Raw genomic sequence first — 248,855 nt, 5'->3', positions numbered from 1 at the left:
GGAGGGGGAGGGGAGGGGAGGAGAGGAGAGGAAAGGAGAGGAGAAGAGAGGAGAGGAGAAGAGAGGACAGGAGAGGAGAGGACAGGAGAGGAGAGGACAAGAGAGGAGAGGAGACAGAAGAGAAGAGAAAAGGCATCCAAGCAAGGATTTGAATCCCTTCAAAATCTATTGATTGAAATGCAGGTAAATAATAGCTACACTAAGGAAAAGAACTATAACCTATTCAAAGAAAATACTTTTACTTTAAAAAGTCATTGGCTAACCTTGTTTATATCAACTTATTTTTTACCTTATAAAATATACTTTGTATCAGATAGGTAGACTAAATTTGTTTTTTTCTAATCTCCGTATGTGCAAAAACATCTTTGTACTATGTCATTCTGCTCACAGATTTACTTCTAAACTTTCTTTGCCACAAATATCTTAAAATAAAAATTATTTAAATGTTAGTTTCTGTCTTGCTGTGGTTGTGAAAAACATGATCTTACATGACCCAACAAGAAAAACATGATCTTACAGACCCAACAAGCTCAGTGATCTCTAACAGAATAAAAACAAAACACATTTGGCTTTAAGCATATCATAGGCAAACTTCTAAAAACTAGAGGCAAAGAGAAAATCTTGAAAGCAGACAGAAAGAAATGACACGTTACATAAGGGAACAAGAATTATTTCTAACTTTTCATAAGAAGAAATTTCCCCCAAATTGATTTATAAATTTCATCCAATCCTTATCAAAATTGTAGCATTTTTGGTAGGCATTGACAGATTCTAAGATGTATATGGAAATTGAAAGGATTTACAGTTGCCAAAACAATCTAGAAAAAGAACAGTAAAGCTAAAGAGCCTATCTACCTTACTTTAATACTTTCTATACAGCTACAACTGAAAAGTTAGCATGCTATTGGCATAAATATAGAAAACAAAATCAATGGAACAGAATAAAGAGTCCAGAAATAGACCTAAATTCATATCGTCAATTTATTTACAAGTGAGACACCAAAGCAACTGAATGGGAAAGTGTAAGTCATTAAGTAATTGGAGATGGAACAGTTACATATACGTACAGAATAAAACGTACCTGGAAGCATATCTCACATTGCATATAAAAGTAAATTCATGGTGGATTATAGGCCTAAATGTAAAAATTAATACTATAAAACTTCTAGGAAAAGCATAGGAGAATATCTTCAAGACCTAGCAGACAAATATTTATTAGACAGGATCCAGAAATCACTAACTATAAAAGAAAATATTGATTAGCTACACTTCATCAAAATAAAAAATTTCTCATTAAAAAACACTGTTAAGAAAATGAAAGGGTGAGCCACAGACTGGGCAAAACTATTTGCAATACCTAAATCTAAAACAGAACCTGTATCCAGAATGTATAAAGAATCCCTTCAATTTAATAATAAAAAGACAACCCATTAAAAACATGGGCAAAACAACTTGAATAGACACTTTACAAATACATTTGTGTTAATAGTCAATAAGCACATGACAAATACCCAATGTGTTGTCATCATCAGGGAAATGCAAATTAAAATCATTAAGAGATATCACTATGGAGCCACTAAAATTGCTAAAATTTAAAATATTGAACAATCAGAAGCGGCATACATGGCTGGTAGGAATGTAAAGTGGTAAAACAATTTTGGAAAAAATTTAACAGTTTCCCATAAGGTCTTTCCCCTACTACCCAGCAATTGCACTCCTAAATATTTACCTAAGAGAAATGAAAGTATGTGCCCACACAAAGACTTGTAAACAAGCATTTACAGCAGCTTTCTTTATAGTAGCCCCAAACTGGAAATAACCAAAACATCTACCAACGGTTGAATAGATCAACTTCAGAAAGATCAAAAAGCCAGTGTATTCAGTTAAATAAAGGGCCCTTTTAAGAGAGTAAAGGTATACGTCAATCACGTCAAAGAGCCTCTAGGGAGAACTAGGGTATCCTTCAGCCATTTCCACAGAAGCCAAAGAGAGTGAACTGATTACCTTGAAAAGATCTGTGGATGTGGCTTTTATCAAATACAGTGACATCCAGTGAAATTCACCAAAGACCCACCGACCTTTTTTTTTTCTTTTTTCTTTTTTTTTTTTTCTTTTTTTTTTTGAGACGTCGTCTCGCTCTGTCGCCCAGGCTGGAGTGCAGTGGCGCGATCTCGGCTCACTGCAAGCTCCGCCTCCCGGGTTCACTCCATTCTCCTGCCTCAGCCTCCCGAGTAGCTGGGACTACAGGCGCCCGCCAACACGGCCGGCTAATTTTTTGTATTTTTAGTAGAGACGGGGTTTCACCGTGTTAGCTAGGATGGTCTCGATCTCCTGACCTTGTGATCCGCCTGCCTCCACCTCCCAAAGTGCTGGGATTACAGGCGTGACCGACTTCTTAAGAAAATTGTTCCAGCGGAAAAACTGCCAGCTTGGGCTGAAAGAGACACAGTAAGAAACGAAAAGATGCTATTGAATCCGCAAAATTCTCTGTCAGGGAGCAAGCTGACAAAACTACTCAACTGCAAACAGGAGCTACCTTTCATGAAAAAGGAAAGATGATTCCTAGGATGGAATCACAAGCCCCGGGGGAAGATCCAAGAGCCTGGGAAAATTATTCTGCAATCTTGAAATCTAATCAAGAAACTTCTATTTGCTCAGATGCATTTTGGAATTGCCTTTAACAGGTGGCTTTTACCTTTCATTTCCCCATTTTTTGAACGCAAAGTCTGCAGCTGTGATTCTATGCCTATCCTACCACTGTATGTTGGGAGCAAATAATTTGTAGTTTTAGTTTCACATATCAGCAAATGAAGAGAAGTGGTGCCCCAGTAGCTGTACGCAATGGATTACACCTAACAGCCTCATTTCCATTTGGTACTGATTTAGATTTTAGATTTGAGCTGATAAAATGTAGAAGAGATTTTAGGCTTCGAACTAATGCTGTAGCAGAATGAGACTTGCGACTTTTGGAGATGTTGATGTAGTTTGCATTTGGGATAAATAAATCATTGAGGGCCAGAGGGTGGATTGTGGTAGGGAGAATTCTAATAGCATCTCCAAGATTCCCACCCCATGTGTCATCCCCCTTCCCTAGAATGTGGATGGGAACTGTGAATGTGAGAAGATACAGCCGTGATTGGGTAGCAAATCAGTTGACTTTGAGTTAACCATAAGGGAGAACATCCTGGGTGGGTCTGATCTAGCCAGGCAGGTCCTTATAGAGAAAAGAAGCAACAGTAGCCGTGCTCCTGCTGGCTGGAAGGAAGGAAACAAATGGTCATCTTCTGAACTTCCTGAGGGGACCACATCATAGGGAGCTACCAGCAGCCTCCAGGAGCTAAGAGCAGTGCCTGTTAACAGCAATCAGGAAAATGGGACTTCAGCCATACAACTGCAATGAAACGACTCTAGCCACCAGTGAGCTTGGAAGAGAACCCTGCACCTGAGATGAGACTAGCAGCCCTGGCCCACAGCTCCCTTTCAGCCTGGTAAGATGCCAAGCACAGAACCCAGCTGAGCCCTATTGACTCCTGACTCATGGACACCATTTTAAGCTACTGCATTTGCAATCACCTGTTATGCAGAATAGAAAACCGATGTTTTACTTAAAGAGGTGATCTTTGGAAAATAATTATGGATCTGTTTCCTTTCTCTTCCTCAAAATCATGCAAAACATGCAACTGAAACTGAGACAGGGATGAATGACGTCCTTCACCCAGCAGCTCCTCATTCCTGAGAATGGCGAACATGCAGAGGGGATGCATGTAGCCTTTTAGCAAATGTTAAAACTCTCCTATTTGAAGATAGATGGGTGAGTGGATGGATAGATGGACAGATGATGGAGGTGTGGGCTTTGCCAGGAGTTTGCTGCCTGAGTTGATTAAGGTGCTGTGCCTGCAGAGGTTTTCATAATCGTTCCCTACTTCAGACTTAGCAGTCTCTATTTCATTCTCACCAGATTTTCTCTCCAAAGTGAGATCATTTGACCATGATTGGGAGTTAAAAAAGGTAAAGCATTTTTTTTCTAATGTCATCCCTGTGGCAAACCCATTGTCTATGATGTATCTGGGTTCAGAATATCCTAGGAGCCTGCCTTCATGCTAATGCCTTGCTTCACCTGCCTGGACTGGACCACTCCCATGTATTAATGGCACCTTGATTAAGGGATGACTCCAGACACTACTGTTTTCAATGGACCATTTGACTGAAGGCACAGAGGATTTTGCATCCTGGGGCAATGCATCCTGTTAAGATACCAGATGGGTGAGAATTCACAGAGGTTTTTGCAGCCTGGAGCAACTCATCCTGTGAGGATCCCAGGTGGGTGAGAGTTCTACCTTTCTTTGAGAAAATAAGAGAAGGGTGATTGTGAAGAGAAATGGCAAAAAAAGAAAAGCATGAGAAGTTGCCCCAAATGCATTCTCAGACATCATTTTTGGGGAAAAGGACACATGAAAATCGAGTCAAGAATCTGGACATTAACTCTTTTAATACTACCAGGCCCTTGTACCACCTGAAAAGACTTCTTGAAGCCTATATCTCCACTTTGGAAATTGAAAATCAAGATATTTCTGAATAAAAAGCTGAGAAATGTAACTGCTAAAAGCATGAGCCAGGGCAAAACAGGTCTTCCCCAGTTCTCCTGACTTAAAAGAGATATTTTAAAACAATTACTGGAAATTACTACCAGAGACCTTGATTTGAAACAACCAAGGTCTTTAGTTTCATTTTAGCTAGACATCAGAAAGTTTTGTGGGGTGTGCATGGGGGATGTGTACGTCTGTCTGTTCTTCAGTGTGTCTCCGTATAAGTATTCTGAATAAAAAAAAGGAAACTGCTACCTGAGCTGAGTTGATAATACAGTTTCAAATATTTATGCATTAGTTAAATCTTCTCTAACACAGGGGCTCCCGTGTGAATCTGGACACAAGACCCCACTCACAGATGGTGTCCAGTCTAACTGCCCCATTGCCCTATAGTAACACTCACAAATGCTGTCCAGTCTAACTGCCCCATTGCCCTATAGCAAAAACCTGAGCATAAGAGTTACTATTGCTTCATGACTCAAAATATGATTATCCAAAAGGCAAATAAATTCAAGGAGATGACTTCTTTTTTGATGAGATTTTAAAAAACAACAATGAACATTTTTGCCAATTCTAGTTTTGGTGAATGGCAATAGGAAGGTAATATAATTTCAGGACTCAATAACATTGTAGATCTATTCTTTATGGCAATATAGATGGAAAGAAGTTTGTGTCAGGCCTCTGAGCCCAAGCCAAGCCATCACATCCCCTGTGACTTGCACGTATACCCAGATGACCTGAAGTAACTGAAGAATCACAAAAGAAGTGAATATGCCCTGCCCCACCTTAACTGATGACATTCCACCACAAAAGAAGTGTAAATGGCTGGTCCTTGCCTTAAGTGATGACATTACCTTGTGAAAGTCCTTTTCCTAGCTCATCCTGGCTCAAAAAGCACCCCCACTGAGCACCTTGCGACCCCCACTCCTGCCCACCAGAGAACAAACCCCCTTTGACTGTAATTTTCCTTTACCTACCCAAATCCTATAAAACGGCCCCACCCCTATCTCCCTTCCCTGAATCTCTTTTCGGACTCAGCCTGCCTGCACCCAGGTGAAATAAACAGCCATGTTGCTCACACAAAGCCTGTTTGGTGGTCTCTTCACATGGAGGCGCATGAAATTTGGTGCCGTGACTCGGATCGGGGGACCTCCCTTGGGAGATCAATCCCCCATCCTCCTGCTCTTTGCTCCATGAGAAAGATCCACCTACGACCTCAGGTCCTCAGACTGACCAGCCCAAGAAACATCTCACCAATTTCAAATCTGGTAAACGGCCTCTTTTTACTCTCTTCTCCAACTTCCCTCACTATCCCTCAACCTCTTTCTCCTTTCAATCTTGGTGCCACACTTCAATCTCTCCCTTCTCTTTATTTCAATTCCTTTCATTTTCTGGTAGAGACAAAGGAGACATGTTTTATCTGTGGAGCCAAAACTCTGGCGCTGGTCACGGACTGGGAAGGCAGCCTTCCCTTCGTGTTTAATCATTGCAGGGACGCCTCTCTGATTATTAACCCACGTTTCAAGGGTGTCAGACCACGCAGGGACGCCTGCCTTGGTCCTTCACTCTTAGCAGCAAGTCCCACTTTTCTGGGGAAGGGGCAAGTACCCCAACCCCTTCTCTCCTTGTCTCTACCCCTTCTCTGCTTTTCTGGGGACACGGCAAGTACCCCAACCCCTTCTCTCCTTGTCTCTACCCCTTCTCTGCTTTTCCAGGGACAGGGCAAGTACCCCAACCCCTTCTCTCCTTGTCTCTACCCCTTCTCAGCTTTTCTGGGAGAGGGGCAAGTACCCCTCAACCCCTTCTCCTTCACTCTTAGTGGCAAGTCCTGCTTTTCTAGAGGAGGGGCAAGTACCCCAACCTTATATCTCTGTGCCTCAATCCCTTATTTCCATGCCCCAACCTCATATCTCTGCAACCCAATCCCTTATTTCTGTGCCCCAACCTCATATCTCTGCACCCCAATCCCTTATTTCCACACCCCGACCTCTTATTTCTGCGCTCCATCCCTTATTTCCATGCCCTGACCTCTTATCTCTGAGCCCCAACCCCTTTTCCCACTTTTCTTGAAGGTAAGAACCCCCGAACCCCTTCCCTCCATTTCTCTACTCTCTCTTTTCTCTAGGCTTGCTTCCTTCACTATGGGAACCTTCCACCCTCCATTCCTCCTTATACTCCCTTGGCCTGTGTTCTCAAAAACTTAAAACCTCAACTCACACCTGACCTAAAACCTAAATGCCTTATTTTCTTCTGCAATGCCACTTGACCCCAATACAAACTCGACAGTAGTTCCAAATAGCCAGAAAATGGCACTTTGAGTTTTTCCATCCTGCAAGATCTAGATAATTCTTGTCGTAAAATAGGCAAACGGTCTGAGGTGCCTGACATCCAGGTATTCTTTTACACATCAGTCCCTTCCTAGTCTCTGTGCCCAGTGCAACTCATCCCAAATCTTCTTTCCCTCCCACCTGTCCCCTCAGTACCAACCACAAGCATCGCTGAGTCTTTCTAATCTTCCTTTTCTACAGACCCATCTGACCTCTCCCATCCTTCCCAGGCTGCTCCTCGCCAGGCTGAGCTAGGTCCCAATTCTTCCTCAGCCTCTGCTCCTCCACCCTATAATCTTTTTATCACCTCCCCTCCTCACACCTGGTCCAGCTTACAGTTTCATTCAGTGACTAGCCCTCCCCCACCTGCCCAGCAATTTACTCTTAAAAAGGTGGCTGGAGCTAAAGGCATAGTCAAGGTTAATGCTCCTTTTTCTTTATCCCAAATCAGAAGCGTTTAGGCTCTTTTTCATCAAATATAAAAATCCAGCCCAGTTCATGACTTGTTTGGCAGCAACCCTGAGACACTTTACAGCCCTAGACCCTAAAAGGTCAAAAGGCCATCTTATTCTCAAAACACATTTTATTGCCCAATCTGCTCCCGACACTAAATAAAACTCCAAAAATTAAATTCCGGCCCTCAAACCCCACAACAGGATTTAATGAACCTCGCCTTCAAGGTGTACAATAATAGAAAAAAGTTGCAATTCCTTGCCTCCACTGTGAGACAAACCCCAGCCACATCTCCAGCACACAAGAACTTCCAAACGCCTGAACCGCAGCAGCCAGGTGTTCCCCCAGAACCTCCTCCCACAGGAGCTTGCTACAAGTGCCGGAAATCTGGCCACTGGGCCAAGGAATGCCCACAGCCCAGGATTCCCCCTAAGCCGTGTCCCATCTGTGTGGGACCCCACTGAAAATCAGACTGTTCAACTCACCTGGCAGCCACTCCCAGAGCCCCTGGAACTCTGGCCCAAGGCTCTCTGACTCCTTCCCAGATCTTCTCGGCTTAGCGGCTGAAGACTGACACTGCCCGACCACCTCGGAAGCCCCCTAGACCATCACGGACGCCGAGCTTCCGGTAACTCTCACAGTGTAAGGTAAGCCCGTCCCCTTCTTAATCAATACGGAGGCTACCCACTCCACATTACCTTCTTTTCAAGGGCCTGTTTCCCTTGCCTCCATAACTGTTGTGGGTATTGACGGCCAGGCTTCTAAACCTCTTAAAACTCCCCAACTCTGGTGCTAACTTAGACAATACTCTTTTAAGCACTCCTTTTTAGTTATCCCCACCTGCCCAGTTCCCTTATTAGGCTGAGACACTTTAACTAAATTATCTGCTTCCCTGACTATTCCTGGACTACGGCTATGTCTCATTGCCGCCCTTCTTCCCAATCCAAAGCCTCCTTTGCGTCCTCCTCTTGTATCCCCCCACCTTAACCCACAAGTATAAGATACCTCTACTCCCTCCTTGGCAACCGATCATGCAACCCTTACCATCTTATTAAAACCTAATCACCCTTACCCCACTCAATGCCAATATCTCATCCCGCAGCACGCTTTAAAAAGATTAAAGCCTGTTATCACTCACCTGCTACAGCATGGCCTTTTAAAACCTATAAACTCTCCTTACAATTCCCCCATTTTACCTGTCCTAAAACCAGACAAGCCTTACAATTTAGTTCAGGATCTGCGCCTTATCAACCAAATTGTTTTGCCTATCCACCCCATGGCGCCAAACCCATATACTCTCCTATCCTCAATACCTGCCTCTACAACCCATTATTCTGTTCTAGATCTCAAACATGCTTTCTTTACTATTCCTTTGCACCCTTCATCCCAGCCTCTCTTCGCTTTCACTTGGACTGACCCTGACACCCATCAAGCTCAGCAAATTACCTAGGCTGTACTGCCGCAAAGGTTCACAGACAGCCCCCATTACTTCAATCAAGCCCAAATTTCTTCCTCATCTGTTACCTATCTCTGCATGATTCTCATAAAAACACACGTGCTCTCCCTGCCAATCGTGTCCGACTGATCTCTCAAACCCAAGCACCTTCTACAAAACAACAACTCCTTTCCTTCCTAGGCATGGTTAGCGCGGTCAGAATTCTTACACAAGAGCCAGGACAACACCCTGCAGCCTTTCTGTCCAAACAACTTGACCTTACTATTTTAGCCCAGCCCTCATGTCTGCATGCAGCGGCTGCCACTGCTTTAGTACTTTTAGAGGCCCTCAAAATCACAAACTGTGCTCAACTCATTCTCTACAGTTCTCCTAACTTCCAAAATCTATTTTCTTCCTCATACCTGATGGATATACTTTCTGCTTCCGGGCTCCTTCAGCTATACTCACTCTTTGTTGAGTCTCCCACAATTACCGTTGTTCCTGGCCCAGACTTCAATCCGGCCTCCCACATTATTCCTGATACCACACCTGACCCCCATGACTATCTCTCTGATCCACCTGACATTCACCCCATTTCCCCAAATTTCCTTCTTTCCTGTTCCTCACCCTGATCATGCTTGATTTATTGATGGCGGTTCCACCAGACCTAATCGCCACACACCAGCAAAGGCAGGCTATGCTATAGTACAAGCCACTAGCCCGCCTCTTAGAACCTCTCATTTCCTTTCCATCATGGAAATCTATCCTCAAGGAAATAACTTCTCAGTGTTCCATCTGCTATTCTACTACTACTCAGGGATTATTCAGGCCCCCTCCCTTCCCTACACATCAAGCTCGAGGATTTGCCCCCACCCAGGACTGGCAAATTAGCTTTACTCAACATGCCCTGAGTCAGAAAACTAACATATCTCTTGGTCTAGGTAGACACTTTCACTGGATAGGTACAAGCCTTTCCTACAGGGTCTGAGAAGGCCACCGCAGTCATTTCTTCCGTTCTGTCAGACATAATTCCTTAGTTTAGCCTTCCCACCTCTATACAGTCTGATAGCAGACCAGCCTTTACTAGTCAAATCAGCCAAGCAGTTTTTCAGGCTCTTAGTATTCAGTGAAACCTTTATATCCCTTATGGTCCTCCGTCTTCAAGAAAAGTAGAATGGACTAAAGGTCTTTTAAAGACACACCTCACCAAGCTCAGCCACCAACTTAAAAAGGACTGGACAATACTTTTACCACTTTCCCTTCTCAGAATTCAGGCCTGTCCTCAGAATGCTACAGGGTACAGCCCATTTAAGCTCTTGTATAGACGCTCCTTTTTATTAGGCCCCAGTCTCATTCCAGACACCAGACCAACTTGGACTGTGCCCCAAAAAACTTGTCATCCCTACTATCTTCTGTCTAGTCATACTCCTATTCACCGTTCTCAACTACTCATACATGCCCTGCTCTTGTTTACACTGCTGGTTTACACTGTTTTTCCAAGCCATCACAGCTGATATCTCCTGGTGCTATCCCCAAACTGCCACTCTTAACTCTTGAAGTAAATAAATAATCTTTGCTGGCAGGACTATGCTGAATCTCCTTAGGCACTCTCTAATCAGATATCCTGAGTCATCTCAATTCTTAGACCTTTTATACCTGCTTTTCTCCTTCTGTTATTCCATTTAGTTTCTCAATTCATCCAAAACTGTATCCAGGCCATCACCAATCATTCTATACGACAAATGTTTCTTCTAACATCCCCACAATATCACCCCTTACCACAAGACCTCCCTTCAGCTTAATCTCTCCCACTCTAGGTTCCCACACTGCCCCTAATCCCGCTTGAAACAGCCCTCAGAAACATCGCCCATTCTCTCTCCATACCACCCCCCAAAAATTTTCACTGCCCCAACACTTCAACACTATTTTGTTTTATTTTTCTTATTAATATCAGAAGGCAGAAATGTCAGGCCTCTGAGCCCAAGCCAAGCCATCACATCCCCTGTGACTTGCACGTATATGCCCAGATGGCCTGAAGTAACTGAAGAAGCACAAAAGAAGTGCATATGCCCTGCCCCACCTTAACTGATGACATTCCACCACAAAAGAAGTGTAAACGGCCGGTCCTTGCCTTAAGTGATGACATTACCTTGTGAAAGTCCTTTTCCTAGCTCATCCTGGCTCAAAAAGCACCCCCACTGAGCACCTTGTGACCCCCACTCCTGCCCACCAGAGAACAAACCCCCTTTGACTGTAATTTTCCTTTACCTACCCAAATCCTATAAAATGGCCCCACCCCTAACTCCCTTCACTGACTCTCTTTTCGGACTCAGCCCGCCTGCACCCAGGTGAAATAAACAGCCATGCTGCTCACACAAAGCCTGTTTGGTGGTCTCTTCACATGGACGCACATGAAAGTTTGTGTAAAGATTTATTACACCAAAACTCTGTGAGCAGTTCATGAACCTTCAAGGAACTACCATGTATTACATTCAAAGACAAAGAAAATCAAAACTTTATCTATCTTGGGGCAGCCACGATATTGAAGACAGGTCCGTAGTATTTTCTTGATTCTGAACATTAATTTTGAGCTCTTTCAGAGAAGTAGAGGAAGATGCAACATGGAATGTCCTTTATACATCATTATAACTCCTCCCTGGCTTTCTCGCTTGCCCTGAGGTGACCCACGTTTTAATATGCAACTTGAAAGTCTGTTTAATTTAGAAAGAGTCATGACCAGGAGTTTTCAGAGCAAATTTTAAAAGTCATGATGGGGATTGGAAACTAGACCTAAACTTGAAAGATGTTTGTCAGCAAGGTTTTATTGTATTCCATTCGAATCTGCAAGCAGCCAAAGCACCAATGATAACGTAGCACCAGCAATAACAATTATAGTAATAATATCTGCCATTTTTGACCATTATCCTGCAATAAGTGTTGTGCTTAATATGCATGATTTCATGCAAGTCTCACACTAACCCTTTGAGGAGACAATACATTTTGTATCCTCATTTTATATGCAGAACAAATGGTAGGAGAATTGGGTTATAACAAGGAATCAATAAACAATGTAAATGCATGCTATATGATAGTAGTAGTATCTTCACATTGAAAATAATTTGGCTTCAGTAAAACACATTTTAATCTGTCCTGTTAAATTGCTAATTCTACACTTAATCTTAATTTTTAAGTTTCATGTTTAAGGACTATGAACAGAAGGGTTTTAAATCTTAGGTTTAAATAGTAAAAACTAAGTCAGTAATCAGATATATATATATATATATACATATATATATAGAAAGAGAGGGGAAGAGAGAGAGAGAGCATAGTATTGTGATTTATTTTAAGGAATCTGCATTTTACTCAAATTTATGAAGCATTGGAGTACACAATGATAGCTGCAAGGAGACAAAAGCAATGGCCAGGTGTGGTGGCTCACGCCTGTAATCCCAGCACTTTGGGAGGCTGAGGTGGGCAGATCACTTGAAGTCAGGAGTTTGAGATTAGCCTGGCCAACATGGTGAAACCCCATCTCTAATAAAAATACAAAAATTAACCAGGCTTGGTGGCACATGCCTGTAATCCCACCTACTTGGGAGGCTGAGGCAGGAGAATCGCTTGATCCTGGGAGGCAGAGGTTGCAGTGAGCCGAGATCACACCACGGCACTCCAGTCTGGCCGATAGACCAAGAGTCCATCTCAGAGAAATAAAAAATAAAAAAAAATAAAAAATAAAAAAATAAAAAAAAAACCAAGAACTGATTATGCTAATCCTGGAGGAAAGAGATTGAAGGTAAAGAAATAAAGAAACATGTCAAAAGAGTACTCAGTCATCTAAAAGCCTCCTGCCCAGAAGAGTTGTTGCATTTTTCTTCATGGCCCCAACTGCTAGAATTACAATTAATGGGTGGAGGAAGCCACACACACATGGACCCACACACACATACACACATGGATCCACACACACATACACACATGCACCCACACATTTACACACACACACACAGAGTTGTGGCAAAATTGAATAAGCTACCTTGGGTGGAAATGAACCTCCTTTCACTGGGGGCATTTCAGCAAAGACTTCCATGACTAGTGTGGGCAAGAAGAGTTGACCAGAACATTAAGACCCCTTACTGTGCTAGGATTCTCTGCCTCTTAGGGGAAGAGTGTTGAAGCTGAGAAGTCAGAATTAATGTCACCATTTTGCCATGACTAGATCTGTTTGTGTTGAAACCTCAAAAAAATAGGCAGTATCTTGAAGACACAGAGACACCAACCAGGGGAGGGAAAGTACTTGTTTATTCCAAGGAACTCCTTAACAACGACAAGGGGGTAGAGGAAGGAAAGTATTAATAACTGGGCTGATGACATGTGAATGACAATAGAACAGCCTCTCCTGCCTTGCAGATGATAATCTCCCCAGTGACCTTTCTCCTTGCTACACGTTTTCACAGAGAATCCAGCTCCCCAAACCTCCCTTCCACAACTCACCACACTCCCACCTAAGACATACATTAAATTGGCTCATTCCTCATGCCAGAGAAGTCTAGATAGGAGAAAATGAGTCTTTATTGGCAAGAAAGAGCCAGCAGACAGATAGCAGATGAACGGGAAGGAAAGATCACTCGGCTATTTTAAGAGAACTAACAGGAGGCCGGGTACAGTGGTTTATGCCTGTAATCCCAGCACTTTGGGAAGCCAAGGCGGGCAGATCACTTAAGGTCAGGAGTTCAAGACCAGCCTGGCCAACGTGGTGAAACCTCGTCTCTACTAAAAATACAAAAAGTAGCCAGGCATGGTGGTGCACGCCTGTAATCCCAGCTACTTGAAAGGCTGAGGCAGGAGAATCACTTGAACCTGGGAGGTGAAGATTGCAGTGAGCCAAGATCGTGCCACTGCACTCCAGCCTGGGCGACAGAGTGAGATTCCATCTCAAAAAAAAAAAGAGCGAGAACTGACAGGAGATGCAGAAATGAGCATCTCTGAGAAGTGAAAGAGCCCAGGTCACTGAAGCTGATGGAGACCTAGGGGAGCTTGGTGACAGTGGAAATGGCCACATTCGTGTCACGGTCCAGCATCTGTGGCAGAAAAATATAACAATCAATTAAAGTTACAGTAAATAAACAAATACAGACCAATTACATATCTTCCTCCTTTTCTGCAGTATAAAAAGCAGTGATCACCGTTTCAAAATTTTGCAGGATGTTGATAAGTGGGAAAACATACTTCAAATTATTTTATTTCCATAAAGAATGTACGTAATATTTCTGTAAAGTTGCATTGATTCAACATACCTAAACCTGATTTCTTGTATATAGTAAATAAAACAGTGCGTATCTTATTTTTCCCTGGTTTATAAGTTATCAAAAAAATGGATAAAAAATTATGCCTGAGCGGTTGTGTATTTCCTCCATATAATGGTTCCGTATACACTCATCATAGCATACCCCCTCTGCCACCCAGTTTAATGTTGCAACCCTTGCCATTCCCTCTTACGGGTGTCATTCCTCTAACTCTGCTTTTTCTTTTCCCCATAATTACCCTCAAACGCAATGGATAACATACTTCTTTGCTTTGTTTATTGCTTGTCTCTTTCTGCTAGAATGAGGACTCCGTGAGGGCAGAGGGTCTCTGTCTGTGCTTTCCTTCATATTTCCCGTGTCCACAACAGAACCTGCCCCATGGGGCACTTGGTTCATATTTGTTGACTAATTAATTGCCCATTGTCTATTTTTCATCTGCTTTTAACACTCATTGTAGATCCCTTAAAGACAGAAACCATTTCAGCTGTGCAATCCCAGCACTCAGTGAGCGCTTTAGCGACATAGAATGGATGAGGAAACAGAAAGCAGCAGCCCTTCGCATTCAGAAGCCGGCCTGGATCCCACAGCCAGGCCATGTTATTCTCCCACCAGACATCAACAGTCACACAGAACACCAACTTCAACGAAGCTTACTCTGAGGCCACTGTCAAATGAAATGAAGCAGGCCCACTTCAGTGATCTCAGACACCATCCTTTGTACTCAGTGTGGTTGTTCATCTGGGCACCATTTATAATTTCATAACTTCATAATTTTATAATTTTATTTATAAATTATAATTTTCATAACTTCATAATTTCATCTAAACACAAAGAAAAGCAAGGCCACTGTGCCACCCACAAATGTCAAACATCCCCTCTCTAGACTAACATGAGTGACTGCTACTTGTTTGCCAATTGCAGCTTTATCCTCATTTTAGTCTCCCCTCTGCATACAGAAGATTGACTGAGATCATAGGCATAATCCATTCTAGAGAAACCTCTGCTTCCTTAGAGCCCCCTCCCAGCTCACCCAGTCAAAGCCTAAATCCTATCATTGTTTGTTTTCAACACCTCTTACGGGGCCACCCCATTTCCTCCGTGGTGTGTGTTCTCTCTTGCTGCAATAAGTAATAAGCCCAACTTTTTTAACTATAGGGGTGTTTTGGTGGCCTGTGACTGAGGGTCATAGATGGAATAAATGAATTACTTAATTGATGCTAGCATTTCATAACACATCTGCCTTGGGATTCCTTGGGTATCTTAGACATTACAACTCCCCAAAGCCTTTTGAAGGAAAAGAGTTTTACCTCTGCTTCTCTAGCAAAATAGATGGATTCTTCCAACTCCAGGAAAACCTCAGGAGATTTATCTCAATGGGTTTAGTCATCTGAAAGTAAACCCATAAGCCAGACATAAGGGATGTGAAAGACTTTTGAGTAATTTTTAAATTACAAAATTTGCTACATTATACATTGGTATAGGTATTTATTCACAACCACAAAGTTGTCACCTATAAAAACAATTTCAAGTTACATCTCTAAGCCATAGCCAGCTACTTTTTCAAGGTATTGGTACATGGAAGATTTCAGCAGTTCTTCTAAGTACAAAGTAATGAGACAGAGTAGCCCACCTGTTACTCAGCCCACCCTGACTAATGTATTTTTCTATACATGTCTGCTGACCGCCAGAGCTTGCAGCACCCGCCAGCTGGCGCCACCCCCACTGATCAGATCCTGCAAACTGCATGAAGAAGCTAACATCAGGAGCATTCCACTATAAATCTTACTCAAGGGAGTTAACCCTGTCACCTGCATGTGCACAAGACCATGAGAATGACCAATCCGGACCCTTGCCTCATTATAATACTAAAATCCCTGCCCGATGACAGGCTTATCTGCCATGTGATATATGAAAAAGTATGTCTCTACACTGCCCTTGCATGGCTGAAATTCCTTCCAAATCATGTTTACATACCTTTTATTTAACATCGACCCCTTTTCTTCCCCCAAATAAAAGATCCCAAGCAGCTCTTCCCAGGGAGCCAGCCAGGGAATCCTTCATCCTGTGCTGTCTCCCTTGTGCTCAAGCATAAGCCCTCAATAAAGCCTTGTCTGGGAAACTTGCTTGGCTTCGTGTCAATTTCTATTGCGTGGGAGCTTAAGAACCTGTGGTCCATAACAATAACAGGTCTTACTTTAACTCTGTGTTCTACAAACACAAACCACAATGAAGAGGGCTGGGAAGGAGTAGGGACTTGGAAGTCATTCTTAAAGAACATGGTGCCAATGCTGGACGCCAGTTAAAGTTGATGAGAACAGATTTTATTCAGTCTATTGCAAAGGCAAGTGTCCAGCATAAACTGAGCTCATCTTTTGTTCTGTGCACAGGTGACTGGGTGTTTCAAGGAAAGAATCAGAAAGTAGGGGTAGGGATGGAACAGAGGCTCAGTGGAGTCAGGGAAGCAGAAACTTAAAAAAGCAGGAAGGAGGTGGTTGGTTTACATGATTAGTCCATCTGTGTTTGTTAACTGGCGATTATCCAGTTAGGCTTCTGTCCTCCCATGGAGACTAGAAGGCAGGTGCCCTATCTTCAGGGGTTGGCTGGAACAAAAAGTAAATCATTCTGGCAGCCTTGAGTTTTCCCAGGCAGGAACTTAAGGAGCCTGGAGTCCTCATCCCAGGAGTGCATCCTTGAGCTATTAGGAACTGTGCTGTGACAGTGCTGACTCCTTGTTAGAGAAAAGCTTGCTTGAATGCAATTATTGCTTCACTTGAGTTTGTGCATTATTTACTAAAAACAGCTTCAGGAAAACAAGATCTTCAACAGAGATAAAAGAAAATTTGCCAACCAACAGCTCTGAGAATGGGCTGACGAACCTGTAGAAGGTCACGAAACACTGATGAAGAAAGCAATGATTAACTGGCTGCCTGTGATTGTGCACATTTCACAGAAATGTTTTGGTCATCATTTCCCCTAATTTCCCTTAAACCCCCCCTGGATCAAGATCCAGAAGCAAAGCTCCGAGAGGTGGTCTCTGAGTGCTAGTTCACTCCCTCCTCTGGTTTGCCGGCTTCTTGAATGAAGCGAACTTTCTTTTCACCAAAGCTCTCTTGAGTTTTTGGCTTTCAAGCAATGAGTAGCCCAGATCTGAGTTCAGTTACAATGATAGTGTTTGTTTGTGTCTCTTAGTGTGGGAATGGGTAGAAAAAATTGTCTGTGCTGAGTCAGCCATCCTCATGGGCCAAGGTTAAGGCCTAGTTGAGAAGATGGCTCAGAGGAGCCTTAGCTTAATCAAGAAGAGAGTCTGTTAGCGGGAATGTAACCAAGTATCCCCATTTTTTAAGACAAAGAGAACGCGTTATTTTTTCATTATTATTTTCTTCTTTTCTCTTTTCTCCTTTTCCCATTTCCCCACTTCCTACTTAGCTCTTTAGAAATGCAATTATAACATTCTGCCTTCTCCAGATGTTCTTTACAAGGCAAGCTTATCTAACTGTATACTTACTTAGAGGCTCCAGAGCAGAAACCTCTCCCCAAGGAGATGCCTCAAGAAACAACAGTCAATTTACAACCCAAAGTATTCCCGGCATGAAACTCTCTCCCACCGGGAGCATATCTTGAGACAAGTCTGCTTTGCAACCTGGTTCTGCCTCTGATGGTGCCGGCTTGAGCAGTAGATAAAGCACCGAGGCAAGTCCCATGGACCCCCAGCTGCTCACTCCCTCCCCTGCATGCCGCTCATGCCAGGCCCCCTTTTAAAAGTGCCCACTTTCTCCTCCAAAATTGAAGCAGTACCCTTAAGGCAGGAAGCCTGGACTTCTTCCCATAAGCTAGCTTTAGAATAAAATGTCACTTTCTTTATACCAGACCTTGCTCTTGTCGATTGGACTCTGCAGGTGGTGATCAAGTGAACCTGTGATTCGGTTACAGGGAGATTGACCAAGCAGCTCCGGAGCTCAGTTTCTCCCAAAAAGTATCGTATGTAGCTTCTCCCAACGTGGTGATGAGGTTACTCGTGGACATGTAAGTAGACATAGTAGTTATCTCCACAACTTCCATGCTACCCTCCCTCTACGTGTAGCACCCATGAAATTTGAGTGTCAGAGAAGGGCAGGGTGGAGAGAAACATCAAAGACTAAAACCAGGACTCTGATTCAAGAGCTAAGCCTCCTCTGCCTCTAGCCACTAGATCTCCCTTTTGGTTTAAGACAGTCTGAGTTTGCTTTTTGGTTACTTACAACTGAAACCATCCAAACTGAAATATAAATTTTAATATAATCTTTTGGGGTAAATAAGAGAACAAATCAAACATAATCAGAGGACAAACTCTTCATTTATTGTCAAGGGAACTGCAGCTAGAAAGAATAAATACAGAATGGTTTTGCAGTTTAATAGTTTGGTGCTTCATCCATAGAAGGGATAAATTTCCAAACCTATGATTCTATATGGAAAGATGGTGGCTAAGTCGGGCCCAGTAGTGATCTCAGACACCATCCTTTGTATGCAATGTGGTTGTTCATCTGGGCACCGTTTATTATCCCCAGCAGTAATGGGTTGCTCTAAGCATATGTTAAAATATAGTTAGTGAATAATGACCCCTTTTAAATTCATGTACCTACAATATGTCAATTTATTTGAATACTTGGATTAAAAACCATTGTATTGAACTAGGCATGAGCACATTGACATGCTACTGCCTTTTATAACCCTGGTCTCTCTACAAGCTCATCCATTATCTCCTAATTAAACAACAAAGGTTCCTTGGAAAGGCCCCAGTTAGACATCATTACCAAGCATTTTGCCATCATTTGCTAGATTAATGAGACTAATTATACAACCTGCAGCGATAAGTCAAGACCTTGGCGAAACAGGAGAGATGAGGTATCCAAATCCTTTTGTAAATCGCTTTAAATCGAAGTAGTCCATCCCCTATTGATAGACTGGATTACTTCAAGTGTTAGTATCTCTCTTCCTCTCAGTCACTGCATGCTCTGAAAGGGGAATGGATGACTCATAACTCTTGGGAATTCACTCTCTGCCTCTCTGCGACAGCATTGGATCCATTTTCAGCTTCACAGCATTGAGCATGTGGGCTGGGTGAGAACACTAGATATTATATTGGGTCTTCTGGTTTCGATTAGAAGAGGAGATAAGAAGAAAACTCAGTGAAACATGCAGCACATGATTAAGAACCATTCTTATCTAAAAGAATTGGAAAGAAGATTACCATTTGTTCAAAAGGTGGACTCTGAGGGTAAACGACCAGGGCTCCTGGCCCCCTCTCCTTCCTACTTGTGCAACCATAGGGAAATTACTGCATTTAATGTTTTTAAGCCTCATTTTCCCATTCTGTAAAGTGGGAATAATAATAGTACCTTTCATACACTGTTGTCTTGAGAACTCAGTGTGAGAAGGTGCTCAGCCCCAGTGCTTATTAATGCTCAATAAATGTTAGCATATGGTTTCACAAAAAGGATAATGACCCTGTTGTTTTAAAAAAAGCTAATATAGATATGTTTATACTTACATGTATTCTTACTGCAGTCTTAGTAGCATTTCAAAGGAGGGACTTGGACGTTTGTAAGATTTTGAAGTCTGAATTAAGATAGGTCTTTCAATGTGGGTGTGTAATTAGGATTGAGTAAAGATCAAGATATAATAGTTTAGGATTGGTAGACAAAGCAATTGTACGGGTTTCCAGGTAAGAGGTTCACACAATCTTAGGATATAATCTGTCGTTTCATGTTTTCTAATGGTGAGTTGATGGGTCTTTCAAGATATTCCTGAAATGAGCAATAAGGTTATTTTCAGGTTTATTTTCCTGGGCAAGAGTTTAATAGACTAGCAAATTATGTTGAAAGAACACAGTGGAATAATAAAGTCAATAAGTTCTGTGAATTTCCATGTTCAATGTAAAATAAAATAGTGGTTAACCCGAAATTCATTTCTATATAAAACTTTTGGCAGTTAATTTTGCAGCAAATTTCTGTGTTAAATTTTATTTTATGAAAAGTGCTGCTAATAACTTTGTATGCATTTACCATCTCTTCATGGACACAAAGGAACCATTAAGGGAAAAGTTGGCCTTAGATCAAAATTTCTCTTCAAGAGAATTCATATTTGTAAAATCAAGAAGCAAGTTACCATACTAAATAATAAAGGATTCCCTGAGGGGCCAGTCTCTTCTTTACTTAGGGTGTCATTAAGGTTTAATTTGTGGTCACACTACTGAAATCTTATTTTTAGAGGAGAAAAAGAAAAACATTAAAAAGAACATGGCAAAAATTCTTCCTTCATGTCAATCAGTAGACTCCATCATATTTTCTCATCATTTAACCACCCCCATGACTACATTCCTCCTAATTCAGTTTAGGAGGATGAATATTCTACAGATCCATAGTGCAACCACTCCCATTGCCCATCCTTCAGATCTCTTGCCCCTTTCATTCTGGGTCCCACCCCCTGGCAAAACACCATCCATTGGTAAACCTGGCAGTTGCAAACCGACAGCCATTTCCACTTGTACTTGACCATGAAAAATTCTTGGTTATTTTGGAAGAGAAAACAGTAGTGTGGAAAGTTCTATGTGAGTGAGGGTTGGCTACTTTCCTGCCACCTGGTTATAATAAAACCAAGTCACAGATTCAACACCACCATGTATTTAGACATTTTTATACGTAATCGTTTATTAGCAGGCAGATGGGGAGGGTTCTGCAAGCTTCGTGGAGACTGAGCTCCCTGACCTTTTAGAGATCTGTCCACATCTTGCCAGAGACTCTCTGGGTCATACACAACATTGCAGAAAGAGGATTCTGTGACCCCAACGCCTGTCACCAGGCAACAAAAAACCATCTGACTCATTCTAAACACAGGCCCAGATAGGGATGTAATTTGCTATTTTAAGTGTAAGTAATGTCTCTAAAATATTTTAGGCCACCCATACCACTTTACTACCACTAATTTTTGTAATCTCAGCACTTTGGGAGGCCGAGGAGGGTAGATCAGGAGGTCAGCAGTTCGAGACCAGCCTGATTAACATGGTGAAACCCCGCCTCTACTAAAAATACAAAAATTAGCTAGGCATGGTGGTGCGCACCTGTAGTCCCAGCTACTCAGGAGGCTGAGGCAGGAGAATCGCTTGAACCCAGGAGGCAGAGGTTGCAGTGAGCCGAGATCATGCCACTGCACTCCAGCCTGGGTGACAGAGTGAGACTCCATCAAAAAAAAAAAAAAAAAAAAAATTCCCATTTCCAACAATTGTGTTAATTAATGAGTGTCAAACTTCACAAAGAAAAATGCACTCTTAATATTTATTAAGCTACTTTTTAAAAAAGCCTGGAGTTGACCAGGGATAGAAGGAATCAAATTCCTTGTTGTAAATGCCTATGGAGGATGGGCTTTCTGACACCCTGAGAGTGAATTTCTAAGACAGCAACTGAAGGCCCCATGAGCAGACTTCAACTTTCTAATCTGGAGGGAAGTTTTAAATGATGTTCAGGATACAAAAGGTTAAAGATGTGTGACACATAGTACATGCAAGTGGAATTTGTTTCCCTTGTTTAAAACTAATCATATCTTTTTTTTTTTTTTTTTTTTTTTTTTTTTTTTTTTTTTTTTGAGATGGAGTCTCGCTCTGTTGCCCAAGCTGGAGTGCAGTGGCATGATCTCAACTCACTGCAACCTCCGCCTCCTGGGTTCAAGCGATTCTCCTGCTTCAGCCTCCCGAGTAGCTGGGATTACAGGTGCTCACCACCATGCCCAGCTAATTTTTGTATTTTTAGTAGAAGCGGGGTTTCGCCATGTTAGCCAAGCTAGTCTCAAACTCCTGACCTGAGGTGTTCCGCCCGCCTTGGCCTCCCAAAGTGCTGGGATTACAGATATGAGCCACTGCGCCCGGCCTAATCATATCTTTTTAAGCAATCAGTTGTTTCCTAGAGAAAAATATAACTAACTTACCTTTTGAAATTAAGCTCTTCCCTTTTGCTTCAGGAAAAACTCACTCAAACCAGGCTTCTCCTCTGTTCTCACACTAGAACAATAAACACAGAAGACTTCTGTGACCAAAGGTGTGGGAGTTTCTTCTCACCACCAAGCAGTGGACACCAGCTGGGTGTCCTCCAACTGAATTCCAACTCTATCTACCTGGAGATAGTGACCAATCCCATTGGTTGTAGGCTCAGTCCCCAACCCCCTCCTTCCTCCTAGTTGCAAGTCCAAGCCTCCTGGACTCTGACCAACGGGCATCAAGTCAGGGTTTCCACGACTCTCCCTGGGTTTGATTCATTTGCAAGAGCAGCCCACGGGACTCAGGGAAACACGTTTACTGGTTTATTCTAAAGAATGTTGCAAAGGACACAGATGAAGAGATGCATATGGTGAGATACGTGGGACGGGGTACAGAGCTTTCATGTCCTGGGCATGACACCCTCCAGGACCCTCCACGTGTTCCACTAACTGCAAGCCCTCTGAATTCTGTCCTTTTTAGTTTTGACGAAGCCGTGACTGATTAAACCATTGGTCATTGGTGATCAACTTGACCTTCTTTAATGTGACACATGTGCTGCCTAAAAATTCAATTCTGAGTCAAACTTGAGGTACACACAGATGTCGTTGTCAACTGAAGGGCTACAACTTTTTCCCTTGCTCTTGGTGTTTATTAAATAACAGAAAATTTGTTCCTATGTGCAAGAATTTGCAACTGCAGTGAAGTGTTCATCGTTTCCCTGAGGCTGACAGAGCACTCTCTTACCCAGAAACCCAGGACTCGCCTCCGGAGTGATACGTGAGTCCCATCTAGAGAGTCTGGGGTTGCATGGGGTGCAGGATTCTTCCTCTTCTCTCCAGACTCTGTTCTCAGACTGAGTCAAAGATTCAACGAAACGCTCCCTCGCCTGGTCATGCACTTGTGTTTAAAGAGAGGGTAGGTATGGTTCTGTTTCATTCTACAGTGCTGCCAGGTTCTGCTCAATAAGAATTGAGACTTACTGATGGCCCCAGACCCAAGCAACAATGGAAACATCTCAAGGATTTCTTTTGCCTCATGGTTTTTTCCAAAACTTTAGTTTTCTTTTAAATCCGAAAACTCTTGACATTTTTGGTGAAAACATTTTCTCCAGGACTGTGCAGAGGCTTATTCAACTGGTTGATGTTATGAAAAACATCTGCCAATGTGACTAGTGTTAATAAGCCATTCTCCATCTTCAAAGCACTCCAAAAACCTGGTTTTGTGTCATCTTGAAAGTATCCCTCAAGCACAGTCATGACATTTCTGTTTGGAGGAGAAGATGATGTCTCTTTATCTGACTTTTCACAAAATTTTAAAAATCTCAGTTGAACTTTTCCCTGTTTAACTGTATTTACAGGAGCATTCAAACCTTTTGTTAGTTTCTTTTCTTTTTTTTTTTTTTTTTGAGACAGAGTCTCACTCTGTTGTCCAGGCTGGAGTGCAGTGGCAAAATCTCAACTCACCCCAACCTCCGCCTCCTAGGTTCAAGTGATTCTAGTGCCTCAGCCTCCCAAGTACCTGGGACTATAGGTGCCCGCCACCACACCTGTCTAATTTTTGTATTTTTAGTAGAGATGGGGTTTAAAAAATTCTGAGCAAACTATTGCAAGGACAGAAAACCAAACACTGCATGTTCTCACTCATAGGTGGGAATTGAACAAAGAGAACACCTGGACATAGGAAGGGGAACATCACACACAGGGGCCTGTTGTGGGGTGAGGGAGGGGGGAGGGATAACATTAGAAGATATATCTAATGTAAATGACGAGTTAATGGGTGCAGCACACCAACATGGCACATGTATACATATGTAACAAACCTGCACATTGTGCACATGTACCCTAGAACTTAAAGTATAATTAAAAAAAAAAAAAGAGAGATGGGGTTTCACCCTATTGGCCAGGCTGGTCTTGAACTCCTTACCTCAAGTGATCCGCCCACCTTGACCTCCCAAAGTGCAGAGATTACAGGTGTCAGCCACTCTGCCTGGTCATTCCAAGAGTTTTTGACCCCAAGCACTACTGCATGAACAAATCAGTGTGTTGTGACAATGCCAGGTTTTTTCTTATTCTACAAAAAATGTGAAGCCTCTTATCAAGCCAACCCTGGATGAGATGTTACCGGTACAGATGCTAACACAATGCCCCCAAGACAGATGCCTTGTTTAAAGATACGTAGACAAAATTTAAAGTAGATCTTGGCCTTTGCTTGGTTTGAGCAGCTCTTCATAGCTGAAAATATTGCTTGAATTTCATTACTATTTACCAACCTTACTTACAAATGACATGACTGGTGTCAAGTTAGATGCTGCTGCTGCTTTTATGAGTTCATTATTCAGAACCTTTTCAGGGTCAAGAGGCTTTTCAGCAATATCTCAATTTGTCTTACCATTTGAGAGTGGATTATTTTTTTCCAATTTCTTATACTAAAAATGGGCCTAGGATTTAACTCAGTATAATTTTACATCCTAGGGATTATTAAGTTTTCACAAAAAGTGTGGCCTTTCCTTTTATGGGCAATAAGTTCTGCTAGTACGTAAGTCGAATTCTGAGTCATTTCTCAGAAAGTGACTCTTTTTAGCAAATGCTTTACACTGTTTTGAGATTGCAATGGCAATGTCAAATAATCAGCATCTTTACTTCTGAGATGTGAGGTAAAGGGTCTTTTCCATTCTGCTGGAGCCATCACTGTGGTCACAAGTTGTTTGCCAGGAAAGACACAAAATCTGGCAAGACACAAATGCCCCGTGAAATTCATTGATAAGCAGTTTCCGTTGTAAATATGAACATACAAATTTATTACATACCGTTTATTGCACTTATACAATGAAATGACTAAGAAGATTGTAGTTCTTCGTCACTTTATCAGCACAATCTGTAGGTCTAGACTTAAATTATCCTCTTCTTTCTCACATCTCATTTTCAGAAATCACCACATGGACTCTCCAACATGATTGGCAATATAAATGCTAATAAATTATAACACAGAGGGCATAATAAATACTTGAACAGAAATTGCAAAAAAAAAAAAAAGAAAATGTCACAATAAAATTCTCTTCTAACCTATATAAACCTTGCCTTGCAATGCTTACCACAGCAAAATGCCAGAGCAGAAGCTGAGTTGCAACACACACAAAAATTCCTTCCTTAGAATGGAAATGTCCCTGCAATTTACTGTTAGGTTGGGTGCAACTTGCCTGCTCCCTTGTATCTGTCAGGAGTGCAGAAGGTTGGTCAGGGGAGGTGATCTTGGGAGGGAGAGGCTGGTATCTTCAGACTAGAGTCTTTCCATGGGTACTATAGCATCCACCGATTATCAACAGCCTTCCCCAATTTGCACAGAAAATTGAGAATGGACTCCTGCAAATAAACACAGTACTGTTCACAGCAACACAACAAAGCTTAAGGATCCCTAACAAAATCCCAACAGGGCTGCTACATCACCAGCATTGTGCAGTATGTGAAGTTCAAAAACTGGGGTTTATCTATAATGTGATACCAACTTACTCCTGCAAGAATGGCCATAATCAAAAAATCAAAAAACAGTAGATGTTGGCGTGGATGCAGTGATCAGGGAACACTTCTAATTGCTGGTGGTAATGTAAACTAGTATGGCCACTATAGAAAACACTGTGGAGATTCCTTAAAGAACTAAAATAGAACTACCATTTGATCCAGCAGTCACATCACTGGGCATCTACCCAGAGGAAAAGAAGTCATTATAAGAAAAAGATACTTGCAGATTCATACGAAAAGTCATTATACGAGAAAGATACTTGCAGATTTATAGCAGCACAATTCACAATCACAAAATTGTGGAACCAACCCAAATGCCTATTAATCAACAAGTGGATAAAGAAACTGTGGTAGAAATATACAATGGAATACTTCTCAGCCATAAAAAGGAATGAATTAATGGCATTTGCAGTGACCCAGATGAGATTGGAGACTATTATTCTAAGTGAAGTAACTCAGGAATGGAAAAGCAAACATTGTTATGTTCTCACTGATATGTGGTAGCTAAGCTGTGAGGAGACAAAGGCATAAGGATGATACAATGGACTTTGGAGACTTGGGGGAAAGGGTAGGAGGGGTCAAGGGATAAAAGACTGCAAATAGGGTGCAGTGTATACTGCTCGGGTGATGGGTGCATCAAAATCTCACAAATCACCACTAAAGAACTGTAACCAAACATCACCTGTACCCCCAGTAACCTACGGCAAAAAAAAATTTTTTTAATTAGGGTTTACTTTTTCATTTACACTCCCTTGCAGAATCACCAGTGACATCTCACAAGATGCCATTAGAGAAACTGTGTCCTAGAGCGTAGCTTAAATGAGCATGCACATTTATGTCTGACTATTTCTGCTAAAGAGTTCTTAAAGAACAGATGTCAGCCTGCTGATGCTCCACTCTCTCATTGCCCTATGCATTTGAGTGTTTCAGAAGAAATTCATATGACCCCGCTGGGGCAGAGATTCGTCTGATGCCATGAAACTTCGAGTAGACACGAAGGAAAGGCAAGAAATTAAACACAGGAGAACTTGGTTCAGTATCTGGGGCCAGCAAGGAATTATGCACTTAGAACCGAGATGCTAGGTCTCAGTGAGGCAGGTTATCTCCACCTCTCCCTATCCCCACCCACCAAGCCCAAAGAAGGTGGATTAGTCTGTTTTCATGCTGCTGATAAAGACATACCCAAGACTGGGTGATGTATAAAGAAAAAGAGGTTTAATGGACTCACAGTTCCGTGTGGCTGGGGAGGCCTCACAATCATGGTGGAAGGCAAAAGGCACATCTTATATGGCGGCAGGCAAGAGAGAATGAGAGAGCCAAGTGAAAGGGGAAACCTCTTATAAAATCATCAGATCTGGTGAGATTTATTCACTACCACAAGAACAGTATGGGGGAAACTGCCTCCATGATTCAATTATCTCCCACTGGGTCCCTCCCACAGCACGCGGGAATTATGGGAGCTTCAATACAAGATTTGGGTGGGGACACAGCAGAACCATTTCAGAAGACATAAAGGCTTCTCTCAGCTGGAGGATCCTTCACACTAAAGTTTCCTGGAACAGGCACCACCGAATCCTGGATTCATCTATAGCAGGAACAGGTAAGGGATCAGAGAACAATGATCCCTTACCCCATTACAAAATGTTTATATTTTAAATGTCTCTTTTACTTTCTTGCTAAGTACATGGTAAAACCTAGTGAAAGCAACATTAGGCAAGCCCAAGTCCTTATTTTTGTTGATTTTTTCACCCAGACCAATATTTGGGGTCTGCTCTAGTTCACAGATTGGTCTCATTTTGAACTCATGTTGATAAATCTCCAATAAACACTCTTCATGGCCTGGAAATTCTTAGAGGCTTTTCAGGTAAGCCCGCTCTACCAGCTCTTATCAAAGTGACCACTCTCTTGCGTGTTACCAAATATGTTGGATATTTGTATCCTGATTTTACACCACCTTTTAGTAGCATTTTGTGCACTTCACTATCTCATCTTTTATTTTTTACTACAAGAATATGTATTCATTGTAACAACTTTATTGAGATATAATTTACATACCATGCAAATAATTCATTTAAAGTATACAATGTGGTGGTTTTTAACACAATCTGTTTTGGAATATTTCATCACCCCAGAAAGAAACCTGTACCCACTACCCATCACTCTCTAATCCCCCCAGCCCTCCTTCCAGCCCTAAGCAACCAGTAATCCACTTTCTGTCTCTAGAGATTTATCTATTCTGGATATTTCATATAAATTGAATTATATATCATGTGATCTTTTATGACTGGCTTCTTTCACAGAGTATGTTTGCAAAGTTCAGCCATGTTGTAGCATATATCAGTATTCCATTCCTTTTTATTGCCAAATAATATTTCACTGTATAGATCTACCACATTTTGCTTATCTATTAATCACATGGTGGGCATTTGGGTTATTTCCAGCTTTTAGCTATTATGAACAATGCTGCTGTGGTCATTCATGTACAAGTTGTTGTGTGGACATATGTTTCATTTCTTTTGGGTATATGCCTATGAGTAGAAGTGCTGGGTCATGTGTTAACTCTGTGTTTAACCTTTTGAGGAACTGCCAGACTGTTTTTCAAAGTGACTAAACCATTCTTACATTCCCATCAGCAATGAATAAAAGTTCTAATTTCTCCGCATTCTCATCAACACTTATTATATCTGTTTTTTAAAAAAAATTACAGCCATCCTAGTGGGTGTGAAGTGGTTGTGGTTTTCACTGGCATTTTTCTGATGACTAATGAGGTTGAACATCCTTTCATGTATGTACAGGTTATTTTTATATCTACGTTGGAAAATGTGTATTTAGATCCTTTGCCCATTTTTTTTAAATGGTTGACTTGGTGTTTTTTTTTTAATTAGTGAGTTGTGTTATTTATATATTCTAGACACAAGTCCCTTATCAGATATATGATTTGCAAATATATTCTTCAAGTCTTTTGGTTGTTTTTCCACTTTCTTGATGATATCTTTTGAAGCACATGTTTTCATTTTTGAAGTTCCATTTTTTTTTCCTTTTGTTGTTTGTGCATTTGGTATTGTATTTAATAAAACATTGCCTAATCCAGAGTCTCAAAGATTTACCCCTATGTTTTCTTCTAAGATTTTTACAGTTTTAACTCTCACATTTAGGTGTTTGGTCCATTTTGAGTTAATACTTGCATATGATGTGAGGAAGGGTCCAACTGTTTTCTTTTGCATGTAGATATCCAGTTGTTCATGCACCATTTGTTAAAAAAAATTCTATTCTGTTGATTGTTTTGGCAACCTTGCTAAAAATCAATTGACCATAAATGTGAGGGGTTATTTCTGTGTTCTCAATTCTCTTCTATTGATTTATATGTCTATTTTTATGCAGCACCACACATCCTCTTCTTGAAACATTCTTCTCGTGGCTTCCAGACCACAAAACTTTTCTGGGTTTTTTCCAATCTTTCCATCTCCTGTGTAGTTTCACCTACTTGTTGCAGCCATATCCCTGAGCTCTAAATTTGTCTATCTGACTGCTTCTGCTGCATCTCCATTTAAATGTCTCATTTAAGGCATTTCATAGCTTACATGTCCAAAACTAAACTTTTGCTTATCTAAGATAGCAAAATATTCTTATTCAAGTCTTCCCATGAAAATGGCTTTTCATCCACCCAACCTAGCTAGAAACTTGAAAATCACTTTTGTCTCCATTTCCTAACATCATCTGTATCAATTGGGATCTAGTCAAAAGACAGAAATCACACTAGTTATTTTAACAAAATGAATTTAATATAAATAATTTCAACCAGATGTTAGAGAATGCAAAAAGACAAAAAGAAAACATTAAGATATCACAAAACTATTAAATGCGGTGAAAAACTATCTGCCTTAGGTCTGGGGGAACACAGAGATAAGGTTGGAGTTATTAAGAGCTTGGGATTATGAGACACCTGGAGGAAATATTCCATAAAGCAGGACTTAGACCTCTAAGGAGGACTCTCCAGCCAGCCATTGCTCCTGTCTCAGGATGGGTTTGGAATGGGAGTGAAGCTGAACCTGGCAATATTAGGAAACGTGCAAACTGAAATCTACTGTCACTGCCAAGGTGTATTAGTATCATCTTTGCTAGAACCTTGCCAACAGGAACTGGAAGCAAAAAGGAAAGAGCAGGTCTCTTCCTATGATGCCTCTAGCCTTTCAGTGTCCCTTAGTGTCTTCCTTCAGCAGAGCTTAGCAGGTTGGCAGCTGATAATGCAGAAATTTTGTGATATAGAGTCTCCATCTCAGCATCCAGAAGAAATGGGTGTGGAAGGACAGCTTTGAAGCTGAGAAGCAGTAACTTAGTAACCAGCTCAGTCCATCCTTTTGATTACTCAGCACCCACACTTCCTGTTGTTTCTGCCTGAACGCTCTGGACCCTACCTGCCTCTCTAGCCTCAATCCCTAACTCACAGTATGTTGACCATTTTAACATTCTTTCAGATCCCCAAATCCCCAAAATGATTTCTGGCCTTAGGATTATCACATTTCACCTGGACCACTCTCTACCCCATATCCATACCAGTTCTTTGCCTGACTGGCTCAAGTCTCAGTTAAACTATCTCTTCCACAGAGCGGGCATCCTTAACCATGCAATTAAAGAAGCAACTGACTCTTGCGTATAACAATTTTTCTTTTCCATCATTGTATTTATATATTCATTGTATGTTTATTCATGTGACAATTTTTTATGTCTGTCTCCATCAATAGAATATGAGCCCAATATTTACCTTGTTTATCACTTTATATATAACATCCATCATAGCACCTGATATTTCGTAATGCTGAATAAATATATGTTGAATGGATGCCACTGAACCAACCCACTGTGTTGTCAGGGGTACCATATTCATCGGCAAAAGAGATCCTTTTTGTTTTGGGCAAGTGTTAAGTCAAGAAGTGGGGGTGAACATTTAAAAAACCTAGTGGAGAGAATATTTTTCTTGCCCTAATTGTAACCATGGTGCACCCAGACCTGAGATGCATTTAAAAACTTTTTTAGTTAAAAAAAGAAATATTTCAAGAAACAGGATCATAGTCATCTGGAAAATAAAAACAGAAAATGGGTATTTGGAAGAACTGGAAAATAGGCAAAAGTAGTTCAGATTATGAATACTTTGAAGGCCAAGCACAGGATACATAGCTGTTTGATTTCCCCTGAAAACTCAGCAAAAAGGATGAGCTTCTGTTGCAGTAGCAGTGGTCTAGTTTTACCAACAGGAAGAAATTCCAATAAAAGTCATGTGTCATTTGAATAGATCAACAACAGGCAGGTAACACGTGTATTCAGTAGAAGAAAGGGGATGTTTGGGACTTGAAAGTGGAAGAGAGGAATAAGGAAACAGTGTCTTTCAAATTGACTTAGAATTTCCTCTTTTCTGTGTTCATGTTTTTCACTAGCTGTTCCCAAGTGTCCTCAAACAAGTCATTTTTCACTGCAAGGATAAGTCTCAGCCAATACCTTTCACCAGATAACATGGAAGATTCCTAACTTATAGTAGGGGCCAGCATCATGGGCATGCAACCCATGTAGTCACAAAGAGCCCTGTGCCCAGAAGGGCAACACACTTGATATGAGGTTCTGCTGTTGCCATCATGAAATTCATCGATTTCTGATTAAGAGATCCTGCATGTTTATTTTGGACTAGACTCTGCAAATGGTGTAGCTAGTCTTACTCATAGTCTAAGTTCTGAGCCATATTATGCTAAAAGAATTTCCACATATAAGTCCTTCCCAACCCTGGGCTTCATTTGATAACATTATTTTATTAATATGAGTTTAGAAGGTACTATGTCCAATCACCCTTCCCAGTCCCTGAGATTCCCTCCCCTGCCCTTGATGACATGCACCATTTCTGCTACATAATAAGCATGGGTGGGAATTCACTATAATTTGAATTTCCCAAAATAAAGATCACAAATTAATAAATCTGCTAAAGATGATCTTCTACATAACTAAATGACTTTTGTGCAAGAGGACATTTAAAAATATATTCCCCGAGTGTAAATTGCCTCCCTCCTTTCTCTGCTACCTCAGATCCCTGACCTCACACCAACTAGAAATACAGTGGAAATTATCAGTACAGCATTATTAATTCTAGTTTTCCACTAAAAGACCTGTATTGTTAAAACAAGACTTTATACATGAAGCATTTTGTAGTTCTGTGAGTGCTTTCACATACTTTGCATCATTTGACCATCACAACAGCTGTGTGGTAAGCAGAGTGGATCTTATAATTCCATGTAGTAACAGTGTCAAGGGCAAATACAAGGAGATGGCAACTCAGGGCCAAGTCTAGCCTAGACCACTTCCTTGGTTGTAAAATGAAGATGAAATGTGATCATATGTGTGAAACTCCTAGTACAGTGCCCAGCGTGGAATACATAGGCGTTTTTGCTGTTGTGTGCATGCCACCCTGGAGAAATTGAGGACAAACATGGTCCTGATTACAGTCCCATCCACTCACCACCATCCGTCTCCAGCAGTTCCCACAAGCATCCTGCTTTCTCATGGCCCCTTGACTTTCCACCTGCTGCTCTGTCCAAAATTGCTGCTGCCCATTTTCCATCTGGTTAACTCCCACTTACTGTTAAAGACTTATCTCATGTGGCCCTTTTTCTAAGGCTTTCCCCTCTCAGCTCTTCTCCAGGCTGTGTTAGGTGATCCTTCCTGGGACTCTCGTCTCCCTCTCCTAGGTATGGCTGCACCATGTTGTGCTATAGCTGCCTGTTCCCAAGTTTGTCTCCTCTGTTGCCAATACTTACCTTTAGGTCAGGTAATCTCTGTTTTGCAGTTCTTGAGTAGATGTTCAATCAATATTCTTTCCTTAAATGAATGAATACATAAATGAATAAAAGAAGGTAGGAAGGAAGCAATTAATTTGCTTTTTGTGTGTGCCCCTTGTAACATAACTGAGATGCCAACAGCTTTTCCACTATCCTGGAGATAAGCCAGCACTCTGTTTTAAAGTGGAAAGCCGCAGGGCATGATTTCCCTCAAGGAAAGCATTTCTTGAGTTTCCAGGGATCTAGCCTGTGGCCACAGGTTTAGAAATGATAGACAGCTGAATCTGAGTTGGGGGAAGGAGCATCACTTGATTGCAAAGATCATTTTTCTTGGCACTAGTCAAAGAAGAGGACAGAGACATCTGCATGTCCCAATGACATCACTTGGCCCTGCCTTGCACAATAGAGGAAAAAAGCTGTCAGGGCAAATTTCCAGTTTATCTAGACATAGCTGGGCCAAGGCCAAGATTTTCCACCCCTCTCCCTACCCCTACTGCTCCCAACACCGAAAATGGCCTTTGGAGCATTGAATAAAACTGCTGGGAAAGAGCCAAGCTCTTCATCATGAGTTCAAGGTGGTGTCATCCTGTACCCCTCACCCTTCTGTGCTTCCACTCGCCACCCCCAACTTCCACCCAAGAAGCCACTCCCTGAATTTGAAGATTAGCATTACTCCACATTTTTTATACTTCAGCTATATATGCATATATCCTTAAAACTGTAGAGCTTTGTTTAACATTTCTTAAACTTTATATATGTTTTATCATGTTGTACACACTCACCTTAACTTACGAGTGTCTTCTCAATATTACATTGTGAAATTTACCCATATGAATATTTGTAGCTCTGCTTCATTCATTCCCTTGGGTGACTCTCAGGTCCCCAGGGTGGGTGTCAAATGTGACAGAAGCTAGTCAGAAATGTGCTCTGTGTGGTATGTGAGGCTGGTGGAAGGGCATGAAGGGGCACACCACTCTCAGCTCTTAGCCTGCTCTCGTCTTGGGGTAAACGTGTATCCGGGGAGGATCTGTGATCTGCTTCATCACATGGAGACTGGGCTGATCTCATTTCCTGAGCTTTGTTCCCCTCTTGAGTGATTCTACAATCAGACAGTATATTGTCACCAAAACAACGCTGGGCTGGAAGTCAGAAACCTAGATTCTTGTCCCAGTTCTGAAATAAGAACCCACGTGACCTCTGGTAAGTTATTTTACCTTAGCAAGCCTCAGTTTCCATGTGGAGTATAAGTTGGTTTTCAGAAGCCTTACAAGTCACAGAGTACCCATGCGGCACATTTCTAGGGTGGCCTGCCGTGAAGTTGCCAAACTTTGTACGGAAGGACCCTGCGGTGGTCTCTGCAACCCCACTTCCCACCTAAAGATAACCACGCAGATTACCTAACTTTCCTAAGCCTCCCTTACCTCCTCCCCACAAGTTGAGAAAATAATGATGAAGTTATAAAATGCATGTAGGGTGGTCACGGTGGCTCACGCCTGTAATCCCAGCACTTTGGGAGACTAAGGCTGGCGGATCACGAGGTCAGGAGATAGAGCCCATCCTGGCTAACACGGTGAAACCCTGTCTCTACTAAAAATACAAAAAATTAGCCGGGCATGGTGGCAGGCGCCTGTAGTCCCAGCTACTCGGGAGGCTGAGGCAGGAGAATGGCATGAACCCAGGAGGTGGAGCTTGCAGTGAGCCGAGAGAGATTTCACCACAGCACCCCAGCCTGGGTGGCAGAGCGAGACTCCGTCTCAAAAAAAAGTAAATAAATAAATAAAATGCATGTAAAGTGCTGAGCACAAGGCTGGCACATAAAAAGTGATAAATGTTAGTTAATAGTATCAGCATTTTCCTGAAGATAATATTTTCCCTTTTTTGCATAATCTCTGTCCTCCTAAAAATATGCATCCCCCATACCTATTCCTATAAGTCTTTGGAGGGTATTTTGTCTTCTCCTGTAACTGCCACTGATCATGCCCCTACACCCAACCATGTCACCACAAGGACACAGAGGCCACGGCACTGGTGCTGTGCTGCCTTTGACCACCATAGCCAGCCTCCAAGTCTGGAGCACCAATGCTTCTTTAATACTTTTCCCAAAAATCCCAGACTTTGTTCCATTTCCCAAAAGTAAAAAAGTCAAAGCAAAGAAGGAAACCTCTCAAAGTCATTCTTGCCTTATTTTGGTTGCTGATTTTGATCATTGTTGTTTATTTTCAATCCCTTTTCTTCTGAGCACTCATGGAATATAGGCTGGGAAACAAGTCTAACAGAACTTTGCCTCTCTCTCTCCCAACAGTCAAGGGTAGTTTTGTCTCTTGAGCGTATTTCTGAGATCTAGGTCATATCTATGTACCTTATGCTCATCTCTGCAAATAGGCTGTTGCCCAAGAAACTTTTTGGTTCCTCAGAAACTCCTGGTCACCAGCCGGGCATGGTGGCTCACGCCTGTAATCCCAGCACTTTGGGAGGCCGAGGCGGGTGGATCACGAGATCATGAGATCGAGACCATCCTGGCTAACATGGTGAAACCCCGTCTCCACTAAAAATACAAAAAATTGCCAGGTGTGGTGGCGGGCGCCTGTAGTCCCAGCTGCTTGGGAGGCTGAGACAGGAGAATGGCGTGAACCCGGGAGGCGGAGCTTGCAGCGAGCCAAGATTGCGCCATTGCACTCCAGGCTGGGCGACAGAGCGAGACTCCATCTCAAGAAACAAAAACAAAAAAAAAAACTCCTGGTCGCCATGTTCGCTTTGGTTCTGTCTCTAGCTCTGCCACCCTGGGACTTCGGGAACCCTTCTGAGCTACAGTATTCCCACCTCTGCCCGTCAGTGCAGAGGCCCACCCCTCAGCACTCTGTAAAGACCCTCCCCTTCCCCTTGTTGGCCGATTTCTCAACCTCTTAATGAAGGAGTAACCATCTGGCCTCTCTTAGGGGACATCATTAGAGGGTGTCATAGAAAAAAAATAATTGTCCCCCAAAGATGTTATTGTAATCCCGGAACCCGTGGATATGTATTTTTTATGGCAAAAGGGTCTTTGCAGGTGTGATCAAGTTAAGGCGCTGGAGATAGGGTGATTATCCTGGATGACTGGGGCAAAGATAGGGTGATTATCCTGGATGACTGGGGTGGACCCAATGTACAAGAAGGAAGTGGGCTTTGGAGTTAGAGAAGAAGATGTAGCGGGATGAGCAGAGATGGGAGAGAGAGAGACAGAAAGGGACTTGAAGATGCTACGCTGCTGGCTTTGAAGGTGGGGAAGGCAACACGAGTCAAAGAAAGCAGGAAAAGGCAAGAAATAGATATAGATGCTCCCCCACTCCCGCAACCCAGGGTACCCAGGAGGAACACAGCCCAGACCACACCTTGATTTTAGGACTTCTGACCTCCAGAACTGACACATAGTAAATGTGTGTTGTCTTAAGCCACTACATTTGTGACTTTGTTACAGCAGCAATCCGGACCTAATATAGGTGAGTGAGCAATTTCCGTGTGAAGGATCCACTCAAGTCCTCCCAGCTCCTGAAGTCTTTTAGTCCCCTCTTCTGCCTTAACGTGAGGCACTCTGGAGTCTCAGAGTCCTTGAGTCTGGTCAGCTACTTCCTGAGGGCAAGCTTCAGCCAACCTTCCCAGAAAACGTTTAGAATCACTCTCTCTTATTTGAGCTGGTACATTGAATCCAGAATCTCTGGTAAGTGCCCCTAATTTGAGAAATTCAGCCTCACCTAAAATTGTGTTCCTTTCTTCCTGGTTTATGACCTTAAAAATTCATTCTCACCTATGCTTCTCTGGTTTCTGCTGGTATTCATTGGCAACATCTTGTAATTCATTGAGTCTGTAAGCATTCTCCTCCCAGGTAAGACTGTATTTACCCCCTGAGCCTTGCTGGGATATGGCTCCGGAGTTATGAGGGATAGAGAAATCAAGAGTCTGGAGGCAATGAGAGAATGGTCCTGTGTGAGAAGCGTGATCCCTGTTAGAAATCACCCAGGTGAGATGTTTGCATTAAGCCTTAGGGGAGGAGGGCTTGCTTCTGTGGGCGACAAAGCCTCTTTGGGGTTTGAATCTGCCCAAACATCCTCTTTCCAATCCTCTCTTTCCCAGAACTGTCCTATTTTCACACACACACACACACACACACACACACACACACACACGAGAATGGGAAGGCTGGAAAGGCAGAACCTGTGCTGTAATTCAGCAGCCCACGAGGACAGACCATGCCTGATTGCTAGCTGCATCAGCCCCATGCCTACAAGACATGAGCACACGCAGGGAAGTGCTGTGGTCCCCTGCCTGTTTCTTTAAAAGAAAATCTCAACCCTGAGCTCATCATATTATTTTAAATTAAGCTTTCTGGCACAGTTAAAAACAGGTAACTCATATTCTGAAGGTAAAATATCCTTGTTGCTTTCACACTTAATCTGATAAGATTGACAATCCAGATTGCCCATTTTCTTGACAATAGTCACACCAATTAGGGTAAAAATTTACTGGCAAAGAACAGACTTCACTCTGGCTAGTTTACATAAGAAGAGATTCTTATCACAGGCTAGTAAACACCTTCCAGAATCATTGCGAACGCTGCAGAAACAAACTCTGGGCTGTGCTTTTAGGAATAACATTCAAATTATACTGCAGTCTCTGGCAGACAAGAGAGTGGTTGCTTTTGCCACAATCGGGCACGGGGAATATGCTGCTTGAGGGATGAACCTGTCTCTGCACACAAGGGTCCCTGTGCCAAGCCGGCTCACTAGGATCCGTTTCAATGGAAAGGAGGTGTGTTGCCCACCTCAAATCCAAGTTCTGAGCAAATGTTTCTGCTCGCAGAACCTAAATCACATCCCAAACTCCAACTGCAAGGGAATCTAGGAGATGTCATTTTTAATATTCCAGCCTCTACTCCAAGAAGGCAGTTGAAACCAATCCGCAGTGTCTGCCCACTCCTGTGGGGATTCCTCAAGGAAGTATCACCAAGGGACTATCTGGAAAATCATGCAGTGAGGGTAATCCAAGCCCAACAGCTGCATTCGTGAGCTCTGGACATGCCAGAGACTTCTTGGCAGATGAGCTGGGAGTCAGAGCCTTGAGAAGAATGCAGGACCAGTTGTTTGGCAAGTGGGGGAGGCAATTCAAACTCAGCTCAGATGTGATGCGGATCAGGAATTTGAACTTCGAATTGTGCTCCATTGTTACCTTTTTGTGTGTTGGATTTTTCTTCATAGTTACTTTTATCTTATTGTTTAAAGTTCTCCTATTTTATTTCAGAAATGGAGAAAAGAGATTTCTACACCATAGTCAAGGTCTCTAATGGGAGAACTAACTAGTGAGAGAGGAATTATTCCCACCAGAGGGGAATTCCCTCTGACAAGCTTCTCAATTTACAAATTCTCAGCTTATGTTGAATTTGGCAAACGAGAGCCGTATACGCATTGTTTTTATTTTGGAATTTGGATCTATACAATTAACTAAGTGAAAGCTAGTATGCTATATGAATGCTAATTAATTGCTCCTCTTTTAAATAACAACAATTAAGACATTGTTAGCTGTACTGGTTTGCATACGCAAATTGTTTGTCTTTGCTACTGGAGAAACTCACTGATCACAGCTGCATGAAAAATGTCTGGTCTACGAAACTTCCATCCATCTTCACATGATAATGCTTAGTTATGCACAATTAATTAACACTTGTAGATCGAGGGATTTTACTCTTATTTATGTCTACCTTTAACTCCTAGAATTGTGTACAATTACTTCCTGAGAAAACTTGTGCAGAATAATCACTTAACATGAAATAAAGTAATAAAACATTGAAACTGGGATGTGCATATGTGAATGAGTCTAGGATTGGGTGAGTTTCTGACAAATTGAGCATATGGAGCCTTGTGATTGATACAAAAGTAGCCATCTCTGAGAAGCCCCAAGCAGCTCGTGTTTGCACAGATTCTCTAGTGATTAAGACTGTTCTTATTTTCTCTACGCCTTTTTCCAGTTTCCCATAAGCATTTTTAAACTATGCACTGTTTTTCTACACTGAAATCATCAAGTCACCTCCAAATCTTAAAACCAAGCAGAGAAAGGCCATTATTTAATCATAGCAGTTATGGGGTGCAGAAGCAGTCTTCACATTTCCTACACCCCATGCAGCCAGAAATCATTTCCTCCCACTGTAAACCCACCAGATTTTTTTTCAACTCACAGGAAGAAACAATGTTTTGGTCTCACTTATTTGCAGGTATATTGGAGGTTTGTATATCTTAAAAGAGAAACTGCCTCTAAGCCCCCAAACCCAAACCAAGGTTAAAAAATGCCCCCTTTTTCCTATTTGGCCTGGAAGCCAAATAATGCTTTCAAAGTAAACCTGGGCATTTTTAAAAACCAATGAGGATAATTCAGAATAAATAAATAAATAAATAAATATTCAAGTTTTCTCTCAATTTTGCAGATCTGGCCACACATCACATCAGCCTCAGGGTCTTCAACATTTTGTGACTGCCACGAGCTTTCCCCAGAACGATAAGATCAACACAGGTGGCTGAATATATCTCCGTCTCTAATTAAAGGCTTCCTTCTGTGCTGTGCTATTGATTAACTTGTAATCTACTGGCAGGTCTTCTTATGCTAGTTACCAAATACACAGTTCCAGGGACGAATTCTCTTTGAAACACCTCGTTGATGAGTATTTAAAGCAGGGATCCCTAACCTCTGGCCTACAGACATGTAGCATTCCATGGCCTGGTAGAAACCAGGCTTCACAGCAGAAGGTGAGTGGCGGGCCAGCAAGCCAAACTTCATCTGTGTTCACAGCTGCTCTCCGTGGCCCACATTACCATCTGAGCTTCGCCCCCATCAGATCAGTGATGGCATTAGATTCTCACAGGAGCATGAACACTATTGTGAACTGCGTGTGCGAAGGATCTGGGTTGCAAACTTCTTATGAGAATCTAAGGCCTGATGATCTGTCACTGTCTCCCATCACCCCCAGATGGGGCTGTCTAGTTGCAGGAAAACAAGCTCAGGGCTCCCACTGATTCTACTTTATGGTGAGTCGTATAATTATTTTATTATATATTACAATGTAATAACAATAGAAATAAAGTGCATAATAAATGTAATGCACTTGGATCATCCTGAAACCATCCCTGTCTCCACCCCATCCATGGAAAAATTATCTTCCATGAAACCAGTCCCTGGTGCTGAAACGGTTGGGGACCACTAATTTAAAGGACACGCCATCATGCATCTCAACTACTATTTTTGAGGACAGATGTTAGTTATCCTGAATAATCAATTTTGTTATTCATCTGTTTCTCTTTTATATTTCTCACAGATATGATTTATCAACTGGATAATTTCTCTGAGTAATCAAGAAATTAGTAGCCTACGCTTGTAGTATGTGTTAACTGGGGAAATAAAGATTCCAAGGATAAAGAGAGTAAATTGATATACATCTAATCAATGGATGTAACACCAATTTAAATGTTTAATCAATTCTCACAAACTCTTCAAACCCCTTGAGATGCTCTGTGTTCTCAGGTGGCTGCCATGCAGAGCCTGCGAATCCAGCAGGGGACTCTTAAGGCACCAGCAGCCTCCTTGTGAATGGCACCTGTCCCCCTAGCAAGACCACCTCCCTGGCCTGGCTTCATTACCTGGTCCTATAAAGACGGCAATGTTTCACTACCTTCCCAGAATTAGTGCTGACTCCCTTGAGTACCCAAACAGGAAATCCACAAGTTTTAAAGTACCCGTTCAATCAACCATGCTTGGTAACTTTCACATAGGCTTGTGCAAGAACTTGCTCCAGTACTGTTTTTAATCATCTCTTCTGGAGCTGGCAAATTGTTTGCTTAATTTTGCATATGCCAACTCCAACGAGCTCATAATAGCTCCCAGGAGCACTGCATTGAGAAGGATTCTGAGATCCTATATGAGCTTAATGGGAAAGCACATTGTGTCAGGCAGCATTTATGCTCCATCAGTCTTGCTCCAGCCACTGCTGTAGGAACCACCTGTGCACAAGTGAACCTCACAACACCTCACTTCAGCTTCCTGCTGTCTCTTTTGCCTTCTATCTGGGGGCAGTCCTGCCCCTGTGGTGAGGAATCTCTGTAGGAACCAGCCCAGCCATGCTGCCAGTGGGCTAATTGCTGGGGCAGCCCTTGACCAGTGGGCTGAGAGCCAACAGGGAAATACTCCATTTCTGTGTCTTGGGTGGACAGTGCTGAGGAACATCCTACACCATTCCTCAGATTGCCCTTGATATGGTTTGGCTCTGTGTCCCCACCCAAATCTCATCTTGAACTGTAGCTCCCATAATTCCCACGTGTTGTGGGAGGGACCCAGTGGGAGATAATTGAATCATGGTAGTGAATAAGTCTCATAGGATCTGACGGTTTTATAAGGGGCTTCCCTTTTTGTTTGGCTCTCATTCTCTCTTGTCTGCTGCCATGTAAGACATGCCTTTTGCCCTCCACCATGATTGTGAGGCCTTCCCAGCCACGTGGAACTGTGAGTCCATTAAACCTCTTTTTCTTTATAAATTACCCAGTCTCAGGTATATCTTTATCAGCAGTGTGAAAACAGACTAATACAGTCCTCCCTGGGGTTGATCCCACAGCCATAACCAGCTAATAATGCATCTATAAACCGGCTGGAATTCCCACTTTCCCTCCTCACTCTCCTCAGTTCCCCATTCCTGTTCTCTCAGATCACTTCTCAAAGTAAATTGTTTCTATAAGAGTTCTTATCTCAAGTTCTGCTTTCTTGGGGGGAAATCCAAGCTAAGAAAAGTCCCTGCTAAATTATTGGGGTTAGCCATGAATGAAGGTTTCATGGGGAGTTCTACCTCTTAAGCCACAGAGCTGCCACTCCTGGTGTCTTCCATCCCTTACAATGATTTCAACTCCAATCAGCAACGGAGCAACTGATACAATATCACTGAGGAGGCGGTTCAGTTAGCTGACAGTTGTTATCATTATGTATAGTTTAGAATAAACAATGTGTTTGTTTTAACTCCAAGTTCAATCTTTCGTTCATCATCTTTAAAAATTAAGACAAATGTTTCATCCTCATTATCAACAACAATATCAACAATCTTTTCTGGGTGATTCTTTTTTCAGAGTACTGTCTGAAAAGTACTGTTGAGAATGACCAAGGAGACAAAAATAGAGAACTACTTGCGAGACTAAAGTATAAACGATAAAAGAGGGTAGGGAGCTGAGGGGATGAAGAGAGGTTGATTAATGGGTACTATACTAGTTCGTTCTCACACTGCTATAAAGAACTACCTGAGACTGGGTAATTTATAAAGGAAGGGGGTTTAATTGACTCACAGTTCTACAGGCTGCACAGGAGGCATGGCTGGGAGGCCTCAGGAAACTTATAGTCATGGCAGAAAGGTGAAGGGGAAGCAGTCACGTCTTCATATGGTGGCAGAAAAGAAGGAGAGCGAAGGGGGAAGGGCTGCACACCTTTAGACAACCAGATCTCATGAGAACAGCAAGGGAGAAGTCTGCCCCCATGATTCAATTGCCTCTCATCAGGCCCTTCCTGTGGGGATTGCAGTTTTACATGAGATTTGGCTAGAGACACAGAGCCAAACCATATCAGGTACAAACACACACTTAGAAGAAATAAGACCTGGTGTTTGATACATCAGTAGGTTAACTATAATTAACATGAAGTGATTGCACATTTCAAAATAACTAGAAGATAATAATTTGAACATTCCTAGCATAAAGATAAATAATTAAGATGCTGGACATCCGAATTACCCTGATTTGATTATATGAATGTACCAAATTATTACATGTACCCTAAAATTATGTACAGCTATGGTGTATCAATAAAAATAAATAAATATTTTTATACCAAAAAAGATCTGAGAGCAAAAGCTATAATAATAATATAAATTGCATATTCTGAAAACTAAATAAATGGCACCAAGAAAAAAATACTATCTTTAGGGAAGAGGTGGAACTTGAATCGGATGTGCAAAAAAAGGATTGGATTGGCAGAGGAGTAGAAAGGGAATTCCAGGCTGAGGATTGGTTTTAGCAAAAGTGCAGCATGGGAATGCATGTGGCATGTTCAAGAATTAATTAGGCAACGAGTTTAGGATACAGAATATTTATGGAAATAGAGGGAGATAAATTTAAAGAAATAGACTGGGACTATACTACGAAGGATGATAAAGACCAGAAAAAGAAGTCTGAATGTTTATTCTATAACCCATAAGGTCTTATTGGCTATTTGGTGACTCAAACTATCAATAAGCCTTGAAGCTTGCAGACCAGAACTAACAAAATATCCCAGATAATATAGATGAACACAAGGAAGACTGCAGTGTGCTCTTGAACCACACAACTGCTACTCACAATTCTTTTGAATAATAAAAGGTGAAGGTGAGAACTTTAAGAAATGCTTAAAAGAAGGGGAAATAAAATAAAAATTGGGATGTCAGAGAGCTATATGCACTCCCATGTTCCCTATAGCAATATTCACAATAGCCAAGATATGGAATAACCTCTGTCCATCAAGGGATAAATGACAAAGAAAATGTGGTATAAGTAAAGCCTTAAAGAAAAGAAAAATCTGTCATTCTTGACAACATGAATAAACCTGGAGGACATTATGCTGGGTGAAATAAGGCCGGCAGAGGAAGAGCAATACCACAGTATCTCAAAACATTTCATGATGTGGAACATAAAGACGTCAAACTCATAGATGCAGAGAGTAGAATGGTGGTTACCAAGGACTGGAGGTGGGGGGGAAATAGGGGATTGTTAAAGCATACAAAATTTCAGTTCGACAGGAGGAACAAGTTCAATATATCCATTCTACAACATGGTGATTCTATTAACAGCAACGTGTTGTATACTTGAAAATTGCTCAGAGATTTTAAATATTCTCACTACAAACAAATGAAAACTGTTTGAGGTAATGTATATGTTAATTAGCTTGATGTAGCCAATCCACAATGTACACATATTTCAAAACATCATATTGTGCACCATAAATAGACACGGTTTTTTTAATTTCTCAATTTGAAAAAATGTTTTAGAGAAGAAAGCAAAGAAGACAAAAGGCAAGACCTTACTGCTGAGGCTGAATCCACCAGCCTGGATACCAGTGGATTTTCCTGAATGAAGTCACTGATTTTTTTTTTAAGTAATCATTACTTTTCAATTCTAGGACTTAGAAAATGCTTGTAACATATTTGCAAGGCCGTAAAGGATTAGTCACTGAATATATCAATGTGTTAAAATGATAAAATAATTAGGCAGGCAAGATGGAAAAGGAAAAAGGCTTTAAAATCTGCAGCGGAAGGATGGATTTAGATAGCTGCCTCATACCTCCTCCTTCTTGTTTTATATTTTTAATCCTGTTAAAAAAATCACTCCCTCAACAAATATTCTTTGAATGGTGACTGTGTATCACGGGAAGGTTACTGGAGGTACAGGCTTAAAGTCAACACTGCTTTCAAATCTACACTCTGCCATCTACTCACCCATGATTTTTGCAAATTGTGTGTATTTTCTGATCCTCAATTTTCTTTTCTGTAAAACAAAGATATAATATCTACCTCATAGTCTAATGTAAGAATCATATTTATAAAAGTTCTATAATATGCAATCAATTAATGGAAACTTAAAGATTAAAAAGTTTCATTTTCCATATCATCAAAAAAATGGAAAGATAAATTACTGTATGATAGGGCATTTGCTAATTTCCTAGCTATAATTTCAGCAATTGTTATAGGCTCTGCCTACAGAAATAATTTTAGTTGGAATTTAAATATCTCTATTAAACCTTTAAATTTCATTAGGAAACATAAATTCTGACTTCTCATTTAAAGATGGCCTATCCAGTGTCCATGGATTTAGTCTCTCTGCTTCTCTGGCTTAAAAAGAAATGGTATACTGAAAGTTATTTATTTGTTTCACATAATTCTACTTAAATCGCGTGAGATATCTGCTTTCTAGCTTCTCATTTAAAAAATCTCTCAAGTAATCTTGAAATACACAGTAACTTTTATTTTGATTTTCCCATTTAGCTTGGTGTTTAATTCTTTGAGATTCAGTGATTCAAGCTTTTAGTAAATTACCATTATGATTCTATTACATCATCAACTCCAGAATCATAGTACCAAGAGAAAAAAAATATATAAACTCACAAGTTTAAATTTGCTACAACTAATTACTGAAAAAAGCATTTTAATACTAAATCAGATTTTTAAGGCAGAGATCATACAACTGATACAAACTCCAAAAATTAGCAAAATCCCTGACACTCATTAATAAGCCCATTGTCTTTGATAGTGTCGTAATGATGTTTCTATTACACGAAAAGCTTTGTATACGTTGGAAAAATACTTACGAGACATCATCAAATGTCTTTTTTTAACCTACATAAAAATAGCAACTAAAAAAGCACATCAGAAACATAATACCCTCAGTTAAAGAGTCGTTTTTGTCTGAAAATGGAAGAAAATCTAACATATTTACCATTTCCCCAGTTGGCATGTCTCTATCAGTTAGAAAGGAGGACAAAAGTATACAGTGAAATGTGATTTCACTCAGTAGCTTGAGGCAGCCAGCAAAAGAATTTTGACCTTAGAGTGTCTCCTTCAAAGGATGCTGTTCGAGCAAGTGTTTTCTTCACAAAAAGCAAAACCAGTCACTGTTCAAAACCAAGATGTCTAGGCTGAAAATTTCAGCAACATCTGTGAATTTCTCTGCAAACTCATCAGCAGGAACAGGTGGTAATTTACCAACCAAATAAGCAAGGTAAATGACTCCACAGAGAACTCCTTTGTATAGGACGGACTATGGGGGTTGAGGAAATCAGATTGCATTCTAGAGATCCACTACGTAACATTGTGCCTGTAGTTAACAACACGAAACTGTGCACTTAGAAATCTGTTATGAGGGTAGATCTCATATTAAATGACCTCCTAGAATATGCTGGAATGATGTCTCTCATCTTTTTTTCTGTTTAAAATTAGGTGTAGTATTTACACTGTTTTATTAATTTTACTATTTTTGTCAATTGTGTTAAGGAATAATTTACCTACAATGTAATTCACACACTGTAATTGTACAAGTCAATGATTTTTTCCAAACATGTATCATGTAACCACTACCCCAATCGAAACATAGAAAACCGGTGGCAGTGGGCTGGGGGGAGGGGTTGAGGGGGGGCAAGGGAAGACAGGGAGATGTTGGTCAAAGGATACAAAATTTCAGATAGAGGGGAGGACTCCTTCAAGGGGTCCATTGTGCAACATTGTGACTCTAATTAACAACAATGTATTGTTATTACTTGAAATTGCTAAGAGAGTAGATTTTAAGTGTTCTCACCACAAATCAACCGTAAGTATGTGAGGTAATGCATATGTCAGTTAGCTTGATTTAGCCATGCCACAAGGTGCACACATGTCGAAATATGTTGTATACCATAAATATATACAATTATATTAAAATTAAGCGTTAATTAACTTAAATAAATAAATAAATAAATAACTTTTTCAAAAAGATATAAAATAGTTTCATCTTGCCAGAAATGTGTCTTATGTCCCTGTGTAGTCAAACTCTGTCCACCACCCTCTGACCCTGGAATCCACTAATCTAATTTTGACCACCACAGATAGGTCCTGCCTGCTCTGGTATTTGAGGCAATGGAATCACAGGGTCTGTGCTCTTCTTCTGAGACTAGCTCCTCTTACTCAGCATTGTGTGGAAGGGGGTCTTCCTCAGCCATTCATTTGCACAAGGTGTCTGCAGCAACAGCACCAAAGCCACACTCCAGACTAGTAGGAGTTATCCATATGGCACGAGTGCCATCTGTGTCAGTTCTTAAAATGTTTCTCCTCTGGCCAAGGGAGGGAGGCAACCACAGTGCTGCTCAGGACACTGAAGGGACCCCTTCCTCCCACCTTGCTGGAGCCTCCCGGTAGGAGCCCAGGCCAGCCAGCAACCCGACGTTCTGCCTTGTGAAACCTGAAGAAGTCAACTGAGTGAGCCTGGACTTCTGACCTACAGAACTGTGCGGCAATACATTTTGGTTCTAAGCTACTTAGTTTGTAGAGGTTTTTTATAGCACCTGTAGAAAACCAATACAGCTCCCTATCGGGAAGATAGGGACTCTGACTCTACACTGTTAGAATGATGACCAGTGAATAAAGAAAGATGACCATTGTGTTATGACTAATGTTCACGGAGCCAATTTGATGCCAGCTGTCCAAAAGAGGATATTCCATTTGAGGTAAAGAATTTGCTCTTTGTTTATATTTGTAAATGAATTAAATACTTCTTAAGACGTGAAAGGACTAATTAAATCCATAGCTACCGAATTCTTCTGCATAAGTAAGTGAATGATTTCATATATCTGTGAATGTATTGTGATTAGTTACATTTAATTCATGCATTCATTGAACAAACGTTGTTTGAACGTCTACTATGTGCCAAGTACTCTCTAGTTGTTGGGATACAACAATAAGTGATACACGGGGAATATCCCTGCTTGCATAGAGTTTCTATTCCAGAAAGGTGAAGCCAACTGGGAAGAGGGATGGGGAGGGAGATAGGGAAGGGAAGCATAGGGTCTAGTGTGTATGTGTGGACAGGGGTTACAGAGGCCCTGAAATTTAAAACAGAGTCATCAGGGAAATCATCCTGGAGAAATTGATGTTCAAGCCAAACGTGGAGACTTGTGCCCTGGGCTCCAGCCTGCCGGCATGCTAAGAAGCAAACAGGGGCTGATGCAGCTGGAGCTGGGTGGGGAAGATGAATCAGAGGCGGATCTGGGGCCTAGGGACTGGCCAGGTCCTGTAGGGAGAAGGAAGCCCTGGGGGCTGGGACAGAGTGGCAGGTATGACTCTGCTGTTAGGGAATCTTTCTGGCTGCTTGTGCCGAGGGCAGGCTGCAGTGGAACAAGTACTGGAAGAGTCCTCTCACCCATCAGGAGTCCTCCCCAGTGCTATCCTGTATTGATACAAATGCATGTTTCACCATGCACATCTGTGCTTGTGTATAAATACGTAAGATAAGATCTTGTCTGGCAGATAAGAGCTTGATACAGAACAGCTCAGTCCCGCTCTCCTGTTCTATGTATGCTGCGGTTCTTCCCTTTAAAACTGAACCTGCACGTGAACATGACTTGCATCTGTTTTTGATACCCTGAAGAGCTCTACGCATATTCTTATTTGATTGTCATCAGTAAAGCAATTAGAAGAAAAAAATCTAAACTACTATGTATGTATTACTCCGTTAACACATTTTTCTCTTGCAGGTTGAACAGCTGGTTTCTTGAACCAATGCATAACATTTATTGGAGTGTTTTCCCACCCCCTCCTGCTAGGTACCCCGGCCATCTGGAAAGAGGACTTCCGAAGTTCAAATAGCAGTCTCTTGTGAAAATAGAATTTACTTAAAACTTACTCCATATCTCTAGTAGTTGTAGATGTTTACAATTTAGAAAATTCAAAAGAGTTTTTCTTTTGTGTTTTGCATTTCTTTCTGATTAACCAATTAACTCAGATGTGTGCGCATGTCGTAAACTTAGTTGGTGCTCTCCAAATATTTATTGAAGAATTAATTAATTTTAGGTATCAGGTAAATTCAACTGATCACAGCAAACTACGGAACCAGTAGCTGAAAATAACTGTGAAGGTAATTGCTACAGAGGAAATGCTATTTGAACAAGCTAATTTGCTTCAAGATGGGATCTGAAAAGGGATTCTTGGAGCTACTTGGGTATGAGAAGGACTGCCTGAAAAGACATTTTCTTTAGCCTTCCCAGAATTTGAATTAAAAGAGAAGAGAGAGGCTGCTTGAAGACACAGTGGAAGATTAAAAGTATCCCTGGCACTAAAGCCTTCACAGTTCTTCAACCACAACTCTGGTTGCAACAACAGAGGCCACTGGGCCCCATTTTCATCAACTTTTGAAAATTGCAACAATTAACAGTGTTCTTCTCAAGAGAAAACTCTTCTGACATGGGTTTTCATGTTTAAAGTAAAAAAGGAACACCCCACAAACATTCTTTCTGACCTACACCTTTTCTATTTTCTAGTGGAAATTGTAACCACAGGTTACCATGTTTTCCTTCCTGTGTTTGAAAACCACATGTGTTTTAGTGAAAACATTAAGGTGAGTAATGAAATGGAAGGTTTCAAAGTGCCAGCCACCTGTCACTAGAAATGGAAATATCTCACTTATTCTTTCTTCTACAGCAATAAATTAGAGTGAGCAGAAGGTGTAATTTTTAGTCAATCCATCTCAGCTGAATACAAATCATATATCCTGCTGGAGTAAAAATATTATACAAATATTTGTCAGAGTTAGGTTCTTTTGCACTTTATGGATTTGTCAAATGGAAAGAAATGTTATCTCATCCATTGCTTTGTTTTACAGCAGAGGAAACTGAGGCTCAGAGAGATCATGGGACTCCCCAAGTCCTCATGGCTTGTCAGTGGTGGAGCCCAGACCTGTCATGATCATGAATCTGGGAGTTCTAGGACTCTGAAGTCCACCATCTGCCACCACAGCACACTGCCCTGCTCCCCTGCTCCCACAGCAGATAACAGCAGAAAAGGGGCAGGGAGGGGCAATATTGAGTGCTTCCTAAGAACTTCCACGTTTTATTTCAACTCATTCTCACCTGTGAGTAGATAAATACAAGCAGAGGCGTGTTGTACAAACTAGCCAGCACCTACTATGTGAGCATGTTCTTCAAGTATCAATGGAAGATGTTTGTTACGAGGATTTGTTGCTGTTACAGGTGAGGAAGAAGGTGATCATGTTTCTTTAAGGCTGAGAGTCAGAAGCCAAACAAGTTAACGTCTACTCTTTTCTAAAAGCATAGCTTGACATTTTCCTCTATTTCTCTGACTTTCTCAGCAACACCAGAAATATCCTTAGGACCATAAGCTAATTGCCAGCCGACTCACTGGAGGGGATGGTATCTCAGCAGCCACAGGTGTCTGCCAGTGAAAAGCTGAAGGTGTAGCTGGGTGAGGAGAGCAGTCAGGAGCCTGATGTCCATTCCCACCTGGCCATGTGCGGCTTCCTCTGCCTGCCTCACTCTGTCACCCTGTGCCCCTCTCTGCTCTAGGCACAGCTGGCTACTGAGGGATGAGCCCCTCGGGACGCCTCCTCCTTGAATGACTACTATCCCAGCACTTGATCCTGGATTTAGCAGCTGTACAAACTCAGTTTTGTCTGGGTAATCAGTACATGATGCAAAAACATGCAAGAGACTCACCTGTTATCTGTCACAGAGGGTCTGCCTCAGATCACCAGTATTGTTCAATCACCTGGGAGGCTAAACCACGGATCAAAATGGTTCTCCATGAGCAAAGACAAATATGGTGAAACAATGATCAAGAGGATATTTGTCTCAAGCTATCAGAGGTGTATCCTCCAGCAGTTTAGGAAGATTTTCAACTCCTTAAGGAAAGAAGTACAATTAAGTACAATTGAACAATTCAGAAAACAAGATGACAAATTCTTATCATCCAACCCTCTTTTATTTATTTTTCCATAAGTTTTTGGGGTACAGGTGGTATTTGGTTACAGGAGTAAGTTCTTTAGGGGTGATTTGTGAGATTTTGGTACACCCATCACCCAAGCAATATACATTGCACCATATTTCTAGTCTTTATGTCTCACCGCCCCCTACCCTTCACCCCAAGTCCCCAAAGTCCATTGTATCATTCTTTTGCCTTTGCATCCTCATAGTTTAGCTCCCACATATCAGTGAGAACATATGATGTTTGGTTTTCCATTTCTGAATTACTTCACTTAGAATAATAGTCTCCAATCTCCAGGTCACTGCAAATGCTGTTAATTCATTCCTTTTTATGGCTAAGTAGTCTTCCATCGTATAAATATACCACAGTTTCTTTATCCACCAACCCTCCTTTTAAATATTCTTTGTCAAGCCCCAAGACTTTTAGCCTGAAAATCTTATCTCTTATTAACTCAAATGAAAATCTCCCAGATGATTATGTTCCCTGTACTTATACTTTATGTCAGTGACGTGATGACACTTTCACCTCACAGATGAGACGGGCCACCTCTGAGGGACAGAGTGAGGAAATCCTCACCACTCCTGCTTGTTCTTTGTGCATTCTTGCTATTGGATTCCATTTAGAAATTGGCATGGACTGCTTTCTGCCCAGGTTGAGATAAATTCTACTTTTTAAGTGTTTGAGGCATTTAACCACTGACCACAATGTAAAATTCACACTTTACTGAACTTTTTCCATTATCAAGAATTTTTTAAAGCATTATTATTTGCTCTACACAAGACATGGTGCCAGAAAACCAGAGGAGATACCAAAAGAGATATAAAACAAAACTCAGCTCTGGGGGGACAGAGACGGGGGTGGACAGGGAGGAAGCAGGAGAGAGGAAGAGAGAAAGGTGATTGTGAAATCGAGAGGTCAGAGGAAGCCTCGCAGAGAAGGAGGGGGCTTGAATCACAGCAGTGAGGATGGGAAAGGACTGGAGACACCATTTTAACTAACACTTCACTCATCAAATAAGAAAAAAGGATTCAGAAAGCAAGCATGGCTTATTTATGGTCACACTGTCACTAAGCCTAACTTGTTACCTTACAGAACAGCAGAGAGAGAGGGAGAGAGAATGAACACACTTGTCCCCTGTCCTCCACTCACTAAGCTCCTGACGACCTCTCAGTCATCTGGGAAACCAACTCTGTTTCTGGCTACATAGAAAGGGCTTTGTAAATACAATAATATTATACTTGATTTTCAAATAATCTTTTTACCGGAATTGACACATGCAGAAAAGACTGCAAGTCACAAATACACAGCTAGATGAACTTTTCCAAAGTGGACCTACCTATTACCTACCCCTTACATCAAGTCACAAAAATAGCACCATGAGCCATCCTGGTGCTCCTTCCCTGGCACTCCACCACCTGCCTCCCCAGATGCAGTAGCTACTCTCATGACTTTCCATTGCATGAATTCATTTTACCTGTTTTGGGACTTAATGTAAATACAATCATACAGTATGTCTTTTTTTGGGACCTGGCTTCTTTCACTTGACGTTATGTTTTCAGCATGTGTTCAAGCTGTGGCATGTTTCTACCGACGAAAGTACCACAGTTTTATTGTGCAGTCTCCAGCTGGTGGACGCTTGAGATGTTTCCACTTTGGGGTGATGATGAACTGGGCTGCAGTGAACATGTTGTACATGTCTTTTAGCACATCTGTCTACATTTTTGTAGGTTATGTACCCATGACATTCCTGGGTCACTGGTTTTGCATATGCTCAGCTTTAGTAGGTACTGCTAAACCATTTTCCAAAGCTGTATGAATTTACATAAGAATTCCACTTTCTCCACTCCCTCCTCATGATGTACATAATGGACTCACTATGTCCAGGGAGTTACAAAGTAGAGCATTGAATTTTTTGAATTTTCTTTTGTAGCTAAGAAATAAAAGAAAGAATTTAAGTTGAGAACTGTAGGAGAGGTCTTCATTCTATCCAAACGCAATCACAAGGAAAAGAGAAAGCATGAGTCTGCAAAAGGTAAGTAAATGTAGAGAGGTTTGGGGAAATAGATACAGGTACAAGTGTTTTGTTTTCTAAAAATCTTTTTAGGGCTTTGACTTTATGGAGTGCACAAAGACTATAACCTCAAGAACTCAAGTTTAAAGAATTTCAGCTCTATTGTTTGGTTTCTTTAGCTCAGGTTTTTACTGCGCTCCTAGGAAACGTGGAAGCTTGGGAGTAAACCTGTGATAGCTAAAATGTGTTGCACCAAGCTGAGTTTTATCCAGAAGCCTTTTAAGTTCTTAAATGTTTATTTCTTTTCTAGTTCCCTTGGCAAAGCAAGGGACAGGACAGAAAGGTTCTGGGGAACAACCATCATGTCTTTTGCTCAAAGAAACTTCCTCAGTGTGATTAAAATCTGATCCACATTTCTGCAGCCCTCCCAAATTGATGTAACTCCTAAATTTACGTACCTACTCTGGCAGTTCCATATCAGTTGCTTCAGATTGACCTTTTCCTCTTGTTAAAAGCACATGATCCCACTTATTAAACAAGGAGTTTGTGGTTTTCTTTCACTGTGCAGTGGAAAGGCTTTTAAAAGTTGCTTTGGAAGAAAGAAAATCTGAAGTCATTCTTTGGAGTTATAAGGGCAGATTTAAACAGTATCATTACTCATTCTTTGAGTTTTTTTTTATGTGTGTAGGAATAATATTTGTCCTTCAGTGAAAAACAAAGTAGCTAGTCCTATTCAGAGCAACCAGAACATTCCAATCAGCTGCCTAAAAATCACACCTGCAATTTTCTAAAAAATAAAACATCAGCAAATCAAGTAAAACCCAAAGAAACAATTTTAAAAATGATGTTGTGGCCTAAACTATAAACTGTATAGTGTAGAAATTTTGTGCTTCAGTCTCAAGATATGTGACCTCAGCCACAAGGAGGATAAAATGCCAAAGTACTGACAGGTATCTTTATATTTTGAGATTAGCAATCATTTCAAATTTCTTTTATAGACAGTTTTATATTTTTCAAAATATTTATGGTGAATATTTATTACTTCATAATCAGGCAACCAGTAAAAGTTATTTTTAAAATAAAATAATTCAAAAAAGTATAGATAAAAGAATATTTGAAAACACCAAAATATTATCTGTCTTTAGGTGGTGACATTCTGGCTAATCTTTTTTCTTTTCTGTAATTTCTAGTTGTGTGTGTGTGTGTGTGTGTGTGTGTGTGTGTGTGTATGCATAACCTTTATCATAAGAAAAATAACAAATATTTCTCAAAATCTACATGTGGAATATGACCCTTTCTTTTAGCCTTTGCAGCAGGTGGTGAGAATTCTCTCGACAGAGTTCAGCAGGGATCCCAATGAAGCCTGCCTGGGTTCTGATCCTGGCTCTGGCAGTCACTTGCTTTGTGATCGTGTGTAAGTTATTTACTTTCTCCAAGCCTCAAGTTCTCATCTGTAATGTGTGCATAATCCCCATATCATAGGATTGCTCTACGGTTAAATAAGATAGTATATGGAAAATACTGTGATACAAATGCTCTATAATGGGTAGTTATTAATTCAAATTGCACCATTCTCTTTTTGAGGCTTATAGGGATCAAAGCACTTTAGAGGTTATAGCTGCTCAATCTTGCCTATAAAAATGCCAGGATGTGATATGAATATACCCTCCTTTTACTAATTTTAAAATCAACACTTTGAGAAGAGTTTGTGAAATAATGCATGATATTTGTAATCTGTGTAGAAAAGCAAACACATTTTCTGATTTCAAATACCATGTATCTTTGATCTTCAAACATCATATCTCCATTAAGTTCTCATAAGAGATGTAAAAAGATTAGTTCATTTTTAAAATTACTTTTAATATTATACAAATATTAAAAATAGAAACGGAAGCTAATAGAAATACAGATGTAAGCTATTAAAACTATTCCTTAAATATAAGAGATTTTTCTTCAATCATCATAGTACATTTTATTTAAGTGCCAGGCAATCCAGGTGTGGTTTTGTTTCTTTTCATGAGTAAAATGGAGACAGAACATCTGCCTTCTGGGTGATGTGCTGGACTCCACGCGCATGGCTTTCCCTCTCTTATGTGCTGCCTCTACCTAGTGATAGGCAGACAAAAAGGAAAGAAAGGAGAGAAAGGAAAGGAAATGTCAGCTTGGCTCCACTCCCAGCAGATGAGCCAATCCAAGGTGAAAGAAATAACCCGTCTCAAGGTTTGCCTCTTGGGTCCCAAACAAACATTTTGAGGGTGAGATGCTTGAGTTGAGGGATCAACTGTGACCAAGAAACAAAGCACGTCTAAGTGACTCACACAACAGGCGCACATGGTCAGCCACATTAGACCACTGTGCTAAGCCACCAAGAAAAAAAATAAAATCTTTACATTTTTGTTCCACAAAAGTTTTTCTTTAAAAGTGAATGGTCGAAGTGATGATGTAACCAAAAGAGCTGGACACCACGCAGAGAGTAATGATTTTCAGCGTTTTTGTGGTACCACCAGTATAGGCTTTTTTGAGGGTGTTTGAAATTTTTTTATACCAGTGAATATAGGAAATGAGCAGTGAGTACCACTAGAAGAAAATAGCAGTACATCCCCCATCGCTGACAATTAGTGCTTTCTTTAATTTGATATTTAGTCTCAGAATTTTATAGCTGGAAGAAACCTGATAGAATATCCTGTGTAGCCCAGCATACTTTCTGTAAAATGAGAAATCCTCTTCCCAATTTGTGTGTGTGTGTGTGTGTGTGTGTGTGTGTGTGTGTGTGTTAATGGCAGAATAAAGCCAGGCTATGGACGAAGGAGAAGGGAGTGATGAGGATCAGGTGTGGCATTGGCCTTTCCAAAAAAGAGATTGAGTGACTTACTCTAAAGTAAGTTCCCTTTCAAAACTAAAGCAATTGCACTATGTCAAACTATAAAATTGCAACAATCAAATTTATAAATATGATAGTTTTCATCTTGATTTCTTCCTCCTGGATTTACAGATAATAAATCTTCCTCCTGAGATTTATTAATCCTTCCTGGGGAGGACTTACCATTAAAATGTATGGTCTTTTGCATTTTCAGGTTGCTGTTGCTTTTACCCTGGTGGGAGATAATCACTAAAAAGTAGTCTCTGTGGATTATCTAATCAATATCTCTTTAATTTCAGACAAAATTTTATACTCACTTGGGCCTTAATTATTGTGCTAATATCTCTAGGCTTCCCAAATCCAGGAGAACTGTGTCTGTGGATCTTTAGAAATACTTGGACTGACTAGTTTTATGCTGGTTCTACCCTTAGAATCCAGAAACAGGCCAGAAGCATATCCTGTTAACTTGTATCTATGTTAAGAAAACATTGAAAATGTAATTATTCACTGTCTGATTTAGAAACTGATGTTACAATGAGCATCTCTGTATTGGTAGTGGTAACAACAATAATGACAACAAATTGTACCCATAGAATTTCCAAAGCCATAACTAAAACCAGATGGCAAATACTGTTTTTATAACTCCCACCTTTAAAAAAAAATACCAAAGGAACCGTTTCTTGTTTAATTTCATTCTTTGATAGTTGTAATAGTAATTGACACCGAGGAAAAAGCAATCTACTCTAAATATTCTACACAGTAAGGATTAAATTTCATTTTCTATGGTTTTACTATTTAGTGGGCATTGTGATACATTCTAATCTACACATTGCCCCTCTACCCATGCCTTGTCTTTTGTCCTCAGAATCTTATTAATCAGAACTTTCATAAACATACACAATTCTTTGACTGTTTCAAGAGTCAGGCTATATTTTCAGCTCTTGTCTTGTTTCTGTGAATATGGTGGCAGAAATCATGGATTTGAGGGTCAACTGGACTGGGGTCAAGCAGTCCCCTACCGTTTATTAGCTGAATGAGCTTAGGAAATCATTTGTTTAACCTTTAAGTCTCAATTGTCTCATCTGTAAAATGAAGAGGATATTATCCATCTCAGGGGATTCACTGTTAGAATCAAATTAAATAATTGAAATAAAGTGTGTAACACTACGCTTCGACACAGGTAGTAAATGTACGATAAATATTAACTAATATTCACACATTATCTTTCTCTTAAATGAAGGAATAATACATACTTCCCTTCCCTTGTGTAAGATTTTTTGAAATAACTTAACATTACAAAGCATGTCTAATGAATATTTCAAATAATGGAACTTTCAAATATATATTATGAACATTTTTTAAACCTTAACCTAGGGTAAGGTTTCCATTCACCTTTCACTGGTTTCGAAGAGTTGATATCAGTTTTACTATCAACAGTAATTGAGGTTTATCACTCCCCAAGAGGAGGGTCAGGTTTTTTTTGTTTTTTTTTTCAGGGTTTAGAGCTATTTTCTGGCAATAACAATTTCTAACTTCTAATTACCCTTTTTCCGGCTTGAAAATCTAAAGTTGGATTGAAGAAGAGAAATGACAACATCTCCCTTTTACTTATCCAAGCTGTGAATTTAAAATACCTTTTGTTTTTGTTTGTTTGTGCCTATCAACTTTGACCCATAGCTCCCAGAATAATTTTGATATTTTCTGAATAAATTGACACTAGACTTTACACATCACTCATGTCTTTATTTAGGGTAGGCCACTGTCCTCTAATTCCATGCTGATTCTTCTAGGTACTCTGGTGAGCCACTCAAAAAACAATTTCTGCCAAACCTTTGGGAAAGTATCAGTGGTTTGGTGGCCAAATTCCTCCTCAAACAGTGCAAACTGGTTTCCTCCAAGCTGTGACTTCTGCAGAGACAGAAATGTCCTTGTTAAGTAACACTGTCCTCAAATTTTCTATGTGTATCATAGCCTACTTCCTCCTGAATACTACCTTTCTCCAAATCAAGACTCAAAATAATATGTTTTCTTTTTAATTTCTATCCTAAATCCCATATAGAAGGAAGGATGCAAGACGTGGTCTCCATGGGAGACAGAGTATAATCACCAACTAGGTCCAAAAGAAAAGCAAAGTCGTGTCCTGGGTTCCTTTTTCCAAGTTCCGAGTTGTGGGAAGATGGGTTGTGGCAGCTCCGGGAGCAGACATGTAGGATTTCCTCCTTCCTCAGCTCTCAGGAGGGCCGCTGGATCCAAGGCAGGGGTCAGGTATTTCCGAGATGAAGTGAACTGAATAGGGAGGCTACCCGAAAGGCAGTCCTCAGCATTATTCCAGGAAACATCAGGGCAGAACCTGAAAGAGGAAAAGAAGTACACAGCTGAAAGTTAGGGTGTGTTTAACGTAGTGAGTGGAACCTCACCGCCCACGTGTCATCCCCTCCAGGAAATGCCATTTCCTCTTCCAGGAAACAAAGGTGTGGAGAACTTCTGAGAGCAGCCACGTTTATAAAACTAAGAGACAGTGTCTAATAGAAAACAGAAACACCCCATGGCCTGGGAAAGGAGATGGCAGGTCTACAGGATGCTGGCATCAAGAATATCTAGAGGTGTCCACTACACCTAATGGATACCCAGAACAGATGTGAATTTTTTGTTTCAGATGAAATTTTACGATTAAAAAATCCCAATTTTGTAGATATATGATGGATGTTGTTTTAAAAGATCTGATCTTCAGGTTAACGGGTTTCCTGTTGTAGGACTATACGATTATAGGACAATTGAGTAGCCAAGAGTCCTCAAAGATCAGTTGTCCAAAAGAGAAAGAAAGAGAAAACTGAGTGTACGATGTAAGAATGGAGAATTGGCCGGGCGCAGTGGCTTATGCCTGTAATCCCAGCACTTTCGGAGGCTGAGGTGGGCAGATCACCTGAGGTCAGGAGTTCGAGACCACCCTGGCCAACATGGCGAAACCCCGTCTCTACTAACAATACAAAAATTAACTGAGCATGGTGGCACATGCCTGTAATCCCAGCTACTCAGGAGGCTGAGGCAGGAAGAATCACTTGAACCCAGAAGGCAGAGGTTGCAGTGAGCCGAGATTGTGCCACTGCACCCCAGCCTGGGTGACAGAACAAGACTCCATCTCAAAAAAAAAGGAGAATTAATTATTCAGCAGCTCTTGAGATGGTGGCTCCAGCCTGACCTGGGTTTGAATCTTGGTTCTGGTACTTTAGTAATTGTGGGATCTTGAGCGAGGTACATAACCTTTCTAAGCCTTGTTACTCTCTTCTGTTAAAGAGAGATGATAATGATGATGATACATATCACATCAGATTATGAATATTATATGAGTAGTGCGTCTAAAGTCATCACAGGCTGGGCATGGTGGCTCACCCCTATAATCCCAGCATTTTGGGAAGCTGAGGTAGGAGCATCACTTGAGCTCAGGAGTTTAAAACCAGCCTGGGCAACATAGTGAGACCCCGTCTCTACAAAAAAATCTTTTTAAATATTAGCTTGGTCATGGTGATGTGTGCCTGTAGTCCCAGCTATTTGGGAGGCTGAGGTGAGAGGATAACTTGAGTCCTGGGGGGATCAAAACTGCAGTGAGCTATGATCACGCCGCTGCACTCCATCCTGGGCAACACAGCAAGACTCTGTCTCAAAAAGAAAAAAAAAAAAGTCCTTATCATACCTGGTGTATATATGAAACTTTTTCTAAAGCCACTAACTACTGATTAAATTAACAGGACATATCAGCTTCCTTGCAGTGCCTAATTGTCAATGAGAAACCCAGATATGGAGCGTGAGGAACCTACCATCTTCTAGGCACAGTAGCTGTTATCCGTTTGCCATTTCTTCTTTGCACTGTAACAGGATCCGCTGAAAAACAATTGGAGAAAGAGCCAGATGGATGGCAGTCTGAACTAGGGAAGCTTCTGTTTTGTAGTTTGCAGAAAGAATCTGCATGGGGATCACTGCTTAAGCTTTGCCTCTTTGTTTCCAGACACAGACGCACTTTCCTGCCTAATTTCCATAGCAAATACCCAATGAGCGCCTACTGTATGCCAGGTTCCGATGATGTCAGAGTGAGCCAGCACTTCCGAGGTACTGGCCACTCTCGAACCTCCTGGCTAGGATCTTCCAAGAGCTACAGCCTCTGGCCTGAGGGTCAGTCCAATGCTGTTAGATATTGACAAATGTGGGGCTAATTTTAATGGAATATAGTTTTATCCTTAAAAGGTGTGTGTGTTTTGGCTTTATTTGGGTTCATATAGATTAGGGGCATCATCATAACTCGCTTCCTAGTGCAGACCTGAGTGATTTAATCAAGTCATGAAACACTTCGGGGCCTCAGTTTTTCATCTGCCTTCCCAACCTCTGAGGTTCTTTTTAGTTGACATCCTACATTCCCATGATCAGAAGGCTGCTAATTCAACTTTTGGCTTTTGTTAAACCTTTTTTTTTTTTTTTTTTTTTTTTGAGGCAGAGTTTTGCTGTCACCCAGACTGCAGTGCAGTGGTGACATCTCGGCTCACTGCAACCTCCTCCTCCCAGGTTCAAACGATTCTCCTGCCTCAGCCTTCTGAGTAGCTGGGATTACTGGCACATGCCACAACACCCAGCTAATTTTTGTATTTTTAGGAGAGACACGATTTTGCCATGTTGGCCAGGCTGGTCTCAAACTCCCAGCCTCAAGCGATCCACCCGCCTCAGCCTCCCAAAGTGCTGGCATTACAGGCATGAGCCACCGCACCTGGCCTGTTTTGTTTTGTTTTAATCGTTTTTAATGTCTCTCTCAAACCAAGAAAAGAAAAAAGGACAAAAAATTACTATTTTACTTCTCAGATTAATCTGATCTTAGTACACTACAGCAACAAAAGTCTTAATCAAGTACGTTTTAATTATTTGGTGTCATCATTGCAAGGAAACCATTCAGTAAGAGTATTAGTAACCAGACATATAATTTTCTAACCTGAATGAGAAATTAGTTACATGGAGTATAGAAAAAAAAACCACCCCGTTTATCCTCACTGTGACCATCATTAGTATTACCCGCAAGGCATAAAAAGTCCTAAAATGACACGCACGGCGGCAACATTACCTTTGCAGCTTCAAGCACAGTAAAGTTGAAAGCAGTCCTACCTTGGCAATTGTGTATAAAACGACAATGTGCAGATACAGGAAATCAAAGTCCCAGGTCCGAAGCCACCTACGAACGATGACCCCAGGACAGAAGTGTGCCCAAACCTCCCGGGGTAGGTCATTTTAAAAGGAACAATGTTTACAAGCCCTTTCTAGCGTGAAAAACAGAGAAAACAGACACAGCTCTTTCCACCCAATCTGCTGGAGCGCCGTTTCGTTTTCAGTTTGGCGAGAGGGAGACATGTGGCCTCTCGCCCCTTTTCCTGACTCTGAGAATGTGGCCGGAGCCGGGGCGCTCCTGCTCCGCCTCGCCGCCCTCCCGGGGCTGTCCTGGGCCCTTCGGCCGCCGCCTCCCGCTCCAGTTCGCAGCTGGGCGACAAGTGGCTGGTAAGGAGGCCAGGGGCGGGAGCCTGGGCGCGGGACCGGGGGCGCACGGCGGGGGACCGAGCGCGCGTCCCTGGCTAGAGGTGCCGGGTGCCGGGAGGCCGGGCTGGCGGGGAGGCTGGCGAGCGCCCCCTGGCCGGCACCGCCTTCTAGGCGCACCCGCAGTGCGCCGGGCCCGCCAGCCCCGCCGGCCCCGCCAGCCCCGCCGGCCCCGCCAGTCCCGCCAGTCCCGCCAGCCCCGCCAGTCCCCGCCAGTCCCCGCGCAGTCCCAGCGCCACCGGGCAGCAGCGGCGCCGTGCTCGCTCCAGGTAGGGCCCCGCGCCCCGCGCCGCCGCCGGGAGGGAGCGGGCTGGAGGGGCCGAGACCCGTGGCGGGAAGGGCTACCCGGGCCCCTCGGAGAGCCTCCGGGAAGGGGTGAGGGCTGCCGGGTGAGCAGGCGGAGTGGGAAATGGAACCAAGCGGGCGCAAGAGCGCACCGGGAAGAATTTCCCCGCTGGGTTTCTGGGACGCAGGTCGCACGGGATGCGGGATGCTGGCGACCTTAGCCGGGTGGGGGCCGCCGGCCTGGGGGCGCTTCCTCCTTTCTTCTCCCTTTTCCTTCTCACCTGAACGAAAGGGGGCCTGCGGGGAGGGAAGAAGGTGGAAAGTTTTTGTATTCTTGTTAAAAAAAAAAATGCGTGAGGAAACATGTTTTCTGGAGATGGTATGCTGTCCACAGGGGAGCATACCCCGTACCCCGTTTTCTGGGAATGTATTGGAGCACGGACGGGGGTGCCATTGCTCAGGCTTCTAAACAAGCCAAGTTTCTTGTCAAGGGCCTGGGGGAGGGGGAGGCAGGTCTTTGAAAGATACCAAAAAAAAAGTCTGAGTGCTCATTCCTGTAGCCTCAAGTGAGGTTATTCCCCAGCTTTGAGGGCCAGGTTAACCAAGCAAAGTTTGTGCAATAAAGTATCTTTGTGGTATTGGATTTTCGAGAGCCACCGTTATCAATGGGAGAGTGACTGTTGAATGCTACAGGCGTGGGCGCTCCCCCGTGGGCATGAAGAGAGGTCCACGGGCTGGCTGGATTGGGAGACTCCGGTCATTTCTGCAAGGAGAGCGCCACAGAACTGCCTTGTTCCCTGGGCTGTCCTGCCCCTGTGCGGGCTGGACGTGGTGCTAATAAAAGATGATTCAGGAGTGGCACAGGCTGAGGGGGACTAGGCTGGAGAAGGTGGAGGGAAGAGGGAGCACTCCGTGCCCTCTTCCTGTCCATGGGAAATGAACCATCTGTGCCTGGTGTCCAAGTCCTTGACGTTCCAGTTGCCCTTTGAGAGCACACCTCAAGCCTGCTGAATTCTTTTAAGAACCACCTACAAGATCTGAGAAGTCTGCCCATGCTTTCTGTCAACTCCGGCCTCTTTGTCCTTTTCTTTTGCCAAAGAAAATTCTAAACCATTGGGATTCGTGAGGCTCCGTGAGAGAGGCAAGAAGCCTGGAGGGTCCACTCCGTTGTTCTTTTCCCTTGGTTTGCTCCCTAGAAGCCATGGTCCCCACTGGGCCCTTCCTGCCCGAGGCTGTGTGATAGACAAGCCCTATTCCTAAGGTCCTGGGTCCCCCACCCCACCCCACCCCCCGACCTTGTGAATCATCTTCATTTTTTCCCTAACTTATCTTTGGTAACCCTTGTAAAATGGCAGGCTTACTGCGGATGCTTCATCTCTTTTAAAAGTGCTGTGTCTAGCGGGAAGAAGGGTGACATTTACTAATATGGTTGCAAATTACTTTTGAAGTTTATGCACAGCTGTTTAAAATCCCTCTGAGATCAGTGCCATTGTTTGATGCAGGTGCTTACCGCAGAAGGCTCTTGTTAGTCCCTTCCTCCTGCTGATTGAACATACATATATTTAAAGACGTGGCGTAGGGAGAGCTTCTAAAACCTGCAAAGCCAAAGCTGCACAGCTCCTGCAAGTTAGCGATCCACTCTAAGTTTTTCTGTTGTTGTTTCTGTCTTCTTGTCTCTCATGAACTTCTGTTTCTGATTTCAAGAGTAACCTGCTGGGCACCATCAGCCTTTGTTTCAGTGACCTGCGATTTTCTTCTACACTTTAAAAATGTCAATATCCAGGCAAGACTCTTGTCACCCACCATCCGCGTTGTCATGTTCATTTCCGCTACTGTCTTGTGCTGTGGTGCCTCGGGATGGCAACTGTTACTTGAGCTAACTTCTACCTCTGTTCTCCTACAGACATGTCCTCACTGCGTCTTCGCTCACCATACACGGTGCAGCTCCTGGAAATTTGATTTGTTTTGCTGTCTCACTTCTCCTTCAGGCATCAAGGGGATGGTGTTCGATTATTCACACCTCAGCTCTTTCTATAATCTCAAAGATCCCTTTCAACAATAATACTGTCTGTCTCTTGTTAACGCCAGGCATCAGAAGCCCCCTTACATAGCCGGCTTGTCACTGGTCATTTCTATAAAGTATTCTCATTCTAACACATGCTGTCTCTTCCGTGGAAAAGACTAAATTCTTCTCTGCAATGAATTAGATGTTTTAACCAAAATTCCATGTGGACTGGGCCCAGAATTTTCTTTCAAGAGTATGGGCTTGTGGTACAAGTATGTAAGTTCGGGGATTCAGAAGTAGACCTACACAGACAAATCTCCTTATAACGTGTTATTTAATTATGGTATATTTGCCTATCTGGAAATTAGGAATTAGAGTTAGTACTTCCTGTTTTTAATGCATTTGATGTCTTAGAGTTGCTGATTATGTTGTTGCCCCTAAAAATGTTGCTAATGTGATGGTTTGTTAACAAGGTTATGTTTGATTTCAGGTGATTTCCTTTTTATGGAGTTCAGTCTTTAATTTTTTTCAATAATTTGCCTCAAATCATTTAAAATGATATATTGTTATATAATGAAAATCCCAGCAATATAGACGTGATTCCGTGTGTGTGTGTATGTGTGTGTATGTGTGTGTGTAATCTGTAATTTAAAATAGGGAAATTAGTATTGTGACGGCATACATAGCATTAAACTCATGCTTGCTGTTTCTGTTATTTTAACACTTTAAGCAGCTCATTTCTAAGCAGCTATGTGTTCAGCTCAGCTTTTTCATACCTATTCCAATTGTTAAGGAAGAAGTCATGAGAAACTATAGAAAAATGTGATGTTGAACCAGAGAGATGGATTAAAAGCTGTTTCCTTACAATGGTGAAAATATCTTTTATTATTTTAACATGCCAAGCATTTATACATGTCAAATTCTGATTGCTCTGTCATCTAAACACATTCTTGGAGACAAAATGAGCATCAGAGTTTTAGAAATTAGGAAAGCTCACTCAAGCCCAGAATCATAGATTTTTGCTCCTGGATTAAATTAGCAAGTATTTGGCAGGACATCTTTCTGCAGGTTGCTGTAGGTTGATGTTAGCTTTTGAATTAAGCTAATAGTATTAATTATAATAATAATCAGCATTAACAAAACCAATGAAATATGGTTTTGAGTCATTATTATTTAGAATTTATGTGCTGTATATCATACTCAGAATTTTATTTATATGTAAGAGGCATTACTGCTTCATTTAACCTCCAAAAGCCTTTATAAATTAGATATTATTATTATTCCAGTTTTTCAGATGAGGAAACTGAGGCTCAAGGGGTAGAGCCCCTTGTCCAGGTCTTATAACCAGTAAGTGGTAGAGTCAGGTTAGTTGGACCATCCAGATTAGTCTAACCATCAAGCATTTGCTTTAAACCACAGTCCCAGGTGACCTACCAATTAACTTTTTTATTGTGGTAAAATACACATAACTTAAAATTTAACTTCTTAACTATTTTCTAGTGTACAGTTCAGTGATATTAAGTATATTCACATTGTTGTGCAACCATTGCCATCATCCATCCACAGAATTCTTCTCATCTCCTAAAACTGAAACTCTGTCCTCATGGAACATTAGTTCCTCATCCGTCTTTCCCCTCAGCCCCTGGCAGCCACCCTTCTACTTCCTGTCTCTAAGATTTTGACTGCTCTCGGGACCTCACATAAGCGGAATACAGTATCCATCCTTTTGTAACTGTCTTATTTCACTTAGCATAGTGTTCTCAAGCTGTATCCATGTGACAGCATTGGACAGGACTTCCTTCCTCTTTAAGTCTGAATAATATTCCATTTATGGATATACCACATTTTGCTTATCCTTGTATCTGTTGATGGTTGCTTCTATCTTTTGATTATTGTGAATAATGCTGCCGTGAAGAGGAACATGCAGATATCTGTTTGAGGTCCTGCTTTCAATTCTTTGGGGTATGTACCCAGCAGTAGAATTGTGGGGTCGTAGGGTAATTCTATGTTTAATTTTTTGAGGAACTGCCATATTGTTTTCCACAGTGGCTGGACCGTTTTTCATTCCCACCAGTGGTAGAAAGGGTCCCAATTATTCCACATTCTCAGCAACGCTGTCTTTTGTTTTGTGTTTTTTGAGATGGAGTCTCGCTGTGTCGCCAGGCTGGAGTGCAGTGGCACGATCTCAGCTCACTGCAACCTCTACCTCCCAGGTTCAAGCAATTCTCCTGCCTCAGCCTCCTGAGTAGCTGGGACTATAGGCACGCGCTGCCACACCCAGCTAACTTTTGTATTTTTAGTAGAGATGGGGTTTCACCATGTTGGCCAAGATGGTCTCGATCTCTTGACCTCATGATCCACCCACCTTGGCCTCCCAAAGTGCTGAGATTACAGGCGTGAGCCACCGCACCTGGGCTTTTTAAAAAAATCTTCTTTATAGTAGCCTTTCTAATTGGTGTAAGGTGCTGATAGTTAACTTTTTACCCAATCATTGAATGCCCAATGGCAGGGCTGATGCTACTCCTGAGTTCATTGTCTATTTCCTATCCCAGCTTGAGCATATACACCTTTTTCTAGTGTAGAATTAATGGAGGAAATACAACTCACACAGCACCTGAGGGACTAGGGAAGCCATGGAAAGGACAGTCCCTAAAACATAAACAGAACGTCCCTGTAGGTAGGGTTATCTCCACCTCCATGAGGAACCTTATGATTCAGAAATGAGTAGTTGTTGAGAATAAAGTGAACATGGCATCAGTGTTAACAACCCTGAATGTGTGGGACAGATGCTTTTTAGAAGGTTAGTTACAGATATAATTATCTTTTGTATGTTACCAGAGCAGGACAAGTTCCCAGGACAATGGAGAGAATGGAAAGGGAAACTGCTATTGAATTCACCAGGCCTTTGTTGCAAGCTTCAGATCACACTCCGTGCTGCAAAACCCACAGGGAGGTGTGGTCAGGCAAATAGGAAATTATAATGAATCGTGATGAATTCATGAGATATTTGTACTATTTTGTATCAGTTTATAATGTCATGCAACTCTGTGTTATATTTGCTAGTTTCCTTTCTGTCTCTTTTTTCCTCTAGCATGAAACTCCATGAGGGCTGGCATTTTGTCCCTACATGTGTCCCCAGCCACTCTAACAGGGCCCGACACATACCAAGTTCTGAACAAATATGTGCAGAATGATTGTGTAAGTGTTTCAATAGGGGACACACTTGGTATTATGTGCACAGCTAGATTTGGGGTGTCGCAGAGCTGTCAGTGACGGCTCAACTGAGACCTGAAGGGGAAGTGGCAGTGAGCCAGATGGGGGTTCTGGGAGGTAGGAACAGTGTTTGTAGAATGCCCCTGCAGCATGTGAGTCTGGAATCCCAGTGCAGTCCAGTCTAAGCCTTGCAGGTGAGTGGAAATGAGCAGAGTAAGCATCACAGCTTCCATTTAAACCTCTGCTCCCCATCCTAATTTGCCATATGGCCTTAACCAGTGAACTTCTTGGAGTGTCATTCTCTCCATTTGCAAAGTGAAGAAAACTGTGATCTCTGATAGCAGTGATGCTGTGAGAAAGGAGCATGTGCCAGTGTGTGGGCTATTGCTGGGTGGAGCTGGAGGAGTCAGCTGTGCCAGATCACATAGGACCTGTAAGCAGGTGAACCATATACGTTATCCTCCAGATGGGGACTGTTTATAGAGTGAAAGAGCACGTTATTAATCACTAAGCTTGGGTAACAGGTACAAACCCAGATTGTCCTGGGCAGACTGTCCCGTAGAGTTGTCTTGCGTTAAGTCATACGAAGGAGTTTGATCCTTTTCTAAGAACAGGAGGAACCCTTTAAATGCTTTATCTACCAATGTATACAAGTGCCATTCAGGTTCTCTCCAGCGTTTCAGAGAGTTTTACCTGCCCATGAACTCACAGCACTCGGCTTGCACTGCAAACTCACCTATACCTTGGCAGCTGTCTCCTCACTGGGCACTTAATTCATGAACAACTAGGAGGGAAAGACAACAAGACAGCCAGGGGTCTGCTCTTTGGCTCTTTGCATTTTTTTTTTTTTTTTATGGGGTCTTGCTCTGTCGCCCAGGCTGGAGTGCAGTGGCACGATCTCAGCTCACAGCAGCCTCCGCCTCTGAGGCTCAAGGGATCCTCCGGCCTCAGCCTCCTGAGTAGCTGGGACTACAGTTGCATGCCACCATGGCCTGGCTAGTTTGTGCACTTTGTAGAGATGGTGTTTTGTCATGTTGCCCAGGCTAGTCTCTAACTCCTGGGCTCAAGTGATCTGCCCGCCTTGGCCTCCCAGAGTGCTGAGATTAAAGACATGAGCCACCACACCTGGCCTAGCTCTTTTCGCCTTTAACTGGAGTGTTAGCTGATATCAAGAACACATCTTTTGGGTTTTTCTTTTTTTAACCTTGTAACACCTAAAGGACTGTGGCTAAGTGTTAAAAGAAAAAAATTTCTATCTGGTGGTTTAAATATCTGCAGAAGCAGAATCCTTGTCATCCTGAAATTTTTTCCCTGTGGGCAAGAATTCCTAATGAGCATAGAATCTATTGGAAAAATAAAAAAGTAAACAAACTATGGCAATATATTCTAACATGTATTGACTTGTCACTATCGGCCGTTTGCTGTGCTAAGCACTATATGTAGATGATTGCTTGGGTGCTTTGAGAACATGTAGAAGGGAACCAAGTCCTGATTCGGAGGTTCAGGAAAGGCTTTCAGAGGACAAGGTATCGCGGGTGGGGATGGAAGATGTATGGGAATTAGCCAAAAGGACAGGGGTTCAGAGGTGAGCCAAGTCTGTCCTGAAAGTAAGCAGAAATGTTGTTGTTCTTGTCGTTTTGAGAAAAGTTCATCTCAGCTGTGTTCAGCGTTTTTAGGGCATAAGCTTCAACATTTTCCGTTCTGTTTTCACTGATATGTTTTAGCTATACAAAAGCAGGCCTTCTACACAGTTTTTCAAACTCCAAGACACAGTCTACTAGTGGGCAATGACATTAATTTTGGGGGTGATAACAAGCATGAAATAAAATAAAACAGAAAATATTAAGATGCATTTCATGTAGGAAGGGTAATTATTTCATGAAACTTTGTATCATTTGGTTTGGGACACATTAAATCTGTTCGTACCTAAAAGAAGACATTCATGCGGCCAACAAACATGGAAAAAAAACCCTCAACATCACTGATCATTAGAGAAATGCAAATCAAAACCACAATCGGTTACCATCTCCTGCAAGTCAGAATGGTGATTATTAAAAAATCAAGAAACAACAGGTGCTGGCAAAGTTGCAGAGAAATAGGAACGCTTTTACACTCTTGGTGGTGGGAATGTAAATTAGTCCAACCATTGTGGAAGATGGTGTGGCAATTCCTCAAAGATCTAGAACCAGAAATACCATTTGACTCAGCACTCCCGTTACTGGGCATATATCCAAAGGAATATAAACCATTCTGTTATAAAGATACATGCACACGTATGTTCATTACAGCACTATTCACAATAGCAAAGACATGGCATCAACCCAAATGCCCACCAATGGTAGTCTGGATTAAGAAAATGTACATACACACCATAGAATACTATGTAGCCATAAAAAGGAATGAGATCCCTGTCCTTTGCAGGGACATGGATAGAGCTGGAAGCCATCATCCTCAGCAAACTAACACAGGAACAGAAAACTGGACACCTTATGTTCTCACTTATAAGTGGGAGCTGAATAATGAGAACATGTGGACACAGGGAGGGGAACAACACACACTGGGGCCTGTCAGGAGGTGGGATTGGAGGGAGGGAGAGCATTAGGAAAAATAGCTAATGCATGTGGGGCTTAATACCTAGGTGATGGGTTGATAGGTGCAGCAAACCACCATGGCACATGTTTACCTATGTAACAAACCTGCACGTCCTGCACATGTATCCCAGAACTTAAAATAAAAATAAAAATTAAAGAAAATTACATACCTATGGCATTTAGTTTTCTATACCATTCCTTTAAGTCATAGAATCAGATGAGCTTAGGGGCTGGAAGGAAGAGGGAGTGATGGGAAGGCAGTCGTTGGTCATGCCCTGGGCCTGGATCGTGGGAATCAGTCATTCAGAAAGCCCCATATGTTGGGTGGATCTCACAGCTTACAGAGAAGCCAGCTGAGGTGTGCAGGTTAAGAAACTTGATCAAGGGTCACAGATTAAATTACTAGCGCTGATCCCTGATCTCTTGGCTTCTGATGTGGTGGTATTCTTTCCATACCTCCAGGGACTGTGTTCCCAAAGTTTGTTAGTTAGGTGGCTGTTTAGGGAAGGACCACACCTGGTTCCTGTTTGTTTGTTTCTTGGTTTGTTTGTTGGTTGGTTGGTTGGTTTGTTTTTGAGGCAGGGTCTTGTTCTGTTGCTCAGGTTGGAGTGCTGTGACTCAATCTCGGCTCACTGCAACATCTGCCTCCCAGGCTCAAGCAATTATTGTGTCAGCCTCGAGAGTAGCTAGGACTACAGGCATGCACCACCACACCTGGTTAATTTTTGTGTTTTTAGTAGAGACAGAGTTTCACCATGTTGGCCAGGCTAGACTTGAAATCCTGGCCTCAAGTGATCCGCCTGCCTTGGCCTCCCAAAGTGCTGGGATTACAGGTGTGAGCCACCCCGCCTATCAGGGGAAGATATTTTCTTAAGGGGAGTATGTAATAACAACCATGTCCCTGGTTTGTTAGGAAGGTTATAAACTTTGAAATATACCCATCAGTTTCATAAAGAGCAAGACAGGTTAGGAAGAAATAGTGTTTATTATACAGACTAGAGAGCTTTCAGCTTGACATTGACAAATATAAACTTGGCCACTGTCCCTCCACGAAAGCGTTTCCCTTGCTGCTGGGGAAGGACCGCCTGGTGATGTTGTGTGAGATGATGCACTTTCTTTGCCCCCTCTGTGGTCACTGGGATCACAGCTAAATCCAACTGTCTGCTTTTTCCAGTGTCTACACATAGGCTGATGAGTTCTCCCGGAAAGCACGCCGCTCTGCAAATTCAGGATGCTGTAGCTCTGTGACTTCCCACTCCATCTAGGATCTCTGTCTTCCTCAGCTCCCAGATGTTTCCCTGGCCAATGATCTTCCTTCCCACGGCAGCTTCTCCACAGCTGCTTCTGCCTCCGCCGTCCCCTCGCGCTCAGCAGCTGTCTTGCCTCCTGCTTCCCTGAGAAAGTACAAGTTTCCCGATTCAGAACTGCCCCCACCCGGGGATCACAGGGCTGCACGCCTCACTTTATCTGAATCCATCCTCTCATCCTTCTTTTCTTTCACAACGAAAGAAACCCCTCAGTTCCAGCCAGGCACAGTGGCTCACATCTGTAATCCAAGCACTTTGGGAGGCCAAGGTGGGTGAATCACTTGAGGCCAGGAGTTTTAGACCATCCTGGCCAACATGGTGAAACCCTGTCTCTACTAAAAATACAAAAATTAGCCAGACGTGCTGGCGCATACCTGTAATCCCAGCTACTCGGGAGGCTGAGGCAGGAGAATCGCTTGAACCCAGGAGACAGAGGTTGCAGTGAGCCGAGATTGCCCCATTGCACTCCAGCCTGGGTGACAGAGCAAGAGTCTGTCTTAGAAAAAAAAAAGAAGCCCCTCAGTTGCTGTCTGAGGCTCACCTCCCCTGGGGCCCTGGAATCCATTTCTTTCTTGTTCTTGGGAATCTCAATCTCTTATCTTCCCTGTCACCTGCATTTTCCTTCTCTCCCTCATTTCTGGCCCCATTCTCCCTGTATTAAGTGCGCTTAAATCCCTTCCTTCTGTGAAAAAAAGAATATATATCCTTTTATACCTTCCTCCAGCTACTTCCTTGTCTTGCTTCTCTTCACAATCAAACTCCTCAAATTGTTGTCTACACTTGCTGCCTTTGCTTCCTCACCCCACATGTCTTGAACGACAGATGCCTGGCCTTGCCTCTTGCACCCCTCAGAAATGATCACCCGCACTCTCCTCATGGCCGATTCCCGTGGAGTTCTACCCGCCTCTTACCTGACTTCCTGCAACCAGATGTGCTGTGAGCACACATGCATCCTGGGACATTGTCCCTCTGTGTCTCCCATGACCCCCTGCCCATGTTTCCTTCCTTCCTTCCTTCCTCTCTTCTCCTTTGCAAGCTCCTCTTCTTTTATCAACCTGGATGACTGATGTTCCTCAATTTTCCCGCCCTGTGAGCATCCTCATCCCTCATCAGCCTCCATACCTATCTCCTCGCTGACTGCGAACCAGTCATGACTGCCCCAGATCCTTGCCGTTCTTCCCCAGAAAGTTCCTGGGCACGTCTAATGCCTCATGCCCCAAACTGGATGCACCACCTTCCCCTTCCTCTTTCAACACGTTTTCTCCTCCTGTTCTTTTCTGCAACTGGCATAGACATCACCTGCTGCACAACCTGAAATCTGTGTGTCTTTCCTTGATTCTGTCTCCCCTATCTCCATAGCTTGCCCCAAACCAATTTTATTCACTCACCCCAATTCCTCTGTGTTCCCTCCAGCCTGTCACACTCCCGCCACCTCTGCTCTAATTACAGGCAGCACCGTTTCTCTTCTGGGTTGGTGTGGAACCTCCTCCCTAGCTGTAGTTACCATGGGCTGCCTTCTGGAACCCAGTGTGCCACTCCCTGCTCTAAGTCCTCCAAAGGCTACCCAGTGCCCCCGGGATAAAGCCCAGCCTCCCTGATGTGGATTCGAAGTTTCTACTCCTTTCCTCTCCAGCCCTCACATCGGGTTCCTCCAAGTCTGAGCCTCTTTAAGCTCCTAGGAGGTCCCAGCATCCCCTCATCTCGTGGACGTCTGCTCAATCTCTGAGCTACTTCCTGTACATCTTCAGCTCCCAAGATGTCTCTTGTCCTCTGGAAAGCTCTTCCTGATCCTCCACATCAGGACTTGGCTTTCTTCCACATTGTACACTCCCTGAGGACTGGATCCACACTCTCTCTTACTCTTTTTATTGCACTTCTAGCAGTCAGCATTGTGTCTGACACGTAGTAGGTGCTCAGTAAATATTAGTGGGATAAATAAATGAGTCATATATTTTAGAATCTGTAATGCCCAAGGTACTGTGTGCTAAGTGTTAGAGGAAAAGAATCCCAATCTAGTGACTTAAATGTCTGCACAACAGAATTACTATTGTCTTGGAAGATTTTGCCTGTGGACCTCTGGAGTTATCTAGATAAATTCTACCAGAAATCAGAGCTGAAGGGGGTGGGAAATGTTTAGAATTCCGGGAGGTGACTTGCTGCGAGAAAAAGACTCCATCTCCCCTTGTCTATGGTGTGATTTTTCCCCTTATCATCCCCTTGGCATCCTGCTTTGTGGACCACTGTAATGTCAATAATTTAAAAAAAGATTAAACTGTCCAGGCGCGGTGGCTCACGCCTGTTATCTCAGCACTTTGGGAGGCCGAGGTGGGTGGATCACGAGGTCAGGAGATTGAGACCATCCTGGCTAATGCAGTGAAACCCCGTCTCTACTAAAAATACAAAAAAATTAGCCAGGAATGGTGGTGTGTGCCTGTAGTCCCAACTACTCCGGAGGCTGAGGCAGGAGAACGGCATGAACCTGGGAGGTGGAGCTTGCAGTGAACCAAGATCACGCCACTGCAGTCCAGCCTGGGAGACAGAGCAAGACTCCATCTCAAAAAAAAAAAAAAAAAAGGTTAAGCTAAGAGTGATCAGGAAATAAAAGATAATATTAAAATGTTCAAAAATATTGTATAAGCAAAAGAATGAGGCAACAGGCAAACATAAAATGTAGACATAGCAAAAATTCATAAGTGATTTTAATAAAGAAAAAATAGTAAAGGATAAAAGATAAAATTTTGTTTAAATTAAATGAAAAGATATTTTAAGTCTTCTTCAAAACAAAATCATAATTTTTTTGTTAGTTTTGGGGGGATTTTTGTTTTGTTTTGTTTTTTTTCTTTTTTGGAGACAAGAGTCTCACTCTGTCACCCAGGCTGGAATGCAGTGGCGTGGTCACAGCTCACTGCAACCTCCGCCCTTCGCCTCACCTGAGTAGCTGAGACTACAGGCTCACAGCACCATGCCTGGATAACTTTTGTATTTTTAGCAGAGACATGTTTTCATCATGTTGGCCAGGCTGGTCTCCAACTCCTGACCTCAAATGATCTCCCAACCCCCTGCGCCACCACCAAAGTGCTGGGATTACAGGCGAGAGCCACCACGCTCAGCCTATAATCACTTTTAAATGTACTAAAATAGATACGAGTAAGAAAGGTAAAAGACTAAATTCAAGAATTAGGATGATAGAGGTATGCCCAAAACAAAATAAATGAAAGCATTCACAAAAAAAGAATGTTTATCTTAAAAGGAAAGAGTAGTAAACTATTTAAGGGACTCACTTAAAAGTAGAATAAACCAACATTATGAAACCAAAGAAAAACATAATCTTTTAAAGAAGATTAGAAATAAATCCCAGCAGCAATAAAATAAAATGGGCACTCACATGTATGGGTTTCTAACAACAGCTAAACCCCGGCTAAAACAATGTTAAAGCCAGTGCTGAGGTTTCCAGCTTGTACCCCAGAAGGCCTTGGTGACCTCAGGGATGTCATAGAGGGAAAACACTGGGACATTTCCCTCCTGAGGAATGTAAGCACAGGGTCAGATAAGTGTAGAGAAGAGAGCTACACTCATCTTTGTCTGCAGAATTCGGGTGACGCGTCTTACTGTGCAAGACTTGGCACCTTGTGCATTCTGGCCCCAAATTGCATCTCCATCCGTGTGTTCTGCTATCCTTTCAGAAATGGGAAGATACGGTGGGCCCTTTAGGGCCAAGCATATCCCTGTCTTTGTTCATGGAGGCCTCTTCTCAAACAGAATCCCTATGTCCTGTTCATGAAACACTATTTGCCCCTACTATATAATTGGCATTTTTTTAAGTGTCCTGTTGTGTTAGTCGCCTCTGATGTGTGGACTTTCTTTCTGCTTCCTGTGTCTCTGGGAGCTTGAGGCTTCTATCCTTCTCATTAGTGGAGCTCCCTAATGACATTTTAATGCAATTATTGTCTCTTGAGTAAGCCTGAGAGCATGTACCGAGTCTTCTCTTTCTCTTTCTCTCTTTAACTCTCAGCACAGAGCTCAGACGGAACCTTGGATTGAGGAGGTTCGTGAGGCCTCCTGTAGCCAGGGAATATATTTTATTTCCCTCCAGTTACCAGTGTGAAGGTTTCCAAACGTTCATATCATATTTTAGGCCCTAATCATTCATATTGAGAGCCCTAAGCACTCCGATTTGGGTCCATATCTAAAGGTGAGTTTTAGGGGATCTGACTGAGAAGTGTTCCGGGCCAGCTCCCTAGAAACCCTTGGGTGCACTGACTTCTTCCTGGCCAGTGTCGTCTGCTTGGTCATCAGTGTGTTCCTCCCCTCCTGAGTTCTCTCCATCTTTCTATTCTTCAGTTTTCTTGCAGTAATCGAGGACAGGTGGTCGCTGGCACACAAGGATATTAGGAACCCATGAGGTTGTCCCTTGTAGGAGAAAAGACTGGAGAGAGGCCACTGAATCTCGTTGTGTCATTCACCCTACCTAGTCCTCCTCTGCCAGGGTCACGCTCCCCTTCCAGACCCACCCGACAGTGAAGTCGGACTGAAAAATCCCAGAAGTGGGAATTGGGAGACAAGGTTGAGTGCATTAGGGGTAGGTCTAGGATTCCCCCGATTCGAATATTCTGTAGCTGTTTTGAGGGGTCCTTTTCGCATCCAGACCAGGATTTCACCTGGACAGCTGGAGTGGGAAAGAAGTGGATACATTTCAGGCTCCTAGGGCTGTAGTTAATGTGTCCTGTCATAACCACCGCAGAACAGCCAGTGTAGGTCAGAGAATGCAACCACTGGTGGCATGTATAACCCTTCACCAATAAACCGAAGTGCAGTCCCACAAACATGGGAGTCATTCAGCTACAATTAGCTTTGCTATGGACAGGAGGAATTAAAATTTAATACCGTAGCAACAGCAAAACATGATTCGTTCTACAGTGTTAGTGGGGATGGTAACACAAGGAAGGTTATGATAACCAAGCTTCTCTAAAAAGGTCAAGTGGATTTCTGCAGTGGGCTATGTTTCTGGAATATAAGGTAATGGTGAATAATAGAGGAAATCTCCCTCTAAGAATGGGAACTCTTTAATTCATCTGCATTAGTCATTCAATAAAAATAAATTAGCATACATTTTACTGGGGACCTATTTAGAGGGGTACTATGAACAGTAGCCATAAATAACTCTTGCATAGGAAGAACGCGAATTACTCTACTTTGTAAATATTAGTTTGCAAAAGTAATTGTGGTTTTGCAATTACTTTTGAGGAACGTAATTCAGTGGGAAGTAACTTGCATAATTCCGAGTTCTGAAGCAGAGGCAGCTGAAATATTTGCCATTGCAACGAAAAGGACTTTCCTCCCGGGATTCTTCCCTAGTTCCTGGACAAGGAGATTTGTTAATATTTGTGGTACGCTTGAGATCTGCGACTAAAAGTGCTTTAGGAGAGAAAAGCATCACAACAAGAAGAAAGGGCTTTTTGTTTCTTTTTAAAATAAAATAAATGCAGTTTCTTTCACCAAAAAAAAAAGGCGAACATTGCTAAGCATAAATTAGCACTTCCTTTTAGAAATGAATAAAGTAGAACTCAACCATTAGCAACTTCCCATAGCTAGAGCTGGCAGAGGAAAATGTTAACACATAGCATCATGTTTGAATTTTATTATTTTCATAGAGAAGAAAACCAGCAAGCAAACCCCTTCTCTTGAGAGAACAGCCTTGAAGTACTCAGAAGAGAGAGCATATGTATCTATTGAAATAAAATAAAATCAATTTTCTCCAGGAAAATACTATAGATATTTTCTCATGGAAAAAATAGACTAGACCTGTGGGTCTTAATATGTAAACATAAAGAGAGATCACACTATTTATTCAAGTACTGTGCTAGCTCAAGACACCCAGCCATGCTGCTAAGAAGGCGCATTATAAAGAAGCATCAAACATTCCGCAGTTTCAAAAAGTGAAACGTATATTTGCTTGAATGTTCATCTAAACACTGCCCATAGGAAAATTCAAACGAAACTCCAGGGAATTTTAATCCACATGCCACATTTTCTTAGTCTTTTGCAAGATAGAGTCAGAGGATTACATTTTCTGAAAACCGCTTTTTAAAAAGCTTAAGCCCTAATCAGTGAAGTGTGACAAAGGCTTGAAATGGGATTTGGTAGCAAGTAATTAAGGATGAAGTACAAGTTGGTATATATTGACAGTGGACCCATGCTATTGTCCTGAAATTGTCAGCGGGGAGTTTATTCTTTATTTGACATTGTTTATTTGACCCAGAGCATTGCTTTGAAGATATCAATTGCTATGGAACAAACTGCTCCCAAACTTAGTGGCTTAAAAAAACAGCACCATTGTATTTGTTCTTGATTCTGTGGGCTAGGGATTTGGGTCAGCCTTGGCTTGGCGGTTTTGGTCTTCAGAGCATCCCTAGGGCCCTCTCATAAGGTTGCAGTCAGACCTGAGATGAGGTCACTCCCTTATATGGCCCCTGGGTGGATGCAGCTAGGAGGCTGAGATTCCCCCACCCCCTGTTTTCCTCCATATGTGGCCCCAAACTAGGAAGTTCCTGCTGCTTTGGTCTTTGGGTGAAAAACAGGTCACGGGCCAGGCAAGATCAAGGAGGGGCAGCAGAGAGCACTACTGGGCGAGCAGTACAGTGGCATCGCAGAAGGACAGGTGGGAGGGGAAGGGATAGGCTGCAGCAGCTGCCTTTGAAAACACCATCGAGCAATAGTATTGCAGCCATTTATACCATAATATTTCCTACAGAGGACCTCGTTTAGTTTCTGAGATTGAGCCTCTAGTCTCGCTCTTCACACCGCAGAAGATGTGCGGTAGAGGATCTTGCTGAAACGAAAATGATTGCTGCACTCCCCTGCAAAGCTCTTTGGTTACTCCATATCACCTGCAAAATAGAATCCCGAATCTTTGCGGGGCCCATGAGTTCTTCCCAGCCTGTCCCCTGCCTGCCAGACTCAGGTTTCCCTTGGGTCCTTGAGCCCCTCGTAGCTCCCCAGAAGCCTCTTGCATTTTACAGCTCTGCACCTGATCCCAGGCCTGAGTGCACTTCCTCACGCTCACATCGTTACTTTGCTAACCCCTGAGACCTCACCTCCTCTGCAAAGGCCCCCACAGGCTGTGTCAAGGTGTCCCTCCTCTGCGTGCCCTGGCATGCTGTGCACATGGACAGCTCAGCAGCACTAACACACCCTTCCTCCCTCCCCAACTGCACTGTGAGCTCCCAAGGGCAGGCTCTGCATCTCTTTGTCTGTCTAGCCCCTAGCCCTCGGCTTGAGCAGAGAGTCCCACACATAGCAAGTGCTCAGTAAATTTTGGTGGAATGTCAGCTCAGTATAGGTAAATGACAGAGTGGAGGAGTGTCGCAGGGAAAAGACCAGAAAACCCTGTACAGGAAGAAGGCGGTGTGATCCCATGGAGAGTTGGAGCCTGGGGAGGCAGGAAGAGGAGGAACAAAGCGGTGGGCTTAGACTGCAATTGGAGGCTGAGAGCACTCTAGGTAGTCAAGAGACGCGAACAAGTATAGAAAGTAAAGCAGAAAATTTGATTCGATGTAAGAGAAATCGAGGCATGTGTCATGGTGAGGGGCTTATAGGGAAGAGGCAGTGACAAGTTAGGAGAGATGGCCCAACATCAGGATGGGCCATGGAGACCTGTCCCCATGGGGAGAGCCCTGACCTAGACTCAGAAGGCAGGGCACCCAGAATCCCACCCACGCACCTCCAGACATGCAGTAGAGCTCAGTCACAGTAGGCATGCAGTAGACCTCCCTGTCACCGAGAAGAGGAGGAGAGTCACTGGGCAAAGTGAGGTTGCTGCTTCCGGGACTCTTGGAACTGTGAGACTTACGCTCTGAAATCCTAGCCGTCACTTACTTCACTTTCGACTGAATATCTTCACTCTTGAGCCAAAGTGATTGCATGCCTTTAAAGTGAAACTGTGCGCTGGAATCTAGTTAACAAGGGACAGGGGCTATTGTTTTGCTGGGGGAGGGGAGGTGGCAGCTGAAAGCCAACCAAGGAAGCCCACCTTGAAAGAACCCATAGTCTTTTTTCAACAAAAAAACTAAAAAGTAATCACTACAGAAAATATTTTAGTGCTAAATCTTGGAAGAAAACATGATGAGTGTTCTTTTGACTCTGAGTATGTAATAATTATAACTAACATAGACTGAGCTTTTTCTGTCTGCTAGTAACTGTTCTAATCACTTTGCATCCATTAACCCGTTTAATCCTATTATGATCCTCATTTTTCAGACAAGAAAACTGAGGTTAAATAGCTTGTTTAAAGCCACAGAGCTACCATACAGCAGAACTGGAATTGGAACTCAAGCAGTTTGAAGCCATGATCTGTGTTGTTAATACTCCACGTAACAAAGCCTGATTTTGGGACTATACCTTATCTACTGACTTATGTTTAAAAATACTACCTTACATTGGAGTTAATTCTGAGAAGTGGGTTTTGAGACTTCCTTCTCTCTTTATATCTTAATTACTGTTTGGGGCTATTTCCTTGTTTTGCTGTCCAATGTATTACTTATGTTAGTAATGGAGAGAACACTCACTCTGGTTGAGCATAATCATCAAGCCGAGAGCTCTGCTAAGATCCAGTCGGCTTGGCTGGGTTCTTCTCCAGGCATTCTCTGCTGGGCCCTGAAGCGTGCGTCTCTCTGCTGAAGCGTGTGAACATTCCTCCTGGTGTTTAGAGAGATTTGGAAAAGGCTGAAAAACCGCATGGAACTCCGGAAGTTGTTGTCTTTTCAGGGAAAACTTGTGAGGGAGACAGGAGATGGCCACAGTGGTTTTCTTTGGGGTCCAGCACTGACCGGGGCATTTATGAGGCTGCCCTGAAGGAGAACCACACAGATGAGTTCATAGACAAGCCTGAGTGGGCTTCTCCTTCGTTCTTCCTTACCCATGAGCGTCCGCCTCAATCTCTCTCTCTTTCCTTTCTGGTATCTCCAGATGCCAGGTCCATGGCTCAATGTATTTCCTTCCTACCAGCATTATTTTGAACTGACAATGTTGTAAATTTTAAACTATATTTTAAGTAAACCTTAAAAGCTTATTTTAGAATCCTAATCTGCTTTTTCAGACTTTTATTCACCTCAGATCTCCAACTCTCTTTACTTTTTGCTTGAACTCTCCTCCCTTCTTCCTGCTTTCCTCAACTCTTTCATGCTATGTTTAATAACATGCTAAACACATTAAAAACAGCAAGTTCCATCATATCAACATACATGCCCACACCCACACACATACGTACTGACGACTGTCACTTGCAAAGAGCTGTTAAGAAGAAAGTTTGTTTAATTAAAAACCAGCGAGAATGGTGGCCAGATTAACATTCTTGAGTCATAACTTGGAGGTTTGAACTTCAACTTTATGGAGCCGTTCCGAGAATTTAAAAAAGTAATCTATTCTGTCATACTGTGAGATCTACATAAATTATTTTTTGGCATAGGCCTTTGTAACTTTTTAATTGACTTTTGAGTCAGTGTGTTTCTGTGTATGTAAATCAATTGTAGGTTCATGTCAAATTTCTGATTGTCTCAGATATGTATTGTTTAGTAATATTTGACAGGGTCCTGAAGCACAAGATTCCAAAAAGTTCAAAAAGATACCCTTATTCAAGGAAACATTTCTTTTTTTCTTGTTTCTTTTTTTCTTTTTTTTCTTTTTTTTTGAGACAGGGTCTCACTCTGGTTGTCCAGGCTGGAGTACAGCACAATCTCAGCTCACTGTAGGCTGCACCTCCCAGGCTCAGGTGATCCTCCCACCTCAGCCTCCTGAGTAGCTAGGATTACAGGTGCACACCACCACACCCAGCTAACTTTTTGTATTTTTAGTAGAGACACAGTTTCGCTATGTTGCCCAGGCTAGCCTCAAACCCTTGGACTCAAGCAATCTGCCTGTCTTGGCCTCCCAGAGTGCTGGGATTACAGGTATGAGCACCCAGCCTCAAGGAAGAATTTTTTAGTCAGCAATTTGAAAAGAATACATTTTTTTTGTTTTTTTGAAATGGAGTCTCCCTCTGTCGCCCAGGCTGGAGTGCAGTGGTGCGATCTCGGCTCACTGCAAACTCCACCTCCCAGGCTTATGCCGTTCTCCTGCCTCAGCCTCCCGAGTAGCTGGGTCTACAGGTGCCCACCACCACACCTGGCTAATTTTTTGTATTTTTAGTGAAGATGGGGTTTCACTGTGTTAGCCAGGATGGTCTTGATGTCCTGACCTCGTGATCCACCCGCCTCGGCCTCCCAAAGTGCTGGGATTACAGACATGAGACACCGCGCCTGGCCTCAAAAGAATAATTTTTAAAATTTCAAGAAACCTATACTTTGTTTTGGCTTGGTTTCTAAAATAGAAAATAAAATGGATTATTTATATTTGACCAAATAGACACATTTTCAGAGGCTGAACAATTCACTGAGTATGTAAGCATTAGGCCTGAAAATGAATACGGAGAAAAATTAGAATAGCCACGAAGTGCAGCATATCTGTGAAACACTATCTCAGGGGCGGAGACAAAGTCTCCACACTTTCTACGGGTTCATTTTGTCCTGATGGTTCCATGATGCGCTGCCTCCCAGCCAGTGTTTGCAGAAGGTTTTTAGATTCAGTCATGGAGGGGAAGAAGAAGCTGTGAAAACCAAAAACAGCACAGAGGGGTTTCTTTCTCCTTCCAGTAGGCTTCCCAACAAATCAAGGATGACTGCCTTTAGAATGCCACTCCTCACCTAGTCTCAAAATACTCCAGAAAGTTCTCCCTACACCTTATTCTATCCAGCACCTGAAATGCTGCCAGCTAGGCTCTTAGGGGACACAGATCCTCTTAAAAATGCAAGCACTGCTGAGATTCCCTTCACCCATTAGGGTGGCTTAGGCAGTAACAAAGAGAAAATGGATATTTTCAAGGAGAAGGGGAAAGTCACTAAATGTTGATTGATCAAACACCTAACATGTCAGGGCTTTTTCTGGGTGTTTAAAATACAGGGGAGAAGAGAAGGAGAAAGGTACTGACCCTCGTCAAGCCTATGCCTACTTTTTTTTGGAGTAGAAAGACAATAGCTAAGTAAATAACACACAAATAAGGTAAAGTCAGGCACCTCAAATACAGTGACTTGACCACTACACATTCTGTGTACGTAACAAAATACCACATGTGCCCCATAAATATGCAAAATATGATGTATCAATAAAAACAAACACACACACACAAAACTCAAAGAACAATAAAACAAAGACGGTGAAGAGGTAAAGAGAATTTCTAGAACCTGGCCTGTTTTTAGATTATTAAATGTTTCCTTTTTTGATGGAGAGTGAAGAAAAATATCTGATATTGTACTTGCTGCCACAAAATCATGGTTAACAAAAAAAGATACAGGCCAGGCAAGGTGGCTCACACCTGTAATCTCAGCACTTTGGGAGGCCGAGGCAGGCAGATCACCTGAGGTCAGGAGTTCGAGACCATCCTGGCCAACTTGGCGAAATCCCATCTCTACTAAAAATATAAAAATTAGCTGGGTGTGGTGGTGGATGCCTGTAGTCCCAGCTACTCAGGAGGCTGAGGCAGGAGAATCTCTTGAACCCAGGAGGCGGAAATTGCAGTGAGCCGAAACTGTGCCACTGTACTCCAGCCTGGGTGGCAGAGCAAGACTATCTCAAAAGAAAAAAAAATTACAAAGGAGTCACTAGATGATCTAGAAAAAGGCATGTCCCTCCTTCCCTGGCCCAAACGATGCACAGCTCTTATCTGCCCCAGTCCTCAAGGGCTGGGACCAGGGCTCTTTTATTACCCAGAAGTTCCTTTGCCAGTTCTTTTCATGGCACTTAGTTGGTGACTAATGAATATTTCTTCCTAGTGAGCGTAGTATAAGGTATCTGACTGTGGTCATTTATATTCATAATGAGGATACGTAACTTTTCTTTTTAAACCTTAACTTTTTATTGCCTATTGCTGAAATGTTAGCAGATAGGCCAATGAGTAGAAAGAACCCCAAGAATTGCCTAATTAATTCCCACTCATGCAGCCCAGGGCCAAGCTGTCACCTTCTGCCCTGCTTTTAATGGCAGCACATGTCACCGCTGACGGGACGTGCCTCTCTGCGCGTGACCATGCCCTTGGGACTCTCTAAATGTCTCACCAGAGAATCAGTAGCCCTAGTTCAGCTCTGAATGAAGTTTCTCATTGTCCCCTTCTCTTACACCCTAAGGATAAAGACTGTCTCTGAGAGTTTTCCCCAAATCTTCCTAACATAGAGATAAAAATAGTAAAATAAGAAATTAGACCCCTCAACTTCAACTTTAAAATCTTATTTCTCTTCCTGCATCACGGTGACCACCTCCTCACAAGTGCAAGAATAGATGACGATATTCCAGCATGCTGTGATTCTCCTAAAAACCTGCTGCTCCTAGGGACTCTGTGGAGTGAGTTTCCTGGACCAAGTCACTTCTCAGATCTTCATGTTACACCCATGATGTTTGCTTGCTAAACCATCAGCTTAAGTTATTTATCCTGTATCTTTTATCTCAGTTTTCTGGTTGCATTTTATCTATGTCATCTTTACTTTAGTCAAGCTAACGCTGTGGTTTTGCAAATTAAATCAGCTGTGGGTTTCAGTATGTAACTCCTCTTTGTGTTTACTAAGCCTTTTTTAAAAAAAACAAAATAGTACTGTATGTCTGTTTACATCTTTAGTAGTGTGTAAGGGAAGATTGTTTTCTTTAGAGTTCTTTTAAACAATTTCAAGGCTATTCAGAAGGATACATTTTAAGAAACCAAAACATCTTTTTAAAATGCCTTGTTTAATATATATCTTTAGCCATAATTGAATCCCCTTAAAATTTTGAAGTTTATCTGTAATAAAGAGGTTGTGTGGGTCATGAGTCTGGACTTTATAGTTCAGACAAAGAGAATCTGCTTCATGTTTCAAAGCAAGGAAGAGATTTTTTTAAAAGACAGCTCACGTGGCCCGTGTGGGGGTGGAAAAGGCAGCGTGAAAGAGCAAGGGGATAAGTAATTAAACATCTATTGGAATCATGAAATTATTAAGAGAAAATGTCTGAAGTTCCAGAGCTAAAAGACTGAAGAGCAGTGATGAAATGCAACAAAAATAACCAGAAAAATCCATGGGACTTGTTGCGTAGATGGATGGAGGAGATGAAGATGAAAGAGAACTCAGCTGGTTCCAATATTTCTAGCTTGGAAGACTCAGTAAGTGGTAATTCCATTGATCAAGACGGGACAGAGAGGAGAGGCACAGACACTGGAAAAAGTGGAATTCATGTTTGTTTCAGTTGTGTTTGAGGGGCTGGTGGAACATCACCTGGAAAGGTCCAATATGGAGTTGAATACAGGGGACCGAAGAAAGTGAGTGTATAGTTCAAGAAAGATATTCTTTTTGAGGTTACTACTAGGTAGAGGATCATAGGAGCCATCAAAATAGATGAGATTGACCAGAAATGTTGGTTTAAAAAAAAGGGGGAGGAAAGTCAAAATGTATTCCAAAATAGGTAAACAAGTGAAACCAACAGAATAAGCTGAAGAGTGAGCTGAGAGGGAAGGAGAGCAGGAGAGAAGAAGGGAGTCGACAGTGTCCTGTGCAGTGTCAAGGAGGAAGACCAAGAAATTGAATTAAAATACAATTGATAGTACAGAGTTACATTTGGTATAGAGAAAGTTCTCTGGAACAAAAGGAAGAAGGTCTCTGGTTGAGGAGGAAGACCATTTCCAGCTGCAGGATCTGGAAATGACCAAGTCATCAGCGCTCTTGCAGGGAGCAAGATAGATCCACAGAGTGCTGGCTGGAGGAATCCATATGGCAGAGGGCAGAGAAGCGAATGGAAGGGGAGGAAGCAAAGATGGTTCAGGAAGCTGGTTGGTGAAGGAAGGGAGGTAAGGCCATAGCAGCGGGAGAAGCCACGGCAGAAGTTGTTAGAGGTTGCAAAACAGGAGGGTGTTTATAAGCGGGAGTGGGAGACAGGCAGAAATCACAAGAATGGCAAGGGGTTAAAGAAAAGAACAATTCCAAGGGTGTGTACAGGGTTAGGATCATGTATGCATGAGGCATTCAGGGAAGAACAGATGGAGACTGGGATAAGTTGAACCAGAGCGAAGGAAGTTGAGCCATTTATGTCTTGAGGCTTCCAGTTTTTCCTTAAAATTAACAAGCTCATCTGCCGAGGTGGAGAAGGCAGAGTCACGGTTTTGGAGACATAAGGGGAACAAGTGTGGGACAGCCCGTTTAGGAAACTGGAAAATAAACAGGCCAGGAATAAGATAAAAAATAAAGCCAAGATTGTTGGCAAATTCAGCAATAAATCAAATGCTTACATAATTCATTGTTTTTTATTGTAGTGAAAATATAACATAAACTTTACAATTTTAACCACTTTAAGTGTAAAGTGCAGTGGCATTAATTAGATTCATGACTGTTTCCAGAACGTTTTCATGACCCAAGCAGAAGCTCTGTACCCAGTAAGCAGTAACTCTCCATTTCCCTCTCCTTTCAGTCCCAGGCCACCCCCTTCTACTCTTTGTCTCTATGAATTTGCCTCTTCCAGGTAGCTCATATTAAGTGTTGCTTTTTTTTTTTTTTTTTTTCCAAGACAGGGTCTTGCTTTGTTGCTCAGGCTGGAGTGCAGTGGTGCAATTATAGCTCACTGTAGCCTATAACTCCTGGGCTCAAACATTCCTCCCACCTTACCCTCTTGAGTAGCTAGGACTACAAGCGTATGCCACTGCACCCAGCTGGTTTCTTAAATTTTTTTGTAGAGATGTGAGTTTTGCTGTGTTGCCCAGGCTGGTCTCTAACCCCTGGCCTCAAGTGATCCTCCTATCTCAGCCTCCCAAAGTGCTGGGATTACAGGCATAAGCCCTCATGCCAGCCTATTTGTTGCTTTTAAAGCATTAATCATAGGATAAGAAAAAGGAATAAGTTATTCTTCTGCTGTATAACACTCTGTAAATGAAGAGGTCATTCCTAAACCATATCCTGGTTTTGTTGTTGTTGTTGTTGTTTGTTGGTTTTGTGAGGCAGAGTCTCGCTCTGTTACCCAGGCTTCAGTGCAGTGGCACGATCTCAGCTCACTGCAACCTCTGCCTCCCGGTTTCAAGTGATTCTCCTGCATCAGCTTCCCCAGTAGCTGAGATTACAGACATCCACCACCACCCCAGCTAATTTTTGTTTTTTTAGTAGAGACGTGGTTTTGCCATGTTAGTTAGGCTAGACTTGAACTCCTGATCTCAAGTGATCTGCCCACCTTTGCCTCCCAAAGTTCTGGGATTACAGATGTGAGCTACCGTGCCCACCTGGCCCATACCCTGTTTTTTTTTAAATCCACCATGTGGTATCCATTTATAAAAGCTTATTATTAATACAGTGCTATGAAATTGATATAATGCTTTACCCTTAAAGTGATTCAAATCAGCTGAAGCCTTTGAACCTCTCTAAATCCTACTTTGAATTAAATATTTTCTTTATCATATGCATACACAACAATGAATGTCTTTTTTTCCCCATCCAAATGATAGCACAGAATTGTGAATCTGTTTCTGTTTAGTGTTCTCTTCCAGAGGATTGCATTATTCACTGAATGTCTGCTGTCTGAAATAGAAGTTCCCACAGTAGTTTGTATATGCATCACTTAGGAAGATAAGCGGTTTTTCCTGTTAAGATATGTATACAAATAACCAGTCTGTGTTAATGTCTATTATGGGTGACATGAACAGATCCTTCTCGAGGAGGTTTACCTGCGTCACTATAGCATTAGATCTTTTTTTTTTTAAACTTTTATTTTAGATACAGGGAGTATATTACATGATACTGAGGTTTAGGGTACGATTGATCCTGTCACCCAGGAACTGAGCATAGTACCCAATAGTTAGTTTTTCAACCCTAGTCCCCCTCCCTCCCACCTTTACTTGTCCCCAGTATCTATCGTTGCCATCTTTATGTCCATGAGTACCCAATATTTAGCTCCCACTTCTAAGTGTGAATATGCATTATTTGATTTTCTGTTCCTGCCTTCACCACTTAGGATCATAGCCTCTAGCTGCAATCATGTTGCTGCAAAGGACATGATTTCATTCTTTTCTGTGGCTGTATAGTATTCCATGGTGTCTATGTACTACATTTTCCTTATGAGCTTCTGGGTTGACTCCATGTCTTTGCTGTTGTTAATGGTGTTGCCACAAACATACATATGCGTGTGTCATTTTGGTAGGGTGATTTATTTTCTTTTGGATATACACCCAGTGATGGAAGTGCAGGTTCAAATGGTAGTTCTGTTTTAGATTCTTTGTAGACTTAGTAATTTTTAATGGAAATGAATTATCTTCCCAGTGAAAGTAAATTCTAATAAAACACTTATTGAAAGAAATGCCTGATATTGGGATCATTTTCCTAACACAATTTCCATTTTCATTTTCTGTAAAGCCCCCACAAGAGTTGACAGAGTTCCTGAGGTGGGGATGAGTGAGCCGTGCCTCTTTCTACAGTGGATGTAGTGGATGTGGCTTACAGATGCCTTTTATATTTCCAGCTGTAGACAGAAAATGCCAGAGGCCACAGCATTTCCCCAGGCCCTGAAGCTAAGCTAACACCCTCTAAATATTGCCGAACCAAAGTAATAGATAGGAAAACTATTCTCATATTGTCTCACTTCCCCAAACGTATTTCCCCTAATTCAATTCCAACCACTCTTTAATTCCCAGTTTGGACCCCCATTTTTCTCCTGAAACTACTGCTGGAGAGTTCTCTCTCTTCGGAGTTGCAGTTCCTTCTGAGACGTTGCATGGACTTTGGTACCAACTGGCCTTGGTTGCTTTGTATATGAGTCCTGTATCCCAAGGAGACTATAATCTTCCTGACGGTTGTGGGTTTCAATTCCTACAATCACGAAATAGCAGCACTTTACAGATGAGAACATTAGACCCAGAGAGGTAAAGTAACTTGCCTAACGTCACACAGCTGAATTCAGCAAACAGGTGAATTAGTCTTTCTTCCCTACTTGAACTACTACTTGAATGAGTGCTCCGAGACTTGATGTCCGCGACACTCTGTTTTTTTTTACCGTTTCCACTGCACTTTTTTGTTCCAGAGACCTTTCTCCATACCAAATATAATTCTGTACTATCAATTGTATTTTAATGTATAAAATTATAGTCACATTTAAGTCCTGCCTCCCAGGGATAACCTTGACTAAAGTTTTAGGTGCTCAGAAATAATTTAGTGACACATTTATAGATTTTAAATTTTGGTAAGAAATTTGGAAGTAACTGCCAAAGTTGAAGATATGTGCATACCGCAACTTTGTAGGTCTATTGCTTTGCATGTATTCTATCGAAACTCTCAAATATGTTCCCAAGGAGGTATCTACAAGGATGTTCACAGCAGCATGAGTTATAAGAAAGTGGAGGAGAAGCAGGAGGAAGGAAGAAGAAGGAAAAAAAAGAAAAGATGAAACATCAATAGAAGAAAAGATGGATAGCATATTTCTTTCTTCTTCTTCTTCTTTTTTTTTTTTTTTTTTTTTTTTTTTTGAGACAGAGTCTTGCTCTGTCACCCAGGCTGGAGTGCAGTGGCACTATCTCGGCTCTCTGCAACCTCCACCTCCAGGGCTCAGGTGATCCTCCCACCTCAGCCTCCTGAGTACCTGGGGCCACAGGAATACACTACCATGCCCAGCTAATTTTTGTATTTTTAGTAGAGGCAGGATTTTGCCATGTTGCCCAGGCTGGTCTCAAAGTCCTGAGCTCAAGTGATCTGCCCGCCTCGTATGTCTATTCCGATGGAATCTGCAGCAGTGGTTCTCAAAGTGTGGTCCAGGAGATCATTAAAACCTTTTCAGGGAGTTTGCAAAGTCAAAACTGATTTCACAGTATTACTGAGGTCTGTTTTTCCTTTTCACTCTCATTCTGTACCTTGAAGTTTTCCAGAGACTGCATGTTCTGATAGCCACAGGCTAAACGCAGAAACTGTCTTCTATTAAACCAGACATTAAAGAGATCACAAAAGTGTCAAACAGTGCCACTTTTTTCAATGTTTTTTGCTTTGAAAAACATAATTATTTATCATAAAATATGTTGTCTTTGTTCACGTATTACATGATAGGTTTTCATTATTTTTAATTAAAAAAATAAATATTTTAATTTTTCTCCTTTTTATTTTCTGATGTGGTAAATATTGACAGATATAATCCCTATAAACCAAAGCTCTTTGTTTTTCTCACAATTTTTAAGAGAATAAAATAATTCTTAGAGTAAAAAGTTTGGTTGGGTGCAGCGACTCACACCTGTGATCCCAGCACTTTGGGAGGCCAAGGCAGGAGGATCACTTGAGGTCAGGAGTTTGAGACCGGCCTGAGCAACCTAGTGAGACCCTGTGTCTACAAAAAATAAAAAAGAAACTAGCTGGGTGTGGTGGTGCATTCCTGTAGTGTAACTAGTTGGGAGGCTGAAGGGGAGGATCACTTGAACCCAAGAGGTGGAGGCCGCAGTGAGCTCTGATTACACCACTGCACTCCAGCCTGGGCAACAGAGCAAGACTCTGTCTAGAAAGACAAAAAAAAAAAAAAAAAGACTAACAGGTTTGAGCCCTGCTGTTGCAGACAGTGAAAATGAATGAATGGAGACTGCACGCACCGAGCATGAATCTTGGAGGCACGATCACTGGAGTTGCAGGAGAATATAAACAGTGATTTATATTGTGTTTTATAACTAGTAAAACATGCTGTATGCAGAATACATGTTTTTAGGAATATACAGGTATATAAAACATGTATAAAAAGTTATTTTTATATTTGTGTATATCTGAAACACTTTATAATACACTTGAAAAACTATAAATAGCTATATAAGCTCAACAACCACAAAAAAAATTAGAAAATGAACAAAAGACTTGAGTAGACATTTCCTTAAAGAAGATATACAGATAGCCAACAAGCATATGAAAAAAAGTTCATTATCAGCGATCATTAGAGAAATGCAAATCAAAACCACAATGAGATACAATCTCACACCAGTTCGAATGGCTATTACTAAAAAGCCAAAGAATAACAGATGCTGGCAAGGTTGTGGAGAAAATGGAATGCTTATACACTGTTGGTAGGAGTGTAAACCAGTTCAACCATTGTGGAAAGCAGTATGGTGATTCCTCAAAGAGCTAAAAACAGAGCTACCATTCGACCCAGCAATCCCATTACTGGGTACATAACCGAAGGAATAGAAATCGTTCTATCATAAAGACACACGCACGTGTGTGTTCACTGCAGCACTATTTGCAATAGCAAAGACATGGAATCAACCTAAATGTCCATCAGTGGTAGATAGATAAAGAAAATGTGGGCTGGGCGCGGTGGCTCACACCTGTAATCCCAGCACTTTGGGAGGCCGAGGCAGGCGGATCACAAGGTCAGGAGATCGAGACCATCCTGGTTAACATGGTGAAACTCCATCTCTACTAAAAATACAAAATATTAGCCAGGCGTGGTGGCAGGCACCTGTAGTCCCAGCTACTCAGGAGGCTGAGGCAGGAGAATGGCATGGACCCAGGAGGCAGAGCTTGCACTGAGCCGAGATGGCGCCACTGCACTCCAGCCTGGGTGACAGAGTGAGACTCCATCTCAAAAAAAAAAAAAAAAAGAAAAAAAAAAAGAAAATGTGGTACATATGCACCATGGAATACTATGCAGACACAAAAATGAATGAGACCAGGACTTTTGCAGAAACGTGGATGGAGCTGGAGGCCAGTATCCTTAGCAAACTAACACAGAAACAGAAAACCAAATGTGGCATGTTCTCACTTATAAGTGGGAGCTAAATTATGAGAACACATGGACACAAAGAGGGGAACAACACACACTGGGGCCTGTCAGAGGGTGGAGGGTGACAGTAGAGAGAAGATCAGAAAAAAATAACTATTAGGTACCAGGCTTAGTACCTGGGTGATGAAATAATCTGTACAACAAACCCCCATGGCACAAGTTTACCTGTATAACAAACCTGCAGGCATACCCCGAACCTAAAATAAGTGTTTAAAAAAAAGAGAAGATGCTCAACATTACTTACCATTAGAAAATACAAATTATAATCCCATTAGAGAAGTGCAAATCAAAGGAGATATTGCCTTGAACCCATTAGGATGGCTAGATCAAAAAACAGAAAATAACAAGTGTTGGTGAAGACATGGAGAGTTGGAGCCTTTTTGCACTGTTGCTGGGAATGTAAAATGGTATAGCTGCTATGGGAATCAGTACGGTGGTTCCTCAAAAACTTAGAATGACTGCATGATCCAGCAATTCTACCCTGAGTATATTCAAAGGAATTGAAAGCAGGGTCTTAAAGAGATATTTACACACCCACATTGATTAGCAGCAGGATTCTCAACAGCCAAGAGGTGGAGACGACCCACATATCCATCAACAGATGAATGGATGAACAAAATATGCTACAAACATGCAATGGAGGCTGGGCGCAGTGGTTCATGCCCATAATCCCAGCACTTTGGGAGGCCGAGGCAGGCTGATCACTTGAGGCCAGGAGTTCGAGACCAGCCTGGCCAACATGGCAAAATCCCATCTTTACTAAAAATATAAAAATTAGCCAGGCATGGTGGCATGTGCCTGTAATCCCAGCTACTCAGGTGGCGGAGGCATGAGAATAGTTTGAACCTGGGAGGTGGAGGCTGCAGTGAGCCAAGGTCATACCGCTGCACTCCAGGCTGGGCGACAGAGTGAGACTCCATCTCAAAAAAAAAGTGCAATGGGATATTAGACCATTAGCCTTAAGAAGGAAAGAAATTCCTTCACATGCTGTAATGTGGATGAACTTTGAGGAAATTATGTTAGGTGAAATAAGCCAGATACAAAAGAACAGATATTGCACGTTCTACCTATGAGAAGTATCTCAAGTAGTCAAATTCACAGAAACGGGAAGTAGAACGGAGATTGCAGGGCTTGTGGAAAGGGAGAATGGGGAGTTATTGTTTAATGGGTGCAGAATTTCAGACTTGCAAGATGTAAAAGTTCTGGAGATGAATGCCCGACAATGTGAATATACAGAACACTGCTGAACTATACATTGAAAATGATTAAGATGGTGAATTTCAGCCGGGCGCGGTGGCTCACGCCTGTAATCCCAGCACTTTGGGAGGCCGAGGTGGCCAGATTACCAGAGGTCAGGAGTTTGAGACCAGCCTGGCCAACATGGGGAGAACCCTGTCTCTACTAAAAATACAAAAATTAGCCGGGCATGGTGGCAAACACCTGTAATCTCAGCTACTCGGGAGGCTGAGGCGGGAGAATTGCTTGAGCCCGGGAGGTGGAGATTGCAGTGAGCCAAGATCATGCCATTGCACTCCAGCCTAGCCTGGCAGACAGAGTGAGACTCTGTCTCAAAAAAAAAAAAAAAAAAGATGAATTTTATGTTATGTGCTTTTTACCGTGATAAGAAAAGCTACATAATTGCAGTTTTTGTCATTACTTTTAATGGCAAAAATTGCAATTACTTTTGTACCAACCTAGTAATCGCTATGACAAACCTTTGTATGATGGGGGAATTTTCTGATTCCCTGCCCTCACTCCAGTTATCATAAAAATAAGTTGACTGTTTTTGAATTTCCCAAGTAAGTATCTTGCCCAGACTTCTTGCTTTAGCCCAGTCTTTGATGTTGGCTCATATGAAGCATTCTGCCCTTCCAGAATATCCTGTACTTCCTCCCTATCTACATAAATTCCACCCAAGGGAACTCTAATGAATCCCATTGCAGCCTGCCCAACTCCATACTGCTTTCTCCATGATACAGTCAGAAGCCAACCCAGGGCACTTGGATTCCTCTTGCCTTAAGGACCCAGGACACTTATTTTGTGTACAACTAGATGTCCATTACTTATATGGCCCCATGTACTGCTTCTTAAGTTTTCAGAGCTGTTCCATCGCTCCCATTAGAATGTAAGCCCTTGGAAAACAGAGGTCCTAATAACACAACATGGCTTATACGTGCCTGCCTCAGAGCTTTGGCGTATGGCTGTCACACAATAAGACTGGTGAATGAATGGATAAATGGATCATGGATGGATCAATGTGGTCTTTCACTGTAGCTGAGCTGGATGCATTAAGAATTAAGTATAACATCTTTTTTTAATTTTATTATTATTATACTTTAAGTTTTAGGGTACATGTGCACCATGTGCAGGTTAGTTACATATGTATACATGTGCCATGCTGGTGTGCTGCACCCATTAACTCGTCATTTAGCATTAGGTATATCTCCTAAAGCTATCCCTCCCCCCTCCCCCCACCCCACAACAGTCCCCAGAGTGTGATGTTCCCCTTCCTATGTCCATGTATTCTCATTGTTCAATTCCCACCTATGAGTGAGAACATGCGGTGTTTGGTTTTTTGTTCTTGCGATAGTTTACTGAGAATGATGATTTCCAATTTCATCCATGTCCCTACAAAGGACATGAACTCATCATTTTTTATGGCTGCATGGTATTCCATGGTGTATATGTGCCACATTTTCTTAATCCAGTCTATCATTGTTGGACATTTGGGTTGGTTCCAAGTCTTTGCTATTGTGAATAGTGCCACAATAAACAGATGTGTGCATGTGTCTTTATAGCAGCATGATTTATAGTCCTTTGGGTATATACCCAGTAATGGGATGGCTGGGTCAAATGGTATTTCTAGTTCTAGATCCCTGAGGAATTGCCACACTGACTTCCACAATGGTTGAACTAGTTGGCAGTCCCACCAACAGTGTAAAAGTGTTCCTATTTCTCCACATCCTCTCCAGCACCTGTTGTTTCCTCACTTTTTAATGATTGCCATTCTAACTGGTGTGAGATGGTATCTCATTGTGGTTTTGAATTGCATTTCTCTGATGGCCAGTGATGATGAGCATTTTTTCATGTGTCTTTTGGCTGCATAAATGTCTTCTTTTGAGAAGTATCTGTTCATATCCTTCGCCCACTTTTTGATGGGGTTGTTTGTTTTTTTCTTGTAAATTTGTTTGAGTTCACTGTAGATTCTGGATATTAGCCCTTTGTCAGATGAGTAGGTTGCAAAAATTTTCTCCCATTTTGTGGGTTGCCTGTTCACTCTGATGGTAGTTTCTTTTGCTGTGCAGAAGCTCTTTAGTTGAATTAGATCCCATTTGTCAATTTTGGCTTTTGTTCCCATTGCTTTTGGTGTTTTAGACATGAAGTCCTTGCCCATGCCTGTGTCCTGAATGGTAATGCCTAGGTTTTCTTCTAGGGTTTTTATGGGTTTAGGTCTAACGTTTAAGTCTTTAATCCATCTTGAGTTAATTTTTGTATAAGGTGTAAGGAAGGGATCCAGTTTCAGCTTTCTACATATGGCTAGCCAGTTTTCCCAGCACCATTTATTAAATAGGGAATCCTTTCCCCATTGCTGGTTTTTCTCAGGTTTGTCAAAGATCAGATAGTTGTAGATATGCGGCCTTATTTCTGAGGGCTCTGTTCTGTTCCATTGATCTATATCTCTGTTTTGGTACCAGTACCATGCTGTTTTGGTTACTGTAGCCTGTAGTATATTTTGAAGTCAGGTAGCGTGATGCCTCCAGCTTTGTTCTTTTGGCTTAGGATTGACTTGGCGATGCGGGCTCTTTTTGGTTCCATATGAACTTTAAAGTAGTTTTTTCCAATTCTGTGAAGAAAGTCATTGGTAGCTTGATGGGGATGGCATTGAATCTATAAATTACCTTGGGCAGTATGGCCATTTTCACGATATTGATTCTTCCTACCCATGAGCATGGAATGTTCTTCCATTTGTTTGTGTCCTCTTTTATTTCCTTGAGCAGTGGTTTGTAGTCCTCCTTGAAGAGGTCCTTCACGTCCCTTGTAAGTTGGATTCCCACAAAAATCCTCAATAAAATACTGGCAAACCGAATCCAGCAGCACATCAAAAAGCTTATCCACCATGATCAAGTGGGCTTCATCCCTGGGATGCAAGGCTGGTTCAATATACGCAAATCAATAAATGTAATCCAGCGTATAAACAGAACCAAAGACAAAAACCACATGATTATCTCAATAGATTCAGAAAAGGCCTTTGACAAAATTCAACAACGCTTCATGCTAAAAATCTCAATAAATTAGGTATTGATGGGACGTATCTCAAAATAATAAGAGCTATCTATGACAGACCCACAGCCAATATCATACGGAATGGGCAAAAACTGGAAGCATTCCCTTTGAAAACTGGCACAAGACAGGGATGCCCTCTCTCACCACTCCTATTCAACATAGTGTTGGAAGTTCTGGCCAGGGCAATTAGGCAGGAGAAGGAAATAAAGGGTATTCAATTAGGAAAAGAGGAAGTCAAATTGTCCCTGTTTGCAGGCGACATGACTGTATATCTAGAAAACCCCATTGTCTCAGCCCAAAATCTTAAGCTGATAAGCAACTTCAGCAAAGTCTCAGGATACGAAATCAATGTACAAAAATCACAAGCATTCTTATACACCAATAACAGACAGAGAGCCAAATCTTGAGTGAACTCCCATTCACAATTGCTTCAAAGAGAATAAAATACCTAAGTATAACACCTTCTTTGAACTACTGTAGCTTCCACATGGCTGGGCTTTGTGTATATTCCTTGCACCATGCTGAAATTTCCTTTCCTCTGCAACCTCATCTTGCTCTACCCCAAGGGGCACTTCTACTGTAAACCTGGATGGTGTGTGGAGTGAGGCAGTCCTGACTCCCCTACCCTGATCCCACTGGCACCCCATTTTACTGCCCTTTTTGTTTTAAGACGCTTACTATTAATTGATACACAAAAACAGGAGGCAGGTAACAAAAATAATAAACATCAGGGCCTGTACACCATCATGAGTAACACCTAACATTTGCAGTTAGATATCTCTGAGCTCAGTTCCCCACCGTCCCACTTACTAGCTGTAGGTCCTTGGACAATTCACTTGAACTCTTTCTTTTGTTGTTGTGCTAGAACACGCATAACACAAAATTTACCATGTGAACCTTTTTTTTTTTCTTTTTCCTGAGATGGAGTTTTGCTATGTCCCCCAGGCTGGAGTGCAGTGGCACAATCTCAGCTCACTGCAACCTCCACCTCCCGGGTTCAAGCGATTCTCCCCGCCTCAGCCTCCCGAATAGCTGGGATTACAGGCACACACCACCACGCCTGGCTAATTTTTGTATTTTTAGTAGTTTCACCATGTTTGCCAGGCTGGTCTCGAACTCCTCATCTTGTGATCTGCCTGCCTCAGCCTCCCAAAGTGCTGGGATTGCAGGCATGAGCCACCGTGCCTGGCCTGAACCAATTTGAAGTGTACAGTTCAGGGACATGAGAACATTCACAGTATTATGCAACCATCGCCACCACGCATCTCCAGAACCTTTTCATCATCCCAAACTGAGACTCTGTCCCCATCAAGCATGAATTCCCCATTTCCCCCCTTGCAAGTTCCCGGGAGCCACCATTCTACCCTCAGTGTCTGTGAATGTGACTCCTCTAGGGACTCATTTCAGTGGAACTGTTTAACATTTGTCCCTTGGTGTCTGGCTTCTTTCACCGAGCATAACGTCCCCAAGTTTCCTCCATGTTGTAGCAGGTGTCACCACGTCCTTCCTTTTTCAGCCTCAAGAATATTCCAGTTTAACCTTTGAAAGCCTCCGTTGCCTCTTCTGTAAAATCGGATCAGTAGGCCATTTTTCAAAGGTTGTTGTGAGGATTTAATAAAATCAGGTAAAGCAACAGACAGCGCCCGGCGCAGTGCTTTGAGCCATGATAAAAATTAATTTAGCCTCCTTCTCTTCCCTTTCTAAATGATAAGTTACATGAAGACCCGGTGCAAGAAAAATGCCTTTCTCATGTCCGTGGTTCCTGAAGTCACACATTTGTGAGTGCTCAGTAATTAATATTATTTGTAACTGAATTGGATAATCTTCTTATTTAGCAAATTAGAGATTAACTCCCAGAGTCCCAGTATTGCAAAAATAATAATGTTACATTCACACTTTCCCGCAATTTTTCCCCTATAGATTAAAAAAAAAAACCAGAAAGGAAATAATAGCAGACTTTGTCACTCAGGAAAAGAAAGAGTTGACTTAAGACAATGTGGGTCTGGGCGCAGTGGCTTATGCCTGTAATCCCAGCACTTTGGGAGGCCGAGGCAGGCGGATCATGAGGTCAGGAGTTCGAGACCAGCCTGGCCAATATGGTGAAATACTGTCTCTACTAAAAATATAAAAATTTAGCCAGGAGCGGTGGTACGTGCCTGTTGTCCCAGTTACTTGGGAGGCTGAGGCAGGAAAATCTCTTAAACCCAGGAGGTGGAGGTTGCAGTGAGCCTGGATCACGCCACTGCACTCCAGCCTATGCGATAGAAAGAGACTCCTCAAAAAAAAAAAAAAAAAAAAAAAAAAAAAAAAAAAAAAAGAGTGTGGGGTAGGATCTCCAACTGCTTAGGCGAGAGAGGAGGTTAAACAGTCATCAGACAAATTCAGATTCTAAGGGCAGGTGAATGAATAGAACCAATAAGTGAAGACCCAGTTTCCAGTTATCTCCATTTATCAATGTCCTTGGCCTAAGTCAATTAGAGTTAATCACTGTGGAGTTAATTACAGTGTCTCTCCTTGCCGTTAACAGTATATTCTGTGGTCGTTGCATTATTAGAATGGGCAAATTGGTTCTTCAGTTGACAGTGTGACCAGGTCATTAAACAGACAAATCTCCCTGATGAAAAACCTTGAGCGATGTTGATTTTGGTGGAAACATAAAGCCATCCACAAACCATCCTTTCCAGGATGGATGTCAGGTAGCGGGAATTAAGCTCAAAACTGTGACTCACAAACAGTTTAACTTCCTTCAGGTTGATTTTCCCCATTGGTAAAATTCCCATGAATATTCTACATAACCCTTTGATTCTTCCAACATCGTTTTTCCCAAACATCTTTCCTGAGAGCTCTTCAAAAGATGGTAAAGGTACCATAGTAAGATACATGATGTAATGAACTTGACCTCGCTGAGGGGAAAATGGCCGTGGTAGCCTGCTTGGAAGAAATATGCAAACCATCTGAGAAAGAGACAGCTCTCTCAGTGTCGTGGGGTTGGAGATCATGTCTTTCCTTTTCACAACAGGAAGGGCTGGCACCTTCTGCTCTTTCGGTCCTGACAACTGTCTGCTCAGAGCATCAGCCAAACAAGGCCCTGTCATCCCAGCCAGGAAGGGTGCGCGGTGCATGGGAGTGGTGGGACATTTGTGGAAGGAGTACAGCCGACCCCCCAGTTTCCTCCAGTCCTTGTCCCCGGGCTGGGGTTCCTTCCAGCACTTGCAGTTCAGCCCTGCTCAGCGTGTTTCTCTGGAAAACAGAACCGTGGGCCTTGTCAGCAACCTGCTGTGTGAGTTGGGGTGTGTGTTTGATCATCGAGGACAGTGTTTTGGCATCTGGAGGTGTGTGTTTGCTTTCCTTAGGTAACCACAAAGTAGTGGTTAGCGTCTCTCTAATTGATAAGGGTGACAGAAGCTGCTGCTGGCTTTAGAATGATGCCTGAACTCTTCTTCTGACAATGAATGTGGTTAATTTAGTCATGACAGACACATTTCTGACTTTTTCCTCCCTCCTTTTTTCCCCAACGCCACCTTTCCCCATGGGGTTGTGTTTTTGCTTTTGTTTTTGTTTTTGTTTTTGTTTTTGTTTTCCTCTGTCTGGAGACTGAAAGAGACCAGACTGGGCTCAGCTGAAAGCTAGGGGAAGCCTGTGCTGCTCCGCCAGGGCTGAGTATTTTGTTTTCAGCTCCGCGGACTCCACCTGTGTGACTTTTTTTCTTCCTTTCTTTTTAAAAGTAAACATGGCAGGATGTGTGCTCACCAATTACTGAGCGCACAGAAATACAGGAACTGCTGGGCTAACGAACACGACTTCAAAGGACAGTGGTGAGGAGCCTCTGCCTCCCTGCCAGGCTTGAAAGGGCTGAGCTCTCCAGGGAGGGCAGGGCCCACCCGCAGGGCTCCACCGAAATAGTGACTTCCCAGCCTGTGACTTTCTTAGAGCCCTGAGGAAGGACTCAACGCAGGGAAAGGACATGATGGCTGTGGGGATTCCCTCTTGCTTTGAGCCCTTCTGAATGCAAGCAGAAAAAGAAACCCTTTTATATTACTTTTTAATTGAATGTAATAACAGAAACAATGAAAAGAATGTGACCTTGACTTTGCAACTCTATTTCCCAGGCATATTCCTAACAACACCTAAGAAAGCTAGGAGGTAGGTAGCTTTTATCACCTTCGTTCTTTTTAGGTAATGAGTTAGAAGCACAAAGCAGGCAAGAGACCTCGTAACGTCAAATTTAATATTAAGCTGATCTTCTGATGGCCCAGGACATACCCCTGGGTGCTAGAATCTAACACGGAGACATGGATGGTGACGGGTACCTAGTGATCCAGCTGTTGAACTACACACAATTCTGCTGTTGTCCCCGAGGGAGAACTGTTCACTCTGAAGCTGTAGATGCTGTGTTATAGGGTGTTAAAGTCTCTACAGTTTCTATCAATGCTGTTGCATTCATGTTTTATTGCTTCTGCCAAAATGCAAGTATTTCAAGGATGAAGTTCATGTTCTCCCACCAGCTCTTATCTAAAATCCATGCTCAATGAGTATTTACTGTATGCAGGTTATTACTGAAGAGAGGACTTATGTGTTCTTCCCATGACATCAGAATGCAAGGATATTTCTCCAAGAGAGCAGGCTTCTATCTGCAAATGCGTTCACCTGAGCATACTGGTGAGGCAGCCACTGAGCCTGGCAAGTCAGCACCACTCCAGGTTGTTGGGCTGAAAATAGACTAGAGAGAGTAATCTCTAGGCCCTCATTTTATAGGCAAAGAAGCTGAAACCCACAGAGGGTAAGCAATTTCCCCATGTTTACTCTGTCCTTCATTGAGCTTTGTATTGGCTTCGTTGCTCTTAGTGAAAACACAAGGACTGGCCACAGTTAGAGCCGGGGTCCATGTGTGCATCCCAGGCTCCTGCCTCTGACAGAGTTGAGGAACGTGTTGAGAAGGTGTGATTGCTTTCCTTGACCTTAAACTTAAATAGCACAGAATTGCTTTGGGCTCAGCGTTTTAATCATGTCACATAAAAATCAGATGCTATCCACAGAGAAGAAAAAAAATCATTTGAAATGTGCATATGAATATTTATTAGAGAAAGAGTAAAGAGTAGATATTACTTCATATGGAAACGAGGAGGCTTGGAGGTGGCTTTAATATGCAGCATCAGTAAGAATCAATGCAAAGAGAATGCTATCTAGCAATTTTAAATGTTCACTCAAAGAGAAATGGGCTTGAATTATAGCAGGAGGATTCCTGTTTAGTTGATAAAAAAAAGATAAAAAGTAATCAGTAGGTCTCAACATGGACTTACTAAATTCATGCCAGATTCACCTAGTTTCCATTTTTGTAGAGTCCCCAGACTAATGAATTATTAGACCAGTGAGAGAACATGATTTCAATGAGATAGCTAACAAAATGGCTCATAACACTCCTATTAGAAACATGAAAAGTACCTAGTGGGCACCTAGGGGGCAACGATTCCTTCAGATCCAGGGAAAGGGGGTCTTTAGGGGCAGGTCATAGAATTTGGTACTGGATTCTGCCCTAGTCATCAGCATTTCTAGAAATAAATGTCCTTAAGATTTAGAAGTTAGGCCAAATTTATAGCAGACCCACACAAAACTCAAAGGGTCAGTAGAATGCAGAATCAAAATGATCATGTAGACTGAAAAGCTAGGCCAACGCCAAAATCGCATCTGACTTTGGCAAAAGCCTTTATGCAGAGTCAACAGCTTAACTGGTCCAGGGCCAGGTGGGGAAATCATGAGAACATTATGATGAACAGGACTCCGGGGTTTTAGTTAGTTGACATTTCTATCTGAGTTGGCAGTAGAATGTAGTGTCTGCAAAAGTCGGTTCATTCATGGTCTGCATTTATGGACCTTCAGTGCATCTAGAACTTTTATCTTCTGCTGATCAAATAGTTCTGGAAATACTGATTATTCTGGATATGCATTGTAATGATATTGAGACTCATGAAAAGATGCTCAATGCCCTTCCTCAGTAGGGAAATACAACACAAATCAATAAGCTCTGCTTCACACCCATTAGGATGGCTATTACCAAAAAAAGGGAAGGTGGTGTTGGTGAGGCTGTGGAGATGTGGGACCTTCTTGAATTGCTGGTGGACATGTGAAGTGGTACAGACTCTGAGGAAAACAGTGCAGTGATTCCTCAAAAAGTTAAACAGAGTTATCACATGACCTAGCAATTCCATTCCTGGGTATTCTCAAAATAGTTGAAAATGAGGACTGAGATACTTGTACACTAAACTCTGTGGCAGCATTATTCACCATGGCCAAAAACTAGAAACAGCCCAATTGTTCATCAGCAGAGGAACAAACAAACAAAATGGGGCATATTCATACAATGGAATATCACTCATCCTTAAAAAGGCATGAAACTTTCTGACACCTGCTACAACACAGATGAACCTTAAAAACATGATGCTAAGTGAGATGATCCAGACACAAAGGACAAATACGCTAAGACTCCACTTATACGAGGTTCCTAGAGTAGTCAAATTTATAGGCATAGAAAGTAGACGAGCAGTTATCAGGGGCTGGTGAATGGGAGGAATGGGGCGTCAGTGTTGAATGGGGACAGAGTTTGAGTTTGGGAAGATAAAATAGTTCTGGAGATGGATGGTGGTGATGGTTGCACAACAATGTGAATGTATGAATGTCACTGAACTGTGCAATTAAAAATGGCTAGCATGATACATTTTATATTGTATATATTTTACCACAATAAAAAGGTTATTAAACATAGACTGAGTATCCTGGCAGCAAGAACTAGTACAAAAAGCAAACTGACAAACTTTGTGTGTCTGGGCAAAGATGATCAAGACCATAGGTCTAGAAACTCTGACAAAGAAAAGATAACTAAAGGAATTTAGTTATCATTTACTGTCAAGAAGAACAGGCAGAAGAGGGTGCTGGCCACCCTTAATTAGCTGAAGGGATTTCCTGTGGCCGAGGCATTACATGAATTCCACTTATTCAGAGTAACCATAGGGCAGAATCAGGACCAATGGAAGAAATTATATCCAAGGAGGTAAATTTCAGTGCAGGAAAGAACTTTCAGCCAATTAGAACTATATTTTGAAAAGAAGCAGGGGCATTGCTAAATGCACAACTGAGTGTTCACAGTGTACTCAAGAAAGACATTTTATGCAATTTGTGATGCAGAGTGCTGCACTGATGAGTTCTCTAAAGCAGCGGTCCCTAACCTTTTTGGCACCAGGGACCAGTTTTGTAGAAGCCTATTTTTCCACAGACTGGGGTGGGGAATGGTTTCAGGATGATTCAAGCACATTACATTAATTGTCCACTCTATTTCTATTATTATTACATTGTAACATATAATGAAATAATTACAACTCACCATCATGTAGAATGAGTGGGAGCCCTGAGCTTGTTTTCCTGCAACTAGATGGTCCCATCTGGGGGTAATGGGAGACAGTGACAGGTCTTCAGGCATTAGATTCTCATAAGGAGTGTGCAACCTAGATCTCTCACTTGCGCAGTTCACGATAGGGTTTCTGCTCCTGTGAAACTCTAATGCTGTGGCTGATCTGACAGGAGGCGGGGCTCAGGCAGGAACGGTCACTCACCTGCCACTCACCGCCTGCTGTGCACCCCAGTTCCTAAGAGGCCACGGACCACCACTGGTCCATGGCCTGGGGGCTGGGGGACCCCTGCTCTAAAGGGTCAACATAGGTGAATTTAGAAAAGTCAGCATCCTCCAAGTTCTCAGAAACATTCTCCGATTCACTGATGAGTCGTGAAAATATAGTGAGGCAGAATGTTAGGGCCAACAGAAAGGAAAGTAGGGCTCTAGGGATTACAGTCACCAAGGTTTCTACCCTTGCGCAAGAGAACCATCACTTAATACTTAGTCATGTCATTTTCAATTATTAAAAATAAATTCATCACGCCTGTAATCCCAGTACTTTGGGAGGCTGAGATGGGCAGATTGCCTGAGCTCAGGAATTCAAGACCAGCCTGGGCAACATGGTAAAACCCCATCTCTACTAAAATACAAAAAATTAGCTGGGCATGGTGGGGTGCACCTGTCCCAGCTACTCCAGAGGCTGAGGCAGGAGAATTGCTTGAACCTGGGAGGTGGAGGTTGCAGTGAGCTGGGTGACAGAGCGAGACTCCATCTACAAAATAAATAAATGAATAAATAAATTCAAAGTCCTTCATTTCTAGAGAGTATGGAAATAGGTAAAAGTCAACAGCTTAAAATCTGAACTAGGAGAATCAGTCTTATTCCAACTCCGACTTTCCAGAGTCCATGACCAGCTGGCACTAGGACAACTCTGGCAGACTTATGTCACTTTGGTGATGTCAATGTGATGTCACAGCCGAGCAAGGAAAGGCTCCCATTATCTTAGTGCCGACTGGATGTTCTAAAGGCAGGAGGAGCCAGGGAGGGGGCATCTTGGTTTTAAAAAGCTTTTCCCCATGTCCTTCAAACTGAGCCATGCCTATGATAGATTTGAAGTGCAGCTTTTGTCGTGACATTTCCCAATGGAACAGCTTCTGTAAAACGTTTCCTCTCTCTCTGCTAAGAGGTCATTCCTATCTGGAATGCCTCCAGTACAAAACTAGCCTTGCTTCTTTAGCTTCCCCGAGGTCCAGCAAGGAAAGACCTGAAATTGGTTATGAACAGGTTGGCCCAGGCTGGCATACCCGTCTTCTGACAATGCCACCTCCCAGGTCACCCACCTCCAGGCTCCAGTCCTGGCAGCAATGGGAGTTGGACCACTGGAACTAGCACAGTGGGCCTCACCTTACAGCAGTTACTCCTGTTTCTGAGCCCACAGAGTGAGGCACAATGAAGGGTGTTTCAGCTGGAACAGAAGGCACATCCTTGGGGAAGCCAGCAGGAGCCTTGGTCCCGCTTTCCCTGCTCCTGGAGGCAGTAAGCCCCAAGAGAGCAATTCCCTTCCCTTTTTCTTTTCCTTCCTGTTTTGCAGGAGGCCAGATGTTCTTTTCATGCCACTTAGCTTTTATTTCCAAACCATCCCCAGTGAGGAAGCACTAAACTGCAGAGGCCTCGGAGGAGGAAGTGCAGGGAAGGGGGGCGCTGTGGAAGAGGAACCAGAAAAGGGGAAAGTTAGCTTGCCCTCCCTAGCCCTGAGTTTGCAAATATCAAAGTCAAAATGTGTGGCTTCTTTTCTTGGAGCAACTGAGATGAAAGTGTCTTTGAGAGCCCCAGAGAAGTGTCAGATGAATAAGATCTGTCAATCGTCATATCTCTGCAGCAAGGACCAGCGAAGAGAGCTCAGTGGGAGCCAAAGGTCTCCTGACGAAGATCTCACCATAACCAACTCAGCCAGGTGCCATTAAAAATCCTCACAGAACAGCACTTAGCTTACAGGAGCTCAAAGACCTGTGAATGCTTTCAGAATAGATCCCGAGAAAGGAAGGGGTCCTGGGCAGTGCAATGTCCTCAGGTTAGCTTCTATGGCACCTGAGTTCCCGTTCCCTCAGGGCTGGAACAAGCTGTGCAGCCTTGAGCAAAGGTCTTCACCTCTCTGAGCCCATTTCCACATCTGTAAAGTAAGGACAAGAGACCAACTTGGATATGTCCCAAGATGGTGGCATTAAAGTGGAGAGATGGAACGTGAAAACACTTTGAATAAACATCGGATTTTGTTAGTCCTCCTCATTTATTTCCTTAAGAGGTAAACTGAGGTATAGATTAACAAAATGGCTTATTGGTTTCAGTCCTTTTAGAACAAGATGAAATTTTATTTTAGAAAACAAAGCGAGAAATAAAAAAAAGAATCACCAACTTCCCTGCAAACATTCAACAAATGCCCATAGTATAAAACCAACAAGAGGAGTCAAACCGCCTCTTCTGCATCCCCCACCAGCCACACTCCGACACCCCCACTGCACCCCATCTTTCTGTCCCTGATGCTTGTCAAATTGTTCCATCGTCAGCCCCACCAGAGCTCATGCTACTCTGAGCCCCTGGCTTGGGAGAGCGAGAACTGGGATGGGGAAGGGTATTCTTCCAAAGGTACTGTAGGTATTGTTTTGTTTCTGGGAGGGAAGGTGGTGCCTCCAGCCTCTCCTTCCTCTTGCAGCTCGCAAGCAAACACAGATGGAGGAGATGCTCTGGCTGTTTTTAATTCTGCTTTCTCTCCCAGGGTTCTTACCCAGAAAACCTATTGGAATTTCAAATTTTCAAACCTCAGGAAAGTGTTGTGTCGGGAAGATGATTTGGGGTTGTTTTGTGCTATCAGCTGTGGGGCTGGGACAGGACACTGAAGCCCAGTGCCCCATTTGGATACCACTCTTCATCCTATTTTTGTCTGGGAGAAGAACAGGGAGAACTGGCTGGAGGAAGAGGAGAAGGGGAGCGGAAGAAGGGGAAGAGATTTTTAGAGCATAATAATAAAATCATATTTTACTATTAGAGTAATTTTTTATCTTCCAGAACATGTTTTCAGTTATAGCCTTGTCTGCTTCTTACTAAAGTCTTATGAGGTGTGCTATTCATTAGTCTACAAGTCTGCTGCTGTCATAGGGCTCCCAAGTAACAGTGACTGAAAGAAGACAGTGGACGTCCCTCCCATGTCAGAGCCCGGGCTCAGGCAGTCAAGGGCATAGCCAAGGTCATCGCCAAGGTCACTGCCAAGGTGATTTGACACCATCACATCCATGTTCCAGCCAGTGGCAAGTGGCTGGGCCCACCCTGGGGGTTATACCCCTCAGCAAAGGGACATTGAAGGAATCTGTGTCTGGGACCACCCAGGCTCAGTGCAGGTGGAGGATTAGAGCCATGCACTGCCCGGACCTTCAAATGCCCTCACAGGTGATCATGTTTCACACATTCCATTCTCCTCATCCTCCTCATTCCACGGACACACACAAACCTCCCCACGCACATCTGCTTCCAAGGGTCCCCCTTACTTCCTACTGTCCCCAAGGGTGACCTAGAACCAGGGGTAGGGCCTGACTCCACTGCTCAGTAGGAAGGAAGAGGGCTTGTGATCCACTGCCATGGCTGCCCTAGGGTGGTGCTCCTAGAACTCCATGTGGGAGGCTGGGGGCATTTCCTCATAGATCGATGGCAAATCCACAGCAGTTGGTTTCGTCAGCTTAAAATGAGTGACAGACAGACTGACTTTCCAAAGCATAGAGCTTATTTGGGAAGAGCAGGGGACTGTAATCGGGATCTGTCTGCTTTGATGGATCGCAGGTGCGTCTAAAGAGGCGCGGCGAGGGGAGACTTCAAAAGACCAAGAGGGGAGGTGGACACGGGCTGTTTTGAAACAGCGCTCAGTGCAGGAGGTGGCCTTGGCGCATGGCTGGAGACAGGCGTGTCAGGCCGGCAGCTTGTCTGGAATACTTTGGTTTTGGGGAATTCCTTGCCTACTTCCTTCGTAACCTCCCAGGTCTTTTTACTTGGGGTTTGACATAAGTGACTCCATTTTGATACTGGTAACATTCGCATTTTCATAGCACCATTTGGTACTGAAAAAAAAATGTATTAATACATATGTAGATTTAACATCATGGGTAACATTTCTATGGAAAAAAATGTATATTCCCTGACCTAAACAAATAACTTATTAGTAAAGTTATAAATTTTTACTGTTTCTTAAATTGGGAATCTCCCATTATGAGGATTGGAGGATTCTTGGAAACAGGAACTATGGCTTAGATACCCACAGTACTTTCCACATATGGAACTCCTGATAAGTTGGTATTAGGTGAAAGAGAGACTTGTTAAATTACCAAATGTTATCAAAACTGGGCATCCGAATGGTGCCAGGTGATACCTGGGACCAGGTGAACAGAGAGGTCTTGTAGTGGAAAGAAACTAGTGTCAGAGTCAGCAGAAGTGAGCCAGGTTACTTACAAGCTCGGCAGCCTTGGAGAACGTGTTAATTTCTGTACACATCCATTTTTCCCTTCTTTATAATGGGAACAATTCATCCTACTTCACAAAATTGTTTGGACTTCAAACCGAATAAATATATGAAAAACATTTTCCCTTTTTGTTACACAGAATTATTTTTTTAAATTTGAATTGCAAATTCCAAAAAGAACTAGTTAAAATCAACTAATATCCAGTATACTGAAAGATAGCATTTTACTCCAAATTTTTTCCCACTGACAGATTTTTATCTTTGTAATGAGTTTATATATATATATATGTTTCTATTTAACTTTTAAGTATATTCTGTAAATATCTTTCTTTCAATAAGTAATAAGCCACTGGTTATAAAATATTCCATTATAGTTACATGCCATTATATATTTAAACAATATCTTATTTTTGAATCTTCAGGCTGTTTCTAGTTTTATTATTATTAAACTGTGCTGCAATGAACAGTCTTATAAGTATATTTTCTTACACTTTCCTTATCACTTTAAAGTCATTTAATACACACTTCCTTCTATAAAGCTTGTAGAGGTCTCTTATCCAAATTGCTATGGCGAGATCTGCTTCATAATTCATATTTTATAAAGGTAATAAAGTTATATGCTGTATATTACAAAATTTTCCCAAAAAGCTATGTACTGGGGAAGGATATTAAGAGTCATGTTCAGTAGAATAAATAGACTGTAAAGAGCTTCATGTCAGACTTTGGATTTTGCTACAAAATTAGTTTATATCACAGAATAATTTTTTTTCTATTTTTAGAGCTTTTTGGCATTTGGAATCACAGAGAAGGGATTAAAGACCTGGATGATTTACCTATCTTTTATTTCTAGTAAAATGGAACTTGTTTTATTGGCCCTTGATAACTTTTCTTTTGTAAATTGCCTGTTGTTAGCCTTTGCCCATTTTTTCATTAGGGGATTTGCCCTTTTTAATGATATTTAAATAATTAAATATTTTGCCACATATTTTGCAATTATGTCTCCCAGCTTTACGTGTATTAATAACACACAAGTTTTATGTAAAATAGTTTGGAAATGTTTACCTTTGTGGGGCTTGTCTGTGGGATCATATCTAAGAAGTCATTCCTAATTCCAAATGGGCATAATTATTGATCTATGTTACCTAGTACTTTTAGTGGTTTAGCAGTTTTATTTCTGGATGAATATCTTCAATCTGTCTGAATTTAGTATTATATTAGCTTTAATATAGGTTTTAGCTGGTAGACACAGTCTCATTCATTAAGCAATCTTTCCCTTTCCCGTTGAGTTTAAATACCATCTTCTTTAAACACAAAACTTTTATATGTAATTGGATCTGTTTCTGGACATTCTGTTTTGTTCTGGTAACCTGTCCATCTCTTTTGCTGCCAGAACCACATTATTCCCATTATAATATCTTTATTTTAATACCTATTAGGGCTGGGAGAAGGAAGGATGAAGAGACAGAGGGCATTTTTAGGGCAGTGAAACTTCTGTGTGATCCACTGTAATGGTGGATCCATCTCATTATCCATAGAATGTACAGCGTCAAGAGTGAACCCAGGCCAGGCACGGTGGCTCGTGCCTGTAATCCTAGCACTTTGGGAGGCTGAGGCGGGTGGATCACCTGAGGTCAGGAGTTCAAGACTAGCCTGGCCAACGTGGTGAAACCCCGTCTCCACTAAAATACAAAAATTAGCCAGGCATGATGGTGAGTGCCTGTAATCCCAGCTACTCGGGAGGCTGAGACAGGAGAATCGCTTGAACTCGGGAGATGGTGGTTGCAGTGAGCCGAGATCGTGCCACTGCACTCCAGCCTGGGCAGCTGAGCAAGACTCCATCTCAAAAAAATAAAAAAAAAGAGTGAACCTGAGGTTCACTTATGGACTTTGGGTGATAATAACATGCAAATGTAGACTCATCCCCAGCTCTGGTGGGGGATGTTGATAATGGGAGGAGCTCGGCATCTGTAGGCACAGGGGTTAAGTGGGAATTCTCTGTACCTTCTTATTTTACTGTGAACCTAAAACTGCTCTAAAAAATAAAACCTATTTTTTAAAAAAACAAAATCTAAACATTACTTTTCAAGTCATAGAGCTTAGATTCAGGGGAGAATATGAAAAAAATAGAAAATTAGAATAGATTGCAATTTAGCAAGTATTGCAGTAAAACAGGATCCACAGAATAGTGCTTCTTTAACTCTGTGGTAAAGGGCCAATGAAGAAATAAATTACCAATATCTCTTAGATTTAGCAGCCTCTTAGTTATTCTCATCTTTGAAAAGCTATTTGTAAACTGTAAAGTGTTCTTGCCTATTAGTTATTTGCCACTAATCTATAATGGACTCCTTTTAAAAATGAAGGTATTCACTCCATCTACCTTCTGCTCTGGAGAATAATGAAATTGCAGTTAAAAAATGCTGTCATGTTCTCTTGAGAGATTGGTGTCTTGTAAGAACAGGCTGAAGTACGTTTCAGACAAGATTGGGTGCATTCGGGGTGGGATGACTGTAGACTGAAGCACATGTCAAGATTGGGTGCAGTCGGGGTGGGATGACTGTAGACTGAAGCACATGTCAAGATTGGGTGCAGTCGGGGTGGGATGACTGTAGACTGAAGCACATTTCAAGCAATGTCTCTTGTCACAAAATAATCTGAATGGCTCAGGACAAATTCACCAAGTAAAGTAGAAGCTTGACATTTGCCAATTATGTATCCCATAACCAAGTACTGTTTTTAAACCATGTTTTTCTTAAAGAAGCTAAGCTTTTAATCTCTTCATATTATATGCATATGATGAATATAGAAAAGCCCCTTTTAAAGTATGAAGAATGAGCATTTCACCCGGCCACTGGCTGATTGAATGCCAGCTACTGCACTGGATGCTGGTACACTGCTCAGAAATCAGTACAAGTCACAAGCATTAAGTCTGATAGGGTCCGACATCTGGCCGATTAAACAATCCTTCAGCATATGTAATATTAATACTCTGTGCATGAGCAAATCCAATCACCTATTCAAATCAGATCCTCACTGAGTAATGCCCGGAAGAGTCAAACACTGGCCGGGCCAAAAGAGGACTGAGGGAGGCGCTGGGAGAACTGGCTCCTAATCCCTGCCTGCTGCTAATTAGGTAGATAGCTTTGATCACTCACCTTAATTTTCTGAGCCTCAGTTCTCTCTTCTGTTACATGAGAGGGCAGACCACTAGATCAATAAGGGCACTTTCAGCTTTCAAAATGAAAAAAAAAAAAAAAAAAAAACAGATCCACTAACTGATTTATTTCCTGTCTTATTATAATGGATTCATCCATTTACTTACTCCAAAGATGCTTATTATGAACATCTTACATGGTCAATTCCTGTGCCACGTGTGGTCCCTAAATGAGAAGGGAATATGGGAAAGAGAGAGAGACAGAGTCCCTCAATCTACCTTCTTCCATTCTCTGGGTGGGGCCAGAATTCACTGAACATGAGGAAGTGATGAGAAGTGGTGAGGAATGGGTTGGGGAGATATTCTCGGCATTGCCATTTATTTAGAACGGGGTTTCTCAGCCTCAGCACTATTGGTTTTGGGGGGGTGCTTGGGGGACTAGCCTGTCATCGTAGGTTGTTGAGCTGTATCTCTGACCTCACCCTACTAGATACCAGAAGCACACCCTCCCACCATTTGTGACAACCAAAAATATCTGTCTCCAGACATTGCCAAATGTCCTCTAGGAGCAACATCACCCTCTGAGAACCACTGATTTAGAACCACCAGGCACTGTGCTGGATTCTGAGCAAATAGAAACGAGAAAGCTGCTGGCCTGGCCTGGCAGAGCCGACTCCAGGGCAGCTTTGCCAACTTCAATATGCATCCGTTCCCTGGCGGCCTTGCTAAAGCTCCATCCTCACCCCAGAGCTTCTCACCCAGCAGCTCTGGGTGGGGCTGCAGGATTTGCATTTTTAAAGAGGTCTCAGGGATGCTGATGTTGCTGTTTCTCCAGGACCATCTCTGAGAACCATGCGGGCTCCACCCTGCTGACAGGTGAGAGTACAGATGTCCTTTTCTCACATCATAAAACAACTTAATAGTTTTTTTGAATTCAGAAATTAGGCCTCCAGTGGATACTCAGCCTACAGTAAATCTGAAACGTCACAGTGAGGAAGAAAAATAGAGACTCCCGTAAGCTAGAACAATGCCAATGGGTGGTCAGTTTCATATATTAATTTTGGCTCCTTTCTGAATTAGCAGATGAACGGTCAGTGAAGGGGCTGGCCTAGGAACCTAAGTATTACCTAATTTTAGAGTTTCTATGGATTCTAAACCCCAAACAACTGCAACCAAGTTTTGACGACACTTGCATTTGTAAGCTGGCGGCATTTCTGACTGCAACTGGATGTGAGCAATTCACGTTGCCCTAAACGCATATATCCACCCAGACAGACTCAGCTCTTTCTTTCTGCACTTTCTTTCTCTTCCCCTGGTGCCCTTCCCTAGTCCACCCTGTCCCTTTATTTGCAGCAACCCTCCTGTGACTGTGATAGCCCTGTCCCCCGTTGCCGGGCAGAGCCGGCACATGCAGGCTTCCGTAGAGTATTCTCTATAAAACTGTTAGCTCACTGCGGACTGAGCACTGCTACTTCCGCTTGCTGTATTGATACTACCAAATACTGTATTTTCTTTGAAAAGTGTCACACGCCCGCAGGAGGAAGTGGGGTGTGGTGTCACAGCAGCATAGGAGGACAGGAGTGTTTTTGCTACTGGTGTACCCAAGGGTGACAGCTCACTTTGCCATTTCTTGCTCTGACTCTGACGCCAAGTTCATGGGAACCAGCCATGTCTCTATTCATGGGATCAAAGGTTAAGAAAGTGGAGCCCAGGCTCTCGAAGGCTCCTTCTCTGACCGCGCTCTAGGAAGGAGAGGTTTGCCCCATACCTACCCCATAATGTGTTGAGAACATGACCCTGTCCCATATGCATATCCAGTGCAGTGCTTTGCAATATAGTAGGCAGATATTCCAAATGCTTCATGACTAACAGCAAAAAACAAATGTGTGTGTCACTTCATCCCCCTGGCAAGTGGTTCAGAGGTGTTCTGGGCCATGTCTGATGACCCATGAAACAAATTCCTATGGTATTTTCATGAGGGAGAATTTCTAAGGATGTTTTAGAAAAGTGTGGTGTGATCATCGTAGCCATCTTTTCCACCAAACACTGTCATACGCATTTTCCATGGATTAATTCATTAAATCATCACAACACAGACAGAGACCCAATCCTTCATAGACCCTGATGAAGTGGGTCCATTATATACCTTGTTTTGCAGATATGATAATGTAGTCACAGAAAGATTAAGTCACTTGTCCAAGACTGTACAGCTTGGAAACTGATAGAGCTGGCCTATACTCCATGACACCAACATTTACAAACTGCAAGCTCCTTCACATGTTAACTCCTTCCTGGGTCTCTGTGCCTTTTTGAACTCGGCCATGCAAAGGTTCGAGAACGGCAAAGCCTCATGCCCAGGGGCTTTAGATCCCCTTCTCAGTCTAGGTACCCTTTGACCAGAGCACCTGAGTCCCTGGCCCCAACTTGACGCCCCTGTTTTGGGTGGTGTGCTCTTCCTCACTGAGCACCTACATGACAGGAAGAAATGTCAGGAGGACTGCAAGGGATCCAGCATCTCAGTTAGAGCTGCTGGGTCACAAGATGGTAGAGTCAGAGAGAAGGTTGTCTTTTCAGAGTAAATTTTGACACAAGAAGCAGAGTCCTACATTTCCATTGACTCCTACAGAAGGCAGCATCTTTGTGTCTAGTAAGTGATTATCCTAACCATGGTTAGAAAATGATGCCAGGGAGGCTCAGTTCCTCCCAACTTTATCTGATGAAGTTAGCTTCTTTCTAGACTTTGTCCATAGAAATCCTCATTGATCCCAATCAGCCACTTCTAAAGGCATGAATGGCAGAAGCTTGGAGGGAATTGCACAGGCTTATGACATGCTGAGAAAATTACCCAGATAGGCACAGGCGCCCTGACATCCAGAAGAAAACTTAGTGTATTCCGAGAAACTCCATCTATGTTTATATCACCCAATTCTTCATTCTTCAAACCACAGCCATGGAGTAGAAAGAAAGATCATTAAGCCCCAGGTACAAGGAGAAACATCCTATTAGTGCTTCAGATAATTAAGCAAGTTGCCAGGAAAGCCTGTCCCTACAGTCATAACATGTCCTTTGCAAGTAGGGACAGGTGGGAGCAGACAGAAACAGTCTACAGCGAAAACTCTATGCATTCATGTCCTCCCTGACCTAACCTTCAAAGACATTTGCTAACAAGAAATAACGTATTAGTTTGGGTGGAGACACTTAGCCACCAAAGCTGGGTTCAGGTGCTGTTGCTTACTCACTGTGAGTCCTTTGCACAGTTTTGTGGGTTGTGGGAGATCCAACACATAAGCCCTCTTGGCTATGCTTGTGCTTAGAACAAACGGAGAGGCAGATAAGGAGACAGGGAGATGGAGAAGCATGTCCACCAGTTATAACAAAGGCCAGATCGATGGAGATGGCTAAAACGTTCAGGCAAATAAGTTGGTCGTCTGTTCACAGCGTCCCAGGCGATGTTGGACTGTGTCAGGGACCCTCTCACCCCTGCCAACCGAGGAGGATGCGCCCCCACCCCACCCCAGCCTATGACATGGCCAAGAATAGTGCAGAAATGGTTCTGCAGATCAGCAGATCCTGCAACATGAGAAGAGGAGGGTGGAGATGGGTGGGAACGGTTTATTCACTCATGTTAACCAAAAAATGAGTGACTGAGGCAAGTTTCTCTATCAGTTGAGGTTTATTGAGCTAAAGTTTGAGGACACACCCGGGAAAAACACCAGCCCCAAAAGCACCTGTGACCTGTGCTTTCCAAAGAGGGTTTTAGGACCTCGGTGCTTAAGGAGAGGGGGCAAGCAGGAGGAAAGAGGGAGGAGGGAGGCAGTGAGGCTCTAATTAGCACTTACCAAATCCATGTCTTACATAAGATAAGGTAAATGTGTGAGAACAGGGAGCAGAGGAACAAATCCATTATGCACCTGCCTCAGAGTCAGGAGAAGAGTGACTGATCTCAGCTGGCCCTTCTTCTGTACCTGGGAAGATGAGCTTGAAATCAACATTGTCAGTTGAGTTCCTAAAACAGAACTCAGTTTTAGAAGTTAAGCTTAGGTTGCAGTCCTAGGGTTGCAATCGGCATAGGCTTGTTTTGTAGGGGAATGTGGATCCTGAAGGATTTAGGGGCCAGAAAGGAATTTCCTCGTAAGCAGTGTGTGACGGTGGCCATCTGGGAGAAGCTCGGGGCCTTTTGTCATTGTGGGAGCCTGGCTTACGTAGAATGCTGTGACACAGGGTTGTGAAGTGACCACTGTCTCCTGGGGAAAAAGAGTGGCACGGTGGCAGGACTTGGCTTCCAGGCTTACCTCTCCCCTTGGCATAACGGGTTTGGGGGGCCTGAGATTTTATTTTCTTTTACAAACTTATCCATCAGATCAATCACTCTTCTTCCTGGGGTGCAGGGATGAGGAGTGAGGATAGGTTAGAGGGATGCAAGCCTCTCTGTTTGAAAACACAGGGAGGGAAAATATGAGCTTTCTCATAATGACCATGATTAGCAACTGCTCGGTAAGTGATGGGTGCTGTTGTCCTCATAACCAACATCATCATCATTACAGTTTTTATATCTTTTACTGCCTGCTGTTTTCTAGATATGGAAATTATATGACATAGACCTCAAATATCTAGTCCCATGATTCCCAATAAGTACCCACTTGCCCAAGAAGTTTCAGTACCTGGCTGCTGAAAATACAACTTTTACATCCTTAGTTCATGTGTCTTAATTCTTGATTCAGAAAAGCTATCAACTGTATTCTCCATATCTCAAAGTTAACGTGTCCAAAATAAAATGTCTCATCTTCTCATGCCATCTAGTTCTTCCCGCAGTGCTCCCATCTTGTGAATGGGGATGGCCTCCTACCATGGGTTGGGGCCCCAAACCTTGAGGCCACCCTGCTCCTCCTTTTCCCTCCCCTCATCTTCAGTGGCTTGGTACATCCCATCAAGAGATATCGGAATCCCTGCGCGCTGCCAGGGTCCTTCTGCTGGTGCCCTCTGACCATCAACTGGAAGAGTGAAGTCGCCCCCAGTAGTCTCTCTTCTTCTGCACTTGCTCCTTACAGTCCTCTCAACACAGGGACCAGGGTACCCCCTTTCTAGGTGTAAATAAGTCTGCTCTGCACTCAAAGCTGAAGACAGCACGTAGACCCCTTGGGCGGTGTCCTACCTGAACTCCAAGTTCTCACCATGGCCTGTGGACAGCCCCATGGGCACACCCACCTCATCTGTCTTCTCTACCCCTTGCTCAACTCCACGCAGCCCATCCCCCTTCCCAGAATGTGCTTGGCAGCTCCGACCTCACACCCATGTTTCGGCCGGGAACGCTCACCTGCCATTGTCTGTGTGACTCAGTCCTCTCCTCATGCAGGTCTTTACTCAACGTCATTTCACAGAGACCCTTCAGGACCAGCGAAGCCCTCCCTGCCACCCCACCCAGCACTCCCCACCTCTCTCCTCTGCTTAGTTTGTTTCATGGGAGTCACCTGGTGTATTTCATATTATATTCTTCTGCTTTCTTGTCTGTCTCGTGCATCTGGACCTCTGCACAAAGGATGGGTTTTGTCTCTTTGGCTGACTGCAGTGTCCTAAGACACTTAGTGCCTAGTAGCTCTAGTAACTGTTTGTTGAATGAATGAATGAGTGAATGGATGCATAGTCACTATAATCAGAAATCGTGGATACTGTAATCATAGAACATTAGGTCATAAATACCAAGGATCCTGAGAAAGAAGGAGAAAGAATATCTATGATTTGGACAGCCATTTTTCCAATTGTGGAACATTGTTTAGCATTTCAAATAATGAAAATAAACACATATAGAAGGCTTACTATGTGCTGGGCATTGTTCTGTTTTATACATATTAACTCGTTTAATCTGTGCAATGCACGTAGGAGTTTATGGAGTTTCCTCATACCTTATCTCATTCAGTTCCCAAAATAATACCAGCAGATTGTGGGTGATTACAACATTTTCAAGGATTCTTCCCCAGGGCAGCTGCTTGTGGGAGAGCTGAGGTCTAGAAAGGAGGAGTTGGGAGCAGGAAAGGAACCAAGCCTGACCCCACTCCCATGCCAGCATTTTGATTTATGGAACCCTGGCAGAAGAGTTTCTCCAAAATGATACTTCATAGCCTCCAGCAGATCCCCCTCAAAGAAACCAACCTGGGAATGACCCTCTGTGTGGAGATCAAGGAGGAAAGAGGCAAGTGAGCCTTTCTTTTCTCCTGCTCGTGGACTTAGAGTAAGAGTGTCTGGGACATCCAAGTATATACTATTTCCATTTTTCCTTTTGACATCTTCGATGATCAAGATACCTGCTAAGGATTTGTTCAGAAATCAGAATTAGTTGTAAGGCAGTTGCCTGAACAACTGAAAGCGTAATGACGCCACAGAGAGCACTAAGGCAACAGAAAGTACGGCGAGGTGGGATTATTAGGTTGGTGCAAAAGTAATTGTGGTTTTTGCCAATACTTTTAATGGCAAAGTTTTTTTAAAAAGTATTTTTAGTAGAGGCAGGGTTTAGCCATGTTGATCAGGCTGGTCTTGAACTCCTGACCTCAGGTGATCCGCCTGTCTTGGCCTCCCAAAATTCTGGGATTACAGGCATGAGCCACCATGCCCAGCCTTTTTTAAAATTTCCATTACTTTTAATGGCAAAAACTGCAAATTACTTTCACACCAAATTAATAGAATATTTGATGAGTTTTAATATAATTATTGTTTTTACCACAATTGACCTTCCCCTACTCTTACCCTCAAAAAAAAAAAAAAGAACTTAAAATAAATCCATAGTCATTTCAAAAGTGACTTCAATAATTTTAAAGTCATTAGTTGTTGGGACTCTGAAAATGTAGGAATCCTGTTATGCATGACAGATTTCCACGGTGGGCAACAGTCACCTAGCACATGCCTGGTAGTTCAGCTGTAATGTGGGCTAAAAGCTGATGGAAAGCCTAACCCCTTTTTAAACAGTATTTCTATGACTGGCTGAACTCCGTGGTGGATGGCAAGGCTGTGTCCTACATCAGTGAGAGCCTGCCCGCTGCAGCCAGGAGGCACCTCACAGAGACTGGAAGCACAGAGGGAGGTGGGCCAGCTGGGGCCCGAGGATCCAGACTTGGTGAGACTCACAGACCTTGGCCCTCCTCCCTCCTCCCTCCTCACCCACTTTTCTCCCTTCTTCACATCAGTACTGGTGGCAGCACCCTGAGCTGAAGGGGAAAAGTTCATATTCAACATCAGAAGTTATTTTATTTGTATGTCGCTTTGGTGAGAGCTCTGTCCTGTAAGAGGGGAGCTTTCCCATCTAGGAGAAAGTCTACCCGTACCTGTCCCCATCTGAGCTATTAATTCTATGGATTCTGGAAGGAGAAAAATGAAAGTGAAAAGTAGGTAAGAAGAAAGCATGGCAGACATGCGCTTGGAATACGGCTGAAGACGGTAGATCTGGCAGGTGGTAGGATGCTGTGGAAAGGGACTGAAATCTGAGGCCTGAGTTTGAATTCAGGCCCTCCAAGCACTTTGTAACCATAGGCAAGTCACCTAAACTTGCTGAGCCCCAGCCATAAAATCTATAAATTAGTAAGATGGAGATAACTACCATAGTTGTCCTGTCCACCTGACAGCTACTGGAAGGGTTTATGGAGATAACATAAGTCAAAGTGTCTATGAGAGTTCATTACAATAATTAATGTGATGACTATTTTTAATATTATTAGGTGAGTAACTAGTAACACCCACTCTTTCTCAGGATTTTTTAAGGACCTCATGAAGCATGAGAAAGATTTTGAAAGATGGTAATTGTGCTTGGGTGGAGATGGCAGAGCTCAGAAACAGAAGGAATGGCGTGAACAGAGCCATAGAGACAGATATTCAGGGAACCTTCAGCAAATCGAGAAAAGTCCAGGCAGGCTGGGACTCCGCTGAGAGTCATGCTGTGTGAAGGAGGCAACTTGAACCCAATAAACGGAGGCTTTTTAATAACAGGTTAAGAAGCTGGGACTCCACTGAGAGTCGTGCTGTGTGAAGGGGGCAACTTGAACTCAATACACGGAGGCTTTTAAATAACAGGTTAAGAATTAGGCTTTAACTCAACAAACACTGGGACAGCTTTCTTAAGTAATAGTGTAACTTGACCAGGGCTATGCCTTAGTGGGACTATCTATTCATGTAACCTATTAAAATTTGTGTCAGAAGATTAATAATGTCATCCCAGGTGTTTTATTTTCTATATTTCAAGGTTTAACTTCAACACAATTGTTGGTTTTTTGGGGGAAAGTGCAGAGTGTTGTTAATGTTGGCAGGCAGGAGGGCAGCACTTGGTCTGTCCACGAAGCCTCCTTCATCTCTAGTTCTGACTGAGGGTTGACTGTTAGCCTTCGGTTTCCTTTGTCACTGTATTGTAGGGGTTATTTTAAAATATTATCTTCAATTTATACTTTATTATTATTATCATTATTTTGAAAAGGGTCTTGCTTTGTCGCCCAGGCTGGAGTACAGTGGTGCAATCACAGCTCACTGCAGCCTCGACATCCTGGGCTCAAGTGATCCTTCCACTTTGGCCTCCCGAGTAGCCGGAACTATAGGTGTGTGCCACCATGCCCAGCTAATTAAAAAAAGAAAAAATAGAGACAGGGTCTTGCATTGTTCCTGAGGCTGGTCTCAAACTCGTAGGCTCAAGTGATCCTCCCACCTCAACCTCCCAAAGTGCTGGGATTACAGGCATAAGCTACTGCGCCTGGCCCATACTTACTATTTTAATTCACTTTTGAGACCATTTTTGTTGGTGAAAGCTAATATTTAACCTCTTTATTATACTACTTAGTAGAAGTCTTAGCAACAAAGCAAAACGCTACCCGCCTATGTGATTTTTTTACTAGTTATCATCTTTCTTCTGTGCACATTGTGAAAAAGTTTTTTTTATATGTTTCTTTTAACAGCAGTCACTTTTACCTAAGAAACCTTTCTATCTCATAAAGAAATGCAAAAGCTATTGGTGTAGCTTAATTTGCCAAAATTTTTCTGAATTGATGTTTACCAAATTTGGCTGAGCAGATGTAATTGGAACCCATTGAATGCTTTGTTTCTCATTCCCAAATTTACTTTGATTAATCTGTGCTCTTTCTTCCACATGTGAGAGGTTTTGATACAAGTGATGACTATTGTTATTTTAATTCTGTGAGACTCTCCCCCAATACTGAGCCATCTCCCACTAAATTATAGTAATACAAATGCTATCCAAACATTTTATTAAATGAAGAAGTTTGCTATTTCTTATTTCATTTGCTACTGAGGAAGATAATTCTTGATATTTTTTTCAATTGATGAGAGTATATTATACTTCTGTTGCTTTCTGTTTATATGGAATTTGTCCCCATCAGGTTCAGTTATGTGGACATCCTCAGCATCTCTATAAACGCATTCTGGGGGTTTGAATTGTGGAGGGTGAATCAGCCTAGCTAAATAGGTGAGTCAGTGTCCAGAGAATCAAAAGACCAGAATTCTCAGTTCAGTACATAATAGCGTGTGACCTAAAGCACTGAGCAATTATACTTGATCATGTACCTGCATCGAAGCTACACACAAAAGACAAATGAGATCACACTTAAAGCTGAAAATAGTGAGCCTCTAAGAGTAAAGATCCTTTGTAATTTTAAAGTACATAGGGGCCGGGCGCGATGGCTCACTCCTGTAATCCCGGCACTTTGGGAGGCCAAGGCGGATGGATCACCTGAGGTCAGGAGTTCAAGACCAGCCTAGCCAGCATGGTGAAACCCAGTCTCTACTAAAAATACAAAACTCAGCTGGGCGTGGTGGCGCGCACCTGTAATCCTGCTACTCGGGAGGTTGAGGCAGAAGAATCGCTTGAACCCAGGAGGCAAAGGCTGCAGTGAGCCAAGATCGTGCCATTGCACTCCAGCCTGGGCAACAGGAAGAGACTCCGTCTCAAAAAATAAATAAATAAATAAATAAATAAATAAATAAATAACATAACATAACGTAACATAGTACATATCATGATGGTGTTTTGCAGCTGGGGTAGCAAAAGCTTGGAAGATTGGATGGACATACCTGATATCCATCATGATAACGACTGCTTCCAGATGAGGACATCAGAGGGTAGTAAGTGCTCTGCAAGAGATAGATGGAGGGTTTTGTGGGAGCTCCGTAGCAGAGTGCAGAGGAAGGTCACATAATTTAACCCAGATATGCTCCTGAAAGACTATTTCTACTTTCCTCCTGCTCTTTTTGGTACACACCAATGAAGTCGAGAAGGCCCATTAGAAAATATATCAGTTGTAATAATAATAACTAACATTTATTGAGCATTTACTTTGAGCCAGCCCCATTCTAAGCACCTTGTGTGTATTTGCCCATTTAATCCTCATGGCTCTTTGGGATGAGTAATAGTATTATCAGTGATTTCCAAATGAGAAAGCAGGCTTAGAGAGTTTAAATAACTCCAGCAGTTCAGTGTATGAGGGCATCGATCTTTTGCTTACAAGTGCTGGGCTGAATCCTTTGCTCTTGACTCCCTCTGTAATTGTCTGTCACTTAATTTGACCATTGTATTCTCTTGCAAGTAAAACAAATGCATGAGATGAAGAGATTTGGTAAAATGTTGCTTTTGAAAATGAACTCCCTAAGCAAAAATGCAGAGTCTCTAGCATATATCAGACAGGGGGATCAGCTCTGGAGGCACATAGATGATGAAGTCATGGCCCCTTCTCTCGGAATTGTTGAGGAAGACAGACGTGAACCCGTAAATCCAACTGCACATTGTAGGGAAATACAGCAGCATGGGCGCTGGCACTCTGTCTCTTCCCCTATCCCACAAGCTGACCACATCTCCAAAGGAATGTGATCACAAAGGGAAATTGTTTATCTTCACTGGGGTTGAGGGAAGTAAGGCACCCAAATGCACTCGTTCTGAGGAGTTTTTGCTAAATGTATTGCAGATGAGACCAGAGAGACTTGTGTAGTTGGAGTCAAACCCCTCTTCTGAGTGTATGTAGCATCTCAAGAATTAAGTAGGCGACATCCTGGTGGGGCTCTATAAGTCCCCACATTAGAGGGCTGAGAGCTGGGAGCCACAGGATCAACCCCACTCGGACTAGAAATGGCAGGTGTGACGCAAATCAATATGACAGGTGCTGTCTAGCATGCACTCAGAGAACTGCAGGAGCCAGGGCTGAGAACTTCCCATGGAGATGTGTTGATGGGAGGGCTCTAGAGGAGGGGAAGGACGGCTTCCAAGAGGAGCTAGAGACTGAACAGGAACTTGAAAGATGAGGAAGGGGGCAGGGAGGATGGAGTGAAACAGGGAGGCATTCCAGGGAGAGGTTGCAGCTTTCCTAGAAGGCTGAAGCTGTGAAACACATGGCACATTGGAGAAACAGCAGCAGTTTTGCAAGATCCTAAGATCATTCAGGCTGGAGCATGGAGATTTGATGGAGACTGAGAGGTGACCAAGGCTGGACAGAGGAGGCAGGGTAAGAAGCTGCTGTGAGTCACAAGAGAGGTGGTGCAGAATTGGTGGAGCAGGAGATGAAGCAAGTGGGTCGTGGGGCACAAGGGGAAGGGTAAAGTTGAAGCAGCGGGTGAGGGCTGGGCGTCACGGCACCCAGCACTGAGCTGGCAAAATGAAGGAAGAGGCAAGTTTGAAAGGGAAGGCAGGGAGTTCTGTATGGGACCTGGTGAGTTTGGGGTCCCCTTGGAGATTTCCAGGAGAGAGTCGAATGCGTGACTTTATTGCTCAGACAAGGGGTCTATGGGGGGACCTAGCCCCTGCCTTGTTCGGAACAGCCTGGCCAGTCGGTCTTCTTGTGCATAGATTGTTGTCATAAAGTATGAGACTACCATGTGTTACACAATAGACCACCAGGATGGCTGAACAGTAGAAAAGAACTTTATTGGCAATATCAGTTTGCACACCGGGAAGAGACAGTCTTTGGCGTGTATGGAAGGTGCTCTCTCTTCAAAGAGGGAAAGTGCAGGCTGGTTTTATGCCTCCCAGGGTCCATATTACACAATAGAGTCAGATATATTCCGAAAGCTTTGGGGAAAAATCTATACATATTTATGAGGGGAGTTAAGTGCAGGTGCCAGGGGTAAACATATGTCCAACATACATCCCATGTTCACTTTGGGGCACAGTTGTAGCATTAAAATTAGGTGCTAAATTTGGCTGTTTACATCAAAAGGCAAATTATAGGACACAATGACATTTAGTGTGCAGCACCTGTAAGCTGCTGAAACTGGCTTGGGGTCTGCATTTGCTTATCAGGAAAGAATGCCTGGAAGCCTGGTCCCCTGTCCAATCAGAGTTGCAGGGTCTGGGTTGTAAATCAGAGTTAGGAAGAGTCTCAAACTTCGCCTGATTATTCTTGTTATTAGGGAGACTAACAAGGGTGTGGCTTTTCCTGTAGCTGTAGGAATTTAGGAGGTTGTGATGCCAGCCAAGCCCTGAATCCTCGACCCCTGGGTAACTTTTGTTTCTTTAACCTTACAGTCCATCTTAGCTGATGAAGGGGCAACTGTCTTGGTCTCTCAGATCACACGTGAATGGAGAGTGAAGATGAGACCGACTGAAATTTAGAGTGCACAGAGGACAGATCACACAGCTTAGTCCTGAGGCAGGCTATTCCAGCACATATTTTTGTCTACAGAAACTCTCATTTCTGGTTAAACACCCAGGGAAATCCCCTTCCCCCTACTATCTGCTCTGAACACCAAAAGGCAACCCATGAAAATCTTTTATGTTAATTTCTTTCTTGTGTATTCATTACACATCTTCTTGGCTCTTAATATAGATGGATAGATACGCATATTTTTACATCCACACATATACATACATAAACACACACATATATACTTACATATACACAGGTGTGTATATCTGTTAAATGTGGTAATTTACATACCCAGCAGCATTGTATGAAAGTGTATGATTCATTTTGTCCTTACCAACATTAAGTAATAGCATTTCAAAAATATTTGATAATTGCATGGGCAAAAACATATTATTGTTTTTATTATATATTTTTCTTTTCTTTTCTTTTCTTTTTTTAAGACAGAGTCTTGCTCTGTTGCCTAGGCTGGAGTGCAATGACATGATCTTGGCTCTCTGCAACCTCTGCAGGGAGCCAAGCGATTCCCCTGCCTCAGCCTCCAGAGTCGCTGGGATTACAGGTGCCCCCCACCATGCCTGGCTAATTTCTGCATTTTTGTAGAGAGGGGGTTTCACCATCTTGGCCAGGATGGTCTGGAACTCCTGACCTCAAGTGATCTCCTCGCCTCGGCTTCCCAAAGTGCTGGGATTACAGGCGTGAGCCACCATGCCCAGACTATTTTATTATATATTTTAAATATTATAATTCTTTTTACAGCTTAAATTAGGACTTAAAATGTTAATTTTTCCTCAAATAAAATGCATTATTAATTTCTAATGTTATTTTATTCTCAGCTGTGTTTGCCTAACTGCAAATGTTCAAAAGAGCTTAAATACCACAGAACCAAAGCTATTTTAATTTTTTAAAAGATCTGATCATTTCCCTTTAGTAATTTGAGGCTACTTTTGATTACTTTAAGATTTTAATTTAATATGCAGCTTTTTCATATATATTCTTTTTACTTTACCTCTATAATCTCTGTATTTATAACACATGCCTTAAAATACCAATTGCATATATTTCTTTTCTTTTGGTTTTTGAATTATCATACAGTAAAATTGACTTTTAGCTTGGTGTAGTTCTGTGAATTTAAGTCTAGACTTCTGTGACCACTAGAACAATCAAGCCGGAGAACAGTTCTGTCTTTCCCCAAAATTGGCTCATGCTGCTCCTCCCTGCTGCAACTCCTGGCAAACACTGATGTTTTTCTTCATATAGTTTTGTCTTTTCAAGAATGGTACATGCAATTACATAGTATCTTATTCTGCATGTCTTAAATTGCTAACCTGGCTAAACATTTTTCCACAGTTAGTTGGAACTATGATTTTTGTATCCTGTATAGCTTGTGCCTTTGCAATTTATTTTCTTGGGTCATAAACAGTGCCTTTCTTACAAATTTGTATACCCATATTATGTAAGAATGGCGTTAACTTACTTCTGTTACACTAACCATAGCTATTTCCCTGGGTAGGTCTTTACTGTTAAGTTTGGTTATTTTCTTTAAATGTATAAGACCTTACCAATAGGAATAACACTTGATAAATAATATTGTAATACTCTGGTGATCCAGTCTGATGCAGTATCCCTAAATCTGGGAAAGGTTGTAAAAAAAAAAAAAAAAAAAAAAAAGGATGCTATCTTAAAGATGCATTTTTTTCTGGCATGTAGAAGTTGGAAACAGACTAAATATGTAGCTACAGACTTTAGTAACGCAGATCGTAGAGCTACTGTCAATAGGATGTCATGCAAGAATGACAAGGAAGCCTGAGAAAATGTCAGAGAAACTTGAAAAAAATTTTATAGTAAAATGTTAACTTAAAAAGCCAAATATAATTCCATACCCACAGGATGATCATAGCATGTAAGAAAAAAAACCCACAAAACTTGCTAATTTAAAAAGACTAGGGAAAATAGATCAGAATAGTAACTGATTTCTTTTATTGGTGGAAATCTGGAGAGACTTTTTACTAACTTTGTGTGTCTTCTTTATTTTTCATCATGATCACCTAAAAAGCGCTCTGAACTACACAGAGAAAAGCACTCTGTGTAGTTTGGGTGTAAAACGCTGCCATCTGCCTGAAAAACTCACACCTGAGCTTGCGGTTCTATTGAATGATGTGTGAAGATTACCACACAAATACCTATTCTGTCTTCTAGATGTCAAGTGTATGTCAGGTCATGTCTGACATACATTTCTAAAGGTCTGTGAGCAGACCTTTACAGAATAGTGCAAGTGAATCTGGTGAAATGGCCGTTTAATCTGCATTGCTTATTAAGTAAGAAATCATTGTCTAGGAAGACCTTCAGGGGGACAGAGGGTTTTGTCCCAACTCTCTTCCTTGCTGTAATGGAAGCCCTGGTCACCCTGGAGGTTTCCATCTTCTCTTCCTGGGGCAGCATTTCCCAGACGCCTGCTGGGCTACTGTTGCCTGATTAGAAACCCACCCTGGGAATAGCAGGGTGACACCAGAAAAGGCCAGCGTGCTTTAACTCTGGCTTTGTGAGTTAGTGATCCCTCTAGACTCAAACAGAATTAAGGAAATCTTCAAAAAGTCCCGACAGGGCAAAAACTCCCGTAACTGAAGATGATTCTTAGTGATTTTTCCTGATTTGTGGAGAAATGAAGTTTTGTCTAAAAGACCCAATTGGCCCAGGAAAGAAGGGATTCTCAAAGAAACTCTCTCCAGAGAACTCACAGCTGTTAGCCCCGCTCCTGCCTGGAAATTCTAAACTCACAGGGCAAAGGGCGCCTCCTAAAGACAAATTTGTAAGTCATCTACCTGCTAATTCAGCAACGTGACAGATACGGAACCCAGCAAATCATGATGTTTACCCAACCGTCTCCTTTAGATAAACCTTCCAAACTCTGCAGGAAATTAGGACTTCATTAATATCTGTGAAATTAATGCCTGTCAAAAGCTCCTAATTTGTCTCTCTTGTAGAGTCAAAGAACACTGGTATTTAGCATACTGGAGATCCCTTTTGTCTTAGCTAGATGAGGTATCACAGGCCCAAGATCTCCAGGTATGTTACTGATTCTCCTTCCAGGTCTTTATTATTTCAAATAGTTTTCTTTCTTTATACAAAGGCAGAAAAGACAATCAATGCTTTGTTTCTTATCTTTGGCTTACTTATGAAAGCTTAGAAAAAATTATAAGTATAAAATCATCAAAAAGAGAGACGGAGCAAGGAAGTAACTTTTTTGCTGAATATCAGATGATAGTTTCAGATTAATGGGACCTCGGAAAAGGAGGTAAAAAAGAAGAGGTATCTAGTTCACATAAGTGGCCAGAACACTCAATAATGGAACAATAGATGAAGAATTAGACTAGATTCCTGGATTTGTAGCTAACACTTTGATAACTATCATCTAAACCTCTTGGAAAGCATAATTACTGATTTTTGGGCTTTTATGAAGTATTTTGTTCATCCTTATATGAGAAAGCCCTATTTTATAGTAGTCAATTAGTTTGGAGTTTTCTACGTGGTTTGTGATGTTCAAAGGCTTAGAGTGTGTGTATGTGTAACTGTGAAGAAAGCAGACCTTTTTGAAAATGTCCAGAGTAAATAAGGATCAGCTGCTGAATGCCTTGGGCCAATCCCATTACACACGTAAATAGACCATGTAAGAATTTTGCGGTGTCATATTTAACTAGTGTGACTAAAATAGACTCGCTCTATATAAACTCATTTTCTGATTACTGTGTGCTGTTTCCTGGGCACCTACTTGAATAACAGAAGACATAAAATGTTGGAAAACTTTTGCCTCACTCTCCAACCATTGGGCCTAACTCCGTTAGGTTGAGTGGAATTAACTCTTGAGTTACTTCTCAAAAGCAAGGTTGAGTGCAGACTTCCAGAAAGCCTCTCCCCTCGGCAAGTCAGTGTGTGGTTTTGGGTGAGTCCAGCAGTGTCCTCTGCAGAAGGGGAAGTGAAAACATTTGTTCACATGGATAGTGGACCTATGTGAGGTTCTGGCTGTCCACGATAAAGCACTGGTTAAGTAGACATGGGGCACCAAAAATATCTTTTATAGCCCCCAAACAGCGTTTGTCTTTTGTCTTTTTCCAGGGCGCAACCATGTCGCCATTTCTTCGGATTGGCTTGTCCAACTTTGACTGCGGGTCCTGCCAGTCTTGTCAGGGCGAGGCTGTTAACCCTTACTGTGCTGTGCTCGTCAAAGAGTATGTCGAATCAGGTAAGCTTGAGGGGGTTTTCAAAGCGGGGGAGGAGGAGGAGAATCCTGCTATGAACTGTGTATGAAGCAAGGTCTTCCAGGACATTTGACATCATCTGGTGGAACCAAATCCTGCCATTTAGGCCACTGATGCCCAGCAAAGCCAAGGACTTCCTCATGGACACACATTTCGTGATGGACTCTAAACCAGGACCCGATGGCCCACCGGTGGCTCTGTTGCACTGTATGATTTTTCCCACATATACAAAGGGAAAGAGAAAGCTGGGTTGAGGAAATTACATAAGGAGTTAATGGGAAGGAACTCTAATGAGCTGAAGTAGAACATAGCCCTATGTGGTTAAGCCTGGTTACTTTAAATAAGTCTAGGTAGATTAAGACTGCATAATCTTCCAACCAACTCTAAAGACTGCTTACTGCTGCTTTGGCAAATCTTCAGTGGATATTACAAAGCATCTATAATTAGCCATTAGAATCCAAATTTCAGAAAACGTACTTTTGCACTCACTAAGGTCTTGGCTGAATGAAAGAATAGTGATGTTTCATCAAGTTTAAATACAGGCAGCTCAAGGTGAGGGGGAAAGTGGGACAGCCACCCAACGTCCTCTTTGTGGGTTCAGAATGTTCCATTCCAACAGTCTTATGTGTAGGAAATATCTCTGTGATCACGTCGGCCGGCTTCCACTCTCCAAGATCCTCACCTCTGCATTGGAAGTTTGCCACGGATTTCCAAAGGAAAAGTAGGAGGGAGTTTAGATCCCACAACTCTCCTGACTGCACACCTTTTCTTGTTTCCCTACGTGCATTTTGATTTTAGCAGACACTTTGTAGGGAATGATAATGATGATGGATGCAGGCTTGCAGTAACTATGGAAGCCATCACAGTTCACTTACACAAAAGTGTTTACGGAGAGACCACTGCAAGAGTGCTGGGACCAGAGCATAGAGGGAAAAAAAGTCAAACAAGTAAGCTGAAGGAACTCAGGAAGACTGCCTTCCCTTTAGAGCATCTATTCTTGCAGAAGAAAGTGGCAATAAACAAAAATACAAACAGCAGGTAATGAAGGAACAAAAAGCAGTGTAAAGAAGAGAGGGACTGGGGGCAGGGATGTGTGTTATTTTATATAGGGTTGTCCGCAAAGGCCTGTGAGCGAGGGACATTGGCAGATACAAGAAGAAACTGACTCAGACTTTGAGAACCTCCTGCCAGATACTCAGAGTTCAGATGTTGGGGTTCCCAAACCTACTATTTTGCATCCCCCACCAAAAGCCTTTTTGCTTCACAGCTGACTTTGTCCTTCCAGCCACTCTGAACACATCAAAGCCAGAGAGACTGTCTGAATCATCTTGATTTCCTTTCTGCCCAGAGTTCTCTCCTGTTTAGTTAAAAGTGTGAATGCCACTTGCTCCCAACCTAAAACCTTTCAAATGTCACAGACATCTTTGAAGTGTAAAACGTCTGAGTTTTTCAAAGCCGCCTTTGACTTAATGGGTCTCCTGGATCCAGTTCTCTTTACCATCTCAGGTCTCCCTGACATTTGCTTCCTGAGGGCCTTTTTTTTTCTTCTTTTTTTTTTTTGCGTTTGGCCTTGCCTTTGAACTTGGTCTAATGAGCCTCGTGGATCGAGAGTCCTTGTCAGAAAAGAAGGAAACTGGTTTTCCTAAATATTAGCCTGTGGAGTTGGAGGGAGTTTAGAGATTTTTGCTTTTGATTTTATTTTGGGCTTGTTCTGAAAAGAAATCGCTCTGAATATTATCATTCAATATTTACTTCTACAGAATTTAAACACATTTCAGTTCTTGGGGTGTAAGGCTGCATTTTCCACAATGAGCCAACAGAACAAGGACAAACAGGCTACGGGGCTGCGGGGTTGTGAGTCGTTAAAACGGTAACACTCTACATAGATAGGGCCCTCTGTTTAGGTGATTACAAACGCGGCGAATGAAAATGTAAAAAGTGCCTTGCTTTGGGGACTTTTGCCCCTTCTCAGGGTATTTTTGGCCCTTTTCTCCAGGCACAGAGAATGGTTACCATCAAAAGGAAGTATCCGAAAGGGAAGCTTCAGGTCTGTGGAAGTAAAATGTTACCGTGATCATTAATATTGCCGTTGGTTTCTAAAAAGCCCAATCTCCAGTCCAATTTTTTTTTTTACCAACCCACAAAAAATGTCCCCTTTCTATTCCACGTTTAGTAGTCTCATGGTTTATGTCTTTCCTAGCCAAGTTTATCTAACATTTGAGTTTCAAGCTTATTCAACTCCTTGTGTACCCCCAAAATAAATATTAATTTAACAGATGCTAAATGTCTGCTCTGTTTAACTTTGTGTGTTGGACAGAAGGGGCCCTCGAAAGTTAGAAGGGCTTTATTTCCTGGCTTTAAGCGGATTTTTCCCCTTTTGCTTAATCGACATCTCTGAATTGCTAAATCTGCCACTTAATGTGCTTATGTCACAAGAAACAAACACTCAAATGCAGGTTTCTCCTTCTGAAATGATTAAAGAATAAATACCAGAGAAAATCCAATGTGCGTGAAAGACAAGAAAAAACTTCTTAATTAGTAAACTCTTTGCCAATCACAGAGCGGCTTTAGGGAGGTTTCCCCTAAACTGACCTTCCTGTCTGCAGATTTGTTACTATTTCCAGGGCTCCTGCCTACCTGCCTTTACTCACTTGCAGGCTGGCAGTCGGCTTCAGCCTTGCTGGCTCCATGGGTAAAGATTAGCACCACCTCTCTGACTTGCTCATTAGCTTTTGCTGAGGGTGCATGGTACATGTAAAATGTATCTTCACCCAAGAATTAGAGAAGGAAATAATGGCTCATTCTGTTTTAAAGATCATTGTCTCTTACTGTATTTATGTCAAATGGAAAAAAATGTAAGTATTTCTTAAAGGAGCATTCATTATGCACTGAAATTATGCCACTATGTCTTTCAGATGAACACACAGTAGTTTTGTATTGACTATGTTTAAGCTGGGGCCAGTGAGGTTAATCAGTCATAGGATCAACACTACAGATTAATAAAGGAGAATCTCAAAGGCATAAAAGATTTTTTAAAAAGTTTGTTGCTCAGGTGTTTAAACCCAGAGTGAAGCAACTAACTGTTGAGTAGGAAAATAACATTTTGAAACCAACCCAATAGTCCCATAGACAGTTGTTTTTGGCTGATTATAGAAATGGACTCTTCTGATCTTAAAGCTTGGAATTTACATTTGTTTTATCTGAGTTTCTTCCTCAAGAAAGGATCCTCACACCTCTCAAAAAAAATATTAAAGAACTGAAACTCACCAGATCATGGCATCCAGAGACTGAAGCACCAGGCCCCTGGTTCATCATGATTGCTTACTTACCCCTCCCGAGTTCCTGTTTTCTCATACAAAGTTACATTTCTTCCCTGCTATATAAATCCCTAGTTTTAGTTGGTCATGGAGATGGACTTCAGACTGAGCTCTCATCTCCTCGGCTGCAGCACCCAACTAAAGCCTTCTTTGTTGGCAATTCTCGTCATCTCAGTCATTGGCTTTCTGTGCGGTGAGCAGCAGAACTTAGAACGCCTGGTGTTTCGGTAACAATTTCCAGTCCAAGGCATTAGCAGATTGTTGTCTGAATTATCAACGCTGGACTTATAAGGTTCAATGCATCACCTTGCATCTGGACCCGGGGACTGTCTCATTCTGTCCCATATTGTCTCTGATTGTTTATGTGCTACTTTTGTCTTCCCAACAGAATTCTATATCCCAGAGAACAGAGGGAGCAGGTGCTACTGTTGAGTTGAACTGAATTATTTTCCAGGCCTGGCTGAAGGAATAATGAGACCTTACGTTTCTGTTCCTAGAGAACGGGCAGATGTATATCCAGAAAAAGCCTACCATGTACCCACCCTGGGACAGCACTTTTGATGCCCATATCAACAAGGGAAGAGTCATGCAGATCATTGTGAAAGGCAAAAACGTGGACCTCATCTCTGAAACCACCGTGGAGCTCTACTCGCTGGCTGAGAGGTGCAGGAAGAACAACGGGAAGACAGAAATATGGGTAACGTTGCGTAAAGTGTATGCACATAAGGGATAAGCGTGATGGTAGCAGATGACTGGCTCAGAGCTCCCATGTCAATCTGAGGGTGTGATTACACTGGCCTAGGGTCACCAGGCTCCCTACCACTTCCTTACTGGTGATTTGATAATGGCGATGGTTATTCTTTATGGGCTGTAGAACACATTGACATCTTCAGATCTCTTTGATGCCTACATCAAAGAGATGTAGAAAGTCTCTTAGACTAGGATAAATTATTGTTTATTTAAAACTGTTAAAGCAGGCTTGGAATATCTCAAATTCCCCTTAAGTGGGGGTGAGTTTTTGTCTATCAATCCAGTTGTCAGTTTCATTCACTTTTTCAGTTTTGGGAAGAATATTTGTATATAAAACTTAATCAAGATTTATCAAACAACAACTCTAATGCTTTTTAACTTAGAAATTACTTGTTTAACCCAGTAGACTCAGAACACGTTAAGATATCAAAATCTTAATTTTATTAAACTTCATCAATACACTTTTAAAGTAAGTAAAAAGCTATCAGAATGTGAGAGGATAGAACAAAGATCCATTTAATGTTTGGTCTTTCTATACTTTGACAATTCCTACAGTTTTTTTCAGCTGTAATGAACTTAGCTTACTTTGACTAAGAAGTGCATCATACACAATTCATCTTAGCACACCAAGTTGTCAAAAACCTGGATTATGGTAGTAAATATTTAGAAATGTTAAAAGGAAGAGTAAAATAATCAAAGCGTTAAAAAAATTCCAATGAAAATTTCTGGGGCACAAAATAAAAGAAAATATATAAGTAAGAAACTGCTTTTACATGATCTGAAATCCAGAAAATGTTTTCAAATGTTTATATCATCTGTGCCAAAGGAGAGAATCCTGACTTTCTGCTTCTTACTTTCTATAACTCAGATTTTTAAATATCCACCCAAAAGATTTTAAACTCAGATTTTAAGAAATCCACCCAAAAGATTTTCAAGAACTCAGATTTTAAGAAATCCTCCCAGAAGATTTTCAAGTCACAGGTTTCAAATGGGAATGATACAAGCCTAAAAACTAGGTTTTTGTGTCAGTTTTGTATTTTTGACCTAAAAAAATTAATGCTTTTTAAGAAAGTATAAAAATCTTTGCTCATATCACTAAAGTAATCTTTAGAGACAAATATATGCCAAGATTTTTTTTAAAAGGTGCTCATGCCCATGCTTACATATGTCCAGGTAATTTAGTTGGGCAGTATCTACTCAGCACTTGTGTGTTGGTTTGGGAAAAGGGTTCCTGGGGCCAGGTGTGGTGGCTCATGCCTGTAATCCCAGCACTTTGGGAGGCCAAGGTGAGCAGTTCACCTGAGGTCAGGAGTTCAAGACCAGCCTGGCCAACATGGCGATGCCCTGTCTCTACTAAAAATACAAAAATTAGCCGGGCGTGGTGACAGGTGCCTGTAATCCCAGCTACTTGGGAGGCTGAGGCAGGAGAATCACTTGAAATTGGGAAGCGGAGGTTGCAGTGAGCCTAATTATTTTATTAGGTAGAAGCAGGAATGGGAGAAACTGAGGAAGACCAGTTTATTTGGTCTACCTAATTTTTTTTTTAAAGAGTCGTCAATTCCCCAATTTTAAAAATACGATTCTATTCATGTTTCCTTCTCAATTAATGAAGGATAAGTCGGGGGGTGAGTATCTTTTTGTTAAGTAGTCTTCACTGATAGGCAGGTTGCTGTTCTATTTGTATCTCTTCAAGTTGCATATGATTTCTTGCCTAGGATTTTGCTGATTTCATCCTTAACAGACTTTTCTTTGCATTCTAGGATTATTTAGACATAGGCACATGGTGGCATTCAGATGCTCATTTAACCAACTAGCACATTTTTTGCACTTTTAAGCTTTGGTGGGTTTTTTTGTTTTGTTTTCTTTTTTATTTTTTTGCCAAGGTTATTTCTTAATTTACTTTTATTTTAAGAGCCAACAGATTGTTGGGACTTATATTTTCCCTTGCTTCTATTGGAATCTGCTTTTCCAACACTAATTTCTCTAAAGAAAATGATTCTCTTAAATTTGCCTTTCATGTTTCTCAACACCATATTGAGAGACACCTTTTGTTTTCCCAAGGTTGTGACTGTTTTCATGGTTGTCTCCCATTCACTCCCCAAAATGTGCCAGAATGTGGCTTTCTATGGGTGCTGTTTTTCCTGTAGCTAATTGGTTTAATTTCTTCCATCACTACTAAGTACTGAATATTGCCAACTTTGTGGTCACCTGGTGCCAATTTTCATTATTCCATTTGGAAGCAGGCCCCTTACCATAGCTCTTCCATCTCCATTTTTGCCGCCATCTTTACTCCTTATTCCACAAGCCAGAGAACAATGGTGCATACGTGCCATGTCAAAAGCACTTTTCTTTTCATTAATCTGTTGAAACTCATATGAAAATTTATAGTTGTTGCAGCAATGCAAGCTTATTTTATCATAAAATTCTCATGGCAGTAATGCTGTGACATAGGCATTGCTATTATGTCTGTTTTTCAGAGATTTCCCAAGACTTAGTGACTCGCACAAGGTCACATAACCAGAAAATTATTTAGCCACGATTCAAATTCAATCCTGAGTTCCACAGGACATTACTTGCTATTTCTTAGTTACTCTGGCTCACCTGGATAACCCACGGACATAATGACCAATAATGACCTTCAAGTCATCTTCTTTCTTATTCTTTTTGGTCTGTTAATGGCATAGTGGGATGGTTTAATAGATTAACAACAGTGCTCAGCTTGTCTTGAACTTGGATTTGTCCTTTCTTCTCCTTATGTCACTTTATGGGAGATCCTGCATCATCCCTTAAAATGACACTTTGTTCCGCCCTCTTCTACGTAATAATACAGTACTGAAGTATATATTTATATACATTTATAAATTCCTTCCCAGATCAGTGTAATTAGAATTTTCTTTAGTGGACCATCCAAGACTTTCCTAAAAATACAATCTCTCTTTGTGAAAGAGAAAAGCCATCCCCATTGAATGCCCTGATTAACCTAGACATGCATCCCAGGTAGAAAAAAAGACAGGGGCCTGGAGGCAGCCCCAAAGAGGCAGGATTTATCTTTCCCTCCAAAAGAAGAGCTTTTTCCCCAAGGAAGCCAGTCCCAGTGCCTGTGATTCTTTTGTCATGATGAAGATCTGGGTCTGCCCTGTGACAGTTCTTCAGATACGCAGCATTACAGGGCAAGAAAACCAAATAGAATCTGTTTTAGGATTTTATTTCTTCCTTATGTAAGTTTTTCTCTCCAAATAAAATTAATGAATTGCTGGGATGTTTAAAGAAAAGAAAGGCGATTGTCACGGTTGCTACAGTCGTCTGATGACAATGAGTGTGAGTACAGTGGAGAGTAACAATGATTGTATTCTGTGGTGGAAATCTCCTGCCATCGTCAGTAGCCAGTGATGTCATTGAACTCAGGGCTTGTTTCACATTCTGACTGATGTTTCTCTCCTTCTCCCAACCAGTTAGAGCTGAAACCTCAAGGCCGAATGCTAATGAATGCAAGATACTTTCTGGAAATGAGTGGCAAGTGACATTTCTTCTTCCTGTTTGGGGGTGAGGAGGGCATGGCCTTCTCCTCAAATGCAGCTTATTTTACCTTTGCAATTATTGTAGAAAAGAATCAGGAGAAAAGAGAGGCACAAAATTGTTTTAAAATTCTCAGAGGTGCTCAGGCATGACTTTAAAAGACACTATCTGGGCCGGAAAAACGTAGAAATATAAAACATTTATAGCACTTGTTTTAAGTGATGTGAATCCATATGCCCAAAGCTCTTATACTCTGTCTTTAGTTTAGTTTGGGAATTCAGTCTAAATACAAAAGACTGTTGATGTGTGGTTATGTGTGTACACATTGTCTATGTTTAAATGATGTGCTCTAATAAGCTACCATATTATCAGTAGAATACAAAATAAGTAAGAAGTCAATCAATATATTCCATAAAATTAGTAACAAAATGCTAACACTTGAAGTTAGTCACCTCAAGTCCTTTTAGGAACAAGAAAAGGTGAGAAAACACATTGCTAAAGGGTTTTGGTTCCATGTTACATGTGGACTTTGGCCACAGAAGTGAAATTTCCTGGTACGATGTGCTGAGACAGGCTGTCAGGGCAGTGTATGTGAATCAAATCCCCCTACTTAGAAAATCCTAAGTCACAGCATGGACATGTAAACTTACTGATGGTAAATTCACTTCATTTTTTCCTAAATTAATTTTACTACCAAGAAGAAGCAAGTTTAACTTTATACATTTATGGTGCTTTCTGAGTTTCGGCTTACCATATATAATTCCTCCGTGTCTAAATTCAAACAAATACATCAGAGAAAACAATATTATGAAATAATCATAGAAAACTTGAACACTCACTAGATATTTGATGATATTGAGGCATGGTGAATTCATCTTTTAGGTGTGATAATAATATTGCGGTTATGTTTCTTTAAAAGGCACGCTGATCTTTTACATATATATGCTGAAATATTTTAGTAAAAGGCGAAAGATTTATTCGATCTGAAGAGAAACCAGTGAATAGCTGAAATATTTTAGATAAAATAATATGATACCATGACTTTGCTTCAAAATAATCCAATGGCATGGGGTGTAGGATGGACAGGGTGTATTGAAAGAGAGTGGCCATCAGTTAATAATTGCTGAAACTGAATGATTGATATATGAAAATTGATTATAGTATTTGCTCAACTTTTAGGTATATTTGAAATTTTCCATAATAAAATTTTTTTAAAAGAAGGAAAGAATTACTGAGAAGGGAAAAATGTACCCTGAAATTTTATTTCTTTTTCCTCTTGGAAGGTGTAGATATACAGTACACATAGTACAACTTTTGAGTTGGCTGAAATAGAGTGATTGCAGGATATCCGAATAACCAGATTTGCATAAAATGTGAAAGTGCTGACCTAAATAATAGTATCAATGATGTTTAATTCCTTGAATAAGAGAAATACATTCCTCCCATTAGTTTAAAGCATGACCCAATGTAAATTGAAAAAGGGTCCTGTCTGGGCATGGTGGCTCATGCCTGTAATTCCAGTACTTTGGGAGGCCGAGGTGGGCAGATCACTTGAGCTCAGGAGTTCCAGACCAGGCTAGGCAACATGGCAAAACCCATTCTCTACCAAAAATACAAAAATTAGCCAGAGTTGGTGCGTGCCTGTAGTCCCAGCTACTTGTGAGGCTGAGGTGGGAGGATCGCTTAAGCCCAGGTTATTGAGGTTGCAGTGAGCAGTGATTTCACCAGTGCACTGCAGTGTGGATGATACAGTGAAAGAAAGAAAGAAAAAGAAAGGAAAGAAAGGAAAGGAAGGGAGGGAAGGAAGGAAGGAAGGAAGGAAGGAAGGAAGGAAGGAAGGAAGAAAGAAAGAAAGAAAGAAAGAAAGAAAGAAAGAAAGAAAGGAAGGAAGGGAGAGAGAGAGAGGGTGAGAGAGAGGAAGGAAGGAAGGAAGGAAGGAAGGGGAAGGGAAGGGGAAAGAAAGAAAGAAGAAAGAAAAAGAAAGAAAGAAAAGGAAGGAAGGAGGAGGGAGGGAGGGAAGGAAGGAAGGAGAAAAAGGGTCCTTCAAAAGAAAGAAAGAAGGAAGGAAGAAAGGAAGGAAGGAAAGAAAGAAAGAGAAAGAAAGAAAGAAAGAAGAAAAAGTGTCCTTCATCAGAATGCAAGTATTTTTGGTAAATGATTTTAAGATCCCTGCTTTGAAAAACAATTCCATGGATGGTCCTTCTATTCCTGTGGAACTTAAATATTTTATTAGAATGAGAGAGCAAATTCAATCGGGCAAAAACAATGATATTCCATAAACAATAATGACATAAGCCTAGGAAATGTTTTAAGAATAAAGCTTTGGCCGGGCACGGTAGCTCACGCCTGTAATCCCAGCACTTTGGGAGGCCGAGGCAGGTGGATCCGAGGTCAGGAGACCGAGACCATCCTGGCTAACATGGTGGAACCCCGTCTCTACTAAAAATACAAAAAATTAGCCGGGTGTGGCAGTGTGTGCCTGTAGTCCCAGCTACTCGGGAGGCTGAGGCAGGAGAATGGCATGAACCCAGGAGGCGGAGCTTGCAGTGAGCCAAGATTGCACCACTGCACTCCAGCCTGGGAGACAGAGTGAGACTCCATCTCAAAAAAAAAAAAAGAATAAATCTTTGTAATATTTAAAACTTTTTATATCTAGATCCAAATTGACACTCCATCTCTAAATTTTTATATGTCAAAAAAATCTAATTTTAAAAACCAAAGTTATGGAATAACCTAACTAGAAAATTCCTTGTTGATGACAAGGAGGAGAGCATTCTTTTAAGAAAGCTCATTATTAGTATAAGAAATCGTCTTCTGAAGGATTCAGAAAAGCAAAACGTGTTCTTCTCCTCAGGGAACATATACCCAGAGGTGGTACAGATTAGACAATTAGATAAAATTATAACCTAAACCACACAAATACTGACTAACCAAGAGATCAGTGTGTGTTGCTTTCATTTCAGTAAGTTCCACAGTGTGGGCATTAAAGGTTAGCAAGAGTTGAGTTTTCTAAAGAAGAGGGATGGCCTTACAAGGAGGAAAAAGTGAAGGCTTGAGCAAGAATATGCCTTGTGTGAGGGCTGTGGGGAGAACAGCCTAGGTAGACCAGCAGGCTCCTGCTGAAACCAGAATGAAGAGTCAGAGACAGATGTTGGAGGGCAAGAGGAGTGCATAGTCTTGGGTCATGCTTTGAACTAATGGGAAGAATATACTTTCTCTTACTCAAGGAATTACACAGTATTGGTCTACAAAATTTCACTTATGTTATGGAGAGGTGATAAAAATCTGTTCTAAGGGTGTAGCTACAGGAATAAAATAAAAGGAACAGTCTAAAAGAAAATACTGTTGCAGAGAGATTTCATGGTAGAGTAGATGAAATATCTACAGAATGCCTGTTAAGTGTACATAGTTGAAATGCTTTATAATTCTTTAAAAATTAGGCTGGGAGCAATGGCTAATGCCTATAATCCCAGCACTTTGGGGGCCAAGGCAGGAGGATCACTTGAATCCAGGAGTTTGAGACCAGCCTGGGCAATGTAGAGTGACCCCATCTCTACAAGAAAATTTAAAAATTACCTGGGTATGGTGGCACATGCCTGTAGTCCCACCTACTTGAGAGGCTGAGGCAGGAGGATCACTTGAGCCCATGACTTCAAAGATAAAGTGAGCCAAGATAGTGCCACTGCACTCCAGCCTGGGCAACAGAACAAGACCCTGTCTCCAAATAATAATAATAATAATTAATCCTTAAAAATGTAAGTTGAATGAAGGGAAAAAATGTTGAGAATATCTCCTAAAATAGCTAGACTGGGAAAATGGTAGGAGTCACAGAAGTGGGAGATATGGAAAGAGGAGGAAAATGATTGGGGGATAAGGAATTCAAATTTGGATAACACTTGAGATAATACCATGTCTCCCATGTTTCTCTTCCATGGAAGCCTCACCTCCTCTACCTCACCAGGAAGTAAATGGCTCAGCTCTCCATAACAGACTACTTTGTTCTTTCTCTTTGAAATCCCCTTCTGTTGGGTTTTTGAGGAGGAATCATTTTTTCTCTTCTTCTTCTGTTCTCCTATTATTACTCTTGTAACTTCAGAATTCCCCAGTGTCATCTCATGCCCTCCCCACCTTTCTATTTCACACCTTCCTGTGCTTCTCTATCCATTCAGTAACCAACCTTCAACCCACATATCATCACTCAGAATTCTCCACCTCCAGGGACTCACACTCAGAGCTTGCTTTTTCAGAGCTCATCTTCCTCCCCTGTCAATTCTGCCCTTATTCTCAGACAATAAGTACTAGCCTTTAGTCCAGTTTCTCTTTTACCCCATTTATTAGCCCACTTTCTGGCATTAACTCTACCTAGCCTGGCTCCCATGATAAGCCTTTGTCAGCACTCTGCTCTCATTAGTTCCCCTTTGCCATGGATAGTCTGATCTCCAAACCTTGCATTCTCCCCTCTCATTCTCCCCGGCTTTGCTAGAAAAAGTCATACAGCTAAGTGTGTTACAAACAGATGGTATTAGATGACATTCCTATGGTTCAGACTCTATGTTTGGCTTCTTAGCAGACCTCTCTGACCAGATTTCCTGTACTTACACATTTTAAGGGGTCAAATTAAACTAAGTATCCAAAATTACATTTGCCACATTCACGAGTAACCTATTTCTTTTGTAACTTACTATCGTACTTAATTATGTAATAACTCACTCCACAAAACCTGGAAGTAATTTTTATAGCCTCCTTTTCTTTCAACTTCCACATGAATGCATCAGTCAATCATTTGTATTCATGTTGTCTAGTCAATATTTTTTCCATTTCATCATCTAATTACATCGTTACTACCTCCTGCCATATCCCATCCATTCTGCTATGGTGGTCCTAGAAGTAACGATGCCAAGCTCAAATCTGACCATATCAAGCCTCTGCCCCTACTGCAGTGTTCCAGCATCTGCAAATTGTCTGCAGGAAAGTGTTCAAACTGATCTGACACCTACACATCTTCTGGAAGTGACTGCTGATCGTTTCTGCTTCACCCTCTGCACTCTGGCAATGCCCAGCTAGTGCTGGACCCCCACCCACACCCTGAGGAACCTTAGCTCTGTAGCTTTGCTCATTCCCTTCCACCCAGAGAGAGCACCTTTGGCTTTTCCCCACCATACCTTCTCCCACACATTAGTAGGAGTTATCTGTCCAGAATTCAGCACAGAAACATTTCTGCCAGGATGTTTCTTTTCCAACTTCCCTCTTTCTCTCCTTCGCCTACCTCCACCTGCCTTAGCTGGTATAGTTTCCTCATTTCCATGGTCCCACAGCATCCTGTGAATACCTCTGTTCTGACACATCGATTTTCTTTCCCTCTGGACTCTTAATTCCTTGCAGGACAGCCACTGTCAAAACACATCTCATTAATTCCTTTAACTTTGGTGCCAAGTTTCTGGTGAGGCATGCAGGAAGTACACAATGAATGCCTGTTGAACTGTTCAGCTGGACTCACCTTGGCACTTAGAAATCTCCTTCATTTCTTTTTGATTCCCACACAATGGCTATTCCTACCATTCCCATCCTCCTTGGTTTCTGGGGATGCCTCAATCTCCTCTGATTCTGGGAGGTTGACCTTGCCTCCAATATAAGTGGTAGAGACCCCATCTTCTTTTTATTTATTTTTTTTTTATGTATTTTTTTTTCTTGAGACAGAGTTTCGCTCATGTCGCCCAGGCTGGAGTGCAATGGTGCTATGTTGGCTCACCGCAACCTCCGCCTCCCGAGTTCAAGTGATTCTCCTGCCTCAGCCTCCTGAGTATCTGGGATTACAAGCATGTGCCACCATGCCCAGCTAATTTTGTATTTTTTTTAGTAGAGATGGGGTTTCACCATATTGGTCAGGCTGGTCTCAAACTCCCGACTTCAGGTGATCTGCCTGCCTCGGCCTCCCAAAGTGCTGGGATTACAGGTGTAAGCCACCACGCCCAGCCGAGACCCTGTCTTCTGTTTGTCTCTACACTTTAGGATGCAGTTGCTTCCTCCCGCCTTCTCCTCCTGCTCCTCTGCCTCAGAGACAGCTGCTCCCTTTCTTGTTTGCACACCTCTCATCCCAGCAGTCCTGCTCTATCAATAAACTTTACCTCTGACATCCTCAACTCTTCCTTCTCTCTGCAGTTTCTTCCTTATTCCCAAGACATACTGCATTATGCATCTTCCCCAATCTTGAACACCATCTCTTCTTTTTTTTTCACCTTTTCACCTCCTTGATTTTTTTTCTTTCCCTAACGCATTCCTTTAAAAAGTAGTTTATATTTATCAGTTTCTTTTTCTTCCCTTCTACTTCTATTCTTAGACCCTAAAACTCTGGGTCTCCAAGATTATGAGTTCTCACAAGCGGTTCCTGCTTCTTAGCCTTCAATTTCCTTGATATCTCTCTATCATACAATGCTGAAAACTTCATTTCTTTTCAGCTTGCCTGATGTGATATTGTCCAGGTTTTCCTCTTAATTTTTCAGCTGCCTCTTCTTGGTCTCTTTTGCCATTTCTTTTCCTACCTCCTAAAAAATGTGGGTACACATATCTCGGAGCCTATTCCACACCATCATATATTACCTCTTAAGGTTGGCTGTTCTGTGCCTGTGCCACGTCTCCCTGACTTGACTGTTAGCCATGCAAGGGTGAGGAATATGTTTCTTCAGCACACTCAGCAAGGCAGTTTACTCACAGCTACTCAGGAAACTTGTAATTTGATTGACTACAAACAAGTGATAGGTTAGACCACATAAATAGATTAGAATCCATTAGTATAAAAGAAAAAAATTGCAAAAACCAATGAGCTCATTCAAACCAGTAAATAGAGAAATAAATATAGTCAATACAAAAAGAATTAAAGAATTCTTTGTTTTTACATTTATTCTTTTGTAATGATTGAAATAGAGAATAATGAAAATCACAGAAAATAACAGGGTATTAATTCATTTCTAGAAATTCCTGATATTTTAAAAAATTATAGTACTGTAGTCTAATGTACAAATTATATATATAACTATATATATTTATAGTTTATAAAAATATAAACTATAAGTAGACATATAGGTATATAAACATATATGTATAGATATATGTATAAAATATGTTTAATATACATATAAACATATATGATTTTTACAGTAAAAACCTGTATAGGGTCCCCAGAATAATTCACTTTCATTCCTTGCATTTAAAAGTATATTTATACTTATTTTTATTTTATTTTATTGCATCTGTACCAAAATAGAAACAAGTCACATGTTATAAACAAATGACCTACTATACTAGTCACAAGTTGTAAATAGATTTGGACATTTAGACCAGAACTTGTGGAAGAAGGTGATTAACTCAGTGATCCTTAATTTAACCCCTCATTTACCAAGCCAAATCTATTATTTCCAGCCTAGTGCCGGGTAAAAAGACCAAAATTACCTACTCTTAAAGTATTAGGCAAAGTATTATGTCCCATCTGTGGAACTGTTAGAGAGTTACTGGAAATGCTTTTTGTCTGGAAGTTGGGGTTGCCATAAAACAAATCTACGGACACTACAGAAAAGACTTCAGTCCTACAATGTGTCCTGGGATGTGGCTGGATTCCTGGGGGAGGTTTCTACCCACACAGCTCCTCCTTTGTCTACCTAGAGTGTTTCTAATCTAGCCACTGTTAGGGATTGGACAATAAGGTACCTTGGAAGATAATTTGCCCCAAACGTATTGTCAGGCTACTGCCACTGCTTAGCCACAATAGAAGAAATTTAGTTTGAATATTATTAACTCATTGTGAAATATGATGAACCTGCTTTTTAAACGAAACCTCAATGTTTTGTATTTGTAACAAAATAGAAGAAGTAATCCAAGAGTCTTCAAGCTATTACAAAATTATAACTCCAGGATTTAAATTCATTATCCTTATTTATTTATTCACATATTTATTTGTGTATCATTTTTGTTACTGCAGTGGTTATTTTTATTTCTTTACTGTTCCTTGTGTTATTCTCTCTCACCTGCTGTGTCCACTGTGCTGTTTAACCATGACTGCCTTACAATTTGGTGTTTCATGAGGACCTGGGCTTCAGCAAGGGCATCATGAGCATTCTCATAATTTGACTATCTTAGTTTTTCAACCCTTTGGAAAGATGTCATCCAGGTATAGGGCACTGTAAACAGTGACTATCCAAAGCACTTTCACCAATATTCATGAGCCCAGAGTAAAATGAATAGATTGAATCTGATGGTTTGATGCTGATGACTAGGTAATGCACAGGATTACCTAGACACTAAAAAAATGCAGTGAGCTATTAATTCTCTGGCCTTTTTCACATTGGTAAATATGGTTGGCAGCTGGTGTGTCTGATCACTGCGGACATCAGGAACCAGGACACAATGTCCCAAAGTTCCTTTCTCCTCATGCAAAATCCTGGTCAGCTCCCCCTAGTCTATTCCAGCATGTCTCCAACAACCTGCTATAAAGCGTCCTGGCACCTCTGAAATGCTGTTCCCAAGATGCTGTCAGTAACCATGTGATTCTCTAGAATTACAGACAGGAAAGCCTTTGCCACTTCCTGCCTTTTCTGACTGAGTCATCATTGACGGTGACAAAGAGAGGTTGATAGATACCTTCAAAGTTCTAATCTCTGGTTTTGAAACTTGAAGAGGATATATCGCTCAGCCCAGTCAAAGAGGAGCGAAGGATTGAGCCAGCAATCCAACATTGTTTTCACCCTCTAACAATATGCCCTATGATGAATCTGTGTTGTAGAATTTGAGGAAAGATGCTTAGTGTGGTACCCACCATAATGAGTACCTGGAATGTTACAGCAGGTACTCAGAGCTGGTCCTCCTCCATCCCTTGCCCATCTCCCTCCCCTCCTGACCCAGCTTGGAATAGGAGTCATCCTTTTGCAGAACTTCACTTTCTTCCCCTTTCTCTCCCTGTAGACACAAAGGACATGAATGAATTTGAGACGGAAGGCTTCTTTGCTTTGCATCAGCGCCGGGGTGCCATCAAGCAGGCAAAGGTCCACCACGTCAAGTGCCACGAGTTCACTGCCACCTTCTTCCCACAGCCCACATTTTGCTCTGTCTGCCACGAGTTTGTCTGGTACAGTAACTTGGCATCTCCCTCCAAGCTTCGGGTTATGCATTTTGTTGCATCTTCTTAATCCTCTACGCTGGCATGCTCCACCGTGGGGGGTGTGCTGGAGTAAGTGCTACCTCAGCGTTGTCAGGGACCTTGCCTGAACTGAGAAGGTTCAAATGGTGTGATCCAATAAAAGAGGTGCATGAGGAAGCCAGGTCTAGTCAGGAAAAATGCCCATGGGATTTTAGTTTCTGCCTCAATGTGGGGGGCTATTGGGGGTAAGTGGGAAGGAACAGAAGTGAAAGGTATCTTTATTACAAGCAGTTTTCCAGTTTTATAGTCAAAACTTCCCCCACCTAATGGCCCAACCCTGCTGGTGCTACTTTTTGCAGCAGGCAGCACTCTGCCATTGTAGCTAATGGTTTAAATGCTTATGAGGCTCTTGGGTATCTTAATAGCCATCAAACAGATCAGTTTAAACCTCAGTAACCACATAGCAAAGGCTATGACAGAGTGGAGACTTGAAATGACTCCTGTTTCTGGCTCTCAGCATCCTAGCCTATTAAGGGATACTCTTCCCTTTAGGCTACTGCAGAAACTGTTAAAGCACAGCTCCCGTGTAACCAGGGTATCCACATGCCAGATCGACTTGGCGGGTTTTCATCAACCTGCTTTCGTCTAATCACTTGAACCTCCTTTCTCTCTAATCATGGATGTCACTCAGGAATCGGTCCTGCATGTGAAACTTTGTTGGTTGCAAATATTCTCAGATGCTCAGAAAGAGGAAATAAAATGTTACAGATGTCTTTGTTCGTCTGTAGTGAGCTCAGCGAGGCCATGAATTTTTAAATCTAGCACAGGGAAATGTGCTACGAAGAGTCTGTGATGCATGCATTTTCATTCATGCATTTTAATCTCTATATGTTTGGAAAATACAAGGATGAAAAAGAAATCAGCCAGTTCTCATTTATTTAATTATCAAACTTTTTAAAAAGCAGCTTCAAATGAAAAACACTCTGTTAACACTCTTGGCAAATGATACAACAGGGCTGCTGATCAGAAACTGCTCCGTGATCTTAGGGGGTTATGAGATCTCATCCACCTCTTAAATGCTGTTGGTGCTGATGTTGATGCCAACATTGAAATAAATCAGCGTGTGCTTCATTACAGGGGCCTGAACAAACAGGGCTACCAGTGCCGACGTAAGTAAGAGGGTTTTGGTTGCATTACCATCATTCTTTTTATTTAGTTATTCCTTGGGCTATGAAAATCTTAAGCTGTGATTTTTTTTTTCTTTTCAGAATGCAATGCAGCAATTCACAAGAAGTGCATTGATAAAGTTATAGCAAAGTGCACAGGATCAGCTATCAATAGCCGAGAAACCATGGTGAGTATTTACACTCCTCTTTGACGTGCAGTGATTTTTATCAGAACGTTAAATGTTACAGCCCACGAATTCTTCAGAATAATGCCAGAACTTGAATCCTTCCATTTATCAGTGAACATCCATCTCCCCAAAACTCTTTCCTCTTCAATAATGATTCTTACTGAATTACCCAAACCAGAGGATGAATTAGAAATTAGCCAGGCCTGGTGGCATAAGCCTGTAATCCCAGCTACTCAGGAGGTTGAGGCAGGAGAATCTCTTGAATTCGGGAGGCGGAGGTTGTAGTGAACCAGGACCATGCCACTGCACTCCAGTCTGGGCAACAGAGTGAGACTCCATCTCAAAAAGAAAAGAAAAAAAAAAAAAGAAATCTGCACTTGTACCTCCTAAATATACACAAATTATATACAGGAAGAATTTTCATTGCTCTACTTTTCCAGAAAAATGGCATAGAAAGTGGCCAGAAAGCATAGTTTAGATTAATTATATGAGAACCATCCTTGTGGCACCCCCAGCTAGAAGTGACAGTAAAAGAGTAAATAAAGGCAAATGATGATAAGATACAGCAACATGGCATTTACAAGATTAGAGATAATAACAGAGGCACAATTTTATGTTGAGAAGCAAATATTTCTTTTAGAATAAACTTTGAGGTATAATCAGAAGACAAATTACATTTTACCTAATGCAGGGGGGAAACTGGGCTAGCACGTGGGCAGCGTATCATTATGAATTTTAAATTTTTAAAAATTTGTATGTATTTAGGAGGTACAAGTGCAGATTTCTTTTTTTCAATTTTTTTTTTTTTTTTTTGAGATGGAATCTTACTCTGTCACCCAGGCTGGAGTGCAGTGGTGTGATCTTGGTTCACTGCAACCTCCGCCTTCCAGGATCAAGAGATTCTCCTGCCTCAGCCTCCTGAGTAGCTGGGATTACAGGCATACGCCACCACGCCTGGCTAATTTTTGTATTTTTAGTAGAGATGGGGTTTCACCATGTTGGCCAGGCTGGTCTCAAACTCCTGACCTCAGGTGATTCACTTGTCTTGGCCTTCCAAAGTGCTGGGATTATAGGCATGAGCCACCACACCTGGCCTACAAGTGCAGATTTCTTCTATGCCTACGTTACCTGGTGGGGAAGTCTGGGCTTCTAGTGAACCCACCATCCGAAGAGTGAATATTACACCCAATAGGTAATTTTCAATCCTCCCTCCCTCCCATCCTGCCATCTGTAGTCTCCAATGTCTGTTACTCCACTCTGTAAGTCATTATGAAATCTTTTGACTTCCTTCTCCCACCTTTTTCTTCTTCATTCCACAAATCCTCACTGGGTATCTGATTCATGGAAGATACTGCGTTCTTCCAATGACAGCATAACACAAAACAGACATGGTCCTGCAAAGTTGGAGAAACAGATAATAAACAAACAGCTATGTATGGCTTTGATTTATATTAAGTGCTACAAAGATAGTGAACAAGGTGCAAGGATGGAGAGTAAGCAGGTGGCCTACTGAGACTCTGTGGGGCCAGGAATCTCCCCAATGGAAGGAACACTGAAACTGACAGCTGAAGAGTGACAGAGCTGGTTACGTGAAGAGCAGGAGGAAGGAAGCTCCTTACAGGCTGGAAGACCCTGCTGAGGGAGAGTCCAACGTGTTCCAGGAACTGAAATGGGACCAGTGTGGTGAGAGCTGCAAGGGCTGCGGAGACTGGAAGCCCACACTGGGGAATGCGCCAAGGCCTGGGTCATGCAGGGTTTCTTTGGAGCCTGGAAAAATGATTGTATTTTGTGCAACTTGTAGTAGAAAGCCCACTTCGGGATGCTGTAGTAGAAATAGTGCATTGAGATGTGAAAGTAAAACCAGAGGAGATGGAAGGAATACCCCAAGCGGGGAGGTTGGTGGTTTATACCAGTGAGACGTCAGCAGAGGTGGAGCAAAGGGGCAGGTTCTCAGGTGATTTTGATGTTAGAAATGACTGGATTTGCCAAAAGATTAGATGAAAGAGATGGATATAAGGATGATGCCGCAGGTTCTGGCCGGGCGGTGTGGTAGATAACAGAGCCATGACGGAGTGAAGAAGACTGGAAGGAGAGATGAATTTTTCCAGTTTGGACATGTTGAGTCAGAGATGTGGACATCCAAGTTGAAGCATCAAATAGACAATTTCACATGAGCTTGGAATTCCTCTGGGACAAGGGCCCAAACCTATAAATTTGACCGTGACCATCATATAGGTAGATTTTAAAGTTGCTGAAGAGATTGCCTGGTGAGGAAATAGAGAAAGTTCAGGACTGACTACAAAGGTGTCTAAAATGAGATGTTAGGTAGAAGATAAAGGATAGAGATAGACATTGAGAAACTGGGCTCAGAGACCGCTCCTCCTACACCCAGAGTCTATGAAGTTACAGAAACCAGAAGAAGAAGAGGTGGGTTGTGTTCTGTGCAGTTGAGGTGTTGAAATTGAGGCCCACGTGCAGATCTTCACAGGCTTAAATCAGAGAAATGTCAGGGGCATCTTGGAGGCATTAGTCTGATTGACCTGCATGAAGGGTGACTGAGGTGATGACATGAAAACAACCTGTAAGTTAATATTATGAAGAAGATGAACCGTGAAGGAGATGATGGACAGAGAACAGTGGCTGGGAAATGAGACCCCAAGGATGGCAAGTGCTCCCGTGGCCAGGGAGAGATGGATAAAGCTGGAGAGACAGATAAACAAAACAGTCAAGTCTGTTGGCAGGAAGTGAAGAGGGCCCGAGCTCTGGTGGAGACTGGTCCCTGGAGCTTCCACAGTTTAACCGGAAGGGAGTAGGGCAAGACAGTTGCTGATGGGGATAGGTGTGGAGCTTTGGTGGTGGGCACACAAAGGCGATCCCCTTAGACTGCATGTGTCCCCCATGGAGTTTGACGGCTGGAGGAAGGAAAAGAAAAAGCAACAAGTGCCTTCGAGGAAAAAGGAAGATCTATGAGATAATTATCTTAGAGAAAGCAAGGTGACTCGTGAAAAGCAGTCAGACTATGGAGCAGAGCTGAAAGTCCATTTGAATTTGACGGAGTCAGCCTGCTCAGGAGTATGATTTTCTCCAACAAAGGGGCAGGTTCAGAGAAGGCGAAGTGGCTGGGTTTTTCCAGAGTGGAATTTCTCCTAACATTTAGAACCAGAAGGGGATAAACTTGTGCTAACCGGTGATTCTGCTAAGACTCAAAGAGGTTAAAGTAGTTTGTTCATGTCTGATCACCTGTACGTGGCAGAACTGGTACTAAAATTAAGATCACGATCCCTCAGACCATGTTTTCACTTGCTTAGATCAAATTTTCACCTCCCAGTTCTTCCTTTACTTGATGCCTTCAGCTTTTCTAGAAAAAAACGCAAATCTCTGAATCACTGTTAACCTCAATGACTAACAAAGTCCCTGGCACAAAGTCTTGAGAAACTGTCAGCTACATAAATAAATGTCTGTGATATTATCTTCTCCCAGGATATTTTGATTTCTTGTTCACTCAAGGGGACATCATCTTTGGGATTCTTTTGTTTCTCTACCCCTGGAGCAGTATTGTCCGATAGAAATAAATAGAATGAGGGCTACATGTGTAATTTTACATTTCCAAGTAGCCCACATTAAATAAAGGAAAAAGAAATGGGTGAAATTAATTTTAATAATACATCTTATTTAATCCAATCTGTTCAAATATCATTTCAACAAAAAAATCGACATTTGAAAATTCAGATACCTTAAGTAATTTTATACAAAAGTCTTCAAACTCCAGGATGTATTATTTTACACGTCCAGCACATCTCAACTCTAACTCACCACCTTTCAAGTGTTCGCCAGCCCCATGTAGCTCATTGGTTTCCATACTGGAAAGCGTGTACATAGCGTCTTCATCAGCCATGCTGTCTTGAGCTGTTTGCCCCTGCATTCAAGATTCGAAGTGGTCCCCTTCCAGCCTGGACCTTGACCTATTAATTGTCCATATTTAAACTGTGGAATATAAGTGAGTCCCGAAAATTATTTTTTTCTTGGTTGAAAATGGCTGTAGTAAGTGCTGAGCAATTTTTAATCGATTCTACACAGGCTTTCTAAAGAACCAACACTGACCAGTACCCCTGGCGGGAACGTTAGATCTATTGCTGCACTGATGAATAAGGCATCTTTGCTATGCACCTTCCCAAAGGAACTGTTGAATTAGAAACTTCTGCAGAGATTATAAACCTTTAGAAAATAAAGCATTTTATCCTGCACAAGAATATTGACATTCTTACCAGGAATCCAACTATCCAAGTGTTTTGTTGTTGTTCCTGCAATAAGTTTGATTTAAACTCTGGAAAACTGTTTTTTAAAAAAATTCCATGTCGATCACTAGCATCCCTCTCCCACTCCCCTCTCCCTATCCCGATAAGCCTTCACATTTATTTTGAGACAGAAAAGAGAATGGCTGGGCTCTGATTCTGACTGCCAAGCTTATAGATATCCCAGCTCTAGAGCTGCGTGTCCTGGGCAAGTTTCTTACCTTCTCTATGCTTCATTTCCTCGTCTGTCAAAGGAGGATACTAATAGAAGCGACTTCAAAAGGGGTATTCTGAGGATTACGTGAGATATCACCTATGTAATAGATGATGCGTGTGACGTATTTGTTAACCGCACCTGGCAGGAACTGCTCCCTCCTCTTGCCACCTCAGTTCATGAATAATAGGTGTGAAAATGCTTCTCACATTAGGCAGTAATACTGATAAACCCATAGAAATGTTTCCTTTAAAGAAGGCATTTTTTTTTTTTTTTACATCTTCCAAAGGTTAAAAGCACTAGTTCTGGACTGAAAGAGAAAAGGAAATATTTATAGTAAAACAGGAAGGGAATCTTCATCTATTTAAATGGGAGCACTGTTTCCTTAGCGCTTTTTAAAATAACCCTCATGCAGTCTTCCTGAGCTTTTAGCCTGTCTGTGTGAATGCCTCAGATTTCAGCTGTCTGCAAGGTTCTTGCTACATGCAGAAGGCAAGCATGCCCCCTCACGTACAGTTGCTGAGGCTGCCTGCCTTCTTCAGGCATGACTGTAGGGCTTGACAAGTGACAATGATGGTTTAAAATGCACACAATGCCTGTGTTTTCATTAAGATCTCTGTTAGTTATGCTAAGGTATCTGCAAGAACATCCAAAGTCGGGGCCCCAGGAACACACACGATTTCACCTTCTGCCTTTCTTTCAGTTCCACAAGGAAAGATTCAAAATTGACATGCCACACAGATTTAAAGTCTACAATTACAAGAGCCCGACCTTCTGTGAACACTGTGGCACCCTGCTGTGGGGACTGGCACGGCAAGGGCTCAAGTGTGATGGTGAGTCCAGTGGGGGATGAGCATGGCCTGACGTGGACCCCCTAGGGGATGGAGCAAGGCTTTCTGGGGAACTGGAGGGAGGATGTAGGGGGTACAACTTCCACACCCAGCCCAGACAAGTCATGATCATAAGTATGGTCTTCTGGGGCAATAAGCCACTATGTTCCTTTCCTTGCACCCTGCAACACCCCCACCCACACATCCCAGAAAAGAGCACAACAGTTCAGGTTCAAGGTCAAACTCCTAGCTCCATCACCTTCTGCCGTACCATAGCCCTGGGGGAAATGAAGACAGTGTTTCTCCTCTCACTGGTCTTTCTACTACTAGTTTCCTCAGTGGGCTCTGGGCTGCCCCTTCCTAATCCCAACAGGTCTAGCTGTGTGGTACCCTAACCCTTCTCCTTTGCACCAGCCAGTAAGATTCTTTCTGTCATCTCATCAAGGAGCAAGCCCAGCACATTCATTTGGCTGACACATGGTCCTGCACAGAAATTCTGTAACATTAGCTTGAGCATCCATCCCTAAACCATTGCTGTGAACTCCAAGTGCCCAGTAAGAGGCTGGCCCAGTTGTGACCACCATTGCCTGTTTTCTGGTCTTTCCTCCAAGGCCAGGATCGCAGCAGAACCTAACCTGCCATTCATTATTGATGGAGTTTCTCAGACCTACCATCAAAAAAGGAAACAAGGCAAGGCTTTCTTGCTGTACAACTCCAAGTTGCTAAGGCGATAACGTTTAGAAGCTGAGATGCTGTTACACTAGGATTAAGGACTAGGGAAGAAAAAAAAAAAACCCTCCAGAACTGACAAGGCACTCTGCTTTCTGGTTGGGGAGAGACATGGGCAGAGCCCAGAGAATAGAGCCACAAAAGGAGAACCACCTGTTGCATACAGCCAGCTTCTGATTTTTTTCTTCTTCTTTTACTTTTTTTCTGAGACAGGGTCTCACTTTGTTGCCCAGACTTGAGACTGGCGTGCAGTGGCTCGATCACAGCTCACTGCAGCCTTGACTTCTTGGACTCAAGCAATCCTCCCACCTTAGCCTCTCAAGTAGCTGGGACCATGGCCATGTGCTACCATGCCTGTTTTTGTTTTTGTTGTTGTTGTTTTTGGTTTTTTTTTTTAGAGATATGGTCTTGCTATGTTGCCCAGGCTGGTCTCAAACTCCTGGGTTCAAGCGATCTTGTCTCCTCAGCCTCCAAAAGTGCTGGGATTACAGGAGTGAGTCACCATGCCTGGTGAGCACAGACCTTTTCTTATGATGAAGTATTAAATATATAAGCCACTTTATTTTTTCTTGGCAGCCCTATTTTGATCAGTGCTACTGACTAATGTATGTCCTCTCTTTTGAGCAATGAGGTACGTGATGGAAGGCGGCACAGCATCTTCCGCATTCTCCCCTTCTTCATCCCAATCCTGTTCACATGTCTGGTGGAACCCAGAGCGACCTCTCAGTGGAGGCAGGAGGGGTGAGGTTTTCAAATCATTACCTAAAGCAGACATCACAGGAGGCCAACATTAGCCTCAAGAATCCGTTCCTGGCCCCAAAGGACACTGACACGCTTTTCTCTACACCCCTGTTCAAGAAGACATGGATAGGCAGGGTATTAAGAGTTCATTAGGAGGTCAGAGACAAAACATAGTGTCCCGGCATCCTGCATCCTGACGGTATCCACAGAAACAGGAGAAATTCTCGCCTCTTGGTTCTCCTATGATGGTCTCAGGTCGGGTTCTCTGTCCTGGGAGCCCGAGAATCCACTTGCAAGAAGAGCTGGTCCCAGCAGCGCCGCGGCACAGCTTAGAGCTTCCCAGGGGTTCCTGGGCGTTATTTCACGGCTCTTCTGCCTGCTTTGTTTCATTTCTTTCCTCGAATACTCTTTCCTTTCCGCTCCATTCTGTTCCCCGCTCTCTCCTGCCACCTTCATTTCAAGTGCTCCCCTCCCCTTTTTCTTTTGTCCCCTCTCCTCCCCCTCCCCTGCCCCGTTTTGTTTTCCATTCTTGCTTCTGACACCCCCGGGTCCCTGCCCCTCCACTGTGCTCACCCTGCCCGCTCCGCTCACCCCGCATGCCCCCGCGTCCTCCTCTCTCGACTCTTCTCGCCCTCTTCTCCAGCTCTCTTCCCTCCCTCTCTGCCTCCCTTTCATCCTGCCTCCTTACAAGCCGTCTTCTTAGGTAGGGCCTCCTTAGTCTTTTACCCTGCCTTCTCTCTCTCCCCACAATAATTCCCAAGAAAACAGTCATCCAGAGGGACTCTTTGCCCTCCAAGAAACTGAGTTACGGCCTGATAGGTTAGTAACAAAGACTTAGGACCTTGTCGTGGAGATGGTGGTGGCCTTTCTTCGCGGCCATGCAAGTCACAGAGAAGCCTAGATGTGGCTACAGTTTTAAGGAGCAAAGTAAAACTCCATCCCTCTATGTTCAATCCTAGCTGACAGCCTCACTTGGTGTCACGGTGATGCATAAGAAAATGGAGCTGGGGCTACCGAAGTTGAAACCTAACACCTTCTAAATAGGGTGAATGTGAGTTATGCGAGTTATGCCGACAATGTGGAATTTGGAGCACAATCATGAAAAAAAAAATCCTTTCTATAGTAAAGATTTTAGGCCGGGCACGGTAACAGACCTGTAATCCCAGCACTTTGGGAGGGCAATGCGGAAGGATGGCTTGAGCCCAGGAGTTTGAGACCAGCCTGGGCAACAAAGTGAGACCCCCATCTCTATGAAAAATAAAAAATTAGTCGGGTGTAGTGGTGTGCACGCCTGTGGTCTCAGCTACACAAGAGGCTGAGGCAAGAGGATGGCTTGAACCCAGGGGTTTGAGGCTGCAGTGAGCTATGATTGCACCACTGCACTCCAGCCTGGGCAACAGAGCAAGACCCTGTCTCAAGAACAACAACACAACAACAAAGATTTTAAATATGCAGAAAAGATTTTGCTTCAGGTGAATTTTTCTGGCTATATCTATGCCTATATACTCGGTCTAGTAATGGTTAATAGTTGACCGGGCACGGTGGCTCACACCTGTAATCTCAGCACTTTAGGAGACCGAGGTGGGCAGATCACTTGAGGTCAGAAGTTGGAGACCAGCCTGGCCAACATGGCGAAACCCTGTCTCTACTAAAAACAAAAATTATCTGGGCATGGTGATGGGCGCCTGTAATCCCAGCTACTCAGGAGGCTGAGGCAGGAGAATCTCTTGAATCCGGGAGGCCGAGGTTGCAGTGAGCCAAAATCGTGCCACTGCACTCCAGCCTGGGTGACACAGCGAGACTCCATGTCAAAAAAAAAAAAAAAAAGTAATAGTTATTTACATAGAAAATTCTGCTTTATTTTATTTTATTATTGAGCTATTTGAAGAAGAGTGGACCAGTGAGAACTACAGGTGAGGGTTGCCCAAATTTCACCTAAATATTTTAGTATCTACATCTATGCAATAAATGATGAAGATGAAAAGGAAGTTGTATTTGTTGAGCACCTGCTCGATGCCAGTCATTGTGCTAAGTAAGCTTCTTTGCACACACATGTGCAAATCAGCAGATAAGATTAAGACTGCATGATGTCGTAGCACCTGGTGCCTGCTTCTATTACAACACTCTCTACTCGCAGACTCTGTCAGCTGGAGTTTGGAAATCTTTATATCTGATTCTGATTTTTCTGTATTTTAATGGTGATGTTTCTTTTTTTTTTTTTTTGAGACACAGTCTCGCTTTGTCTCCCAGGCTGGAGTACAGTGGCACGATCTCAGCTCACTGCAACCTCCGCCTCCCAAGTTGAAGTGATTCTTCTGCCTCAGCCTCCTGAGTAGCTGGGATTACAGATGTGCACCACCACACCTGGCTAATTTTTATTATTATTATTTTTAGTAGAGATGAGGTTTCACCATGTTGGCCAGGCTGCTCTCAAACTCCTGACCTCAGGTGATCTGCCCGCCTCGGCCTCCCAAAGTGCTGGGATTACAGGTGTGAGCCACCACACCCAGCCTTTAATGGTGATGTTTCATTAGCAAAATTTGAATTTCTAAAACTAATAATTGTCTTTACACAGTCACATGGGCACACGCTCTCCAGTCCAAGAGGGATCTCTTGGTCACTGGCAATGGAAGTTAGATTCTATGCTACTGTTTTCAAGATTCATGAATCAGAATACTCACCCTGAATTGTAGGATCCCCAAGCTAGAATCCTGTATAGATCATGAGTTCAGTGCTGGAGATCCTTAATCGGGAGCCCCCAGAGCGTTCATGACTTGCCCAAGTTCACAGTGTCCACGCTGTGCAAGCTGCCACCAGCACCCCGTTCTCCACCCACCTGACAGGTGCTCGAGTATTTCCCTCTCCTCTTTCTTTTTCTTTAACATCTCATGTGACTTATAAAGATGACAGAAAACTTTGGTTCTTTTTCTTCGAGTTACCTTTCATAACAGGTTGTAGATGTCAATTTACGCCATCAGTTCATGCGTGCAAGAAATATCACTTTCTTTATGACTGTGAGATCCACTTAGTTAACATTCTCATCTAGCAATTCTTGGGGCCCTCTACCCTTCCCATAATCACACGAGGTTTTCAGGAGGCATGGGTACAGGGGCCTGGAAACTGGGGAATGTGCTCTAACACCCGGTTGCTGTTGGCCTTCTCATCTAAGCCCACACTGGTGAAGCCTGTGGCTTTCTGTTTCCACACCGTGTGTAGAGTTTGTGATTTTTTTTTCAAAGCTGAGGCCCTCAGGCCTGGTCCAGTCTTGCTAGGTGTGTTCTGCCGTGACCTCTCCTGGCATTGCTAGCCTCCTCCTACTCCATCCCTTCCCACATATACACTCCGGCTCCACCGTCTGATATCCATCTGCAGGCTGAGGCTGCCTCCTGGGCTTCAACCTAAAGGCTGGGGGAAGCTCTTCATGGCCCAGGTGGGAAAGGGGATGTTTTGGACCCAGACTGGAGTGGGCAGGAATATTCTTCTGATGCAGGGCAGGTGAGCCCCAAAGTGGGGCTTAGCCCAGGAGAGTTCTTGGCTTCGCCCAGGAAGAATTCAAGGGTCGGCTGTTGGTAGAAGAAAACAGCTTCATTGGCCAATGGTATTACAGTTCTGTTGGTGTTACAGCTCCATGACTGCTCCTGCAGAGCAGGGCTACCCCAGAGGCAGAGAGTAGCAGCTCAGGGCAGTGCTGCAATCCTATTTATACCCACTTTTAACTACATGCAAATTAAGTTCCTGGAAAAAGGGTGGTAACGTCTGGGTGTTGCCATGGCAACACTAAACTGACATGGCACGCAGGTGGGCGTCTTCTGGAAAGCTGCTTCTGCCCTGTCCCTGTTTTAGCTAGTCTTCAATTTGGTCTGGCGTCTGAACCCCACCTCCAGAGTTGAGTCCCACCTCCTACCTCACTTCCCTTCCAGCACGAGGATCACTACCAGGGAGAGCCAGGGTCAACTTCCTCCCAGCCGTGGCACTTTAGGCTTTCCTCCCTATCCGCAAGGCTCTGTCTTACCTTCAGAGAGAGTTGCTTAGCACCAGGGGGTTCTTCCACTCTTGCTCACTATCTGCCTTCTTCCTTCCAGCATGTGGCATGAATGTGCATCACAGATGCCAGACAAAGGTGGCCAACCTTTGTGGCATAAACCAGAAGCTAATGGCTGAAGCGCTGGCCATGATTGAGAGCACTCAACAGGTAGGAGCATGTGCCGTGGACACGTTCCCGCCATGGCCACTCAGCAAGGATGTCCATGCCCTTCTGCTGCTTCACCTGTGGCAGCCCTATGGGAAATGCCGGGATGTATTTCTGAGCACCGGCCTTGCCCTTGGCTTTCATATCCATGCCCACACCCCCTATCTTTGAGATATTTATTTAATGCATTTGTATTATGCAGATCTTTATAAAATCTTAAATTCTTCATGGCATGAGCATTGCAGAAACAAATAAATTCATTAAAGTTATTGAAGATTCATTGACAGCTTTATGTGAATATATTCGGGTTATAGAATAGCCTGGGGGAAAACACTTATGTGCTAGCATCATCCTCATGGAACACCGAGTCCAGGGCAAATTTGGCCTGCTGTTTACTGCTTTGGCATTAGCTGAATTCCTAGATCCAAGGATAAACCCTCTTTAAGACTTGGCATTGCCTGTATCAGCTGTTTTCCCATCCATTAACTACCTGTCCTTATTTGTGATGGAATGATGTAGACAGCATGAGAGAATCCTTTCAGCCCCAGAAAAGTGTGAAGGAGGCAAACGTTCTGCTAATGCATAAAATACAGTAGATAGACTCTCCCAGAATATGGGGTTCCAAAAGAACGTTGAGGATAAGGAGATCTTTGGTGACCCTATGCATTTAAAAATTTTGAATGGCCTTTGTCCCCATGGTTAGCAGGCTGAGCTGTTCCATCAATGGTGGGTGGGTGGGTGGTCTGACTCTCTGTTTGTCATCCAGGCTCGCTGCTTAAGAGATACTGAACAGATCTTCAGAGAAGGTCCGGTTGAAATTGGTCTCCCATGCTCCATCAAAAATGAAGCAAGGCCGCCATGTTTACCGACACTGGGAAAAAGAGGTAGCTGTCCTGATCAGCAGTCTAATCACTGTCAGTCATTAATCTCAATTAACCCTAATCGGATGCCCTTGGATTTAAGTTATCAGCTTACCTGGTCTGATAGGTGATCCACCTCCAGCTACCAATTAAGAGGCTCCCACTTCTTAGAAAAGAAACTAAAACCTTTTACCTTTGTAAAAGGCAGGAGTGGGAGTTAGAAAATGGGATAGGTCTGGAGGGAACAACCGCAAATGTTTTCTTAGAGTTTCAGCATGTTACATTCTGTCAGTGTCAAATGGTTTCACAGAAATAAATCTGTCTTAAAATTTGATGGTGGGAAGGCCACAGAAGACATTCTTACTCTGCACCTTTGAGACTTAAATTTAAGGGTAGGAAAGAGAAGGACTCAAAGCCACTTTCATGACATTATGGCAGTTTTTCCAGCCTACTGTTTGAAAGCAGTTCATGAGTGGATATGACCCATGTTTCTGAGACCTGAGTCGTTTCAGCATACATTCTAAAATACTTAGTGTCCTTGGAAGAGTATGAAAGATAAACCTAGGGATTTAAAAATATAGAGACTATTGTAGGCAGGGGGAAATTCCTAAAAATTTCTCTTATGTTTTCTCTGACTTCAAATCAACTTAAAAATGTAAAAGAAAGGTTTGGGTTACATTTAGGAGGGGTTGCCAGGCAGTCAAGGAGACTATGTCTTAGCAATGATCAACATAGGCAGCATCTTTTTTTTTTTTCCTTTTTGAAGACAGAGTCTTGCTCTGTGGCCCAGGCTACAGTGCAGTGGCACAATCTCAGCTCACTGCAACCTCCGCCCTGTGGGTTCAAGGGATTCTCCTGCCTCAGCTTCCTGAGTACCTGGGACTACTTGCGCACACAACCGCACCCAGCTAATTCTTTGTATTTTAGTAGAGATGGGGCTTCACCATGTCGCCCAGGCTGGCCTCAAATGCCTGAGCTCAGGCAATCCGCCCACCTCGGCCTCCCGAAGTTGTCAGATTACATGTGTGAGCCACCACACCCGGCCAACATAGGCAGCATCTTGACTTGAATTCTGGGATGAATGATGCAGTTCAGATCTTTAAAAATCTGCTAGATTTCATTTCCTCTCTCTCTCACGCTGTAAATTGTAGAAACTGATGCCACTGTGTTTATGAGCCATGCAAACAATTGAAAATCATTTTTTTCGTAAAATTTGGTTAAAATCCCTAGATGTCCTTGATGTGGCATTATTAGCAGTGCTTGTGTATTTTGCATATATGGTCTTTTACTGATTGGCATTTGTTTCTTAAGTTGAACTATTTCCCAGTCTATTGAAGAAAGAGACATAGTCCACACTCCAAAATCCAAATGCCAGGCTCACAGACAGGGGGTGCTGCCCTCACAGACAGATGGAAAGGTATTAAAGCTGCCTGAACTGCAGGAAACCCTCTAAACACCCCCAATTACTATGATGGAGCCTCAGCATGGGAAGTAGAAGAGAAAGCATGTGCTCTCAGTAACTAGAATGACTTCCATTACTCCATGTTCATTTTTAACCACCAGCTTGCATTTTCAGAGCCTCAGGGCATTTCCTGGGAGTCTCCGTTGGATGAGGTGGATAAAATGTGCCATCTTCCAGAACCTGAACTGAACATAGAAAGACCATCTCTGCAGATTAAACTAAAAATTGAGGATTTTATCTTGCACAAAATGTTGGGGAAAGGAAGTTTTGGCAAGGTAAGCTAATGCACGGGAGAATGCTATGGCCCAACTCCAGGAACTGATGAGCCAAGTTCCTGGTCAAAGAAATTAAACTCGTAGGGCCACTAGGATTGCATGTGAGTGTCAGAGACAGCTTTCCTGAGGTAGTGCTGAATAAATAGGGACCCCGAGGGCTCTAGGCCCATAGTAGCCTCAGCTTTCTGGAAACCTGTGTCTCCAAAGCTACTTTGCTTGGAGAGTGTACATCTCACATGCCTATGAGTTTGATGTCTTTGGGCACCAAAGAAATAGGAAGGTGCCTCAGCCACTTCCTGTTTCACACGGTGTTTGTGTTTGTTTCATTTTGTTTTCTCTTCTTTTGCTTCATTCTCAAGCCTGGAGTGTTGTTTTAGTTTGCATGTGATTTTTTTCTCTCTCTATTAAATATCTTCCAGCTTGTATAAGTTTCCTTGGGGTGTGATAGGGCTCGGCTCTGTGTCCCCACCCAAATCTCACGTTGAATTGTAATAATCCCCAGGTGTCATGGGAGGGACCCAGTGGAAGGTGATTGAATCATGGGGATGGGTTTTTCTGTGCCGTTCCCATGATAGTGAGTAAGTCTCATGAGATCTGATGATTTTATAAAGGGGAGTTTCCCTACACATGCCCTCTCGCCTGCCACCACGTAAGACGTCCCTTTGCTCTTCCTTTGTCTTCCACCATGATTGCGAGGCCTCCCCAGCTGTGTGGAACCGAGTCCATTAAACCTCTTTCCTTTATAAATCATCCAGTCTCAGGCATGTCTTTATCAGCAGTGTGATAACAGACTAATACAGGCTGCTATAACAAAATCTCACATACTGGCTGGCTTAAACAGCAGAAATTCATGTTCTCGCAGGTCTGGAAGATGGAAGTTCACCATCAGGGTGTTGTCTGGGTTGTTTCTTCCCAGGCCCCTCTCCATGCTTTGCAGTGGTCGCCCTCTCTCCATGCCTTCATATCATCTTCCTCCTGTGCATGTCTGCATCCAAGTGTTCTCCTTTTTTGAGATGACATCTCACTGTGTTGCCCAGGCTGGTCTTGACCTCCCGAACCCAAGTGATCCTCCTGTCTCAGCTCCCTAGTAGCTGGGATTACAGTTGTGCCACCACACTCTGCTTAAATTTTCTCTCTTCTTGTGAAAACACCAGTCATATTGGATTAGGACCTGCCTTAATAACCTCATCTAACCTTAATTACCTCTTTGAAGGTCCTGTCTCCAAATACAGTCACATTCCAAGGTCCTGGGGATTGGAACTTCAGTATAGACACAATTCAGCCCATAAGAAAACTGTAGCTTGAGAGTCCTGGAAAAAAAATTGTGGAGAAAGTCCCTCCTCTAAATTCTTCCTGCCCTACATGCAGGTGGGGGGTTGTCTCCATCACTCACAGATGACAAAGAGAGGAAGGAAAGAGGGAGAGGAGGAGCAAAAAAAAAAAGGGGGAGGTGAGAAGAGGGAAGAAGAGATAATTTAAGAAATTATAACCAACTACCGGTGACTGCAGAAAATTTTCAAGCTGGTGATTTAAGGAGGGATGATATGGAATATAGGCTTTTAGGTAATTTTTGATATTAATGATATCTCATGTATTAATGGGGCTCCTATTTGTTTTACACTCTTGGATGGGACCCCCAGGAAAATTTTAATCAGAGATGACTGTTCTATGAATCTGTGCAGCCAAAGGCAGCATTATACACCACACCTGCTCACCAGACTTTGGCAGGATGCCTTACCCAGTTTATTTAATATTAAACAAACTAAAATGCAACTGAGCGGTCACCACAGCTGAATAATATTGAGCTCCATTTGGGGTTTGGATTTAAACACTGATGCCTTGCCTTTCAGCAGAATCGACTCTGTCCAGCACATGGTAGCCGATATTCATGAATTCTTTTTGTTCATTTCCACAATAATATGAACCACAGTAGGCTCATTTGGTGCTAATCTGAGCATAATAGGCAATTTTACAGCCAGTCTTCATTATAATTTAGCAGCAATTAATGTGCAATTATAACCTGTTACCAAAAATTGAAAGCACATTATATAGATGGAAATTGTCTTTTTGGCTTCTTAGTTTATGGCTGGTTTTAGGATGTTTTACTGAAAGAAGCAATTACTAAAAGAGGACTTTTAATTGTTAATGAAATGTTTATCTTTCTTTGTTCCCATGTGGATTTCCACATTTCAATAAGGTTAATAAGAAAGACGTTAAGTTAAACCTACAAGCCTTAGTCAGTATCCCAAGGTGCAGCTGGGAGCCCCAGGTTTCCCCCACTCCATGTCCAAAGCTGCCTCCTTCTTTTCATCAGGACCCTGGGTCCCTATACACGGAGAGGAGAGGAGGGGGAGATATCAAAGCAAGATAGGATGGCTGTTTCTCTTTCTCACAACACTGAGAATACTCCAAAACTTGTCTTTTCTCTCTCTTCTGGCTTTATATGGAAAGTATGTTTCCTCACCAAGACCTCTATACCCTTGTTCTCAAACAACTTTTAAGCCTAAGAAAACAAATTGTGTGTTCTCTGGGGATGTGAGCATCATTCATTTGCCTGAATTCCCATCTAAGTTTCATCCCTTCCCTTCTGTCAAGTCAGCTACCATCAAGCTACGAACCTGCACCATCGCTTTTAAACCTAGACACTTACATGTTCAGGGCTGTTGTCACATCATTGACTTCGGCCTTTCCCAAAAGTCAATAACAGAAACAAATGACAAATGACTGAATTTTAGCAACTGTGATTCAGAGATCATTTTAGAGTCTACTTTCCCTGGTCTCATCTTACCTGACTTTCACAACAGTCCTGTAAGTTAGAGGATGCAGTAATTGGAAACTGAAGCCCAGAGGGGCTAATTCATCTGCCCACATTTCCACAGCTAATAAATGTCTGTGAAATAAAACTAGAGCTAGAATTTTCTGTATCCAAATGCCATGCCCTTACCATTGCCAACAGTGTGTTGCTGCATCATTTGCAAAAACTAAAATTGTTGAAACCCTCCATCATACGCCATCTGGTGTCCTTTGATATATGAGCCACAAAATCAAGTGGGAAAAGTAAATTTTGGAGTTAAATCTTCCCTCGTAGCTCCAAGAATCTGAGCAAGTTATTCTTTGAACTCAGTGTTTGTTGTTGATGTTGTTAACTTCTGTCTTGCAGAGTGTGATGAGCTAAGAATTAAATTAGATAATGCAATTAGGTCGTAAGTGTAAAGTAGGTAGCAGAGTGTATGACACACAGTAGCTCCTAAAATGTTTCATTCCCATTTTGGTGTCCTTTGATACGAGAGCCGCGAAATCAAGTGGGAAAGTAAACTTCGGAGTTAAATCTTTCCCTAGTAGCTCGAAGAATCTGAGCAAGTTATCCTTTGAACCCAGTGTCAGTCACATTTTAGGACCTACTACATGCCATACATTCTGCTATGAATAATTCATTGCTGTGTTGTCAGAGAAAATGGTGTTTACTTATTTATTTATTTTTTTTTTGAGACACAGTCTCACTCTGACGCCCAGGCTGGAGTGCAGTGGCATGATCTCAGTTCACCACAACCTCCGCCTCCCAGGTTCAAGTGATTCCCCCACCTCAGCCTCCCGAGTAGCTGGGACTACAGGCACCCACCACCATGCCCGGCTAATTTTTGTATTTTTTTTTTTTTTTTTTTTTTTAGTCGAGACGGGGTTTCACCATGTTGGCCAGGCTGGTCTCGAACTCCTAACCTCAGATGATCTGCCTGCCTTGACCTCCCAAAGTGCTGGGATTACAGGCTTGAGCCACCGCACCTGGCCGGTGTTTATTTTTTAAGTACACAAGGAGAACTATATCCCTCCATTCTTCTTTTGGCCTGGAAAAACTGGGTAAAACGTAAAGCTAGGATTTATGTGCACTTGCAGTGATGTTTCGAGTACAGTTTCTCCTCTCCACACTCAACTCTTCTTTCTTCACTGTGCACTTTATCTCTCTGGATTTTTATTGTACCTTCACTCAGATCCCTGAGCAGGCAGGGCACACTTTTAAAAATCCATTCAATTGCTTAATAATTTTGTGAAACCCTTGGAAAGAGTACAAAGATAGTATGAAACAGTGATGTCATGTCCGAAACCAGAGAAGTGCTCCATTTTGTCTCAGGAATGGCCTATGCAGGATGGATGGGGGTTGGAGAAGGAACCCCTTTTCCCACCCAACACAGGTGTCTCTCAGGACTCTGTCTCTTTTTTAAGAAATGGGAATCCAAATTCTAAAATAAAGTTACTTCTTCCCTTTCCTTCTAGGTCTTCCTGGCAGAATTCAAGAAAACCAATCAATTTTTCGCAATAAAGGCCTTAAAGAAAGATGTGGTCTTGATGGACGATGATGTTGAGTGCACGATGGTAGAGAAGAGAGTTCTTTCCTTGGCCTGGGAGCATCCGTTTCTGACGCACATGTTTTGTACATTCCAGACCAAGGTATGGCTTCTGCTCCGACAACCCTACCTCCCCTCTAACCTATCTCAGCGTGATACCTTCAATGGAGCCCTCATTAGGAGACACGAGTCATTGCCTCCATATTTATCTTACATTTCGGTGTACCTGCCATCCATCCAAACATCCCTTCTACACACCATGGAAGTATTACTTAGAATGTTTTAGTGTCATCGATTGGGAAAGATCTTTACTTCTAGATTTGTTTGTCTGTTTTCCTGTTTTTTAGAATTTGTTTTCATTTAGCATAACAACCAGGCTTCTCAGCAGTCCGTGACTTAGGGGAAAATGTGACAAGTGTTTGTTCATCTACCCTGCATGTATTGGAAGAGATAAAAGTTGGAAAATAGATCAAAACGCACATACACTATTATTTTTCTCTTCAAGGCTGGCAGAAAAAGCAGCCTTGGAGTGGGCTCATCAGTGAGCAAGTCCCTGAGCTGGGAGGTGGAGGTTGGATGCGTCTGCATTCCCACTCGGCGTTGGGACCCTTTCCTTATGCTGAATTTGCCAGAAGGCTGTGCCGTTCTGGGAGGACTTGCATCCTGGTCTCCTTTTTCCTTAAAAAAACAAAAATTATCCTTTTCTTTCCTGACTCAAAATTATTCAGGATCATTGTAGAAAATTTTTATAAACTCAAAGAAGAAAATCACTTATAATCCCACCACTTAAGATATACTCGCCATTAATACTTTGAAGTTTCTCCTTCTATAGATTCTCTCTGCAGTGGACTTTTAAAAACAAAAATAGCAACCCACTGTAAATACCTACTGCACTCTACTCTGCATTTGTTACACTCTATTTTGAACATTTTCTTACGTCTTTGGATATTCTACAACGTGATTTAACTAGAACATCTCTAATTTTTTGTTCTGATTTAAATAACACTAAAATGAACATCCTCGAAGATTAGTTTACATGCACATGCATTATGATTCTTCTTACTGGTTTGTCTCCTCTCTGCCACCCCATCCCGGCTGTCCACCACCCGCACTAATTAGCAACCCCAAGTGGGACCATATGACTAAGGGCCAAAGAACACAAGGGGTGGAGGCTTTTCCATTTTCTGTTTTCTTTCTTTTTGTTTTTTTGTTTGTTTTGTTTGTTTGTTTTGAGATGGAGTCTCACTCTGTCGCCCAGGCTGGAGTGCAATGGTGTGATCTCAGCTCACTGCAACCTCCGCCTCCCGGGTTCAAGTGATTCTCCTGCCTCAGCCTCCTGAGTAGCTGGGATTACAGGTGTGCACCACCACACTCAGCTAATTTTTGTATTTTTAGTAGAGACAGGATTTCACCATGTTGGCCAGGCTGGTCTCAAACTTCTGACCTCAGGTGATCCACCCCCCTCAGCCTCCCAAAGTGCTAGGATTACAGGCGTGAGCCAACGCGCCCAGCCCTTTTCCCATTTTCTATCTCAAGCCATGACGACTGGAGAGTGAATGAGGGAAAACTTCTAAGGAGACTTGAGCCATGGGAAGAATTAATGAGGGAACCAGGGAATGAATGAGGAAAGTGGATGGCAACTGGGGCATCCATCACCACCTCTGCAGTTCCCAGTAGATTCTCAGCATATGTGCAATAACCAAATCAATGAATAAATGCACTTACCTAAGATAAAGAGAAGCCAGACCATGGCAAAGCACTTACTGAGCATATGCTGTGCTCAAAGCACTGTGGAGGATACAGAAGTATATAATACAGCTCCCGACCTTGAGAACTTCACACTCTAATAAGAGTCAAGGCTGCATTTCTAACAGTATGAGTAATATTAATTCAGAAGGCAGACACAAAGTACCAGAGCTGAGAGAAACTAGAAATAGGAATTTGAATGGGCAGAAAGGGCCTTGGGCATGAAAGGTGTGGCTGCAGGAGAGGAAGTAGAAAACAGTGAGGTGTCCTGGTCAACTATTTAGGAGAATGCAGGCCCACTTCCTGCTGCAGGGAGCAGGCTGGAACTTCCCATGATGAAGGCTAGAGAGATTTTGTACTAGAAACTCCCTCCTGGAGATGATAAATACCCATTGGCCTGGGAGGGTGAAGGTATGTCACCTGCAGGCAAAGGGACAAACTCTGCCACCCTCTCCATGCTGTTGGGAGGGTGAAGGTATGTCACCTGCAGGCAAAGAGACAAACTCTGCCACCCTCTCCGTACTGTTGTCTAGATTTTCTGCACACCCTGGGGCTCCCTGTAATCTTTTCCCTTTGCAGTATTTTGAGGCTTGTAGCAAACTGCTAAACAAATTTTTTCTTTTTTGCCATAAATAAAGATTTTTACTGTAAAGCTTTCATAATAGCGAAAAATTGGAAACAACACAAATACCCAATGACAGATTTATTGAATAAATTATTATATGGTCAGAGAAAATAATACTATATAACCATTTTAAATGATGATGTAAATGCTTAAACATCAATACAGAATGTTGTTTATGAAATCATAAGTGAGAATATATAGTATTTCCTTTTAAGCAAGAACATTTGCATGTATAAGCATGAAAAATAGTGAAAAACTAACAGTTGTTAATTGGGAGGTAGGATTATAACTGATTTTATTTTTATTATATCTTTCTGTGTATGTTACTGTAAACACACTTTAGACTGGGCTTCTGGGCACTTAGGCAGTTGTGCTTCTCTTGGTGCCTTTTCCCCATTTTTTTTTTTTTTTTTGATTTGCATGTATGACGGTTTTCATGTATTATGGGGAAGGCTATTGGGAATCCCACTTTGTAGAAGATAGGTATGCTCCTTCCTCTTGCCTGTCCATCACAGCTTCAGGCAGCATTTGTTTCTGTCCCTCTTATGAGAGATCTCCTTAACCCATTTATGCCTGAGGTTGCAACTTTTTGAATTTTGAAATCAGACCTTGGTGATGACCTTGAGCAGTAGGATATAAATAACTCCCACATGCTTAGCGTTCCAATGATGGAACACTAGGCATAAATGAGTTCCGTGCAACTGGGATGCTTTACCAAGACCTGAGCCACAAGTGCATCCACAGCATTGGTGCTGGGAGAGAAAAAAAAACTTCAGCAGAGAATGTTTACATGAAATGTAAATCTGACTGGCTCAAGACTCAGATCTCAAGGAACTGAGTCCTTTTAGAAAGAGGAAAGAAACAAAGGAAGAAGCTTGAATCACCTTTTCCAACACCCCGAGTTGTTGTTTTTGAGATGTCTTAATTATTCAAACCTTGCTTGTCAAAGTAACTGATTAAATACCACAAGTGAATGCAAAAGGCAACGATTGATACGTGATATGGATAATGCTTTGTTCTGGGAACATGTTGGGAATGACCTTTCTTGGGAGGACAGTTACCTGTGTATACTAGTGTAGACATCAGATAAGATAAATTAACTGTGTACTTCTCCAGGGCATTGTTATTTTTTAAAGGAAGTTATTCATCTGCTCTCTGCCTCCAAAGAGCGCACCTGTTGAATACCAGATTATTCAGGAGATTCTGAGGACAGGTATTCACTTGTTATTAATCAGGGGCATTTGGATTAAATTGTTAAAGTTTTTAAAGTTCCTAGATGAGGGATATATCACCTATGGAAGGGTGAAAATATGATAAAGCCATTTAGGAAGCTACAAAATGTGAAAATTCCTGTGGACTTGGATTCCGAAGTTCAAGCCCCGCTCTGCCGTTTATCAACAGGGCTCTGAGGCACCCACTTTACCCCTGCCCAGGACAGAGAGTAAGAGTTACAGGCAGAGGGGCTGGGAGCTGTAAAACCAGGGGCCCTAATGGGACGGCACCGTCTGGGGACATAGATGTACAGGATAATTCATGGAATCTGAACCTGAATCTGAATGAGGCTCAAATCAAAAGAATCTTCACAATGAATTTTCTGTGTGCTAGATCAAGATGACTTTGTACATCATCCAGGCTCTGGCCTAAATTACTGGCTCAGGGTCTAACGTAGATCAGCATTCTGAGAGGCTGCTGTCTTGGCAAGAGGAAAGAAGGGCTAGCTCTTCTTTCTTTTACTTTTTTTCTAACATTTCTTTGTTGTTAATATTTACATTTTCTGTCTTATATGAAAGTCTGCAGGGCTTGAAATTGCACGATCCCTTCTCAGTACCCCCTTCAGTGCGGATGCCAGCCAACTTTTGCACTACTAGATTTCCAACTTAGATTTTTAATAGTTTCCATTACTTACATTTTAAAAAGTAAAAAAAATAGGAAAATCCACAATAAAATTTGTCTACAAGAAGAGTTGTCATAAATCTTTTAACTCTATCCACTTACAAGTAGATTTAAAACAATTAGAAAAAAATAATTAACCATCAAACTTTGAAACACAGGGAAAAATAAACACTAAAACAGTTTCCCTCTTTTTAATTATGCTGCAGTAAAAGAAAGATTAATAACTCAAGTATCCAAAGTTTCTGTGTTCTATCTCTGATAAAACTGTGGAAAAATAAGAGGATTTATTTCTAAAATTTGTTTGGAAAGGAAAGATGCATCTAACACAGTAAGGATGCTATTTCTTTTTAATTTCAAGGAAATAATTTTCCCTTAAAAATTAAAAGTGAACTAAAGTCTACCTTCCTCTGTGTCTCCTTTGAATTCGGAAAGGCCGATCTGTATTCTGACATTTAAGTAGTGTTACTATTTCACACCTAAGTAGCTCTAGATCCTATAGGAACAGCTCTGTCTCTGGGTCATTCCCTCAGGTTGGATTTGAGGGCAGGCCACCCTGGTTTTGCAGGCCTCTGAAGAGAGGCCTCCCAGGGTGATGCCAAGAGGCAGAACGCTAGTGTTCCTAGATTCACATCACTGCCCTTGACTCCCACACTCCCAATATGCACCAGTTGAACATTCTTGGTCAATATCACTTTGAAATTTTTCTTTTATGAAAAAGAAAACTGAGTTTCGCTTTCTATTCATAGAACACACAAAGCTCTACTTCCGGTTATGGCTTCAGGGCATGAGTGTGTGAGTTACTTTGAACAAGTCACCTAACATTTCTTTGTGACACTGGTTCTCCTTTTTTGCTTCCTAAGGATAACGTGAAAAATAATAATAATAACAATAATAGCACTTGCAGAGAAGTTTGGATCTTTTTTGGAGAAAGTACCGTACTAACTACAAGACATTATTATCATTTAAAATTAAAAAGAAAAACTCCTTGAACTTGATAGTTTTTAAAAAGGATGTCATCCTGATATTTCCATAGTTTTAAGGCAAAATCCATCTAAGAAAGTTTTTAATTTCAAGCATTTTATTCAGAAACTGCTTCATCTGAAGCTCTCAAAAATGCTGCAATCCATGAACCCTTCAGTTGAGCTAGGAGCCCTGGAAATTATCACAATTGTAGCAAAGAAAAGAAAACCCACGGAAACCACATCCTTCCAAAGACGTGTCCCTGCACTAAGACAAGAATTAACTTTTCATGCTGCCCCCATCTGTAGTGACAGATAAGCCTCTTTTCTTTAACGTCCTCTGGCGGCGTTCTGATCCTGAGAACGCTTACACGTTGTTATTTCAGAAACTGGGGATCACTCAGACGTTCTGCAGGTTCCCCTGCTATGTAACCAAACTGTGATTTGGCAAATGTTAGATTTTATAGCAAATTTACAAAAATGAGTCGGTTTACAGCTGTCAACCTGAAATAATCAAAAAGGCCAGAATCTAATTTAAAGAGCATTTATTCAAACTCAAAGTTTGAGGATGGCCCACCTGGAAACACCCCAAAAGAATGAAGTCAGAGTTGTAAAGGAGGGAACTTTAGGGTTTCCATAGGGAGAGACAGAGGCATTTTTAGCAGGATTACATTTTTTCATACAAGGCTGGTGCATAGTTCCAGGAACTTGGTTACAGGCAGTGTTTCTTTTTGGGAAAGGGACATTTAACATCTTTTACAGAGTGTGCTATAGTCATGGGTTTTCTGTCATCTGGTCTAAGGAAAATAGGACAAAAAAAGGAAAAGGTAATCTTTAACAAGATTCATTAATTAAAAAGGCAGGAGGCGGCCAGGCACGGTGGCTCACACCTGTAATCCCAGCACTTTGGAGGCTGAAGCGGGTGGATCACCTTGGGGTCAGGAGTTTGAGACCAGCCTGGCCAACATGGCGAAACTCTGTCTCCACTAAAAATACAAAAATTAGCCAGGCGGGGTGGTGGGCACCTATAATCCCAGCTACTCAGGAGGCTGAGGCAGGATAATCACTTGAACCCATGGGGCGGAGGTTGCAGTGAGCTGAGATCACACCACTGCACTCCAGCATGGGCAAAACAGTGAAACTCCGTCTCAAAAAGAAAAAAAGAAGTCAGGAAGTGTTTGTCCCTGACAATTGTTTAATTCTCTCTAGTCATTGTACAGAACAAGAGAAAAAAGGAAGCAAGTTAATCTATAATCTGAGAAACAGAAGTTGTAACCATATGTGACTCAGATCACAGTCGCATCTCTCTCAAGGTGTAAAACGCATTTTAGGAATTCCAACACCTTTTAAATGTTATTTATTTTCACACAGTAATTTATGGGAAATTAATGTTGCACTCACAATGTTTCCTTACGGTTTTCTCATCCAAATACACAGGAAATAACGGGCAATGAGTGAACACATATTCAGGAATTCTTGGACTAAAAGAACAAGACACTCACTCAGTGCATCTGAAATGCCGCATCTTTCCTACATGCCTGCTTTTTTGTTTGTTTGTTTTTTTCTGAGATGGAGTCTCGCTCTGTGCCCAGCCTGGAGTGCAGTGGTGCGATCTCGGCTCACTGCAAGCTCTGTCTCCCGGGTTCACGCCATTCTCCTGCCTCAGCTTCCCAAGTAGCTGGGACTACAGGCGCCCGCCACCATGCCTGGCTAATTTTTTGTATATTTAGTAGAGATGGGGTTTCACCATGTTAGCCAGGATAGTCTCAATCTCCTGACCTTGTGATCCACCCACCTCGGCCTCCCAGAGTGCTGGGATTACGGGCGTGAGCCAAGGCGCCCGGCCCCTACACGCCCACTTTTTAAGCTCACAGATCTGTTCTCATCTTGATGTGACTCTGTAATATTCTTCCAGGCTCATGGCCCATATTATCTGCCCATTCCTTTGTCAGCCATTCTCACAAAGTCCCAAAAGTATTGTCACCAGCTTCCCAGAAGACATGAGCATTTGACATCTCCTTCAAGAGAGTGCCTCAGGAAAGTGCATGCCTTCTGTGAATCTACTATCCCTCCTTTGTTTTTTGTTGTTGTTGTTGTCATTGTTGTGTTTGTTTGTTTGTTTTGAGAAGGAGTCTCACTCTGTCGCCCAGATTGGAGTACCGTGGAACGATCTCGGCTCACTGCAACCTCCATCTCCTGGGTTCAAGTGATCCTCCTACCTCAGCCTCCCAAGTAGCTGGAATTACAAGCATGCGCCACCACGCCCAGCTAATTTTTTTTTTCTTGGTATTTTAGTAGAGATGGGGTTTCACCATGTTGGCCAGGCTGGTCTCAAACTCCTGGCCTCAAGTGATCCACCCACCTCGGCCTCCCAAAGTGCTGGGATCACAGGCATGAGCCACCATGCCCAGCCTACTCTCCCTCCTTTGAAACCTTGCTGAAAAACTACCTACTCTATAAATCACGCTCAGATACACTAAATCCTACTTGTCATTCAGACGCTCAGGCTTCTCAGCTTACGTGACCCAGAAAGATGATTTTGCTGCTGTACTGCTGGGTGTCTTCTGTGACTTCTTTCATATGTTCTGTTTAAATAATACCTTGTCTATGTAAATAATACATTCCTTGATACCAAGATGCTTGTTTCGCTCTTTTCTTTTGTTTCATTTGCCCGTAGAATGCTAGATAATGTTCAGGGGCTGGGCACAGGGGGAGCGGAAGAGAAAAAGAAAGATAAATGGTCTGACTGTAGATCATACTGGCTAACTCAGGTGCCAGGAAGGCTGGTCCCGAATAGAACTGCAGAGGAGAAGTCTATCTTTGACAAACCCTCTTCCCACCCCTCTCTGACCTCCTGTTTCATTATTTTCCCCTTCATCCCAGAGTTCACATGATCTTGCACCCACTGTAGCTATCAGGTCTCTGCCTTGATTTTTTTTTTTTTTTTTTTTTTTTTTTTTTTTTTTTTTTTTTGCGACAGTCTCACTCTGTTGCCCAGGCGGCTCAATACAACCTCCACCTCCTGGGTTCAAGTGATTCTCCTGCCTCAGCCTCCCAAGTAGCTGGGGTTACAGGTGTGTGCCACCATGCCTGGCTAATTTTTGTATTTTTGGTAGAGATGGGATTTCACCATATTGGCCAGGCTGGTCTTGAACTCCTGACCTCTAGTGATCCACCCACCTCAGCCTCCCAAAATGCTGGGATTATAGGCATGAGCCACCGCGCTTGGCCTCTGCCTTGATCCTTGATCGCAAAATCGTTCTTCTCCATCTCCTTGTCTCTCCCCCTTAAAACTTCTGTCACTTCAGGATCCTCTTCTCCACCACCAGTCTTAGAGAAAATATCTGATAAATAGCATAGAGCAGTTTAATATGTGTTGTTCCTAGCAACGATTTCTTCCTAAAGTGGAGCAGAGTGGAGTTTCCTTATTAGACCCAACATTACGTTGTATTTGAGGTGATTACAGTTCCCATCCTGAGGAGGTGACACGCATGGGACTCTTCAGGGGAAACTGTGGGAATATATGAGCGTCAGAATCAATGTACTGCAGAAATTCAAGTGCTAAACCACAGAAAAGCCCTCTTTTACAAAGTAGGAGGAAGAGCAGGGGGGAAAGGTGATAGGATCCCTCGGGGTGGTAAGAAGAGGAACAGAGGAGTTAGGAGTATCGGAGGACAGGAGAGGAAAGAAGTTCAAGAGAGAAAGGATCATATATTTAATGTGGTGAAGAGTTGACAATCAAAAACTGAGTGTGGAATGTGTCATGGAGGAGGAACAGACAATACAGTGTGAAGGAGTGAGTGGTGGATAGGCAGATTCAGTGGTGATACAGAAATCTTCCAGAAAGAGTTTTCAGAAGATGGAAGCTCATTATGACTGCAGAGTGTAAGGGATGAGAATCATGGGAAATGCTTGAGCCAGAGATGGAGAAACCAGACAAGAGGGAGACTATTCAGGTTGTAGCCTTTTCAGATAGGCTTCTTTCACTTAAGAATATGCATTTAAGGGTTCTTCTTTTCTTTCTGTGGCTTGAGAACTCATTTTTCATTGCTCAGTAATATTCCATTGTATGGATGTACCACCATTTATCCATTCACCTGTTGAGATGCATCTCGGTTGCTCAGAATAACTAACAACTAATGATTTGTTATGTTCTTTTGTTTTCTTTATAATGACAGACTCCATGGATCAAGAATTTTAGAGTAGGGAGGGGTGGTAGAGGTTATCAAGTCAGATCGCCTCATTTCGCAGCAAAGGAAATGGAGCTCCAGAGAAGATAAGCCTAGCTGGTCACAGGAGAGTGCTCTTTTCTGTGGTCAATCCAAAATTATTAGTAAAGTTGAGACTTCAAGATACCTAAACACAAATCCAACTCACAACTTATTTAATTGGAAAATTATTCATTCCATGTCCTAAACCTTAGACCCAAGCAAGAGGGGTTCTGCCCAGCCCCTCACTTAGAATCCTCCCTTTGGCCTTTCTCAAACCACACTCCTTCCTGTGAAGCCAAGAGGTCGTCTCTGTTCCTAAACTACTCCCCAGGACCTCGGAATTCCATACCTAAACAGCCTCAAGCCTGTGTAGACATCTCCCTAGGTTCTGTCCTTGAAAGGGGCAGGAGGAGACTTTCCCGATATGGCCAATTAACTGGTGCAGAATTTTGAGGGATCCTGAATTTGTCATGGTCCTTCTTGGTCATTATGAAGTTATATTTCCCAAGAGACAGAACATATAGGAATGTAGAGCATATTTAATTGAATTGTTGGTGAGCTTGATTAATAACACTTAAACCTGGGGACCCACAGTGTGGGGCCTCCCTCTGCACACTCGCTCCAAATCTTGCAAAGGTTGGGGCTGTCCTTTTTCTGATTATAATGCAACTTAATGCTTTTCTTCCCTGTGTGATAAATAATAACAATGTATGTGATAAAGTTAATACATAAGGAGTTCTTGCTATATGCCAGGCACAGGGCTAAATACTTTATATGAATTCTTTCATTTAATTTTAAATATGAACGATAGCTCCCCTTTCTTCTTCAGAGCAGAATTCCCAACTCTTTCCATCGGCTGTCCTATGAGATGTCCCAAAGAAGAGTTGAATTCTATCTCTGGTTTCCATCTTGTTATACTATAGTCTTCGCTGTTATAACATTTGTTACATGTCCTTAACATATGATACTTTGAAAGGTGTGATGGTAAATTTAGATGTTTTGTCATAAATATTTTGATCTTAATTTTATTTATTTTGCAGAGATTGCAAATATTCTCTTGTGTAAAATTTATTACATTGGTTTACTAGCCTTCGGAGAAAAAAGATACCTCGAAAAAAATGACTATAATTATTCTTTTCCTTCTTTTCCCATCTTGTTTTTCTGGAGAGGGAGTCTATAAATCTGATCTTATTTGCATGATATTTGCAAGTTCTCAGTGCATTTACAAAATTAACTGTTATTAGTCTGATAAAAATCATGAGTTTATTTCTTTAATGCTATAAACCTGTCATTCATCCTATAATATATGCACATTTGCCAGCCATTTCCTTGTTTACTCAATATTTGATTAGCTGTGTTGAATAGTCATCACAACTAAACACTTTTCCATTCTCTTTATTCTCATTCTCTCCTTTGAAAAGTGTAATCACTGTAAGAAGAAAGCAGTATAGAAGCTAGGTTGTATTAAATAACTTTTGAGGCCACTTTTACAATTCACCCTTTACTAATTCTAGAATATTCACAAAATGTCCTATTCCTCCCTTTAAAGAACTATCTTGTGTTTTAAATAATGATATATTTTGACAGCTCTAGGACCTTTATCTGCTCCAAATGATATTTGTGTATGCAAACGCAGTCCTATGAGAATTATACAACTGATTTTGTTAAATCTATCACTTTGATCTTGTATTTAATCATCATTTTTTTTAAGACAGGGTCTCACTCTGTTGCCCAGGCTGGCTTTGGACTCCTAGGCTCAAGTGAACCTCCAGCCTCAGCTTCATGAATAGCTGAGATTACAGGCATGCACCTCTGCACCCAACTTAAATACCATTTCTTTAAAACATCAATAACACAAACATAAGAGTCATATAGCTTTGATTACCCACCTATCTACAGAATGTCAACATTGTTTATTGCCTTCAGTTGTCTGGAAATCACAACAAAGCTGTAGGTAATGGTGACTCTCTCATTTTCATGGACAGGGTTCATTTTTCAGAGGAGGAAACCAAGGCCCTGTGATGGTGGGATTTACCTGATCACACAGCTGATTAGCGACAGTCTCATTTCTCACAGACTAGAATTTCCATTCGACAGATGCTTTGCCAGGAGTTGTTGACAGTCGGCAAGACTGGGACGCGTTTGGCATGTCCCATCCCCCAATGCCATCACAGCTTCAATTCTCACCCACCGGAAAGAATCATTTGCCTTGGTTAATGTATTACCCGCCATAAAGACGTGAGGTCTAGACTAGTAAGTGACATTTACAATTAACCCAACACAGGCCACATTCTCTCCCTCCCTCCCTCCCCACCATCTCTCTCTGTCTCTCTCTCTCTCTCTCTCTTTTGCAGCCTGCTTGGTATCCTCTCTCAGCAGGTGGCCAGAACCTAAAGGGCAGCCCAGGAGGGAATCTAATTCTGTTTTCTTCTTTCTTTCGAGAGCCATCGGCCAGAGAACTGTTCATTTGCTTCTTCTGGGAAGTATTTGCTGGTTTTTGGATTGGTTTTGGTTTTGTCTTTCCTGGCTTTTAAATTGCTTCCTAGAAGGACAGCTGCCATCAGTTATCAATTGCCCTCTGAGGATCAATGCAGAGCTTCATTTCCACACACACTATTTTGTTTAATACCCGCAGCAACCCTAGGAGGTAGGAGTATTATTACCCCATTTCACAAACTAAATGAAGCTCAGGAGAGGTTAAGTCACGTCTCCAGAGTTACAAATAGAGGGGCTTTGAACCCAGGGCTGAGTAAGGATGAAGCCCACATTCTTTGCAATTACTCTGAGTCTCATTCTTCTTGGTTTGTTTCTATCTATGCCAGCCCAGAGTCTTTCCAGCAGGCAGACACTTCTTTTTGCTTGCGGTTCTGCAGAGGTTCTAGTCAGCTGTGGGTTGCCTTCAACTCTGAGCTCTCCTTCCCCAGCTGTTTATGAAAGTTTGAGCCTATTATATTTGTATTTATCTTTTATGATGGGATTTTGGATTCAGCTTTTAAAAGGCTTATCCATCCCTCAAAATGTGCTCCTCAAAATCCAAACCTCTGGACCGTGTAGTTTGTATGTGCATACATTTGTGCTAATTTTATCACAGAGCAGAACAGATATTTGACAGATTTATTGTGGAGCCTGCAGTTCTCTTGGGAGGGTTAAATGTGGGGCATCCAACATACTATAAATCTCCATTGCTGTTAATTAATAATCACTAGCAACGTAGTCTTCTTCTCACCCTCATGGTAGTAAACACTGACTGTGCCCTGTGATCTCTTAGACTTTAATGGCCAATTCAACCCCCTCAATGCTCACCACTAGTGTGGCGTCTGATTCAGACCGGAGAATAGGTGGGAAGATGTGTGGAATGCATGGGAGTGGGGCTGAACTGTTGCCTCCAGTCCCCTCCCACCACTTTCTCCACATCTAAATTGACAGTGTTAAATTCTGAAATGTCAGCCTTTCTAGGAATTTGTAAGCATCCAAACACTTAGAAGAAACCGTTCACTCAAGCACTGTTGGAAATGGTTTCGCTCTACACTTTCATACGCTTTGCTCTCGTGACTACTTAAAAGAAGATTCCACCTTTGTGGCTTGTATAGGGCCATTATAGTTTGAGTAAAAGGCTGAGGTTAGAACAGAAGCTCTTTCTGTGGTGCTGATGAGAGCAAGAGGTGGCGTGAGAAAGCAGGTGTGTGCAGGCAAAGCCAATGACGACTCTCAAATTGGGTTTGAAATCTGTGTTAAGTCATGATTTATGTCAGCTGAGAATTTGGGCCTGTCCAGAAGAGAAAAGGGTGGGCTTCACTTAAAGATATATGGAATTAGCAAATCAGATCGGAAACTAACATTGAAAAAAGACGGATGCTTACCTTGACCTGGATTATTGAGATAATTGCCACAATACTTGGTTTCCCCATTCTGTGGCGACCAGGCAAGGAGTCTCACTGTCAGACCAGAACAATGTTTCTACTATTACCTCCTATGCCCCACGGCCTCGGTTGGGTTCACATCAAAATGTAAAGGTTAATTCTGTTAAGAAACCACCCAGGTGAGACTTTCAGATGCAAATTCATGCCCAGACGCACCAAAGGTCCTCACACTTTATGCATTACTGATTCTGTGATGCGTTACAACGCTTTAAAAAATCAGGTTTCTCTCAAGTGTTATAAATACATTTATTGGAAAAAAAAAAATTGTCTCACATCATTGAGGAGCTGAGGCTGGTTACAATCCTGGCTGATATGCCCACCACAGCCTGAAGACCACCCAGCCCTACTTCTGACTGTGGCCACTCGAAGGCCCCAGCTCTACTGACATACATCATGTCCTCTGCCAGAAGAACTCCGTCATAAACTGTGGCTTGCCTCTGCCATGAGTTAAGTCAGGACTGGAGAAAAATAAGGTTAAACTTGATTGCAAGCTTCAGGGAGGAATGACTGACATGACCCGCCCACTCCCCCCACGCCACGCCCACAGAATATGCTCAGTAGCTAATTACTGAGTGTTGAGTGAATGAATGTTTTCAAGCTCCGCCCTTGGAGTCAGAGACCAAAACACATTCTCCTTATCACCCTGCACCCTGTCACTTTCAATAAGTATACAGTCGGCACATGCTAAGTGCCCTAAGTGCCTGGCACCATCCCATTGTCTGGCCAGCAGGTCAACTGGACTCTCCCTTGTGCCCCCCGCTCATCTGCTGGGTTGTAACACACAAGCATCTAGATGTCACACGGCATCCCACCTAGATTCCCCAGGCTTCCTGGGGCTCAAAAACATAGATTGTTTAAATGATTTTGACAGTCTTCTGATAAGTGATTTCACAACAGAATTGGTTCCCCTGAAATGATCTAATCCATTTAAAAAGTAGTCCTCCTTGTTGTATTTTCTCTAAAGAGCTAAAAATTGGAACTGTGACTGGGTATGGTGGCTCACGCCTGTAATCTCAGCACTTTGGGAGGCCAAGGTGGGCGGATCACCTGAGGTCAAGAGTTGGAGACCAGCCTGGCTAACATGGCGAAACCCCATCTCTGCTAAAAATACAAAAATTAGCTGGGCGTGGTGGTGCATGCCTGTAGTCCCAGCTACTAGGGAGGCTGACGGGAGAATCTCTTGAAGCCAGGAGGCGGAGGTTGCAGTGAGCCGAGATCACGCCACTGCACTCCAGCCTGGGAGACAGAGTGAGACCCTGTGTCGGACAAAATAAATAAATAAAAATGAAATGGAATAAAAGTTGGAATTGTTTTGTTTTTCCACAGGAAAACCTCTTTTTTGTGATGGAGTACCTCAACGGAGGGGACTTAATGTACCACATCCAAAGCTGCCACAAGTTCGACCTTTCCAGAGCGACGTAAGAGGCTTTAAAGGGTTTGGGAGTTTTCCACTGTTCTTGTCAGTTCTTGCTGGTTTTTTTTTTTCCTTTTTTCCCACTTGGCATGCCTGAATCCCAGGGCCAGGTGAACCCTTGGGAATACATCGAGCAAGGCAACAGTTTTCCCAGGTTGTGAAACTGAAATTCGTGTCAGTTTGGTTTCATTTCTCTGTGATTTAAAACTAACTACTTAGTTTCTTAAGGAACCATCCCGATTCATCAGGCTTCTAGCTAACCTGAGCACAGAAGCAAATATGTACCCTTTGGAAAGGAAGCAGCGAAATGGACTGCAGACCTCAAGGGTGGTCCCCAGGGATGGAGCTTGTAGCTGAGGCATCTTATGGAAAGCCTGATGTGGAGGCATAAAGCTTTAGGAAGCAGGAAGAGGCACTTAGTCCATCTGAGAACAAAGCTTCACCTTCCTAGTGCCAGGCAGCCTGAGACACCTGGAGATGGGGCAGGCTGTGTGTACCTGGTGGGACTGCACCTGCATCCACAGCTCTCACCATCCCTCCTGCCCATGCTGTTCCCTTTGGGTCCCACTTCCTGCTCCCCATGACATGCAAGTAAAAGAAAGCTCTGCCACTGGGCTCCTTGGAAGATGATGAGTACATGCTAGCTTCCTTTGCTCAGCGCTCAATAATCCCTCCCTCCCATCTGCATGAACACTTTGAGTGGTTTAGGTTGAAGTGGGTTGAGAAATGGATTTGGTCCGCCAGCTCCTTAAAAACCCTGGCTGGAATGGCTGTTTATCACATCTAGTGGGTAGCACTCTGCTGAGATCATTGCTCTGGGAAACCTCAGCAATGCACCCAGAGGTAATTTTACTGGATTTCTGCAGCAGAGAAATCATCGGGCATTTTTCATGCCAGAAAGAATTCACTTAGTCCACTGTCGTCTCCAGCCAGCCCGGACCCACGCTATCCATCCTGTCCTAAATGCCTTCCAGGAAGGAGAATTTTGCATTCTTCCACAAGATCCAGCAAGCTTCCCTTCCAGGAAGCTATCTCTTATATCCGACCTTAATCCCACCAGTGATGGGGTAAACTCATTTCCTTTAACCTTGTCACCATTGAAGATGAAATGTAACTTATCTTGCAACTGCTAATATCCTCTTTTCCACCTCATGGGCTGTAAGTGTTGCCCAGGCTAAAGGTTCTCAGTACGAAAATAAACCAGCTAGTTCTATTCAGAATGGCGCATACAGGTCTATGGGTGCCAACCAGAGTTTAAAACAAAGGGAGAAATTATTTGCCTATTATCTATACTATTACTTTTTTTTTTTTTTTTTTTTGAGTCAGTCAGAGTCTTGCTCCGTCGTCCAGGCTGGAGTGCAGTGGTGTGATCTCAGCTCACTGCAACCTCTGCCTCCCAGGTTCAAGTGATTATCAAGCCTCAGCTTCCTGAGTAGATGGGGCTACAGGCGCCCAATACCATGCCCTGCTAATTTTTGTATTTTTACTAGAGATGGTGTTTTACCATGTTGCCCATGCTGGTCTTGAACTCCTGACTTCAAGTGATCCACCTGCTTGGGCCTCCCAAAGTGCTAGGATTACAGGCGTGAGCCACTGTACCTGGCCTATACTATTACTTTTAATGTCTGTGTATGTTTTATTAGCAATAGCAAAAACAACAAAAAAAAATGACAATGTGAGCATTATTGTTTAAAATATAAGAACAAGTACTAGATACAGGCAGGACTCACTTAAGATGCCAGCTCTGTTTTATGCTGTTAGGACTGAGGCTGGAGGTGTCTGAGCCTCTACTTTCTTATGTGTAGAATGAATGGACAACATCTTCCTTGTTAGGATTAAACAGAGTTATGTGTGTATGCCATTTAGCCATACACAGCATGTCAGAAAAAGGTCAGTCTGGGTTTGGGATTTTATTTCGTTCCATGACAACATTCATGTTGAACCTTGGTTCTCCTTCCCCCAGGTTTTATGCTGCTGAAATCATTCTTGGTCTGCAGTTCCTTCATTCCAAAGGAATAGTCTACAGGTAAATTTTGCTTTGTGGAAACAAATGCTAAGATATCGGCTTTCCTGGCTCAGTTAATTTAATCATTGCACCGAGTGCTGCGAGACAGCCCATGTGATTTCCTGGGAGTAAGCTCCACACATAGGTCTCCTGCCCACAGTGATTACATGGATGATGACTTACAACCAAGGAAGACATTCCAGTCTCAACAGCAGGAAAGTGCTGAGCTCATTCTGTCCTTTATGCTGGTTCTCACTTGAATTCCTTCTTTCACCTTCCTTCTCCCATTTTCACTGTCCTGTTTTCTCTTTCTTATCTTACCTTATGGTTTCTTTCTCTTTTGTCCCCTTCATACCTCTTATTTTTGCTTGTCTTTGCTTTGAGCCACCTAGAAATGCTTATGGAATTTTCTTCTTCTCTGCTGTATGACATCATTTCACGTTCTTCTGTCCAAGCTCTTAGATTGACACTATTGTATCTCAGTCTCCTCACTTCTTTTCTCAAAATGTAGTTGGCACTTATTTAACATACAAACCTTTACAAGCTTACTGTCAGATTTCCAACTCACTGCAGATTAGGAGGAAAAATAGAAAGGAAAAAAAAGAAAGGATCTACTGAGGAGGATGGCTGAGCTGCTGGAGACCAGATAATTAGTATTGAAGCTTTGGTGCTTACAGAGTGTAGAATTCACTTAACAAGGAAGGATCTCTCCATTTTCTGAGGGTGCAGTCAAGTGAGGGTTGCCCTATTTGGAGTCACACAACTAAAGGCTTAGAGGAGGTTTGAGAAGTAAGTATTCTTAAGCAGCCTCTTTGAATGTAATTTTTTTGGTCTATCTACAAAATCATAGATTAAGAATCTGTTTTATAATTTTTTAATCTTCAGGAAATTGAGAAATACTCACCAGAATATTATTTAAAAATTCTTATCAGAATTTTTTAAAATTTTTCTTTGTATGTGTAAGGCCTGCAATGTATCTAAAATATTTCTGTACCTAGGCACTGACTAAATTGTGTGGGGTGGATGGATAGATGGATGGATGGATGATGGATGAGTGAACAGATGGTTGGATGAATGGATGAACAGATATTTGGATGGATGGATGGGTGTGGATGGTTGAATGGATGGACAAATAATGGATGAATGATGAATGGATGAACAGATGGTTGAATGGATGGATGAATGGATGGATGTGGATGGATGGATGGATGGATGGATAAATGATGGATAAATCGTGGATGAATGATGAATGGATGAACAGATGGTTGGATGGATGGATGAATGGATGTACCTGGATGGATGGATGGATGGATAAATGATGGATGGATGAGGAATGGATGAACAGATGGGTGGATGGATGATGGATGGATGGACAACGGATGGATGAACAGATGGTTGGACAGATGGATGGATGGGTATGGATGGATGGGTGATGGGTAAATTGAACAGATGGTTGGATGGATGGATGGGATGGATGGGATGGATGGATGGATGGTGATGGATGGGTGGGGAGATAAATAAATGAAAGGGGCTGGGCACAGTGGCTCACACCTGTAAATCCCAGCACTTTGGGAGGCCAAGGCAGATGGATCACCTGGGGTTAGGAGTTGGAAACCAGCCTGGCCGACATGGCAAATCCTGTCTCTACTAAAAATACAAAAATTAGCTGGGTGTAGTGGCCCTTGCCTGTAATCCCAGCTACTTTAGAAGCTGAGGCACGAGAATCACTTGAACCTGTTAGGCGGAGGTTGCAGTGAGCTGAGATCACACCATTGCACGCCAGCCTGGGCAACAGAGCAACAGTCCATCTCAAAAAATTTAAAAAGTTAAAAAAAAAAAAAAAGGGAAGTAGGAATAAAAATTAGGAAGGGCTGGAGAGAGAGAGAGACAGAGATCTTAGACTGGAAGGGACCCCATGAAACCTAAACCCACATGCCTCGGGGCATTTTATTTCCCTGTGTCACAAAGCTTCTTTCTATCATGTCACCATGTAAATTATTAACACTCAGAACAAAAGAAAAAGCAATAGATGTCCATAAGTAGCTTTACTATCGCAACAAATTGTACCCATTTTTGAGTCTTACCCTGCCCATGCATGGAAGTTATGTTCTTTAAGCCTTCTTAGGCACCAACAAGAAAAAAAAATGAGTTTATTTTTTGTGCTCATTAGGTTGCAGGAGACCCTTGAAAGTCATCATCAAATAGTTATAACTGAGGATAGGTCACCAGACAAGTATGTTGGCTTTAAAACTGGCCTGCTGCATAATAAGAAATAAGTTGCCTTATAATAAGTTGAATAGTAAGAAATTATTCAACTGTCTGTGTGTAATTTGACTCACCTAAACTTTTAATTTGGCAACTGAATTAACAAAAGGATTCAATTCATTTCTTTCTTTTGACCTCATAGGATAATAATTTTCTGAATTTGTTCACAAAACTGATACATTAGTTTTGAAGGGCTGCCATAAGAAATTACCCCAAATTTGGTGGCTTATTCTGGAAGCTAGACATTTGGAAGCAAGATGTGGGCAGGGCCATGCCCCCACCAAGCCCTCGCTTTACCAGCCTCTGGTGGCTGCAGGCATTCCTTGGCTTGTGGCTGCATCACCCAGTCTCTGCCTGTGTCTTCCCACGGCCTTCTCTTGCCCCCATCTGTCTTTTCTAAGAACACTTGATGGATTTAGGGCCCACCTCGATAATCAAGGATAATCTCACCTTGATATCTTTAACTTAATTACATCTTTAACTTAATTACATTTGGAAAAAAAGACCCTTTTTCCAAATAAGGTCACATCCACAAGGTTCTGGGGGTTATGACATGAACATACCTGGACATATCTTCTGGGGGCCACCATTCCACCCACACAGCTGGTATCACAGACCATGTGTGCTCTGGATGTGCAGGTCTTTGTCAAGCATGGCAGTGGGTACTAAACATAGAGAAGTCCCAACCCCCAGAAACCTGATAAGCCACTTTCTGGGGTTTCTTCAGAGGTAGAATGGATTGATGATGAATGGATGAACAGATGAAAAGACATAAGCTGTACATTCAAAAAATGTCCAAGTGAATGTTATTCCAATTAAAAGTGCAAGTGCTGAAAGGAAAAAATATATCACCAGACTTAAGTAGGGGAGACGGCAAACAAAAATTCTTCCGTGAAGGTAGACTTTTTAGAGTGGAAGAGGCTTTGCAGATGGAAGAAGTGACTCCAGGAAAGGCACAGCAATAGGAAAATGGAGGAATATTCAACAGATACATCCAGCTTCAGGGGAAAGGCTGCTGTTGGTCGATGAAAAGCATGAGATGTGGAGAAGCAGGTGTGGTGGCGTCACTCACCATCTGCCAGAGGAACCACAAAATCGACGGCATCTTCAAAGATGTTGTAAGCCCTGGTTTGGGTTAAATGTAAAAACACAGAGCCAGAAAGTATGCAGATGTGGAAAGAAGAATCTAGAACTTCCAATCTTAGAGTATTAGAACTAAGAGGAACCTTAAGATTATTTTTATTGACGATAAAACTGGGCCCAACCCATGTGTTTGAAGCCACTTTCAATGCTTTCACGTGATTCTCATTGGACATTACAGGACCCCATGAGACAAGCAAGGCAAGTGTCATGGTCCCTGTTCCTTGGATGAGTCTTGGAGGCTGCCAGAGGGGAAATGGTGAGGTGGAGCCAGCCGGCCGTAATGCTGGGATTGGGAAGCCAACTGTGATGCCCACTCCACCTCTTCCAAATAGAAAAGCTTTGCCTCCGTTAACCTCATGATGGAATGAAAGGGTGCCCCTGGATGTTCTCTTCTGCTTGATGACATGATGGCCTGCTTCTCCTCTGACAGATGAAAGCTTGCAGAGACATGCACGGGCTGTGGACTCTGAAGTTCTCTCCTGGGTCCTGATGCCCCATAGGGTGTAAGCATGACATGCCTCAGAATACCCTGGGCCTCTGGGTTCTCTGCCCTCTCCAGCTGGCTCCAAGGGTCCTCACTGGTCTTCCTTGGCACTCCTTCCTCACCCCCGTGGGGGGCTGGCTTCACATGGCAGCCTTTCAGAACCTTTCCCATATTGACCTAGATCCCTCAGAGCTGGCCAGGCGCAGTGGCTCACGCCTATAATCCCAGCATTTTGAGTCTGAGGCAGAAGGATTGCTTAATGTCAGGAGTTCATGACCAGCCTTGGCAACATAGTGAGACCTTGTCTCTACAAAAAATTTTAAAAAGTAGCCAGGCATGGTGATGGCACACATGTGGTCAAGAGTCTGAGGTGGGAGGACTGCTTGCTCAAGAGGTTGAGGCTGCAGTGAACTGACATCATGCCACTGCACTCCAGCCTGGATGACAGGGAAAGACCTCGTCTCAGGGAAAAAAAAAAACTGATATCAAGGGAAGCACCTGAATTATCTTTAAAAAATCAATTTCACAAGTACAGAATGAGAAGAAACTGGGATAATGGCACTTCGTATAGGAAAGAAGAAAAACAGCTGAAGGTTTTAGTTTACAATAAACTCAATATTGGGCATTACTGTGATGAAACTATGAAAAATATGGTGCAGGATCTTAGTCCACCGTGGCAAAAGGCAAGAGGATGGTAATGGAGCTCTGGGTGCCACTGTAACCTGCACCAATCAGATTGTCTCTCTGGAGGATTCTGGCTTCATTCTGAGCCAAGTCAGTCAAGAAGAAAACGGACAAATTCAAGATATTTGGAAGGCAGAGGCCAGAATGTTTGCCCTTCATCCAGTTTCCCCCAGTGGCCACATCTCATGCAGCTGTGGTACAAGGTCAAAAGGGTCTGAAAACCACATCATGAGGAGCACAGTCCCTGATCTCGGTGAGAGAAGAGAAAACTTGATGTCATTTTTTTCAGATATTTGGGATGTCACACGTGGTTAACAATAGAAAGCCCCCTTGGACCAATAGGTGACATCACAGGGAAGCAAAGTTTGGTTAATTGTTTTTTAAAAAATATTATCAGTTACATTTCCCTAAGAATGGAATGGGTTCTTTTAAGAGGATACTAGTTCTCCAAGGAAACAGAAATTTGTTGGCATGACATTCTGGCGTTGGATGGATTCCGGTTCTCAAGGGGTTCAGTATTAGTTAGGAACAAACTTCATCAACTGGACTTGGAATTAGGTGCAGTATAATTCATTCACAAATATGTAGAAAATGGCATACAGTAAGTATATATTTTAGGTTTTCCTCCTTCATCATTACCCTCAGGAAAGTCCTGGGATCAAGGGTCCCCAATGGGTATGGGTGCTCTGTCCTCCTTATACTGAGCTGCACCCCTTGGTAAATCAGAGAAAGAATCCATAGCAGCCAGCGTGCCCTTGCAGAATCTGCTTTGTCTACACCCCACTTGGTGTGCAAGTGGATAGATACATAAGCGCCTCTCGTGAGCCCTTCTCAGGCTGCAATGAGACAAACTCCCTCGCCTCCTATGGAATTTTATGTTAACCAAATTATATTGATTAATGTGAGATTTGCTTCACTTTTGTTTTTCAGGGACCTGAAGCTAGATAACATCCTGTTAGACAAAGATGGACATATCAAGATCGCGGATTTTGGAATGTGCAAGGAGAACATGTTAGGAGATGCCAAGACGAATACCTTCTGTGGGACACCTGACTACATCGCCCCAGAGGTAGGAATGCAGTGACAGGCTGCTCCCACCTCACCATGCCCTGGCCACATGCCATTGCTTCTTTAGCCCCTGAAAATCAGAAGGTTTTAAATATCTTCATTCAAGATTTGTACCTGTTTTCCTAAGTATCTCATAAACGCCACCATGCATGTGGGTTTCTATTATTATTTTGTGGAGAGTGCTACTTTTACAAATCACATCTCTCCAAGGCTTGCAGAGTTTGGTATTTCCTTTCCCCCAGCCTTAAAACATATTCACTCTGCTCAGACCTACCAGAAGGATCAGCTAGTGAAGAGCCAGGTGGAAGCAAGTGTCCACCCAAGTCAAGCGGTGAAACTGTGGGGTCAGAAGACCTGGACTGAGTTTCTAAGCCACCACTGATGTAAGCACAGAGTGATTGCCAAAGTCTCACTGACTTCCATTTCCTCTTCTGTAAAATGGGTATAATGCTGATGTCATTGTGTTATTGTGAGCATTAAATGAGAAAGAGTGTGAAAGTTAAAACTCACCCCTGCCCCCATTAAAAAATAAGAAGACATTGCTGTCACATTCTGGACACACAGAGAAATGACATTTGCACAGAAGGCATCCATCAATTCAACTAAACCCACCTCCCCTCTTTTCACAGAATCCTCCCCAGCTGCCCACCCAGGGAGATTAGTGACACCCCTCCCACTTGGTCTTTCCCATGGCACAGCACTTGTCCTGGTTGCTTTTTCATCTTCAAATCTCCCTGCATGACTGGATATTTGCTCTGCAGTCATGGACAGATTCATATTCACTTTTTAAAAATTTTCATTTCAAAATAATTGTAGATTCACAGGAATTTGCAAAACATAGTCCAGAAGTATCTCCCAACTGTGCCCTTCATCCAGTTTCCCCCGGTGGTCACATCTCACGTAGCTGCAGTACAATGTCAAAGCCAGGAAATTGATGTCCATCCAAAGTGTACATGGTGCTATGCCATCTTCTCTCATGGGTAGATTTGTGTGATCTTGTTCACTTTTACATCTAAGGACCTAGTGCAGGTGTTGGCATATTAAGGTGCTAATAGATACCTTCTAGAAGAGTAAATGGATGAACTAACTAATAAACGTGTGATTGGAGATGGTTGTTTGATAAAGACTCTGGCAGACCTCTGATTTCCTGGGTAAAATTATTCAGCAGCAAGTTCCTGTCATTGCCAAAGGAGTTGTGGCCATCTGAGTCCTAGAACTATGTAGCTTTGCCCTGTGGTTGGGTGATATGTAATTTGAATTTAGCCTTGGCTTCTGTTCCATGAGGAATGATATCTTTTAGCTTACATGTCATTGTTGAACTCACAGAGTGAGGCTTATTGATTAAATAACTTTCTGATCGTAGAAATCTATGTTTCATTCAGTTTGGCACAGATACAGGTTTTGATGCTATAAACCATTTTCATTTTGAAGTGAAACCAAAGCTCATCAAAGCACGAGTGATGGGGACGTAAGAGGACAGACTCAACTCAATTACTGAATTCCCCTTTGTAACAATTCTGAAATATGCCCAAATGCACTCTGCTCAGACCACCCTCACTGCCATCCCCAGCAGCAGTCTCCTTTGTCACTCCCTCAGCCTCACCTGAGCCATCTCAATTTCTTTCCTCTTCACCTTGCAACACCTTGGTGTGGCTGCCTTACTCTGATGTATTCCTGTCTACAGATGTTGGGTGCCGGGTCTTTTCCACGGCAAACCTTCCTTACCAATTTCCATCTGCTTCTTGCAGAATCCGGCTTCCACAGCTTGCTTCTCTCTGCAGCTTCACTCACTTCTTTTCTTTTACGTGTGCTTGTCTCCACGTGATTCAGTGCTTGGTCCTCTTCTCTTCTTACTCTACATCCTCCACGAGCAACTTCATTGATGACTGTGGTCTTCGCTGTAGAGTCAATATGGCCCACCTGCACTTCTTCCTGCTGCAGACACTACGTCCACTTTCCTGCTTGAGACCTCCAAGTAAATGCATGACTCCTTCAAAGACAGCAGGTCCAAAACTCTCTCTGTTGAACTTGCTCCCTACTTCCCTCTTTCCTTTTCTTTCTTGGTGAATTACATGTGATCCATCCAGTCTTCTAGAGAGAAAACTAGGAATTATACAAATTTCCCCCTTCTTTCTTACCCTTCAAATCCACCCAAACACCAAGACCTTCTATAATTGGACCCTCTCATGTCCATTCACTCCCCTAAACTTGTGACTGAATTCAGACTCTCCCTTGATTCCTTCTCCAAGCTCAAACAAATCCCCTTGATCCAGCTCCCCCCAGATCTCCAGGTCCTCCCACCCTTACTGCTGTTACCCTAGTGCAGAACATGAGCATCTCTTGCCTGGCTCTTGGTGACACCCTTCCATCTGCTTTCCTCCCTTATCATCCATCACCAGGGCATGCTCTTTACATATCTTCATGCCTTTTGATCAGTTAGAAAAGCATCCCCAAGATCTGTCTATTTATATATGAATCATATACATTGTCACCAGCTAAGATAGACTGTGTGTTATCAATGCCTAAAAAGGAATATGATCAGGTTATACTAACAATAATATATAGTTTAAAATAACTAAATTGCATTTATTTTTTTATTATTATTATACTTTAAGTTTTAGGGTACATGTGCATAATGTGCAGGTTAGTTACATATCTATACATGTGCCATGCTGGTGTGCTGCACCCATTAACTCGTCATTTAGCATTAGGTATATCTCCTAATGCTATCCCTCCTCCCTCCCCCCACCCCACAACAGTCCCCAGAGTGTGATGTTCCCCTTCCTGTGTCCATGTGTTCTCATTGTTCAGTTCCCATCTATGAGTGAGAACATGCGGTGTTTGGTTTTTTGTCCTTGCGATAGTTTACTGAGAATGATGATTTCCAGTTTCATCCATGTCCCTTCAAAGGACATGAACTCATCATTTTTTTATGGCTGCATAGTATTCCATGGTGTATATGTGCCACATTTTCTTAATCCAGTCTATCATTGTTGGACATTTGGGTTGGTTCCAAGTCTTTGCTATTGTGAATAGTGCCGCAATAAACAGATGTGTGCATGTGTCTTTATAGCAGCATGATTTACAGTCCTTTGGGTATATACGCAGTAATGGGATGGCTGGGTCAAATGGTATTTCTAGGTCTAGATCCCAGAGGAATCGCCACACTGACTTCCACAATGGTTGAACTAGTTGGCAGTCCCACCAACAGTGTAAAAGTGTTCCTATTTCTCCACATCCTCTCCAGCACCTGTTGTTTCCTGACTTTTTAATGATTGCCATTCTAACTGCTGTGAGATGGTATCTCATTGTGGTTTTGGATTGCATTTCTCTGATGGCCAGTGATGATGAGCATTTTTTCATGTGTCTTTTGGCTGCATAAATGTCTTCTTTTGAGAAGTGTCTGCTCATATCCTTCGCCCACTTTTTGATGGGGTTGTTTGTTTTTTTCTTGTAAATTTGTTTGAGTTCATTGTAGATTCTGGATATTAGCCCTTTGTCAGATGAGTAGGTTGCGAAAATTTTCTCCCATTTTGTAGGTTGCCTGTTCACTCTGATGGTAGTTTCTTTTGCTGTGCAGAAGCTCTTTAGTTGAATTAGATCCCATTTGTCAATTTTGGCTTTTGTTGCCATTGCTTTTGGTGTTTTAGACATGAAGTCCTTGCCCATGCCTATGTCCTGAATGGTAATGCCTAGGTTTTCTTCTAGGGTTTTTATGGTTTTAGGTTTAACGTTTAAGTCTTTAATCCATCTTGAGTTAATTTTTGTATAAGGTGTAAGGAAGGGATCCAGTTTCAGCTTTCTACATATGGCTAGCCAGTTTTCCCAGCACCATTTATTAAATAGGGAATCCTTTCCCCATTGCTTGTTTTTCTCAGGTTTGTCAAAGATCAGATAGTTGTAGATATGTGGCATTATTTCTGAGGGCTCTCTTCTGTTCCATTGATCTATATCTCTGTTTTGGTACCAGTACCATGCTGTTTTGGTTACTGTAGCCTTGTAGTATAGTTTGAAGTCAGGTAGCGTGATGCCTTCAGCTTTGTTCTTTTGGCTTAGGATTGACTTGGCGATGCGGGCTCTTTTTTGGTTCCATATGAACTTTGAAGTAGTTTTTTCCAATTCTGTGAAGAAAGTCATTGGTAGCTTGATGGGGATGGCACTGAATCTATAAATTACCTTGGGCAGTATGGCCATTTTCACGATATTGATTCTTCCTACCCATGAGCATGGAATGTTCTTCCATTTGTTTGTATCCTCTTTTATTTCATTGAGCCGTGGTTTGTAGTTCTCCTTGAAGAGGTCCTTCACATCCCTTGTAAGTTGGATTCCTGGTATTTTATTCTCTTTGAAGCAATTGTGAATGGGAGTTCACTCAAGATTTGGCTCTGTGTTTGTCTGTTATTGGTGTATAAGAATGCTTGTGATTTTTGTACATTGATTTTGTATCCTGAGACTTTGCTGAAGTTGCTTATCAGCTTAAGGAGATTTTGGGCTGCGACAATGGGGTTTTCTAGATATACAATCATGTCATCTGCAAACAAGGACAATTTGACTTCCTCTTTTCCTAATTGAATACCCTTATTTCCTTCTCCTGCCTAATTGCCCTGGCCAGAACTTCCAACACTATGTTGAATAGGAGTGGTGAGAGAGAGCATCCCTGTCTTGTGCCAGTTTTCAAAGGGAATGCTTCCAGTTTTTGCCCATTCAATGTGATATTGGCTGTGGGTTTGTCATAGATAGCTCTTATTATTTTGAGATACGTCCCATCAATACCTAATTTATTGAGAGTTTTTAGCATGTAGGTTGTTGAATTTTGTCAAAGGCCTTTTCTGCATCTATTGAGTAATCATGTGGTTTTTGTCTTTGCTTCTGTTTATATGCTGGATTACATTTATTGATTTGCATATATTGAACCAGCCTTGCATCCCAGGGATGAAGCCCACTTGATCATGGTGGATAAGCTTTTTGATGTGCTGCTGGATTTGGTTTGCCAGTATTTTATTGAGGATTTTTGCATCAATGTTCATCAAGGATATTGGTCTAAAATTCTCTTTTTTGGTTGTGTCTCTGCCCGGCTTTGGTATCAGGATGACGCTGGCCTCATCAAATGAGTTAGGGAGGATTCCCTCTTTTTCTATTGATTGGAATAGTTTCAGAAGGAATGGTACCAGTTCCTCCTTGTACCTCTGGTAGAATTCAGCTGTGAATCCATCTGGTCCTGGACTCTTTTTGGTTGGTAAGCTTTTGATTATTGCCACAATTTCAGATCCTGTTATTGGTCTATTCAGAGATTCAACTTCTTCCTGGTTTAGTCTTGGGAGAGTGTATGTGTCCAGGAATTTATCCATTTCTTCTAGATTTTCTAGTTTATTTGTGTAGAGGTGTTTGTAGTATTCTCTGATGGTAGTTTGTATTTCTGTGGGATCGGTGGTGAGATCCCCTTTATCATTTTTTGTTGTGTTTATTTGATTCTTCTCTCTTTTTTTCTTTATTAGTCTTGCTAGCGGTCTATCAATTTTGTTGATCCTTTCAGAAAACCAGCTCCTGGATTCATTAATTTTTTGAAGGGTTTTTTGTGTCTCTAATTCCTTCAGTTCTGCTCTGATTTTAGTTATTTCTTGCCTTCTGCTAGCTTTTGAATGTGTTTGCTCTTGCTTTTCTAGTTCTTTTAATTGTGATATTAGGGTGTCAATTTTGGATCTTTCCTGCTTTCTCTTGTGGGCATTTAGTGCTATAAATTTCCCTCTACACACTGCTTTGAATGTGTCCCGGAGATTCTGGTATGTTGTGTCTTTGTTCTCGTTGGTTTCAAAGAACATCTTTATTTCTGCCTTCATTTCGTTATGTACCCAGTAGTCATTCAGGAGCAGGTTATTCAGTTTCCACACAGTTGAGCGGTTTTGAGTTTCTTAATCCTGAGTTCTAGTTTGATTGCACTGTGGTCTGAGAGACAGTTTGTTATAATTTCTTTTCTTTTACATTTGCTGAGGAGAGCTTTACTTCCAACTATGTGGTCAGTTTTGGGATAGGTGTGGTGCTGAAAAAAATGTATATTCTGTTGATTTGGGGTGGAGAGTTCTGTAGATGTCTATTAGGTCCACTTGGTGCAGAGCTGAGTTCAATTCCTGGGTATCCTTGTTAACTTTCTGTCTCGTTGATCTGTCTAATGTTGACAGTGGGGTGTTAAAGTCTCCCATTATTATTGTGTGGGAGTCTAAGTCTCTTTATAGGTCACTCAGGACTTGCTTTATGAATCTGGGTGCTCCTGTATTGGGTGCGTATATATTTAGGATAGTTAGCTTTTCTTGTTGAATTGATCCCTTTACCATTATGTAATGGCCTTGTCTCTTTTGATCTTTGTTGGTTTAAAGTCTGTTTTATCAGAGACTAGGATTGCAACCCCTGCCTTTTTTTGTTTTCCATTTGCTTGGTAGATCTTCCTCCATCCTTTTATTTTGAGCCTATGTGTGTCTCTGCACATGAGATGGGTTTCCTGAATACAGCACACTGATGGGTCTTGACTCTTTATCCAATTTGCCAGTCTGTGTCTTTTAATTGGAGCATTTAGTCCATTTACATTTAAAGTTAATATTGTTATGTGTGAATTTGATCCTGTCATGATGATGTTAGCTGGTTATTTTGCTCGTTAGTTGATGCAGTTTCTTCCTAGTCTGGATGGTCTTTACATTTTGGCATGATTTTGCAGCGGCTGGTACCAGTTGTGCCTTTCCATGTTTAGTGCTTCCTTCAGGAGCTCTTTTAGGGCAGGCCTGGTGGTGACAAAATCTCTCAGCATTTGCTTGTCTGTAAAGTATTTTATTTCTCCTTCACTTATGAAGCTTAGTTTGGCTGGATATGAAATTCTGGGTTGAAAATTCTTTTCTTTAAGAATGTTGAATATTGGCCCCCACTCTCTTCTGGCTTGTAGAGTTTCTGCTGAGAGATCAGCTGTTAGTCTGACGGGCTTCCCTTTGTGGGTAACCCGACCTTTCTCTCTGGCTGCCCTTAACATTTTTTCCTTCATTTCAACTTTGGTGAATCTGACAATTACGTGTCTTGGAGTTGCTCTTCTCGAGGAGTATCTTTGTGGCATTCTCTGTATTTCCTGAATCTGAATGTTGGCCTGCCTTGCTAGATTGGGGAAGTTCTCCTGGATAATATCCTGCAGAGTGTTTTCCAACTTGGTTCCATTCTCCCTGTTACTTTCAGGTACACCAATCAGATGCAGATTTGGTCTTTTCACATAGTCCCATAATTCTTGGAGGCTTTGTTCGTTTCTTTTTATTCTTTTTTCTCTAAACTTCCCTTCTCACTTCATTTCATTCATTTCATCTTCCATCACTGATACCCTTTCTTCCAGTTGATCGCATCAGTTCCTGAGGCTTCTGCATTCTTCACGTAGTTCTCGAGCCTTGGCTTTCAGCTCCATCAGCTCCTTTAAGCACTTCTCTGTATTGGTTATTCTAGTTATATATTCGTCTAAATTTTTTTCAAAGTTTTCAACTTCTTTGCCTTTGGTTTGAATTTCCTCCTGTAGCTCAGAGTAGTTTGATGGTCTGAAGCCTTCTTCTCTCAACTCATCAAAGTCATTCTCCGTCCAGCTTTGTTCCGTTGCTGGTGAGGAACTGCGTTCCTTTGGAGGAGGAGAGGCACTCTCCTTTTTAGAGTTTCCAGTTTTTCTGTTCTGTTTTTTCCCCATCTTTGTGGTTTTATCTACTTTTGGTCTTTGATGATGGTGATGTACAGATGGGTTTTTGGTGTGGATGTCCTTTCTGTTTGTTAGTTTTCCTTCTAACAGACAGGACCCTCAGCTGCACGTCTGTTGGAGTTTGCTAGAGGTCCATTCCAGACCCTGTTTGCCTGGGTATCAGCAGCGGTGTCTGCAGAACTATATTTATTAATACTACAAAAATATCTATGCTTCATCAAAATAATGAGATTAAATGACTTTTTAAAAATCTTGGTTTTGGCCAGGTGCAGTGGCTCACACCTGTAATCCCAGCACTTTGGGAGGCTGAGGCGGGCAGATCATGAGGTCAGGAGATCAAGACCATAGTGGCTAACACAGTGAAACCCCGTCTCTACTAAAATATAAAAAATTAGCTGGGTGTGGTGGCACGTACCTGTAATCCCAGCTGCTCAGGAGGCTGAGGCAGGGCAATTGCCTGAACCCGGGAGGCGGAGGTTGCAGTGAGCCGAGATCGTGCCACTGCACTCCAGCCTGGTGACAGAGTGAGACTCTGACTCAAAAAAAAAAAAATTAAGTGCTACCTCCCCTGGCCAGGCCACACTGTGCCTCTCTGCCATTGCACATCCTTGGTCTGTGACCCTCCCCTCAAACAGTCACCTTCTCCCTAAAGTTGCCACCGGCTTTAGGAATCACTTGCTGTTCCCTTCCCTGTGCAACCACAGCACCTCTGCATCCACCTGACCAATCCATTGAGCTTCTCCCCATCAGGGACCATGGCTTATCCACTCACAGGCTGGAGCAGCAGCCCTCAGCTGCTTCCTGAATAAACGACCACACAAAGTCAAGCACCCTAAAAGTTCATCTCTAAATGTATACTGGATTCCCCACCTCTGGGCATCTTTTGTTAAATAACCCTCCCCAGCTTCCCCCTACTCCACCTGGAAAAATCCCACGCCTGGTCGGAGGCTGCCCTCCCACCATCCACTTGGTGAAGTTTTCTTTCATCTCACTCATTTCCCCATTGCCCCTTTTGCCCTCAAAAACCAAACAAAACTGGAGCTGTGTTCTCCCTCCTCAGTGCCTTAGAGAAATGTTAGCCTCTCTTGTGTGGTTCTAAGTCGATGCTGCCCTGCAGGGTCTTTATGAGTGTTCCGCTGCTGTCTCTCCTACAAACGTGTCTGTAAGCACCTTCAGGGAGGGGACTCTGTGGCCTGGGGAAGGCCGACTAGGTGAGGCAGAGAATTAAAACACAGGAACACACAACTGCTGGGACAGAAGCCATATGGCAGGCACCCATCGTTCCTGTCAGGAGAACTCAGATCTCAGAAGCTCATGCATTTCGTAGCAGAATCAGGAGCTACACATGAAAAACACACCTGTGCTCCCTCAACTGGGGATCGTCTCACTAGGCCGCACCTCCTGAGAGCTAAAGTGCCTCTCAAAAGCCCCACTGTTCCCCCTGTGTTCCTATAATAGGAGCAAAGAGAGGCTGATGTCTCTTTGGAGGTGCAAACTCATTTTGACAAAGAATAGGAAGGCAGTTAAACAGGGAAATATCGTACTTTTTTTTTTTTTTGAGGTGGAGTCTTGCTCTGTTGCCCAGGCTGGAGTGCAGTGGCACAATCGTGGCTCGCTGCAACCTCCGCCTCCCAGGTTCAGGCAATTCTCCTGCCTCAGCCTCCCGAGTAGCTGGGACTACAGGCGCATGCAACCATGCCCGGCTAATTTATGTATTTTTAGTAGAGACAGGGTTTCACCATGTTGGCCAGGATGGTCTCGATCTCTTAACCTCATGATCCACCCGCCTTGGCCTCCCAAAGTGCTGGGATTACAGGCGTGAGCCACTGCGCCCAGCCAGAAACATCGTACTTTCTATGGCACACTAGACACTCAGTAAATCCAGATGGGATTGCAATGCATGGAAGCAGCTCCCTGGAGAAAGTCGGAGTTCCCTGGAAACCACACTGGTATTGCCCCTGGGAGGTCACTGACTGCTGGGGCAGCACTCTCCCAGTTGCACATCATGGTGGCAGAGCCCCGCCTGTCCAGACCTGACTTCCCAGCTTCTGAGGCTGAAGGAGAACAGATGAGGCTTGCTCTGGCGTCGTTCGGTGAAACCACTGTTCCTCTCTCGCTGCTTTCCCGGGTTTCCTTGTGCATTTTGAGCTGTGCGTCTGATTCTTTGGGTCAAAGCGAGGACTGAAAAAGAGCAGAACACAAGAAGAGATCACAATGAGGCAAGGTCCCGGGACTGAGAGAGAAAGGGGCCACCCTTGCTGGTGTTTCTCCATCACAGTCTCTTTAAAAATTGGGCATGGGCCGGGCATGGTGGCTCATGCCTGTAATCCCAGGACTTTGGGAGGCAGAGGTGGGCGGATCACCTGAGGTCAGGAGTTCGAGACCAGCCTGGCCAACATGGTGAAACCCCGTCTGTACTAAAAATACAAAAATTAGCTGGATGTGGTGGCACACACCTGTAATCCCAGCTCCCCAGGAGGCTGAAGTAGGAGAATCGCTTGAACTCGGGAGGCGGAGGTTGCAGTGAGCTAAGATCGCGCCACTGCACTCCAGCCTGGCCAACAAAGCGAGACTCTGTCTCCAAAAAAAAAAAAAAAACTGAGCATGGCGTGACCATGACAGCTTGAGGTTTAAAACCAAGAGGCACATTATGCTATGGAAGGAACATCACGTGGTAAAATCCTGAAAGACCAGATTCAGAACATCACTCTCAGCTCACTAACTAGGAGACTTTAAGTAAGACCTTTGGCCTTTCTAAGCCCAATCATCACCCCCTATAGGAGAGGGATAACTGTGCCTAGCTCGGGGGGTTCTTATCAATAAAAGACATAACGTCTGCCAAACTCCTAACACATATCAGTATTCCTGAGGCGAACACTCTGTTGCGCGTGTGAGTTTGTGTCTTACTTCTTCCTCTGAAGGTAAAACTGAAATTTTTTACCAACATCGCCAAGCTTTGAAGCCTTAATTTGCACCACAGCTGTCTCCTGTCCTTCCAAATTTTCTTTTTGTTTGTCCTGCCAAAACGAAGTTGTTTACAAAGATATGTGGTTCAGAGACGTTTCTGGTTGCTTTGACGCCGCCTTGTGGGCAAGTCTCAGAAATTGCATGTGTCCCTGGCCCAGCAAATTGAGCAAAGATTGTATTGGGTGCATCTTATATTTCCTTATCATTCTCCCTGGGTCTACCTTCAGATGATTCCTTAAGGCAAAGCCTATTTTTTCTAAATTATAAAGTAAACTTTAGCATGTAAATATCGAGGTAAGAGTAGTGGGTAGCATTTTTATATTGGAAATCAGTAACATTGCAAAATTCTGTTTGCAACTTTATTTTCAGAAACGGGGACAAGTGCATCATCAAAGCAGATATTTATCATAGCATTTATAGTTGTCCCATAAGACAAATCATCTTGACTTTGCTACTTTTCACTGGATCTCACAAGAAGCTTATAAAAAGCGGGCCAGATATGATTCCCGTTTTTCACAAACGAGAAGGGTTAAAGGGTCCTCCCAAAACTACGCAATAAGGGATTAAGCCAGAAGTAGAGCCTGTGACGTTTTATACGGCCAGCAAAACTCTTGTGCTGCTGTTGATATTGTTCTTCTGTTTGTTTAGCAAGTCTGCCTTAGAGAAACTTCACAGCACCCCTGGGCCTCACTTAGTACTGATCTGTCTCCCAGGAGTGGGCCCCGGGGTGGCAGAGGGTCAGGGATGGGGTTGCCGTGCACATCAGTCTGCTCCATCTAAAAAAGCTCACCGACATCAAAACATGTGGCTTTCCTAGAAAATACTGGAATGTCTGGAATTTTTTTTTTTTTTTTTTTTTTTGAGACAGAGTCTTGCTCTGTCACCTAGGCTGGAGTGCAGAGGCGCGATCTTGGCTCACTACAGCCTCCACCTCCCGGGTTCAAGCGATTCTCCTGCCTCAGCCTCCTGAGTAGCTGGGATTACAGGCATGCGCCACCACACCCAGCTAATTTCTGTGTTTTTAGTAGAGACAGGGTTTCGCCATGTTGGCCAGGCTGGTCTCAAACTCCTGACCTCCGGTGATCCACCCGCCTCAGCCTCCCAAAGTGCTGGGAGAATGGCTGGAATTGTGGTGTCATTTTCTTTTCAAGGCCATCAGTGCTGCAATTCTGCCATTCATTCCAAAGGCCCATTAGAGAAGGAAGAGAAAAATTCCATGTCATATGAGTAGGGCCAACAAAAAAATACCTTCTGCGTGCGTGCGTGCGTGTGTGTGTGTGTATTTATGTGTGTCTGTTCACAGATGCACCCAGCTAAGCCCAAATACATTACAAGGTAGAACAGATGTTCATCCCCAAGAGAGTCTGACTGTCTTGCTTTTAAGTTTAGTGCCTCAATCCTATTATTCCTTCTCCATTTTGTTTTGGCTAATAAAGCAACTTGCCCGCAACTCATCCTTGGAGCAGCAGTCATGAATTAACGAAGATTTTTTTTTCCCTCTTTTCCATTAAAAAAAATTTTATGTGCCACTACTATGTCCTAGGGTTTTGTTTTTAATTGTGGGAAAATACACGTAACATGAAATTTACCATCTGAACTATTTTTGTGTACAGTTCAGTAATGTTAAAAATAGTGCCAGGTGCGGTTAATCCCAGCACTTTGGAGGCCGAGGCGGGTGGATCACTTGAGGTCAGGAGATCAAGACCAGCCTGATCAACATGGTGAAACCCTGTCTCTACCAAAAATACAAAAATTATCTGGGCATGGTGGTGCGCACCTGTAATCCCAGCTACTCGGGAGGCTGAGGCAGGAGAATTACTTGAACCCAGGAGGCAGAGGTTGCAGTGAGCCGAGATTGTGCCACTGCACTCCAGCCTGGGTGACAGAGCGAGACTCCATTTCAAAAATAAATAGATAAATAAAATGAAGTGTATTGTATAGTTGTGCAATCAATCTCCTGAAGGTTTTCATCTTGAAAAACCAAAACTCTGTCCCCATTAAATACCAGCTCCCTATTCCCCCTCCCCACAGCTCCTGGCAGCCACTATTCCACTTCCTGTCTCTAGAATTTAACTATTAGGTTGGTGCAGAAGTAGTTACGGTTTTTGTCACTGAAAGTAAGGGCAAAAACTTCTGTTAATACTTAAGGTACCTTATGTAAGTGGAATCATTCAGTATTTGTCTTTCCCTGCCTGGCTTACTTCACTTAGCATAATGTTATCAAGGTTCACTCACGTAGCATGTGACAGGTTTCCCTTCACCTTGAAGGCTGAATAATATTCCATTGTGTGGATGTACCACATTTTCTTCAACGCCTTCCCTATCCCTCCTCCCTACCCTCTGCCCAGACCCTGGCGACTGCCACTCTCAGCTTCTATGAGTTCAACGTGTTTACGTTTCACATATAAATGAGATCTTGCAGTATTTGTTTTTCTGTGCCTGGCTTGCTTCACTCAACATCATGTTTTCCAGGTTCATCCATGTTGTTGCAAGTAGAGATTTTCTCCTTTTTCAGAGCTGATACTCCCCTGTGTATATATAGCACAGTTTCTGTATCCATTTATCCACTGATGGACACTTAGAGTCCATATCTTGGCTATTGTGAATGAAGCTGCAATGAGCAAGCAAGTGCAGCTGTCTCCTCTACATACTGGTTTTATTTCCGTTGGTAATTTACCCACCAGCACGTTTTCCTTATTTCTTTCATCCATGGATGGGTCCTACCATGTACCATCTCAGAGAAGCTTAGGCACAGTTTGTTGGGATGTCAGACGCTGAGCAGAATGGCACGTGTCCTCTACCTTCCAATGTCCTAAAAAGGAATTCATTGGAAGATCAACATACAAAGCCTTTTTTGCCAGAAGAGTGGGTTGGTGAAAGGATAGGAATCTTTCAAAATGTTAGGTAGGCTTCCAGACTTTAAATCCTCCTCCCTAACAGATAGACTCAGACCCCGCTATCGAGCTGTAGGTAGCTCTTAGAGAGCTTTCATTTCTAGATTTGAGTGCTTTGGAGTTTTTTTTGTTTTTGAGATGGAGTTTCTCTCTTGTTGCCCAAGCTGGAGTGCATTGGCATGATCTTGGCTCACTGCAATCACTGCCTCCCAGGTTCAAGCGATTCTCCTGCCTCAGCTTCTGGAGTAGCTAGGATTACAAGTGCCCACCACCACGCCTGGTTAATTTTTGTATTTTTAGTAGAGATGGGGTTTCACCATGTTGGCCAGGCTGGTCTCGAACTCCCGACCTCAGGTGATCCACTAGCCTCGGCCTCCCAAAGTGCTGGAATTACAGGAGTGAGCCACTGCACCCGGCCTAGATTTGAGCACTTTGCTATCCTAGGTTCTCTTTCCTGGCACAGGACACAATTTGATTCGGTGATTAGAGTTGTGCGCCCTGAACTGAACAGCCATAGATAGCAAGGCTTTAAGGAAGGGAATTGTCCAGATGACCTCTTTGGATGCCTGATTACTACAGAGTTTATGCAAAGACTCAGGACAGTACAAGTCAGCAAAGCATGTAGGCTTGGTTTCCAGGCTCACACCAGAGCCACTGAAGAACTTAGACACATACCAGCTTTCTTAGGTCCAATATCTGCCACCTAAGTTCCCATGTCACTGATGGGAAAATAAAAACTAATGGCATAGTTTCATTGTTTCTTTATAAGCAGAGGAAAAGTACAAATTGAAACTGAAAAGTGTTTACTCAGACTCAAACTCAAAAATTTCAGCATTGTTTAGACACTGCTATCCAGTCATTGGCTTTCCAAGAGATGGGTTTCAGGGTGATCTTTGTTGCACACCATCATCCTCGACCATTTACTGAGTGGCCTTGAGATGCTCAGGAAGAGTTGTCACTCCTCAGCCTCATTCCTGTTAATTTCCTGTCTGCCTTTTGGTTGTGCAGATCTTGCTGGGTCAGAAATACAACCACTCTGTGGACTGGTGGTCCTTCGGGGTTCTCCTTTATGAGATGCTGATTGGTCAGTCGCCTTTCCACGGGCAGGATGAGGAGGAGCTCTTCCACTCCATCCGCATGGACAATCCCTTTTACCCACGGTGGCTGGAGAAGGAAGCAAAGGACCTTCTGGTGAAGGTAAGAAGTGAAGCCAACAGCGTCTTCATAAGACGAGCATTAGGTCTTCTGGTCAGTTTTCTGTTCCTCTTAGTTTCCAACTTGCATGTGGCAAACAATGATTATTATTGAACTGGGTTTAAATGGGATGTGCACCGTCTGTGTTTTAATAGAGGCACCAATATTATGAGCATTAAATGTCAAAATGAGTGTAAGAGAAACCCTCATGTGCATCAGTTATAACATAAGGGCCCAGGAACCAGTTCCATGACCTTGAATACGCTCACCTGGAGATGTAGTTGGTTCATTAAACAAGCACAGTGTGTGGCTTAAAACTCAATCTTCTAGCTACTTGGGAGGTTGAGGCAGGAGGATTGAAGTTGGAAGTTTGAGGTCAGCCTGGGCAATGTATCGAGACCCCTGTCTCCAAAACAATAAAGGAAAAAAAAAAGAAAAGAAAGAAAATGGGCATTTAGGCTGGGCGCAGTAGCTCACACCTGTAATCCCAGCACTTTGGGAGGCCAAGGTGAGCGGATCACCTGAGGTCAGGAGTTTGAGACCAGCCTGACCAACATGGAGAAACACGGTCTCTACTGAAAATACAAAATTAGCCAGGCGTAGTGGCACACGCCTGTGATCCCAGCTACTCAGAAGGCTGAGGCAGGAGAAAATGGGCATTTATGTTATATAGAGGGTTTTTTAAAATTTTACTCAGTCTTTTGTTTCCCATAGTTTTTTATTAGAAATATTCAGTCCAGTTCATCTTCCCCTGCCTCTGGTTGAAATCTTGGACAGGATGTATGACTTTATGGCCTGCTCTTAGATAAAAGACAACCTATTGTCACTCTTATGTTATGAAACACTGTCTCAGTGGGGAAATTAAAACCATCCAGTCCGGGATATTATTCATCACATAATTTTTTTCTTTTTTGAGACAGAGTCTCACTCCCTCACCCAGGCTGCAGTGCAGTGGCATGATCTTGGCTCACTGCAGCCTCCACCTCCCAGGTTAAAGCAATTCTCCTGCCTCAGCCTCATGAGTAGCTGGGATCACAGGTGCACGACCACACTCAGCTAAATTTTTGTATTTTTAGTAGAGGCGGAGTTTCACCATGTTGGCCAAGCTGGTCTCGAACTCCTGACCTCAAGGGATCTGCCCGCCTCTGCCTCCCAAAGTGCTGGGACTACAGATGTGAGCCACCATGCCCAGCCTCATCAAGTTTTAATTTTAAAGCTGGGACTCCTGCTTCCTTTCCTCTGCTCAGAGCTCGTGATTGGCAGCTGCTCACTACTGGAGGAGACAGTGTTGTCATGCTCTTGCTGGCTGTGTTCTTGTTCTCTTCCATTCTAACTCCTGAGTTTCTGCTTCAGACCTTACCAGGTAGAAGCCGAGAGAGGAAGGAGGATGAGCAGGAAAAAAACAGTTCTTATTCGGCTGGCAGCCTCCTAGCCCTGAACTGGAGGATGGCTAAAGCTGAGACTTCAATGAGGCACTCTGCTAGGTTCTGCAGAAATACTTATCCTTGCAGATGTGTTTGGCTGAAACCCTTGAGATACAGGCATTCAATCCAGTCCCTGGCCTATATACTGTACCAACGCTGATTCTGCAAGACTCTCTCACTGTTGGTTTCCTGCCCAGCAGATTGTCTTGGGCAGTGTGCTAGTCTGTTCTCATGCTGCTGTAAGGACATACCTAATACTGGGTAATTTATAAAGGAAAGAGGTTTAACTGACTCACAGTTCTGCATGGCTGGGGAGGCCTCAGGAAACTTGCAATCATGGCAGAAGGCACCTCTTCACAGGGCAGCAGGAGAGAGAATGAGAGCCAAGCGGGAAGGGGGAAGCCCCTTATGAAGCATGGGGGGAAACCGCCCCCATGATTCAATCACCTCCCATCGAGTCCCTCCCGTGACACATGGGGATTATAGGATTATAATTCAAGATGAGATTCTGGGTGGGGACACAAAGCCAAACTATATCAGCCAGTACAGTTGACCTTTGAACAGCTCAGCAGTTAGAGGAGCCAACCTCCTATGCAATGACAAATCTGCATATAGCTTTTGAGTCCCCCAAAACAACCACCAATAACCTACTGTTGACCAGAAGCCTTACCAATAACACAAAGTCAATTAACACATGTGTTATATATTATATGTATGATATACTGTATTCTTACAATCTAAGAAGCTACAGAAAAGAAAATTCTATTAAGAAAATTATAGGAAAAATGTGTTTACTGTTCATTAAGTGGAAGTAGATCATCATAAAGATTTTCATCCTCGACTTCACGTTGAGAGGACTGAGGAAGAGGGGGAGTTGGTCTTGCTGTCTTAGGAGTGGCAGAGGCAAAAGAGGTGGAGGAGGTGGAAGGGAGGCAGGAGAGGCAGGCACACTTGATGTAAATTTGATTGAAAAAATCTACATATTAGTGGACTGGTGCAGTTCAAATCCAGGTTCATCAGGATTCATCCAGGGTCAGTTGTACTTAAAATACCTACAGACCAGCTCTCCTCAACCTGCCCTACCCACTGTCCACCAGAAATATTGTTGACTTCTTCACTCTAACAAACTCTGAGAGTACAGGCTATTACCATCTTAGCAGCAATCTCCAGAATTCACCATCAAAACGGAATTCAGCGCCCTATCCGTGGTAGCCCAGGATCCATCGAGAATACAGGCACAGTATTACCAGTGGAAACTGGGCTCTGAGAATCACAAGGTGTGAGCCAGGAGCTCCCAAGGCAAACCCATGTGGAGACAGAGGAACACCTGAGAGCCATCAAGAAAGATCTGGACTCTAGACAGACTCAGAGTTGGCCTTTTTTGAGGATGCGAAATATTCTCCACAGTGTATGGGCGTGGCAAGTTGTAGAATGAAATGAATCATGTCAATACAACATGCGAAATACATAGAAGAATAATAAGGACCTACATATACTGAGCTGTCCCAGCAAATATTTGGGTCAAAGAGACCCATCACTGTAATCAAGAGCCTAGCGCATCTAGGCTGGGTGTGGTGGCTCATGCCTGGAACCCTCGCCCTTTGAAAGGCTAAGGCGGGAGGATTGCTTGAGCAGCCCGAAATTCAAGACCAGCCTGGGCAACATAGCAACACCCCATCTCTACAAAAAATCTAAAAATTAGCCAGGTAGGGTGGCTGGCGCCTATGGTCTCAGCTACTCAGGAGGCTGAGATGGGAGGATCACTTGAGCCCACAAGGTGGAGTTTACAATGAGCCATGATCACACCACTGCACTCCAGCCTAGGTGACAGAGCAAGACCCTGCCCCCCCCCGCAAAAAAAAAAGAGTCTAGCACATCTAAAGGAAGTGGACCAAGAATGCAGGTGTTTTGGAAGAAACATTGTTTTGATTTCTGGCATTTCATATGTCAGCTGGTTAAAAAATAATCATCATTTAGAGAAATAATTTTTAGCCTTGTTCGTGCTATATTGAAAATGGGAATAGGATAAGATCCTTCAACATTGGAAGCTATCCATGGGTTCTAAATTAAAAACTAGAAAAATATTAGCAGGCTCATCTTTTTTCACTAATCTACTTTTTTGCTTTTGAAGAAGTACTTAGAATTAAATGTAAAGGGAATACACTTCCACCTCTCTAATAAAAGTGACAACTTGTCTTGGGCATTAGAAACTTGGAGGCAACTCCAGGGCTCTCCCTGGAAAATCAAGATCTTGAATCTGAGAAGTGCTGACAAAGCCCTCACAGGATCCCCAGCCCAAGGGTAAAGGAACAAGATGTTTAAAAATTTGAGCCACTTCCATTCAGCTTTCACTTTCTGACTATGATCCAAATAAGCAATAGCTTAGAAAACTCCCTCAACAATCAATTAAAGGCACTTTTAATGACCAAACACAGATAAAATGAAAACTAATCTCAAAATTAACCAATTTTTTTTAAAAGGCCGACAACAGTAAAAATAAGTTGGTGGGAGCCGGGCACAGTGGCTCACGCCTGTAATCCCAGCACTTTGGGAGGCCGAGATGGGCGGGTCATGAGGTCAGGAGATCCAGACCATCCTGGCTTACACGGTGAAACCCCATCTCTACTAAAAATACAAAAAAATTAGCCAGGTGTTGTGGTGGGCGCCTGTGGTCCCAGCTACTTGGGAGGCTGAGGCAGGAAAATGGTGTGAACCCAGGAGGCGGAGCTTGTAGTGAGCCGAGATCGCACCACTGCACTCCAGCCTGGGCGACAGAGCAAGACTCCATCTCAAAAAAATAAAAAATAAAAAAAAAAATAAGTTAGTGGGATCTGGATATAAAGTTTTTTATTTTATATAAAAGCAGGTTCAAACACTATTACAATTGCTACATTTGTAGCAATAAATGTAGCAATCGTAATAATGAACTCAGTGTGGAATGTGTCAGCTTGGGCTCCATAACAAGATATCACAGACTGAGTGGGTTAAACAACAGACATTTCTTTCTCACAGTTTTAGAGGCAGAAAGTCCAAGATTAAGGTCCAGCAGCGTCAGTTCCTGATGAGGACTCTCTTCCTGGCTGGTAGACAGCTGCCTTCTTGTTGTGTCCTTACAGCAGAGAGAGAGAGAGAGATAAACTCTGGTCTCTCTTTCATGTGAGACTTCTAGCCCTATTGGATCAAGACCTTACCCCATGACCTCATTTAACCCGAATTATCTCCATACAGCCCTTACCTACAGTTACATTGTGGGTTAGGGCATCAACATGTGTATTTTGAGAGGACGCCATTCAGTCCAAAGCATGAGGCTGCACTGCAAAGCCTGGGCCAGCAAAACCCACCGGAAAAAAGTGAGCACAAGGCTTAGTCTGTACAACCTGAGGCATGAGAGCACCTCCAGACTCAGGGGCTGTCTCCAAGTGAGTCCCAAGGTGGAGGCTCTGGAGGGAGAGTCACAATCCCCCAACACCCCTCATGGCCCATAAATGCCAGCTTCCCCCTGTGCTTCACAAACCCAGCCTACCTTGAGGATATGCAATACTTCAGGCCAGGACGGAGAGTGAAGGAGGGACAGAGGTAACCAGAAGTAATTCCGTGGAAAGAAGTTGGAAGTGATGATTTCCAAGGAGAGAAAGACTGGATGGGAAGAAAGGGTTCCTTCCAGTTGGAGGAGAAAAGGTGAAAAGCCGTGTGCTGGAATCCTACTCAGCAATGAAAAGGAACAAACTATTGATCTATAAAACAACCCAAGGCATTATGCTGAGTGCAAAAAGCCAATCTCAAAAGATCACATACTCTCTGAGTCCATTGATATAACTTCATTAAAGTGGCAACACCATAGAAATGGAAGTCAGATTAGTGGTTGCCTGGGGTTGGGGTGCTGGGGACAGGAGGGTGGGCGTGACTCTCAGGATGCAGCACAGGTAGATCTTTGCAGTTATGGAACAGTTTGTATCTTGCTTGGCGTGGAGGTTGCCCATATCTGCACATGTGATAAAATGGCGTAAGTAGTATATACACACATGGTACCAGGCCAGCTCCTAATCTTACGCTATCATTACGTGAGATGGAACCGTTGGGAGAAATAGGGTGAAGAGCACCCAGGACATCTCTGTACTGTCTTATCAACATCCTGTGAATCTATAATTATTTAAAAACAAAACTAAATCTAAGGCTAAATGCCTTGCAAACACCAAAATAAAAAGTCAATTGCAGAGTTTCAGTGGCAAGAGAAAGAGTTGCCACAAGAGAAGAAAATAAATTTGGTTGAATAGAGCAGAAACTAGGATAATAAAGTTTAAAGAAGAAAACAAGAGGACTGGTGGGTGAAAGAGGTTCTTTTCTATTTTAAGACAGAGTGTCGCTCTGTCACCCAGGCTGGAGTGCAGTGGTGCAGTCTCAGCTCACTGCAGCCTATGCTTCCCAGGCTCAAGCAATTCTCCAGCCTCAGCCTTCCATGAAGCTGGGACTACAGGTGCATGCCACCAACGCCCAGCTGATTTTTGTATTTTTTGTAGAGACGGGTTTTGCCATGTTCCCCAGGCAGGTCTCAAATTCTGGAGCTCAAAGCAATCTGCCCGCCTCAGCCTCCCAATGTGCTGGGATTACAGGCATGAGCCACCATTCTCAGTAAAAAGAAGTTCTAAATGAAGCTTGCCCAACCCACGCCCTGCATACAGCCCAAGATGGCTTTGAATGCAGCCCAACACAAATTCCTAAACTTTACGACATTATGACATTTTTTGTGATTTTTGTTTTAGTTCATCAGCTATTGTTAGTGTTAGTGTATTTTAGGTGTGGCCCAAGACAATCCTTCTTCCAATGCGGCCCAAGGAAGCCAAAAGATTGGACACTGCTGTTCAAAGTTGACATAGAAGAGTTTGGACTTGTTATTTCCCATGTGAGTTAGTAAAACTTCCATGAACTTTCTCTTACACATATTCTTGCAGTTGGGCTGATAAAATTAATTTCCATTATGCAATCTGCTGCCCATAAACTGGCTTGCAGCTTTATCTCTATTCTTCCTTTGCTTTGATCCAACAGCCCCCACATTCTTGAGCCCCATTTGTTGAAAAAATAAAAGGTAATGCCATTTCTCAGAAATGTCCTCTAGGGAATTTGACAAAATGTTATGAAACCGAGAAGTCATAGGTCCTCTGGAAAAGCTGAGGATAGCAGCATTTCCTGGCATCTGTGACAGCAGCAGTGCCAGACCCGTTGCCATTGGCCCTCCTAGGGCATGGATGCATGTCATGCACTGAACAATTGCCCACTGGGAGAGGCTGTGCTCTGGCAAGAATCCCGGTGGGGACACTGCTGTCCAGTTGATGATTGCCAAAGAAACACCCTTTACTCCCCGTCTCTACTAAAAGTACAAAAAATTAGCCAGGTGTGGTGGCGGGCGCCTGTAGTCCCAGCTACTCGGGAGGCTGAGGCAAGAGAATGGCATGAACCCGGGAGGCGGAGCTTGCAGTGAGCCGAGATCGCGCCACTGCACTCCAGCCTGGGTGACAGAGCAAGACTCCATCTCAAAAAAAAAGAAAAAAAACACTCTTTACTTCCTCATTTATCCATCCAGGATGTCCTGTCTATTTGTTTGAAAATGATGGGAAACTAATGATATAGAACATAAATATCTCTTCCTTTCATAGAAAGACATATCTGAGGAGGGACTGAAGAGGGAAGGCAGGTTCCAGGTACAATCTGTCAGCACTACTGCTGGCTGTCCTCTGCAGCCTGCAGCTGCTTTCTTGCACAGACTGTCCAATAAACTTAAACAAACTTCAACTACATCCTGGCTATTTTTTCCCATCAATGTAAACCTCCATCCTGACAGCTTTTACAGACAAAATCAAGTCTTCAGGTATTTTATTTCCTCAGTGCAGCTTTCCAGGGGCAGAGCTTCCAGCCTGGCCCCCCTCCCATGAGGTCACCTGTCATCCTCAGGACCTCAGTGGGTTGAGTGGCTGCAAGGCAGAACATATACTAATTTACCGTTCTGTGCAAAACTGGAAAGAATATTGAAGCTCAGAGCTGGAGACCATATGCTCTTCTCATTACACATTTTAGTTTTTAAAATATATTTTTAAATTTTTGCAGGTACACATCCAAGCTAAGAAGGCCCATTGACGTGATCCTCTTGGTACAAATGCCACATGTTCACTGGAAGAAATAGAATAGAAAACCTAGCCTGCAGCACACACAGCCCAGGGCAGTTACTTCCAGCCTACTTTGCTGAAGCATCTCATTAGAAAACATGAGCGAGGTTTTGGCCCCTTCCTGAGACGCTTACGCCATCTATCTAATCTCGTTTCATCCAAATGTCCTTAAGAAGCAGAGACCAGTCATTTATCATTTAGTATCATTGTTTCAGGAGAAGGGATATAGGGCAAGTCACTTATTCCTTTTGCTTCCTTTTTTTTTTTTTAAGGAGTCTTGCTCTGTTGCCCAGGCTGGAGTGCAGTGGTGGTGCGATCTCGGCTCACTGCAACCTCCACCTCCCAGGTTCAAATGATTCTCCTGCCTCAGCCTCCCGCATAGCTGGGGTTACAGGCATCCACCACCACACCCGGCTAATTTTTGTATTTTTAGTAGAGATGGGGTTTCACTATGTTGGCCAGGCTGGTCTCGAACACCTGACCTCAGGTGATCTGCCCACCTCATCCTCCCAAAGTGCTGGGATTACAGGCATGAGCCACCGTGCCCAGCCCCTCTTTGCTTCTAAAACATCAATCAGCTTCTCCATGTGATGACTCCTGCTGTTTTATGGTTTGTATAAATGTATGGGGTGCAGGTGTCATTTCGTTACCTATGTGGATTGCACAGTGGTGATGAAGGGCTTTTAGTACGCACTCCATTTTCTGAGTCTACAGAAAAATATATCTTACTGTGAACTTGGTGCTTCTTTTCTATGCTGAAAACAGGCAACCGAGATAAAATGAGGATAGAAGATGCGTGATCTGCAGATAAACAAAGTGGAAAGACAGCTTATTCACTTACTCCGCAGGCATCTACTGAGCATCTATGTTGTGCATGGCACTATGCTAGCTTCTGTAAGGAATAGATACGTCAATGGTGCCTGGCCTCCAGAGCTTACAGTGTGGTAGGAAAGAAGACAACCTTGGAAAAAAGATACAATGTGCTAATTCTCCAGTAGAGCGAAGATGTTGTGTGGTACACAGATGAGAGATTATCCATCAGGATGAGGGGGAAGGAGGCCGCTTGTCATCAAAGTGCTAGATCCTCTGAAGCTCGGCTTCCTCAGCTGACAACTGGGATGATGAATTTGTTTCTCTTAGAATTTGTTTGAAAATCACTGAGGCATCTAGCACAGTGCCTGCCTCTCAAAGAACATTGGTTGGAGTGGATGATGTATCAATCGTAAGAATCATGAGTGATGTGAATGATGCATGATAGGGTGATCAATCCTGAATATGACTTGAACAGAAGAGAGAGAGCTCCCTGTCAGTGGAGGTAATCAAAGAAAGTTTCACAAGGAAAAGGGGATGAAAGCTGAGCCCTGAAAGATAAGGCAGAATTTAAAGATGAGGGGAGGGAAGCAGGAGTCGACTAGGGGAGGGTATCTCATGGCAAGATGGAAATGTCATTAGTGAGGGACAGAGACAGGAAGGCAGGTGATGTTTTCGGTGAGCAGAAATGTCTGGACTGGAGAGGGTCCTAATGGGAATGGAAGGTCCTGTGAGTCAGCGTCAGACTCCAGAGAGCCTCGAATGCCAGCCGAGGGCCCGAGGATGTCAGAACTCACCAAGCCCTAGAGATCACCTTGTCTAGCCCTTCCTTTACACACGAGGAAACTGAGACTCAGAAAACTTAGCCGAGGCGATGTGGGTAGTCAGTCTCTCGGATAGCTGTTGTGTTATTTCCACCGTGCAGTGGCTTTCTAATTGGGTACTTTGGAACCCAAGTTTCCCTAGAGAGTCCTCAGCGGTCCCCATATGGTAAGGGGGAGAGAGGAAGTTGAGACTGCCAAGAATTTGCCAATCAGATACACCGGGTGATTGCACAAACATTTCACCCGGAACTTTAAAAGATTCTCCTACTTTTTTAAAAAAAGCGAAAAAACTCCACTTTACAATAGCATGTTGTTTGGTCTTTATATTTTTTTGGTAGAATGGAGGCTTTGAAGATTTTCAAGTACTCAGATAACATAAGTGAAGCACTATTTCAGAACATGCAGGCTGGCTATGTTTATGAGCAGTAAAAACAAGAGACTCTCAATTTAGGTGTGAATGGAGGTCAAGTCCCTGGGAAAGCCTCCTGGAAAATCACGCATTCCACTATGTTTTCTATTTTAAAGAACCTTAGGATCCTTAAAATGCCCTATAACTCATGGTTACTTCATAAATAAACATCTAGCTGATGTAAGAATAACCGGTAACTACTCCAGACACCCAGGGGACCTGTTACTTTTCTAAGTTAATGTTTAGACTCTCCTGTTTCTTAATGCCCTTGACAGGTTTTATTTAAGTTTGAAAAATATCCAAGTTTCTTTCCTGTCTTGCCAGTGTTCATTTTAACTTCTTAGGCAGAAAGAACAGGAGAAGGAACAGTGCAGAGAGGAATGTACATATGTGCCAGCTCAGAAATTATTAGATGGACCTTGAATTAAATATTGCTCCTCCAGCAGGTTTGCAGGAGCTGAGGGTAATTCTCTTCACTCAGATGCCTTGTAGAGTCCAAAGCTGGCTGACTGGGACTAGTTTCTATTATACCTGAGTCCCCACAATGCTGGAATCATTCTAAGAATGCAGCTTTGTAAGAAATCAGACTCGATTGATGGATAATTGATCAAATGATATGACAAATTATCAGTGACTCTATGCTATTGGGTGTAAGAGACCAGGAGTTATACTGCACAGATGCGTGTGTGTGTGTGCGTGTGTTCATGTACGTGTGTGTATGCGTGTGTATGCCTGTCCGTGTGCGTGTGCTCACATTTGTGTTTTAGTGGGTGTGCAGGTGTATGTGTTCATGTCTGTGTGTATGCATTTATATACACCTGTCTGTGTGCATGTGTATGCATGTGTTCATGTGTATGTATGTCTGCACGTGCTCACATTTATGTGCATGTGTGCCAGTGTGTGTTTATGTCCATGTGTGTATACCGTCACATGTGCCTGTCTGTGTGCATGTGTGTGCCTGTCTATGTGTGTGTTGCTGTCTCATAAATCGTCACATCAGCCCTGTTAGGAGGGCACTTGGCTCACTTTACAGGTGAGAAAACTGACTCAGGTCTGTCAGTTGCCTGAGGTCCAATTAATAACACAGGGCAAAGCCGGTTTCAAATCAGGTCTATGCACCTCAGAAGATAACGCGTCAGACTCCAGCAAATTTAGAAAGGCTTCTTCAAGGGAGAGTGCCAGGACAGGTTGACTTTAGTCAGTCCTGATGAAGGTGAGTAGAAAAATGAGGTTAGAAAAGAAGGGGCTGGTGCACCAGGAAGCACCACGCCCTCCTGATGCAAAAGGGTCATCCCTGGAGACCTCAGGGCTCCTGCTCTGCTCCCTTTCAGCTCTTCGTGCGAGAACCTGAGAAGAGGCTGGGCGTGAGGGGAGACATCCGCCAGCACCCTTTGTTTCGGGAGATCAACTGGGAGGAACTTGAACGGAAGGAGATTGACCCACCGTTCCGGCCGAAAGTGGTAAGGACTCGCTCATGGGCCGCTTGGTGTCAGCCACTCTCCCTCCGCTCAGGGCCGTCTGCCTGTCCAAGTCACCGCAGCTGCTCACCCCTGCCGGAGCCCCAACTCCCCACCGGCCCCACTCTCCAGGAGGAATGCACTTCTCTAACACATGTTACTGGGCTGATGGGGCAGGGAGGGGAGGTCACTCTTGTTTGCAAAATTTAATCTCTGTTGTCAAGATGCGCCTGCATGAAGAATGGATTGCTGTGTGTCCACGCCTTAGGTTGAATATGAATTTGTGAGGGTGACTATTAAACAAGATGGGGGTTGTGCACATGACACATACGTACTTAATGGTCCAGTCTGGGTAACCCAAACTTGGACATAAACCCTGCATCCTACGTCAGGAATTTTGGAGCTGTTTTTTCCATGATGTTTATTAAAGTATCTGTAAAGTGCTCATGTAACTACATTTCCTAACGGTAATTGTTAGGTGTTCTTTGATTTAAGGGAGAAACTAACTAAATCAGTGCTTTAAAAAAGATAGGTGTGTACATTTCCATTTATGTCCTCACTGGCAAAAGTCATTAAGCTACATCAGCAGAGGCAGAATGACCTGGCTCACCTGCGACATGGGCCACCATAAAGTGAAGTCAAAAATAAAGCAAGGTTGGGCTGGACATGGTGGCTCATGCCTGTAATCCCAGCACTTTGGAAGGCCGAGGCGGGTGGATCACCTGAGGTCAGGAGTTCAAGATCAGCCTGGCCAACATGGTGAAACCTTGTCTCTACTAAAAATACAAAAATTAGCTGGGCATGGTTGTGGGCGCCTATAATCCCAGCTACTCGGGAGGCTGAGGTGGGAGGATTGCCTGAGCCCAGAAGTTTGAGACTAGCCTAGGCAACATAGTGAAACCCCATCTCTACAGAAAATACAAAATTAAGTGGGCTTGGTGGTGCATGCCTGTAGTTCAAACTCCTCAGTAGGCCAAGACAGGAGGATTACTTGAGCCCAAGAGGATGCAGTGAGCTGGGATCACACCACTGCACTCCAGCCTGGTGACAGAGTGAGACACTGTCTCCAAAAATAAAACTTTTTAGAAAAACAACAAAAAAAAGTCATTAAGTAAATTTTAAGTTATGTATATCACAATTTCTAAAAATAATAATTTTTAAAAGAGTAGAGCAAAGTGGTGGGTTTGCCAGCCTTAACCATTCCCTGTGATTGCCTGGGTAGACATGGGCCATATCCGCACTGAAGGGGGCCAGGCTCATGGACTTCCCAACAGATTCCACCCCAGAGAACGCACAGGCTATTAGTCATGATAGCAAATGGCCAGAAGAAGCAGGTGCATCTCATTCCCAGGGCAAGAATAGTTGTTCTCAACATCTGTCCCAAGCTCCAGTGATGTTCCAAGGACCCAACAGGCCAGGCTCAAGCACTCTGATTACTTGTGACAGAACCACATCTAATACATGGGTTAGTCATTTGTGATAAAATAAAAATTTTACCTTGTTTTTAGCTATCAGAACTATTAAACCATGTCTCACCTTCCACTGCAGATTAAAATTGACTTAATATTTTGCACATAAAAATCAAAACTTTGATCTAAGCTTACCCTAAAGGACATTCCCAGTTCTGCCAGTAGGAAACTTTCCCTGACCTGTGGTCTGAGCTGCCATTGACCTCACAGCCCCAGGGCCCCTTGGAGGGTGGGAGGGGCCTGGCTCTTCATTTCGCTTCTCTGTGCTCATAGGACTTTCTGTTGATAATGGTTGTTCTCAATCTTGGGACACTGAACTGAACACCATACTGAACAGCATGTATGAAATAGATGTTTGCTTTCCCTTTGTCTGTTGTTTGGTTTGGTTTTGGTTTTTTTGCCATGAAAACCAATGGACCAAGTGGTCTGAAAGGAGTCTGTCCCAGTCTGTGTTGTCTAAAAAAGCCCAAGATATTTACTAATAAAATTAACAAGGGCAGGGGACTGACAACAGCCAAGAATGTTGATAAAAGAACAGAAATATGTAATTGTGAAATTCCTTCTCTCTTCCCATCCCTCCGTTCACACCCCCTCACTCCCTCTCCCCACCACCCTCCCTTATCCCCACCTTGTGTTCCATGAAAACTAAAGAGGCAGAGGTCAAATTCAGGTGGATCAGTTTTTCAAAGGTTGCCAACCCTGCTTCATGTAAACCATTAGAAACATTAGATCCCATTTGAATGTCTACAGTGGTAGTCTTTCTGTGAATTTATGAATTTATATTATTATTAAGCTGAGGACACAGGATCACAGCCATGTTCAATGAGAGCTGTGCATGGTCATCTATAGGCATTGCCTCCATTTAGTGTCTCTGCAAACACCAACTTTGCCATACACAGATCACGGCCTAGATAACAAAAGTGAAGATCATGAACTTAACGGCTGATTTTTCTTCTCTCTCTTTCTTCCCTTAAACTCTGACTAAGAAATCACCATTTGACTGCAGCAATTTCGACAAAGAATTCTTAAACGAGAAGCCCCGGCTGTCATTTGCCGACAGAGCACTGATCAACAGCATGGACCAGAATATGTTCAGGAACTTTTCCTTCATGAACCCCGGGATGGAGCGGCTGATATCCTGAATCTTGCCCCTCCAGAGACAGGAAAGAATTTGCCTTCTCCCTGGGAACTGGTTCAAGAGACACTGCTTGGGCTCCTTTTTCAACTTGGAAAAAGAAAGAAACACTCAACAATAAAGACTGAGACCAGTTCGCCCCCATGTGACTTTTATCTGTAGCAGAAACCAAGTCTACTTCACTAATGACGATGCCGTGTGTCTCGTCTCCTGACATGTCTCACAGACGCTCCTGAAGTTAGGTCATTACTAACCATAGTTATTTACTTGAAAGATGGGTCTCCGCACTTGGAAAGGTTTCAAGACTTGATACTGCAATAAATTATGGCTCTTCACCTGGGCGCCAACTGCTGATCAATGAAATGCTTATTGAATCAGGGGCAAACGGAGTACAGACGTCTCAAGACTGAAACGGCCCCATTGCCCGGTCTAGTAGCGGATCTCACTCAGCCGCAGACAAGTAATCACTAACCCGTTTTATTCTATTCCTATCTGTGGATGTGTAAATGGCTGGGGGGCCAGCCCTGGATAGGTTTTTATGGGAATTCTTTACAATAAACATAGCTTGTAACTTGAGATCTACAAATCCATTCATCCTGATTGGGCATGAAATCCATGGTCAAGAGGACAAGTGGAAAGTGAGAGGGAAGGTTTGTTAGACACCTTCGCTTGTTATCTTGTCAAGATAGAAAAGATAGTATCATTTCACCCTTGCCAGTAAAACCTTTCCATCCACTCATTCTCAGCAGACTCCAGTATTGGCACAGTCATTCACTGCCATCCTCACATTATAACAAGAAAAGAAATAAAGTGCATAAGTCTCCTGGGAAAAGAACCTCAACTCCTTCTCGTGCCATGACTGGTGATTTCATGACTCATAAGCCCCTCCGTAGGCATCATTCAAGATCAATGGCCCATGCATGCTGTTTGCAGCAGTCAATTGAGTTGAATTAGAATTCCAACCATATATTTTAAAGGTATTTGTGCTGTGTGTATATTTTGATAAAATGTTGTGACTTAATGGCAAACAGGTGGATGTGTAAAAATGGAATAAAAAAAAAAGAGTCCTCTTAATCGTTTACTTCCCCACTTGCCCCCCACAAGAACTTGCTTCTGCTATGTCAGTCCTCAAAATGTAGCTAGCATTGAGATGATGTTTTACAGTTGGGGGATTGGCTGGGCACGATGGCTCACGCCTGTAATCCCAGCACTTTGGGAGGCCAATGTGGGCGGATCACCTAAGGTCAGGAGTTCGAGACCAGCCTGGCCAATATGGTGAAACCCTGTCTCTACTAAAAATACAAAAATTAGCCAGGCGTGGTGGCGGGGGCCTATAATCCCAGCTACCTGGGAGGCTGAGGCAGGAGTAGAGTAAGACAAAGGGTGAGGAAGTCAGATGACCTTAAGGCAATTGTAAGAAAAGCAAGTCTGCATAATATTCGGAGTCACTAGCCTACCTCATCACATGGCTGGAAATAACTTTAGATATATTATATTTACAATAGAATAATATAAGCAGACTGTTGACAGTCTGCAGGTGTGCTGGAACATTTTCCTGACTATATGGAGCTCTTGTGATTTTTTTTAAATAGACACTCCTCCCCTAAAATGAACACGAGTAACCTCATTTAAGGATGGGCATCTATCTTCAGATGTGTCCATTCAGGTGTCCGGGCCCTTTGTTCTGAAAATAGCACCGTGACTACAAACCTCTAGTTATGTGAGAAGGCGACACTTGTCCTCCCCTTGCTCCAAATGAAAATGCTCACACATGTTTACCAAATTCACCTGCTTGAAGGACGGAGAGGGTCCTTTAAGGCCCTGGATGGGCCAGTGGAGGGCAGGGAGCCCCCCGTTCTGTTCTGATCTCTGCTCTGCTTTGCATTTGCTGTGAAGCCCTGAACAAGTCATTTCATCTTTTGGGGCCTCCAAGTAATGGAGGTGAAGATGCTATCTAAAGTCCCTTCTCAGTAGAGCAATGGGGTCGATGAAGATGCTATCTAAAGTCCTGTCTCACTAGAGTGATGGGGTCGGTGAAGACGCTATCTAAAGTCCCTTCTCAGTAGAGCAATGGGGTCGATGAAGATGCTGTCTAAAGTCCTCACTAGAGCGCTTTCTGGTTCTAAATCTGAATCAAAATCCTGCCAAGTTAAAAGGTCAGTGGAGCAACACTTTCCAAAACACAGACACTCGTGGATTCCACTCGCTGCAGGCCTGGGGGCAGCTCTACCCCATTTTCCTTCCAGTCGTCCTCTCCTCACTCTGGGTTCCCACATACCCCTGCCCCAGCACCCAGCATCCTCCTGACACCCAGAGACCCCAACAGGCCCCCTACCAGGAGACAAATAAGTGAAGACTGTTGGCTCTTAGGAACCAACGCAACTTTTATCCCCTCCACTAGACCAAAATAAGGTCTACTCATCATTTGGTTTTGTTTGTTTTATTTTTTATTTTTTTGAATTAGAGACAGAGTCTCCTTATGTTTCCTAGGCTGGTCTTGAACTCCTGGACTCAAATGATCCCCCTGCCTCAGTCTACCAAAGTGCTGGGATTACAGGCCTCATCATTTGTTTTTAATAAATGTCATCTGTATGAATATGTCAGGTGACTAACAAGCTTACTATTTGCTTTGTATTTCTGAGTGTGCGAAGTACTTGTTACTTCCTTCTATTCTTTCAGGTGTCCTCTGAAATTGCTTATTAATATCCCTATTTAATAGGTGAGAGACCTGGCCAGGTGCGGTGGCTCACACCTGTAATCCCAGCACTTTGGGAGACCCAGGCAGGCAGATCGCGAGGTCAGGAGTTTGAGACCAGCCTGACCAACATGGTGAAACCCTGTCTACTAAAAATACAAAAAATTAGCTGAGCATGGTGGCACGCGTCTGTAATCCCAGCTACTCAGGAGGCTGAGGCAGGAGAATCGCTTGAACTCGGGAGGCGGAGGTCGCAGTGAGCTGAGATCGTGCTACTGCACTCCAGCCTGGGCGACAGAGCAAGACTCTGTTTCAAAAAAAAAAAAAAAAAAATAGAGGAGAGACCTGAGGCCCAGGGAGACCATAAAGCTTACACTAGAGGGTTGACCGGTGGAGACTTGAACCCAGAACTCTTAGCATCAGATCTTGCTTCATTCCAGAGTGCAGGGTTTCAGCGACATCCACCAATTAGCATCTGATGATTGTTCACTGAAGTTTTAAGTGGACTTCCTAATTCAGGGCCACACCCGGCTTACCTGTCCCACTTCTAGGGGACGCAGTGCGGGGGCCAGTCTCTTCGATGACGGTCCTCTCATCACCACTCCCAGTTCCCCTCCACTTTGCACTTTAGCCTAGACTCAACCTTGCCAATAGAAATGAGAACTTTACCTCAGGGTATAGTTAAAGGTTTTGGAAAAAGAGAGATCAGTGCTTCTTTTTGGAAGATACAGACTGAGAGTTTGGCTGAGAGCTCCCCGTGCACGAGAGGCTGGCCACAGAGAGAGCACTGACCAGGATTTTCTCAGATCCCGTCCAGCAAGACCATGCTTAGGAGAGAGGAAGAAGTCGTAAATCAGCCAGAGAAGAAGAAATGCCTTTGTTACATCATAAAACTGCAAGCAGGGGTCTGAGCTCTCAGAGCCTCTGTCTCCAATGGACCCATCAATGATGGCCAACAGAGGAAGCATCAGCCTTAAACACCCACAGACCGGGAACATCCCAGAACCCACTCACAACAATGCAAACCAAGGAAGACTTCTCCTGCCACCTCTCTCCTTTCTCTGTTCTTTCCCAACTTGGGGGAAGAGGGAGCAGAAACCATGGTCATCAGACTGCGGAAGGAGAGGACTGAGCATGGGCGGGTGAGAAATATGAAGACGCTGACCACGTGCCTTCCCCACCACAAGCCACCAGCACTGCCCTCTCGAGCTAGATGAGAGGACAGGGTCAACTTTAAATCGGTTTTCAATTATTCATGGCACTGCACATGTAAGTTGCAGAAATGAATCTTGAGGGAGCAACTGCAGGACATGTCTAATGTCACCGGAAAGGTCATGGGACCTCTGAGATTTCAGCCAAAGTTTGGAAGAATGAGCCCCACAGAGCAGGTCTGAATGGATGGTGGGCGCAAATAATAAAGGTGTTGGTTTGGTTTGGTTTTGCCCCGAGAATTTTGCTTGTTTACACACAGACAAGCCCTAGAGCGACAGTGATGTTGCTCTTGGTGCCACAGCTACACAGGAGATTTCTTGCACGTAGGGACCACGCTCTTTACCACCGAGCCTACCACCCTGGCAGACACTCCTCCATCACATGCATTTGTTGAGTGAGTGGGTGAATAGGATGTGAGTGAGCACGTCTCTACAATCCTATCTGTGTGGGGCCTGGCACACGAGAATGCCTGGTGGAAATTGCTTCGTCCTACAGGCACTACAGGATTAACTGGACTTAGGTATCAGGTCCTCTCTCCTGAAGAATTTTAGACAGAGGCAAAAACCAGATGGCCAAGAGAAGAGGCATTTGGTAAAGACCACAAGGCAGCCAAAGGGATGGGCAGCAGAAGCCAGGAGGTAGGGTCGGTCACAGTAGCAGAGACACAGGGTCGTCCTGCCACCGCAGTGTGGCTGACTCAAGGAGGGCTAAGACTAGCAACTTCCAGTAAGTTGCTCTCACTTCCCGGAGTTACTGAGGGGTCCCCAAGGTGCTGGAAGTCTTGCAGGCAGCCCTCCAGTCAGTCCTGTGTTATTCCTCTCTCTGACTCAGGGAACCATCCTGATGGGCAGCAGCCCCCAGCTGACGGCAGGCCGGGAAATGAAGCCACTGGCTGCTCTCCTTCCCTCAGTGCCATCTGCTCAGTCTCCTGGAGGGTCAGTGATGAGGGGAGGAGCCCCAACTTCCTTGTTTCTCCCTGTGTCCTAAGTAAGTCCGGAATGCAAAGAGACTGAGTGTGTCCCTGGGGCATGCGTGTGCCTGTGTGTGTATATCAGAGCAAGACACCACACCGCCGTGAGCACCAGGCTGGCTGACTCATTGTTCCCTACATGCCTGATGTCTGCTCCTGCTCTAGGGCTTTTACTCATTCTCTCCTACCAGCCTGAAAGGGCCAGCACATCTCCTAAACAACCCCAAAGCCAACCCACCCCAGGCCTGGCTGCAGCACCAGCCTCCTGCCTTTGCTGACCACACCAGCTGATGCTGTCCAGAGATGCTTCCCACCTCTATTTGTCCTCTGAAATAAGCATAGTGAAGAGCTGGGCCAAACTCCCAGAGCCCAGAGATATTTGGAAATGGAGTAGGCGCCACCCAAGTTTGTTTCTGTACAGCACCCAACTCACTGTCTGAGATGGACCCTCAGAGGTTGGCAGCAACTCCCACCAGGGGATCATCTGAGAGGCACAGTGACCACAGTGATCAATGATGTCTCACCATGAGGACAGGAAGGAAATGCCCAGCCAGGGAACATGTTTTCTGCCCCCAGCTTCTGCCTTCCATGTCGTTTCTTCACTCTACTGCGGATGAAGCTTTGACTATAAGATATGCTGTTGGAATGCACCAACTGCCCTACTCCCAGATGGCAGAAGGAGAGCTCAGTTTTCCTTCTGGAAAATTCTTGCAATTAACAGGTACTGGGTGAAGTGCTTTGTGTATATTACCTCATTTAACCCCTGACGACAATCTCTGAGGACAGCATCATTGTCTCCATTTTATCAACAAGGACACTGAGGTTTGGAAAGATTACACATCTTTCCCAGAATCATAGAAGAAGAGCTGGAACTAGATCCCAAGCCTGCTTGATGACAAAGCTTGTCCCTCTATCACCGTAAGGGGAGGGACAGCAAGTGGGTTATGGAGTCAGGATGCCCGGGTCACACCCAGCCTCACCCCCGATGTGGTGTATAACCTTGGACAAGTCACTTAAACACTCAGCCTCAGTCTCCTCCTTTCTAAAATGAGGACCAAAAAATAAAGACAAAAAATAAAATAAAATAAGGACAATAATAGTGCTAGCCTCACAAGCCATATGAGAAGTGAATAACGCCATCTATGCAAAGCACTTGGAAGAGTACCTAATGTGGAATAGGCACCGACTAACATAGTATTATTATTTTATTGCTGCATCCCAACATAAATCATTTAGAGACCTCTTTCACAGGAAAAATATTTCTATCTGATTGATCACAAAGAAAGGGGCTATCAAACCTAAATATGAAGAAGAAAAAATAAAAACTTCTGCTTTATTTTCTTATACAGCTATAAAAGCAAGATACAATTTGCAAAAGTTAATACAAAGGAAACTACAAAATAACACCGACAGAACAAGATTGATTTTATGGTGATGATGATATTACGAGGCTAAAACTAAACGACCACCCTCCATGTTAATGTGTCTTAACTACCATGGTGTGGTTTCTTCTGAGTTCAGCACGGTTAGATGAGCACACATGGTGCAGTGACTCGATCTATGCACCACCTTTTTCTACTGGAACTATCAAGGAAGAGCCAGCTGTGCAGTGTGTCTTGGTGTCATTCAACCTTCATTTGTCAAAAATGCTTAAGTGCATCTAGGCTCTTTCTTATAGCACATGACAAATTAATACCATTGGTGGAAATGAAGTCATGAACAAAATGCACCACAAACTCTGAATTCTGACACCATCTAACAGAACTTTCTGCTGTGATGGAAATGTACCACATCTGCACTGCACAGTATGGTAGCCACTAGCCACATGGAGCTATTGTTGGCTTGAAATGTAGCTGAGATGAAGAAACTGAATTTTTCTTTCTTTGAGACAGGCCTCACTGTGTCACCCAGGATGGAGTGTATTGGCACAAATACAGCTCACTGCAGCCTCCACCTCCTGGGCCCAGGTGATCCTCCGATCTCAGCCTCCCAAGTAGCTGGGACCACAGATGCGCACCACCACACCTGATTAATTTTTTGAGTTTTTGTAGAGACAGGGTCTTACTTTGTTACCCAGGCTGGTCTCAAATTCTTGGGCTCAAGGGATCCTTCCCCCTTAGCCTCCCAAAGTGCTGGGATTACAGGCATGAGCTACCATGCCCAGGCTACAACAATTATTATCTTCAGAAACACTAAGGATGTATTACATTCACATTCCATCCATGAACTAGACCAGGGGCTATAAAAATTCAGAATGTTAAAGAAACTTCCCAAAAAGTAGACGAAAACTAGAGCTAAAAAATATTGGGAGAATAAACAAATTAGAGTTTCAGTTCCAAGGTCCAGTGTCTAAATAATAATAATTAGAGAGGAAAAAAAGATCAAAGGGGAGGAAGTCATGAAAGACATAGTACAAGAAAACTCCCCAGAACTGAAATACATAGGTTTTCAATGTGAACAGACTATTTTGGTGTCCAATAAAACAAATGAAAAAAAGATCTACACCAAAGAATATAATTTTAAAAATGTCAGAACACTAGTGATGAGAGAGAGAGAAGTTGTTCTGAAAGCCTCCCATAAAAAGCAAAAGAGGCCACACACAGTGGATCAGGAAAATGGTATTGGACTGCTCATAGTAACAAAGAAAGTTACAAGACACTGGAACGATGTCTTCAAAATTCCAAGACAAAATAAATTTGAACATACAATTCTATAACTAGCCAATCTATGATTCAAATGTTAGAATATAGTAGAGACATTTTCAGACAACCAATTTCTCAGAAAAATTATCCTCTGCCTACCTGCTATTCAGAGGATATATTTTACCAAAAAAAGGTGGGAGTGAGGAAATAGGACATCTCAGGGGAGGGAACTGAAGCAAGAGAGACAAAGACACAGGAACCTGGAAACCAAGGATCCCATGGAAGACTGACTGAAACAAAGGAAGTTCATGCAGTGATTATTTAAAGAAGTTAATGCCAGCAGCCGTGCCATAGTGGTAAAGTCTAGAGAACAACCAGTCAGACGGTAAGGGAGTGGAGCGTCCACACAAAGCAGCTCCCTTAGGGAAGAAGCCCAACACACAGATTCGAAGGCATGGTGTGTTTAAGTGCATTAAAAGGAGATTTCGAGGCCTAGGCGGGTGGATCATGAGGTCAGGAGTTCAACACCAGCTTGACCAATATGGTGAAACCCCGTCTCTACTAAAAATACAAAAATTAGCCAGGTGTGGTAGTGCACACCTACATTCCCAGCTACTCAGGAGGCTGAGGCAGGAGAATCACTTGAACCTGGGAGGCAGAGATTGCAGTGAGCCGAGATCGCACCACTGCACTCCAGCCTGGGCGACAAGAGTGAGACTCTGTCTCAAAAAAAAGGAGATTTCGGCTGGGCACGGTGCCTCACACCTATAATCCTAGCACTTTGGGAGGCCAAGGAGGGCAGATCATCTGAGGTCAGGAGTTAAAGACCAGCCCGGCCAACATGGCGAAACCCTGTCTCTACTAAAAATACAAAAATTAGCTAGGCATGGTGGCATGCACCTGTAATCCCAGCCACTTAGGAGGCTGACAGAGGAGAGTCACTTGAACCCAGGAGGTGGAGATTGCAATGAGCCAAGATGGCGCCACTGCACTCCAACCTGGGTGACAGAACAAGACTCTGTCTCAAAAAAAAAAAAAAGGAGATTTCAGTTCTGTCAGAGATTTGAGAGTGGGTGATACACAGAAACCCAAGCATATTAATAACTATTTTATTAATTCCAAATAAAAGAATACTTTGTCCAAAAATGCAAAGATAATAATACATTAAATGGATCCACTGTGAGTAATGATGATGTAAATGCCAAATTAATCAAACTGAGAGTTATAACCTGACTGAGAGAATGGGGGAGCATGGAGGTTATGTGTGTGGGGAATAGATTAAATAAACTATCATCTTCCTCAACAGGAAGTCCAAACGTCATCTCAAAATTTTAACATTAGGAAAGAGCAAAACACAAATCTACTTAAGATACGGTAAGGAGAAACAGCTAAAGGATTTTTAAATTATGTGTATTTATTACTTTGAATACACAAACACTTAATGTATATGTACACACACGTATACACATATGTACACGCACATATAAATAGATTTGATGATAAATATAAAGATAGAGATAGAAATAGACAAATAGAGAGATAGATAGAAGTAGATAGTTAATGGATAAGATAGATATAGAAAGGAGATAAATGGACGAATGGGTGGATGATAGATGGGTAGAAAAATAATACAGAGGTAGATGATTGATAGAATAGATAGATGATACATAGATAGAGATAGATGGATGATAGATTGATAGGTAGATAGATGATAGATAGATAGATAGATAGATATTAGATAAGATAGATATAGAGATGAGATAAATGAATGGACAGATGATGGATGAGTGATAGATAATATGGAGACAGATGATTGACAGAATAGATAGATGATACATAGGTAGATAGATGGATGATAGATTGATAGGTAGGTAGGTAGACAGATGATTGATAAATAGACAGACAGGCTCTCTCCCTGGAAGGTTGACAGTTCCTTGAGCTGGGACTGAAAAAGCACAGGAAATATAACTTTATCAGACACACTTAGAGGGTTTTTGAGCTGAGGTTTCAGTTATGATGGATCAGTCGCCAGGCTTCCCTCTGACTCTATGGTCCTGTAAGTAGCCACAGGAGTTTGGGTGGAAAGGAGCACTGAGAGCTCCTGAGCTGAATGCCAGGGGTCAGGTGAGGATTGGGAAAGTCTCTTAAGGAGTGGTGGGCAGGTTTTCCTTCCTCTTTTCTGTAGTAACACATGAGAGGGGGAGAAAGCAAGGGAGGAAAGGATGGAAACAAAGAAGGAACCAGACTTTGCTTTGCTTTCCGCCTCCTGGGGACGTCAGAGCCGGCCCAGACTGACCTCTGCCATGAAGGAGCACGGATTCTTCCCAGTGTCCTAAGCCCTCCCTGTCAGCTCTTTGTCATTCATCAGCATCCTCTGGCAAGAGAAGAATGTCAAGAAAGTTTAGTGATCTAAGAATTTTTTTCCAAGCCTCAGAGGTTTTAGAGATGCATCTTTTCCGTTCTTTTTAATACATCCAAAGATTCTGTGACTTCACAGGTGATATTTTAAAATACAAACAGCAACACGTAATGAATTTTAAAACAAGGATGTTGTTATTTGGAAAAAGTCAGTTAGAACTCTTGCTGTCAAATACGCTTTCAGAAGAAACGAGTTTTGGAGGAGCCTGAGGAAGCTCATAAGACAAGAAGACGGGCATCTGGGAGATGATGGAAGAAGGCGCGCCTCTGGGAGATGGGGGAAGGAGACCCGTGTCTGGGAGATGGTGGAAGGAGACGCGCCTCTGGGAGTTGGTGAAAGAAGGCATGCCTCTGGGAGACGGTGGAAGTGAAGGGACTTTTGCTGGGAGCAAGCACTGTTGAGAAGCTGGAGATGTAGGAATGACATTAAAAATCTAAAGTTACTTCAGCCACTAGAGAGCCAAGGGACATGGAGTGAGAGGAAGGACTCCAACAGAACTCACTGCTTCCCTTCTCCCAGCATGTCCTGGCTGCTCACCTGGCTGGATACTCTCACCTGGCTGTGCACCTGGATTCTCGACTGAATGTTCACGTGGCCACTCTATCGTCCAGCTAAGGCAACATTGGAAGCTCAGGGTCTAAGGCAGCCACCATCGGGGAAGATGCCAGGACAAGCATGGATGGATCAACAGATTCTGAGCATCACGCTGGCATCATTTTAGATCGCACGCATTCTGAACATCAGAACAGTTACGTCAATTCGAATTTGGGGTTTGACCGAAATTGAACTTGAATGTGGATTATCAAAGTAAAATCTAGAGAAGAAAAGAATTTCTCTGCAGGTGCTTGTAATAATCACCACAAGGTTATTGTTTTTTGTTTTTGGTTTGGTTTTTTTCCAGTGCTGCAGGCTTTAAGAAGCTCTGGGTGTCCAACCAAAGACACAAATCTGAAAAACAAGTGGAAAATCTAACTCCAGCGAAGCCTACTCAAATTTCAGTCAGTATTTCAAAATAACAACTGATGACATCCACCCAACAGAAACTGGAAACTACCCACTTTTAACTGCCCCTGTTTTCCTCCTCGACCCTCTCCTCCTCCCACTTAAGGACAAGACACCTATTTCATGTTGCCATGGAAATTGTGCTTTTAAGGTTTTCCTGAGATAACATTGGTTATATGGTGAGGTGGAGACCTCTAGTGTCCCAAACTTGTATTTCCTTTAAGAATACATTACAGGAGTGGTGTCTAGGATGGTGAATTTATCAAGAGGAAAGTTGAGCCTGCTGACCAGGTCTGGCTATAAAATGACCAAATCCCAGAGGGAAATAAGAAGAAGAATCGTACCACCTTACTCCTGCAAGAATGATCATAATTTAAAGTCAAAAAATAATAGATGTTGGCAGGGATGTGGTGAAAAGACAACACTTTTACGCTGCTGGTGGGAATGTAAACTAGTACAACCACTGTGGAAAACAGTGTGGAGATTCCTTGAAGAACCAAAAGTAGAACTACCATTCAATCCAGCAATCCCACTACTGGGTGTGTACCCAAAGGGAAAAAAAGTCCTTCTATGAAAAAGACATTTGCACATGTATGCTTATAACAGCACAATTCACAATTGCAAAGATATGAAACCAATCTAAGTGCCCATCAACCAATGAGTGCATAAAGAAAATGTGGTCTATATACACCATAGCATACTACTCAGCCATAAAAAGGAATGAAATAATGTCTTTTGCAGCAACTTGGATGGAGCTAGAGACCATTATTATAAGTGAAGTAACTCAGGAATGGAAAACCAAACATCATATGTTCTCATTTATAAGTAGGAGCTAAGCTATGAGGATGCAAAGGCATAAGAATGAAATAATGGACTTTAGGGACTCAAGGGGAAGGGTGGAGGGGGCTGAGGGACCAAGGTCTACACAGTAGGTACAGTGCACACTGCTCAGGTAATGGGTGCACCAAAATCTCAGAAATCACCACTAAAGAACGTATCCATGCAACCAAAAACCACCTGCACCCCAAAAAAAACTATTGAAATAAAAAATTCAATTAAATTTTAAAAAAAGAAGAATCTTTGTATTTTGCACTCATTGTATGTCTGGTCAATCATATCAAGAATCCAAATGGCTATATCCTAATAAATATTTGATTCCTACAGGCTTATTTGCCAAGTATTCTATAAAGTGGTCCATTCCTTTTTCAAAAGAGGAAAACAGGCCAGGCATGGTGGCTCATGCCTGTAATCCCAGCACTTTGAGAGGTCGAGTCGGGCAGATCACCTGAGGTCAGGAATTCAAGACCAGCCTGGCCAATATAGTGAAACCCCATCTCTACTAAAAATACAAAAAATTAGCCAAGCATGTTGGAGGGCACCTGTAATCCCAGCTACTCAGGAGACTGAGGCAGGAGACTCTCTTGAACCCAGGAGGCGGAGGTTGCAGTGAGCCAAGATCACACCACTACACTCCAGCCTGGGCAACACAGCAAGAGACTCTGTCTCAAAAAAAAAAAAAAAAAATAGAGAGAGAGAGAGAGAAACATTAGCAGCAATTGTCAACAATGGGGCTTCATTTATAACTTGACCCAAACAATCCCAGAATAGTACAAACATATGGTTCCAGGGATCTCAGCACAGAGGGAATTCTACAATGGCAGTGACCAGACTTTAACCACTGGTGTGCAGTATGACTTGTTCCCTCCACTTTACCACAAGCTTGTTCTCATGCCTTCACCTCCTTAAGCTAAATTAGAAAGTTCTTAACCTGAAGTTCATGAATGAGCTGAAATTTCCTGTAACTTTTGAGTAAGTGTATATATATACATATATATATATGTATATATATATATATGTATATATATGTATTTTCTTGGGCTTAAGATTTTCTCTTTATCACTAGGTTTAAGAAATTTGATTACAATATGTGTTGGTGTCGTTTTCTTCGGTTTCTTGTGCTTGGGGTTCATTGAGCTTATTGGGTGGTGTGGATTTAAAGTCTTCATCAGGCCAGGCGCAGTGGCTCACACCTGTAATTCTAGCACTTTAGGAGGCCGAGGAGGGTGGATCACTTGAGCTCAGGAGTTGAAGACCAACCTGGCCAACATGGCAAAACTCCATCTCTACTAAAAATACAAAAATTAGCTGGGCATGGTGGCTCACAACTGTAGTCCCAGCTACTCGGGAGGCTGAAGCTGGAGGATAGCTTGAACCCAGGAGACGGAGGTTGCAGTGAGTGGAGATTGCACCACCGCACTCCAGCCTGGATGACAGAGCAAGATTCTGTCTCAAAAAAAAATTAAATTAAAATTAAAAAATAAAGTATTTATCATACTTGGAAAGTTGGAGGCCATTATTTCTTTAAATGTATTTTCTGTCTCCTCCTCCTTTGGGTCTCCAATTGCATATATATTTGGCCACTTGAAGTAATCCCATAGTTCATTGATGTTATGGGGGTTTCTTTCTTTTTTTTTTTCTTTATCACTTTTATCTCAGGGTCTTGGATAATTTCTATTGCTATGTTTTCAGATGTACAAATCTTTACATGCATACAAATATTTTCTTTGTAATATCTAATCTCCCATTAATCCTAATCAATGTATTGATTATCTCAGACATTATAGTTTTCACCTCTAGAACTTCAATTGTTAAGAGATATTTTATGTCTAGACTTAATGTATTCAATACTTCTAGCTTTTTGAATGTATGGAATGCAGTTATAATAATACATTGAATGTCCTTGTCTATTAATTTTATTATCTGTGTCATTTTGGGGTCAGTTTGACTTGTTGATTCGTCCCCTCCTCATTTATTTTTCTGTTTCTTTGTGTGCCCGGTAATTCGTTATTAATGTTGAATGTCAATACTTTTTCTTTGGTGAGAATTGGACATTTCTGTATTCTTAAAAACAGTTTTGAGCTTTGTTTTGTGATGTGGTAAAGTTACTTGGAAATTGGTACTTTCAGATCTTGCTTTAAATTTTACTGGAAAAGATCAACAAAATGTGATCTAAGGGTAGTTTTTCCCACTGCTTAAGATCTCCTGCAGACCTCAGGATTTCCCTTTCTCCAGTCACTGCCCTGTGAGCCCCAGCTGCCTGGGACCCTCTGGACTCTCTGTTCTACCTACATGACTCAGGGAACCTTCCGGAGTCAGCTTGAGTTCCCCACGCATTTGCTGTGCCCTTGAAATCTTCTCCAGGTAGGAAAGTGCTACAATCTTGGGGATCACCTTATTTGCTCCCCATCTTTCAGGGACCACTGAGATTCTTTCTGACCTGATGTCCAATGTCGTCAGGGCTGTTATTTATTGTTAGATTTTGGTTGTTTCTGGTGGGAAGGCAAATCCAGTTCCTGTTACTTCACCTTGGCCAGCAGTGGAAAGCTCAAATATTTTTCTTTTAGCTGTTTAATCCAGTGCTTCCTAGTGTGTGTGTGTGTGTGCGTGCGCACAAGTGGCATTTAATCCAGTGTTTCCTAGTGTGTGTGTGTGCACAAGTGGCATTTAATCCAGTGCTTCCTAGTCTGTGTGTGTGTGCACAAGTGGCATTTAATCCAGTGTTTCCTAGTGTGTGTGTGTGCACAAGTGGCATTTAATCCAGTGCGTCCTAGTCTGTGTGTGTGCACAAGTGGCATTTAATCCAGTGCTTCCTAGTGTGTGTGTGTGCACAAGTGGCATTTAATCCAGTGCTTCCTAGTGTGTGTGTGCACAACTGGCATTTAATCCAGTGCTTCCTAGTGTGTGTGTGTGTGCGTGCGCACAAGTGGCATTTAATCCAGTGTTTCCTAGTGTGTGTGTGTGCACAAGTGGCATTTAATCCAGTGCTTCCTAGTGTGTGTGTGTGTAAACAAGTGGCATTTAATCCAGTGCTTCCTAGTGTGTGTGTGTGCACAAGTGGCATTTAATCCAGTGCTTCCCAGTGTGTGTGTGTGCACAAGTGGCATTTAATCCAGTGCTTCCTAGTCTGTGTGTGTGTGCACAAGTGGCATTTAATCCAGTGCTTCCTAGTGTGTGTGTGTGCACAAGTGGCATTTAATCCAGTGCTTCCTAGTGTGTGTGTGTGCACAAGTGGCATTTAATCCAGGGCTTCCTAGTCTGTGTGTGCACAAGTGGCATTTAATCCAGTGCTTCCTAGTGTGTGTGTGTGCACAAGTGGCATTTAATCCAGTGTTTCCTAGTGTGTGTGTGTGCACAAGTGGCATTTAATCCAGTACTTCCTAGTGTGTGTGTGTGCACAAGTGGCATTTAATCCAGTGTTTCCTAGTGTGTGTGTGTGCACAAGTGGCATTTAATCCAGTGCTTCCTAGTGTGTGTGTGCACAACTGGCATTTAATCCAGTGCTTCCTAGTGTGTGTGTGTGTGCACAACTGGCATTTAATCCAGTGTTTCCTAGTGTGTGTGTGTGCACAAGTGGCATTTAATCCAGTGCTTCCTAGTCTGTGTGTGTGTACACAAGTGGCATTTAATCCAGTGCTTCCTAGTGTGTGTGTGTGCACAAGTGGCATTTAATCCAGTGTTTCCTAGTGTGTGTGTGCACAAGTGGCATTTAATCCAGTGCTTCCTAGTGTGTGTGTGTGTAAACAAGTGGCATTTAATCCAGTGCTTCCTAGCGTGTGTGTGTGTGTGCACAAGTGGCATTTAATCCAGTGCTTCCTAGTGTGTGTGTGTGTGCACAAGTGGCATTTAATCCAGTGTTTCCTAGTGTGTGTGTGTGCACAAGTGGCATTTAATCCAGTGTTTCCTAGTGTGTGTGTGCACAAGTGGCATTTAATCCAGTGTTTCCTAGTGTGTGTGTGTGCACAAGTGGCATTTAATCCAGTGCTTCCTAGTGTGTGTGTGCACAACTGGCATTTAATCCAGTGCTTCCTAGTGTGTGTGTGTGTGCACAAGTGGCATTTAATCCAGTGTTTCCTAGTGTGTGTGTGTGCACAAGTGGTATTTAATCCAGTGCTTCCTAGTCTGTGTGTGTGTACACAAGTGGCATTTAATCCAGTGCTTCCTAGTGTGTGTGTGTGCACAAGTGGCATTTAATCCAGTGTTTCCTAGTGTGTGTGTGTGCACAAGTGGCATTTAATCCAGTGCTTCCTAGTGTGTGTGTGTGTAAACAAGTGGCATTTAATCCAGTGCTTCCTAGCGTGTGTGTGTGTGTGCACAAGTGGCATTTAATCCAGTGCTTCCTAGCGTGTGTGTGTGTGTGCACAAGTGGCATTTAATCCAGTGCTTCCTAGTCTGTGTGTGTGCGCACAAGTGGCATTTAATCCAGTGTTTCCTAGTCTGTGTGTGTGTGCACAAGTGGCATTTAATCCGGTGTTTCCTAGTGTGTGTGTGTGCACAAGTGGCATTTAATCTAGTGCTTCCTATTGTGTGTGTGTGTGTGCGCAAGTGGCATTTAATCCAGTGCTTCCTAGTGTGTGTGTGTGTGACATAATTTTTTATCCTCCCATGTCTACATCTTCCTAAGGATTAAAAATATTCATGTTGAATAATAGGTTGTTGCAGAGGAGCCCAGGGAATGTAGGGAGATACTGTTTTTATTGGTGACATTGATGAGAAGTTTTAATATTTATATTTCATTTGTTTTTGCTGTTTAAAGTAAGCCTAACTTTTTTAGAGTGGTTGAAAACATAGAAAATTGTGATGTTTAAGGCCGGGCAGAGTGGCTCACGCCTGTAAGCCCAGCACTGATCACAAGGTCAGGAGATCGAAACCATCCTGGCTAACATGGCGAAACCCCGTCTCTACTAAACATACAAAAAATCAGCCGGGCGTGGTGGCGGGTGCCTGTAGTCCCAGCTATTCAGGAGGCTGAGGCAGGAGAATGGCGTGAACCCAGGAGGCGGAGCTTGCAGTGAGCTGAGATGGAGCCACTGCCCTCCAGCCTGGGCAACAGAGTGAGACTCCGTCTCAAAAAATAAAAAATAAAAAATAAAATTGTAATCTTTGTACAGAAAACTAGAGTACACGAGCAATTGTGCTCATAAGTGACTGTGGAAGGCAACCACAGCCTAGGAGTACTGACAATACCAGGCTGTACCTAGTGGCCCAATGAGGGATCAATAACTCAAGTCACTTGTAACCCGCTTACGCTATACCAGTGTGCACATTGGTCAGGAGGTTCTGATCTAATCAATCATGAATTTAATATATGACGTGAGATAGGCATCTAACCTTATTGATTTTCCAAATGGATAACCAAGTGACTCAATGCTGTTTTCTGAATGGATCTGTCCTTCCCCCACTGACTTAAAATTCTATCTTTGTTGTGAATTATTTTACCATACATATCTTTGCGTATCTTTGAATATCACCTGTTATGATCTATTGAGCTGTTTGTTCTTCCATCGAGAACCAAGTGTTTTGGTTGTTATCACTTTATAGCATGCTTTGATATCTTAGCAAGGCAGTTCTTTTAGATGTTTTTCTTCTATATTCTTACACATGTGCTATTACAAATGAACTTTAAAGTTAGCTTTAATTTCACTTTTTAAAACTCCCTTTTGATATTTTTATTGGAATTGCATTGAATCTCTAAACTGATTTGAGGATGATAAATTTCTTCTACATCTTAAAGCAAATTCCAAGATAACTAAACACTCCTTTGCCCAAATATGACTTTAAAGTCTTCTTACCATAAATCCATCACATTTAAAAGTCACTCCTCTTTTCCCAAGCATGATGGCATATGCCTGTAGTCCTAGCTACTCAGAGGCTGAGGTGGGAGAATCTCTTGAGTCGAGGAGCTTGAGCTATGATGGCACCATTACTCTCCAACTTGGGCAACAGAAGAAGACATCATCTCTTAAAAAGATAAGTTTCTCCTCAACTTCCAGCTATTGTCTGGGTTCATAGGCTAATTTTGCCAGTGACTAAATAAACTTGAGGGAGTACTGAGATGCTGGGCATTTTTGTGTTTATCAAAAAGACTTAGTATCTATCAAATACTTAGAAGTGTGTGTGACCATAGTAAACAAATAAGTGTTATCTATCATCATCATCATTATATGGCATTACTATCCCTGTAAAACACTTCATCCTAAACCCTGTGTGTTTATCTCTCTGAGCTTTGATAAGATGTGGCCCTCAGGTGACAGTGATGAGTAGCCAACTCATAATGTAAACTATGTACCAGGGTCAGCAAATGTTTCTGTAAAGGACAATTTAGCCAATATTTTAGGTTTTGACAGCCATACAGTCTGTGTTGCAACTACTCAACCCTGCTGTGCAAAAACAGTCACGGCCAATACGGAAACATATGGGTGTCCCAATGAAACTTTACTTACAGAACAGGGTTCGGTCTAAAGGCTAAATTTGCCAATCTCTAGACAAAATCAGGAAGTCAGTTTTATTTGTTTTTGATGTCCTTCTATTGTGTTATTATGATCCCTTTTTTCAATCACTTACCACCATAGGAATTTGTCTCCTCCTAGGGAAAATATCACCGGACCTTCTGGAGATTTCTGAGGCTAGAGTGATGTTTCTGGAATAACTGTCAAGCAATGCCAAGTTTTCCCAAGGGGCATGAGGAAAAAAATAATCATAGCTAATATTTACTGAGTGCCTACTATGTGCCAGGGAACTTTCTAAGTGCTTTAAATACATCAACTCCTTTAATCTCCATAATGACTATAAAAGGGAGGGGCTATGATTGTCCTCACTAACTGATAAAGAGCTTAAAGAACAGAAAGCCGAAATACTATCAGATAATTGAGTCACTCTATGAACTATGTATACTCCTCTCTCATTATAAGCTAGAGGCTACAAAATATACCGATGACCTAAGAACAATTGATTTTTCTGTAAAACTCAAAGATCAGCGTGCTAGCTCTAATCGTCCGCCGTGTTTCTCAACAGGGATGATTGGCATCTTGGAGAGGACCTTTTTTTTTTTTTTTTTTTTTTTTTGAAACGGAATCTCACTCTGTCGCCTGGGCTGGAGTGCAGTGGTGTGATCTCGGCTCACTAAAACCTTCACCTCCCGGGTTCAAGCGATTCTCGTGCCTCAGCCTCCCCTGGGATTACAGGCACCCGCCACCACGCCCAGCTGGTTTTTGTATTTTTAGTAGAGACAGGGTTTCACCATGTTGGCCAGGCTGGTCTTGAACTCCTAACCTCAGGTGATCCACCTGCCTTGGCCTCCCAAATTACTGGGAATACAGGTGTGAACCACTGCACCCTGCCAGACAAGACTATTCTTTGCTGGGTGGAATTGCTCAACTCATTGTAAGACATTTTGCCTACCTGGCTCCCAAGCACTAAATGCCAATCATGCCCACCACCAACACCCCCAGGCTATTTTGAAAACCCAGATGCCCCTGTGCATTTCCAAACACCACTGCTACTTAGAGCCCTGGGTGATGTCATTGTTTTGAGTTAACCTCAGCAGCTGCTGACCTAGAAATAAAGCCCCACCCTCTGCCCTACATTTCCTCCCAAGAAGGCAGCAGCTTCACTCAGCTGGTATGATGGAGTATTCCAAACAGAAAACCAGCTGTGATCTCTGGCACTTCCAATTCCAATTAAGAGCTTTGTTCATTTAACTTAAGGATTTACATCACTTTAACATATCTTGTCAAGTAAGTAACACTTGAAATGACCCCATAAATGTCCCTTAAGAAGAACAAATTGCAAATCATCTCAAAAGGAAACAACAGATCATCAGACCAAAGCAGGAAATAAGAAAGGCCTGAGAACAGCTGGGTAACAGCATTTCAGCTCATCCAAGGAAGCCTAGGATTTCTTGTCAGTGGTAAGTAATGGCTATTGAATGCAACAGGAAGAGCGTGGAGACATTCGTTGAGCAGTGAGTAGCCCAGAGGGTAAAGGGCTGACTTGCACTCCTTCCCCTCCATAGTTTATGAGCTTCTGCCAATCTTCTTCCAATGGAGAAGCTGAGCAGGCTCTTAAACTTTCTGTTTGTCATGGCAACAAACAGCTTTTTAACACATTTCACCAAGGCATAATGAACTAACCTTTCTACATTATAAGACTTGTAATTTTGCCATTGGAGTAACTGCATGAACAGAGAGACTTTATCTTAGCTTGCTATCTTAATTCTAGCTATTTTTCCCATTCCATGAAAATGATAGCTTTTCAATATATCAATATTTATGCTACATTATCTCCTCCAAGCTATAAAAAAAAAACCTTCTGTAGAGTTACCCACATTTAATCTAAATGGAAGAAAACATATTATCAAAACTGTGTCATTTGAAAGTTCTTTCAGGAATAGCTGAAATGAAATTCCAATTGGAAATTCCAGAAAGTGTATGTAAAATGAAAAAGAGGCCAGGCGCAGTGGCTCACACCTGTAATCCCAGCATTTTGGGAGGCCGAGGCGGGCGGAGCACTTAAGGTCAGGAGTTCAAGACCAGCCTGGCCAACTTGGTGAAACCCCATCTCTACTAAAAATACAAAAGTTAGCCAGGCACAGTGGCGCGTGTCTGTATCCCAGCTACTCAGGAGGCTGAGGCAGAAGAATCGCTTGAACCTGGGAGGCAGAGGTTGCAGTGAGCCGAGATCGTGCCATTACACTCCAGCCTGGATGACGGAGCAAGACTCTGTCTTAAAAATAAATAAATAAAATAAACTAAAACAGAAAAAGAAATAGATACTTCAACTTCTGGCTGCGGGGAACACCCATATTAATGCCTGTTCTATAAGGTCACAAGCAACATACATCCAGATTTCATTCTTTTTCCACTGTCCTCCTTGGGCCAGTTACTAGTGGATGGTGACAAACATCCTTGGTCACTTAAAACACTAATTTCCTTTCCCCTCTCTCTCACTGTGAAAATGAAAAACCAGTATATATCCATAAGACTGGCAAAACTTGAAAAGTGAGACCAGGAAGCAAACTGCACAAAATTCACTTCATGAATCCCCTGCCGATCAAAGTGTAAACTGCAACAGTCGCTTTGGAAAACAATTTGGCATTGACTAGTAAAACTGAACCTGAACATGCTCTACGACCACCGTTCCACTTCTGCGTAAATTCATATTCAAGCTATTACCAGGAGGCAGTGTAAGAATATGGAGAGCAGCATTGTTCATAACAGCAAAAACCTATCAACAACCTAAATCCCATAAACGTTTGAGTGGATAAATAGCATCTTCCAATGAGTTAATAAACAGCTACTAACATCTCCAAAAGAAAGACAACTGGGTCTCAGGAAACGTTTATCACATGAAGAACAGAATACTCTCTCTAAGGCAGTCTTGCCAAGGCTAGGCGCCGTGGCTCACGCCTGTAATCCCAGCACTTTGGGAGGCCAAGGTGGGAGGATCACCTGAGGTCAGGGGTTCAAGACCAACCTGGCCAACATGGTGAAACCCCATCTCTACTAAAAATACAAAAATTAGCTGGGTGTGGTGGCAGGTGCCTGTAATCCCAGCTACTTGGGAGGCTGAGGCAGGAGAATCACTTGAAGCCAGGAGGCAGAAGTTGCAGTGAGCTGAGATCTAGCCAGTGCATAGCCTGGGCGACAAGAGTGAGACTCCATCTCAAAAAAACAAAAAGTGGCCTTGCCAAAAAACTAAATCCATCAATCAAACCTGAGTTTGGTCAAATGTCTATGTCCAAGTACTAAATTGTAAGAAATACAGAACACAGAATAATATGTCAAAGTACACCCTGGACATGTAATCAGCAAAATCTAAACTGAGCAATTCCCTAAGATAAGTGTCAATAAATAAACTGCAAGGAAAAGTAGGGGAGATAAAACTATAGGTCCAATACAACTTAAAAGACATCAGTGAATCACAGTATATGGACCTTATCCGGATCCTGATTCCAAAAAATGTAAAAAAAAAAAAAAAAACTGACACAAGACCACTGGAAATTTGAACAACTGACTAAAGACTTGATACTATTAAACATTAATGTTAATTTTCTTGGTGTGATAACGGTATTGTGGCTATTTTTTAAAAAGAACATTTTTAGAGAAGTTTCAAGATAGATATATCATTTTATACTTATTTACAAATACACATAAGGATTTTACAGATAAAATGATATGATATATGGGATTTGCTTGAATACTAGGGAGAATGAGTTAGGTGGGGATATGGATGAAACGAAATTGGCCATGAATTGAATCTAGATAATGGGTCCATGGAGATTCATTACACTGTTCTGTCTGTTACATGAACACACACACCACACACACCATATATGTACACGTCACATGCACATACCACACACATTCATTCACACGCAACCCATATACACACATCATATATGCGAACACCACAGATGCGCATGTCCCATGCACATACCACACACAATCACACATTCACACGCCATACACACATGCCATACACACACCATACACAGCAACATACACACACATGAAGACACCACACACATGACACAAACACCATACATACACACCATACACACACACACACACACCGAACATGTACACCACACATGCATGCATGCGCACACATGTAGCTTTCCAAGCACACCACATGCTTGCTTCTGGGCCCGACACAAGCTGCTGCCTGGAAGTCATTCCCCCTCCCTTGAACGCCTCCTCCTGATTTCTGCTCCAATATCGCCCCCTCCAGATGCCTCTTATGCCCCCACTCATCCCCTCACACCCCCCACACCCCGGCACCATGCACGCCCACTGCATTCAGGACTGGGTGCTCGCTTATCTGCAAGCTCAGCCGGCATGGGATTGCATCTTCTCTGTCTCATGTCTCCAGCCCGCAACAGAGCTGAACATTTGCAGAGTGAAAGTTGGATAGATGAATTACCAAATTCTTTAGAGTGATCTGTTAGAACCCACAGCTCTTTTTGGGTTTGTGAAATTAGAAAAATGATGCCTGCGGTTTTTAAACTTCACTCATTGATCTTTTCAAAGGGCTTTACCCCCGAGGAAATATAAAGGACGGTATATTTTGCATATTCAAAGTGCATTCGTTCATTTCAACTTTATTAGCTGTGCTTAAATCATCATACTGAAAATGCATGTTTCTCTACTCATATGAGACATTCTAATTAATCTTACACTAGATCAACCAAACATTTGCATCTTGTAGCTGAAAAGTATCGTTTAAAAGTGGCTGAAACTCTGCTTCCTTGTTGGTTTTGACAGTGGTGAGTGAGTACCCATGGTAATGACGGTGAGCCGTTCCCTCAGTGCCTCAGGCGGCACATCTTATTTCAGAATGAACATATTATCATAAGATCTGCACAAAGACATATTCGTTTCATGGCATTATTCAGAACTGTTTTGTGTCTATACAAATTATAATAGCCTTCTGGTTAAACATAACACATTGACTAGAAAGTGACTCTCTTTTTCCTTTTTCAAAAAAACTTTATTGAAACATTAAAATAAACTGGGAAAGTAATTTAAAATTGTAATTAAAAATTACTCAGTACCATACAACAAATTCTGCATTGGTATAACCTGCAATCACAATTTTAGCCACTGGGGAGCGACTTCAGCGAACATTATTTTACAGCCGAATTCTGGAACCACAGGTTAGAGCTCAAAAGAACACGGGCCCCATTGTGCAAATTTTTCCTACTTTAGTCATGAAAAAAAAAAAAAGTAGCTTGGTTATTTGGTGTTAGAAACTGTCTGGAACACAGTTCTGAATTTTAAAAAGAACAATTTTAGGATGATATAGGCATCTCCAGTTTCTAACATAAGTTAATTCTAACCCAAGGATTTTTCTAAAATGTTGTACATTTTAAATCCACACAATGCTTTAGATTTCACTCCTTATAATCTAATCTCAATTCCAAAGGGCATTATTATCATAATGCTCTTTCTCCATGTTGGTAAAATATGAAAAGTGTTAGTTGCAACAAAGGCCCAAAACAAATGGCCCAAATGTCCTCCAGGATGGGCCCTCTGAATGTGCGAGCTCTTGGTAGCAACATGCCTGACTTGAGGTTATACCAAGAAGAAATCATCATTCCCACTGAGGGTCTCCCAGCTGCATGGAAATGGGACAACATTGGTAACAGGTGCCAACCTGTGAGATTTTGGAGCTGTCATTGCTCCCCATGGGCACATGGGTGCTCCAGTCATAGAGTACCATAAAGTAGCCAGCACTCCCGCACTTGTCCTTCAAAGCCTGACCCTTCCAGTAGCAGCAATTAGCTTGCTCTAGACCTAGAATCATGCCACAGTCCATTTGCAAAGAGCAGGATAAAGAACTTGAGCCATCTAGTGGGCTCTTGGGCATAGTTGGGAAGACGCAAGGCAAATTCCCTCTTCCAAAATATCCACCTTCCCATTCCACCACACTTAACACTTGGCTATTAAAAACCTTATTCTTGAGGTCAGAAAGACTTGCACGGCGCTGGAGTTCCCCAGTGAAAATGCCAATAGCACTGGGTAATAAACACGTGTTATTGTCATGGGTGATTTGCAAACCTGCCAGCAAGGCAGTGAGCAGTTCCCTGGGTGGGGTCCAGGACGCAAAAGGAGAGAGTTCACGAAAGTCAAGATGAGAGGACGGCAAACGGAGAGCTGCCCAGTGCACAGATCTGCCTGAAGGAACACTGCTTCCCAAGGAAACACATCTGTTTGTTGTGAAGCTCTCACTATGAAAAACAGAATCTGACCGGGCGCGGTGGCTCACGCCTGTAATCCCAACACTCTGGGAGGCTGAGGTGGGCAGATTGCTTTAGCTCAGGAGTTTGAGACCAGCCTGGCCAACATGGTGAAACCCCATCTCTACCAAAAATACAAAAAATTAGCAGGGTGTGGTGGCGTGCACCTGTGGACCCAGCTATCTGGGAGGCCGAGGTTGGAAGATCACTTGCGGGAGGCAGAGATAGCAGTGAGCTAAGATTGTGCCACTGCACTCCAGCCTAGACAACAGAGTGAGACCCCGTGTCAGAAAGAAAGAAAGAAAGAGAGAGAGAGAGAGAGAGAGAGAAGGAAGGAAGGAAGAAAGGGAGGGAGGAAGGAAGAAAGGAAGGAAGGATAGAAGGAAGGAAGGGAAGGGAGGAAGGAAGGAGGGAGGAAGGAGAGAGAGAGAAAGAGAGAGAGACAGAGAAAGAAAGGAAGGAAAGAGAGAGAGAAAGAAAGAAAAAAGGAAAGAAAGGAAGGAAGAAAGGAAAGAGAGAAAGAAAGAAAGAGAAAGAGAGAGAGAAAGAAAGAGAAAAAAGAAAGGAAGGAAAGAAAGAAAGAGAAGGAAGGAAGGAAGGAAGGATGGAAGTAAGGAAGGAAGGGAAGGGAGGAAGGAAGGAGAGAGAGAGAAAGAAAGAAAGGAAAGAGAGAAAGAAAAAAGGAAAGAAAGGAAGGAAGGAAAGAGAGAGAAAGAGAGAAAGAAAGAAGGAAAGAAAGAATCCATTGTCAGAGTCTGGCATGGAAGAGGGTTTTTTATCTGAACATTGCCAAGTATTTGAGTTAGTCCTCTGGCCATGCAATCTCTCTCTCTCTCTCTCTCTCTCTCTCCACCCCCCTTTCTCTCCCTTTCTCTCTCTCTCTCTCTAGTTTTTTCTTTTCTCTCTCTTTCTCTTTAATGCCATTAAAGGATTTTTGCCCTTATCTAATCTTTGCAAGGAAAGGGTAGAATTCTGTATTTTTTTTATTCTTGCTACTAAAACTGTGACCATAATCCTAAAAATTGTCTCTCAGTTATTAGAATCTGTAGGCACTTTTTCTCCATTTCCCCTCCCCCTTTTTTTGGCCTTCGTATCCCGCTATCTCCTATCTTTTCCTCATACGCACCCTAATGTCTTATCTGTCACCATAGAGATTGTAAAATCATGAAGACCTGTTGGCCTAGCATCTGTTCTTAGGAGGAAATAAATGAGTGTGTGTGTGACTTTGGGAACAAAGTATTGCTGAGGCTAATGATTACTCATTCATTTTTTTTTCATTCATTTATCCCTGAAACAAACAATTATCGAGCACCAACTATGTCTTAGGCACTGAGAATACAAAATTCAGTTAGCATCACACAGACCCTTTAGCTGTCTCCATTTCAATAGGAGAGATAAACACTGGATTGCAATACATTGGCTCAGACACAATAATAAGAGGTGCGTAGATGAAAATGGTCTGACACAGCATTTGAAACATCCATATAACACCTTTCCAAAGCTTCCTCAGGCCATGAGCATGGGGAGAAGCTTTGTTTCTGTGGTTACCAAAGGTCTCATCTTAGACCCACCAAAGTCGGCAGAAACCTGAGAGTGAGCCGGGAACTCACGGTTCAGGGACACTGGATATGCCCCAGGGATAGCAGAGGGGAATGAAGACATGAACGCTGAGCTGGGCTCTGCAGGTGTTGGATGGTCAAACCAAGCTGCCTGGATCGTTATATAAAAATAACATCAGAAGCACTTTTCTCTTTTCCAAATAGAAGGGACCCTCCTCCATAGCCTTGCCCTACTCCGACTAAGACACTGGCAGCGAACTCCTTAGTGTTTGTCACACTATGGTGTCCTTGAGAAGTCTGACTCCTGCCGCACCCCACCTCTGAGTGTTCACCGTCTGCACATTGCCGGAAACTAGGTGTTTTAGCACAGAGCTTCAGGCATGAGAGCGACCAGCAGGGCCGGCCAGTGCCCGGTGCTATGCCTGGCTTCCTTGCCCTGCATGTTGATTGGCAGAGGAGATAAAACACAAAAGGAGCACCAGTGAAGGGATAGGAGAGTAGAGCAAGGGAGAGAGGAAGGGAGGACAGGAAGCAGGGAGGAAAAGCAGCAGCCAGGTGGTCAGGAGATAGTGTGCAGACACTGAATTAAAAAGTGGTCCTAATTCCCTTCATGGAATTCTTTTTGTTTCTATTTGGTTTTGAGACAGAGTCTCATTCTGTTGCCCAGGCTAGAGTGCAGTGACACAATCTCAGCTCACTGCAACCTCCATCTCCTGGATTCAAGTGATTCTCCTGTCTCAGCCTCCGAAGTAGCTGGGACTACAGGTGCCCACGACCACACTTGGCTAATTTTTGTACTTTTAGTAGGAACGGGGTTTTGGCATGTTAGCCAGGCTGGTCTCGAACTCCTGACCTCAAGTGATCCGCCCACTTCAGCATCCCAAAGTGCTGGGATTTACGGACATGAGCCACCCTGCCCGGCCCTTAATAGAACTCTTAAAGCCCACACAGTGCTTCACTTTATACAAGAAAGCCCGGAACAGAAAAAGTAGTTACTGCCACTCTTCTTTGAAATTGTTAAGTCCCCTTTGCTTCTTTGGGTACACGGAGAAGTTGCCAAGGCAACCCGAGCAGGGAGATGCGGAGTCAGGCTTTTCTGTCTGTGTCCTTCATGTTGGGTACAGTGCTTCACATGTGGTAGGCGTGAGGGAGGAAAGAGCGGAAGGAATAGATGAAGCTCAGCTTTTTTTTTTTTTTTTTTTTTTTTTGGCATTGAAATTGCACTCTTTTGGGGTTTTTTTAAATTATAGTTTAAGTTCTGGGGTAGATGTGCAGGACACGCAGGTTTGTTACATAGGTATGCACGTGCCATGGTGGTCTGCTGCACCCATCCACATTAGGTATTTCTCCTAATGCTATCCCTCCCCTAGCCCCCAATCCCCCAACAGGCCCCAGTGTGTGATGTCCCCCTCCCTGCGTCCATGCATTCTCATCGTTCAACTCCCACTTATGACTGAGAACATGCGGTGTTTTGTTTTCTGTTCTTGTGTTAGTTTGCCGAGAATGATGGTTTCCAGCTTCTTTGCAGCGTCTGTGTTCTTCCAATAGTTCCCAGCCGCACTATTTTGGACTTGAGTCACTAGAGGGAGGCAGAGGAACATGATAAAGCTGCAGTTTCCATCCCTGCTGGGCAGGGCTGCCTCAGACCTGAGCTGAGGACTCAGGAACTTCAGTGACCAGGCAGGATTAGAGATGGGAAGAATTCCAGGCTTCAGCCTTCCCCTTAATTCAAGATGTGTATCCTGCCTTTAATCAGAGTGTAACCTATGTATTTGTAGGAAATAATAAGAAAAAAGCTGCTTATTGCAGAGCCATGTAGAATTATCGGGTGGAAGTCAGAGAAAGAGACGGCGGGTCGACAGCTCCCAGCAGACAGTGTGACTCAGCAGGAAAGCCCGTGGGAATCAGAGCTTTGGGACCACAGTGCCCTGGCCCCGCAATCCTCACCAAGTGGCTGGCGCTCAGAACCCCAGGCGTTGTAATCAGTAAAAGGGTGGCGGTAATCACTTCTACCTCATTGGGTTACTATACAAAGCATGAAAATGGATCAATATTTAAAAAAAAAAAAAAAAACCCTCTCCTAAAACAGCGGAGAACTATATGGATGTCAATCCAATTATTACTATTAACCATGTGTTCAAGTCATGAGGTTGTCTACTTAATTATGTCCTTAAAGTTTGTTGACCTTAAATAAGGTGATACAGAAAATATGATGAAGTATGGGGTTTATTTGAGTACAGAGCTTGAAAACGGTCACCCGGAAAACACAGACCCCAAAGGGACATGCTCTAAAGTGGGGAAGCTAAGGCTGTGCTTACATAGGTGGAGATGGTTTCGGCAGGTTGCAACGTTTTCCGTGCAAGGCTAGATACATGTCATAGCGAACTGATTAGGGTGGCTTGCTCCATTCCATGGAAGATGGCTGTAACGTTCTGTGAGGACAAGAGTAATGCTCTGAGGGGTCACCACTCAGAGGGTCTTATTTCTGGTGCTACTCGGTCATTCCTAATCGTTTACGGGAAAAAGCAGAAGTTGCAACGGCATGCTATGTGACTCAGTCCATTTCTCTCAAGGCTCAGAATAAAGTTCCAACAGTTTTAAATTTGAATTATTTAATTTTGCAAGTTCTCCAGAAGACAGTAAGCTCTAAAAGGGAACGAACTATGGTCGTTGTTCTTAGAACCTAACATGGTACCCATTCAATATTTTTTTTTCTTTCTTCTGCTTTTTGTAGAAGTGGGGTCTTTCTATGTCGCCCAGGCTGGATTTGAACCCCTGGGCTCAAGCATCGTCCCACCTCAGCCTGCCGAGCACCCAGGACTGTAGGTGCATGCCAGCTGGCAGACTTTTTTTTTTTTCAGTTTCTTAAATGAATGAGTAAAAACACTTACATGTAGCAAAACCATATAATTTACTAGCTAAAATGAGCCTTTTTTTTTTTTTTTTTTTTCTGAAAGGAAGCACTGTTAGCAATTACTCCAGGAAACAGGTTAAAAGCAGAACTGTCCTGGGCCTGCCGAGACACGGGACGTGGGATTGCTCGACAGATCCAGCTCTCGCTGTGTGCTGAAATATAGTTCAGGGCATGCTGCTCAGGGCTGGGACTGCCCTGAGTATATGACAGTATTAAGTCATCTCACCTGCATAACAACACAGCGAGGTTGGTACTGTGACTACTCACATTCAACCAATGTGTATGGACCACCTGCTGTCTTCCAAGTCTTCCAGAATCTTGGAATGCATCAAAACACAACAAGCAAGATGTCTGTCCTTTCAGAGCAGGAGATGAGGAAGACAGACAGTAAATCACAAACATAGCAAACAAGTAAATTACATAGTTTGCTAAAAGGTACTGGGGCTACAGATGAAAGAAGGGCAGAGCCGGGGGATTCAGTGTTGAATGAGGAAACTCAGGTAGAGAACACCAAGTCAGCAGCTGACATCTCCAGCTGGCTAGTAACAGAGCCCCATTCTAACTTGGGCAATCTGGCCACGTTCCTGCTCTTCACCTGGACTCTGCCTTCTCTTTCAGTTCTGACGTGCGTCAAACCGTGCAGCATATTCAGATTCATTCAAATCCATCAGTGGCACAGAAGAACACACAAAATCTGGCAATACTTCCTTGAACTAAACTCAGTGTCCCCCCCCCCAACCCCCGATTGATGCCAGACATTTGCCACCCTGGGGACTTGATCTGAGTGACCTTGGGTTCATAGGAGATGCTGGGCCCTTGGAATTGATTGTCTACCCTGTAGGAATGGAGGCCACATCTCTGTTCTGCCTGGAGAACTTTTTGATCATGAGTTTGTGGAATCCGCCAGCCAAGCCCACCAGACAGGACTAAACAAACGACTCTAGGGGGAAAGGCCAGGCTTCCTGAAAGTCTAAATTGCTTGAACTAATGCTGGCATTTCAGCATTTTGAGCCATTCAAACCACATGATGTCAAACTTCCTCTCCCCCACCCCCATCTCCTCACCCTGCTCTCTTCTGCCTCTTGACCTTCCTCATCTTGTGGCTCTGGCAAAACTCCAGGGTGGCTATTCAACCTGTCTCAAGACACCCTGTGCCAAAAATAAAAATAAAAAGAAGGAAACAAAAAAGGGGGCAATTTCTGTCTCCAGGGCAAGGGCTGCTGGGCTCAGCCGGGTGGATGTTGCCAAGAGCACAGCAATAGCTCCAGGCTAGGCAGGGAGCACAAAGGAATCTTTAAATTTAAAACTCACTGCAGAAAGGAATTGAGCACATTCTCAACATTCTGAGTCTGTGTGTTTATGTTTAAATATTCCAACCACTAGCTTACATACCATCTAGTAAGTAAATCACGGTGAATATTTATCGAGGACCTACTATATGCAAGGCACTCTGCTCACCATTATTTACTTGTGGGGACACTATGGCTTTCACCCAAAGCTGTCATTCTCTAGGCTGCCTTTTCATATCTACAAAGCAAGGGAGTTTACATCGACAGTCTCCAGAAATTCAGCTTTAATGGCTGGGTGCAGTGGCTCAGCCATTGTATCATTGTATCATTGTACTGATATGCCTGTAATCTCAGCACTTTGGGAGGCTGAGGCAGGCAGATTGCTTGAGTTCAGAAGTTCGAGACCAGCCTGGGCAACATGGTGAAATCCTACAGAAAACTCTATAAAATTTTTTTTTAATTAGTTGGGTGTGGTGGCTTGCACCTGTGGTCCTAGCTACTCGGGAAGCTAAGGTGGGAGGATGGCTTGAGCCCAGGAGGTAGAGGTTGCAGTGAGCTGTAATTGTGCCACTGCACTCCAGCCTGGGTGACAGAGCCAGACTGTGTCTCAAAAAAGAAAAGAGAAAAAAAAAGAAAAAGAAAAATTCAGCTCTAAAATTGTGACTCGTTCCTTGCTCTACTGTGAGCATCCTGAAAGCAATTATGTCTCCTTTCTCTCTCTCTCCCAGCATCTAGCACAGGCCATGACATGGAGGAAATGATGGGTAAACGTCCATTGAGCAAATCAAACTTCTGAAATAAGGCTCTTCAAGAAGGTTTCAACAACCAACCAAAGGCTGACTCACATGCCCACTCCAAATGAATGAGAAAACATATTATAGAATTTTCCTGTTGTTGAACAGCTGGGCACAGAAAGCTTTTTTCCTCCATGAAAGAATATTGACTAACTTATGCAAGCCTCTCAAAATCTAAAAGTATTTTCCAACACACAGTCAAATTATATGACAAACAGGCCTTTATTTTAAAATAAGTATCATCTTTTGAAGAACTAAGTTGGAAGACTTACACTTCTTAATTTCAAAACTTACTACACAGTGACAGCAATCAAGATATTGTGGTACTGGCGTAAGACTAGACATGAAAATCAATGGAATAGAATACAGAGTTCATACATAAATAAGCCTATACATTTATGGTCATCGACTTTCAACAAAGGTGCCAAGGGAATGCAAAGGAGAAAAAATAGGATTTTCAACAAATGATGCTAAGAACAGCTGAATATCTACATTCAAAAGAATGAGCTTGAACCCCAATCTCACACCATGCACAAAAACAGCTCAAAATGGATCATAGACTTAAATGTAAGAAGTAACACTTATGAGATTCTTAAAATAAAACATAGGGATAAATCTTGACTTTGGGTTAGGCAAGGATTTCTTTCTTTCTTTCTTTCTTTCTTTTTTAGACGGAGTCTCGTGCTTGTTGCCCAGGCTGGAGTGCAATGGCACGATCTCAGCTCACTACAACCTCCATCTCCCAGGTTCAAGCGATTCTCCTGCCTCAGCCTCCCGAGTAGCTGGGATTACAGGTGCCCACTGCTGTGCCTGCCTAATTTTTTGTACTTTTAGTAGAGATGAGGGTTCACCACATTGGCCAGGCTGGTCTCAAACTCTGACCTCAGGTGATCCACCCACCTTGGCCTCCCAAAGTGCTGGGATTACAGGCATGAGCCACCGCACCCAGCCAGCAAGGGTATCTTAGATACAATATCACAAATATGGAAGCTAGAGGTAAAAGTTGATAAATTGGACTTTCATCAAAATAAACAATGTCTGCACTTTAAACAACACTATCAAGGAAGTGAAGAGACAGCCAAGAGACTAGGAGAAAATATTTGCAAATAATATATCTGATAATGCAATAGTATACAAAATATATAAATATTAAAACTCTACAATATGATGACAAAAATTCAATTTAAAAATAGGCAAAGGGGTCGGACATGGTGGCTCATGCCTGTAATCTCAGCACTTTGAGGGGCCAAGAGGGCGGATTGCCTGATGTCAGGAGTTTGAGACCAGCTTGGCCAACAGGTGAAACCCCGTCTCTACTACAAATACAAAATTAGATGGGCAAGTTGGCGCATGCCTGTAATCCCAGCTACTCGGGAGGCTGACACAAGAGAATCACTTGAACCCGGGAGGCAGAACTTGCAGTGGGCTGAGATCATGCCACTGCACTCCAGCCTGGGCAACAAAGTGAGACTCAAAAAAAAAAATAGGCAAAGAATTTGAATAGACATTTTTCTAAAGAACATGTGCAAATGGCCATTAAACACACACAAAGATGGTCAACATCGTTAGTCATTAGAGAAATGCAAATAAAACCACAATGAGTTGGCACTTCGCTCCCTAGGATGCCTACAGTAAAAAAGATGGGCAATCGCATGTGTTGACAAGGATGTGGGGAAATTAACCAACATACAGTGCTGCTGGGAATGTAAAATGTTGCAATGCGTTTGAAAAATAGTTTGGCAGTTAAATTTTCAACACATCGTTACCATATGACCTAGCAGTTCCTCTCCTAGTTATATATCCAAGAGAAGTGAAAACATATGTCCTAGTCAAAGACATGTGCACCAAGCTTCGCTGCAACATGATTCATAATAGCCAAAAAGTATGAACAACCCAAATGTGCATCAACTGATGAATGGATAGACAAATGTAGTGCCATACTCACACAACAGAACGCTACTCAGCAATAAAAAGGAATCAGGTGCTCTTACATGGTACAATATAAGTCAGCCTCAAGAACATTAAGCTAACTGGAAGAAGCAAGTCACAAAAGACCATGTAGTATATGATTCCACTCATGTGAAATATCTAATGGAAGCAAATCTATCGAGACAGAAAGTAAATTAGTGTTTGCCTAGGGCTTGACATGGGGAGACTGGGGAGTGACCTCTATGGGTACGGAGGCTCTTTGCGGAGTAATGAAAATGTCCTGAAATATGACTGTGATGGCAGTTACACAACTCTGTAAATATATGAGAAGCACTGAATTGTATACTTTAAAAGGGTAAATGTTACGCTGTGTGAATTGTATTGTATCTCAATAAAACTTGTTTTAGTAAAAACATCAACTCTTGAGGGCAAAAAAAGCCTTAGTTTTAGCCAAGTTTCTAACATCTAGCAAATGGCAAGGGGAATTAAATGCTGGAGTCTAGTACTTAGGGGTGACTTTTTACATTTATTATCTATTTAACTGTGATAATAGTAGCATCTAAGTTCCCAGGACAGAGATGATATCATTATCGATCGCCATTTGCTATTGGGAAGTTTTAATATCTACTCATGTTTTTCAGTCCCTGGAGCTAGGAAGTCTCACTGCTTGAGGATTCCATTAAGTCTGCCTGCATCTTACTGATGGGGAAAACTGAGGGGACGCTACAATGGTGTATTCAGACCCGTCATGAGAGCTAAATAGAGTGGGAGCAGAGAAGGAAAAGGTTGGCCTCTGAAAAATATACTCAGTACAAGGCACTGACGGTCAGGACCTCGGCAATGTTGGTAATGAAACCGCCATTGCAAAATAATGACTGAGACAGTGAAAGAGATCTGACCTGACTCCGCCTTGCTTCTAACCTCCAAGCTGTCCTTGTTTATTCCTGGGCTGAGCTAACTTTGGGAGGGACTTAGTTTATAGTTTAAAACAAAGACGATAATACCCCTTTCCCAAAACAAACCTCCTTCTTACCTGGGGACTAGACTGCCTTTGTAGAGCTAAGAAATTAGCCACAAGATTAGAAATTATGGTTTAGGAGTCACGCAATTGGAGGCTACGGGATTCTGACCCTCCCTAAGCTGCTCCTAAGATCAGGGCTTGAGATATTTTGCAGACCCGGCACTTGATGGATCAGCTGGTACCTCCTCAGAAGCCTTCCCCCCATTTACCAAATTATTCTTAAAAACTCTGATCCCTGAATGCTCGGGGAGACTGGTTTGAGTAATAATAAAACTCCAGCCGGCCGGGTGCCCTGGTTCACGCCTGTAATCCCAGCACTTTGGGAGACCGAGGCGGGTGGATCACGAGGTCAGGAGATCGACACCATCCTGGCTAACACGGTGAAAACCCCGTCTCTACTAAAAATACAAAAAATTAGCCGGGCACAGTAGCGGGCACCTGTAGTCCCAGCTACTCGGGAGGCTGAAGCAGGAGAATGGCGTGAACCCGGGAGGCGGAGCTTGCAGTGAGCCGAAATCACAGCCACTGCACTCCAGCCTGGGCGACAGAGCAACACTCCGTCTCAAAAAGAAAAAAAAAAAAAAAAACTCCAGCTTCCTGCACAGCTGGCTCTGTGTAAATTATTTCTTCTCTATTGCAATTCCCCCGTCTTGATAAATCGGCTCCCTCTAGGCGGCGGGCAAGGTGAACCCACTGGATGGTTACAGTAACAACAAAGGTCGCACCGTTCTGGCACAAGGAAGACCTTCAGGAAAGAGTCATGAAGAGAAGGAGTGAATGATGTATGTGTGGAAAAAAAATATCAAGCTATTCCTCTCAACCATTCTTATTTGACACAATCACTATTTGTTTTTGAGAAAATAGATTATAAAATTGCCCTGCTTCTTGCGAGCAGCATGGATTTTCTTTCTCCTCCTGGGTTTTCAACTGTAACTTGCCCTTTTCTCAGTCAGTTGCTGGGCTGAATTCATCAGTTCAACAGCTGACCCACCGTGGACTGCAGGTCTGACGATTTGGCGTATGTATTTACAACACGTATCTGAGAAAGCCGGTGCCCCTGGCACGTAACACTACCCATTCCAAAATGCCGCTTAAGGTCAGAAAAAGGAATGGTGCTGCTCAGTGAAGCTGACAGTCAGAAAGCTGTTTTTTGTTTGTGTTTATGTTTTGCTTTTTGGTCTCTCTTGCATTTTTAGATGTTTGTGTTCTAATTCTTCCCCCTTCTACTCCAGGAGACAAGTGGCAAATGGGAAAAATGACTGACCTAGTTCAAGAACCTGACCATCGGTGGAGTGCTGTGTGCCCTGTGAATGCACAAGCAGACTGCAGAGGCGCCAGGTGTCCTGTCTCTGGAGATCAGGCCACTACACTTACGACAACAAAGGCAGATGGGGGAGGACCCAGAGTGTGTCAAAGTCATAATCACAAGGCCAGTGCTACACCCTGCTTATCACCAAAGATAAGGAATGAACGACATGACACCTTCACATATAAACTAATCAGAATTTAACATCATACATAAATGGCAGTAGCAGCTTCCTTTTCACATGTATTCTAAGAAATCATTTCTTCCTGCCTCTTCATGTATTAATTTAACATGCGTTGATTATCTACCCCATGACAGTGTGCTAAGAAAGTTACAAGCATAAGTAAAGCTCAGACCCTACCATAGACCTAAGATTTTACAATCCAAGAGCAGGGCAGACCTGAACACAAGTATGCATGGTAAGATGCAATGTGTGATACAATTAAAAACACACTGTGATTGGCCTGGCGCAGTGGCTCACACCAGTAATCCCAGCACTTTGGGAGGCCAAGGAGGGTGGATCACGAGGTCAGGAGTTCAAGACCAGCGTGGCCAAGATGGTGAAATCCCATCTCTACTGAAAAAAATACAAAAAAATTAACCAGGTGTTGTCGGGGACGTCTGTAATCCCAGCTACACAGGAGGCTGATGCAGGAGAATCGCTTGAACCCAGGAGGCGGAGGTTGCAGTGAGCCGAGATGGAGCCACTGCACTCCAGCCTGGGTGACAGAGCGAGACTCAGTCTCAAAAAAAAAAAAAACAAAAAAAAACACTGTGATCAAACTGTGGGACAATAAGGCACTCCCCCACAAAAGAACTTTCAGACCCCAGAT

General features: G+C 42.7%; 1 protein-coding gene and 1 long non-coding RNA gene across 13 annotated transcripts; one reads left to right on the top strand and one right to left on the bottom strand.

The window, feature by feature from the left end:
• Positions 1-13,082: 13,082 nt before the first annotated feature.
• LOC747326 (uncharacterized) lies at positions 13,083-60,242 on the bottom strand. 6 transcript variants are annotated; one of them, XR_008537664.2, is made up of 13 exons: positions 59,995-60,242; positions 58,668-58,731; positions 55,170-57,202; positions 52,451-54,098; positions 49,714-49,898; positions 32,422-32,482; positions 25,201-25,468; positions 24,916-25,077; positions 22,061-22,133; positions 19,632-19,887; positions 17,974-19,095; positions 14,759-15,491; positions 13,083-13,879 (listed from the first exon to the last, which is right to left on the bottom strand). It is a non-coding gene; the product is annotated as an uncharacterized LOC747326 (long non-coding RNA). The 6 variants fall into 6 exon arrangements; XR_008537665.2 differs by having other exon boundaries at positions 52,451-52,581; XR_008537663.2 differs by having other exon boundaries at positions 52,451-56,760; positions 56,960-57,202.
• A 7-nt stretch (positions 60,243-60,249) lies between these two features.
• On the top strand, positions 60,250-213,761 carry PRKCQ (protein kinase C theta). Of its 7 annotated transcripts, none has more exons than XM_009457906.5 (18): positions 60,250-60,381; positions 125,690-125,816; positions 129,647-129,846; positions 133,352-133,412; positions 142,368-142,530; positions 143,680-143,711; positions 143,811-143,896; positions 149,106-149,235; positions 154,785-154,894; positions 155,658-155,775; positions 157,328-157,488; positions 161,758-161,931; positions 176,509-176,600; positions 178,560-178,622; positions 184,108-184,246; positions 198,823-199,011; positions 209,965-210,093; positions 212,546-213,761. In XM_009457906.5, the coding sequence occupies exons 2-18, from the start codon at positions 125,699-125,701 to the stop codon at positions 212,699-212,701; spliced, it is 2,121 nt and encodes a 706-aa protein (XP_009456181.1). In that variant the 5' UTR covers positions 60,250-60,381; positions 125,690-125,698; the 3' UTR covers positions 212,702-213,761. The 7 variants fall into 7 exon arrangements, with proteins under 7 accessions (XP_009456181.1, XP_001148074.1, XP_024201949.1 ...); XM_001148074.7 differs by lacking the exon at positions 60,250-60,381 and adding an exon at positions 60,555-60,686; XM_063780412.1 differs by lacking the exon at positions 60,250-60,381 and adding an exon at positions 119,046-119,069.
• Positions 213,762-248,855: the final 35,094 nt, after the last annotated feature.

Source organism: Pan troglodytes, chromosome 8 (genome assembly GCF_028858775.2).
Source record: "Pan troglodytes isolate AG18354 chromosome 8, NHGRI_mPanTro3-v2.0_pri, whole genome shotgun sequence".
Classification (NCBI taxonomy): domain Eukaryota; kingdom Metazoa; phylum Chordata; class Mammalia; order Primates; family Hominidae; genus Pan; species Pan troglodytes.
The sequence above is the reverse complement of the archived record's forward strand: the minus strand, read 5'-3'. Positions and strand labels throughout refer to the sequence as shown.

Excerpts from the sequence above, each read along its gene's own strand:
- PRKCQ (XM_009457906.5), top strand. The coding sequence starts at position 125,699 with ATGTCGCCATTTCTTCGGATTGGCTTGTCCAACTTTGACTGCGGGTCC. Across the intron at positions 133,413-142,367 it reads ATACTTTCTGGAAATGAGTG|ACACAAAGGACATGAATGAA; the intron begins GCAAGTGACATT and ends CTCTCCCTGTAG. Across the intron at positions 199,012-209,964 it reads CAAAGGACCTTCTGGTGAAG|CTCTTCGTGCGAGAACCTGA; the intron begins GTAAGAAGTGAA and ends GCTCCCTTTCAG.